Source organism: Carcharhinus amblyrhynchos, chromosome 5 (genome assembly GCF_965287045.1).
Source record: "Carcharhinus amblyrhynchos chromosome 5, sCarAmb.v2.hapA, whole genome shotgun sequence".
Taxonomy (NCBI): Eukaryota; Metazoa; Chordata; class Chondrichthyes; order Carcharhiniformes; family Carcharhinidae; genus Carcharhinus; species Carcharhinus amblyrhynchos.
The window spans coordinates 483,609-771,966 of record NC_137328.1 but is presented as its reverse complement, the minus strand read 5'-3'; the positions used below and the strand labels follow the sequence as shown (position 1 = coordinate 771,966).

At 42.9% G+C, this 288,358-nt stretch overlaps 2 protein-coding genes and 1 non-coding gene across 4 annotated transcripts in view; all 3 read left to right on the top strand.

Moving 5' to 3' along the window:
- cntln (centlein, centrosomal protein) overlaps nt 1–114,613 on the top strand; it is a 337,725-nt gene extending 223,112 nt beyond the window's left edge. For both annotated transcript variants that reach the window (XM_080188296.1, XM_080188295.1), the window contains exons 20-27: nt 33,372–33,575; nt 42,447–42,544; nt 57,165–57,291; nt 59,046–59,183; nt 62,207–62,392; nt 74,644–74,832; nt 80,905–80,982; nt 113,962–114,613. In XM_080188296.1, the coding sequence (XP_080044422.1) occupies nt 33,372–33,575; nt 42,447–42,544; nt 57,165–57,291; nt 59,046–59,183; nt 62,207–62,392; nt 74,644–74,832; nt 80,905–80,982; nt 113,962–114,063 (1,122 nt within the window). In that variant the 3' untranslated portion in view covers nt 114,064–114,613. The remainder of the gene's footprint in view (nt 1–33,371; nt 33,576–42,446; nt 42,545–57,164; nt 57,292–59,045; nt 59,184–62,206; nt 62,393–74,643; nt 74,833–80,904; nt 80,983–113,961) is intronic.
- A 57,991-nt stretch (nt 114,614–172,604) lies between these two features.
- sh3gl2b (SH3 domain containing GRB2 like 2b, endophilin A1) lies at nt 172,605–286,349 on the top strand. Its single transcript, XM_080188294.1, has 9 exons — nt 172,605–172,748; nt 258,763–258,831; nt 265,998–266,070; nt 269,534–269,677; nt 276,875–277,008; nt 278,160–278,318; nt 279,922–280,025; nt 282,634–282,755; nt 285,627–286,349. The coding sequence occupies exons 1-9, from the start codon at nt 172,704–172,706 to the stop codon at nt 285,827–285,829; spliced, it is 1,053 nt and encodes a 350-aa protein (XP_080044420.1). The 5' UTR covers nt 172,605–172,703; the 3' UTR covers nt 285,830–286,349.
- On the top strand, nt 182,237–182,428 carry LOC145343564 (U2 spliceosomal RNA). The gene has a single exon (XR_013886726.1). It is a non-coding gene; the product is annotated as a U2 spliceosomal RNA (small nuclear RNA).
- Nucleotides 286,350–288,358: the final 2,009 nt, after the last annotated feature.

Here is a 288,358-nt window from a genome sequence, read left to right as displayed (position 1 = left end):
GCCGGTGGATGTGGTCTTTCTTGATTTTCAGAAGGCGTTTGACAAGGTACCTCACAAGAGGTTATTGCAGAAGGTAAGGGGGCATGGAGTTGGGGGTAGGGTGTTAGCGTGGATAGAGGATTGGTTGTCAAATAGGAGGCAGAGAGTGGGGGTTAATGGGTGCTATTTGGATTGGCGGTTGGTGACTAGTGGAGTGCCCCAGGGGTCGGTGCTGGGGCCTCAGCTATTTACCATTTATATAGATGATCTGGAGGAGGGAACCGAGTGTATGGTGTCGAAATTTGCTGATGACACCAAGATTGGTGGAACGGCAAATTGCACGGAGGGTGTGGAGAGTCTGCAGAAGGATCTAGATAGGCTGGGTGAATGGGCCAGGAACTGGCAAATGGAATTTAATGTTGGCAAGTGCGAGGTGGTCCACTTTGGTAGGAATAATGGTAGGAAGGACTATTACTTACGTGGCAAAAAACTGCAACAGGCGACGGTGCAGAGGGACCTCGGGGTCCTTGTGCATGAGTCGCAAAAACCCAGCCCGCAGGTGCAGCAGGTGGTCAGGAAGGCGAATGGGATGCTGGCCTTCATAGCGAGGGGGATTGAATATAAAAGTAGGGAGGTCTTGCTGCAGCTGTATAGGGCATTGGTGAGGCCGCAGCTGGAGTACTGTGTGCAGTTTTGGTCGCCGTACTTACGCAAGGATATTTTGGCCTTTGGAGGGAGTGCAGAGGAGGTTTACTAGGCTGATACCGGAGTTGAGGGGGTTGAATTATGAGGAGAGGCTGAATAAACTAGGCTTGAACTCGTTAGAGTTTAGAAGAATGAGGGGAGATCTCATTGAGACATATAAGATGATGAATGGGATGGATAGGATAGAGGTGGAGAGACTCTTCCCGCTCAGAAAGGACAGTAGGACTAGGGGGCACAGCCTCAAGGTAAAGGGGGTGCGGTTTAGAATGGCGTTGAGGAGGAACTTCTTCACTCAAAGGGTGGTGAATCTCTGGAATTCTCTGCCCGTTGAGGTGGTGGAGGCTACCTCGCTAAATATTTTTAAGACGCGGGTTGATGGGTTTTTGATAAGCGAGGGGATTAAGGGTTATGGGGAGAGGACGGGAATGTGGAACTGAGCCACGACAGATCAGCCATGATCTTATTGAATGGCGGAGCAGGCTCGAAGGGCTAGATGGCCTACTCCTGCTCCCATTTCTTATGTTCTTATGTAATACATTTAGAGCCATAGAGGTTTACAGCATGGAAACAGGCCCTTTGGCTCAACTTGTCCATGCCATCTTTTTTTAAAACCCCTAAACTAATCCCAATTGCCCGCATTTGGTCCATATCCCTCTATACTCATCGTACTAATGTAACTATCTAAATGCTTTTTAAAAGATAAAATTGTACCCACCTCTCCTACTACCTCTGGCAGCTTGTTCCAGACACTTACCACCCTCTATGTGAAAAAATTGCCCCTCTGGATACTTTCGTATCTCTCCCCTGTCACCTTAAATCTATGCCCTCTAGTTTTAGACTCCCCTACCTTTGGGAAAAGATATTGATTATCTACCTTGTCTGTGTCCCTCATTATTTTACAGATCTCTATAAGATCACCCCTCAGCCTCCTATGCTTGAGAGAAAAAAGTCCCAGTCTATTCAGCCTTTCCTTATAACTCAATCCGTCAAGTCCCGGTAGCATCCTAGTAAATCTTTTCTGCACTTTTGCTAGTTTAATAATATCCTTTCTATAATAGGGTGACCAGAATTGCACACAGTATTCCAAGTGTGGCCGTACCAATGTCTCCTACAACCCCAACAAGATGTCCCAACTCCTGTATTCAATGTTCTGACCGATGAAACCAAGCATGCCGAATGCCTTCTTCACCATTCTGTCCACTTATGACTCCACTTTCAAGGAGCTATGAACATGTACCCCTAGATCTCTTTGTTTTATAACTCTCCCCAATGCCCTACCATTAACTAAGTAAGTCCTGTCCTGGTTCAATCTGCCAAAATGCATCACCTCACATTTGTCTAAATTAAACTTCACAATTTTCACAAGGGATGATGACACAAGAGAAAATGTATTGGTAACAGAACAAGTAAAGAAACAACAAGGGCCAGAATCCTACCGCTTCCCCATCCCGCTGCAGTGAACTGAGATTTGGCTGGCTGCCAGATTCTCTGACTTGTTGCAGCTGGAGCGTGGGTGACAAGATCGCATCCAAGGTGTGTCGAGAGAAGGTGTAAATGAGGAAGGAAAGAGAGAAAAAAAGGGGATAATGAAAGCTGTAACACAAAGCGGCTTGGGGTCACCTGTGTACAAAATACAGGAATGAGGTGCAGCATCAGAATCTCATAGCCCTTGTTTCCAAGAAATTGCAATATGAGAGGAGGAACATCTTGCTGCAACTGTATAAGGCATTGGTGAGACCACATCTGGAGTACTGTGAGCAGTTTGGTTCCTTTAATTAAAGAAAGGTATTATTTCATTGGTAGTTCAGGGAACGTTCACTAGCATGATTCCCAGTGAGAAGGGATTGTCTGATGAGGAAAGGTTAAACAGGTTGGGACTGTACACTTTAGAATTTAGAAGAATGAGAGGTGATCTCATTGAAACATATAGGAAATTTAGGAGGCTTGACAGGGTAAGTGCTGACAGGATGTTTTCCTTCATGGGAGAGTCTAGCACCAGAGGGCATAGGTTCAATGAAGGAGTGCCAGTTTAAGACTGAAGTGAAGAGGAATTTCTTCTCTGAGGTTTGAGAGCCTTTGGATCTCCTTGCCACAGAGAGTTAAGGGGGTAGAGTCCCTGTGTATACTTACGGCAGAGGTAGATAGATTTTTGATCAGTAAGGGAATCGAGGGTTACGGAGAAAGGGTGAGAAGGTGGATGTGAGGAATGTCGTCGGATCAGCCATGATCTTATTGAATGGCAGAGCAGGCTTGAGGGGCCGAATGGCCTATTCCTGTTTCTTTTAGTATCATGAAACTGATCTGAATTTGTTGAACTCAGAAGGCTGTGAACTGTCTTAAGCAAAGATGAAGTGCTGGTACTCAAACTTATGGTGAACTTCATTGGAACAGTGTGGTAGTTCAACGCTAGTAAGGTCAGAGTTGGAATGGGCTGGAGATATAAAACGACAGATGAAGGAATCATGCTATCAGACTGAGTGGAGGTTTTCCGCAAAGCAGTAATTCACTTTGGAATGAGTCCCCCTAACTTAAAGGAGGGTGCTTCTTGAACAATACGTAGGTGGAAAGAATTGCATGTAAGTTGCTGTTTCCCCTGGGAGGAGTGTTGGGACAGTAAGAAGTCTCACAACCCCAGCTTAAAGTCCAACAGGTATATTTGGTAGCACAAGCCACGAGCTTTCAAAGCGCTGTTCCTTCATCAGGTGAGTGGGAATTCTGTTAACGAACAGGGCATATAAAGACACAAACTCAATTTACAAAATAATGGTTGGAATGCAAGTCTTTTAGGAGTATTGGGGCCACGGAAGAATGTGTTTTTATTGATTCTGGTTGAACACATGGCTAACCAGTTATTTTCCTCGCTAATGGCAGTGCCACTGTATGTGGGAATTCCAAGCTTAGATTTTGTGGGGTTTTGTTCAGTTTTATTTTAATACAGGGAATAAACAAGAATGAATGTTGAACTTCAAATGTGAATAGAGTTTTTTATGGCTTGTCTACATAACAACAGCCATTGAATTTCAAACTAATTCAACCACATGACCATAAATCTGAGATATACGATCACGTGCCACATAAATGCCAAGACTTTCTTTTATACAACCCTGATGTATTGCAATTGATGAAATTAAACATAAAATTGAAAAGAGTTACAATGATCCTGAAACAGATGAATTCCATTGGATCAGAATTCTGAGAAATAGGAGAAACAAGATGGGCTACAGTGTGAAGAGTGCACTTTCCTTAAATCTGGAACAGACTTTTTGAAAACAGACCCCTGAGTAACCAGCTATTTATGTCAAAGTAGGTGAGAATTACTGTTGGTGCCAGCTCCAGGAGAAATCCCAGAGTGCATGATCTGAGCCAGTGCTGTGCTTCATCTTGTGGCCACTCTGGAAAATCACTTTGAATCTCACTTCACTAATGTAGCAAGACTGTTTAGCATTAAAAAATAAATATGTGTGGGAAAATCTTCACTTAGTGCAATGATCACAGTGATTTGTGATTTATTAGATTTAACGGGCAGCGCAGCGGTTAGCCTCTCAGCGCCAAGGACCCGGGTCACTTTGGGACCTCTGGTGACCGTCCACATGGACTTTGCATATTCTGTCCATATCTGCATGGTTTCCTCTGGCTCTTCCAGTTTCCCATCCATTGACTCTGTCTACATTTCCCCCTTTCTCGGCAAAGCAGTCAGCATAATTAAGGACCCCATACACCCCAGACATTCTCTCTTCCACCTTCTCCCATCAGGAAAAAGATACAAAAGCCTGAGATCACATACCAACTGACCCAAGAACAGCTTCTTCCCTGCTGCCGTCAGACTTTTGAATGGACCTACCTCACCTTAAGTTGATCTTTCTCTACACCCTAGCTATGACTGTAACACTATATTCTGCACTCTCTCCTTTCCTTCTCAATGAACGATATGCTTTGTGTAGTGTGCAAGAACATAAGAAATAGGAGCAGGAGTAGGCCATCTTGCCCCTTGAGCCTGCCCCGCCATTCAATAAGATCATGGCTGATCTGAAGTGGCTCAGTTCCACTTGCCCACTTTCTCCCCATAACCCTTAATCCCCTTGCCTACCAAAAACCTATCTACCCGCATCTTAAATATATTTAGCAAGGTAGCCTCCACCACTTCAACGGGCAGAGAATTCCAGAGATTCACCACCCTTTGAGTGAAGAAGTTCCTCCTCAACTCCGTTCTAAACTGCCCCCCCCTTTATCTTGAGGCTGTGCCCTCTAGTCCTGCTGTCCTTTCTGAGCGGGAAGAGCCTCTCCACCTCTACCCTATCCATCCCCTTCATCATCTTACAATCATCATCTCAATAAGATCCCCCTTCATCCTTCTAAACTCCAACGAGTACAAGCCCAGTCTATTCAGCCTCTCTTCATAGTTCAACCCCCTCAACTCCGGTATCAGCCTAATGAACCTAGGCTGATACAATACTTTTGTATTGTATCAGTATTGTATTGTAAAAGTATTGCAAGAAACAATACTTTTCACTGTATGCTAATACATGGTGACAATAATAAATCAAATCAAAAGACATGCAGGCTAGGTGGATTGGGCATGCTAAATTACTCTTCATGTCCCAATATGTTTAGGTTAATGGGATTAGCAGGGTAAATATGCAGGGTTACAGGGATAGGGTCTGGGTAAGATGCTCTGTTGGAGAGTCAGTGCAGGCTTGATGGGCTGAATGGCTTGGTTCTGCACCATAGGGATTCTATAATTCCAACCATCTGTTACCTTTGTAGTAGCCATTCATATCAAATCCTTAGCTTTCATATCGTGTGGACCACAACAGGCTTTTCTGTATACAAGTAGAGCTTTTATCTTCAAAAGAAAACCCCCTGTATGGCTCATTTTTCATGTATGAATTTGTCCAGTGAGCATTGATATTGTTGAGCACACTTTTGTATATACACATAAATTAAAAAACACCCCTGTTGTCTACCTAGGGACAAACACCAGAGGTGGGAGCTATAAGCACTCACATCACATACTCATTGAAATTCATTCTGGGAGTGTGAGAAGAATATCTTTTTCAGGGATGTGTATTTTAGCACTGAACTATAAACTTGGGAGAACACAGAGCTATCATAGCTTTAAACAAAGTTGAATATGGTAAACTTTTTCAATTACAAAAACTGACAATGCTGGAAAAGCTCAGCAGATCTGGCAGCACTAGTGGACAATGAAATAGAGTTAATTATTCAAGTCTGTTTGCTTCTCCAGAGAGGAGTCATCCAGACTCAAACATTAATTGTTTCTCTCTCCATAGATGCTGCCAGACAGCTGAACTTTTCCAACATTGTCTGTTTTTATTTCAGGTTTCCAGCATCTGCAGTACTTTGCATTTTCTTGCATTGTTTTCACAGTCAATTTTAAAATGTAAGTGACAGGTCCTGAAGGAAGCCCTCTGGAAAGTACTTTTTTATTATTCATTCACGGAATGTGGCTAGGACTGGCATTTATTGCCCATCCCTTCTCACCCTCCATTTCAGGGGCAGTTAATTGCTGTGGACATGGAGACACATGTAGGCCAGACAAGGTAAGGATGGCAGATTTCCTTTCCTAAAGAAGATTAGTGAACCAAATGGGTTTTTCCGACAATTGACAATGGCCCCCTGGTCATCAGTAGACCCTTAATTCCAAACTTTTTTATTGTATTCAAATTCCACCATCTGCCATGGCAGGTTTCAAATCGGTGTCTCCAGAACGTTAACTTTGTCCCTGGATTAATAGCTTAGTAATAATAACTGTAGGCCATGGAAAATGTGCAAATTAATTTTAGCGGATGCAGGAGAATTGTATTTTTTAGTCCTTAATGTCTGCTTAAAGGGAAAGAGCATGGTAATATTAGCTGACCTTTGGAATTTGGTAGCAAATTCTTGTTGGGATCAGTTTGAGTCACAGTTTAAGTCTGAGATGTGAGTCCTCAGCTACCCTTTAGCAGCACTTCTGGAGATGTGTAAGTGCTGCAGTCCTTGAGTCAGAACCATTGGACAGAGCTTATCGCAACTGCTTGCTCTATCTTGGAACCATCTTTACTTGACAAGGAGATTAATTATCAAATAGATTTTAAGGATCATGCTCAGACACTGATCAGGATACAGCGCCAGATTTAATAATATTAAAGAAATCACATCCTGTCTGCTGTAATGGACTGATGGCCTGCAAGATGATTACAGCTACACAACACAAGAAAGGCTGTGACATCGATACTCAACATGTAGCTTAAAGCCTGCAGTTATTTCTGTTTTGAATTGTGGGTGATCTCTTTGGATTTATGGTCCACTTTAGCTTGGAGGTTTTTAACTGGAAATTCAACAAATCAAACTTGTCATACCCCAACGCTGCTTAAATACCTCTAATGTGGAGCTATGGCTTTGTTTCTGTGCACCTCATGAAAAATCTATAACCTGCTCTTTCTGAAGGTATTCTAGAGGAACAACATCCTGGTTGGGCTGCGTGTGTTCAGACCTAAAGATCATCAAAACTTAAAGTAACACAAAATTACATTTCAAAGGATAAACTTGAGTGCCTTTGAGTCTTTTATGGCCCACAAATAAATATTGTGACTAATTCCTGGAGTATGGTTGTCACCTTGCGTGACTAAATGGATTTAAAATTCTCTCAGCTTTATAGCCGAGCTGCAAGGAGAATCCTGTGAAAGAGAGATTTTGATGGTTTTGAAATCTATTCTTTTAAGGTTACTGTTTGCTCGCAGCGGTAGTTACTGCTGTTTGGAGTCCCCATAAGCTAGTTTAAAATCAGGGCCATACAGCCTTTGTTCAGCTATCCAACCACGGCTCACTTGTTTTAAAGCTCTCAGGGTAGCAATAATATGAAGAAATACAAGGGAGTTTCGTGCACAGTTTTATAGCAAAAGTCCAAAAATCACCAATTAAAATCTTGCACGATGCAAAGCAAGAGGCATTAACTTAGCTGAGGAGTCTTGCATGTGTGTTTATTAATTTTGAATTGCGGTTAATTCTTTGGTCAACAGCAAAAAGATCTAGTTTTTTTTTGTTTTAATAATTCTCCACTAATAAAAACCGTGTTTTATGGTGTTACACGTATGTAGTTCCCCAAGTAAATCATAAAGACTAATTCTGCCATTTTATTAATAGCATGCCCTTTTCCAGATGTTTACCAGACTTTCTCGAAGAGAGAGATGATTATTCTATCCTCTCCGAATGACCAATAACTTATAAAATTTGCTTAAAAAAATTGTCACCTATAAATTCTGTAATTACTAGACCTATTTAAAATTTCACTTAATCCATTTTAATGTTGTGCAGTGTGACACTCTGTCACCTCAAGTTACTCCTAACACTGACAGACCTGTCACTACCTGTGGTTTATCTCAGTGTTATACAGCTTTTAATGCTGTCTCGTACAATCCAATTCTGGAAGCAAAATCTACAATTGTACTTCAGGACATATTGAATGGACGTAACACTAATACGCTTTACTGAAAATGGGTGGCATGGTGGCACAGTGGTTAGCACTGCTGCCTCACAGCGCCAGGAACCCAGGTTCGATTCCAGCCTTGGGTGAGAGTGGAATTTGCATATTCTGTCTGTGTCTGCTTGGCATTCTTTCCACAGTCCAGGTTAAGTGGATTGGCCATGTCAAGTTGCCCTTTAGTGTCCAGTGATGTGTAGGTTAGATGGATTAGCCATGGTAAATGAGTGGGGTTATGGGGTTAGTACGGGAGGGTGAGCCTGGCTAAGATGTTCTTTCTGAGAGTCGGTGCAGACTCAATGGGCCAATTGGTCTCTTTCTGCACTGTAGGATTCTATGGTTCTATTGAACATTAGTGATCAAGTGGACTGCTTTGCCCTGGAAAGTGTCAAGCTTTTTCAATATAGTTGAAACTGAATCAATCCAGTGAGTGGTGAATATGCCATTAAATTCTTTAATTGAATATTGGAGGAGAATCTAATTTCTGTCTTGTTGCATTTCAGTGTTGATGTAGTTAGTCAAGATTTCACTCAATAGTGACTTTCATGATGTGATGATTGGGAACTCAGCAATGAAGGTTTGGGATAGTTGGCTCATCTACCTTGTTAGAGATGGCCGTTGTCTTAGAGCGTGTGAATGTTATCTGCCACTCCATCTTTCTGTCCAAGAGTGGGCTGCTTCATTATCAGAAGAATTATGAATGGAGTTGAGCACTATAGAATCAACAGCAAATAACCCCTGTCTTGACCTTGTGACATGGGAAGGTCTTTGATGATTCAGCTAAAGATGATTGGATATTGGACATTGCCCTGATGAACTCCTGAAGCAAGGTTCTTGCCTCTGACCGTTGTAGGTATCTTCTTTTCTATGGTTCCTGCTATTGGAGATTTTTCCCATTGACTTCAGTTGTAATGGGTTCCTTGATGCAATAGTAGGTGGGATGCCACCTTAATGTTGAAGGAAGTTATTTCCATCTCTCCTCAGGCATTCAGCTCTGGTATCAATATCTGTATCATGTCAGTGACAAGGTTCGGCACCAAGTAGTTCCAGAGGAACCTGGACTGAGTGTCAGCGAGTAAGCAGGTTATTGGGAATAGTTGTCACTTAATAATGACATTTTTGAATTTAGTTTGGCAATTAGGTTTGAATGATAATATGGTATCCATTTGATTTGTCCTGCTATTTTTGAATCGGATTCCGTTGCACAGATTCTTGACACATGCAGTTATCACAGTTACAGTGGAACAGCTTGAGCGAAAGACCAATTGATGATATATGGACTTCGAGCATTACAGCTGGCTGTTAATAGGACCCGTAATATTTGTTTTCATCAGTTGTACCTTTCATATCACATAGAGTGAACCAAATTCTTTTTGATTTGTTCAGTGGATGTGGACAGTGCAAGCTGGGCCAGAATTTATTGCCAATCCCTAATTGCCCTTGAAGTGAGTTGTCTGCTAGGCTATTTCAGTGGATATATAAGAGTCAACTACATTGCTGTAGATCTTGAGGCACTTGTAGTCCAGACCAGGTAAGAATGACAGATTATCTTCCCTAATGGACAAAAGTGAACCAAATGGGTTGACATGGTCACCATTACACTTTTAATTCTAGATATTTATTAAATTCAAGTTTCTTCATCTGCTGTGGTTCTCAAATCTGCGTCTCAGAGCATGACCCTGGGTCTCTCGATTACTATCCCAGTGGCACCACTCTCTAATAGGCTGGGTATTGGCAACTTTGCTGTTGGGAACCTTGCCAAGAGGTGAAGTATAATCATTCGTTTAGCATCTATGACTAATAAAGCATGAAAATAATTCAGCCTTGTTCTTTGCACTAATCTTTTGTGCTCCACAATAGCTGAGGATTGGGATATTTGTAAGCTGCCTCCTTTTGTTAATTACCTGATTTCGCATCACCATTTTGAATTGGATTTGGTCGGTGTACGGAGTTTTATTGTGCTGCACTGGTGGTGAGATAGGTTCATCTTTTGATAGTCTACTCAAGATCTGGAGGGCAGTCACATTTCAATACTGAAGTCAGCAATTCTCATGAAACTTACTTTATGAAGCTTTGACTGCTGTGAAGTTCCACCCCTCCTAATGACTGAGATTAGCTGTCAAGATAATTCAAACATTTCATCACACTTTCCTTTTAAAACAAAGTTCTGACCTATTTCTTTCCCTCCTGAGAATGATAACTCATATAGTTCCGTGGCACCAGCATTCTTCTATTTCCGTTGTCCGAGTGTCCATTGATCACATGTGGCCCTAGGAGGTGTGTTTTCACAGACAGTTCAATTTCTTTTTGGAAATGGGGGATGGAGGGGGTGCAGGTGTGAGTTAAAGTGAAACCGAATGCTGACCTCACTGTATTTCCAGCCACATGCACTTTCTAGGACTGGTCACTGAGCAATGATCAGGAACGCTGAAAGCTCCTATATGTAACCAGGAACCTTGCGGCCACTGTCCTTCAATCCATTTAGAGATTAGCCATCTTGGTGCAGATTAGAGATTGAACTTGAAATATTTTCTTGTGTATTAAATTTAGCAGCAAAAACAGTGCAATTAACAAACTGCCATGGGAGGAACATCTTAAAGATTGATATACAGCTTTTCATAATTTTGAATTGATAGGATGGGAACATTACATGTTATGGACACTAAATCATCACCTCAATAACTTTAAATTTTGCCTTTCAACCCAAGTTATTTCTGACTTTGTTCAATAAACTTAGAAAGGTACTCATGGAGATGTGCACAAACTAATAGTGGTGCATCCTAATATAGAAAATGGAGCAATTTTAAGGAATCTAGACTAACATAAGACCTCAGAGCAGGAGTAGGCCATTGGACCCTCGAGTCTGCTCTGCCATTCAATAAGATCAAGGCTGATTTTTTCGTGGACTCAGCTCCAATTACTCGCCCGCTCACCATAACCCTTAATTCCTTTACTGTTCAAAAATCTGTCTTTGCCTTAAGAACATTCAATGAGGTAGCCTCAACCGCTTCACTGGGCGGAGAATTCCAGATTCACAACCCTTTGGGTGAAGAAATTCCTCCTCAGTCCTAACTCTGCTCTCTTTTATTTCGAGGCTATGTCCCCTAGTTCTAGTCTCACCTGTCAGTGGAAACAACCTCCCTGGTTCTTATCTATTCCCTTCATAATCTTATATGTTTCTATAAGATTCTACATCATTCTGAATTCCAGCGAGTATAGCCCCAGTCTACTGAGTCTCTCCTCATAAGCCAACCTTCTCAAACCTAGATAAGCAGGCTGGTTTTATTGATTGTTAAAAACTTTTTATTCTAGTAATATTAATAATAGAGGCACTTAAGTAAGTGAGAGAAAATGGGTAAAAGCAAATTACTGCAGATGCTGGAATCTAAAACCAAAGAGAGAAAATGCTGGAAAATCTCAGCGGGTCTGGCAGCATCTGTAAGGAGAGAAAAGAACTGACATTTCAAGGGCCATCCGGACTCAAAATGTCAGCTATTTCCTCTCCATTCAGATGCTGCCAGACCTGCTGAGATTTTCCAGCATTTTCTCTTTTAGTGAGAGAAAAAGAGGTATATTTTCTGCTTTTTTTAGTAAGGCAATAATGTTTCACTTTACAATGGTGTTTATATATCTGCACTATTGTATCAATATATTTGCAGTGAAAAATAATTTTAAATCCTTTGTATCATTCTTCAAAGAGGAAATTGTGTAGAGTTGTGTATTGCTGCCAATCACTGGATTATTCTGCTATCAGAATGTAAGGGCGTAACTTGGTCTGGTACCAAAGCAAATGTTTTCTGTGTTGTCTAATTTGTATATGTGCAAATGTTTACTTTGAGATGGCAGTCATTTCTAAAATCAATAATTTAAATATTATGCATTCGACTGTTGAATCTTACCTAATTTCAGCCTTTCTGGATTCCACCTTCCTTTTTCTCACTATTGACAATAGTGCCATCAGCTATCTCGGTGCCATAAATACTGCAAGCATCACCATCACCACCACCACCTCCTCTCCCCCCCCCCCGCCCCCCCCCCCCCCCCCTGCCCACACACACACACACACACACACACACACACACACACACACACACACACCCCTTCACTATATTAAGACTCTCATTAAATCTCACCACTGTGAAGAAGCTTTTGGTCTCCTACTACCTGCTTTATCTCAGTGTCTTTGCAAAGGACCTTGGGATGATCATTTTTGGATTCTGTGTTTAGCTGCCTTTAAAGACTTTTCATGTTTGGTCAAAACATACTTATGGAATCATTGCAGCACAGAAGGAGGCTATTCAGCCCATTGAATCCATGAGGACTTGTGAGAATGTTTGGGAAGGTCAGCCTGCTGCTTATCCTAACCTGCAATCTGGTCAATATTCACACCATAAATATCCTTTCTACGAGATAATCTCTCGCAAGTTTATTAGTTACACTGTTTAAATTTGACCACAGCACTATTGGGGTACTCGGATCACTATGAAAAACATTATCACGTAAAGAAAAATGGATGGGTAAATAAGAGCTGTCAGACAGAAACATCATTGATAGGTTTAGATGCAATGAAGTGAAGAGCTGAACAAAAGTGCTTTATAAATATTTTGTGAACCATGAGAATGTGATACTGCACTTTACTCTCTTACCTGTTTTTCCCATGTTCGTTTCCTTTGTTAAATCACTCCACTTATTTTTTTGGTTGAAATTGTAAATTCCCAGAGACATAATCAACATGCAGAGTGTTTGCAGAGTCCCCATTGCTATTAGTGAATGCCTATTGCAAATATTTCTGGCATAGACATGTAAAAATGCCCATTATGTGACTGCTGCAGTGTCATTATAAGGAAGCGTGTTATTCAGTTAGGCACTTGGGGTGTATTTTCTTGGAGCTTTGCCACCATAACATCAATGGAAAGCACACTTACAATCGTAAAAAGATTTCTTGCTGAAACTATGGAGGTGCAGTGGGAGAATCTCCAATTACCCTTCCTTCCCTTCTATTTGCTAGTTTCAATAGATTAGAAAATTGTTCCATCACCTGTAGTATGTTGTCACCAATATTGCTTTAACATGAAGTCAAGATTCAGCTGAGTGAAAAGAGCTTTTCACCTTATAAAAATAGCTAATAGTAACATTATGAATTTTTTTCTTTAAATTCAGTTAGAGTTAAGCCCAGGTCTTGTCTGATACTTCAACCTAATGACTGTTTGCAGCAGACAAACGTCTCGGCATTATCCAGCTTATGCATGCCAGACTCTCTAGGGCTGTGGTTTCTGCCTGTTTTTTAGGTTGATGAAACAACACAGTGTTCATATTGATTTGTGCGTGACACAGCTTGTCTCTCTGCTGGGCCAAGTGTAGCAACATTTATCCAGGAATTTGTGAAATGTCACTTGGATCATGTTATGGAGGTAAACTGAGCGAAAACCAGTATCGGAAAGGAGAATCCTGGTGGAATTAGATGTGACCATCTGATCCCAAAGTCTTATCTACTGTCCATTCAAGTGATTTGGCAACAGGGATGCCTTTTTCTTCTGATTAGACAGTGGCAGTCAGTGTATCATCAATCAAGGCAATGTGTGCTATGGTCTTGAGTTTTATCAATACAGAGTAGCATATGGTGGTGCTTAGTTTTAATCTATGTTTCCACACACATACTTGCATCATTAACTTGACAGAGACTTAAGTAGTGTTTATTGCAAAGCATTACTGTGGGGAAATTTGTATCATGTCCCAGCTATTGACATACATAGCTATCTGTGCTTAAGGGAAGTGCACTATAAAATATGTTTCCTTACAAAACCATATACAAATGCTGCTAGTAACATAATTAAATTTCATAGAAGGACAATTATTAAAGTAGTGCTTGCATCAGTCAGAATAAGAGCAGAGAAACAGGGAAAGAAAGCTCAGCGAACAACTTTTACCTTGGCAGAACAAACTGGCAAAAAATGGTGTTTGGGGACTGGAAGACGTAGTCTTTAGAAACTACTTATGATGAGGAGGTAAACGCAAGAAAAGACTTTTCAATGGTAAATATTTATTCTTCCTATGTACTCCGTGTCTTATTTGTTGAAAAAAATCTTTAGTCATAGGGTTTGCCCATAGAAGAGAGTAGATGCATTCTCTAGTATTTATATCCCTGGCATTTCATCTCAACAACTCCAGCATTTTATGCTATTTGTGTGCAATTTATAATTAGTGACAATAATTGATTAGTACTCCCGGTTCAAGGTATAAATTTAAGAATGCAAAATCTGTGTTTGTAACAGCAAAACCCAGAGATACTGGCTGCAAGCACCACAGTAAATTGTATTTCAACGTGTTTATTGATTTAGAATTCTCTTCAATTATTCAAAGAGAAATGCACCGAGTTTGGTTTGTAGCATTGTGAAGGAAATGTCTTTTTGTCGCTGATACTCTGCAACTATTGCTTTCAGAATTTTTTTTTTTGTGTGGTCATTTATGCTACGGTCCAGCAGTGTTGTAATCCAGGTTCAGCATTCAAGTGAACCATCTTGTAGTTGATGAACCCCTAATCCTGTTTATACGGACGATTCCACAGTCTGGAAGCTGCAGCCATTACTTCAGTCCTGCCTTTAACTGCCTCACTGTGCCCAGGCAATTAGTTAGTCCTACAATTCTGCTTCTTGTGGTTTCATTTGAACTAAAATATTTATTTATAAACTCTGCTGTCACACTGAGGGACTTCATCAGGAACACACAGAGGTGAGGTCTAGACATTGAGGAGAGCATACAAACCTCCCAGCAACTTCAGCTGCTTCATCAATGACCTTCCTTCCATCATAAGGTCAGAAGTGGGGATGTTTGCTGATTACTGCACAATGTTCAGCACCATTTGCAATTCCTCAGATACTGAAGCAGTCCATGTCCAAATGCAGCAAGACCTAAACAATATACAGGCTTGGGCTGACAAGTGGCAAGTAACATTTGTGCCACACAAGTGCCAGGCAATGACCATCTCTAACAAGAGAGAATCTAAACATTGCCTCTTGACAGTCAATGGCATTATCATTGTTGAATTCTGCACTATCAGCATCCTGCAAGTTACCATTGACCAGAATATTAACTGGATTAGCCATATAAATATGATAGCTACAAGAGCAGTCAGAGACTAGGAATCCTGCGGTGAGTAACCAACCTTCTGACTCTCTAAAGCCTGTCCACAGTTTACAAGGCACAAGTCAGGAGTGTGGTGGAATACTTCCCATTTGCTTGGATGGATGCGGCTCCAACAGCTCTCAAAAAGCTCGACACTATCGAGGACAAAACAGCCTGCTTTGACTAGCATCACATCCACAAACATCCACTCCCCCAACCATGCACGCACAGTAACAACAGTGTCTACCATCTACAAAATATACTGCGGGAACTCAACAAAGCTCCTTACACAGTACGATCCAAACCCACAATCATTACCATTTAGAAGGACAAGGGCAGTAGATACCTGGGAATGCCTCCATCTAGAATATCCCCTCCAAGCTACTCACTATCCTGACTTAGAGATATGTCGCCATTTCTTTACTGTCGCTGGGTCAAAATCCTGGAACTCTCTCCTTAACAGCACTATGGATGTACCTACACCTCATGGATTGCAGCAGTTCTCCATCACCTTCTCAAAGACAATTAACAATGGGCAATAAATGCTGGCCTTGCCAGTGATGCCCACATCCCATGAATGAATTTAAAAAACTCACCTACCCAACCCTTCAAATGCCACCTTCCCCACTGGATATAAATTTAGTGATGCAAAACTTAATTGCTGTAATTGCAGTTATATGTTGCATACAAATTATATGGTTCTTCCTGGTGCTTACACAGCCTCAGAATCATTTCATTTGTGCTCTTTGTACTGTTGAGCAGGGTACATTGTAGGGCAGGGATTAAAAGAGATATCATATAACTGGAAATTTAAAATAAAAATAGCATATTGGAAATACAAATGTTTTCAAAATCTGACCAGGAACCAAACTTTTACAGTTCAGCTGGAACTTTTCCTTGAATCATATTTGAGACCTTTGTCTTTCAGTAGTTGACTGACCTGCTCTGTGTGAATGCAAGGGAGGCAGTGTTGCAGCCCTCCTCCCACAGTTTGAGTGTGCACAAATAAACTAACTCTTTGGGTTCGTCCAATTCAAGTTTGTCGTGGAGTTATTAATTGAAATTGGATCACATCAAAACTGAGGGATTGAGAAATACACCATTCCTATAAAGGGGAAACAAATCAAAAACACCTTTCTGTTTATGGATGGGTAGAGAGATGAGAAATTAGCACTCTTTCAATTAATCCCCTTGCTGTCTGAAATTGCATGAAATACTGGCCGGAATTCTCCAGCCATACGCCCTGCTGCCACTGCCTGTGAGGGCAGAGAATTTGGTGCTTAGCCAAATCTGCAGTGGGAACAGAGATTATCTGGCCATTCCCACTGGTGTGAATGGCCAGATAATCCTGCCCACTCACTGGAATTCTGCCGTCCCGTCCGCCACCAGAATTGCAGCAGGTGAGAGTGGACAAAGCGAAGGTTCATTGATCTTGGCCGGGTTTTCTGTCTTGGGTTGAGTGAGGCTGTAAAATCCACCCACTGTTTCATTTTGAAGATCCATTTTTCAAGAAGCAGAACAGCAACAGTAAAGTTCCTTAGGTTATATGGCTTACATTATTGACAACTGGTTTGCCATTTGTCAGCATGTCCTTGTAACACAGGAATATACCTCAAGTATCACGTTTTCCTTTAAATATTCATATTTTCAACAGAAGGTGGCTGCAAGGAGATTTGCCAGTTGATAACCAGCTGTAATAAGGACTGTTTTAAAGGTGGGATAGATTTTCTGCTCATTGATTATGAAGGGAAATTAACAAGCCACTGTACAATTGTCAATGTCTCATTTCTTTCAAACACTGCAATAGAGAGCTGACATATTATTTCACTTTAGTTTGGCACAACAGTTTACTCCTGAGAAATTATGGCTTATTCACAACTTAGCTTAAAATATTAAAATATTACAAGATAAAATTTATAAAAAAGTTATGGAACAAAAGCTTTAAGCATTGAATGTACCTTGCCTTGCAGGGAACAAATATTTTAACCTTTATAGTTACTTTGTTTCATGACTTTATTTTATGATGTAAAGAAATTTCTGTACACTCCAGATATGTACTGAAATTGAGTAAGTTGTGTTAAATATACATTCCTAACTTCAAGTGCCTTTTTTTAGAGGTTCTGTATTCATCTGCAGCAAGTGTTTAAGTATATAAAAGCAGATTTACGGTTCCAGAGACTTAACTTTGTGTTCAGTGTGTCAGGCAAAGTCGTTTGAACAAGATGTTCCGCTACATATAACATAAATAATGAACCTTTTGCACACATTAATAGGACATTGCCTTGAGATCCTGTAATAATTTTGACATTTTTGTTCTTGTGATGGGTCGGTCTTAGTCTTGTAATTTGTTGATCCAGTGGGAATATAATGATGGTTAATTGGTAAATAAGATGCAGTCAAACAATGCTGAACAAATGTGTACCCTGCTGATCTTTGATACACTTTACATTCACAAAGGTGTGAAGTAAGTTCTCCATTATTTGCTAAATATTAAATCTAATTATATAATCATAGAAATTCATATTTATCTGTAATTATTTCCACATAAACATTGGCATAAAATCAAGAAGATATCATGAACAAGCACCCTTTCTCATATACATGCTTATTACACCCAGTTTCTATAACCAGACCAGTTTCTTTAGGGACTGAAACATTTGTCATAATTCTCTGCCGTACATTGGGCTAGCATAATTTAACTTTAATAATTAGCCCTGAACTGCAGTAAATGGCCTGAGGATAATGTGTGGAATAAGATTAAGTGGAATAATGAAAATTACATTTTAAAAACAAGACATAGAAACCTAGGGGAAAAAAGTGTAAACAGGATGAGCAATGTTTTTAAAATTGAAATTTATTTTTAGCATTGTGGTGGTTTAGGATTAATATAATAAAGATATTCTAAACATTTAATTGACTTTAACATTCTAATATGAGCATGCTTTATGGCATTTCAATGTGTGACTGGAAAACTTACACACCTGATGTTAGCCTAAGAGTTGTCCACTATCTCCAGATTAATGTTCAGCATACTGGAGTAATTCCTAATATCGGACTACTACCTTCTAGACATTGAGAGTGGGTTAAACGGCTATTCAACCTAATCGGTTGGTGCAGTCAGATGGTCAGTTTTCACATCAATGAAAATTACTTATACTAGGGGCGGCACAGTGATTAGCACTGCTGCCTCTCAGCGCCTGGGACCCGGGTTCAATTCCGGCCTCGGGTCATTGTCTGTGTGGAGTTTGCACATTCTCTCCATGTCTGCATGGGTTTCCTCTGGGTTCTCCGATTTCCTCCCATAGTACAAAGAAGTGCGGGTTAGGTTGATTGGCCATGCTAAATTAGCTTAGTTTCAGGGGGATTAGCAGGGTTAAGGAATAGGGTCAGGTTGGTGCAGACTCGATGGGCCAAATGGCCTCCTCCTGCACTGTAGAAATTCTATGATTCTATTCTCTGATTCTACGGGGAAAAAATCCTCAACCTTCACAGCAGGAATTTTGTATTTGCTGTAATGACGATATGATGAAATGATAAAGAATATATGTTTCTTCTGATTCTTTTATATTTCATTTGATGTCAATATCAAAATTTAGATTATTTTTCCTCTCCAGAATGTTCTGGTGTAAATATTATTTTAACCTGAAATGTACCAAACTGTGTCATATATTCAATATAAATTATTGGCATCTGTAGATACAGCCGTTTGGTTGTTTATACCTTGAGTGGTTCTGAAATTATTGGCATTCCAGTTAGCTTTAGTCTCTTTGATCCCTGTCAGAGAATGAAATCTGTTTGCACAACTGACAGAACAAAGAGACAACACTTGGACTGTTTAGAAGTTGCTGATTAAGTTTGTGTTTTACTGTCCTGTAACCAAGTCCATCAGTTTGAAAACTCATAGAGCTAACTTCTTCAACTGCAGACTCGGAGGTGAATTTTTATTTCCTGACCAGGACAGGCGTAGAATTTTGTGCCACTGGCTGGCATGCCATTTTCCCAAAGGATGCCGCTCGAACACTTAAAAGGCCCAATAAGGCTTACTGTTGAAGGCCAGCTGGAATTTTCCAATCATCCTCCAGAGACAGCCTTCCAGAGACACGCTAGCGGCCAATGTTCCAGGCAGACTTGAAGGCCCTCCTTAATAAAAACAAAAATGGCTGTAAAAATCCAGCAGGTCTGGCAGCACTGTGGAGAGATGAACAAAGTTAGTTTCAAGTCCAATTTGACTCTTTGAAATTGAAAACAGTTTCAAAGATGCGTTCAACCTTAACTCCAATTCTGTACCCACAGACACTGTCAGACTTGATAAGTTTTTTCCAGTACTTGCTAGTTTTTATTTCAGCATCTGCCGTATTTTGCTTTAATAATGATATTGGCATCACTCCTTGCCTGCCTGGTTTCAGCTGCAGGCTGCATTGTCAAAACATTTTCCCCACAATTGTGGCCTTGGCTGGAAAGGCCTCTTTTAATTTTTGATGTAAAAAAAAGTTGGAGAGATTTACACCTCCATCTTACGTCACGCTCTCCCTCACTTGTCTGCCTTGTCACCCTGCTGATTTTTCCAAGTTGGAGGATCTCCTATTGGCTCCCAAGCTTCGAGAGCCCGTCCACCATTCTTAATTGGACAGTGAGCCTACCTCTGTCCATTATTTGGTCAGTTGGGAGGAAAACCACAAGTGAGTGACTGTTACTCACAATTTGTTGGCCTCTGTTTCCCATCTAAGCCTAACAGCAAGGTCCTGATGACACGGGAATATCTTTTCCTAAATGTCGCTTTGGATCATAGAGATCTTGTTTGACAAGATGGATCAAAGTTGCAAGAAGAAGCTACACTTTGCCTCCAATGCTAACAGTTTAGGATTGAATAAACAGAATTGAAGACTTACAGCTCAATATACAAATTATTTCCTAAATTTAAATTAACCAAAGCTTAATACAAGATGCCTTCCTGACAGTATGTTGCCCATGAATTGATAGTAGGAGTTTTAGATATCGACTAATAAAGCAGGAAAAAAACAGTAGCACAAGACTTACATGCAATGTTGAAGCATTAACTAATCACAGAATTGGTATGGCGCGAAGGAGGCCATTTGGCCCACCATGTCTGCACTGGTTCTCCAAACACACATCAAGGATAGAATGATGTCACTAAATGATGAAGTAACTGGAAACACTTTTAGACTGGTCTTATATCATATCTGTTTCAGTATTCCTCGGTGATGTGGCAATGCTTTTGAACATTATACCTGTACAATAAGATGTAAGGGATTTTTTTAAAAATCAGACCATTCCTTCTATTGAGTGTTTCTTATTAACTGTTCAACAGTTCACATAGAAAGGATTAATAGGGTACAATTTTGTGCAGACATCCAGCTATAACATTGCACCAAAGAAAAACATTGCTTCTTTTCCATGTACTTTATACAAGGAACCATTCTAGTGCTTTGCTTGAGAATAAAGGCTAATTTTATTGTCAAGTTTTCAGAACTAGGAGCAGGAATAGGCCATTTGGCCCCTCAAGCCTGCTGCACAATTCAATAAGATCAAGTAGTCTCACAACACCAGGTTAAAGTCCAACAGATTTATTTGATAGCACGAGCTTTTGGAGCACTGCCCCTTCATCAGATGAAAGCTCCAAATAAAGCTGTTGGATTTTAACCTGGTGTTGTGAGATTACTTATTGTGCCTACCCCACTCCAACACCAGCAACTCCACATCATCAATAAGATCAAGGCTTTCGTGGACTCAGCTCCACTTATCCACCCGCTCAGCATAACCCTTAATTCCTTTACTATTCAAAACTCTATCTGCCTTTGCCTTAAAAGCATTTAATGAGGTAGCCTCAACTGCTTCACTGGGCAGGGAATTCCACAGATGCACAATCCTTTTGTGTGAAGAAGTTCTTCTTCGACTCAGTCCTAAACCTGCTACCCCTTATTTTGAGGCCATGCCCCCTAGTTCTGGTTTCACCTGCCAACGGAAAGAACCTCCCTGCTTCTATCTGATCTATTCCCTTCGTAATGTTATGTGTTTCTATAAGATCTCCCTTCATTCTTCTCAATTCCAATAAGTATGCTCCCAGTCTATTCAGTCTTTCTGCATAAGCCAACCCTCTCAACTCCCGGAATCAATTAGTGAATCTCCTCTGCACCCCCTCCAGTGCCAGTATATCCTTTCTCAAGTAAGGAGATCAAAACTGTATGGTCTCCAGATGTGGCCTCACCAGCACCTTATACAGCTGCAACGTAATCTCACTATATTTAAACTCCATCCTCTTGCAATGAAGGACAAAATTCCAATTGCTTTCTTAATTACCTGCTGCAGCTGAAAACTAACTTTTTATGATTCCTGCACAAGGACACCCAGGTCCCTCTGCACAGCAACATGCTACAATTCTTTTATCATTTAAATAATAGTCCATTTTGTTGTCATTGCTACCAAAATGGACATTGAACTCCATCTGCCAGACCTTTGCCCACTCACTTAGACTATCTATGTCCCTTTGCAATGTCCTCTGCATACTTTGCTGTACCATTCATCTTGGTGTCATCTGCAAATTTTGACACACTACACTTAGTCCCCAACTCCAAATCATCCATGTAAATTGTAAACAATTGCAATCCCAACACGGATCCCTGAAGCGCACCACTAGTACTGATTGCCAACCAGAAAAAATACCCTTTTATCCTCATGTTTTGCTTTCTGTTAGTTAATCAACCCTCTATCCATGCTAGTACATTACCTGTCATGGCATGCACCTTTATCTTTTGCAGTGGTCTTTTGTGCGACATCTTGTTGAGTGCTTTCTGGAAATCCAGATACACCACATCCACCAGTTCCTCATTGTCTACTGCATTTGTAGAATCCTCAAAGGATTCTGCTAAATTAATTAAACATGACCTGCCTTTCTTGAACCCATGCTGTTTCTTCCCGATGAGACAATTTCTATCCAGACGTCTCGCTATTTCTTCTTCAATAGATCCAAGCCTTTTCTCCACGACAGAAGTTCAGCTAACTGGCCTATAGTTACCTGCCTTTTGTCTACCTCCTCTTTTAAACAATGGCGTCACATTTGCTCTTTTCCAATCTGCTGGAACTTTCCCAGAGTCCAGCGAATTTTGGTAAATTACCATGAGTGCATTTGTTATTTCCCCTGCCATCTCTTAGTATCCTGGGATGCATTCCATTAGGGCCAGGAGCCTTACCTCACACTGCTTTTTTAGTGGTAATGGTCATTTCTAGGTCCTCACCTGCCATAGCTGCTTTGTCATCAATTTTTGGCATGTTATTTGGTCCACTGTGAAGACCAACACACAATATCTGTTCAATGCCTCGGCCATTTCCTCATTTCCTGTTATTAAATCCCTCTTCTCATCCTCTAAAAGAGCAATGTTTATCTTAGCCACTCTTTTTTCTTTTCATATATTTGTAGAAACCTTTGCTATCTGTTTTTATATTCTGAGCTAGTTTACACTCATAATTTTTCCTCTTTTTTTGTTACTGGCTTTCTGTTGACCTTTAAAGATTTCCCAATCTTCTAGTTTCCCACTAATCTTCGCCACTTTGAGTGCATTTTCTTTCAATTTGATACCCTCCTTTATTTTCTTAGATATCCATAGCTGATTATCTCTTTTTCTACAGCCCTCCTTTATCACGGGTATATACTTTTGCTGAGCACTGTGAAAAATTGCATTGAAAGTCCTTCGCTGTTCCCAAGGGTGAAATAATAATCTTCACTCGCCAAGCCACACTGCCATGCTTTGATTTACAAAATTCAATGCTCCGTTTCTCCAAAATACCAAAGCAAGTACTTCATACAAATTTGTAGATGGTGGGTGACATTCTTTGGCCTCCTTTCAGCATTTTTCTCAGTGGCAGGAGGCGGCACGCTGTTCGCTGGTGGCAGGATCTTCTGGTTCCGCCACTGTCAATGGGAATTCCGTTTGAAGTCACTTCACACTGCCGGGAAACGCTCAACAGTGGGTGCACTGCAGGTGGGACCAGAGAATCCGCTGGTATGAACGGCCGGAGAATTCCTGAAAGGACCACTTAAGCTACTTGTCCTCCCGCCATGCAGCAGCCTGTAAAAATGTATACTTCTGGATGTTTGACTGGAGAAATCACATGGCTTTAACCTGCCATTACCTGATGTCCATATGCATGTTTCTATCACAAGTGTCTTTGAATAATTGGGACCTCAGCCTTTTACAATTGATATAAATAAATGACTTGGATGAGGGGACTAAAAATCCGGTTGCTAAATTTTCTGATGACACGTAGGTCGGTAGGAAAGTACAAAGAACAAAGAACAGTACAGCACAGGAAACAGGCCCTTCGGCCCTCCAAGCCTGTGCCGCTCATTGATCCAACTAAACCATTCTTTTGTATCCCTCCATTCCCAGGCTGCTCATGTGTCTATCCAGGTAATTCTTAAACGATGCCAGCGTGTCCGCCTCCATCACCCTACTTGGCAGCGCATCCTAGGCCCCCACCACCCTCTGCGTAAAAAAACGTCCCTCTGATATCGGAGTTATACCTCGCCCCCGTCACTTTGAGCCTGTGACCCCTCGTGATCGTCACCTCCGACCTGGGAAAAAGCTTCCCACTGTTCACCCTATCTATACCCTTCATAATTTTGTACACCTCTATTAGGTCTCCCCTCATTCTCCGTCTTTCCAGGGAAAAGAACCCCAGTTTACCCAATATCTCCTCGTAGCTAAGACCCTCCATAACAGGCAACATCCTGGTAAACCTTCTCTGCACTCTCTCTAAAGCCTCCACGTCCTTCTGGTAGTGCAGTGACCAAAATTGGACGCAGTATTCCAAATGTGGCCTAACCAGCATTCTATACAGCTGCAACATCAGATGCCAACTTTTGTACTCTATACCCTGCCCTATAAAGGCAAGCATACCATATGCCTTCTTCACCACCTTCTCCACCTGTGCTGCCACCTTCAGGGATTCGTGGACTTACACACCCAGATCCCTCTGTGTTTCTATACTCTTGATGGCCCTGCCATTTATTGTATAGCTTCCCCCTACATTAGTTCTTCCAAAATCCATCACCTTGCAGTAAGTTGTGAAGAGGACACAAGAAGGCTTCAAAGGGAAATAGATAGGTTAAGTGAGCGGCCAAAGACTTGGCAAATGGAGTATATGTGGGAAAATGTGAAATTGTCCATTTTGGCAGGAGAGATTGCAGAGTTAGGAGGCAATAAGTCGTCTCACAACACAATGTTACTACCAAGAGATGCAGAAGGATCTGGTTGTCCTTGTGTAAGTATCGCAAAAGGTTAGTTTATAGGTACAGCAAGAATTAGGAACAGTAATTGATTGTTAATGTTTATTGTGAGTGGTATTTATTACAAAAACAGAGAGTTTATGCTTAGTTTTACAGAGCATTGGTGAGATTACATCTGGAATACAGTACTGATCTTATTTAAGGAAGGATGTAAATGCTTTGGAACCAGTTCAAGTTTACTCGCCTTAACACCTGGGTTGGGAGAATTGTCTTTTGAGGAAAGATTGGACAGGCTAGGCTTGTATCCACTGGAATTTAGAAGAATGAGAGGCAACTTGATTGAAACATATAAGATCCTGAGGGTATTGACGGAGTGGTTGTGGTGAGGAGGTTTCCTCTTGTTGGAGCATCTGGAATTAGGAGTTGGTGTTTAAATTTAAGGGGTCACCCATTTGAGACAGGGATCAGGATTTTTTTTTCTCTGAGGGTTGTGAATCTTTGTAAATCTCTTTCTCAAAAGGCAGTGGAAGCAGAATCTTTGAATGTTTTAAAAGCAGAGCTAGACAGATAAACAAAAATGTTTCATGTGAAATTCATTGAGAAAATGGCAAAAACATGAAGTGAGTACAGCACATTTTTGCATAAGACACAGAGAAAGAACTTAGATGGAAATATTGCTCTTGGGAAATTAGGAATATTTTTATTATAAACTACTTTTAAAAAGGCTCCTACGCATGTGCATACACACATACACAATCACACACACACGCGCGTACACTATTATAGAAGCAATCTTTCATGGTATTGCTCACACTGTGTGAAAAGATTTGCTGTTCCATAACAAAAGAGGTCTTTTACGCCATTTAAAGCATGATAGCAAGGCTGCACAGATATTAAGTTACTTAACAAATAAATCTAAATACAGGATTTGGGGATTGTTTTTATTTAATTTTTTTTTTCGTGAATGTAGGTTTTGGCAATTTTTAATGTAAATTAATCTAATAATGATGACTGCCTCAAACTGGGATTCACATGTTTGTGTGCAACTGCCTCTGTTGGCCTGGTGAGTTTCGAACCCTTTGCTGATAAATGACACCAGATAAGTGGCTGTCCCACAATGTTGAGTGATAATTGGATTGGCTGTGTTATTTTGACTGATCAGTAATTCAGGACAAGTATATCCCTGTAAAATGAAGGATAAAGATGGGAAGATTCAGGAACTCTGGATGACAAGAGAGATTGTGAGCTTACTGAAAAAGAAGGAGGCAGACATAAAATTCAGGAAATTCAAAATGGATAAAGGCTCTTGAGGAACACAGAGATTGCAGAAAAGAGCTTATGATGTGGAGATGCCGGCGTTGGACTGGAGTAGGCACAGTAAAAAGTCTCACAACACTTCAGGTTAAAGTCCAGTAGTTTTATTTGGTAGCATGAGCTTTTGGAGCGCTGCTCCTTCATCAGGTGAGTGGGAGTTGGGTTTACAAGCGGGGCATATATAGACACAGACTCAATTACAAGATCATGGTTGAATTGTGAGTCTTAACAGGTAATCAAGTCTTTACAGCTGCAAATAATGAGAGTGGAGAGAGGGTTAAGCACACATTAAAGAGATGTGAATTGTCTCAAGCCAGGATAGTTAGTGAGATCTTACAAGCCCAGGCAAGTCGTGGGGGTTATAGGTAGTGTGACATAAACCCAAGGTCCTGGTTGAGGCCATCCTGAGTTTCTGCTTGGTGATTCTGTGTTGTCGTGTGTCTTGAAGGCCAACTAGGAGAACCCTTACCCGAAAATCAGAGACTGAATGCCCTTGACTGCTGAAGTGTTCTGTGACAGGAAGGGAGCCCTCTTGCCTGGTAATTGTCGAGCGGTGTCCATTCATCCGTCCATTGTCATAGCATCTGCATGGTCTCCCCAATGTACCATGCCTCGGGATATCGTCTCATGCAGCGTATCAGGTAGACAACGTTGGCCGAATTACAGGAGTATGTACCGTGTACCCGGTGGATGGTGTTCTCAAGTAAGATGATGGCATCGATTCGATGATCTGGTCCAGAGGTTGTTGTAGCAGGTTGTGTTGTGTCATGGTCGCTGTTCTCCTGATGGCTGGGTAGTTTGCTGCGAACAATGATCTGTTTGAGGTTGCATGGTTGTTTGAGGGCAAGTAATGGAGATGGCCTTGGCGAGATGTTCATGTTGAAGCCTCCCAAGATGTCGTAGCTTCTGCGCTCCAGGGAAATAATGGACAACGAAGGGTATTCTGTCCGCCGTGTTCTGTGTGTCTTCTGAGGAGGACAGTGTGATTTTTTGCTGTGGTGCACCGGAACTGTTGATCGACGAGTCGAGCGCTACATCTCCTTCTTACGAGGGAAAGAGCTTAAACAGGGACTTAGGAAGGCAAAAAGAGGCCATAATATATCCTTGGCAGTCAGGATTAAGGAGAACCCCAAGGCTTTTTATGCACATATAAGGAGGAAAAGAATAGCTAAGGGAAGGTTAGATTCACTCAAGGATAGTGGAGAGAATTTGTGTGTGGAGCCAGATGAGGTGGGTGAGATCCTTCATGAATACTTTGCATCAGTATTCACAAAGGAGGAGGATGTTCTGTCTGGTGAATGTAGAAATTGGGATGTTGACATTCTAGGACATGTTGAGATAAAAAGGGAGGAGGTATTGGAGGTTTTGAACAACATTAGGGTGGACAAGTCCCCAGGGTCAGAACACTGAGAGAGACGAGGGAAGAAATTGCTGAGGCCTTGACCAAAATCTTTGTATCCTCTTTAGTCACGGGTGAGATATCAGTGGATTGGAAAGTAGCTAACATTGTTTCTCTGTTTAAGAAGGGCAGAAGAGACAATCCGGGAAATGACAGGCCGGTTAGCCTTACATTAGTGTTGGGGAAATTATTGGAGATAATAATAACCAGAGATTTGTACAGCTGCAACATGATCTCATGGCTCCTAAACTCAATCCCCCTACCAATAAAAGCTAACATATCGTATGCCTTCTTAACAACCCCATCAACCTGGGTGCCAACATTCTGGAATCTATACACATGGACACTGAGGCCTCTTTGCTCATCCACACTACTGAGGATTTTACCATTCGCCCAGTACTCTGTATTCCTGTTATTCCTGCCAAAGTGAATCACTTCACACTTCTCCACATTAAACTCAGTTTGCCATCTATTAGCCCAGCTCTTATCTATGTCCCTTTGTAACGTGCAACAACCTTCCACATTGTCCACAACCCCACCGAATTTAATGTCATCCGCAAATTTACTAACCCATCCTTCTATGCCCTCATCCAGGTCCTTTATGAAAATGACAAACAACAGTGGCCCAAAACAGATCCTTGTGATACACCACTAGTAACTGAATGCCAGGATGAACATTTCCCATCAACCACCACCCTCTGTCTTCTTACAGCTAGCCAATTTCTGATCCAAACCACTAAATTACCCTCAATCCTATGTCTCCGTATCTTCTGCAATAGCTTACTGTGGGGAACGTTGTCAAACGCTTTACTGAAATCCATGTACACCACATCAACCGCTTTACCCTCATCCACCTGTTTGGTCACCTTCTCGAAGAACTCAATAAGGCTTGACAGGCACGACCTACCCTTCACAAAACTGTGCTAACCATTCCTAATCAAATTTTTCCTTTCTAGATGATTATAAATCGTGTCTCTTATAATCCTTTCCAAAACTTTGCCCACAACCAAAGTAAGGCTCACTGGTCTATAATTACCAGGGTTGTCACTACTCCCCTTCTTGAATAAGGGGACAACATTTGCTATCCTCTAGTCTTCTGGCACTATTCCTTTAGACAATGACAACCTAAAGATCAAAGCCAAAGGTCCTGCAATCTCCTCCCTAGCCTCCCAGAGAATCCTAGGATAAATCCCATCCGGCCCAGGGGATTTATCTATTTTCATACTTTCCAGAATTGCTAACACCACCTCCTTATGAACCTAGCCTAATAGCCTGTATCTCAGTATTCTCCTCGACAACATTGTCTTCCTCCTGTGTGAATACTGATGAAAAATATTCATTTAGCGCCTCTCCTATCTCTTCGGAGAGCCTTTTTCCCAGGGTCAAAGGATCAATTACTCGGGGGCATAGGTTGAAAGTGAGAGGGGAAAGTTTAAAAGAGATGTAAGGGGCAAGTTTCTCGGACAGTGGTGAATGCCTGGAATGCGCTGCCAAAGGAGATGGTGGAAGCAGATTCTATAATAATGTTTAAGAGACATCTGGATAGATACGTGAATAGGCAGGGAATAGAATGATATGGACTACGTCGAGGCAAGAAAATATTAAATTAGAGAGGCATCTCTGTCGGCACGGACTTGATGGGCCGAAGGACCTGTCCCTGTGTTGTACTGTTCTTTGGTGTACAATAAGTGGATATCTGAAAATTGCCAACTAAGATTGTACACGTTTATGATATTTTGCAACGTTCATGACTGCCATTCCTAGCATTATAAACTCCCTCCCCCAGGTGCTTCCAAGATTGTGTCAGGTACCACTTAATGGAGAGAAATGAATTACATCAATGAACAACTGGCTGAGAATTATTCTGAATGGGTTTTATACATAGGAACACAATAATTAGGATCAGGGGATAGGTCAGTTGGTCCATCAAACTTGCTACACCATTTGATAAGATTATGACTAATCTGGTTGTGGCTTCAGCTCTATTTTCCTGTCTATCCTCATACCCTTTGACTCCCTTGTCAGTCAAGAATCTGTTTAATTTAGCCTTAAAAATATTCAGTGACCCTTTGTCCACTGCTCCCTGGGAAGAGAGCTCCACAGTCAAAGACAGTCTGACTGAAGTAAGAAGTCTCACAACGCCAAGTTAGAAGTCCAGTAGGTTTAGTGGGGGAATCATGAGCTTTCAGATCTGAGAGAAGAAATTCTCCTCATCTCCATCTTAAATAGTAGACCCCTTACTTTTAGCCCCTCACAAGGGGCCAACATTTCCCCCTTTCCTCATAATACAATGGCTTCATCCCAGCTGTCAGTCAAGTGAATCTTTTCTGAAATGCTTCTAATGCAATTATATCCTTCCTTAAATAAGGAGGCTAAAACGGTACACAATATTCCAAATGTAGTCTCACCAATGCCCTATACAACTGCAGCAAAATACCCCTACTTTTATATTCCATTCCGCTTGCAATCAACACCAACACTATTTACCTTCCTGAACACTTGCTGTATCTGCATAATAACATTTTGCGATTCATGTCAGGATATTCAGATTCCTCTGTACCTCTGGATTCCATAATCTCACTGCATTTAAATAATATACTGCCAAAGTGGACAAGTTCACATTTTCTTACATTATGCTCCATCTGCCAATTTTCTGCCCACCCACTTAGCTCTCATTATCCCTTTGCAGACTCCCTATATCGTCTTCACACCTTACTTTCCTGCCATCTTTGTGTCATTAGCAAGTTTCGCAACAACATATTCCTTCCTCCAAATCATCAATATATATTTTAAACAGTTGTAACTCCAACATTGATTGATTCCCGTGGAATTCCACTCATTGCATCTTGCCAACTTGAAAATGACCCATTTATCCCCACTTTATTTCTTGTTGCTAGCCAGTCCTATATTTATGCTGATATGTTACCCCTTACAGCATGAGCTTTTACTTTGCTGGGTAATCTTTGATGCAGGTACTTTCCTGGAGTCCAAGTGCACCACATCTATGGGTTCTCCTTTATCCATGTTTCTTGTTACTTTCTCAAGAACTCTAATAATTGAAGAATCAGTCATTAATTAAACTTTTGGAACATCATAAACATTGGAATATTTATTGTGAGTTTATACAGGTGTATATTTTAGGAGGCTTGACTTATGAATACTGGAATCTTTCCCTGCGACATTAGCAGCAATGGTATTTCCCATTAATCATTGATTTGTGAAGCAACTATTCCAATTTTTTAGTCCTAAATTCTAATTTGTATTAGAACATTTGCACGTAGTGAGTTCAAAGTATTTTTTTAGCTGAGAAATGTATTGCAGCATGATAATTAGCAAGAGTTGTTAGAAGGATGAATTCTCAATTTATAAATTGTATAACCACAAATTATTTCAAACTGAATTATATCAACAATGCTGCAATAGTTAATTCCTCTTGTGTGACAGTCATTACTTATCAGACATATACTGACAGCATCCAAACTGGCATCCAATGCCAAAAACTGGACAAAAACAGAATCAAACTGTCATGTATAAATCAAAACACTATCCATTATGAATAATAACAAATACCAGAGACTTTTCAGGGCTGTAATCTAATATCTGGGTTTACATAGAAGTTGTGAAGTGCTCAAGATTTAATTTTGTGGTTTACAACTACATTGGAATTCTGCCTTATAATCAGACCCATTACTCTTCATGTAGTATTGCATAACTTGAAGTATCTTGTATTCACCCAATTCCAATTGTTTAATAATACTAAAATGTCTGCTTGTCAGAAATGTTATTGATGCTTGGTGTTGGATGCGAGTATATATTCTCCCCAGAGCTGAGATCATTGGAGGGTGTTACATCGCACATTGAAGCCAAATACACCAACAACTTTCAGTTAAAAGCAACATTTAGTTTACGTGGAATTAGATCTAAAAGTAAACACTAGATATTTGCCACATTCTTAGTATAAATATTACATTTTTAAAAGTAAGCATAATTCTGCCCTCTTAAACTCTGCATGTTTTTTTTATAAACCACAGAATTGTCAAAATCTAATCTGATCCTTTACTGTCAGGTTGGCTCCATATTTTTATCCATTGAATAGCTGTACTATGTAATCCAGAAAGATCTCAGCAGGTCACCACGTGTGATATTAATCAGCACAAGAGGAAGGTGCTGCAATGACTCAGTGTTGCTGGGATAAGAATGGGTAAAAGCCATCAATTTCCTCATGCTGTTTGATAGTAATCAACTCGACTGGAAGCAAATTACTGTGAATGCTGGAATTGGAAAAATAAAAGGAAAATGCTGGAAAATCTCAGCAGATCACATCACCCTCACGGTTTAAATCTTCTCCGACTTCCCTTTTTTTCAGCTCTGACAAAGAGTCATCCTGACTCAAAACGTTAACTCCATTGAAAGTCCTTGTGTGTGGATTGAGTAAGCATAGGGAGAGGTTTGGCATTAATGACTTTGTGCCAATCCTCACAATCAGGTTTTCCGCAGGAGGAAAGTCCACCTTGGACACTCTTACTGTCTTCTCAGCTGTTGAATATGATATTGTTTTGCCATTTTCAGTTCTATCCCTATTGTTAGTGCTGCTTTTGTCTGCACTGGATGCTGCTTTGGGCTGCGTGAGTGTGCTCAGTTTGGAGTTTGGTGGGTGTGGGGATTGATTTAGTTGAAGGGTTAGTTTCTATCAGGCAATGGGTGACAGCCAGAGTGACTTCAAAGATCTAAAGTATCTAAAATAGGCAAGTAGTACAGGAATCCCCTGAGTCTATCTTATTTGCCACTTGGTTTCACGTTTTGGAAGCTGGTGAGGGCATTAGTTCCTCAGGTGAGTGCAGCCAGAGCCAGGCTGAGAATGTACAGGTAGCTCAGAGATTAGCAAGCTAATAGGCAGAGTTAGAGTAAGTAATAAAATCTAAATGAGGGTTATACTACATGTGTGTGAATGCACAGAGTACAGATTCATGGAAAACCTTGGTGAAGTGAAATGAGTATGCAGTTTGCCAGTCTTTGAAGTTATGCCAGATCATTGGGAGAATCCAAGAGGACATTTCTGGTGAACATGTTAAAGGTAGCAAGTTAAATATCTAAATTATAAAGTGAAGAGACCTGCTCTCCAAAAATTATTTTTCTCTCTCTGAATTACCATTTATAAGTTGCATCTTCCAGAAATGCTCTTGATGACTTTATATTTTTGACAACTGTCATTTCCAGGGTCTCTGAATTGTCTGAAAATTCCTGTAGTGAAATCACAGTGCATTCGTGCCTATTTGCTTAATTTGAGAATAAGAAGAGGGGAATTTGATAATTTGGTGTGTTCTTAAAAGGTCATATAGAAGAGAACAAGGATTGGATAAATTCATGAAGACAATCACTAACAACAGGGGTTGTGGGGGGGAACTACAGTTGCAGTCTTTCCTGGGTGCGCTCACACCTCAGTGTTCAGCTCAACATTAAAATTGACCTCAGTGCCCAGCTCGACAGCAGCTTTGGCCTCAGTGCCCGTCTCCATGGTGGCATTGACAGAGGCCAGGCAGCATGTTTCTAACCTGCCCCTTGGATGAGTTTGATAATGTTGTTCAGAAAAACACTTTAAGCTGGTTAAATATTGTCAGTATGAATAGATTGTAACTAATTACCAAGTTAATCAGTAGCAAAACTATTTTAATAATGATTGCAAACAAAAGCTTGAATGCAGCCTAGCTCAAGCATTAACACAGTAAATGCTGCATCTTAAAAAAAAACTCCCTTCCCAAATGTACTTGTTCTTTCCTTAAAGTTTCCTCTGTCATTCTATTTCTCATTGGAGTTGCAAGGGTGTAGTCTTCCAGACCGTTACGATTTCATAATTACAATGAGGAGGTGCAGGACATTCAATCCTCTTCAATGTCCTAATTTATACATGGAGAATGACATCTTCACTTGCTTCTTCCTCAAATGGATCAGTAATTCAAATTGCAAAATACTGCAGCTGTAAGCTTATGTTTATCCCATAGCACACAGTTGTATTTTGCTACTTTTGACATTGTTGACTCTGCCTGGTTAAATATGGTTTGGACTCTGTGTATGTAGATTTAACAAATTAGATTGCTTTTTGATGACTGAATGTTTTCACCTACAAACAGAAGCTGACATCTGACCTCACGGAGTTGCAGCACCAGAACGATGCGCTGGACAAGAGGTTGAATCAAACAGCAGAGCAACAAGCTCCTGTCACAAGGCCAGCTGATGAGAGTTCATCCTCTGCTTCTAACCGTGCTTTCAACATTCCAGTTACACCTCACAAGACACTGGAAGCAGAACTGAAACAGTTGCAGAGTAAACTGAGGGTTCGTGGACCAACTCTTCTTTGTATTTTCCTCACTGCGATAATTTCAACAGTTTTTCAGTTTCACGTTGTCAGACCAGAATAATTCTTGTTTGCAATTCTATCATGTTCAAACTTGATGCTGGAAATAACCAACTGCCAGTGCTGCCCACTTCATACTTTTCACTCCTGAGCTTGGGTACATCAGGTTTAGTCCATGGTCAGGGATAAGGAGGGTGTGACTGAATCAGGCAGGTATGGGGTTTCAGGTGGTCTCAATAGAGGAACCTCAGCCCTGCAGTTGTCCAACAAGCTGAAGGTTTGTGGTAAGAGCATAGACTGCTTTACATGAATTTCAATACATTTGAATCTCATTAACCCACCTGCTCACTATATTTTGACACGCCCACCTGTATATTGACATTGTGCCAAGGTGACATCACATCAGCATGGTTTACAGCAGGTTCACCCAGAATTAAACCTGTCGTGAGGGTCTCTCTGGTGGCATAAAGGTAAGTATAGCCCCCGCGGAGAGGGACGTGGCCAGGCAGGGGCCTGACAATGCCTTCTGGCACTGCCAACTTGTGCCAAGCGATGGGGTCCAGTGGGAGCCTCAGGGAGGGAAAGGGGGTGCAGGAGTAGGGGGGCTATTTTTGATTTGGGGAGAAGTACCGACTCTGTTCAGGTTTGGAGAGCCCCTGAGACCTCTGTGGTTGTCTGGGGAGAAGGTTTACTCAGGTTGTGATCAGGGCAGTCTTTAAGCATAGAACCCCGATCTCAGCGAAGCTGGGTTTTGCTGGTAAATTGAGTGCTGCACCCCTGCAAGATAGTGTGAAACACGACCCCTTGATTTTTTAGGCAGCTTGTCTCTGGAGAGAAACACCCTGGTTTCATGCCAGAAACAACATTCTGTCATTTTTCTGCATGAGTCCACTCAATAAAAACAAATTGCAAGACTGTTTACAAAGTATATGAAAAGGAAGAGAGTAGCTAAACTAAACGTTAATCCCTTAATACACAAGATAAGTTTTCATGGAGTTGGGAACAATATTTCGTCATGGATAAAGGATTGGTTAATTGACAGGAAACAAAGATAAGGAATAAGCAGGGTATTTTCAACTTGGCAAGCTCTGTTTAGAGAGTCCCAAGATCAATGCTGGGGATTTAGATAAAGAGACAGAAATTAATGTACATGGGTTTGCCATGATTCAAAGGTAAGTGGGAATGCAAGCTGTAAGGGAGATACAAATGTGATGCAAGGAGATATAGATAGGTTAAGTGAGTGGCAGCAAGGTGATAGATGGGACATAATGTGGCGAAGACTGAGGTATACAGTTTGGTAATAAGAATAGAAAAGCAGAATTTTTTTTTAAAGAATTAAATTTGTAAATGTTGATATTCAGAGAAACTTGGATATGCTTGTACACTCTGCAGGTACAACAAGCAATTAGGAAAGCAAATGGCATTTTTGCCTTTTATTGCAAGTGAATTGGAGTACAAGAACAAAAAGGTTTTGCCACAATTACTTTGAGACCACACCTGGAACACTGCTCGCAATTTTGGGCTGCATATTTATGAAAGGATATACTGCATTGGAGGCGGTTCAGCTAAGTATCACTGGATTGAGATGAGGGTGTTGACTAATGATGAGATGCTGAGTAAGCTGGGCTTATACTCTGTGGAGTTTAAAGGAATGAGAGGCACTCTCATCAAAAAATTCAAGATTATGAAGGAGCTTGACAGGGTAGATACTAAAGTTAATTCACCAAACTAGGGAACCTAGAACATGGGGGCACTGTTTCAGGGTAAGGTGCTGATGATTTGAGACTGAGATGAGAAATTTTCCACTCCAAGAGTAGTAAATGTCTGGAATTCCCTATCCCAGGGGATTGTGGATAGGCCATCATCGAATATATTTAAGGCTGGGTTGGACAGATTTTTGGTGCCTCAGATAATCAAGGAAGATGGGGAGCATGTGGGAAAGTGCAGTCCATGAGGTGGAATGACAGGGAGGTCTCAATATGCCTCCTGCTCCTACTTCTTATAATTTTAACTATCTCACCGCATTTCTTAGAAACATCCCCACACATTCACATAAAATGATATTGATGTTTAGAAACGCCTGGGCCATCAAATTTGTGATGTGGAGATGCTGGCATTGGACTGGGTAAGCACAGTAAGAAGTCTCACACCACCAGGTTAAAATCCAACAGGTTTATTTGGTAGCACAAGCTTTCAGAGTGTTCCTCCTCCTTCATGTGAGGAAGACCTGAAGAAGGAGTGACACTGCAAAAGCTTGTGCTACCAAATAAACCTGTTGAACTTAAACCTGGTGTTGTGGGACTTCTTACCATCATGGCTGTGTCAGCTTTTTGATATAGAAATCCAAAGCAAATTCATGTTTTCTCATATTTTCCTCCAACTTTTTATTATTCATATGTGGACATGGTCTGGCCAGCATTTATTGCCCGAGGACACTTGAGAGTCAATCACATTGATGTAGCTCTGGAGTCACATATAGGCCAGAGTAGGTAAGGATGGCAGATTTCCTTCCATAAAGGACATTAGTGAATTAGAAGTGTTTCTACGATAATGATTTTGTGATCATCAGTAAATTCTTAATTCCAGATTGTTTTTTATTGAATTCAAATTCCACCTTCTGTCGTGGCAAGATTTGAACCCACGTCCCCAGAATATTAGCTGAGTTTCTAGATTAATAGTCTAGTGATAATACCACTAGGCCATTGCCTCTCCTGAACTTAAACAGTATCAAACTATGTTTATATAGCATCAAACCTCATGATGCTTCTAATCAGAATCACTTTTCATTTAAAAGTCACTGGTTTTTTGCCTCAACTTAGTCATAGATTCATAGAGGTTTACAGCATGGAAATGGGTCCTTCAGTCCAACTTGTCCATGCTGCCCTATTTTTTAAACCCCTAAACTAATCCCAATTGCCCATATTTGGCCCATATCCCTCTATAACCATTATACCCATGTAACCATCTAAATGCTTTTTAAAAGATAAAATTGTATCTGCCTTTACTACTACCTCTGGCAGCTTGTTCCAGACACTTACCACCCTCTGTGTGAAAAAATTGTTCTTCTGGACACTTTTGCATCTCCCCCCTTCTCACCTTAAACCTCTGCCCTCTAGTTTTAGACTCCCCCACCTTTGGGAAAAGATATTGACTATCTACTTTGTCTATGCCCCTCATTATTCTATCGACCTCTATAAGGTCACTCCTCAGCCTTCTGCGCTCCAGAGGAAAAATGTCCCAGCCTATTCCACCTCTTCTTGTAACTCAATCCATCAAGTCCCAGTAGCATCCTAGTAAATTTTTTCTGCACTTTTTCTGGTTTAATAGTATCTTTTCTATAATAGGGTAACCAGAATTGCACACAGTATTCCAAGTGTGGCCGTACCAATGTCTTGTACAACTTCAACAAGACGTACCAACTCCTGTATTCAGTGTTCTGACTGATGAAACCAAGCATGCTGAATGCCTTCTTCACCACTCTGTCCACCTGTGATTCCACTTTCAAGGAGCTATGAACATGTTCCCCTAGATCTCTTTGTTCTATAACTCTCCCCAACACCCTGTCATTAACTGAGCAAGTCCTGCCCTGGTTCAATCTGCCAAAATGCAAGACCTCGCATTTGTCCCAATTAAACTCCATCTACCATTTGTCAGCCCACTGGCCCAATTGATCAAGATCCCGCTGCAATTGGAGATAAACATCTTCACTGTCCACAATGCCACCAACCTTGTGTCACCTGCAAACTTACTAACCATGCCCCCTTTATTCTCATCCAAATCATTAGTATAAATGACAAATAACAGTGGGCCCATCACTGATCCCTGAGGCACACCGCTGGTCACAGGCCTCCAGTTTGAAAAATAACTCTCTACAACCACCCTCTGACTCCTGTCAAGAAGCCAATTGTGTATCTATTTAGATACTTTGCCCTGGATCCCGTGAAATTTAACTTTATGCAACCTACCATACGGTACCTTGTCAAAGGTCTTGCTAAAGTCCATGTAGACAACACCAACTGTGCTGCCCTCATCTACCTTCTTGGTTACCCCTTCAAAAAACTCAATCAAATTTATGAGACATGATTTTCCACTCACAAAGCCATGCTGACTGTCCCTAATCAGCCCTTGCTTCTCTAAATGCCTGTGGATTCTGTCTCTCAAAATACCTTACAACAATTTACCCACCATAGATGTGAGGCTAACTGGCCTGTGGTTCCCAGGCTTTTCCCTGCAGCCCTTTTTAAACAAAGGCACAACATTTGCCACTCTCCAATCTTCAGGCACCCACCTATGACTATTGATGATTCAAATAACTTGGCTAGGAGACCCGCAATTTCCCCCCTAGTCTCCCACAACATCCTGGGGTATACCTTGTCAGGTCCTGCAGATTTATCTACCTTGATGCGCTTTAAGACTTCCAGCACCTCCTTCTCTGTAATATGTACACTCCTCAAGACATCAATTTTAATTCCCCAAGTTCCCTAACATCCATGCTTTTTTCAACAATAAACACTGATGAGAAATATTCATTTAGGATCTGACCCATCTCTTGTGGATCCACACATAGATGACCTTGTTGATCCTTAAAAGGCCCTACTCTCTCCCTTGTTACTCTTTTGCCCTTTATGTATTTGTAGAAGCTCTTTGGATTCTCCTTTGCCTTACCTGCCAAAACAATTTTGTGTCCCTTTTTTGCCCTCCTGATTTCTCTCGTAACTCTACTCCTACAACCCTATACTCTTCAAGAAATTTACTTGATCCCAGATGTCTATGCATGTCATGTGCCTCTTTCGTCTTCTTGACCAGGGCCTCAATATCCCAAGTCATCCAGGGTTCTCTACTTCTGCCAGCCTTGCCCTTCACTCTAAGAGGAATGTGTTTACCCTGAACCCAGGTTAACATACTTTTGAAAGCATACCACTTATCAGATGTCCCTTTTCCTTCCGACAGACTCCCCCAGTTAACTTTTGAAAGTTCCTCCCTGATGCCTTCAAAATTGGCCTTGCCCCAATTTAGAATTTTAACTTTTGGGACAGACCTATCATTCTCCATAGCTATCTTAAAACTAATAGAATTATGGTCACTGGTCCCAAAGTGATCTTCACTAACACTTCCGTCACCTGCCCTTCCTTATTTCCCAAGAGGAGGTCAAGTTTTGCCCCCTCTCTAGTCGGGCCATCCACATACTAAATGAGAAATTCCTCCTGAATAACTTAACAAATTTCTCTCCATCCAACCCTCTAATACTATGGCTGTCCCAGTCAATGCTGGGAAAGTTAAAATCTCCTACCATTACTACCCTATTTTTCTTGGAGCTATCTGTAATCTCCTTACATATTTGCTCCTGAATTTCCCACTGACTATTTGGGGGCCTATAGTACAACCCTATCAAAGTGATTTTCCCCTTCTTATTTCTCAGTTCTACCCATATAGACTCAGTGGGCGAACCTTCGGATATATCCCCTCTCAGTATGGCCATGATGCTTTCCCTAATCAAAAGTGCGACTCCTCCGCCTCTCTTATCTCCTGTTCTGTCTTTCCTATAGCATCTGTACCCTGGAACATTGAGCTGCCAGTCCTGTCCCTCCCTTAGCCATGTTTCAGTAATTGCTATAATATCCCAGTCTCATGTACCCATCGATGCCCTGAGTTCATCTGCCTTGCCTGTCAGGCCTCTTGCATTGAAATAAATGTAGTTTAATCTGAACTTCCTTTGCTCTCTGTCCTGCTTCTGTTTGATCTGTTTGGTACTGGGATTACTGACACTGCCTTTACAAATGTCACCTATCTTTCTTGAACAGATCAGCTGTTCCCCAGAAAAGATCCCAATGATCCAAAAATCTAAATCCCTGCCTCCCTGCATCAGCTCTTGACTCTTAACTGTCCCTTCACAGCAGCTCCTCCACAAACCACCTTCTGGTCACAGTGGCTGCACTACTGCAAATGTGACCTGCAGCTGCTAATCACCTTCCCTGCTAAGTTTGTTTTATACTCACAGTAATGCTCAGCTCTGCACACTGACCACTCCCTGCAGACCAGTCTTCTGTTACTGGACTTGTTATCATGAAAAATGAGTTAAAATCCCACCACAACAGCTGAGGAATTTAAACTAATTAAATAAATACATCTGGAATTAAAAGGCAAGGATTGGGTAATGGTCCCCATGATATTCCCTGACTGTCACAAAAATCCATCTGGTTCACAGATGTACTTTAGGAAAGAAACTCTTGTGTTCCGATCTAGTTTGACCTCTGTGTGATCCAGGCCCACAGTAATATGGTTGACTCTTAACCATCCTCTGAAATAGCCGAGAAAGCCACTGAATTACCAAGAGGGCGGTTCATAGTAAGGGTATGTTAATTTTATTGTCAATGTTAAGGATGCGTAGGTGAAGGGCATTGATTGACTACATTGAGCATATATAAAAAAAGACCTGCATGCCTAAGTGACGCACTAAAGTTAATCTACAACAGCCTGTAGATTGATTATCCCGAGGCTGCAAGGTGTTTGGTCTGACAGTCAATGTCAGGAAGACCAAGGTTATGGACCAGGACATAGAGACGCCACCCCTCATCAACATGGATAACCTCACTCTGGAAGTTGTTAACTTGGATCAAAAACTGACCAGCAGCCTGTCCCTTGATGCTGAAATTAGCACTAAAGTTGCCGCAGCTGCAGCTGTCATGTCAGAGTGTGGGTGAACAGTTAATTAACTGAACAGTACAAAGGTCCATGTGTACCAGGCTTGTGTCCTCTGCATCCTCCTTTATTATAGCCAGGTGCAGACAACTTATGCAAACCAAGGAAAGTGGCTGAAGGGCTTCCACCTCTGCAGCCTCAGATGAATATTGGGCATTTCCTGGCAATATAGAGTGCCAAATTTGGGAGTACGTGGGTGTGCCGTGACCCCTCACATTTGCTCTTCTGAATCAACGGCGATCCTGTTGGCTGAATCATGTGAGCTGAATGGATGGTGTCCCCATCTCCAAAGGCAAGCTCTATTCGAACCTGCTACTGGCACAAGACCAACAGAGGATGTTCACTCTAGAAGTGATGGTGCAGTCCACCCTCTCCCGAGACAGAAGAATGCTATCAACAGTCTACTTCACTTGTATTTTCAAAGAATATTTTTTACCTGAACCTTTACTGTGTCTGCATCCACAGCATTCAGCACTTTTACAATGAGCACACACGACCATTCCTTCCTTTTCCCAAAATATATTCCTGCACAATTCCATCCATTAAATCATATTTTCCCAGGTTTGCATATTCCGCTAACCTGACTGTCTTGCTCAAATCTTTTACAACCCTTCTCGACTTTTGCTGGGCCACCTACACTTAAACCATCAGCAGGTTTCACACAAGGACAAATCATCTTGAACCAGAATTGATTCCTGGGATATACTCGTTTCCTTTCTCTATCCCCTCACAATTCATTTTCAGCCTGTAATGCCCCCTTTGTTTTTCTCTCTCCTTTTCTCTCCTCATTTTCCAATGGCCTGGATGCTGCTGATTAATTTTAGCCACATTGCCCAAGGTTAGCCTCAAAGCAACTGTGGAACTTCTCTCTCAGCACCTAGTGCAATAGTAATGACAAAAGAGAATCTCCACCCTATAGAAAACTATTAGGTGCAAATATTCACTTCATAACAAGCAATATCAAAGCTTGAAAATTAAATCTATGTTTTATTCTTTTTCTGTTTCATTTACATTTTGTATATTTTCTGCCTGGTTTTCACAGCACAGGCTGGGTATTATAGTTGCATATAAGCAGGGTGGGATCTCCAGCTCTTCTGATTCACCTGTCTCCCTCACAAGTGCATGCTCTAACTTCCTAGTTCTGTTTTTACCTGACTGCCATGTAGTGTGAGTTGTCATGCATTTTGGTTATTGCCTCACAGAAGCTGGGCAGAAAGAATTTCCATATCATGCTCTCCACGCCTCTTCCTCTCTCCCCTCACTCCTTCTGTTTCTACCTATCTCTTTCTCGGTATCTCCATCTCACTTGCTCCCTTTTTCTGTTACTCTCATTCATTGTCTATGTCTTGAGTATAGTTACCCTCCAGAAATACCTGTCCCTCATTTCTGCCACTTGTCGTCTTAGTTTCATGAATGGCAATGCAATGATTGTTTGGAAATTGCAGTAGAGAAATGGGCTGTTGAGCAAAACCAGTCCCTATTTGTGTTTATCCTCCAGGTGGGCAGTATACTAATTCCACGTGCCTGCTCTCTTCCCTTTATTCCCTTTTCTTCAAACGTCTATCGAATGTATTTTAAATGTTGACTTGCTCTCTGCTTCAATCACTAACTCTGTTTGTACAATCTGCATTCTGTCTAAAAATGTTTTTGTCCTGCCATCTGTGCTAAATCTCTCCTATTTAACCTAGGTCTCTTTGTTCAAGATCCCCTACCATTGGAAACAATCTGTTCAATCTCCACACTTTCTTGTACCATCATGATTTTAAGCAGCTCTATCAAATCAACTTTTCATGAAAAATTTCTGACATACTTCAATTAATTTAAAAAAGTAAATAAGTCATGCAATTGTCATTTTTCCAGCTGTACTCAAGTAGAAAAGTAAAAGACAGAAAACATAATTTAAAAGCTCCCATGACTGTATATACATGTGGGAAAGACAGATCATTAAACATAACAGGAATCTACATCTAAAAAGTTAATTGTTGACAGGAATGAACTATATAAATGTTTGCTGAATATTAAAAATTAGGACCTTCAGATTCAACAAATTACTCCTGAAATAATTTGAATACTATCAGAAATTGCAAGGTTTACTTTTTAAACAGATTTTAGTTCTCTTATCCCAGCTAATTATTGTGTTTGTCTGTTGCAGAGTGCAACAAATGAGATTTCGAAACATTTAACAACCATCAAAACTCTGAAAGCTGACCACCAGGAGAAAGATGAACAGACTCAGCAATTGCAGGAGAGGTAGGAATGGCATTATAGTTTGTTGTGTTTGGCGCAACCTAGTGGTAGCCTGAATGAAACAGCTGTTTTTCTGTCGATTAGTATTTCATTTAAATTGTTTTCCTCTGAAGTTGGAGAAATCTGTGTATGAGACTAAACAGAAAGCATATGTGTTACATTGATGAGTATAGTGAATGCAGAACAAACAATTGATTTATTCTTTGTCTTAGATACATTATAATCAATAAATGTGAAGTTAGGAAGCATTAACAATTAGATGAATAACATCTGTCAGTTTCATGATCAGGTAAGTAACGCAGGCTTCTTGAGAATGGGTAGAAATGGTAAATCTCTGTCACTACTTTGCTGTTGTTGCTAGAAAGGCCGGCATTTATTGTCCAACCCTAGTTGAACTTTGCGATTCTGGTAGCAGACTACTGCAGTTCATGTTGTGAAGGCACAATCCTGCTATGTAGAGAGTTCCAGGATTTAGACCCAGCTATGATGAAGAAATAGCGACAGTCATACAAGTTGAGATGGTCTCTGACTTGAGTGGAACTTGGAGGTAGTGGGGTTCTCATGCACCTGCTGCTCTTGTCCTTCTGAATAGTGGAGGTCGTGGATTTGTAAGGTATTGCTGAAGAATTATTGCCGAGTTTCTGCAGTACATCCTGTATATGGTACATGCTGCTGCCACAGTGAATCAGTATGACATGGAGATGCTGGCGTTGGACTGGGGTGGGTACAGTAATCTCACAACACCAGGTTAAAGTCCGACATGTTTATTTGGTAGCACAAGCTTTCAGAGCACTGCCCCTTCAGGTAAGTGTCTGATGAATGGAAGGAGTGAATGTTTAAGATGGTGGATAAAGTGTTGAGCTTTTTGAGTGTTGTTGGAGCTGCACTCATTCGTGCAAGTGCATCATACTCCTGACTTGTTCCTTGTTGGTTATTGCCACAGATTTTCCAACCTCTGACCTGCTCTTGTAGTCACAGCACTTATATGGCTGGTTCAGTTCAGTTTCTGGTCAGTGTTAACTCCCAGGATGTTGATATTGAGATAAAAGCAAAATACTGCAGATACTGGAATCTGAAACAAAAACAGAAAATGCTGAAAAATCTCAGCAGGTCTGACAGTGTCTGTGGGGAGAGAATAGAGCCAACATTTCGCGTCTCCGTGACCCTTCATAAGAACAAAGAAGATCAGCAGAAATTTATTTTGAGGGTGTGGGGGGTGGGGAGGAGGGTGCTGGAATGGGACAAAGAAAATGAATGTAAATGAGGATACAGGAGACCGAGAAAGGTGCTAAAAGTGTCCATTAAGTGATCAAAATGTGTGAATGGCAGAACAGAGGTACAGATGGTTAAGGGACAGCCTGGGGATGATGGTAGTTGCCCTGAAGGGGTGGTGCCATGATGGGGTGGGGTGGGGGGTGTAGGGTAGGGGCAGCAAGAAGGAGAGCTGGAATGAAGAACTGGAAAAATGATCATAAAATGAGATGAAATGAAATAAAATAAATGGAAGTGGAAGTCGCCTCTGCCGCACCTGTTCTGATGAAGACAGTTTCTACAATATCGCTGCCGACATGTCTTTTTTTTTCCTCAATCGTGAATTTCCACCCATTGTGGTTGAGAGAGCTCTCCAAACCATCCTCTGGGCCACTGCTCTTACCCTCTCCCCTCCCTCCCTCCCAAAATCAGCATAGAGTCATAGAGGTTTACAGGAAACAGGCTTTTCGGCCCAACTTGTCCGTGCTATCTTTTTTTTAAAACCTCTAAGTTATTCCCAATTGCCCACATTTGGCTCGTATCCCTCTATCCCCATCGTATTTTTTAAAAGGTAAAATTGTACCTGCCTCTTCTTGTTCCAGACACTCACCACCCTCTGTGTGGAAATAGCGTCCCCCTTGTGCTCACTTTTCACCCCATCAGCATCTGCATTCAAAGGATCATCCTCTGCCATTTCCGCCAACTCCAGCATGATGCCACCACTCAACACATCTTCTCCTCACTCCCACGTCAGCATTCTGCAGTGACTGTTCTCTCCAGGACACCCTGGTCCACTCCTCCATCACACCCACACCTCACTCCCTGCCCATGGCACCTTCCCATGCAATTGTAGAAGGTGCAACACCTGTCCCTTTACCTCCTCCCTGCTCACTGTCCCAGGTCCTAAACACCCCTTTCAAATGCATCTCCTTTAATCTGGTCTATTGATTTGCTGCTCCCAATGCAGTCTACTCTACATCAGAGAGATCAAATGCAGAAAGGGTGACCACTGTGTTGAACACTTTCGGTCCATCTGCACATCGGACCCAGACCTTCCTGTCGCTTGCCACTCCAACACACCACCCTGCTCTTCTGTCCACATGTCCATCCTTGGTCTTGTCCTCCTTTGAACAAAAACAAACCACTCCAAAATTGCTTATTTTGTTGCTTTGCATACATTTTTATTGAAGTACCTCGTGGTTCATTAACATGTCAACCCCACTTCTTACTATTGTCTTGGACACTCTTGCAGCCACCCTGTCTTTTAATCCAATTACAACAATCACACCACCACCTGTCTACTTGCCAATATGTGAGAAAAATGACAGTGATCTTCCTCATTTTTCTGACACCTTCGGGTTTTGTGAAAACAGACCGAAAGTGTTTGTTAAGAAGAGTATTGAATTACTTAAGGAATATATATTATGATGCAGGTATTGTACGTTTCTTCTGGGTGGACAAACTTTGATGGGTTAAATGGTTGCTTTCATCTGGAACTATTTCTTACTGGACAGTAATTAGATAACTAATAGACCATACTCAATTTACATGCTGTAGCAAAGATGTGATATGAAAGAACTGCAAAAGCTTCCAAATTCTTGTCAGAAATTAAATATCGTACTAACTGTATACTGTATAGAATTGATATTTTTAAAGAATTGTTTCAAATGCTTATTTACAGGAGCAACATTCTGTTAACCATCAGTTAACACTTATGATTTATTATCAAGTTCTGTGGCTTTAGCATCTCACTGAAGTTAAGTGTGTCCAGTGGGGATGCTTGGTTACGGAAGTGTGTTGTTCTCAGACTATTTTCCCGATCTCCCACCAGCAGCTATGTCAGGTTTGCAGCGTTCGTTTTGGATGCAAATCTGAGGACGAAAAGGAAAAAGCATGCATTCTGGAAAAATTATGTTTCTGAAGTGGAAGCTGCTGGAAATCCCCAGCAAGTAATGTGGGGAAATTGAGATTAACATTTCAGACACTCAATAATTTGTGCACTTTCTTTCCAACATTTGCTACGTTTTTTTCAAGATTTGTAATTACTGTTTTCCAATTTATCTCTCAAAGTTATTTAAGTTTTTAGTTTTAAATTACTGTCAGGTGATTAATATAAACTGAGTTAAATAATCCTGGTAAGATTACAGATTAAAATCCAGCTGTTGCACATAGAATCCCTACAGTGCCAAAAGAGGCCATTCAGCCCATCGAACCTGCACCGACTCTCTGAAAGACCATTCAACTCAGGCCCTCTCCTCCACCCTATCCCCATAACCCTGCTCATTTACCATGGCTAATCCACCTAACCTAAACATCTTCGGACTGGGAGAGGAAGCAGGAGCACCCAGAGAAAACCCATGCAGACACGGAGAATGTGCAAATTCTACACAGACAGTCACCCAAGGCAGAATTGAACCTGGGTCCCTGTCCCTGAGACTAAACATTGTCCTGCCCTCAATTTACAGCCATGCATATTGATGCAATTAATCAGTCAAAAATTACATTCAATTTGGAAATATTTGTGGTGTATGAATAAGCATTTGTCATTATCAAATAGTGTAGTTGAATGGTTACACATTGCATTGTTCAATCTTCAGAAAAACTTTATACTAGGTTCTGAACAGATTTAAGATCACCTGTTCCCCTAAATGTTCATGTGGCCTCAGAATTATTGCTGTCATCTGAAGGACATACTGTGAAAAGAAGAATCCAAGTATTTTAATTAATATAAAATTGGCGTCAGAGAATGCAAGGCATGTATTCTATTCAAATGGCTTAGATTTTGATCTGGACAATGCTGCCTAAAAGGGCAGTGGAAGCAAATTCAGTGGTAACTTCCAAAAGGGAATTGGATAAATACTTGAAGGGGAGAAAATTTACAACCTGTGGGGAAAGAGCAGGTGCACGAAATTCATTGACTAGTGCACTCAAAAAGCTGCAGGGACAAAAATGGACCGAATGGTCTCGTTGTGTGTTGTACAATTCTACATAATCACTAACAACCCCTTACAGTTTAGAGCAGCACGTCAGAAAGGCTTCATTAACCAATGTAATCCTACTTTACCTGGTGTTCCGAATCTGAGAAGTGTGCCTCACTCCAGAAAAAAACAGAATATGTTAACCTGCAGGTAATTCATGGAATAAATTCATATTTGGGCTCAATTCTATCCTCTTCCGGTGCATCAGCCCATAATTTGTCTGGCCTCAAGAGCCAGTGTCACTTACACATCTGGAGATCAGTTTCCTACAGCTCACTTCATTCCCCCTCCAGTGTCACCCTTGTGGGCAGTGGTCGATTCCCCTTCCCACTGCAACATTTTCCCCAGGCATTCAATTGCCTTGAAACAAGTACAGCAACCTGAGGATTAACTCATGAATATTTGAAACTTTGCACTTGTGAATGGCAAGATGCACAAAACTTTATTTGTCCCTCTTGCTGGCTTTACCCATTGGCTTTCTTTTCTCTTAGTGTCATGGTCAATCTTTGTTACTGTATGATCCATATAGAGATGCCGTGTAACCAACGCTGGGCCATCTTGAACACCTCATATTAGCTAACAATTGGACATTGCTTGTTCCTATAACTCTGTTTTCCAGCACGTCAGCATTTTATTCCCTCAGGACTGCACTTAGTGACAGCTGCATCCTAAAGTCTTCAATTTCACCTACATTTAATTAGTTCTGACTGGCAATAACTGCAATTGCCTGAATTGATCTGACTTTGTGAAACAGACTCTAGTTGGACATTAGTTCAATGATGATATACTGAACTTTCTCCCTCTGGCCCAGCCAGATGGATAAAGCAATACTGATTTGTCAGGCCTGACTTTGTTACAACTTCTCATTTGAGAGTCAGCTACATTGGCTGTTTCGTCATGTTTATTAAGTTCTCGGTTTACGTTAACAGGGCTAAGAATTGGAATCGCCGTTCTAATTTGTAACTGAAGGTGTAGAGGGGCGAGATGACTCCAGTCTCTTTATTGTTTGCTGGCTGATTTAACTTGGTAGTATTTTCTTCATTATCAAAATCATGTTTTGTAGGAATGTATATTTAGGGAATTCATGTTTTCTTTCATCCAGTAAAGGTTGTTTGATAAAGAGGATTGAACGCCTTTTTATAGTCTGGAAAGCACGTGGAAATGTATTTGATTTTATGAGGTATTTATCAAGATTGTTCTTTGGTTAAATATTCCCTCCTTTGTTACCACTCCAGGGCCAGGATTTTTTAGATGGCAGGATTCGACCCTGCCATCTGAAGAATCAATGGGGTACGCAGCCTCGCAGGCACTGACCCCCCAGTGATTTCAAGCTCCAATGAGCATTAATGGCTGCAGGCAGAACGTTTGCCCCTCATTGGGAGGAAGTCCCACCTTAGAGAGCCTCAGGATTCCAGAAAGAAAGGTATTTTTGAGGGTCACAGGGTGGATGGATCAGGAAGGGGGTTGGATGTTGGGTGTTGGGTGTTGGGGAGAGCCTGAGGGTGGTGGGGGCCCTGCAGCTGTCAGACCTTAAGCATGGATGCCTGAAGTTACAAAGGTGCATCTGATAGAAGCACCTCTTCCCTTTCTTGCCTGAGGTCTGAATTCTCTCTATTTCCTGGCAGCTCCTCCCCATACACACACACACACACACACACACACACACACACACACACACACACACACACCCCGCCCCCAGCCTAAAAATTGAGGCTGGTCAGCAAACTGCCCTTTAAAAGTAAAGTTTATTTATTAGTCACAAGTAAAGCTTACATTAACACTGCAATGAAATTACTGTGAAATTCCCCTTTATGGGCCACTTAAGGGCCTTAATTGGGGCAAGGGCAAGTGGGCCATCTGAAACCTTGCTTGTCCCAGTATAAAATTATAGAGAGATGGGCAGTAATCCAGCACGGGATTCCATCGGAGTTTTACGTTCACCAGCTACACAACCGTCAATGGAGAAGTGTAAAATTCAGGTCCTGTCTAAATCCAGATGGTATTTCATCAAATTCTACTTCAAAGCATTATTTTCTTTTTCTATTATGACTTTCAAGATCACTTTAATAAGATGATGCTTTAATGTTATAATTCTAATATGATTACATTTGCTTTAGGTTTCTTAGCTAACTTGGCAAATCTGAATGTATGAAATCATTTGGAATGTATCCTTTGGTATATATTTGATCACGTATTTCTGATATCACTTATAATTCTGTTTCTCCAAGAGTGTTTAGATGCTCTGTTGTTATTTCATTCATACCTGGAGCTTTTCCTGTACCTATCCATTTCAAAGCATTCATTATCTCAGATATCATCATGTTTGGTCCATTGTTTGTCTCTCTATCTTGAAGACTTCCTTCATTTGAATAATCATACAACTCACTGATGTATACTATCCAATTTTAGCTACTGCATCCCTTTCGAGCAATATTTTACCATCTTCATGTATCCACTATCTGTTGTTATCCTTTTTGATCTGTCAAGGATTTTACCTTTTGGTGCATTTATATATGCTATGAAAAAGTGTTTGATTGTGTTTATTACCAAAAGCTAATGAATGTGTTATTGAAATGTGACATTGACAGTAAAGATGTGAGAGTTATCCAGAGCCTATATTGGGACCAATTAGTGAGCATCAGTTAGAAGATGAATAACCAGACTTGTATCAAGTGAAGAGAGGAGTACCTCAAGCCTGTGTACCATCAGCAAAATTACTCAGAATAAACAAATTTCCAGGGGCAAACATTCAACGGAAGAAAATAATAATCTTGTGATAGGCCGATGACACAGCACTACATGCAGAATCAGAAAAAGCCCTAGATAATATTGTAGATCAAGTAATATCCCAAAGTTTGGAATATGAATTGCATATGAACAAGATAAAATCATTGGTGGTTAGAAGGAATACATTAGAAGATTGGGGAGGATGGTGTCACACTGCGAACAAGTAGATAAGTTTGTCGATTTAGGATAAACGATAACAGAAGAGGGGGGATGTGATGCTGAAGCCGGAAGAAAGTTCGAGAAAGCAGCAAGTAATTTTATAAAGATGAAGGATATGTTAAAAAAAAGAAAACTCAAGCCTGTAGCAGGAATAGACTTAGAGATACTCCATTCTATCCACGTTTCTGTCTGCCTGGACAATAAATAAAGATCTGTGGAAGAAAACAGAATCCTTTGAAATGAGGATGCTGAGATACGCTGGAAATTCTATATACAGACCGCAAGACAAATGAAGAGGTGTTTGAAATAGCAAAAGCAAAAAGATCTCTAAAGTGTGACACCCAGAACAGAAAATGTCAGTATTTTGACCATTTGATCAGAGCTGTAAAGTTACCAAGATCTCTTCTGGAAGGAAAAGTAGAAAGAGACAGAAAGAGAGGTCGACTTGGTGTTGTTGGATGATGGACGTCACTGTGTGGCTGCAGATGAGCTACAGTGGGTAATGCGAGACAGATGAGTGTGACATACAATTGACAGCAGATTTCCTGGCAGGATTAACTCAAAGCAGCAGCGACTTAGCATTTTGACTCAAAACTTTATGATACCTGAACTATAGGAATTGAATCCAGCTGAATGCTTGTGGTAAAAGTGGCTAAAGCATCAAGGTATTAGTCAGTGTAAAAGAAGCCAGGTTATTATTTTCATGTGCATTGCTTTGACAGTGCTCACATCTCCTTTACATGTTATTTTGTCATTCGATGGCCAGGATTTTCCAATCCCATTCGTGTCAGGCTCATTTGGCAACGAGAACGGAAACTATCATGAGAAAGCCAAAGTTGCATCACAGGAAGTGATTGTCCCCCTCCCCACATCAGTGGTGGGCCACATTTTCTGACGTTGGATGTCGGGAACTCATTATAATAAATTAACCTATAATTATCCGGCCCATTTGCTGGCATCATCCCTCCACTTCAAAAAAATCCATCCACAGCAGCGTGCTGTCAGAATGGTGTGAGACACGACTGGTTTGGGGAGCTCGGAAGTGAGTACGGCGCTTGGGGGGGCAAGCAATGTGCCGGGGTCATCTTTTAAACTAGACTGAGCTGAGTTTATTGAAAATGTGTCAGGCATTGCCTACTGACAATACTGAAGGAATAAGTGTTGACAATCATGAATGGTATAAACCCAGCAATGAAATCTGTTTATTTTTATGCTTTTTTCATTTCCTAACCCACTTATTGGAATTAGGAAAGAGTAAGCTATTCCTCCTACCTAATATATTGTGCGTTGTCAAGAATTTGAGCTATTGATAGACTCATGCACATCTAAAGCACCGAAATCCTACTGTGCTTACACATTTGTTCTAGTTAATTATAAGTACAATGAAGAAGAATGTAAATGGGTTTTTATGTTTTAATTTAGTGACAAGTAAGCTTTGGTAGAGTACTTCAATATCATACTGGCTAGCTAACTAATTTGCTTTCTTTAAAGTATTTTGAAGACTCCCACCTTTAAGATCATTTCTTCCCCATAATGATCTACTATTTTGTATCTTTAGATTCATGTGGGAAGTTCTCAGTTGAGGTTCCTGATGGTCTCCATCAGAAGTATCAGATTGACAGATATTCCATTGTTGGATGTTTGTCAGATTGTTGGGGAGTTTCTCTGAAAGCTAATATCAAATGATAGGACAAGAAATGATTTTAAGTTTAAATTATCTTTAGAATCTTTATAAAGGCTAAGAGTTTGTGCCCCTGTTGATAGCGGATGTGAATGGAGCCAAGACTCTATGAGATGCCCAACACACCAGTGGGATTTTCCATTGCAGTTGGCCCCACCCAGCACCAGTGCTGTAACAGGAATTCCAACGTTCAATATCAGGAAGCCCATTACAATAAATTTACATCTTATTATCAGGCCTCAAAGACTGATAAGCCCACACCGACCTCTCCTACCCGTTACATAATCCATTCACGTTGATAAGAATTAGGATAGATCTCCCATGATGTGAACCTGGTGCACAGAATTTGCCAGAGGAATTTATGTGACTACACCGTTCTGGGGGAGAGGGTCGTGCCAGGGCACTGCTGGCAGAATGCTGGGGGGGGGCAGTGCGAGTGGGCCTGTTCGATGGGGTTGGAGCACTTACTGCATGCGGAGGGCGGGGGGGCTCCATGGGAGTCGATGTTTGGTGAACAGTGTTTGGGACCCGCCCCTTCACTATCTTCAGCTATGTGCAGCCTCCATGCCGTTTTCCTGCCTTAAGCACCGTTCTGCCAAAGGAGAGGAAAATTCCACCCACAGAATTTTTAGAAAACAAGCAGCAGCACGGTGGCATAGCGGTTAGCACTGCTGCCTCTCAGCACCAGGCAACTAGGTTCAATTCCTGGCTTGGGTCACTGACTGTGTGGAGTTTGCACATTCTCCCTGTGTCTGTGTGGGTTTCCTCCTGATGCTCTGGTTTCCTCCCACACTCCAAACGTGTGGATTAGGCTGATTGGCCATGCTGAATTGTCCCTTAGTGTCAGGGGGACTAGCTAGGGTAATTGCATGGAGTTATGGGGCTAGGGCCTGGGTGGGATTGTAATCAGTACAGACTCGATGGGCTGAATGGCCTCCTTTTGCACTGTAAGATTCTATAAATAGACTGAAGAATGAGAAGTATTTTCTATGGTGCAAAACACCATTTTTCAATACTTCAGAATGCAACCATGGACACTATTGAATGTAATTTTAGTTTGAGACTATTGACACTGAGCTGAAGAATGAATTAATTGAAGAAGTGACCACATGATTCAGCAGCATTTTAAAGTATGAGAGAGACAGAGATGGTCGGGAAGCGAATCCCAGATCTTAGGGCCTCAGCAGCTGAAGACGTGTCCTTCAATGGTGGAGTACTTAAAATCTGGAGTATATGAGCATCCAGATCAGAGGAGCACGGATACTGGAGATTTGTAGGATTGGAGCAGTTATACAGAGAGGGAAAGATGAAACCATGGAAGAAAAACCAGGTTGAGAGTTTTAAAATTGAAACCTTGCCTACTGCTGAACCATTGTAAACGAGTGAGCACAGGAGTTAACAGGACTTAGTTTGAGTTAGCAGAATTTCGGGGGCAGTAGAATTTTTACAGGGCTAAATTTATACAGGGCTGGAGGTGGCGTGATCACTGAATTACTTGAATGTGAAGGTAATGAAAGTTTGAAAGCGGATTTCAGCAACCAAGGAGCTGAGGCAGAGTGTAGCCCAGTCCATCGCTCAAACTAGCCTCCCATCCATTGACTCTGTCTATACTTCCCACTGCCTTGGCAAAGCAGCCAGCATAATTAAGGATCCCACGCACCTTGGACATTCTCTCTTCCACCTTCTTCCTTCAGAAAAAAGATACAGAAGTCTGAGATCACGTACCAACCAACTCAAGAACAGCTTCTTCCCTGCTACTGTCAGACTTTTGAATGGACTTAGCTTGCGTTAAGTTGATCTTTCTCTGGACCCTAGCTATGACTGTAACACTACATTCTGCACGCTCTCCTTTCCTTCTCTATGAACGGTATGTTTTGTCTGTATAGCACACAAGAAACAATACTTTTCACTGTATGTTACAACATGTGGCAATAATAAATCAAATCAAATCAGAAGAAGAAACTGACGATATTACAGAGACGAAAGTAGCGAATCTTAGGGATTGAGAGGATCTGAGGCTGGAAACTCATAGAAATGAGCAGGTCATTACCCAGCCATACCATCTTTTAAATAGTTGACATCAATACAACTAGTCTAAGTCCTTTGATTTCCCAACCTGTCATGACTTTATGTTGTGTCATTCTTGAATCATACCATACTGCTTTTGCCAATCATTGGAAGAAATTAATTGAATCACTTCAACTCATTCTTTATTGGTAAATTTCCACATGATTCTTCATGGCAATCCAGTTGCAGTCTAATTTTTTCAAAAGGTCTTTAAATCAAATTCTTATAAACTGTTTGCAATTTCCTCCATCATTTTCATTTTGTAGTCTTGTTCCTCAATTCTCCATTTTGAGCAGTAATTTATCATTTTTCTACTTAAGTTCCTTGGTTGAGATGTTTATCAATGTGCTGCATTTATTAGGAGAGTTTAATTCCATTTTCATTCCCTAAGACTTAAATCTCAGTGGATAATCAGAATACTGAATTTATCAAGAGGGTGTAATATTAAAATAATTTGTCTGAAGCTTATTATACTTTTCAATCATTTCTGTGTGAATCACTGTGGTCATTGTGAAGGGAGCTTGTGCTGGTGAATGAAGTAGTGTCCAGTTCAGGAAACGAATGCCCCCATTAGGGATAGCATAGCTAGGAGTTCCAAAACACTCCACATTCTGATGTGAGAGAACCATATTGGCTCCCCATCTGATCATTGTGGAAGCTTGAAGACATCATGAAGCGTATCTGAATGAGATTGGCAATTAGAGCTAAATTAGGGATAGTTTTGTGCTGTGAATCCTCCTGCATTTAGCTGCAATACTCATTTCATCAGAGTCTTGAAGCCGTATTTGGTGTTTATCGAAATAGTCCCTACCAATTTTTAACCCAGGTTGTAGAAGGGAATGGCCTGTGAGATACACTTGCAACTCGGCCAACGTTGTCTACCTGATACGCTGCAGGAAAGGATGTGTCGAGGCATGGTACATTGGGGAGACCGTGTAGAAGCTACGACCACGGATGAATGAACACTGCTCGACAATTACCAGGCAAGAGTGTTCTCTTCCTTTTGGGGAACACTTCAGCGGTCACGGGCATTCAGCCTCTGATCTTCGGGTAAGCGTTCTCCAAGGCGGCCTTCACGACACACGACAGCGCAGAGTCACTGAGCAGAGATTGATAGCCAAGTTCTGCACACATGAGGACGGTCTCAACCGGGATCATGGGTTCATGTTGCACTATCTGTAACCCCCACAACTTGCCTGCGCTTGCAAAATCTCACTGGCCGTCCTGTCTGGAGACGATACACATCTCTGTAACCTGTGCCTAACCCTCTCTCCACTCACATTGTCTGTACCTTTAAGACTTGATTACCTGTAAAGACTCGCATTCCAACCATTATTTTGTAAATTGAATTTGTGTCTTTGTATTACCTGTGAACAGAACTCTCACTCATTTGATGAAGGAGCAGTGAGCACTCCGAAAGCTAATGGCATTTGCTACCAGATAAACCTGTTGGACTTTAACCTGGTGTTATGAGACTTCTTACTGTGAGAAACCGACAAGTTAATGAAAAAAATGAGCAGAGTACAATTTTAAACAGCTTCAAAGCGAAAAACTGCAGATGCTGTATATCTGAAGTAGAAAGTGCTCGAAAAACACGGCTTGTCGGACAGTGTATGTGGAGAGAGAAACAGGGTTAACTTTTCAAGTCCAGTCTGTCTCTTTTTGAAACTTGATGCTGCCAGACTGGCTGAGTTTTTCAGCACTTTACATTTTTATTTAAAATAGTTGTTCTTGCAGAATTGATTTGAGGAACTTAATTGGTCTCCAACGATGTATTAGCCTTGGGCACTTCACCATCCTCAACATTATATGAATAATATAGAATGTTGTGGTTTCTTCATATCTTACCTGTCCCTAATTTGCATAATACTAATTCCACATTGACTGGATTGCTCTTTATCCTATTTAGGCTAGTTCTTTAACTAATAGCCCTTGTGGCAAAGAGATTTATTGAGCTATATATTTGAACACATTAAAAAATGTGAAACTTAATGAAATATATTTCCTTTCCTTCAGGGATAGCATCAATTTAAAACGAATTTGAATCATCAATGGCTGCTTGAGTTGAACCTTGTTCATTGCACGTGGCACATTTTTACGATCAACAATCTTTGTTAGACAGCAAGGAACTATTTTTTTAAAATCTTGCATTAAATTTGTACACCGCATTAAAAATAGATTTGTTGGAAATGCCACACTCCCCTTTAAGATATTTTTTAATTCAGTAAAAGCCATATTCTGGATTTTTTGACAAAATGCTGCCTTTGTGTTCAAATTGTTAAATTTTCATTTCCATCTTCTGGGTGAGCCTACCATGAAGGACCTTGTTGAAAGCCTTACTAAAATCCATGTACACAACATCCACTGCTCTACCCTCATCTTGAAAAAAAATCAATCTAGTAAGACATGATTTGCCCCAAACAAGCCATGCTGACTTTCCCTAATTAGACCATGCTTTTACAAATGTATGTAAATCCTATCCCTAAGAATCCTTTCCAATAGCTTCCTAACCACTCATCGGTCTATAATTTCCTGGATTATCACTTTTTCTATATCTTTCTATATGTAAACAATGGTTCAGAAATTATAAATAGAAGCAAAATACCTCAGATGCTGGAATCTGGAACACCAGCAGAACATGCTGGAAAATCTCATCAGATCTGACATCATCTATGGAGAGAGAATGGAGCCAATGTTTTGAATCCGGATGACACTCCACCATAGAAGTTATATTGTTTGCTTCCAAATCAGTTTGTCCTCTGCATATCAGATTTCTGGTCTGTTTAACCTATTTTTGGGGGATTTTCCCACCCCGCTCACGGCAGGAATTGTAGCCGGGGAGGGGGACATGCAAAGGTCCGTTGACCTCGGATGGGATTTTCCAGATTTCGAGGAGCGAGGCCAAAAAATCCCACAGCTGGTCTTTGTCCTACTGGATGAAAGTTCATCCTACCTTTGGTTTGATATTTCACAATAAATTAGATCTTTATTGTTTATGTTCTTTGAGCAATTGTAGATATTGTTCCTAAAACAGAATGCACACATTTCAATTTTCCACTTCTATCATGATTATATTACCTTTTCAACATATGTGTTTAAAGTTTGTTTCCTGTATTGATGGCTTCAAATGTCCAGTCTATGGCTCTTTTGATTGAAAAGACTTAAAGTTTTCTGCTTTGGAATGCTATCTGTGGAGGGGATAAGGAAGATTTTGGACTAAAAACATTCTAAAGAGACAAATATCCCGTGTAATTTACGCTGTTAATTTTGTTTCCTATTCAGTTATTATGTGGAAAATAAATAACTTTATAAAATGAAGGACTATATGCAAAGGTGCAAAAGCAAAATACTACAGGTGCTGAAAATCTGAAATTAAAACACAAAATGGTGGAAATACTCAGCAGGCCAGGCAGCACATGGAGAGAGATGAATGGTATTCGATTTGAAGCACTAACTGTCTCTCTCATTACAAATGCCACCAGGCCTGCTGGGTGTTTACAACATTTTTTTGTCATTATACTCAAAGATGATTTGCTTACTTGCTTATCTTTTCCACATAAATCATGGCATGCTCTCCAGTTCTGAATATACATGTTAATTTTTTTTATATCAATAGCTTTCAACAAACTATTGGTCAGCGATACCGGAACTGGTATTTAGGTGGTAAATTGAATTTTATCTTTGGTGTATTTCCCTGCAGGATTGGCCGTTTGGAGCGAGATGTCAGTATGAAGCGACAACTTGTGGAAGATCTTAAATCAAAACTCAAAGCAAACCAGGAAAATGATAAAATGTATAAGGGATTATTGGAAGATATGGAAAAAAAGGTAATTGGTCTCATCGCATTTCTTCCTTAAAGAACTGCACATTGCCTTGTCAAGCAATGCAGTGTCTTGAAACCTATTTTGTGAAATTCAAAAGCCTTTTTCCATAGTCATTCACCACAAATTCAGAAGAATGGAAAATATTCTCATTAAAACATCAAATTGTTACGGGTAAATGCTGGGAGAATTTCCCCTCACTGGGTGCCATAGTCTCAAAATAAGAGGTCAGGAATTTAAGACTGAAGCAAAGTGATTTTTTTGCTCCAGTGGTCATGAATCTTTGGAATTCTTTGCCAGTGTGAGCTGTGGGTGCTCAATTGCTGAATGTATTCAAGTTGGAGATTGGTAGATATTTGAATCCTGCTGGAGAAGAATTGAGGGTTATGAGGATCATGCTGAGTTAGAAGGTCAGTCAGGTAATGGCTGAACAGGTTTGAAGGGTCAGATAACCTACTCTTGTCCCTATTTCTAATGTTACTGTGTACTGTGGTACATGCCATTTAGACAGAAAGCACAACCAATAGATGGAAAAAAAGATAATTCAGACATATAGCACTTCAGCTAGGCGATAGTAAAGCTTTATGTGTAATATGAAACATAAACTGTTTTAGACTGGACTTTTAGCTCTGGACTTTAAATTTCTAAATATTTTCAGTTTGAAGCAGAATTTCAGCATCGTCGCCATCCTACATATCATTCAATCAGTGCAGCCAAGAAACCAGATAACTGCACAGTATTTCAAAGATGTATTCACCTGCATTGGGATCAGGGAAGCCCATAAGAACTTGAGGTTCAATATTGATATTCATTACTAATACATGGCACCTCAAAAGATATAGACTCTATTTCTGAACCTTATGCTGCTGATTTGAAAGACTATATTGCTCTTACCCTATTTAGATTCAGAGTTAGAGGACTGTACGTCTACATGATAGATATTCTATCTTACTGTGATCTCTGCACATCCTAGATTTCTAACTAAAGTAGTATCAGAATTCTATTCAACTCAGCATTACCTTTTAACCCTGGCCCATAGAAGTCTAACGTTTCACTGATGTTAATCAAATACACTTTGTGTCCGACTATTACTTCAGTTTGTGTCTCCTGAGTCTCAAACCAGGGCAGGCATCCAGTGATTAAACAAAGACATTCCACATGTACAGCAGATAAAACACAAGCATACTTCAGTTAGGCAGCATTCAAAGATAACTGCAGTGCAGATGCTTGGGATTATCCTTATGCATATCTTCAGCGCTCCAAATGAAAGATCTGCAGGTTTTTCAGAACTATGCCCTTCTGAATATAGTTGTTTTATATCAAATGTATAAGAAATCTATGATGAATGTATGTGTTTTATTTGATACATAACCCATAGGACAGCATGTCATGATGATGATCGCTGATAATATCTCCAATTATTACAGATTGTGGATTCACAACTGTCTGTAAAGACTGGCCTTACTTGCACTAAGCATAGTGGGCATCAGACTGACCTGAGGACTGGTCTCCTTCATTTCCTTTACGGTCTTCCTTTTTCAGTCATGCCAACATGAACAGACTTTTGCCACTTTTTCTTGGTTACAGGCATTATGCCATGAAACAATATCTATTGTGCCCCGAACTCTGTTCCTTCCCTGCAGTTGTGGCATTGTGCTTCTTACTCAATAATAGTTTGTGTAATAATGAAAATGCAAGTATTCTAACACTTCAGCAATTTACAACATGTCAGAGGTGTTACGTGTTTGAATTTTATGAAGGTAAGGACACTAACCGAAGAAGGTTCTACCAGAAAGGCACTTACAGAGTCACTAAAACAAAGACTTAATGTTGCAACAAAAGAGAAATCAGTTTATGAGGAAATGCACCGCAAGACCACTGGAGAACTGGATAGAAAGGTGAGTGGTTGTCCCCTTGTCCAGTAGATCAGAACATATCATTAAATGTGTGTGTGGAATTTAAGAACAAGAATGTATATTTTCACATCAGATTATGAGCAATGCAGATTAGGTGTTATTCAGTGATGAATTTGAAGTCTGGAGTATAAATTATTACAGTGAAATCCTCTGCTGTAAAGCCTTGTTTGATTCGTAAGTGTGTCATTGTAGAATCAAATCTGACTGTTGTGTTAATAGTGAAAAAGCTTTGAGTTTAACAGAGTTAAGTACTCATTCTTAAGATGCTTTGTTTCTCATACCAAGGTAAAAGCTGAAGAAAGATTTTCCAAACCTTGTTTGCATTTCTTCAGGTTACTCATCAATCTGACACCACAAAACCTACATGTATCCTCAACGCCACAGGTGGAACCTACTGTAAAATAGTACCAGTTGGGTTGAGCCTCTACGAGCTCCAGGAGTTTCCAGGCAGCCTCGTAAGGTTTTGTGCAACCTCCATTCTCCCTGCGCAAGGCAAATATTGTTGAGGGAGCCCGTGGGTGAGGCCTCCCTACGCAGAAAGTTGCTATTTCTACACAGTTATGTCTTGATATAGGACTGGAGGGTATTAGATTGAGCAAAACGAGGAAGATGGGCCTTCAAATGGGCAGAGGTGAACCTAACAGGGCATTGGGGTAGGAAGGAACTCCCAAGGAATACATGCATTGTGAAGTTAGCCTCTGTATGTGGTCACTTGGAATGGGTTTATGGGGCCTGAGGAGGGGGATTAAATTATGTCGCTGCCCCCTGGAATCTTCTAATTTATTTTACAATGCTATCTTCCTACTTATGCTGGTCCACTGGCAGACTGGAGAGAAGAAAGTCGTGCTTTTTAGGATAAGTTCGCTGCTCCACTGGGTTCTCCCTGATTTCTGAGAAAGGCCCATGATATATTTTGCACATTCATCCATAGATTGCATGGCCACAATGTGCCAAATTAGTGTGAATACGTGGAATAACAGGGTAAATATGTTGGGTCGCGGGGATAGGACCTGAGTGGAATTGCTATCAGTGCAGGCTCGATGGGCCGAAAAGCCTCTTTATGCACTGTGGGGATTCTATGAATAGAATTTACCATTAATGTGGTGCTCCAGACAAGTTCTTCCCTCTGTCAATTTTCATTGTCCTAAAAGCATTTTCAATTCTCACTCCCTCTGAACCAGATAAAGGGAATTTCAGAAGGGAATTGGTACTGGCAAAGTAGGCAGCTGGAAGGCTATGGGAAACGAGCAGAAGAGTGGGACTCATTGGGTAGTGTAATAACTGCGAGGAATTGGCAAGCAACAAGGCACATAAACGGACAGGAAGTTTATTTTGGAAAAACTATAATCATAGGAAAGCGATAAGAAAACTCGTAAACTCGACAACCCCTCTCCCCCACCCTCCCCCCAACACACACACACACACACACACACACACACACACAATCTCTCTCTCTTCCTCAAAGGGGCATATCAAAAAGCTGGGTCAGACATCATAGGTTAAATGGCCTCCTTTGTGCTCCTCTGTGTTGTAAGGTTCTGTGAATGTGTGGGCTTCCACCACCTGTTAGTTACTACACCCTCTTGCACCAGTTTTGCCACTAAGCAGAAAAACGGCTGGGTTTGTGATGTAAAATGAAGTCCTTCTCTGTGCCTAAAGTTTGACTAAATGGTAGGTGTGTTCTTCATTGTCCTAACCCTTTGGAATCTGGTGTAGGGAAGGCCTTTCCTGCATTTGATTCCTTCCGATTATGACATGCATAGTGTAACTTATCAAAGCTCTCCTAATTTTCACGCCTTTGGTAAAGTTTTCCTGCCAGCCCATTATTTTTTTGCAAATTTCTTGAGCAGCCACTTATTTCCTCAGCATCGTGCATGATTAATGGTCAGGTGTTGCTTACATACTTTTCTTCAAATCTCCTACCTGGCAGGAGCGACACTGATCCTCACTGTGATGCACTGTGGATCTGTCGTTCCCCTTGCAATTTGTGCGTTTCTATGTTACCGCGTGTGTGCCATCGGCACCATCTCCGATTGTCAACACCTCTATGGATTGCATTCGCTTTTAGAAGAATGAGGGGGGATCTCTTAGAAACCTATAAAATTCTAACAGGACTAGACAGGGAAGGTGCAAGAAGGATGTTGCTGATGGTGGGGGTGTCCAGAACCAGGGCCACAGTCCAAGGATACAAGGTAGACCATTTGGGACTGAGATGAGGAAAGGTTTCTTCACCCAGAGAGTGGTCAGCCTATAGAATTCACTACCACAAAGTCGTGAGACCAAAGTATTGAATGTTTTTAGGAAGTAGTTAGATATTGGCGCAGGGCATCAAAGGATATGGAGGGAAAGCAGGATCAGGATATTGAATGATCAGCCATGATCATAATGAATGGTGAGCAAGCTCAAAGAGCCACCTGCTCCTATTTTCTAAGTTTCTTCTGCCATTCAAACATTTTCTTCAACAATTGCTCACTCCACAGCAGGAGTGTTAAGCTCATTGGCGGTTATGATTAAATAACTTTGTGACCATTGGAGAAACTTTTAAAGATTGTTACTGCAAATGCATTGTGATTCTCCGCTAGTTTCATTTTTAAAAATCCATTCATGGGATGTGGGCGTCACTGGCTGGCCAGCGTTTATTGCCCATCCCCGAGGGCAGTTGAGAGTCAACCACAGCGCTGTTGCACTGGAGTCACAGCTAGGCCAGACCAAGTAAGGAAGACAGATTTCCTTCCCTAAAGAACATTAATGAACCAGATGGGTTTTTCAAACAATCAACAATGGTTTCATGATCATCATTAGACTTTGAATTCCCAAAGTTTTTTATGTATTGAATTTAAATTTCACTATCTGCCGTGGTGGGGTTTGAACCCAGGCCCCCAGAGCATTGCTCTGGGTCTCTGGATTATTAGTACAACAACAATACCACCAGGCCACCATTTTTGCTATCCATATCTGCACCAGACCCCTCAGTTTACTTGATTGTTTTATTCTGCCAATTCTAGAATCAGAAACTGCATGATCTCAAAACCAAGGTAATTGAAGCTGAATCAGCAATGACAGAGCTGGAGACAACAGCATCGCAGCAGATGCATGGACTAGCAGTGCAAAGTGAACAGGCTCTAGGAGTCATTCAGAAGAAACTCACTCTTGCAAATGGAAGAGTGGAAGAATTAGTTACATTCATTAAGGTAAGGTTCTGATGAAAAGCAACTGACTTGAAATGTTAACTTTTGTTCCTCGCGTCACAGATGCTGCCAGACCTGTTGAGTATTTCCAGCATTTCCTGTTTTTATATTTGATTTTCAGCGTAAGTAGTATTTGTATTTTACATTAATGTAACTAGCTGCTTCCTACTATCTATGCTTAAAGTATCAGCCATGATTGAATGGCAAAGCAGACTTGATGGGCCGAGTGGCCTAATTTTGCTCCTATGTCTTATGGGTGGAAACCACAATGTACAGTTTTAATGGATTGCAGGTATATAGCAAGTTTCAGTTTCCTTTGGAACTAATGCATTTTTTTTAAATAGATAACATTCTTCTAATCTAACTTTAGAATCTCAAAAGAGATAAAGGCTGGAAATCTTCTGGCCATTGATGCCCCATGGCTGCTGCAAGCGAGGATGGAGAATTTGGCATTCAGACCAGAGAATCCCGCTGGTGTGAACAACTGGAAAATTCCAGCCAAAATAATTCAGCAATAAGACCAAAATTACACATTGAATTGAAGGGGATACTTTTGTAAGAACATATATTAGTAAAAGCTATAATTTAGCTTTTTAATGTTTTATATCCTTAGGTGTTGATGGTTTATTGTCTTAAAATAAAGTATCCATTCCTAAATATCTTTAATCACTTCAATTATTCCCCAGCTCAGTGACATACAAACAGTTCAATTACATTATCAGAAGCAGCTTAGCGAATGATTTTCATATTTTTGTTTGAAGGCATACAATTCAGAAACCCGTTTCTACTAATTCAGTTGTCATTTGAAAATAAACAGAAAGGTAATACGTTTGTAGAAATTGGAGAGAGAGCAACTTGAGTTTATCTCAGATGAATGCATGCAAGTGATCTATATGAATGCATTAAATCTGTGATGGATGGACTTAATACTCAGGAGTGTTTAATCTTCTCAAATATTGATCATGACTGGGATTTCCTAACAGCATTGCAAGCTTTCAGTCCCAGTAGCTTGAATACTACAAGTTCAATCTTAATGTGTTCTTTTTAACAAACAGTATTAGCACTCATTAAAGGTTTCTGAATGCAGCTGTGCCAGAGGTAGGCTGGGTTAGTTAAAGGAAATGAGAACGAATGAATTACTAAGTTTCTGCATTTCTACCTTTCTTATTACCAAAATGAGATGATAAACATCAAGCGATCTACTCACTATGATGCTTTTCAGCAGAAATCAGAGATAAATTCAGTTAATCTCCATCAGGATTACTTTGCACCTGGGATTTGGTCAAATTGAATCTCTGCGCACACAAGGTAGAACTGTGGCAGTGAATATCTATTAAGTAGTAAACAGAATAATAGGCTTGGGTGGCTGTTAATGAACTGGATGGCTTAGATCTTGCTGTTTGGGGACAGTGTGCTTTGTTAATAGGTAAACTTGGGGACTGTTTTGCCCAAAGCTACAGTTATATCTTATTTTGTAGGGAAGAAGCAGATTCATAAAACTGAATCAGACTGCAAATGGATTTGAGTAAACAGGAATTGTTTTCTACTTGACAATTGTTGATTACTTCAATAATGCGGTTTTCATTTGTTTGTTTAGTGAGGAATATTCAAATATACATGACACTGTAGTTGGAAAATATGAGGGTATTTGTTTTCTACAAATTGAAACCAGAACTTGAAGATTTGGTGGACAATTTGCATTATTAGACAGTAATATTCTTTTAAGTTTATAGACTTGAGGCATGTCTTTGTTCTGGCCTCCTAATTCAGTTAAATAATGAATAAAGCAAATTTTACATTCCTCCATTAATTGATTTAACCTTCTATCTGTTTGGTATTCCCTGCTGTGCCTTTGTGGCATTTACATTTCCACACTGATCATTTCTGTATATTTCAGAATGATAGTAGGGATAGAGGAGCAGTAGGAGACCATTCAGCCCTCAAACCTGTTCTGCCATTGATTCAATCATGGTTGATCTGTAATTGAACTGAATTTACCGACCTTGGTTGCAAATCCCTTTGTACTCTTCCCGAACAAATAATCTTAAGTTTTGAAATTTCTAACTGACCCACAGCTTTAGCTTATTGGCTTTGTGGAAACGAAGGGTTCAGATTTTTGCCAGCCTTTGTGTGAAGCGATGCCTCTCCCCTCAGTGACCTGACTCTGATCTAAGCTTACATCTTCTTTTTCTAAAATCCTCCACCAGAGTTTTATCTATCTAATAGTTTGCTGAGTACAACCCTTAGCCTCTTAATTCAAGGGAATACAAGGCTAGTCTATGCAACATATCTTTACATTGTAATTCTTTCTATGCACACAGGAATAAGGGGACACCATTTAGCTCCTCAAGCCTGCTGTGCCATTCAGTGAGATCATGGCTAATTTGTGACCTAACTCCATAGTCCCATCTTTGCCTCAGTAACTAAATAATATGAAATTACTAAGATAAAAGCAAAATACTGCGGATGCTGGAACCTGAAACAAAAACAGAAAATGCTGGAAAACCTCAGTAGATTTGACAGTATCTGTAGTTAGCATTGCTGCCTCTCAGCGCCAGGGACCGAGGTTCGATTCTGGCCTTGGGTGAGTGACCGTCTATGTGGAGTTTGAACATTCTCTCTGTGTCTGCATGGGTTTCTTCCGGATGTTCCAGTTTTCTCCCACAGTCCAAAGATATGCAGGTTAGGTGGATTGGTCATGATAAATTGCCCCTTAGTGTCCCAAGATGTATACGTTAAATGAGATTAGCCATGGTAAATGTGTGGGGTTACAGGGATAGAGCAGGGGAGAGAGGGCCTGGGTAAGATACTCTGTCAGAGAGTAGTTACAGACCCGATGGACTGAATGGCCTTTTCTATGATACTATCTTTAACTTTTTCAATTAAGCACGAATGGTGGGTTTTGGAATTTGTCTCTCATTAGAATGTATCTATTTTGTATATCCTGAAATGCGCCTTTAAATGTCTGCCACTACAACTGTAATGACCTATTCGTTAACCTCATTTGCCAGTTCACTTTCATGAGCTCTATTTTCATGCCCCAATAATTGCCCTTATTTAGTTTAAAATACTAGCCTTAGAACCACTCTCTAACCCCTCAAACTGAATGTAAAATTCAATCATATTATGATTGTTGCTATCTAGGGGTGGCTTCACTATAAGGTTATCAATTAATCCTATCACATTGCACAATAGCAGGTCTAGTATAATCTGATGTGGAGTTGCCAGCGTTGGACTGGGGTAGGCACAGTAACTAGTCTCACAACACCAGATTAAAGTCCAACAAGTTTATTTGGTAGCACAGGCTTTCAAAACGTGGTTCTTTGAAAGCTGTTGCCACCAAATAAACCTGTTGGACTTTAACCTGGTATTATGAGACTACTTATTGTAGTATAATCTGCTCGATGTTTAAAGACGTTATCAGCCTTAAGTTCACAGGGGATAAATGTAACTTGTATTGTCTCTACATCATTTAGCTAAATATGAATTCTGCAACTTAATCAACTCAACATATTATATGTGAATTACCAAGTCTGCTTTGTCTAGAATATTCTAATCACTAATCTTTGTTATACGTTAGTGAATTTCTAAGTTCTATATAATATTTACTTAATTCCTTTGCAAGTTCCATCTACTCCCTGACATGCACAATCATGATGTGGAGATGCCGGCGTTGGACTGGGGTAAACGCAATAAGAAGTCTCACAACACCAGGTTAAATACCAACAGGTTTATTTGGTAGCAAAAGCCACTAGCTTTCGGAGTTCTGCCCCTTCCTCGGGTGAACTCCCAGTCACCGGACAAAGGGGCAGTGCTCCACAAGCTCATGGCTTTTGCTACCAAATAAACCTGTTGGTCTTTAACCTGGTGTTGTAAGACTTCTTACTGTGTTTACACAATCATTACAGATCTCTGTGTTGTTTCAACTTTATCTCTGTTTCTTCATAATTCATTTCAGATCCAGATCTATTACATATAAACTCCATAGTTAGTAAAATTGATTATAAATTATGAACTCTAATAATAAATATTACTACTGATCAGTCTAGTTTATTCTCAAACAGATTCGATTTTATTTAAAATTTCAATATGTATTACTTATTCTGATCCATTATATAACTCAGTACTACTGTGATATCTCTGATTTAAGATGCTCCTTTTCATACTCTTATGCATAATTAATTATATTTCATCTGTTTAAGTTATTAGAAAAAGAATTCATTAATCTTTGAAACCAAATATATTCTACTTACTGTGGGTAACCGCTGCCACAACATTTTAGCCACATTTAGCATAATTCTAGCCCCACTATCCTAAAATAATGTCAACTTGACGGCAGACGCGCATGATAACTTAGATAATAAAGAGTTATAATGGCAACCTGACACAGGCAGGCAGGTGCATCATGCACTAATGCTAATACTTGTATGTCATTGATTGTGAAGTTGTCTGTGTTTTTTCCCTGCATCCACAATATATTTTTAAAAATTCGTATCTGTACACACTTTCTAAATGTACCATTCAGCGTTTTGTTGGTCATAGATTTTCTGTCGACTGTCCCATTATAAATGAGTATGTCCGCTTTAATGTGTTTCCAATGTAAACATCACACACTGCACAATGATGGGCTGATTGCATTGGTGCCTGACCATTACTTGGCCCCCGCCATGCATTTATTACCTTTCAGCTTGAATATTCAAATATACTCCTGGTCACTCTCCCAGCTTCTACCTTCACTAAAGTTGAGGTCGTGTCCTAACCTGTGCTATTCACCCAAAACCCCTGTGCTCGCTGACCTCTGTTGGCTCTCAGTTAAGCAGTGTCTTGATCTTAAAATTTTCATTCCTGGTTTCAGCTTCCTCCATAGCCTGTATCTTTGCAAATCTCCTTCAGCCTTACAGCCTTCTGGTACATCTGTGCTGCTCTGAGTCTGGTCTCTTACATGGTGCCGATTTTAATTACCCCATGCTTGGTGGGCATGCCCTCAGCTGCCTGGGCCTTAAGCCCTGAAATCCTCTCTCAAAATCTCGTCAACTCCCCATATCTTACACTTTCTTTAAAACAATCCTTACAATCAACTTCTCTTCTGTTTATATCTCCTTATGTGGTATGATGTTAAATTATTTTGCGTGTGCTTTTATGGAGCACCTTTGAGCACTTTATTACATTAAAGATGCAATATTAATAAAAGTTGTTGAGACATGCAAAGTAGGACCAGCAGGAGGCCATTTAGCTCTTTGAGCCTGCTCCATCATTCGTTATGATCGCAGCTGATCATCCAACTCACTATCCTGTTCTTGTTTTCCTCTCATATCTTTGATCCCTTTAGCCCCCAGAGCTTTATCTAACTCTCTCTTGAAAACATAGTGTTTTGGCCTCAACATTTAAGGAGAGCTTTTAAAAGATATGCACAAAATAGATTCCTGAAGCCTGAGACTGCTTCATTTTTAATAGGTAATTGAAGTAATATTAATACAACCTTAAACTTAAGTTGGCTCTTTTCATGATGCTTATTCCAAAAGCCTTTCATTTATGACTTTTATTCCGTAACATATCACTTGCAACATTTTCTCCAATTCCCTGTATATATCATTCCCCCACTAAACCTTCTTGTTTATTACTTTTGTCCAGCACTAACTGGCAATGACCCTTCTTTCCCACAACTCAAATTCAAAAGACCCCCCCCTTCCTTTTCTATAAATCACTCCATATCCTCATCAAGGCTATTGTTGGATGTCTTCCTAATTTCTATAGGACTTATTACTGTAGCCTGCAAGCTTTCTCCTTTTCAGTAACTATTAAGAATTCTTCGTAGGAAGCTAGCAGCATTGGACTAATCAAGCTCAAATCGATTTGGTTCAACTCTGCAAAAATGAAGCAATGAAACTTTGCCATATTCCTTTAAAAAGATGCCAGCTTTCGAATATGTATGAACAGCTCCAGTTGGAGCTGACTCTGCATGGTGGCCTTGTACTTCTTCATGGATGTTCCTCCTGGACTTGCCAGAGAATCTCATGCAGACTGTTCACAACAGCTAAAGTTGTTATTGCCTGAGGAAAGGCACCTCGGGCAACTTGTGATTTGCAATGAAGAATGCCTGTAGCATTAAAGGGAAAAGTGAAATTCAGTGATATTTTTCAGAAGGCTTGGATGTGCAAAGCAAATAAACAGCTGGAATCACCTGACACATTCTGTGTTTAGAAAAAGCAAAGCATGACGATTAACTCATCCATCAAAGATAATAAAAATTACTATTGCTCAGAATTTGGTAATTATTCACACATGTGGTAACTTTGGAATTTATATGTGAGCAGGTTATACAAAATTCTTAAGGGTAGGAGATTCAGCCTAAGAACATAATATTCAATTTTCTTCAAAGATTCTGATATATTTAACTGTATATTTCTTCTTGTCTGCAGTAATGCTGGCATATGTTGAGAGTATATGAAATTATTCTGTAAAAATATCAACGTCACAGTTGTCACTCTTTAGAATGCTTTTGCATTACATAGAATCCCTACAGTGCAGAAGGAAGCTATTTGGTCCATCGAGTCTGCACCGACCACAGTGAAAATAATGTTGTTCTGAGGAGTTGCCCAGAGGATAGTTTCTAGTCGGATGTAGAGAGGAGATAGATACCATATTGGACCATGTGTCTGCAATGGAGTTTCGCTGAGAATCAGTGTGAATTTTGAAGTGGAGGAAGGCTATCTGCAGAAATCAAGCTATACCCGCTTTTGGGTAAAGAATGTTGGATTTCTTTCAATAGTGGGAGAAATCTCTCGGGAATATCAAAAATTAACGTGTTGAAGAATAGCCTAATATTAGAATTTTGTTTCACATTTCCATCCTCCCTGTTCTTTTTTAAATTACATTCTGCTGCAGTTTTTCTCATTTTGTTGGATATTTTCCTGCCTTTGTTTTCCTTCCTGTGTTACCGTGGTCTTTGATAGAACCATACAAAGCTGTGAGGGTGAGAACTCTTTAGGAGGCAAAATCAAGAGGACCAGAAAGGTAATTATTATTGACATCCTCACTGCTGACCTTCCTCGAGGGGAGACACTAAGGGTGTGGGGGTTGTCCCTTACAAGGATTCTATTTGATCCCAGAAATGTTAGCTTTACTGTGGATTCTACCGTCTCGTGCCAGAGTTACAGTGGAAGGATTCAAGCTATAATGTGTGTTTTTATGGCAATTATAATAGTTCTGCTTTGCTTAAATAAGCTGCTTCAGAATGTAAAAGCTATTATTTTGAGTTCCAGAATTGAATATAAACTTCAATATTATGTCCACTTAACCTGCATGTCTTTGGACTGTGGGAGGAACAGTAAAAAGTCTGACAACACCAGGTTTTAGTCCAACCGATTTATTTGATAGTAAACGCACAAGCTTTTGAGGTTTCCTCTTCGTCAGGTGACCTGACGAAGAGGGAAACCTCGAAAGCTTGTGCGTTTACTATCAAATAAATTGGTTGGTCTAAAACCTGGTGTTGTCAGATTTTTTACTGTGTTTACCCCAGTCCAACGCCGGCACATCCACATCATGACTGTGGGAGGAAACCAGAGCACCCAGAGGAAACCCACACAGACACGCAGAAAATGTGCAAACTCCACACAGACAGTGACCCAAGCCGGGAATTGAACCCGGGTCTTGGGCGCTGTGAGGCAGAATTGTTAACCACTGTACCACCCCGTGACAATGAGCTCATTTCATTGAATGAAGACCTGTCTTAAACTAGGTAACTTACCTTTCTCTGACTTTAGACGTGTAAAATGGAACCTTTGATTCACAAAAAAGAGATTGCAATAACTTTGCATTCAGATAGCAGAATTGAAGCTTGCAGATTATCTGACATTGAGGCGTTGCAAAAACTGTGCTGAAAATTCTAATTAGGAAATTGAATTACAGCCAAAACTGTGCATCACAGCATCCAGTATTTATTAAAATGCAAGTCAAAAAATGTTTAATCAAGTAATATGATGCGTGAAAATACAGCAGTTATCTTGAGAAAGAAACATTTCACAAAACGGAAAGGAAAACCATTGAAGGTCTTGTGACCAGGAAGAATATGGGACTTCATTAACCGATCTCCCCAACGACTCTGTGAAATCTGACTTTCCTTACTGATCGAGCAGGAGCTTGGCCAGTGACAGTGAGTGGTGAGAGTTTAAAACCCTGGACCGGGGTATTGGAGATCTGGAGCACAGGTTTGAGTTATTGAGAGTCACGGATGCAGCCCTTTCCTTTATTTCAGTAAAGCTCCGTTCTACCAGAGGACTGACCTTGACAAGGTTATTACAATTTAAAAAACAGCTTGTAAGAAATGACACGTTCAGAGACCACCATCTGAGCAGCTACTTAAACAGCAAAATGGTTGTGTATTGCATCCAGTCCACAACAGCTAGAGTATTGTGTGAAGTTCTGGAATCCACGTTTATAGGAGGGATGTGATGGCATTGGCAACAGTGCAGAGGAGATTTACCAGGATGCTGCCTGAGCTGGAGAGTTTCAGTTACTAAAGGAGATCGGATAGACTGGGCTTGTTTTCCTTGGAGCAAAGGAGACCGAGGGATGAGATGTATAAAATTATGAGAACGTAGAGAGATATGAAGAAACTTTCCCCTTGATGAGGGGAAACAGTGATTAGGAGGCATTGATTTAAGGTAAGGGACAGGAGGTGTGGAGGGGATCTGAGGAAAAACTTTTTCACCCAGAGGGTGGTGGAAATCTGGTACTCACTGTCTGAAAGGGTGGTGAAGGCAAAGATCCTTGTAACATTTAAGAAGTATTTAGATGCGCACTTGCGATGTCAAGGCATATAAATCTATGGGCTAAGTGCTTTAAAATAGGATTCGAATTAATGGATGGTGTGTCTTTGACTGGCACAGACTCAGTGGGCTGAAGGGTCCTTTCCTTGCTGCAGACCTCTATGACACAGATCTAATGGTTGCAGTGAGAATGGTGAATTTGTCTACAGCTGATTGCTAAGTCTTGATAAAGAACTCTGGCACAAGACTTCCTTGGCAGCATGTATGGAGGAAGCCAGGACACAATTTCTCCATCTTACTTCAAATGTCTCTGAGGCAAGCATGAGCCCCAGGATACACAAAGCTATTGTTAAGTAGTTCTCCAGAATAGGTATTGACAGGGTTGCTCCACTCTAGCTGACACCTGCAAATACTATCCCATCATTATTAAAAAGCAACCACTGCAAGGTGAAGATTTCAGGCTCTTTCAGGCAGATGCAGGGTAATACTAATAATATGAACTCAATTATAAATCATTAATAACAAATGATGATTAAAATTAATTGTTGGCGCTACAATGCATTCTTCTGGGAAGACAGACCAGCATTTAGATGCCACTGTTATCCTTAGCACGATATTAAACTTCAGTATTCTAAAATGTGCCCTCTGGTCAAAACTTTATTAGAGTTATTAGACAAGGTTGTCAAGGGTGGAAGTTGCTGTCAAATGCTAGGTTTAAGTCGCTCTGGGGCAACTGTCATCAAGCCGAGTGCACAACTCGGGAATGAGGGAGCTGTTTGCTTCAGGAATAGCCTCTCCCTGTGAATTCTCCACAGACCAATGTGTGAATACAATGTGGTCGAATTTTAATTATAGCTGTTGCAGTATCACTTGGAAAAATGATTACATCAATCAATGAAGTAAGACAGAGAAAGCAAACCATTGTGCGCCAAGCTGCTACAACTATTGTAGTTGTGTTCAGTTCACACATGCTGCAAAATATATGCCTGCTCCACCTAATGAGAGCAGTCTTTAACATATTGCTAGCAGTTCTGACACACCTTTTCCAGATGCTGCAACATGTGTGCACCTTTTATGTAAATTATGGGGCACAGTAATTGCAAGCTCCAGCATCTGAAAACTAGGAAACCATGAGCAAACTTGATCCATGACCACAATTGTAATTAAATTTAGATTATTGCTTCCACTCTCTTCATCTCACAGTAACACCTTCCTCCCTAAACCTGCCCCTTTAATAATCTCTTTTTTTAAAATCCATCCCTTCAATCTTTAGTAACCCTTTCAATCCTCTTCCTTCTTGGTTTGGCACTGTTTTCTTTACACCTCAATATGAATTGCTTTGGCACAATTGTTAACATTGAAGATGCTACACGTATTTTCCTTAATGGTCCTTGCAGTTTAGGAGGATGAATTGGCAGTAAACTTTCAATTATGTCTTTTATAGGTAACTGCCCTGCAGTTTGCCAATCAGTGCTTTTGTTGTAGAAAGCTTCCTGCCAACCCAGTAATCTAATGGGACATGGACTGTCATTGTCATCCACTTTCACTTTAAAACTCAATCATTGTTCTCTACTTGCCTAATAATCAGTACAAGTTGAATAAGTAATGAAACATTAGGGACCACCACTTATCCGTGGTGACAATAACTGTAGCAGCGGAGCTTGGGTGCAATGAGCAGATCAAATCGACGTTTAAAAAAAAACTGACGATGTAATTGAAATACATAAAAAGTTGCTCAATTTAAATAGCAGGGTAATTGGAATTGTGCATAAAAGGATTGCTGCACTATTTTAATTCATGTGTTTAATTCAAATTGCTGAATAATTTATTTAAAATGGGCAAAGGATGACTTTGAATCACCAGACATATCCCATAAGTAAAAGGAAGTGAGGAACATTGACTATGAGTGACGGAACACAGCTTCACGTGTGAGCTCTTAGATACGTGTTCCCAATCTCATCTGTGTGATTGTCAGCTTGTAAAGGGAACACATCTCCCCCATTGAGAGCATCAGAACTCAACCACCCTGTGTCAGTTCATCCATTGCTGAAACCCCACCCATGTCTTTGTTCTCCTCTAGAATTAATTATTCTGATGCACGTCTGGTCAACCAAAACCAAATCTCTTCATATCCTCACCCCTTCCTGTTTCTATCATCAACTCCCAACTTCCAACTCTCCAAGATATCTGTGCTCTACCAATTCTCCCACCTTTGGTGTAATCAGCTGCCCAGGTCCTAAGCTTTGCAAATGCCTTTAGAGTCATAGAGATTTACAGCATGGAAACAGGCCCTTTAGCCCAACTTGTCCATGCTGCCTTTTTTTTAAGAAAACCCCTAAACTAATCCCAATTGCCCACATTTGGCCCATATCCCCTTATATCCGTTGCACCCATGTAATGGCCTAAATGCTTTTTAAAAGATAAAATTGTGCCTGCCTCTACTACTGCTTCTGGCAACTTGTCCCAGACACTCTCCACCCTCTGTGTGAAAAAATTGCCCCCCTCTGGACACTTCTGTATCTCTCCCCTCTAACCTTAAACTCTTTAGTTTTAGACTCCCTACCTTTGGGAAAGGATTTTGACTATCTACCTTGTCTATGCCCCTCATTATTTTACAGACTTCTATAAGGTCACCTCTCAGCCTCCTACGCTCCAGAGGAAAAAGTCCCAGTCTATTCAGCCTCTCCTTATAACTCAATCCATTCAGTCCCGGTAGTATCCTAGTAAATCTTTTCTGCACTCTTTCTAGTTTAATAATATCCTTTCTATAATGGGGTGACCAGAATTGCACACAATATTCCAAGCATGGCCTTACAATGTCTTGTACAACTTCAAAAAGATGTCCCAACTCCTTTTCTGGTTTACTTATTCATAGACTAAGTCTGCTACAAAGAAAAAAGTGTATTTGTAAACATCTTATTTTTCCTACTGACACACACAAGCAACTAACTGATGTAATATTAGTGTGAGACTTTAATTACAAAGAATTAAAATTACACTGAATGTATAGCACAGAAACAGACCATTCAGCCCATCTGCTCAATGGTGGTATTTATGTTCTACATGGATCTTCTCCCACTCTATTTGCTTCATCTCACTGTTAATATAACCTGTTCCTTTCTGCCTCGCGTGTTTACCTAGTTTTCCTTAAATGCATCAATGCTATTTGTCTCGAATACTCTTTGTGGTCTCAAGTCCTACATCCTAACCACTCTCACCAATGCCTCTATATTCTGGAATTCGCTCTCTAAACTCCTCTGCCTTCACCTTGCTCTCTACTTTTTGAAACCCTCTTTAAAAGCCACCTTTTTGACCAATTTTTGGTGTCCCCTGGTAGTATCTCCTTTAGTTGAGCTTCCATTTTTTCCTCATGTCTCTGTGAAGCATCTTGATCTTTTTTTTTCCAAATGCTCAATTGAAATGCAAGCTTCAATCACTCATGTTTGTGCATTTCTGTGTAAATAATGGTATGATTCTTTATGACAGGCCCTAGCCAGAGAGATATGTAGAGAAATCCAAAGCAGGAGAACCCAACTGAAAAAGGCAAAGGTGAAAGAAATAAGTCATGATGGTCTTTCCAAAGAGTCTATCAACAGAGCTCAATCCATGGCGGCATCAATTCTAAATATTTCACAAAGTGATCTACAAGATATTTTGGATCTTGAGGATGAAGTGGTAAGAAATATTTGCACATGCATTCTAGTTATCAGTGTTATAAAGAAGTGAATAATAAATAGAGGAAAATGGTGTTTTAATAAGGAAAATTCCCCTTATGTAATATTTGTAAGATTGAGGTTAGTATTGTGAATGAAAAGAGCAATTCAGACTTATAACCAATAAGTAAGTCTTTGTGATTTTGAATTTAGGTTACTCTTCTTTCTTCTTGAGTAATTAATTGCAACCAACCTTTTGTTATTTTTATTTGATAACTTGTATTATTCAGTTGTAACCTTTCAGATATAACACTTGTGTGACCACAAATGACTCATGCAAACTTACACAAATCTGGGCAAACTACAAGTTAGCAGATCCTATTGGGGTGCTCTAAGCTTGGCCCTTCACAGGATTAGTCCTTGGCGTAATCTTATATGGCTAAATTTGAAGTCTTCCTCTGTCAGCAGCGTGTGAGATCTTGCAGAATAGTAGCTGCCATTGTCTTTTTATAAATGTCTTTATTTCATTATCCCCAAGTGCTATCTTCCATCATGGAAGATGAGGATTCATCAATTACTAGCAATTATTATAAGTTGTAAGAGTGTATGTGCTGTGTACTCGCTGTCAGACAGTGAAGATCATGGTAATTGTTTCAGTTCAGAAATCACACTGAGATTCGGGGTAGGTGTGTTCAGCCAGGATCTGCAGTCCAACAGGGGCAGCACAGGCAAATACTTTTGCCACAGTGTTCTGCAGCGAGATACCTCAATAATTGTTGCAATCACTGCAGTCTCCCTTGTTCTTGCACAGGGTCACAATCTTGGCATCACTCATTTATAAGGGTACAGCCCCTCTCTCCTGCAGAGATAGAGAAGCTTGTGTAGATGCTGTGGGAGTGCTGATGTCACATGCTTGATGAGTTCAGGTGGTATAGCATCACTGTTCAGTAAGATCATAGCTAATCTGCTTGTGATCTCACCTTTCACTTTGAGTTATCGAGCAATGAGATTTTCCTGCAGAGAATTGTGTATATGAGAATATAAATGAAAAAATACATGCATTGCTAGAGCACCTTTCTCAACCTCAGGAAGCCCAAAGAGTTTTGGAGCCAATTAAGTTCTTTTAAAGTGTCATCACTGTTGTAATGTAGAAAATGCAGCAGTTTATTCACAGCAAGATCCTACACGTTGCAGCATGACAATGACTTGATCAGCTATATTAAAGATATTTGTTGACTGATAAATGTTGTTCCGGGCACCGGGGGGGTGGATTTCTCCTGCCCATATAGCTAGAGTCAAAATGGCATAAAATAAGACTGTTCAGCCCATTGAGTCTATGCTGACTGTATAGAGCAATCTAATCAGTCCCATTCCCCCATTCTATCCCATGGGCCCTACCAGCTTCTTTCCTTCGTGTGCCCAATTCTTTTGAATTCATTGATCACCTCCACTTCCACACCTTTGTAGATAGAGAGCTCCAGCTCATTGCCACTCACTGTATAAAAATGTTCTTCCTTGCAATTCCCTGCAACCCTTGCAATAACTTTGAATAGTGCCATGTTTGACAGAGGGGGCAGAGAGGATTTCCATTTCTTATCTAAAAGACAGCTTTTCCAACTGTGCAGCACTCCCTCAGTGCTTCAGTGGAATTCAGGCCTAGATTATATGCTCAAGCCTCCAGAGTGAATCTTGAAACAGTTAACCTTATAAACATCTGTGCTCCAACACTGCACCATTGTAGAGGTGAAAGACCAGTCCACTGAGAGGCTTTACACTCTTATCAGCAGAATCCCCAAGTCAGAATATCTTTACCTTTTGAGATATTTCAATGTAAAAGTGTGCACTGACCATGCGGCATGGCCCTTCTGTCTCAGACATCATGGCCTGGCACAGATGAATAAGCAAGGACAGAAACCCCTTGAGCTTTGCTGCGATCGTGAGCTTCATGTACTTAACAGCTTCTTTCAGAACAAACCACTCCACAAGGCGTGCTGCTGATTTCTAAGATCAGGACATTGACACCAACAGGATCCGATCAACACCAGATGTGAATCTTTGAACAGCACACGCTATCTAACAGACTACTGGGCCTTGAGCCAAGGATGACTGCTTACAACTTGGCCAGAGTATCCAGGTGCCCTTTGACACAGAATGATGGGGGCATGCATGAAGAGATCACAAAGGCAACAAAGTTCATCAGCAAAGTAAAAGGCTCCATTGAAAATAAAGGCAGGAAAAGTTATCACTGACTGCAGTAAACAATGAAGTGATGAGTGGAAGACTCTGGGAGAATTCTGATTTCAAGGAAGCTCTAGACACCATAGAGAGCTGCCTGTCCTGAAGGATTTGGATGTTGAACCCACAGTGGAAGAGCTTAGCAAAGCTATGGACTCACTTGCCATGGGCAAAGGGGCAGGTACTGATGCTATACCACCTGAACTCATCAAGCATGGGACGTCAGCACTCCCACAGCATCTGCACAAACTTCTCTATATCTGCGGGAGAGAGGGGCTGTACCCTTATAAATGAGTGATGCAAAGATTGTGACCCTGTGCAAGAACAAGGGAGACTGCAGTGATTGCAACAATTATTGAGGTATCTCTCTGCAGAACATTGTGGCAAAAGTATTTGCCTGTGCTGCCCCTGTTGGACTGCAGATCCTGGCTGAACACACCTACCCCGAATCTCTGTGCGATTTCTGAACGACAATTGACGTGATCTTCCCAGTCTGACAATGACAGGAGAAATGCTGTGAACAATAGAGACCATTTTGTATTGCCTTCCTCAATCTGACCAAGGCATTTGATCACATGAGCAACGACAGTTTGTTTAAGTTGCTGGAGAAAATTGACTGCCCATCAAAACTGTTCCAATGATTGCCTCTTCCCATGATAGCATGATTGGTAAGGTCAGTTTAGCTGGGGCAACATCAGGATCCTTTGATACCCACAGTGGGGTCAAACAAGGTTGTATCTGGCACTGACACTCTTTGGCATCTTCTTCTCTGCTGCTGTCATTTGCCTTTAGGTCATCTACAGGCAGTTTTTATTTACATAGCAGAACTGACAGAACTGTTCTGCCTCACTCACCTGAGATCCAAGACAAAAATGTGTTCTGTGCACCTACACCCAAGGGACTGTAGTAGTTCAAGAAGGCAGCTCACCATCACCTTTTCAAGGACAACTATGGACAGGCAGTAAGTGCTGGCCTAGCCAGCGATGCCCACAGCCTGTAAATTAATAAAAGTAAGTCCTCATCAGAGAGTTATTCTACACTGATAATGCCGCATTAACATTCCACACTGAGGAACATCTTCAGTCACAAATGGACAGACTCTCTCACACCTGTAAAGAGTTTGGTATGACCATCGGCATCAGAAAATCTTGTCTGATAGGCTTCTTATTGGTCACAGTTTAAATAATTAAATACAGTCTGATTTGGAAAAGGCGTATCCTTGTGAAAAAGAAACTTAAAACTTTGTTGTGACCAACTGTGGGTATTGAATAGAGGAGAGCCAGTCCTCACCTGGTTATAACAATTCTCCGTGTATTGTCATGTGCTGGCTGGCAGTTTGAACTTCTCTCTAACTTTACCAGCTTTCATTGTTACGTATGCACCACGTATGAAGCCCATTGTTCCTCTGCCTGGTTACTCACAGGCTCTTCATCAATAGCCAATATCTCATCAATAAGCCTTTGCGTCTCACCCAGTTCCTTTCCTCAATCTTGTGGGGTTTTTCTTCAAGGGCATGTTTATCTGATTGTACCTGACTGCAATGCTGATCATGTTTGTGCTGTGGTAAGTAGTGTTCTTGAGGTGTACCTGGTAGAGCTCTGGGTTCCCTTTGCTCTGTGAAAAGCAGATGGAGCATTATGAATGCATAAGCTTTCTTGACCATCTGTCCCACAGTGAGATCTCAGACAGGAAAAGAGAAAAAAATCCTTTTTTTAACCAGTCATCTATAAAACGGCACACCAAACCTTTTACACTTTGGAAATAACCCTGTAATATGCTAAGCAATAATCTTGATCGTGCAGCAGTTGGCTTAATGTGAGCACATTTTCATTTCCTGTTGTGACTTTTTTATTGTAATATAATTTCAGGTTTTCAAGTGAGTAATTCATCTTTCATTATTTTCTACATAAAATCCTTGACAAGATGATATCAGAATTGAGATATTACAGCTACTGTATTAGGAAAGACTGAAAATGTTGCAGCAGCTCCCTTTAGAAAAGAGAAGATTTAGAAGTGAACTGATAGAGGTCTTGAAAATTAGGAATGGGTTGGACAGGGGAGATGTGGAGAGTAGGGTCTGAACCTTGACTCCCAGTAGCAGGAGTGTTAGCGTTATATAAACAGAGGATGCAGAGATGCTTCAGCATTATTAGAACAGGCTGAGTGAGTGAGCATATACATGGCAGAGATAGTATACTGGAGATAAATGTGAGATTATCCACTTTGGTAGCAAAAATTGGAAAGCAGATCATTATTTGAATGGATGTAAATTGAGAGAGGTGGATACTCAGGTGAGGCCTGGTGTCCTCGTGCATCAGTCACTGAAAATAAGCACACAGGTACAGCAGGCAGTAAAACAGGCAAGTGTTGGCCTTCATAGCGAGAGAACTTGAGTAAAGGGATAGGGATGTTTTGCTGCAATTGTATAGGGCGTTGTGAGGCCACACCTGGAGTGTTGTGTAGTTTTGGTGTCCTTATCTGAGGAAGCAGACTATCAAATTTTTTTTTAGTTTTTCTACATGTCACAAGTAGGCTTACGCTAGCACTGCAACAAAGTTACTGTGACGACCCCCTCGTTGCCACACTCCGGCATCTGTTTGGGTACACTGAGTGAGCATGGCCAATGCACCTAAACAACACATCTTTCAGACTGTGGGAGGAAGCTGCATCACCCGGAGGAAACCCATGCAGAAACAGGGAGAACATGCAGACTCCACACAGACAGTGACCCAAGCTGAAAATCAAACCCGCAGCAGTGCTAACCACTGAGCCCCCATGCCCCCCCAAGAGGGAGTGCAGTGAAGGTTGAAGAGCTGATTCCTGGCATGGCTAGTCTGTCTTATAAGGAGAGACAAAGTCAGTTAGGATTGTATTTATTGGAATTTAGAAGAGTGAGGGGGAATCTCATAGAAACTTATTAAATTCCAGCAGGATTAGACAGGGTACATTTAGAATGTTCCCAGTACTGGGGGGGTCCAGAACTAGGGGGTCATCACTTGAGGATTTTGAGGACTGAGGTGAGCAGAAATTTCTTCACCCAGAGAGTGGTGAATGTATGGAATTCACTCCCACAGAAGGTAGTTGAGGCCAAAACGTTGTCTGATTTCAAGAAGAAATTAGATATAGCTCTTGGGGCTAAAGGGATCGAGGGAAATGGGGAGAAGGGGGGATCAGGATATTGAATTTAATGATTAGCCATGATCATAGTGAATGGCGGAGCAGAGGGCCAAATAGCCCACTCCTGCTTCTAGTTTCTACGGCTTTGTGTTAAACTGCAAATAATCTGAAATGAGAACCCAACTCGCTATTTTCCAGAATGAATGGAGGCAAGGCAGGGAGCAGGCACCAATCTGCTCACAGGAAGCAGTTTGGTTATTTATTATCATCATGAAGATATCTACCTTTATTTTTAAGAGCTGCCAAATTCTTAATTCATGTCAGCCAGGTTTCCCAGGCCTCGGAAAGAATCCTGCAAGTGAGATAGCACTGGACCTACCTGATCTGCACTGCAGCCTTGCACAAGATAAATTGAAGATAGTTACTAATAAATCCAGTAGGGAATTAAGGAGAAATTTCTTTACTGAGGGTGGTTAGAATGTAGAGCTTGCTCCTGCAAGGAGTGGTTGAGGCAAATAGCTTAGATTCAAATGGAAGGTAGCCGAGTATGTGGGAGACAGGGCTGAAATTGGGTGGATGGAATGGCAGGGGACTTGTGCAGTCTCAACCTGCTGAGCTAAATTACCTATTTTTGTGATGTGGATTATGTAATTCTGTTTAACTATGAATTAAGCGAATAAGACTAATCTTAATAAAGTACAAGGAGCATCTTAACATCATGTCATCTTTTATTCACCTGTAGGAAGCAGAAAAAAGTAATAAGGATTTACAGAAAGATCAGAACTGGCTGGCTGAAATTCAGAGGATTCTGGAAGACCAGGTATTGAGATATCTTGTGTGTTCATAATATTTTGTAGCTTAGTGTAGCCTAAATATAGTAAGAAACAACTAAGCCTCGCAGGTTCGTTATACAAAAAAAATTAAAATAGTTATTGTAGAAATTCAAATGGTAAATCATTGGTAATTATTTAGGCATAAAAGTATTTATAAATTAATCCTATGCTTTTACTTTACTTGGTTCCATTTCTCAGTTCAGCTTTTGAATTTACCGATCTGCAGAGTTTTATTGTTTTAACATAAAATAGCTTTCATGCCATATTTACTTAAACTAATACTTTAACACACTGATGGTTTCACTGATGTAACTAATTCGAAGCTGAAGATGTGATTTATTTATCTAAATTAAAACCACATTTTATGACATTATAACATAGATTTCATCATTGGTGCTTGCTCTCAGAATGCCAAATCTGCATGGGAATAAGAATAAAATAATGGATCTGTGCAATGGCAAGGCAAATTAACAAGGCAAGGCTATTACTTCCAAAAGGTCTATTGCATCAAAAACAGTGGTCCACACAGAAAGCTCTAGAAGCAGGCTTATCCCCAGTGGCAGTAGGTAGAGAATTGAATGCAGAGGCAAAGGTAGTCATGTGTTTCAGAGCAGCACAGCTCACCACAGGCTAGCCAAGTGGTTTTACATTCATTGATCTGTACAGATCTTTCCCTGCCATCGGGGATAGGAAGGCAACTAGAAATGCAAGTTGTGAATGATGTGCTTTTGAAACCTTGTGTTTGTGCTGCTGTTTTTGTTCCATTCCACAGCACATGAGATCCTGATGCACAAATGCAGAATCACTTCAGAAGTGGCCCAGCAATTTCAGTGCAACATTGCAGAGGTCATTTTATTCATTTTCTTCGGACAGTGAGGGGATATAGAAGTGCTTGGCTATTAGAGGCAATAATACCGTGAAGATGCATATACAGCACTGGATAGAGACAATTATATGTGAAATATTACAGCATCTGTGGTACCATTCAGATCATAGTGGCCTTTTGGTTTTTACATCTCTCCCTCTCTTTCATTTTCTCTCCTACTCCCTCTCCTTCCCCTCCCTTGCTAAGAATAAATCAAGCCTGGAGAGGAATTAAACAAAGACATCAATGGGGTGGAGTGATCAGAGACTTATAAAACAGACTGTAAATATAAATATATTTGAATAATCAGACCCACATTGGGGTTCAGGAAGGTCTGGTGATCAAGCAATAGTAAATGCTTTAAATGTATACCTCGGCCACGATTCTCCCATTCAGATGCCAGGTTTCCAGCGGCATCTGCTCCGCACTGGAAATCAGCAGGGAGGTGCAGAAAAGATTTAAATAAAATTTAGTTTTGGGTCTGCTGGCCTCTCCTACTCCTCCAGAAAGTTTCACTCCAGGGGGGGTTACACCAGCTCCTCACTAACAGGACGCTAGTGGCCCAACTCTGCTGGAGCGAAGGGGGGGGGGCAGTCGGGGCCCCCGGAGGGTCGGGCAGCAGCGGGTACCTCCTGGGCACTGGCATCCCAGCAGAGCCAGCCTGGGCCCTGTAGCACTATCCAAAGGGCCAAGTACCAATGCCCGGGGGCACCTTGACACTGTCCATCAGGCATGACACAGTACCAAAGAGGTGGGGCCTGATGGGGCAGGTCCTGGTAAGGTGATTGGTGGGGGTGGAGGGGTCCTGCTGCCACCCTGCAGTTGAAATTGGTCGGAGAAGGAGGGAGGCCAGCAATCAGGGCAAAGGTGGGGAGGCAGCCTGCTGAAGGGTCAGCACTGCAGGGAGAGGGGTGGCTTGGGACTGGGCCTGGGGATGGTCAGGGACCAGCAATCGGGCCAGAAAGGCAGTGTTGTGGGGGCCACGGGGCTCGCCCGCAATCGAGTTGGCCTCCCAGTTGCTGGCTATCAGCACAGGCCACTGCGTATGCGCTGATCTTGGCACTGACAGATCAACACATTCGCAGTGGGCCCATTCAGCGGGCTGATTTCAGTCTCTCCAGCAGGGATAGGCCCCACCCCCTGAAATGTAATGATCTCCACATTCGTGGCTTGTGCAGCGCACAGAGTGTAGGAGATTCTTTAATCTCCCACTGAGAAAATCAACATGAATTACTCCAGTTTTCACGCAAATTTGACGCTTAGAATTTTTTGGGGAGAATTCTGCCCCTTATGTTTCTATTCATGGAGAAGTCCTTCAACAGATTTCTGAGTATTGAGATGTAATTTCCAGCAGAAGTACGAGAGATTCTAAGGGAAAGATAAATTAGTAAGGAGCTGATGGACATATTGAAGGAAACCAAGGGCTCAGATCCAGACCTTGATGCTGGCAATTAATGAATGAAATAGCTATTGAAATTGTTTTTGCCTTATTAGCCACCTCCAGGGAATCTTTGGAAACTAAGATTTGTATTTTTATGATTCATTGTTCTAACTGTGTGGTCTAAGACCTCACTGCTGTCTTTACAGCTACTGCTCCAATCCCATCAACCTCCCTTCTGCTGTACGAATTGACCAAATAATGTGTAGTCTTTAAGATTAACTTGAATCTGAGCTGACCTTACTCCAGATCTAATCTGTCACCAAAACAGTCATTTTACTTCACTGTAGAATAGTTCCCTATCCCCCAAGCATGACCTTAACTGTTAATTTTGATGATCTCCATCCTATTATAAATACGAAGTTTATGAAATTATGTTTTGGACTAACGAAGGAAGTCATGGGATCTGTTCTGAGATCTGCCTGACAACAAACCCGGATTGATTTCTGTAAAGATGGTGTAATGTGTTTGCACATGGAGGCAATGGCAGAACCATCTGTGTTTACAGTGGTTAGACTGCTAGCCTACAGAGTCCCACAGGTTGTTGAGAATGTTGGTTTGTACGCAGTTATGCTTTAAACTGCCTGCTTACTTTGAAGATAAAATAGAGTTGGGTCTCAAGGATAGTGAATCAGTATTTTTACCTGGATACATGGCCCACATACATATGAAAATACAAAATAAGAGCAAAAGTAGGCCGTTCGGCCCCTTGAGCTTCCTGTAAGATCATGACTGAATCTGAATTTGAATTTGTTTTCAAATTCCACATGCCCATTTATCCCTGATAGCCTCTAGTTCCCTGCTGAACAAGAATCTATCTTGCTCCACTTTTACAAAATGTTCAATGACCCCCACCTCCACCACCTTTTAAAGTAAAAAGTTCCAAAGTTGCACAGCCCTGCGAGAGAAAAAAATTCTGCTCATTTCTGTCCAAAAAAGGTGACTCTAATTTTCAAACAGTATCTCCTGGCCTCTGGACATATCCACAAGAGGAAACATCCTTTCTATGTCCACCTTATTGAAACCGTTCAAGATTTCACATACCTCAATCAAGGCATCCCTCGGTCTTCTAAACTCCAACAAAAACAAGCCCAGTCTGTACAACTTTCTCACATAAAACAACCCACTCATTCCAGGTATCAATCTAATAAAAAGATAAAGTCACCATACTCCCAGATGACCATAGGCTGCTCTCCCCTTTGAGGGGGAGAACTGGCTGGTGGTGACTTAACCTGAAGATCACCACACCTCAATCCTGTTGGCGTCGCTCTGCATCACAACCAGCTGTTCAGTAAACTCAGCTAAATCTATAACACGCCACCTCCCGCCAGCAGTAAACATATGGGTGGAAGGCCGGAGAACCTCGCCGAAGCAGTCTACCAGGATCTGGAAGAGAGGGAGATCTAGGGGCCATTAATCTTTATGGTTCATTGTAAGGAATGTGGGTGTGAGCTTGCACTCAGATTCAAAAGACCAAATTCATGAAGATTTGACAAGAGGCTTTGTCAAGCTTGCTCAGTTTTGTGAAGGATAGGTCATGCCTCACAAACCTTATTGAGTTCTTTGAAAAGGTGACCAAAGCAGTGGATGAGGGTAAAGCAATTGATGTGGTGTACATGGATTTCTGTAAAGCGTTTGATAACGTTTCCCACAGTGAGCTATTGCAGAAGATATGGAGGCATGGGATTGAGGGTGATTTAGCGGTTTGGATCAGAAATTGGCTAGCTGTAAGAAGACAGAGGGTGGTGGTTGTTGGGGAATGTTCATCCTGGAGTTCAGTTACTAGTGGTGTACTGCAAGGATCTGTTTTGGGGCCACTGTTATTTGTCATTTTTATAAATGACCTGGATGAGGGCGTAGAAGGATGGATTAGTAAATCTGCGGATGACACTAAAGTCGGTGGAGTTGTGGACAGTGTGGAAGGATGTTGCAGATTACAGAGGGACATAGATAAGCTGCAGAGCTGGGCTGAGAGGTGGCAAATGGAGTTTAATGCAGAAAAGTGTGAAGTGATTCACTTTGGAAGAAATAACAGGATTACAGAGTACTGGGCTAATGGTAAGATACTTGGTAGTGTCGACGAGCGGAGAGATCTCAGTGTCCATGTACATAGATCCCTGAAAGTTGGCACCCAGGTTGATAGGGTTGTTAAGAAGGCGTACGGTGTGTTAGCTTTTATTGGTAGAGGGATTGAGTTTCGGAGCCGTGAGGTCATGTTGCAGCTGTACAAAACTCTGGTGCTGCCGCACTTGGAATGTTGGGTACAGTTCTGGTCGCTGCATTATAGGAAGGTTGTGGAAGCATTGGAAAGGGTGCAGAGGAGGTTTACCAGGATGTTGCCTGGTGTGGTGGGAAGATCTTATGAGGAAAGGTTGAGGGACGTGAGGCTGTTTTCGTTAGAGAGAAGGTTAAGAGGTGACTTAATAGAGGCATATAAGATGAACAGAGGATTAGATAGGGTGGACAGTGAGAGCCTTTTTCCTCGGACAGTGACGGCTGGCAAAAGGGAACCTAGCTTTAAATTGAGGGGGTGATAGATATAGGACAGATGTCAGAGGTAGGTTCTTTACTCAGAGTAGTCAGGGCGTGGGATGCCCTGCCTGCAGCAGTAGTGGATTCGCCAACATTAAGGGCATTTAAATGGTCATTGGATGATATTGGATAAACATATGGATGATATTGGAATAGTGTTGGTTAGATGGGCTTTAGATTGGTTTCACAGGTCGGCGCAACATCAAGGGCCGAGGGGTCTGTAGTGCGCTGTTATGTTCTATGCCAGGAAAAACTCGCATTCTGTAAGTCAGTTCTAGATTAAAAGTTACAAGGCTACCAAAGGGAAAAAACAGAAGTAGACACTTGGAAGCTGAGAACGATTTTCGACTGAGTTTGAGAAAATTGATTTTGATTTGATTTATTATTGTCAAATGTATTAGTATATAGTGAAAAGTATTGTTTCTTGCATGTGATACGGACAAAGCATACCGTTCATAGAGAATTGTGTGGAGTTTGCACATTCTTTTAGGGGTAAGTTTTTCACTCAGAGGGTGGTGAGTGAGTGGAATTGGCTGCTGTCGGTGGTGGTAGAGGCAAACTCGCTGGGGTCTTTTAAAAGACTTCTGGATGAGTGTATGGGATGTAATGGGATTGGGAGTTACAGATAGTTCTATGGCTCGGTAGGTATAGATGTGATCAGCGCAACTTGTGGGCCGAAGGGCCTGTTTGTGCTGTAGTGTTCTATGTTCTATTCTCCTCGTGTCTGTGAGGGTTTCCTCCGGGTGCCCTGGTTTCCTCCCACAGTCTAAAGATGTGCGGATTAGGTTGATTGGCCATTGTAAAGTTGCCCTGTAGTGTCCTAAGATGCTTAGGTTAGAGGGATTAGTGGGTAAACTGTGTAAGGATATGGGGGTAGGGCCTGAGTGGGGCTGATTGTGTCAGTGCAGACTCGATGGGCCAAAGGGCCTCTTTCTGCACCGTAAGGTTCTATGATTCTATGAACTTGAGAGACAATATGAAGTATAACCATGAAGTTGGAGAGTTTAAAGTACAAGTTGTCTATAAAAATAAGTGTTTATTTAACAGGGTTTTATTCTGTTTATTACAGCAAGAGTCTTAAACCATAAAATCTTGTCATGCTTTAAGCTATCAACTGGAAGTTTCAATTCTATTTCTAAACACTAACAGTCTCTTGGGAAATTGTAACAATCCCCCATCTCCCCTCACCCTGTCTTTCCTCCTCCATCCATTCCCAATCTTAGTTCATCAAAATGTTTTGGCTTACATAGGTTATTGCAGAAGGTCAGGGGACTTGGAGTTGGGGGTAGGGTGTTAGCGTGAATAGAGGACTGGTTGTCAAATAGGAGGCAGAGAGTGGGGGTCAATGGGTGCTATTCGGATTGGCGGTTGGCGACTAGTGGAGTGCCCCAGGGGTCGGTGCTGGGGCCTCAGCTATTTGCCATTTATATAGATGATCTGGAGGAGGGAACCGAGTGTATGGTGTCAAAATTTGCTGATGACACCAAGATTGTGGAATGGCAAATTGTGCGGAGTGTGTGGAGAGTCTGCAGAAGGATCTAGATAGGCTGGGCAAATGGGCCAGGAAATGGCAAATGGAATTTAATGTTGGCAAGTGCGAGGTGGTCCACTTTGGTAGGAATAATGGTAGGAAGGACTATTACTTACATGGTGAAAAACTGCTGCAGGCAACAGTGCAGAGGGACCTCGGGGTCCTTGTGCATGAGTCGCAAAAACCCAGCCTGCAGGTGCAGCAGGTGGTCAGGAAGGCTAATGGGATGCTGGCCTTCATAGCGAGGGGGATTGAATATAAAAGTAGGGAGGTCTTGCTGCGGCTGTATAGGGCATTGGTGAGGCCGCAGCTGGAGTACTGTGTGCAGTTTTGGTCGCCGTACTTACGCAAGGATATTTTGGCCTTTGGAGGGAGTGCAGAGGAGGTTTACTAGGCTGATACCGGAGTTGAGAGGGTTGAGCTATGAGGAGAGGCTGAATAAACTAGGCTTGTACTCGTTAGAGTTTAGAAGAATGAGGGGAGATCTCATTGAGACGTATAAGATGATGAATGGGATGGATAGGATAGAGGTGGAGAGGCTCTTCCCGCTCAGAAAGGACAGTAGGACTAGAGGGCACAGCCTCAAGATAAAGGGGGGGTGGTTTAGAACGGAGTTGAGGAGGAACTTCTTCACTCAAAGGGTGGTGAATCTCTGGAATTCTCTGCCCGTTGAGGTGGTGGAGGCTGCCTCGCTAAATATTTTTAAGACGCGGGTTGATGGGTTTTTGATAAGTGAGGGGATTAAGGGTTATGGGGAGAGGGCGGGAATGTGGAACTGAGATACGACAGATCAGCCATGATCTTATTGAATGGCAGGGCAGGCTCGAAGAGCTAGATGGCCTACTCCTGCTCCTATTTCTTATGTTCTTATGTTCTTATTACATTTTTCCTCATTGCCCTCCAAGGTATCTGCATTACTCTTCATTCTCTGCTGTTATTCTGAGTCGCTATTTAGAGTTTTGTTGAAAAATCTCAAAAATCCATTATGCCATCCTTTAGCAAGTTCTTTAAGACCTATGTGTATAATTGCATGATCAGTCTTCCACAATCTCGCCCATTCCATGTTTAGCCTATTTCCTTTGTTAAGGTGTCAGCAATGTCAAGTTGATACATGAATGCAAGTTGCTGTTTGTGTTATAGAATAATGCTGCAATTACCTCGCGTGTGCAAGTATCATTCTTTCTAATGCATTCTTAAATATAAGTTTTAAACAGGGAAGGGTTAGAGGTGGCTGTTCTCAGCATCATAATTTTATCAATAAAAATGGCTGCCCCTCTAGCAAGCCAATATAAAATATGTTCGGTAATGAGATCACTGCAGTATCACAATATTATTAGTTGTTTATATTCTGCAATAAATTAGAACACCTGAAGAGTGGTTCATAGCTTTGTGACCTTTTCTGAGGGATTCACTTGCAGTCAATTCATGTTTTCCTCACAGCTGGACAGCTGTTTATTACCATGTCTTCCTGTATTCTGCGCAATATTTTCTACAGAGACTGTGCACGGCTTGTTAGTGGGAACTGAATATTGATTTGGAATCCTGTCGATGCAGAAAGAATGAAAAAATGTCCACTAGAGACCTCTCAAACATATTCCTATTGATATTTCCGTGCTGGGTGGAAAGCTGCACACTTGATGACAAGACTGAGACTATCTTGAATCACAGGCAAATCCACAGAGGATCCTGGTGTGACCTCTGCGTTTCTTTTCTCTTATCAGTTTCCAAGTTCTTTTTCTTTATTAACATACCGTCTTCAGGAATACTGGGTCTGTCACAAGTGATTAAGGACAATCAATTGACATTTGGTTATTCCAATTTGTCCATTGTATTAGTCTCTTGATGTGAATAAGGTCTGAAGTTGGATTGAGCTGAAACGGTGCAAGATTTCTTTTATCAAATGTTGACTTTCTGAGGTTTTGGGAGGGACATTATCAATGAGGTGAATGAAGTCTGTCTTTATGCATTTCAGCACATTGCTGTTTTAGTGTTTTATAACATGAGATTATCTTCACAATTACCAAAAAACACATTGGTGTTGCATTATGTAAGTAGCAGCAGAGCCGTGTGTGTACTCCACATTTTTATAAAAGCTCACCACAGATTATGGATGTGGAATCCAGTAGAGGACACGATATATATTGAGGACACGATATATATTGAGCCTTGTTGGTGTCTTTAAATTTTATTCCAATTCCACCACTGGCTGAAATTCATGGCTTGAACTTTAACCTTGATTTCTAATGTCAGAACTCCAAACTCAAATTGTCTATGGAATATGGTGGTGCATTTCCATAAAGCTTTTCAAACACATACTTTAAATCCTGATTATTTTACATTGCATTTTAAATAACATATTAGCCAGAGTTCTCCGGCTGTTTATCGGTGGAATTGATGACACACCCCCCGCCATGGATTTCCTGGCAGCATGAGGTGGAGTCACTGAGAAATCCCATTCACAGCCTTGCGACCAAAACATCGTGCTGCTGGAGGGTGGTGCACTGCCTCCCACCATGAGGAACACACTGCGGGGAAGCCAGAGAATTTCACCCTGCCCCAACCCCCCCCATTGTTTCCTGCCTAAACATGAAGAACTGTCCCATGTCCTCGAACATGATGTCAGTTTCCAAATCTATGCTCTGACAAAGGGTCGTCTGGACTCGAAAGGCAGCTCTTTTCTCTCCTCAAGACCTGCTGAGATTTTCCAGCACTTTTTTGGTTTCAGATTCCAGCATCCACAGGAATTTGCTTTTATCCACATCTATGCTCACCTTCTTTAACCAAAATTCCAGATTTTCTTCCCTAAAGGATATTAGTGAACCAGATGGGTTTTTCCAACAATTGGCAATGGTTTCATGGTCATCAGGAGTCATAGAATCATAGAGGTTTGCAGCATGGAAATAGGCCCTATGGCCCAATATGTCCATGCTGCCCAGGTTTTACCATTAAGCTAATTCCAATTGCCCACATTTGGCCCATCTTACCCATGTAACTGTCTAAATGCTTTTTAAAAGGCAAAATTGTACCTGCCTGTGCTACTACCTATGGCAGGTCATTTTAATCACACTAAGAAGCCTCTCAACACCAGGTTAAAGTCCAACAGGTTTATTTGGTAGCACAAGTCCCTAGCTTTCAGAGTGCTCGCTGCTCCTTCATCAGGTGAGTTCACAAACAGAGCACATAAAGATACAATCTCAATTTTCAAAATAATGGTTGGAATGTGAGTCTTTACAGGTAATCAATGTGAGTGGAGAGAGGGTTAAGCACAGGTTAAAGAGATGTGTATTGTCTCCAGACAGGACAGTAAGTGAGATTTTGCAAGCCCTGCAAGTTATGGGGGTTACAGATAGTGTGACATGAACCCAAGATCCCGGTTGAGTCCATCCTCATGTGTGCAGAACTTGGCTATCAGTTTCTGCTCGGCAACTCTGCGCTGTCGTGTGTCATGAAGGCCACCTTGGAGAACGCTTACCCGAAGATCAGAGGCCAAATGCCCGTGACTGCTGAAGTGTTCCCCAACAGGAAGAAAACAGTCTTGCCTGATGATTGTCGAGCGATGTTCATTCATCCGTTGTCATAACATCTGCAAGGTCTCCCCAATGTACCATGCCTCGGGACATCCTTTCCAGCAGCGACAGCTGCATCTCCCACTCACCTGATGAAGGAGCAGTGCTCTGAAAGCTTGTGGCTTGTGCTACCAAATAAACCTGTTGGATTTTAACCTGGTGTTATGAGACTTCTTACTGTGCTTACCCCAGTCCAACACCGCATCTCCACTTCATAGCTCATATAATTCCAGATATATTTTGTTGAATTCAATTTCCACCATCTGCCATGGCAGAATTTGAACTTGGGTCCCCAGAACATTAGCTGACTTTCTAGATCAATAGTCTAATGATAATACCACTAGGCCATCGCCTCCCCTTAGTTGTTCAGCAATTTTATCAAATGCCAAATGGAAGTCTGTGTCTAAGTCCTCATTGACCCCCTGTGTTGCCTCATCAAAAAAATTCCAGCAGATTCATTAATCACAATTTGCCATTAAAAGATCCATGTTGGTTTTCCTTCATGACTCACATTTGCCCAAATGACGAGTATTTTTTTTCCCTGAATTACCATTTTCAGAAGCTTTTCGCTCCGAAGGCCTGTGTTTGCTGCACTTGTCTTTACACCTTTTTTTGAACAAGGGTGTAATTTCTGTGATTCTCCAGTCCTCTGGCACCACCTCTGAGTCAAAGGAAGATTGGAAAATTATAGCCACTTCCTCGGTAATTTCCATTCTCACTTCTCTCAGTTGCATCTCATCTGTTCCTGATGCCTTGTCAACTTTAAGTTCAAACAGCTATCCAATATCTCCTCCTTGTCAATTTTAAAACCTTCAGGTGCCGAGTTTCACCATGTACTGCACAACAGCTTCTTTCCTGATAAAGACAGATGCAAAGCACTCATTTCCTATCTCAGTCATGCCCTCTGCCTCCGTGTATCCTTCGCCTTTTACTATTTATATGCCTGCAGAGAACTTTCAGATTCCCTTTGACATTCGAGCTATAGTGTCTCGAATCTGATTATCTGGAAACAGGCAATGCCCAAGAACTGGACGTCACTTCCAAGCTGCCATACATGAATTTTTATTATTAGTGTAGGAGTAAAATTACTTACCAGCCTGCTGTGAACTAGGGTGCTGCACTGGCACGGCAACAAGTTCTCTGTGTGCCTTTCTTTTCCTGCGCTGTCGGTGGTCCAGCCGACCCTTGATCTGACATGAAAATCGGCAAGGTCCAAAGTTGGCATAGACTCAGTGCCAAGCTTGCTGGTTTTAAGATTCTGTAGCTGTAGCTGGGAATCATTTTTCATGTTCTCTCTTCTTTCTGCTTCTGATATTTTTATCACTTCCCCTTTGAACCCTCTGTATTCAGCCTGTCTCTCAGGTGTATTCTCCACCTGACACACGCGCACTTTTTCATCTTCATCTTAATCTCTCTCTCTCTCTCTCTTCATCCCGGAAGCTCTGGATTTGTTTGCCCTGCCTTTTCATTGTATGGCAATGTACTTGTGTCCAAACTATCCCTTTTCTAAAAGTAATCTAGCTGCCAATTTTATAATTCTCATCCTTGTTTTCAAATCCCACCATCACCTCCTTATTTAAGTAATCTCCAACTCGACGACCACACCACCTCCCCCCCCCGCCCCCGAGACCCTTTTGTTCCTCCAACCTTGGCCTCTAAAGCATCACTCATGTTAATCACTCCACCCTTAGTACCTTCAACTGCCTGAGCCCTGAGATCGTGAATTCCCTCCTGAATCTTTCCTCTTTTAAGGCTGTTTTGGAAACTCACCACTTTGACATAGCTATTGGACAGATGCTCTGATATCTTCCTTACATGGTTGCATCATGTTTCTATTGATGCCAGTGACATGCCTGTGATGTGCTTTCCCTCAAATGTTTTTCGGGCGTGGGTAATTTATTTAAATGCGCAGCACATTTAAATTTCTGGGTGGCATGGTGGGCACAGTGGTTTAGCACTGCTGCCTCACAGCACCAGGGACCCATGTTCGATTCCCAGCTTGGGTCACTGTCTATGCGGAGTCTGCACTTTCTCTTCGTGTCTGCGTGAGTTTCCTTTGGGTGCTCCGGTTTCCTCCCACAGTCCAAAAGACATGCTGGTTCAGTGCAATGGCAGTGCTAAATTCTCCTTCAGTGCATCTGAACGGCCGCTGGGTTGTGGTGACTAGGGGATTTTCATAGTAACTTCACTGCAGTGTAAATGTAAGCCTGTTTGTGACACTAATAAATAAATTTTAAACTATTAATTTATTTTGCACAACTGTGCATGAGCTGTAACTTAAAAGGGCCAACTTGTGCATGTCCTATGTCGGGAAACTCAGATAAATGCAGCCTACAGAAACATTACTTAAGACATTTAATTATGTTAAAGGTAGTGCAACTTGTTGTTGAAGGAATGGAAGTTAATGTGACATATATGTATATATTCCAAGACTTACATATATACTTATGCTTTCCAACAAAATATTTAGGAGGCTTCAGCCTGGGAGCTCAGACAGGGCCTGTTTTGAGTAGAAAGGGACCAAAAGCCTGTTTTGGGTGGAGCATCACGCGCTGATTTTAATTTTGGTCAAAACCAAGCACACTGTATAAGCATAGCCCGAAAGGCGATCCCCTAAACCTCGAATATGATGAACGGGAAATCATGTCGTGAAGACAGCAAGGTATTTTCACCCCTACACAATCGTAGAAACTGGGCTAGTGGGCAGTTAAAATGCCTTTAGGTTGGATAGTTGCCCCCGATACCAGCGGTTGCCTGGACCCCTCTGGATCCAATTTCAACCTGCTCTTCTGAGCGAGTGACAGCGACACCTACCTAGAGCCAGCAGGGTTCTTGAATTGAGTTAATCAGGGCCTGGTGATGTCTGTTGGATCCCAGTGGCATTTTAACATGGGCCAAAGTGACAGAGCTGCTGTCTTTTCCCACACAGCAGAACAAATTCTAAAGACATAGAAAAAATGTTTCCACTTGTGGGCGAGACCAAAACTAGGAGCAATGAATATAAGGTTATCATTTGTCATTAGTGTATCTTCACACCCATCCTGTTTTATTACCCTTTGGGGAAGAGTAAGGGAGGTGGTGGAAGGAATTATGAGTTGACTATCAGCCCGTTGATCCACATTGAATGTTCCTTATGTGAATGTTATCACCAAAAAAACAGGAATTCAAGAAAAATGAGTTACCGAGTAAGCAGTAAAAATGTGGAATTCTCAACCACAAGGAATGGTGGAGGTGAACATCATAAATTCATTCAAGGAGAAGTTAGATAAACACACGGGGCAGAAAAACATAGGAAGTTATGCTGTTACAGAGTGATGAAGAGGGGATGGGAGGAAGAGCTAATTGACCATAAACGGCAGCATGGACACTTTGGGCTGAATGGCCTATTTCTATGCTGTTAACCGCTTTGCAAGAAGACTGGAATGTGATGAGGCACCAAGAGGGATATCATTTTACTTTTATTTATGGGCTCAGATGGATTGGGAATGTTTTCTGGGCCCCCAAAGAAAATCCAGTCGATTTTCGCAAGAACAGCCATTCCCTGCTCGCTCAGTTAACATGTTAATGAAGCCAGGTGGTTAAAATTGCAATGGCCAGGTGGGAAACTAACCTATTCACCATTAAAATCAACCCTGATGTACTTAGTGTAAGTTAGCAATATTGGCCTAGATTAGAGTGTAGTTATTTGTCAATGAGATTTTATCAGATAACATACAAACAAAGCTGAATAGTTTGTGAGCAGCATCTGAACTCGAGATCTTTAAATCCAGGAAAAACAGGCCCATCTAAGTGAGTCTAATCTTTTCATTAAGAAGGTGCAAATGACGCAAATTCAAGAATCCAGAAAAATACCTTTGCTTTAGGTATTTGTTGAAATTATCTCAATCCTTGTAATAATCAAAATAATAAAATATGGAGTTTTTGATTGCATTCCTTTAGTTTTCAACAACCTCTTTTTGGGGTCCTGAGTGTGAGAGTGGGCAGTGTTATCGAGCAGCGTGGTTTGAACGAGAGTCAGCATACATTTTGTTTCCAGGTATTTTGTAGAGGAATATCTTGCCTGAAGTGTAGTGAAAACAACCATCTGTGTGCAAATTAACAAAAAATGTGTTCATTTTAATCTTGACGTATTTGAACAAATTAACACATTGACTAGAGGAGAAATGTAATAAATTAGATGTTCTAATATAGGATGTTAATAAAAGTGGGCTTCACAGTATGATAAAAATCAGCGCATGTTTATTCATGAGCCTAGTGAAAAATTATTTTACACTATTTAAACAGAAATCTTTGCGTGGCTCTGGGCAACTTGTTGAGATTCAGAAAGTGATCCTAAATAGATTGCTCTTTCATTTTACAGTGCATGTGGTATAATAAAGATTCAAGTCTGATTGCCATAGCCCTTTAACAGATATTGATAATGAGTGTTTTTTATTTAAATAATCTCTACATTAGAATAAATTTATTCTCAAGTAGTTAGAACAGCAAAGGCAGCGTGAGAAATTCAGAAGGCAGAAACCAAAATGCACAATCCATTGTTGAGCTCATAATAGCACTCTCTTCTGTGGAAAAACAATCTCCTTTTACCTCTCCAATTATTTTAAGTAAATCAAGACCTTGATAGAAATTGCATTAGTATGTTTGATTATGCAGTCTAAGATATAGTGTCTTTCTGTGCCACTGAGTTCAAAATCTCTGAGGTAATTGCCCAACAGTATTGATTTAATTGCCTTGGTTTATTTGTGGAACCCTAATTATTGACTGGAGGAAATTTAATGGAGCAGTCTTTATGAAGATTGGGAACTGCCGCTCCTGCTATTGGACATAATGTACTGCATCGCGTCCCTTTGGATCATTTTGCACCATCATTTTCTACCTTATTCCACTATGACAACACAATAACATTTAAAAAGTCATGCTCCTTATTTTCTAATCGCTGATCTATCTTTCTTTACTGGCAAGTTGGAAGGTAGCACAGCACCAGTTGCACTCTTAAACATTTACACACGATTGCACACGGGGAAAATCTGAACAAGATGTCCACCCCATGCCATATTACAAATAGGAATTAGACTTCTGAGAACTGTATTGGCATCTTTAACATCATTTCAAAACAGTGGTAAAGTCAGTTGTGCATTTCTGCAGTAATATCTAAGTTAAACTGGATTCATACTCAAGACAATTGTGTTGGAGCTTGAAAAACTATTTAACTGTGTTGAAAACTTGTTTGTGTTCTGGAAAGCAGCTACATGTCAACAATCAGAACAAAAAGATTAGAGATCTCAAACTTTGCCATCATTTATGAGAACTGGGGTCGCAGTCTGAGGATTCAGGGTAGACCATTTAGGACGGAGATAAAGAGACAATTTCTTCACCAAAAGAGTGGTGAGTCTGTGGAATTCATTACCACAGTTGTTGATGCCAAAACATTGAATGTATTCAGGAGGTGGCTGGATATCACACTTGGGCGAATGGGATCAAAGGTTATGGGGAGAAAGCAGGATTAGGTGACTGAGTTGGACAATTAGCCATGATCAAGGTGAATGGTGGAGCAGGCTCAAACAACCAAATGGCCTTCTCTTGTTCCCATCTTCTATGTTTCTATTCCTTACTCTCTCAATGTAAAAAGAGAGGCAGAAAACGCTGTAGTTCGGATTTTGTAGCCAGCTTGCTGTTCATTACACTAACAACTGCCCACATAGTTTGCATTGGAAATTCGTGTCACTGGGGTCTGGTATACCTGGCTGATTGATTGAAGGTACTTGGATTGCCTAGCTCAAGTAGGTCCTAGATAGCAGGCACATGTTGTATCAGATCCATGATTGAAGGCTTTGGAGCGGGTACAGAAGGTTTATTATGATGGTTCCAGAATGAGGGATGACAGTTACATGGATAGACTGAAAAGGGTGGGCTTGTTTCCCTTACAGAAAAGAAGATCGAGGAGATTTGATTGAGGTGTTTACAATTATGAAAGGGTTTTTTATTGAATAAGTGAAGAGCAACTGTTCCCAGTAGCTGAAGGGCTGATAGCAGGGGGCGCAGACTTGAGTAATTCTCAAGAGAACCAAAGACAACTTGAGGAAATGCACAGCCTGACGGTGGTACGTACAGAATCAAGAGTACCCTTCATAACGGAATTGGACAAATAATTGAAGGAGGATAAACTGCCAGGATATGAAGAAAGAGTGGAGATTTAACCATGTTTAACCACACATTTGCAGACTCCAGAAGGTACTTCTGACAAACAGTCATCCAGACCCAAAACATTTGTTCACTCTCTCTCCACAGATGCTGTCAAACTGCAGAGATTTTTCAGCATTTTTTGTTTTTGTTTCAGATTCCAGTATCTGTAGGAATTTGCTATAATCTCCAGAAGTTGTTGTTCAGTTTACTCCAAGGATGAGCATTGATAACCACACTATTATTCCTAAAATCCAGGGCCATGTATTAGAACCAGTAATTATTGAGCATGCTATCACTGGTAGCTGGTCAAATATACTAACATGTGAACTAGGAGCAGGATTAGGCCATTCAGCCTCTCGAGGCTGCCCATATTCAATAAGGTCACGGCTGATTTGAATGTAACCTCCACCTCTTATTCCTATCTACCCCGATAACTTTTTGTCTACTTGTTATTCCAGAATCTATCTTGGTCACCATTAAAAATATTCAAAGACTCTGTTTTCAGAGAATCACGACCCTCAAAGTAAAAATATTTCTCATCTTTTTCTTAAATGGTTGACCCCTTATTTTTAAACAGTGACCCGTAGTTGTAGATTCTCCAACAAAAGGAAACATCCTTTCCACATCCACCCTGTCAGTATCACCTCAGGACCTTATATGTTGCAATCAACTCACCTCTCTCCCTTCTAAACTCTAGTCGATATAAACCTAATCTCTCCAACCTTTCCTCATACAACATGCTGGCCATTCCTGGTCAGAACACTGCATCAATCATGTCTAGACCAAAATGACATTAAGTGAAGTTTCTCAGCTGTTTGCCTCAATTTTTTTGTTGGTTGACTAGCACCTTAACACAGGTAACCAACCAGATTCCAAATGCTAGAGTCGTAGGTATGCTACATCAAAGGATGTTAACTGCTGTTAAATAATGGATAAAGAATAACTTATTTTCTCCACACATCTGGCTTGTTACATAGAAACATAGGAGATAGGAGCAGGGGGAGGCCATTTGGCCCTTCGAGCCTGCTCTACCATTCATCACGATCATGGCTGATCATCCAACTCAATAGTCTAATCCTGCTTTTTCCCTGTAACTTTGATCCCATTTGCTTCAAATGCCAATTCCAGCTGCCTCTTGAATACATTCAATGTTTTGGCATCAACTACTTCCTGTGGTAATGAATCCCACAGACTCATCACTCTCTGGGTGAAGAAAAGACTCCTCACCTCCATCCTAAATGGTCTACCCTGAATCCTCAGGCTGTGACCCCTGGTCTGGACTCCCCCACCATCGAGAACATCCTCCCTATATCTATCCTGTCTAGATCTGTTAGAATTTTATAAATCTCTATGAAATCCCCTCCACTCATCTGAATTCCAGTGAAAATAATCCTAACCTAGTCAATTTCTCCTCATATATCAGTCCCCCATCCCCGGAATCAGCCTGGTAAACCTTCGCTGCACTCCCTTGAGAGCAGGAACATCTTTCCCCAGAAAAAGAGAACAAAACTACACACAATACTCTAGGTGTGGCCTCACCAAGGCCCCGTTTAATTGCAACAATCCATCCCTGCTCCTGTACTCGAAACCTCTCGCAATAAAGCCAACGTACCTTTTTTGCCTCCTTTACTGCCCTGCTGCACCTGCATACTTACCTTCAGTGACTGAGGGACAAGGACACCCAGGTCCCGCTGTACACTCCCCTCTTCCAATTTCCAGCCACTCAGGTAGTAATCTGCTTCTTGTTTTTGCACATTAAATACAAAATACCACACAATGTAGTTGAAGCCAAAACTTTGTCTGACTTCAAGAAGAAATTAGCTTTATCTCTTGGGGCTAAAGGGATCGAGAGATATGGGAGGAAGGCAGGATCAGGATCTTGAATTTGATGATCCACCATGATCAAAATGAATGGTGGAGCAGCCTTGAAGGGCCGAATGGCCTACTCCTATTTTCTATGTTTCTATACTGTCTCACTGATTTGTACGGAAAAAGAGGGATTAGAACCATTTGCGTCATGTTTTAGTTGAGTATTTTTGAAATCCAGACCCATTGATGCCTACCTCCAGAGTTTGATCACAAACAGGAGGTCAATAGAAATTAGGCTATTTGATGCTACAATAACTTTGAGGCACCAGCTAGCTGAATGAATGAATGAGAGGAAAGCCATAGCGTGACTTGGGGTGTGTGGGAGTTCTGTACAAAATAAGTGTCAACTTGATTATGGTGAAGAAATAAAACTTTCCAGAACTTTGCCACAGGTCATGGCCATGGAGGAACTGATATCAGAGCTAAATGTAACATATTAAGGAGCCACTAGACGAGCACCACACAGGTTATTTTGTGCTTTCTGGGAGCATTCCTGACCAATGTTGGTCTCTCAGCTTTCATCACAAACCATCTGGTCACAATCACATTATTGGACTATGATTTGATTTTAATTTGATTTATTATTGTCACATGTATCAGCGTACAATGAAAAGTGTTATTCCTTGTGCACTATACAGACAAAACATACTGTTCACAGAGAAGGAAAGGAGAGAGTGCAGAATGTAATGTTACAGTCATAGCTAGGGTGTAGAGAAAGATCAATGTAATGTGAGGTAAGTCCATTCAAAAGTCTGACAGCAGCAGGTAAGAAGCTGTTCTTGAGTCGGTTCGTATGTGACCTCAGACTTTTGAATCTTTTTCCCAAAAGGAAAAAGGTGGAAGAGAGAATGTCCAAGGAACGTGGCGTCCTTAATTATGCTGGCTGCTTTTCCGAGGTAGCAGCAAGTGTAGACAGTGTCAACGAATGGGAGGCTGGTTTGTATGATGAACTGGGATTTATTCACTTTGTACTTTCTTGTGGTCTTGGGCAGAGTAGGAGCCGTACCAAGCTGTGATATGAGAAATAATGCTTTCTATGGTGCATCTGTAAACGTTGGCGAGAGTCCTAGTGGACATGCCAAATTTCCTTGGTCTTCTGAGAAAGTAGAGGCATGGTGGGTTTTCTTAACTGTAGTGTCGACACTGGGGGACTAGGATAGATTGTTGGTGATCTGGACACCTAGAAATTTGAAGCTCTCTGTTTCCATTGATGTAGACAGGGGCATGTTCTCCACTTCGCTTCCTGAAGTCGATGACAATCTCCTTTGTTTTATTGGCGTTGAGGGAAAGATTACTGTGACGCGCCAATTCACCAGATTCTCTATCTCATTCCTGTACTCTGGTCATTGTTTGAGATCCGACCCGCTACAGTGGTGTCATCAGCAAACTTGAAAATCGAGTTGGAGGAGAATTTGGCCAGACAGTCATTGATGTATAAGGGGCATAGTAAGAAGCTCAGAACAAACACAGCCTTGTGGGGCACCAGTGTTGAGGATGATCATGGAGGAAGTGTTGTTGTCTGTCCTTACTGATTGCAGTGTGTGGGTTAAGAAGTTCAGGATCCGGTCACAGAGGGAGCAGCTGAGCTGTGGGATCTTGCTGTGTGCAAATTGAGTGCCACATTTCCTACAACAGTGACTACACATCAGAAGAACTGGATTGGTTGTGAAGTTCGTCTGAGGCATCTTGAGGAAATGAATATAATTTATGAACACAATTTATTTATTTTATATATTATTGATGGTGAACAGTAATGAAACAACATTAAAACATACTTCTTAGCAACTTGAATTTCCTTGTCTAACCGACAATGTTGCTTTTACAAGCAGGTAATTTTGTCTCAAAATCCCTGTCCTAGTGATTCACTTTTGAAACAATTAAAATAGTGATGAAATCCATAGTGTTATTTATGGTGAAATACTTAAGATGAAGGAGGAGAGAAAATCGTCATATTATTTCTTTCAAAGATACAGAATATTTCAACTACAGAATTGTAATTCCTAAAATATTTTCATGATTGTTGCTCTCACGTGTGGTCAACAAGAATTGAACCGAGAGTTCTGACAAAAAGTATTCCCCTTGAAAGTTACTCTTTTCAAGTTCTATATTTCCAGCATTTTCTTTTGTGGTTTCTTCATTTTTATGCTGACTTTCTAGTTTAAATTGTAGATTATTAAATAATGGCTGCAGCATTTAAAATAAAAACATTGGGTTGGTGATGTTTGCTGTTCTTATTTGCTGATAATTGCTAGTGATTGGTAAAGATAGACCCAGCTGATTGGTCTGCTGTCAGGCTGATAGACCCAGCTGATTGGTCTGCTGTCAGGCCGATAGACCCAGCTGATTGGTCTGCTGTCAGGCTGATGGACGCTGCTGATTGGTCTGCTGTCAGGCTGATGGACGCTGCTGATTGGTCTACTCCACTCGCTTTCATAGCTCATCATTTCAGGAATTATTTCACAAACTGATAATCAGAAAATGTTGAAACACTTTGATACGTACATACATAAAAGACCAGTACGAAGCAAAAAAGAGATCTTACATCAGCCTTAGTCTAAAACAAGTATCTCTATCAAGTGCTGTTTATCCAAGGGATTTAGAAATACTCAGGAAATATTGAAAATGTGATCACGTATAGTTGGAATTCTTCAACTTGTGGGTTTCTTCCAATGAATGTCTTTCAACAGCATTATAAATCTCTTTACGGTGTTTGCTGAATTAGCCAGAACCTTCCAGGTCTTTTGCTTTTACTTAAGTACTTAAATGCTATTCTATCCTGGGTTGTCAAAGTAACACTTCTTTTGGAACTCAATATGCAATAGTCAATTTAAAATATACACTATATTTTAAGAGAGTAAAGTTTTAATGCATTGCTTTTACTGCGGTGATGCAAAGTGACATCACAGCTCCAGTTCAATTCCTGTACCAGCTGACGTTATTCACAAAGATCCTGCCCTCTCAACCTTGCCCCTTGCCTGAGGTGTGGTGATACTCAGGTTAAACCACCACCAGTCAGCCCTCCCCCTCAAAGTGGGTGTAACCTATGGTGATTTGGGATTATGGAGACTTTATTTTTTTTACTGCAGTAGTACGAGTAAATGTATTAAATTATTTGATGTAAGGATATTTAATCTGGGCTTTTTTTTGCAAAGTGTACAGTTCAGTGAATGGAGGTCATTCAACAGCACATGTGAACAAAGGTTTAACTCAATGACTAGAGGGGCTTGTATGAGCTTGGAATTGTAACATGAGAAATTCCATCAGTCACTGCTAAACCAAAGATTATCCACTCTTATTTTTAAAAATTGGTGATAACTCTGTTTTTAAATATTGATATTTCTTTAAGATAGAGATCAGTGGAAGTGTATTATGTACCTGGTTTTATTATGTTTTTCTATAATTGTGGTCCCAATATTTAACTGGAATTTATAGATTAATTAGTCAAAAATATTAAAGTACTAAATTCTTTTGGACATTTTTACAGGAACATTTTGTTCAGAATGGAAAATCTTGGAAATCATTCTGTTGCTTTTTAAAATTAAACATAATTTATCGATTAAAGTAATTTCACTTGGGATTTTGGAATGAATTTGGAAAACTAATACATTCTTTTGAAAGCAGTGTGAAACTCCCTTGTGACATTGCAAGGGTTTAGAAAGGGACAGGTTTTTCAATGTGTCATGCGCATTTCCCAATTATGATTAATTAGGTTGATTTTTTTTAAGCTGGCACTATTTTAAAAACGCATTAAGTAAACCCTGGGAATCCTATCAGCCATTATGGTGCAATGCACAAATAATTATAACCTATTAGCTATATCAGGAGCTTTAAATGTGCTTGTAACTTATTGCTAAACTATATATTGAAGATTGTGTTAATTTATCCTTTGTTCAAAATATATTCCTGTGATTAAATTATTTAATTGGAATATAGATAAAGCTGTACTAATCAAGCTTCAGAATATTTCTGTACTGCACTATTCAGAATTTTAAAATATTTGTTGCAGTGATTGTATAGAACTCACCAGGCACGGGTGTTAAGCCAAATGAAGTAATCTTTGCCCACATACAGCAAGATCTAGTCAGTTTTCAGACTTGGGTTGCTAAGTGGCAACTAACATTTATGCCACACAAGTGCCAGGTAATGACCATATCCGATAGGAGAGAATCTGGCCATCTCTCCCACCATCAATACCGTGGGGAACTAGCAGTATCATTGAGCAGAAAGTTAACTACATCAAGCACATAAATACTGTGGCTGCATAATGAAGTCAGCGGCCAAAGCCCACGGCTTTCGGTAGATCTAGAAAGACTCCATCCACTTTTAAAAGTTTCAGAATTCCTGCCCTCATTTCCAACAGATCCAGTTTTTGCCATTCAGGGAAAGGGATCATGGTGTGATTCACACAGGAAGGAAACTGAACTCAGCAGGGTCGCTTGAACTGTGCTGAATCAACCAGACCCAATTTTGGCTCTTGCAAGAGTCTGAGTACACACTGTGGAAGTCACAAACATACAGACTAACTGTAAATGCTCTTGAAGGGAAGATGAGAGCTGTTTAACTCTCATGATTCAGATTTTTTTTATAAATTCCCCGTTCTTTAACGTGCAAATAAAAAATAGCTGCAGCTTCAGTGATTATTTTTAAAAAAACTCTGCAGGGCTGTTTTGGTTGATAAGCCAGCTGATCTATTATCTGTTCGAGCTACTTAGGTGGAATGGTGGCTCAGTGGATAGTACAGCTGCCTCACAGTGCCAGGGACCCGGGATTGATTCCCAGCTTGGGTCATTGTCTGGGTGGAGTTTGTACATTCTCTCCGTGACTGCGTGGGTTTCCTCCGGGTGCACCGGTTTCCTCCTGCAGTCCAAAGATGTGCGGTTTAGGTGGATTGGCCATGGTAAATTGCCCGTTAGTGTCAGGGGAATTAGCTGTAAGGGGTTATGTGAATAGGGAGAGGAGAAGAGAGTGGGGGGTGGTAGAATGAGTTAGCCTTATATAATTGGGGAAAGTACAAGGAGCCTGGGGCGTGGAGAGGGTTGGTGAGGAGGGGTGGGACTCAAAGCCTATAATCTTCACAAACAACTATGACTTAGTTCTAAGAGCTGAGACAGGCTTTTGAACCAGCCCAGCCCTATGCACTCCTAGCATCTGTTTCTGGGGTCAACAGGCCTATCTTCATTCTGCATCCAGAACAAAAATCAAAGGTTATGGGGTTCTTTTACTGAGATGGGGCCAAGAGTCAGGAAATCTCCCACTCGCAATTATACACCTTGGTAACCAAAATTCAGCTCAAGGCATTCTACAGCATGTAACTCATCTCCTAACTCTCCAAAACCATCTCCAAGGTATAAGTCAAGAGGGAATTAGAAAACTCTGTACTTGTCTGGATGAGTGCAGCTCCAACAACACAAGAAACTCAACACCATCCAGGACAAAGTAGCCCACTTGATAAGCACCCCATCTACCACCTTCAATACTCAAAGTCTTCACCACCAAGGCATATTGGGAGCGACATGTACAATATGTAAGATGCATTGCAACAACTCACCAAGGTTTCTTCAACAGCAAACCTGCAAACCCCACTACCTAGAAGAACAACGGCAAATTCCCCTCCAAGCCATACAACATCTTGACTTGGAATTATATCACTGTTCCTTCACTATTGCTGGGTCAAAATCATGGAACTCGCTCCTTATTAGAACTGTGGCTGCAGCAGCTCAAGAAGGCAGCTTGCCACTACCTTCTCAAAAGAAACTTAGGGATGGGCAATAAATGCTCGCCAGCCATCATTGTCCCATCCCGTGAATGAATTGCGTAATTTTTAATAATATGACCAAGAATCGGATAGAGACTGACCGAACCCTATCCCTATCCCTAACAATCCAACAATCCAATTGCCCGTTCATATTCTATACTTTATAAAATAATGCCATCCGTGGCAGATTATTTTCAAAGCAACCAGTTTGAGTTGGAGGATAGAAAATAAAGTTTAGAGTAAGCACTGTTTGCTTTACTTAAATTATGCAATTTATATTAATTGACCAACATCTAGGAATTGTATTTTCACAGAACTTGCTATTCCATGTGTCAGGATACCAGTACAATTCGCAGCTTCACTCTGTTTAACTTTCCTTGAAAACTGTACACTGAAATATACTTCCCTGCCAATCCCACAATCTCCAGTGCATAAAAATCAAAGTTAGCCAACTGAAATCAACAGAACCAAGGGAGCAAATCCTGTGCTTTTCTCGTTGTTTTAAGAAAATACTATTCCAGGAGTGCTGTCCTGATGATGGGAGATGATAGTTACTCAGGGTGCCAACTTAATGTTATCATGGGCTGGTGATATCGTCTGCTTTGTACTTTTTTTTAAATGTTAAATTATCCAGCTGGATAAATGTAGCCTCCAACAGCCACCCAAACATGTCTTCACTATTTACGATGCTTGTGTAAGAAAATTATAGTGAAGCTTTCACTGATTTTCAGAATATCCTAAAGCAACCCAAATGGTCTCTCTAAGTTCGCTTTTCTTTTAACATGAATGCAATTGCAAGAGTTTAAAAATAAAACATCAACAGACGTTGCATGTGATGAATGTGTCCACTGTGTCCCTTCTGACTCAGCTGGTTGGTGTCATTTGAGGTTCATCATCAGTTCATTCATCTTCAACATATTGTGTTTTAGGAGTTGATGTGTGAACAATTCAGCTTCCAGCGTTGACTCTTAATAGGAGATAAAATCAGAAAAGAAGCTTCTTTAACCCCACCTTAGATAGTGTAAGCGCACTGCAGAGTAAATATTCAGAATGGCAGAGAGCAGCAGACTGAGTAAATATTCTTTAACCTTCCAGTGAAAGTAGCATCTATGACACACTGAAATGTTGGTGTGATATTCCCTCTCAGAAAGCTCCACACAGCTTAACAATGCCACATAGCAATATGTGCGTTTGACCAAATCATTCTGTCTCTGTGAAAGAAAATATTAATAGTAAAATTAAAAAATCTCAGCACCAATATAACCTCAGTGGGTGTTGCAATGCTGCCCTTTTGTGCCAAGGGAAGAACTCAAGATGAGAATCCATTTTCTTTAGACCCAGTTAAAAATCAGAACTTTACAGCACAGATGGCCGACTGTATCTGAGAAACAGCTCTCCAGCCATTTCCCACTGCCCAACTCACCCTGTAATCCTAGAGGTTGCAGCGCCTCAAGTGCATTTCAAAGTATTTTTCCTCAATGTTTTGGCTCTACCACCATTCCAGGCAGTGAATTTCAAAGCGCAGCACCCACCCTGTGTAGGACACATTAACCGGGATCCCAGTGTCGGGTAATTTCGAGAACGACACAGTGCAAAATATTGTTACCAAAAACCTATACAACTGATGCCCCGAGCAATCAAACACAAGATAAAACAGAGCATTCTGTGCAGCACTGTGCAAATAACTCCCATCATCTGCATCCACTCCCCTCCCCTCCCCTCCCCTACTGCCCCTTCCCCTCCCCTTCCCCCCTCCCTCTCTCCCCTTCCCCTTCCCTCTCCCTCTCTCCCCCTCCCCTTCCCCCTCCCTCTCTCCCCTTCCCCTTCCCTCTCCCTCTCTCCCCCTCCCCTTCCCTCTCCCTCTCTCCCCCTCCCCTTCCCCCCCTCCCTCCTTCCCCTCTCCCTCCTTTCCCTCTCCCTGTCTCCCTTCCCTCTCCTCCCTCTCTCTCCCTCCCTCCCTCCCTCTCTCCCTCCCTCCCTCCCCTCCCTCTGCCTCCCCCACTCTCTCTCCCTCACCCCCCTCCCTCCCTCCCCCCTCCCTCCCTCTCTCCCTCCCTCTCTCTCCCTCCCTCTCTCTCCCTCCATCCCCTCCCTCTCTCTCCATCCCTCCCCTCTCCCTCCCCCGTCTCTTCCTCCCCTGTCCCTCTCTTCCCCCCCCACTTCCCTTCTCCCCCTCCTCCCTCTCCCCCTTCCTCCCTCTCCCCCTCTCCCTCCCTGTCCCTCCCTCCCTTCTCCCTCCTCGTCCCTCCCTCCCTTCTCCCTCCTCGTCCCTCCCTCCCTTCTCCCTCCCCTCCCTCCCTCCCTTCTCCCTCCCCCTCTCTCCCTCCCTTCTCCCTCCCCCCCTTCTCCCTCCCTTCTCCCTCTCCCTCTGTCCCTCCCCCTCTCTCCCTCCCTTCTCCCTCTCCCTCCCTTCTCCCTCTCCCTCCCTTCTCCCTCTCCCTCCCTCCCTCCCTTCTCCCTCTCCCTCCCTTCCTCCCTTCTCCCTCTCCCTCCCTTCTCTCCCCTCTTCCTCCTCCCTCTCCACTTTTCCTCCTCCCTCTCCACTTTCCCTCCTCCCTTCCCTTACCTCTCCCTCCTCCTCCTCCCCTCCTTTCCTCTCCCTCCCTTTCCTCCCTCTCCCTCTCCCACCCTGCCCCCCTTTCACTCCCCTTTCTTGTGAATTTGCGGGGAGTTCATGTGTTGGAAAGTACTCTGGAACAAGTGTCCAGTCCCAGCTATCAGCTTGTTGGTGTGCTTTATACGCTGGATCCATTCTGCACACTTCAGGTGAAACATTGGCAACTACACATCAATTAAATCTCCTCAAGTTAAATATGTTTTATGTTTTAAAATAACTTGATAAGGTGACCTGAATTCTTACCAGTGGCCAGAGTGAAAATATGTTGGAGTAAAGTCACCTTTATTGCATGTTTAAATTTCCCTCACTGCACCCCATCCCGTTTGCATAAACACACACAGTGCAATCCAGACCGATTAGAAAGACAACTTTTTTTGAATTAAAGGCAAATCAAAGATATTTACCTCTGGGCATTTCGCTTCTAAGCATTGCATAATTTCCATGATCAATTAAAAGAAAACCAGAATAATATGATAGCCTTCTTACAGCTGTTGTACTACTTATCCAGTCAATGATAATTGCAAACAGCGTCAAGAATATAAATATAAATAGCACAACCTGTGTGGAAAAAAATCTTGTTAACACATTATTTTCAGGAACAAAGAACAAATTACTGTAATGTGGATGTGCCCTGGAGACAGCAGTAACATACTTTATTGATCTGGCAACTAAGGATGAATAGCAGTTGAAAGATGAAGTGTTATTGCAAATCATGTCATTAAGAAGATGATTAAACCAGAAATAGTTCAATAAGATATGCACAGAATGCCCAACAGAAAAATGGACTTGTATCCATTCCCTTTTTCTTTGTTTTTTTTTGGATTCTGTGACACAGACTGTGTCAGGGTGGTGCTGTCGTTTGTCACTGTGACACAGACTGTGTCAGGGTGGTGCTGTCGTTTGTCACTGTGACACAGACTGTGTCAGGGTGGTGCTGTCGTTTGTCACTGTGACACAGACTGTGTCAGGGTGGTGCTGTCGTTCGTCACTGCACAGATGCCTTTTACTAAGAGCTGATGAGTATTATTTGTGAACTGATATCGGGAGAGGGACAGGGTATATCAGCAATTGTGGTCATGTTAATGATGAGCATTGAGACTTAATGAAATTCCTTTCTCCATCTATAAGTCGTTAGCAGGAGTGACTGTTGTGAAGGGTATTAGAAATGGAATGTAACCCCCAGACAGAGTGTCACATGGAATTAGTCATATTGTGGAGTATAAATGTGGAACTGCTGCTTCCTGGTCTTATTTATTTAAGACTATTGCCCTCTGGAGGTGATTTGAGGGATAGAATTTTGACTCGATATCTCCTTGCTTCGTTCTATTCTATTTAAGTGATTGTATTACGTTTAACTTTTAACTTTGTTTTAAGATTTATGTAAAAAAAATTTATTGGTTTAGTAGAAGTGAAATTTTACTTTCCAATTTGGAGTTACAGACGAGGCAAAATTTTGAAGGTTGAAGACGTAATTTAGTTGAGGTTTTAAAAGAACACAAGAAATAGAAGCAGGAGGAGGCCACCAGACCCTTCAAGCAGCTCTGCCTTTCAATACTATCATGGCTGATCTATCACGACCTCAGCTCCTTCTCTGTGCCATTTCCCCGTCACCCTCCATTCCTCAATCTATCAAATATTTCTCCACCTCCACTTTAAATACTTCTAATGATCTATCCACAATCTCCCTTTGGGATGGAGAATTCCAGAGATTCACCACCCTCTGCGAAAATAAGTGTCTACACACCTCATTTTTAACTCACCGGCCGTTTATCTTGTAGCTCTGTCCCCTTGTTCGAGACTCTCCCACTAGTGAAAATATCTCACCATCTACCCTATCAAACCCCCTCAGGATCTTATATGTCTGAATAAGGTGACCCCTCACTCTTCTAAACTCCAAGGAATACAGACCCAGACTATTTAGTTTCTCTTGAAAGGACAACCTTATCAACCCAGGAATTAGCCTGGTGCATCCCTTTAGACTGTCTCCAATGTTACTAGATCCTATTCTAGGTAAGGGGACCAAAGCTATACCTAGTTGGTGAGGCCTCACCAACACCTGTACAATTGTAACAAATCCTGCCTGTTTTTAAACTCCAGCCCCTTTGCAATAAAGGACAAAATGACGTTGGTCTTTTTAACTACTTGTTGGCCCTGCTCACTTTTTGTGATTTATGCACTAGAAAATCTAGATCCCTGTGTACTTCATTCACCTGCAGTCTCTCTCTATTTAGATAATAAGCCTTTTGATTCCCTCTACCAAAGTGCGTGACCTCACATTTCCCCATATTAAACTCCATTTGCCAGGTTTTCGCCCAGTCACCTGATCTATCTCTATCCCACTGTAGACTCACAATACCCTCATCACAAAATGAGGAATTGTTTCTCTCAGGAAGTTGCAAAGAAGCTGTTACTCCTGGAGGGAAATTCCAGCAGGCGGCACAGTGGTTAGTACTGCTGCCTCACAGTGCCAGAAACCTGGGTTCGATTCTGGCCCCGGGTGACTGATTGCATGGAGTTTGCACATTCTCCCCATGTCTGCATGGGTTTCTTCCGGGTGCTCCGGTTTCCTCCCACAGTCCAAAAACGTGCAGGTTAGGTTGATTGGCCATGCTAAATTAACTCTTAATGTTGGGGGACTAGCAGGTTAAAGATGAGGGGTTATGGGGATAGGGCCTAGGTGGGATTGTGGCCGGTGCAGGCTCATTGGGCCAAATGGCCTCCTCCTGCTCTGTAGGGATTCAATGATTCTAAGGTAATCTGCCAAACTTTTCCCTGTTCCTGATCCCCTCTCGTCAGCTGGGCAAAAGCGGCTGGCAGAAAGGGTAAGTTTAAGACCTCAAATGGGGCCTGTTTCCTGTACGATTGTGGACCAGGTTGGGGATCGGCAGGAAAGCCACCCGAGGGGTTTTACAAGCAGCAGCTGCAGATCAATCACAATCTGAGTGAGTAGCAGAACAGATTCAAAGGGCTGAATGGCTTCCTCCTATTTCATATACAGCTATCTTGTAATGAACAAAATATTTTTTATGTTCAGATTCCATATGTGTATTATAAACCCACATGTCTGTTGTTTTAATATGTCAGTTGAAGATGGAAGCTAACATTTTCTGGTTAAAGCTTGTGCTGATATCCTGGAACGTATCCCAGATCCTTATTGAAAACAGCCAATCCATTCTGAATCCAGTACACTATTTATTCATATCCTGCAGATCATGTAGCAGATGCTAATCTAATGATTCATATCGGTCGCCTAACCTCAGTTCAGAAGGTTAATTGATAAAGTTTGGCATTACACTTTTTTCCATCTGAGTGTTCAATGAGACTACAACGTTAGGGATTTAGTTTTCCTTTCCTGGACCAGTTTCACATTGTTCCTCTCTTCCATCACCACTTCCCCATGCCTTGATACTGTGCTAGTTACAGTCCAAGAACTGTTCAGGAAAACAGGATAAGTCATCTTTCAGAAAGTGAAGATTTAAAGTTGTTGAAGTTTGTAGCTTTCCATGAAAGATGAAGCTCTGTCTGTACTTGGTGAATAAGTATATTTGAAGCCACATGGTGCGCAGGTTTGAATATGTTAGAATCTACACAGATGCCTTCATTTTGTGACTCACAGAATCTGAAGCTGAGTGACCTCTTAGCGTGGAAATTTGGATAATTTATATATAAGGAAACGCTTTGCTGTTTGAAAAGATTCAGTCTGTCCTTTAACCACATGACATCCTTTAAACATCAGCAGATACATCACTTCAGGCGAACAATAAAAGGCGAATCTTACGCTAGAAGCAATTCTGATTTCACAAAAGCGCTGTTCATTTTGTAATTGTCGAACATCCTTTAGAGTTCATATGAAAGACACACCAGTTAAACTCAAATTTAAATTGTAAACTTGCTAATGAGAAGTAGAGAATTCAGTTTTAATACATTGATATGCACAACTGCAATACTAACCAAATATATATCACTATTATGCATCTTGTGTTTCTGGTCAGCATTTCCTGTTTTAAATTCTAATGTCCACATTTAGAATGGAATCTTCCTGTGTAAACATGTCACACTGTAATTACATCCTCCTCCCAGTAGTGGCACTGCTGCTTTTCAGTATTCCCTTTCCCACTCCTGAGGCTCTGCCATGACAAATTTCCAAAGTTCCAACCAACTTAACTTCAGGACTTCCTAAACTCCTGCACACTTTGTTATTTAACTGTAAGTAATACAAAATCAGAGTGTTGCCAAAATTAAATAGACCATCTGACTGTAAAGTGAGTTCTGAATTTACTCTGTGAGCCTTTATATAAACTTAGCTTCACTGGGGCTGCTGACTGAGAATCAAGACTGAGATAGACCCATCATCTGCCTGTTCATTGTTGGCTGATTTAGCAAAAAGGTCCTGAAGCAGCTATTAAATCCCTTATTTACATATGCAGTGTGCCTAATGCCTGTTTTGGGCAACTTTCAGGAACAAGTGAAAAATGGTTCGGCCCAGCTTCAAGTCCAACGTTTCTCAGGGGTCCTTGTGGTTCAGGCTGTTGGCCACCAAAATTGGTTTTTGCATGGGGTTGTGAGGATTGGGCCTGGGTGGGATTGTAGTCGGTGCAGAATCAATGGACTGAATGGCCTCCTCCTGCACTGTAGGGTTCTATGCCTCTATGATGCACACTCAGTGAAAAATGTCATGCATTGTTAAGGGGAAAGCTTTGAGATCCTTCTTTCGGGTAAAGAGATTTGAAATACGAGAGCACGTTGTTTGAAGATACGTTACTCAACTCAAGTTACAGTACCCACTGATGTAGAGAAACATCTTTGACTACAAGTCCATCAGACAGTGGTCTGCACAGAATGCCCTAGAGGCCCCATAGGAAAAGGAGATGGTGGAACTTGTCAGATGGTTCCCTGAGCAGTCTATCAATGTCATTTGTCAGAATGCATCATTACCAGAACTTTAAAACGAGCACCAAGACCTGGCTTGGCTGATGGTGAGAAGGGTCCTTCCAATTAGATCCATCCTATACGCCTGGAGTCTCACCCTGTCTACACATTGCGCTCAAGGTACTGTGGTGAGTGAGAGACCATCATCCATCTCCTGGTGGAATGTGCGTGCAAAGAAGATCTGGAGTGAGATGAGGTGGTTTTTGCCATGGTTCATCCTGAGCAGCTCTGTGACGCAGGACTGTGTGCTCTACAGGCTGTTGTCAGGGATGTAGGACTCTGTCTTCCATGGGCTGTTTCCAAGGACACGGGAATCTGCTCTACGGGCTGTTCCCGAGGACAAGGACTCTGTGCTCCATGGGCTGCTCCCAGGTACGCACTCAGACACAAACACCAGCTGCTGCTCGAGGGTCATCAGCTCGGCAAAAAATGCTTTTCGTTCTGCCTGAAACTTGGTTTTCCAGTGCGAGGTTGTCCCTGACCAAGTGTTGCAGATTGACAAATTCCAAAGCCCAGGACTCCGTACTGAGAAATGCAGTAAAGCCTGGGGCAGCTGTCCAAGACCTTTTCAGCCACAGTGAACTGAAGGGAGCAGAACCCCCTCAGGCTGAATGACTCACTGAATGTCTACAGTGAATATTACAGATATCACAATTGTAGGGAAGCACCTCAAAGTGCAACTTGATCTATGGCTTTGTACCATTTGTAATGACCACTTTGAAATGTCTATAATCTTTCTTTGGCTGCACTGAAGCACCTCAGACTGTAACACGATGTATGGAGAGAACCTGAATATTATTTATTGCACTCTGTGTGATGGCCGTTTGGAAATGTTTGTAATGTTCATTCAGATATTTTATGAATAAAGTATATTTTTGGAAAGAAAACATAAGAATGATGTGGGAAACATGTTGTGTCCTTTATATCATGATGCAGAAGTGAGTTGTAATGGTCGAATTAACCTGATCATAACATTTGCTTTGTATGTTCACTCATGGTGAAATAAATCAATTTAGTGACTTGTATTAAGTCATAGTTTGACAAAGTGTTAGTTGCAGAACCTAATGAATGATAGAGATGCCATTCTGCAAAAGTTAATGTGGAACAAAATTCTGATTTGTTCTAACATTATTTTTACATGCAGGTAAAATTAATGTGGATGGTTTTTGCCGCTATTACTTCATTTGATTAAATTTTAGTAGAACTCTTGGAAGTATTGGACAGCTCATGCAATTGAGACCATTTTTTAAAAAGTAATTAGATAAAGCGTTTAGATAACGTGCAAAGGGATATAGTTGTAGCATTTAAAATGTGCTAAAATTTGGCTGTAGAAATGAAGTATGCCTCAGTGGCTGGCTACTGTCTTTAATAACTGACTCACTGCAAATATTTGGAAACTGAAATCCTTCGGGAAGTTTGTGAAAGATGACGTGGTTGTATAGATTTAAGTAAGTATAACGTAGGCTGATTTGGAACAGAAGTATTTTTAGTTCTGCATTTAGTTATTCCTGCTGTTACACAGGGCGTTAGCATTGTTGATGGTAAGTGGCAGTACAGAAAGTACCCTTGCCTTGTTCCTCTGTCATTGTCTGATTATTATCCTGAGACAGGCTGTTAAATTTGATTAAATTAAGTGGTTTGCAAAATGTGTTGCTTCATTGCATTCTCTTTAATTTTGCAGTTTCCTTGTGCTTCACGTTTAATCGAAGCGGTTTTGGAAAAGATAGCCGAGAAAGAGAAACTAGCTGCAGAATATGCTTTGCTCACAAAAGAAATAAGCTGACACCCTTTTATCGTTCTATCCATGGCTGATAGGTACAAACAGAACCAATGTATCATTAGAACTGACGTAGGCTCTCCAATGTTCTATATTATTTCATCATGTGACTATACAAAATAAACAGAAAAGTAATTGAAACATTTTTCATTAGACTATGTATTTTTTCTTTTCAACTTCAGAGAATACAATAAACTATATAACACAATCTCATATACTCACAAATCACAGCTGAAATTATTTATCATTATGGCATCAACAAGAAATATTCAAAACTTTTGAGTATCTCTCTTGATAAACTTTAAAAATGTCTTGTTTGATTCATTGTTGCTTGGAGTTTAGCAATGACCTGTAAAACTAAGTTGTTCAATGAATGGGTTTTATAAATAAATTCTACACAACACCATTTTTGTAGAAATCAAATTAAGGTGTGGTTTACAAATATTTTACTGTAGATTTAAATTACAGTTAACATTTATGCAATGGCTATATGTACATTTGACGAGGAATGTTTAAGATTTTATTGACCAATTATTTTGATACTGAGTTTGCTATAGGAAAGCAAGTTTGTTATGTTTTGCAGTATTTAATAAAGTTTTAGGTTAAATCTTTTTTGTCTTTTCTAATCAATTTTTTCATGCAAAACTTTTAATTTGTCAAGCTAAATTGTGTTAAAGTGCTAAAAGAGTTTAACTTCAAATATTAGTTTTCATATTTATTTAATTGTAACTGTATTACATACCTCCATTAGTCAGTGATTGGGAAGGAAAAGGTCAACCAAAAGCAGTTACATATGGGTATATTCCCCTGCAATGGGATATAAAGCAATAACATGAAACCTCAAACTCACCACCACCCATAAGTAAAGTAGCCTCTTTACAGGGTGCAATGTTAGACTCCATGCAGGTTAAATCAATTAGAAATCACTAATCTGATGTGAACCTCCACTTTTTGCACGATTATTCCGGCTGTAAGAATGCTTGAAAAAGTTACGTCTTGTTAAATGAGTTTTTTCTTTAATGATTTACAAACTGCATAATTCTGAACAAAATCACTGACCATGAAAAGCTTTTCTTTATATTTGTGGAATATCACATTTCTCCATTCCACGATATCAATTCCATAGATTTTTAAAAAGGTGAATTAATTTTTAAATTTGATTATCAGCTTGCAAACTTATCCCATTTGCAAACTCAAATCTGCCTTGACTACTTGTAAAATTATGAAAAGCGAATGTGAAATCTGTTAGTTATTTTCTGGTTTGATGCCTGTGAGAATGTTTCATTCTGATTGGCTGCTTAGCCTGCATTATGACATCACTGTTGCTGGACACCAGAAATCTTCAGCTGAAGCCAAAATGAAATTAACATTGAGAAAGGTGGAACCACGCCACAGAGCTCACTGGATCAGTGGTGCCTCCTCATTGCTGAAAGGAAAATCCTGGCTATAGTCTTAAGAGATATGAATAAGGAGTAAGTAGCATAGGAAATGCACAATAACTATTTGCATTCTTAGAGGTTCATTACATTTTAAGAAACATCTCGTGTTTAACAAATGAAAATAGGATATGCTTCTCACCTAAGGCTCAATTGGTAGAATTTTCATCTCTGAGTCCAAAGTTGTGAGTTAATCCCAAAATCTAGGGCTGACACTCAAGTGTCGGTATTGAGGGAGTGCTGCACTGTCAGAGGGTCAGTACTAAGGGAGTGCTGCACCATCACAGGGTCAGTACTGAGGGAGTGCTACACCGGCACAGGGTCAGTACTGAGAGAGTGCCGCACCGTCAGAGGGTCGGTACTGAGGGAGTGCCGCGCCGTCAGAGGGTCGGTGCCGAGGGAGCGCCGTCAGAGGGTCGGTGCCGAGGGAGCGCCGCACCGTCAGAGGGTCGGTGCCGAGGGAGCGCCGCACCGTCAGAGGGTTGGTGCCGAGGGAGCGCCGCACCGTCAGAGGGTTGGTGCCGAGGGAGCGCCGCACCGTCAGAGGGTCGGTGCCGAGGGAGCGCCGCGCCGTCAGAGGGTCAGTGCCGAGGGAGCGTCGCGCCGTCAGAGGGTCAGTGCCGAGGGAGCGTCGCGCCGTCAGAGGGTCAGTGCCGAGGGAGCGTCGCGCCGTCAGAGGGTCAGTGCCGAGGGAGCGTCGCGCCGTCAGAGGGTCAGTGCCGAGGGAGCGTCGCGCCGTCAGAGGGTCGGTGCCGAGGGAGCGTCGCGCCGTCAGAGGGTCGGTGCCGAGGGAGCGCCGCGCCGTCAGAGGGTCGGTGCCGAGGGAGTGCCGCGCCATCAGAGGGTCAGTGCCGAGGGAGCGCCGCGCCGTCAGAGGATCGGTGCCGAGGGAGCGCCGCGCCGTCAGAGGATCGGTGCCGAGGGAGCGTCGCACCGTCAGAGGGTCGGTGCCGAGGGAGCGCCGCACCGTCAGAGGGTCGGTACCGAGGGCGTGCCGCGCTGTCAGAGGGTCAGTGCCGAGGGAGCGCCGCACCGTCAGAGGATCAGTACTGAGGGAGGATTTTCAGTTAACACTGATTTCTGTTATATTGTTTGAAAAATGTATTTAAGATTTGTGGTAAACAGTGATCTGATTTAACAAATTCCACTCTTTTTTAAAAAGCATTTTTATATATAATCATATTCACAATAATAAACTAATCTGTGAGGTCGCGGCAAAAATGACACAGATTTGCCTTTCATCAGTTTTATGTTAATGATGTCATCTTTTTTTCTTTACTGTAATAAAGGATTAGCTGAGATTTCAAGGCTCTCACAGCTCAGGGACTAATTTGCCCAGGATCGAGCAAGATTCCCCCAAGTGGTTAATTAACATTAATTAACATGGTCTCCATCTTTTCCCCAGATCAACATTCTATTATAAATATGCAAGTGAACAAATTCCTCTGCCTTTCTTTCCAATCTAAACATTACGCTGTAAATATGTTTGTGACTGGAAGTGTATAAACATTTAAAAACTTGTCTGCTTTACAAGTGAGTGAGCGGCAAGTGGTGATGGAGTCAGTAATTCAAATCTAATTTTTTTTTGTCACTATGATGCGGTCTAGTCAATATGCCTTGCAGGTTTCTGCAAGATGCTGACACACTGCTCCGTGTGTGACAAGATGCATTCAAACCTTGCTCTGAATCCCCGAGGTTTAATTAACCTGTTCCCTGTACACTGTTATACGATGAACAGGTTAAATACGTCTCAAAACAGGCAACTGATGGAAGCAAGTCCGTGAAGCTACGTAGAAAGGAAGCCTAAAAGCTTAATTTTGCACCCTGTGCAGAAATGAAGAATAACTCCAATCAACCTTTCTTACAAATTCATTAAAATATCACATGGGGGAATTATGTTAACACCCTGGAATGTTCACAAATGCAACAATCTCTTCTGCAGCTTAACAGAGACTGGCTTGAAATGGAAGCTGCTTTTTTTGAGACTAAGATTTCTTGAATTTGCTGAATTTCCCAGAGTTTTTCAAATTGGTGTATGGATCATAGTGAAGCGGATTCCTTTCTTATAATCCAGTTTGAAATGGGTAAATGTTGGGTATAATCTGTAAAACTATGGGGTTTTTCTCCAAGTTTAATGCATTGTATCCCATGGATTTCTTTTTGAGTCTAGAACACCCTTCCTCACAGCTGACAAAGGATCATCCAGACTCAAAACGTTGCCTCCGTTCTCTCCCCACAGAGGCTGTCAGACCCACTTAGATTTTCCAGCATTTTCTGTTTCTGTTTCAGATTCCAGCATCTGCAGCATTTTGTTTTTATTCCATAGACTTCTGTTATTTTTTAATGATGTTAAATGAGACTTGGAAACGTTTTATGAATTTATTATATGGAATTTTAATTACATGGCAACACAGTGGCTCAGTGGTTAGCATTGCTGCCTCACAGTGCCAGGGACCCGGGTTCAATTCCCAGCTTGGGTCACTGTCTGTGTGAGTTTGCACATTCTCCCCGTGTCTGTGTGGGTTTCCTCCGGGTGCTCCGGTTTCCTCCCACAGTCCGAAAGACGTGCTGGTTAGGTACATTGGCCATGCTAAATGTTCCCATAGTATACTCACAGTAAGAAGTCTCACAACACCAGGTTAAAGTCCAACAGGTTTATTTGGTATCATGAGTTTTCAGAGTGCTACCCCTTCATCAGGTGAATAACTTGGAACAGTGCTCCGAGAGCTCGTGATTCCAAATAAACCTATTGGACTTTAAGCTGGTGTTGTGAGACTTCTTACTGTGCCCACCCCAGTCCAATGCTGGCATCTTCACATCAGTGTACCCAAACAGACGCCAGAGTGTGGCACAGAGGAGATTTTCACAGTAACTTCGTTGCAGTGTGAATGTAAGCCTACTTGTGACTAATAAATAAACTTTAAAAAAACTATGCCAGGTATGGCACAACAGTTTGGGCCAGAGTGTTTGTTGATTTATTTGAGTGAATATTTGCTCAGTTTAGTGGAGATGGTTGTAAATTTTGTTGGTGTATTTAATCCCTGAAGTAAGATGCTAATCCTTGCGATTGAGTGACAGCACGTATCTCTGCTCTTGCTGACTCAGTGTGGAGGCAGGCTGATTAGGTGGGAGGAAGGGAGGGGGGAGAAACGTGTGCTCCCTACTGGCTGAGATAGACACTTTCTAGACAACTGTACTGCTTCAAAATAATGAAGTCTTGAGTGACTTGTAAACGGGAATGTCTATCAGCGGAATGGGAATAATTTTTACCAGATAATGAAAAATTGCTGGAGCTCATTACCTAAATGTTGATAAGGTTTCTTTTAGACTTTTTTTTAAATGTTATCTCTGTTACATTAAGTGGCTATTTCTGACAGAATTCCTGCAGTCTGTGACGAGCAGAGTCAAAAAAATGTTGGAAGCTCTTTTCAAAACAGCTTTTAAAACCCACCTCACTTGTCTCTCTTCTTTTTGCTTCAGTTTTCTCTGCTGAAAGGATTTTTGAGGTCAGGCCCCTGGCGTTAACTTACTGGAGTGGTCATTCTTCACTTGTGATCTGTTAGCCAGCTATTTGGTTGCGATAGGCAGCACAACCTTCTCCAATCCCAGCATTACCCGTGGTGTCCATGTTGCAGCCGCAAATTCCTTTTGTTTACTGGTGTGAACTTTCCTCGATCACCATTCCTGCTTTCTGGCCTGTGTTACCAGGAGGACGAGGGGGAAATGCTGGGAGCAGAACTGGAATGTTTGAGGCTGTGTCATGGAGGGAGAAGACGTGAGGATGGAGGGGGAGGAGTGGAATGGAGGGGAGGTGGGGGGGTGCAGACAAACAGTGTTTAAAATATGAAGTTAAAACCTAAAAGGCTGAAACTGGTAAGATGAGGAACCATGAGCTGGAGATATTTTTGACAAGACTAAATTAATTGGTATTAGAATTCAGCAACATCCTTTTCACAAACTTTCGCAGTAAAGCAGTGAGGGAAGGACTACGTGCTTTTCCTGTAACTGTTCCCACCCCTTCCTCCAAATGTTAGACCAGTGCATTGCATCACAAGTTTATTTGGCCTTTACTGAGCGGGTAAATTTGGTGGGCCGGGCCATTTAAGTGGATTAAAATGGATGAGACTGTTTAATAATTCGATGTTAGAAACACCAGCAGCGCGATTCCGGCACAGTTCACTCATTTACTTATCTTCTACAACTGAGTTCAAAGAGGAAAGAAAGGGATTCAGACCACAGCAATGATTCATGACTCTGCCCCAGACATTGAACCATACAATCCTTACAGTGCAGAAGGAGGCCATTTGGTCCATCAAGTCTTCACTAACTCTCTGAAGGAGCATCTTACCCAGCCCTACCCCTATGCCCTATCCCCTTAACTCTGCACACGTTTACCAAAGCTCATCCATCTAACCTACACATTGTTGGAGTGTGGGAGGAAAACCATGCAAACATGGGGAGAATGTACAGACTCCACACAGACAGTGACCCAAGACATGGTAGGCAATTAAGGTGAGTGAAACTATTAAAGGGTGGCACAGTGATTAGCTCTGCTGCCTCACACCACCAGGGACCCCAGTTTGAGTCCGGCCTTGGGTTTCTGTGTGGAGTTTGCACATTGTCTGCGTGGGTTTCCTCTGGGTGATCTGGTTTCCTCCTACAGTCTAGAGATGTGTAGGTTAGTGGATTGGCCACGGTAAATTATCCCTCAGTTTATGAGTTAGTATGAATTTGTGCCCAATGATGGACTAGCGCCCCACCCTGAGCATACCTGCTCTCCAATGCCCATTGTCTGTTGGGATAGACGCTGGCTCCCTGCGGCCCTGAATTGAAATGAGTAGTTAGCAGAAATGAAATGAAACAACACTCTATTATCCAGAGACTAGCTGGGATTTTCCAGAGGCAGTGGGTTAGACAGTATTTACCTGGTATCCCAGCACTCCAGGTGAGCTTAGGCCCTTCCTGCCTCCCCAGTGCAGAGGCCTGTTTCATTTTAGCGGGCTTCCTATTGGCTCCCCAGCTTTGAGAGTCCACCACTATCTTTAATCAGACATTTGTTGGTCAACTGGGGGGAAACTATGAGTGAGTGACATGTTGCCCACACATTGCCCATTTCTGACCTCTGTTTGAGCCTGAGAGCAAGGCCCTGGTGCCCACAGGGAAACCCCTGTCCCACCTTTTGGGTTAATGACCTTTCATCAGAAGTTTTATAGATGTCGGCAGCTGGTTCTTTTCTCAGAGATGTGGAGATGCCGGCGTTGGACTGGGGTAAACACAGTAAGAAGTCCGATAACACCAGGTTTAAGTCAAATAAATCGGTTGAACTTAAACCTGGTGTTGTCAGACTTCTTACTGTCTTTTCTCAAAGAACAGAGTGCTGACTCTCTGGAATAGCCAGTGTGGTGGACACTGAATTATCCACCAGAGTTGAACCTGTTTCTGGTTGGGATGGACTTTACCTTGTATAGAAGGGTCAGTATTGAGGAACTCAAGGGCAATTTGACCTCCTGGACCAGTTCTCATTCACAAACAAAGTTGGAGAGGAATTGCCAAAATTTCAATCCTCAAGTTGGCCTGACTTCCCTCTCCCAGCTGGTCACTCAGTTTTTGGATTGGTGGAGAGTATATGGTTTGATAGCTAAGACATCGTCATTGTCTGGGACAGACCAGATAGACCTGAGCCTTGTCATGTTGGGTGGGATTTTGCAGCCACGGTCGCCCAAAGACCAGAAAATTCCAACTGAGATCAACAGACCTTTACACAGTCCACTTCCCGCCTGCAACGATTCCCGTGTAGGTAGAGGGTGGATGGGAAAATTCCGCCTCCTGTGTTTTTCCTCCATTTCAACCTGCCACAGTCTCCATTTTGTGTTGAAAAAGTCGAACCTTGTACCCGACAAGAATTAACACGAACCCGTTGCACACTTGTGTGTGTTCTGATTCTTAAACATTGCCAGGAGGTGGTGCTGGGGAGAAACACAATCATTGTCCTACAACACTCTTCAGGTTATTTTTTCTTTGCAATCTGACCACTTCCATAATTTGAAGTCGAAGGTTTAGCTGACAGAGCTTTCTGCTTCACTATATCATTAAATTGACTCACTGCTATTAATTAAGCCATTCTAATTCTATTCAAAGATTTGCAGTGCCAGTTGGAACATCAGTGAAGACAGAGCAACTAGAAATGAAACAACACAAATGTTAACACAGGAGGGAACCATTCATGAACTTACTATTGCCTGAGTCCACTTCACTCAATCTTATTTTCCTGATTCCTCACATTTTTCCATTAGCTTGATCTCACCAGAAAGAACAATCCTTTTCCAATTCATTAGCAGTAATACAAAGTAAATACTAAGACAAATATTTGGCTGCTTATCCAGAAACGATCACTGTAAGCAAAGTTCTATCTGTGAAAGATGATGGAGACACAGCGAACAAATCCATTTCAGATGGCGGGTTCTGTTTTGCTGATGGTTAAAGAGGCCAATCCTCGAGGTTCTGCCAGAAATGCCATATCGAATGCTGTTGTGAGTTGCTGTTTTGGGTGTTGCCGTTTCTTGCCAAGTTGCTGTAGCCACCGATCATCGTGATGGTGGGGTTATATGCTGGTTGTGACTGGCTGAGGAATGATTGTTGAGGCAGAGCTATGCCTGAATTATAACAAATCTCAGAGGATCGTGCGACTAAAGGAGGTTACAGTGTTGCACTGTGGGAGTGTCAATACTGAGGGAGTGCCGCACTGTCAGAGGGTCAGTACTGAGGGAGTGCCGCACTGTCAGAGGGTCAGTAACTGAGGGAGTGCCGCATTGTCAAAGGGTCAGTGCTGAGGGAGTGCTGCACTGTTAGAGGGTCAGTGCTGAGGGAGTGCCGCATTGTCAGAGGGTCAGTACTGAGGGAGTGCCGCACTGTCAGAGGGTCAGTAACTGAGGGAGTGCCGCATTGTCAAAGGGTCAGTGCTGAGGGAGTGCTGCACTGTTAGAGGGTCAGTGCTGAGGGAGTGCTGCACTGTTAGAGGGTCAGTGCCGAGGGAGTGCCGCATTGTCAGAGGGTCAGTACTGAGGGAGTGCCGTACTGTCAGAGGGTGAGTGCTGAGGGAGTGCCGCACTGTCAGAGGGTGAGTGCTGAGGGAGTGCCGCACTGTCAGAGGGTGAGTGCTGAGGGAGTGCCGCACTGTCAGAGGGTCAGTGCTGAGGGAGCGCCGCACTGTCAGAGGGTGAGTGCTGAGGGAGTGCCGCACTGTCAGAGGGTCAGTACTGAGGGAGTGCCGCACTGTCAGAGGGTGAGCGCTGAGGGAGTGCCGCACTGTCAGAGGGTGAGCGCTGAGGGAGTGCCGCACTGTCAGAGGGTCAGTAGTGTAGTTCTATACTATTGGGAGTTCTGTACAATGGGAGTGCTGCACTATTTAAATTATAGCATTACCATTTTCATCCTAACAGGTGGGAGGAGGTCTTGTGGCTCAGTGAATAGTGTCCCTGCCTCTGAGCCAGATGGCCCGGGTTTGAATCCCACCCAGGACTTGATGGCCAAAGAAGGTGAGTTCTTAACACGTCATACAGGTTGATTATCAGCCCATTAACCACTCACAGGGTGGAATATTCCCCTTTGACCCACAGCAGGTTTGATGGCCAGAGTGGAGAATCCGGCAAGAGCCAAAATGTGTGAAACCCATTGGCAAAACGTGTTTGAAATTCTCCCAATGATAGATTAACAGTGGGTTAGTAACGAGTTACACAGAAACTAGAACAGGAGGAGGCCATTCAGCCCTTCAAGCCTGCTCTGCCATTCGTTTTGGTTATGGCTGATCATCAAATTCAATATCCTGATTCCCCCTTTCCCCCCAAATCCCTCGATCCCTTTAGCCCCAGGACTATATCTAATTTCTTCTTGAAATCTCACAGCGTTTTCTCCTCAACCACTTTCTGTGGGAGTGAATTCCACACATTTCCCCACCCTCTGGGTGAAGAAATTTCTCCTCACCTCAGTTCTAAAAGTTTACCCCTTATCCTCAAACTCTGACCCCTAATTCTGGTCTCCCCCCACCATCGGGAACATTCTTTCTGGATCTACCCTGTCTAACCCTGTTAGAATTTTATAAGTTTCTATGAGATCCCCTCTCACTCTTCTAAACTCCAGTGAATATAATCCTAACAGACTTAGACGCTCCTCATATGACAGACCTGCCATCCCAGGAATCAGCCTGGTAAACCTTCGCTGTGCTCCCTCTATAGCAAGGACATCCTTCCTCAGATAAGGAGACCAAAACTGCACTCAGTACTCCAGGTGTGGCCTCACCAACACCCTATAAAATTGCAGCAAAACATCCCTATCCCTATACTCAAATCCTCTCGCTATGAAGGCCAATGTAGAATTTGCCTTCTTTACTGCCTGCTGTACCTGCGCCTGATGCACGAGGACTTGAAAGTCTCATTGAGTATCAACCTTGCTCAATCCATCCATTCCAGTAATAATCTGTCTTCCTATTATTGCAACCGAAGTGGATAACCTCACATTTATCCACAATAAACTATATCTGCCATGCAGATACCCACACACTCAGCCTGTCCAAATCACACTGAAGCATCTCTGCATCCTCCTCACAGCTCACCCTCCCACCCAACTTTGTATCATCTGCAAATTTGGAGATAATACATTCAGTTCCCTCTTCTAAATCATTCATATATAATGAGATTCTAGGACACATACCTGTGGAACCCCAATCAGAAAAAGATCATTTTATGCCAACTCTCTGCCTCTTATCTGCTAGCCAGTTTTCTATCCATCTCAAGACATTAGTTGCAATCCTATTGCTTTAACTTTACAGTTATGTAATGTGCAGTTATGTAGTCTGTTACGTGACACCTTGTCGAAAGCCTTCTGAAAGTCTAAATAAACCACATCCACTGGTTCTCCTCGGTCAACTCTACTAGTTACATTCTCAAGAAATTCCAATAGATTCGGCAAGCATGTTTTTCCTTTTGTAAATCCGTGCTGACTTTGTCTGATTATCCCACTGCTTCCAAATGCTGAGTTATGAAATTCTTGATAATGGACTCCAGCAACTTCCCCAGTACCGATATTAGCCTCACTGGTCTACGGTTCCCTATTTTCTTTCTATTTCCCTTTTTTGGATAGTGGGCTTACATTAGCTATTCTCCAATGTGTAAGAACTATCCCAAAGTCCAAAGAATTTTGGAAAATAACCACTAATGGATCTACTATTTCCAGGGCCACTTCTTTAAGTAATCTGGGATGAAGATTATCAGGACCTGGGGATTTATCCACCTTCAATCCCATCAATTTCCCCAAAACCATTTCTCTACTAATGCTGATTTCCTTCAGCTCCTCAATAGAACATGTTTCGCTCAGAACATCTGGCACATTATTCTTCCTTTGTGAAGACTGAAGCAAAGCACAAATTTAATTCCTCGGCCATTTCTTTATTCCCGTTATGAATTCTCCCGTTTCTGTCTGTAAATCAGTTAATAGTGGATTAACATTGGATTAATAACGGGTTAATGGTGGGCCAGTTTCCCGCTGGCTGGTGATGTTAACACTGATTTGCATTCATTTGCAGCTTGTGAATGCTCATTAAAACAGCTTCCTGGCAACTGGAGACTTTGAGGTGAGTGTAACATATCCTAGCTGCCATAGCGCTTCACCACACCTGCTGCACTGAAACACCATTCTGCTGGGGCAGACCTGTTCGTGCTCTCCAGCTCCGTGCCGAGCTGGTCTTTATGGAAAGCACTGTGCTGTGGGACTCATCAACCCTCCACTCCCAACAGTCTGTAGTTCAATGAGGGGTGAGGGCAAAGATAGGGGGCAATGTGGGAGGAGGTCTGTGCAAGGAAGCAAGAGGAAAGGTGGGGGACCACTCTGGCAGGCAGAGGGACAAGGAGATGAACAAGGGAAGGCAGAAATGGCTATCAGTCTCTGCTCAGCGACTCTGCACTGTCGTGTGTCATGAAGGCTGCCTTGGAGAACGCTTACCTGAAGATCAGAGGCTGAATGCCCGTGACCGCTGAAGACTTCCCCAGCAGGAAGGGAACACCCCTGTCTGGTGATTGTCGAGCAGTGTTCGTTCATCCGTTGTTGTAGTGTCCGCACGGTCTCCCCAATGTACCATGCCTCGAGACATCCTTTCCGACAGTGTATCAGGTAGACAACATTGGCCGAGTTGTTAAGAGTATTTACCGTGTACCTAGTGGATGATGTTCTCACGTGAGATGATGGGATCTGTGTCGATGATCCAGCATGTCTTGCAGAGGTTGCTGTGGCAGGATTGTGTGGTGTTGTGGTCACTGTTCTCCTGAAGGCTGGGTAGTTTGCTGCAGACAATGGTCTGTTTGAGGTTGTGCAGTTGTTTGGAGGCAAGAAGTGGGGGTGTGGGGATGGCCCTGGCAAGATGTTTGTCTTCATCAATGATATGTTGAAGGCTCCGGAGAAGATGTCACAGCTTCCCCGCTCTGGGGAAGTACTGGACAACGAAAGATACTCTGTCTGCCATGTGCCATGTTTGTCTTCTGAGGAGGTCGGTGCGGTTCTTTTGCTGTGGTGCATCGGAACTGTCGATCGGTGAGTCGAGCGCCATATCCTGTTCTTATGAGGGCGTCTTTCACCATCTGTAAGTGTCTGTTAGTGATCGTCTTCATCTGAGCAGATCCTGTGTATACGGAGGGTTTGTCCGTAGGGAATGGCTTCTTTAACATGTTTAGGGTGGAAGCTGGAGAAGTGGAGCATTGTGAGGTTATCTGTGGGCTTGCGGTACAGTGAGGTGCTGAGGTGACCGTCCTTGATGGAGATGCGTGTGTCCAAGAATGTAACCGATTCTGGAGAATAGTCCATGGTGAGTCTGATGGTGGGGTGGAACTTGATATCATCATATAGTTGTTTCAGTGATTGTTCACCATGAGTCTAAAGAAAGAAAATGTCATCGCTGTATCTAGTGTATCGCATCGGTTGACGGTCCTGTGCAGTGAAGAAGTCTTGTTCAAACCTCTGCGTAAAGATGTTGGCATATTGAGGTGTGAATTTGGTCCCCATGGCTGTTCCGTGTGTCTGGATGAAGAACTGGTTGTTGAAAGTGAAGCGGATGAGTTGTAGAATTGCATCTGCAGATTGGCAGATGAAGACAAACATCTCGCCAGGGCGATCCCCACATCCCCACTTCCTGTCTTCAAACAGCCGCACAACCTCAGACAGACCATCGTCTGTAGCAAAGTACCCAGCCTTCAGGAGAACAGTGACCACAACACCACACAACCCTGCCACAGCAACCTCTGCAAGACATGCTGGATCATCGACACGGATGCCATCATCTCACATGAGAACACCATCCACCAGGTACATGGTAAATACTCTTGCAACTCGGCCAACATTGTCTACCTGATACACTACAGGAAAGGATGTCCCGAGACATGGTACATTGGGGAGACCATGCAGACGCTACGACAACGGATGAATGAACACTGCTTGATAATCACCAAGCAGGAATGTTCTCTTTTTGTCAGGGAACACCTCAGCAGTCACGGACGTTCGGCCTCTGATCTTCAGGTAAGCATTCTCCAAGGCGGCCTTCACAACACACGACAGCGCAGAGTCGCTGAGCAGGGACTGATAGCCAAGTTCTGCACACATGAGGACAGCCTGAACCAGGATCTTGGGTTCATGTCACACTATCTGTAACCCCCATGACTTGCCTGGGCTTGCAAAATCTCACTAACTGTCCTGTATGGAGACAATACACATCCCTGTAACCTGTGCTTAACCCTCTCTCCACTCACATTGTCTGTACCTTTAAGATTTGATTACCTGTAAAGCCTCACATTCCAACCATGATCTTGTAAGTTGTGTTTGTATATGCCCTGTTTGTGAACACAACTCCTCATTCGCCTGAAGGAGCGACACTCTGAAAGCTTGTGCTACCAAATAAACGTTTAGACTTTAACCTGGTGTTGTGCTTATCCCAATCCAACGCCGGCATCTCCACATCATGGTGATTAGGGGGCAGTCACTGCTAGAGACACTCACCACTGCACTTAGACTCAAAATGGGAGAATTCCACCCACCCTCCACTCAGTCACTCATCCTCCACTCACTCACTGTCCACTCTTTGGGTACGTTTTCCAGTCTCTGTCTACTATCCCTCTGCTACCTACCCAAGTTTCAACAAAACTCGATTAGATCCTTAACCAAAAGAGAAAACGCTGGAAAATCTCAGCCGATTTGGCAGCATCTGCAAGGAGAGAAGAGAGCTGGTGTTTCGAGTCCAGATTACCCTTTGTCAAAGCTAAAAGGCATAGAAAATGGGAGATATTTATACTGCAGGGGAAGGGATTGAAAGATGAGTCATAGCCACAGAAACCAGGGGGAAAGATCCTATCTAGTTATTGCAGTAATTCTAGTTTGAAGCAACGTACTTTCCTATTTTTGACAAATGTTTGACTCCTTCAATACCAGCGTCAAAACCCGGGTCTCTCCCACCGGGAAGGACAGCAGATACATGGGACCACCACCAGTTACAAACTCCCCTCCAAGCCACTCACCATCCTGAGCTGGGAAATCTATTAACATTGCCTTCACTGTGACTGGGTCAGAATACAGGGAGCAGTGCAGCTGCACAGACTGTCACTGTTTAAGAAGAATGCTCATCACCTCATTATTAATGGCAGCATTTCCTGTGATAGCCAAATCTCAAGAATGAATCAAATAAAACAGGATTAGTGACGGTAGATGTTCGGAGCTGGATTTGTATCCCTGTGCAATACAGTTACTTGTCCAGCAGGTGGTGCTTGCTCAATTACTTATCGAAATATAATTTTAAAATTTATTTTACAGAATCTGGGAATTGCTGTTTCGACCAGTATTCATTGCCCATCCCTAATTGCCCCTTGAGAAGGTGGTGGTGAACCTCTGCCTTGAACCGCTGCAGTCCATGTGATGTAGGTACACCTCAGTGCTGTTAGGGAGGGGTTGTGGGATTTTGACCCAGTGAGTGAGATTCACATTCCTTTCTCTAAATAAATGTACAATTCTGAAGCAGGTATTTTTTAATCACTTTGACACTGATAAATCTGCAGATTTCTCAGTAGATGCTTCATTGAAATCTCTCTGGAGTAAAGTTGAACTATTTTTCTGAGTTTGATCAGTGTCATTAATGTGTTTAAAGATGTTTCTCTCGTTCAAGTTGAAATTTCCGCACAGTATGTTGTGGATGAAATCGCAACGATGCCTAAGAGCAGGAGGGAAATCCAATTTTAATTAGGAATGTGGAAGACCGTCTCAATCTACCCATTCTTACTGACCCTGGTTTTACCAACGTGCCGAATTGCATTCTCTGTTAGTCTTGGGCGCAATCTTACGAGCCTTGGGGCTGGGCAGCGCGGTGACACAGTGGTTAGAGGTTGTTGAAAGTTTTTTTTAATGGTTTGTCTCTTGGTTTCCTGCAGCAAATGTTTCCTGTGACGGGATTGGGCTGCTTTGGCATGTTTCCTGAATGAACAATGGGTTTGATGACAGCCTCAAAGGAAATAATTATTGAATTAATTGACAGAATTCACCGACTTGGTGAGATTTGAATCCGATCTCCATCCTGCAAAGCAGCAGCAATGGATTTCTTCATTCTGGAACAGAAGAAATTGGAGCAGGAGTAGACCGTTCGGCCCATCGAGCCTGCTTCCCCATTCAATACGATCATGGGTGATCTTGGGCTTGAACTGCATCTTTCACCTGCTCCCCAAATCCCTAAATTCCCGAGAGACCAAAGGTCTGTCTGTCCCAGTCCCAAATATATTCAGGGATGAAGCATCCACAACCCTCTGGGCTAAAGATTTCTAAAGATTTGGAAGCCTTTGATGAGGAAATTTTTTCTCAGTCTGAAATGATCCCCCCGTTAATCTGGAACTGTGCTCCTGTTCAGCGCACCCCCCACACCCCCCCCAGCCTGGGAGGCGATGACCTCTCAGTGTCTCGGATTTCACTCACCGTTTCAGAACTGTGCCCTGTGCCATCCTCAGAGTATCAGAGAGGGGGGAATAGGAGGAAGCCCCTGACTGGAGGCTAAACTTCATCCAGTTCACGGCAGTTCAGGAGAATCTCTCCTCTCCGGAGCCCAGACTTTCAGAAGGATTTGTTTTTAGATAGAGGATTGTTGTGGAATCAAACAGCACAGAAGGAGGCCATTCAGCCTGTCATGCCCATGCCAGCTCTTTGAATGAATTATTCAGTAATTCCACCGTCCCGTAACTCTGCAAATTTTCACCGCTTCGAGTGTCTTTTCAATTCTGTTCTGGAACTTGTTTCTGAATCTGCTTCCAGCACCTTCCCAGATAGCATGTTCCAGAATCCGTTACCCAAATAGGGGACAGGACTGGGAGACTTCAACTCTGAGATGTTGGTGTGTCAGACTGCACGGGCATGTTAAGAGATTGGAATGAATGACAATTCCAATGAAACCTACAGCACATCCTGTCATTCCCACATCAGGAACCAGTTTACTGGAATTCTTGTGATGCAGATTCCATTTGTTTGGATTCTGGAACATTATCCTGGATAATGACATTCAGTATTCACCAATCTGAAACTGCTTCAGGTCATTTCTGAAGCAGATTTGAATAACTTTATTAATGATCATTTATTAATGATTAATGATTTATGATTAATGATTTATTAATGATTATTTATTTATTAATGATCTGGATGAGGGTATAGTTGGGTGGATTAGTAAATTTGCTGATGACACCAAAGTTGGAGGTGTGGTAGATTGTGAGGAAGGGTGTCATAGTCTGCAGGAAGACTTGGACAGGTTGCAGAGCTGGGCCGAGAGGTGGCGGATGGAGTTTAATGCGGAGAAGTGTGAGGTAATTCACTTTGGTAGGAATAACAGATGTGTTGAGTATAGGGCTAACGGGACGACTTTGAATAGTGTGGATGAACAGAGGGATCTAGGTGTATGTGTACATAGATCCCTGAAAGTTGGGAATCAAGTAGATAGGGTTGTTAAGAAGGCATATGGTGTCTTGGCGTTTATTGGTAGGGGGATTGAATTTAGGAGTCACAGCGTTATGTTGCAACTGTACACAACTCTGGTGCAACCGCACTTGGAATACTGTGTGCAGTTCTGGTCCCCACATTATAGGAAGGATGTGGAGGCTTTGGAGAGGGTGCAGAGGAGGTTTACCAGGATGTTGCCTGGAATGGAGGGGAGGTCCTATGAGGAGAGACTGAGGGATTTGGGGTTGTTTTCGCTGGAAAGAAGGCGGCTAAGAGGGGATCTTATTGAAACATATAAGATGATTAGAGGTTTAGATAGGGTGGACAGTGATAGCCTTTTCCCTTGGATGGAGAAAGCTAGCACGAGGGGGCATGGCTTTAAATTAAGGGGTGGTAGTTATAGGACGGATGTCAGGGGTAGGTTCTTTACCCAGAGGGTGGTGAGGGATTGGAATGCCCTGCCTGCTGCAGTTGTAAATGCGCCTAGTTTGGGGGCATTTAAGAGATCCGTGGATAGGTTTATGCACGAAAAGGGATTGGTTTAGGTTAGAGGGTCATTGTTTTTTAACTGGTCGGCGCAACATCGTGGGCCGAAGGGCCTGTTCTGCGCTGTAATGTTCTATGTTCTATGTTCTGTGTTCTAACTCTCAACTCTTTCTGGATCACTCAGTTAGTTAAACATATCTTCCACAGCAGATCCCAAACTGACCCTCTGCACAAATCACAGATTCAATCCAGACATTGAATTTGCAGGAATTAGTTGATGAAGATAATTGGATGGCCTTGCCTACACACCCTGAAAACATCAACTACATCGCTTTCAGATTAACTCGATCCAGTTTACACTTTCTCATCCTATTGGACTTTGACACTCTGCTCTCGATAGCTTCAATGTCCTGAACAGCTCAGGGTGATCAAAACTGAGCACAGTCCCTTTAACTGCAGATTGATGTGTCCTTAATATACATTTATCATTACTGCATTATCCCTGTTCATAAAATCTAAAATAATATTCACCTCCACAGAGCTTTATTTAAATATATTTACACTTCAAAGAAATTAATTGCTTTTATTTGCCCACCCTCTTCTGCTTTCCAATCCCTTTCCGCTGCTTAATAATCTGAATGTTGAGTTTAGATCATATTCCTCTTGTCCACACTCCCCCTGCCCACACCCCCCCTGCCCACACTCCCCCTGCCTACACTCCCCCTGCCCACACTCCCCCTGCCCACACTCCCCCTGCCCACACTCCCCCTGCCCACACTCCCCCCGCCCGCACTCCCCCCGCCCACACTCCCCCTGCCCACACTCCCCCTGCCCGCACTCCCCCTGCCCACACTCCCCCTGCCCACACTCCCCCTGCCCGCACTCCCCCCGCCCACACTCCCCCTGCCCGCACTCCCCCCGCCCACACTCCCCCCGCTCACACTCCCCCTGCCCACACTCCCCCTGCCCGCACTCCCCCTGCCCGCACTCCCCCTGCCCACACTCCCCCTGCCCGCACTCCCCCTGCCCACACTCCCCTGCCCACACTCCCCCTGCCCGCACTCCCCCTGCCCACACTCCCCCTGCTCCCACTCCCCCTGCCCATACTCCCACTGCCCGCACTCCCACTGCCCGCACTCCCCCCGCCCACATTCCCCCTGCCCACACTCCCACTGCCCACACTCCCCCTGCCCACACTCCCTCTGCCCGCACTCCCCCTGCCTACACTCCCCCTGCCCACACTCCCTCTGCCCACACTCCCTCTGCCCGCACTCCCCCTGCCTACACTCCCTCTGCCCACACTCCCCCTGCCCACACTCCCTCTGCCCACACTCCCCCTGCCCACACTCCCACTGCCCACACTCCCCCTGCCCACACTCCCCCTGCCCGCACTCCCCCTGCCCACACTCCCCCTGCCCGCACTCCCCCTGCCCACACTCCCTCTGCCCGCACTCCCCCTGCCCACACTCCCTCTGCCCGCACTCCCCCTGCCCACACTCCCTCTGCCCGCACTCCCCCTGCCTACACTCCCCCTGCCCACACTCCCTCTGCCCGCACTCCCCCTGCCTGCACTCCCTCTGCCCACACTCCCCCTGCCCGCACTTCGCAATATCAACAACAGCAGTGTGAGTTGATATAGCACCTTTCAGTTCAGAAACCGTCTCAATGTGTTTCACAGGAGTTTAGTCAACATGTTTACACTTCTTGCTTTGTCTTCCTGTTGTCCTTTCAGAGTTTCTCTTTAACTTAATTTCTTTGATTCCGGGTCTCCTTTCATTTTAATTTCAGTCTTCTGTTCTTGCACCATAAAGTCTTCCTGGATTCATGGAAAGAGAAGTTTTGGTTCAAGTGCAGGGTGTTTGCTGTTTGTAATCTTCTTAATCCCCAGATTCCCAGCAATAGAGACCGTATTTCTTTAGTAATCCTGACGTTGTCTTGGGAATAAAACTTTTGTCTGCACAGGACTGGCACAGGAGGCTAAAGTTATGATGCTTTCAATATAGTTACTCATAAATGCAAGATCAAGCTTGAGACAGCAAGAGAAGAACATCAGAACATAAGAAATAGGAGCAGGAGTAGGCCATCTAGCCCCTTCGAGCCTGCCCCACCATTCAATAAGATCATGGCTGATCTGTCGTGGCTCAGTTCCACATTCCCGCCCTCTCCCCATAACCCTTAATCCCCTCGCTTATCAAAAACCCATCAACCCATGTCTTAAAAATATTTAGCGAGGCAGCCTCCACCACTTCAACGGGCAGAGAATTCCAGAGATTCACCACCCTTTGAGTGAAGAAATTCCTCCTCAACTCCGTTCTAAACCGCCTCCCCTTTATCTTGAGGCTGTGCCCCCTAGTCCTACTGTCTTTTCTGAGCGGGAAGAGTCTCTCCACCTCTATCCTATCCATCCTATTCATCATCTTATATGTCTCAATGAGATCTCCCCTCATTCTTCTAAACTCTAACGAGCAGAAGCCTAGTTTATTCAGCCTCTCCTCATAGCTCAACCCCCTCAACTCCGGTATCAGCCTAGTAAACCTACAGGGGAAGAAAGTCAGAAAGAGTGGAAAGTGACTCAGTACCATTCACTAATCCACAGCCCAGTTTAATAGAGTGGTTTATTAACTGCTGGTAAAATGGCAGAGCTGGTGCAGACTCGGGATTGCTGGAGCCAGTTTTCATCATTCACTCATTAGGATTTATTAGTCTGGCTTCTGTCCAGTGGAAATTTGCGAGTGGTTCTGCACAGGTATCTGATTGTAATTGGGGGGAAGTGATGCTGTATAAATACAGTAAGACAAATGAAGCAGAGAGAGATGGAAATCTTTCACATCCTGAAGCAAATGCTTTGTAAGTCCTGGAACAGGACTGAGTGTTCCACAGACCAGTTTTAGGGAATTTGCACGAATGGTTCGATGAAGCAATGACTGTTTCTTCTCTATAATTGAACCCTTTAATCGTAATATAGCTGTCAGCAAACACAGCTTTTCAACACAAAACTACCCTCAAATTCACTGATGTTGCTTACGTAGCTATAACAGGTAAAGGGAGAATTAAAAATTGTCAAAGTGCGTTCTGGTGCCTCTCTGAGGTCAGTTCAGATACTTCAGAAACCTAATGCTCACATTAACAACCAGGGTGGCACAGTGGTTAGCACTGCTGCCTCACAACGCGGGTTCAATTCCAGCCTCGGGTCACTGTCTGTGCGGAGTCTGTATGTTCTCCCCGTGTCTGTGTGGGTTTCCTCCGGATGCTCTGGTTTCCTCCCACAGTCTGAAAGATTAGGTGGATTGGCCATGGTTAAATTGCCTCTCGGAATGAAAATGGTAAAATCAGGCCCTTAGTGCTGATTCTGGGTGTAATTCAGATCTGACTTGGAAACCCAGTTCTCAGGCGCCTCCCGTATACACTCAGCCTGACAACAGAATCACCAGCCTGAATCACACTCTGGGTGGGGCTTATCGCACCTGAAATGATCGGAGTTTTGAGCTGCACACGAGCAGTTAGAAAAACATTTGAAAAAGTGCGTCCGTGTCCGCTCAGTCCCGAATTGCAGAAAGTGGATAAAGCAGCAAGCGAGCGATGGCCCCCCCCCACAGACATCACTGTCCCCCTTACCCACCCACACCCCCCTTCCCCAACACCGATCGCCCACAGAGTGGCAGCAGACAACCCTGCCCCTCCCCCATCCCTCCCCCCGTCACCAGGGAGCGATGCCCCCCCCCCAACCAGAGATACACCCTACCTGCCTCCCTCCTCCCCCCACCCCCAAACCAGAGAATGATCTGGCCTCACTCCCCCCCCCCCCCCACACACCCCCCAGTCTCCGAGGTACATCTGACCCGCCTCCTTGCTTTCCACCCCCTCCACCCCAACCAGACAACGATCGGGCCTCCCTCCCCCTCCCCCTCCCCCTCCCCCTCCCCCGCCACCGATCCGAGTTAAAGACCCACGGGAAGCTCTAAACTCGCTCCTCCAGCAGCCGGAGCGCCCAAAACAGACTTTTATTCAGCAGGTCCATTACGGTGCGATTCCGGATTGGTGAACAGGACGGTAAAGGGGGAAATGCTGATAAAGTTGGGCGGGCAGTTCATTAATTCAATTTAAGTACATTTAAATCGCTGTTGCGCCCATTTCGGGTGTGAATCGGATCACAGCCCTTCCCGGGTCTTGGTAAAGTGGCTGTCTGCGAGGGCGTGAGCGCGTTAATGGTCTCACACCCGACTTTACCAGGTTTTCACGCCCAAAAACGGGTGCAATGTAATGGTAAAATTGGGCCCTTAGTTTTCAACAATATGTAGATTAGGTGGATTAGTGGGGTAAATGTGCAGGGTTATGGGGATAGAGTGGAAGGGAAGAACTGGGTAAGATGCTTTTAGAGAGTGAGTACAGACTCGATGGGCTGAATGGCCTCCTGAACTGCAGTAACTCTATGATTCTATAGTTCATTTTTATATCTGACCTCAGGTTTTCAGGTGTCAATGATGTAGCAACTCTTACTGTGAAGAGATAAATACACTTCTTCATTTCAGAAACTATTCAGATTTATAAACGCTGCTAATTAAAATGTCATTGCAAAATCTTTTCTTATGGTTCTACGTTATAAGGCAGCAGGTTACCAATAAGATTTGAGGAGCTGTTGGATTGACGGGAATGTTACATTCTGGAAGATGATCAAAAATGAATTGTCAGGGATCAAGTTTGAAAGATGTCTTTAATTCAAATTAATTGATCTTTGCTAATTGGGAAGTAGAAATAAGCCAATCCTTAGGGAATGTCGGAGCTAAGCAGATTCCATAGTAACATTCGCTAAATGTGTACCACCCAGGGATGAATGGATTTATAGGAGGAAACACTTTTTCTCATGCATTACCTTAAATATTCCTGTGTTTGGCCTGCCGTTTTGGTGATGTAGCAACTCCCATAATCTTCCCACATTGTGAGACACAGGTCACTGGAATCTCAAACTCTCCCCAATCCCCACCAACAGGTGTAATTTTCTAATCTCTCACAACCTTTCCACCAGAAAGAAATTCTCACTGAGACACTTGATCCAGAAACATAAAGTAAGAAGCTACCGTAAGAAGAGGGAAACCTCGAAAGCTTGTGAGTGTACTATCAAATAAATTGGTTGGACTTAAACCTGGTGTTGTCAGACTTTTTACTGTGTTCTAAATGTCTCCACTGAGGTGATTCTCAAACAATCCCTGACCCAAGTCGTAATGGGTGACTTCAACACCAGAGTTGGAAAGCTAACACAGTGGTTAGCATTGCTGCCTTACAGCACCAGGGAGCCGGGTTCAATTCCAGCCTCAGGTTACAGTCTGTGTGGAGTTTGTACGTTCTCTCCATGCTTATGTAAGTTTCCTCCGGGTGCTCCAGTTTCCTCTCACAGTCCAAAAAATGTGCTGGCTAGCTTGATTGGCCAGGCTGAATTGCCCCTTAGTGTCAGGAGGATTAGCAGTGTAAATATGTAGGGTTACAGGGATAGAGCCTGGGTGAGATTGTTCTGAGTACAGACTCGATGTGCACCGTAGTGATTCTCTGGTTCTTTTTAATCTATTCCTCCCTGGTTATCAACCCCACCCCCCGTGCCAAAGTTACCAGTTTCTCTGTCAAGACCCTTCAGAATTTGTACAAGGACTGGAATGAGATTCGATCGTACAAACCTCTTTCCCAGGAGAGAGTGTGAACCCTGAACTATAGCTGACATTTAACAGTTCAGCTCAAATAATAATCTCTAAAATAAATTTCAGCTAACCTTTTGCTGTGATGAATAGCACCAGTTTTGTAAGGCAGCAGGAGCCTCAATTAAAGCTATTCATCGTACCAAATAATTTCTTGTCATTTATTTTAAGTATTTTTATTTACCAATCTTCCTCGTTTCTCACTCTCAAGGGGAAAGTTTTTTGCTGTCTCCACTGACACCAAGTTCTCCATTTCCTCAGGAAAATGACCATTTCTCCAGGTGTTCAGTCAGGAGCAGGAAGACCCTTGTCCTTTCTCTCTCACGCCAAATCTGATAAACACTCGGAACAATTGCAGAAATCCAACAGTTCCAACTAACTGAGCACAGGCTAGCGATTGGTCTCGGAACTGTATGAGTCAATGTCACATTAAATGGATAAAGTTTATCCCTAAATGAATGTCATAATCAGAGCAGAGCACACAACAATAAAACCTCTGGGCTATTGGAGATGGGACACGGGAGTCAGGGTTAATCCTGATGTTGTGTTCCTGCCTTCATCCTGGCAGTGCCAACGAGTGGAATTTTCATCTCCTGGAGAGTAAATTGGTCTCAGCCTGAGACAGGGATGGAATTAATGGTGAGGTTAAAGATCTCTGCTCCCAGAAACACTGCTTCAGTCCTCTGTTATATATTTAACTGGTTGGATGATTGCTTTAAGGGCTGATAGATGATTTGATGTTGATGTTATTACAGGCTGCTTTTCACTTTCATTTTCTACTCTGAACAGGCCAGAGCTCCTAGAATAAATCTGTTTGTCATTACTTTGAATCTCCTTGTGCAAACCAAGTCTTTTTCTTTTTGTTTAAAATCCACAACCACTAACATTGTTAAAACATTACAAGATCTGTATTAAGCCCCATCGCTCTGAGTCCCGTAAGGACGAGGCCACTTGGAACCTTGAGCCTGAGTCAGTACAATCGTGGCTGATTGGAATGTAACCTCAACTCCACATTCCCACTTACATCTGATAACCTTTCACCCTCTTACCTATCAATGATTTATCCAGTTTTGCCTTAAAAATATTCAAAGATTCTGATTCCACTACCTTTGAAAAAGAGAGTTTTAAACACTTCTTCCCTCCATCATAAGGTCAGAAATGGGGATGATCACCGATGACTGCACAATGTTCAGCACGGATACTTCCTTCACTGGTTAACAGTGAGGCTGAGTGTCTTGGACTACAAGAAGATATAGGCAGAATGGGCAAATGGGCAGATAAATGGCAGATGGAGCATAACCCTCAATAGTTTAAGCTGATGCACTTTGGAAGGAATAATTTGACAAGGACATGCTCAATGAATGGTCAGAGACTATGACATTCTGTGGAACAAAGGGACCTTTGTCTGCAGATCTCTGAAGGTGGAAGGGCATGTTCATAGGTGGTGACAAAGGCGTATGGGAAACTTTATCACTGAGGCACAGATTACAAAAACAGGGATGTCAGGTTGGAGTTGTGTAGAACTTTGGTGAGGCCACAGCTGGAGTACTGTAAGGATCTGATTGCCACATTATTGGAAGGATGTGATGGCACTGGAGATTCACCAGGATGCTGCCTGAGATGGAACATGTGAGTTATGAAGAGAGGTTGGATTGACTTGGGTTGTTTTCATTGGAGCAGAGAAGACTGAGGGGTGACCTGATCGAGGTGTATAAGATTATGAGGGACATGGACAGAGTGGATAAGGAGCAGCTGTTCCTCTTAGTTGCAGGGTCAGTCACGAGGGGACATGGGATCAAGGTGAGGGGGCAGGAAGTTTAATGGGGATGTGAGGGAAAAACCTTTGACCCAGAGGGTGGTGAGAGTCTGGAATGTGATGCCTGGGAGGGTGATAGTGATGGGATGCCTCATATCCTTTAAAAAGTATCAGGTTGAGCAGTTGGCTCATAGATTCAGGGCTATGGGCCAAGTCCTGGCAGACAGGATTGGGTGGAAGTTCAGGTGTTCCTAATCGGTACAGACTCGATGGGCTGTTTGAAGGCAAGAAGTGGAGGTGTGGGAATGGCCTTGGCGAGATGTTCGTCTTCATCGATGACATGTTGAAGGCTCCACAGAAAAAGTCGTAACTTCTCCACTCCGAGGAAGTACTGGACAACGAAGGGTACTCTGTCTGCCATGTCCCATGTTTATCTTCTGAGGAGGTTGATGTGGTTTTTCGTCGTGGTGCATTGGAACTGTCGATCGATGAGTCGAGCGCCATATCCTGTCCTTATGAGGATGTCTTTCAACATCTGTAATTGTCTGTTGCGATCCTTCTCATCTAAGCAGGTCCTGTGTATGTGAAGGGTTTGACCGTAGGGGATGCCTTCTTTAACGTGTTTAAACTTCTTACTGTGCTTACCCCAGTCCAATGCTGGCTTCCCTACATCTTCCTAATCAACCCAAATGTTTCCCTGTGACTATTAATTGTATCCCAAATAATTGTTTCCAGAAGCTTCCCTAGCACTGAAGTTAAGCTGACTGGTCTGAGATTGCTGCGCTGATCCTTACAAGCCTTTTTGAACAAGGGCGTAACATTTGCAATTCTCCAGTCCTCCTCCCCTGAGTCTCGGGAAGATTATGGCCAACACTCCTGCAATTTCTTTCTCACTTCCTTGGATGGATCTTATCCAGTCCCAGTGCCAGTATCGACAGTCTATCCAATACCTCCTCCTTATCAATTTAGACAGAGTTTCCTCCTCTGTCACCATGACCTGGTTAGTGTCTGCTTCCTTGATAAAGACAGACGCAAAGTAAACCTCCCCATGCCCCTGCCCCCATGTGTAAATCCCTCTAATTGGTCCCTAATCAGCCCCACTCCCCTTTTTACTGTTCATGTGCCCAAAGAAGACTTGGGGAATATATTGGTGCTTTCTGTCTCTCCAGGTTTTTTGTGCATCCTGATATTTCCTCTTGGTTCCCAACCCCCTGCTGAGTTAGTTTAAACCCCACCCCCCCAGAAAAGAACTAGCAAAATGTTCCGGTAAGGAAATCAGTCCCAGTTCTGTTCAGGTGCAAACTGTCAGTCTTGTGTGGGTGCCATCTTCCCCAGAGCCAATCCCAATATCCCAGGAATTTAAAGCCCTCTCTCCAGCACCATCTTTCCAGCCACGCATTCACCTTATCTTCCAGTTTCTGTCCTTGATTTCACTCAACACTGGGAGTAATCCAGAGATTACTACATTTGAGCTTTTGCTGGATAGTTTTCTATCTACCGCCCTAAATTCTGATTCTCCTTCCTACCTAAGGCATTGGTACCAATGTGGACCGTGACCTCTGGCTGTTTACCATCCCCCAGAAGAATGTCCTGCAGCCGCTCTGTGACATTGTTGACCCTGGCACCAGGGGGACAACATATCATCCTGGAGTCTACATCCGCAGAAACGCCTGTCTGTTCCCCTAGACAGACAACGGAATAACCAGATAATTAAATAACCAAATAACTAACTAACCATTTAACCAAGTAACAAAATAACCAAATGACCAGATAGCCGAACAAGCAAATAACCAGAAAACAAAATAACCAAATAACTGAATAACCAGAGAACCAGCCTCTTCTTCCGACCCATTGAGCATTTGTTATTGTTCATAATATGAAGTTTAATAGTTTAATATAAAGCTAATTTATTAGTCACAAGTAAGGTGAACATTAACACTGCAATGAAGTGACTATGAAATTCCCCTGTTGCCACAATCCCGTGCCTGTTTGGGTTAATATACCCTAACCAGCACACCTTTCACATTGTGGGAGGGAACTGGAGCAAACCCACACAGACATGGGGAGAATGTGCAAACTCCACAGACAGTGACCCAAGTTGGGAATTGAACCCAAGTCCCTGGCATTGTGAGGCAGCAACGTTAACCCACTGTGCCACCATGCTGCTGGGATTGAACCCGGGTCCCTGGCACTGTGAGGCAGCAGTGCTAACCACTGTGCCTACCCCAATGAACATTCAATAAAAGATGTCTTTTTGAAATGATGAACTTGTGTGGGAGGCCACAATCTCATAGTGGAAAGTTAAAGAATGGTTTGGAGAGCTGGGAGATTCAAAGCTTCAATACAATGTCTGCTAAACCTCAACAACAATCCAACTGGGGGCACAATGTGGTGACAGTCCACATAACCATACACAACCCAATACAGAACTGTAAGGATTTACTAACCCAGCAACCCGCTAAGGCTTTGTTCTCTTAACTGGTTTGTTATATTTTGCAGTGTTTAAATCTCCTGTGATGTGTTAGCCTTTCTCATAATTTCTATAACCAATTACTTTTCCAGCTATTTTAAAGATTGTTTGAGTGTTTTTACATCATGAAATCTGTGAGTTGAACTGTGTTGTTGTTCTCTCAGTATTGATGTGATGAGATCAGCCCAGCCAGACTTCACACAGGCTGCATGCCAGTCCTACATCACCCACCAGAGGGCAGTAACAGCTCAGTCCTGCAGATTGGTCAAAGTGAAAATGTCCCAATTGCTGCTTTTCACTGGTTAAAAATCTTACAGTAAAAAGTCTGACAACACCAGGTTTTAGTCCAACCGATTTATTTGATAATAGACTCACAAGCTTTCGGGGTTAGCCCCTTCGTCGGGTGAATGGAGAGTTCTGGCCTCAGACAGAGTGTATAAAGCTTTATATGCTCTGTCTGAGGCCAGAACTCTCCATTCACCCGACGAAGGGGCTAACCCCGAAAGCTTGTGAGTCTATTATCAAATAAATCGGTTGGACTAAAACCTGGTGTTGTCAGACTTTTTACTGTGTTTACGCCAGTCCAACGCTGGCACACCCACATCATAAAAATCTTACTCCAGGGATTAGAGCGAATAGGAAGTTTTATACTTGCTGTCTCTGACAAGGTTAGTGCAGAAGTGATGTTTCAAAAATAGGTTGAAAAAATATAAACATTAATATAAGAAAAAACTATAAATCCAAAATAATTTATAAAATTATAAATTGAAGAATTAATGAAAGGCAATGATAGAAAATAGTCAGGAACATCCAAACTGAAAATCAAGTTTATCACAACAGGAATGTTAATAAATTCACTGCATCTTAATGTAGAAAACAATTAAAAGATATTTAATTAATTTTTTAAAAATATGTTTCTGTTCTATTCACTCACCCGAACAATTGACATCTCCCAGTTTATTGGATTCTAGTTTAAGAACTAATCGTTAACAAATAGACAAGGTGACATCTGGAAAATCTAAAGATGTGATTACACTAACATCCTACCTGTTAATGGTTGATTGATTGGGGGTTTAGTCAGGTGATGGTGATGAATTTTCTCTACCTGAGCCAGGGTGGGCTGAGGTGGACAATATACAAGTCTCTGTAATAAAAAGCAGATAACTCTCTCAGACTTGGTTCCAGTTCTAGTGTTCACTCCCTGGTTATCTGAGTTTGGTAAAAAGTCTGACAACACCAGGTTTTAGTCCAACCTATTTATTTGATAATATACTCGCAAGCTTTCGAGGGGTTACCCTCTTCGTCAGGTGAGAACTCTCCATTCACCTGACGAAGAGGGTAACCCCTCGAAAGCTTGCGAGTATATTATCAAATAAATAGGTTGGACTAAAACCTGGTGTTGTCAGACTTTTTACTGAGAGAGAGACACAGGGACCGAGAGAGAAACAGGGACCGAGTGAGACACAGGGACCGAGAGAGAGACACAGCGACCGACACCTGACGAAGAGGGTAACCCCTCGAAAGCTTGCGAGTATATTATCAAATAAATAGGTTGGACTAAAACCTGGTGTTGTCAGACTTTTTACTGTGTTTACGCCAGTCCAACGCCGGCATACCCACATCATATCTGAGTTTGAACAACTTCCCCTCCCCTCTCCTTCCCTCTTGTCCTTCTCCCTCCTCCTACCCCTCATTATCCTCCCCTCTTTCTATCCAATCACCCTGCCAACACCTTCCCCTCCTCACCCCCCTCACCCATGCCGACTCTATAGCTAAGAAATCCCACCAACGCTTCTACATTCTCGGAAGACGAAGGAAATTTGGCATGTCATCTACAACTCTCTCCAACTTTTACAGATGCTCATAGAAAGCATTCTTTCTGGTTGTATCCCAGCTTGGTATGGGCTCCTGCTCTGCCCAAGACCGCAAGGAACTACAAAAGGTTACGAATGTAGTCCAATCCATCACGCAAACCAGCCTCCCACCCATTGACTCTGTCTACACTTCCCGCTGCCTCGACAAAGCAGCCGGCATAATTAAGGACCTCGCGCATCCCGGACATTCTCTCTTCCACCTTCTTCTGTAGGGAAAAAGATACAAAAGTCTGAGGTCACATACCGACCGACTCAAGAACAGCTTCTTCCCTGCTGCTGTCAGACTTTTGAATGGACTTACCTTGCAGTAAGTTGATCTTTCTCTACACCCTAGTTATGACTGTAACACTACATTCTGCACCTCCTCTTTTCCCTCTCTATGAATGGTATGCTTTGTCAGTGTCGTGCACAAGAAACAATACTTTTCACTGTATGTTAATACATGTGACAATAATAAATCAAATCAAATCAAATCACAAAAAAATGATGCCAAGAATCACGGATTGAGTTTGGGCAGTATGAATCTTATACAGTCAACTGGGATTTTTTTTATTCATTCGTGGGATGTGGGCATCGCTGGCCAGTATTTATTGCCCACCCCTGTTTGCCCTTGAGGAGGTGATGGGTGAGCTGCCTTCTTGACGAGCTGCAGGGCACGTGCTGTGGGTTGACCCACAATGTCGCAATGATTCTTGAAGAGTGTTCGTGTGAGACTTGTTCATTGAACCATTATTGCTTCAAATGTCTTCCGTGCTCCTGTATTTTGGCTGGAATTATTTTTCTGAAGAATGATCATTGAGCTGAAACATCTGTTTCTGTCCACAGACACTGCCTGGTCTGCTGAGCATTTCCAGAATTTTCTTTTAGCTCAGATTTCCAGTGGCTGCTGTATTTGGTTGGTGTTTTTCTGATGATAAAGTGGGTTTTTGCTCCATATTTAAACAGTAGAACCTTTGATCTGATCCTTTCTTTCTTGGATGGGACGTAGGTGTCACTGACAAGGCCAGAATTTGTTGTCTGCCTCTAATTGCCCTTAAACTGAGTGGCTTCAGAGGGCATTTCAGAGTCAACCACATTGCTGTGGAGTCACATGTAGGCCAGGCCGGATAAGGCCAGTAGATTTCTTTCCCTAAAGGACATTAGTGAACCAGATGGGTTTTTATGACAATTGATAATTTAGTTGTCACTATTACTAAGACTAACTTTATATTTCCAATTTCATTAACTGGATTAAATTCCATCAGTTGTCCTGGTGAGATTTGAATCCTTGTTCCTGGAATATTAGCTGGGTTGCCTCTGGATCACGAGCCCAGTGTCATGGCCACTATCCACAATCTGCCCTGATTCTTCAATGTATTTGAGAATTTACAATATTGTTGGCCAGAATGATTCTTAATACACATGATTTCCATAATGAGTTTTGTGTTTTTGTTTATTTGATGAAGCTTCGGGAATCCCAACTTTATATATTGTAAATTCATGAGAATACAATGAATAGAAGCAAGTGTAGACCATTTGGCCCTTCAAGCCTGTTCCATCATTCAATATGATCATGGCTGATCTTGGGCTTCAACTCCACTTTCCAGGTCCCTTTATTCCCTGAGACACTAGAAATCTGTCTGTCCCAGGCTGAATGAGCACAGTAAGAAGTCTCACAACACCAGATTAAAGGCCAACCGGTTTATTTGGTATCATGAGCTTACGGAAACTCATCTGATGAAGGAGCAGCGTTCCAAAAGCTTGTGATACCAAATAAACTTGTTGGACATTAACCTGATGTTGTGAGACTTCTTACTGTGCCCACCCCAGTCCAACGCCGGCATCTCCACATCAAGGCCAAAATGGACTAAAGGATGGAGCATCCACAATGCTGGAATAGAGAATTCCAAAGATTCATAACTCTTTGAGTGAAGAGATTCTTCTTCATCTCAGTCTTAAATGATCGGCCCCCTGACCTGAGATGGGGCCCACCTTTTACAATCCCCAGCCAGGGAAACAACTTCTCACCCGAGATCACCTCTCATTCCACTAAACTCCAGAGAATATTTTCTAGAGAATATAAAATGTGCTGAAAGCTGTGTAGTTGTGATTGTGACTTGTTTGATCTTCGGTATTATAAATATTCTCAATGTCTGTGGGTTTAATACAGCTCAGAAATACCATCTTTCTACTGACGGACCGCTAACCCTGGCTCACAGCACAGTCACTCCCATATCACTGAATTCCCGGATGATAAGTTTTTTATATCACACAGCTCCTGATAAAGTGGCTTCAGGATTTTCTATAATTGGCAATGTCTCAGGAAAATAGGTCTTTGATTTAACAGTGATATGTTGTAGCCAAAGGGAAGCAGAGTGTTTTCAACATTTATTAATGACTCAATCTTCTCTGCTATAAGCAGAAACTCTCTATCCATCTTCCCAGCCGAGGTTCTATATGAAGCTCCACCTTCACAAACTTGCCCCTTGCCTGAGGGATGGTGACCCTCAGTTTAAATCAGAGCGGTCAGCTCTCTCCCTCAGAGAGGAGACAGCACCCTATGGTCCTCTTTCATTCCATTTCCCATTTTCCACGGAACTAAACCACCTTTTCCATATGGAAGTCTGCTTCACAGAGTTTACACAGATACCTGGGGTGGGAAGAGGCAACATCAGTTTTGTTGGTTATTCTTTAAACAGGTTTGTGATTGCAGACGGGCCCAAGCTGTGTATCTGCACAGAGATAAGGTTGTGTTGAAAAATGTTTTGTCTCTGTGGAGATACCTGGAAACTCATGAATGAACAATAGATTGGAACATACAAAAAGCCATTTCCATTCAAAGATTTGGAAATTAATTGGCTTCGGAAAGACATCACAGGACATGGAATTGTTAATGTGATGTTTAATTGGCCCTGTCTTCTGGCTTTCCTCTATCTCTTTGGTTTGATCTTGAATTTAATATATTCTGAAATTCTCTGATTTGTGATGTAGATTGGTTAATAATCTGGATTAGCTCTCGACCTTTCTCCCCTTTCACGATTTAAAACACAATCAAAGTTCTCACTGACTTAATTCATAGAGGCTAATTTGCAATAACCCTATAAGATACCCTTCCCCACCCCCCCAGTCCAACCAGCCCAACCTCTCACCCCCAGCTTTAAACATCCAACACCGGGCTGCAGGTTAAATTGGGGGCCAGCGGGGGGGAGGGGGAGGGGGAGGGGGAGGGGAGGGGAGATGGACACTGATATCCTCCTGTTTATGGTGGAGTAGCACAAACCCCTGGAAGTTTCAACTCAGCTTCAAGTCTGACTTTGGCAGCTGCCTGGATCTCAATGGGCAGCTCGGGTTCAGACTGATCCCTGGTATTGTAAAGCTGGGGGTGAGTATTACTGCACAATGGGGACTGATGTGGAGAAAGCAGGAAAGTGGGGCTGACAAACATCCTCATTTAATCATTTGGAGATTCATGAATAACTGTGTAGAACCACAAAGAAAATCCCACCCAGGCTCTATCCCTGTAACCCCACATATTTACCCTGCTAACCCCCCCGACACTAAGGGGCCATTTAGCATGGCCAATCAACCTAACCTGCACATCTTTGGAGTGTGGGAGGAAACCAGAACACTCGGAGGCAACCCACACAGACACGGGGAGAATGTGCAAAGTCCACACAAACAGTGACCTGAGGCCGGAATTGAACCCGGGTCCCTGGTGCTGTGAGGCAGCGATGCTAACCACTGCGTCATTGTGTCACCGCTCCATGCACATGTATACCCAGGACCCAGGATATGTCCAAGAAGGTTTTTTGATACAGTATGTTGACAATCCAAGCAGGGAGGGGGCCATACTAGACTTGGTATTGGGGAATGAGCTGGGCCAGGTGATCGATGTTTCAGTGGGGAGCATTTTGGGCTTAGAGAGCATAATTGCATAAGATTCTGGGTAGTCATGGATAAGGACAAGAGTGGCCCTCCAGTGAGGGTGGTTAATTAAGTGAAGGCCAATTACATCCAAATTAGACAGGAACTGGGGAATGTGGATTGGGAGCGGCTTTTTGAGGCTAAATCCATGTCTGGCATGTAGGATGCTTTTAAAGGCCGGTTGATTGAAGTGCAGGACCGGCATGTCCCTGCAAAAATGAAGGCTAGAAATGGCAGGATTCAGGAACCATGGATGACAAAGGAAACTGTAAGCTTAGTCAAAAAGGAAAAAAGGAAGCGTACAATAGGTCTAGGCACCTAAAAACTGACAAAGCTCTTGAGTATAGTGAAAGTAGGATGTGGAGTTAAATGTGGAATTAGGAGGGCTAAAAAGGGCCATAAAATGTCTTTAGCAAACAGGGTCAAGGAGAATCTCAAAACTTTTTGTGCATATATTAGTAACTAGAGAAAGAGTGGGCCCACCAAAAGACAATGGAGGGAAGGTATACATGGAGCCACAGGGAGTGGGCGGGATCTTTAATGAGTACTTTGTATCAGTGTTCACCAAGGAGAAGGACATAACGGATGTTGAGGTTAGGGGTAGGTTTGTGAACATTCAAGAGAACATCAATCTATCAAAGAAAGAAGTGTTGAGTATCCTAAATTATATTAAGGTAGACAAATCCCTGGGGCCGGATGGGATCTGTCAGAAGTTACTGTGGGAGACAAGGGGAGAAATAGCTGGGGTTTTAACAGATATCTTTGCATCCTCTTTGACCAAGATTCCAGAGGACTGGAGAATACTCAATGTTGTTCCCTTGTTTAAGAAAGGAAGCAGGGATAATCCAGCAAATATAGACCAGTGAGTCTGACATCAGTTACGGGGAAGGTTTTGGAGAAGATACTGAGGGACAGGGAATGTGCACATTTGGAGGAAAATGGACTGGTTAGTGACACGGAGCTTGGTTTGTACAGGAAAGGTACAACAGCTTGACTGAGTTTTTTGAAGAGGTGACAAAGATAATTGATGAGGGAAGGGCTGTTTTATATGGACTTTAGTAAGGTGTTTGATAAGGTTCCACATGACAGACTGGTGCAAAAACTAAAATCACCTGGGATTCGGGATAGGCTGGCGAGATGGATACAGAACTGACTTGGTGATAGAAGACAGAGAGTAGCAATGGGAGGGGGGTTTTTCAGAATGGAGATCTGTAGCTTGTGATGTTCCGCAGGGATCAGTGCTGGGATCTCTGTTGTTTGTAGTTTATATAAATGATCTGGAGGAAAATGTGGATGGTCTGATTAGTGAGTTTGCGGATGACATGAAGATTGGTGGAGTTGCTGATAGTGGTGAGAACTGTCAGAGGATACAACAGCATAGACAGCGATTGGAGATGTGGGCACAGAAATGGCAGATGGAGTTTAATCTGGATAAATGCAAGGTAATGAATTTTGAATGATCAAATTTAGGTACGAATTATACTGTAAATGGCAGAACCCTGGGGAATATTAACATACAGAGGGATCTGGGCGTGCAGGTCCACAGTTCCTTAAAGTGGCAGCACAGGTGACCAAGGTGATTAAGGAGGCATATGGCATTCTTGCCTTCATCAGCCGGGGCACTGAGTACAGGAGTTAGGACATCATGCTGCAGCTATATAAAACCTTGGTTAGGTTGCATCTGGAGTATTGCGTGCAGTTCTGGTCACCACACTACCAGAAGGATATGGAAGCTTTGGAGAGAGTGCAAAGAGGTTTCACCAGGATGTTTCCTGGTCTCGAGGGTGTTGGCTATGAGGAGAGGTTGAATAAACTAGGATTGTTTTCACTGGAAAGACGGAGGCTGAGGGGAGACCTGATAGAGGGTCTACAAAATGATGAGGGGTGCAGACAGGGTGGATAGTCAGAGACTTTTTCCCAGGGCAGAAGTGTCGATTACACGGGGACACAGGGTCAAGGTGAGAGGGAGAAAGTTGAAGGGAGATTTGTGGAGGAGGTTTTTCACATGGAGAGTGGTGGGTTCCTGGAACGTGCTGCCAGAGAGGTGGTGGAAGCAGACTCATTAGCAACATTTAAGAGGCATCGGGATGGGTGTGTAAATAGGGAGGGAATAGAGGGATACGGCCTGAATAAGGGCAGAAAGTTTTTTTTTAGTTAGGGCATCATGGTTGGCACAGGCTGGGAGGGGCCAGAGGGTCTGTTCCTGTGCTGTTCTTTTCTTTGTTCTTTGTTTAAACCACACTTTGGCTCGAGACCCCAGCTTGGCCACTTCAGAGGCTGTTCCACAATCAGTGGAGTTATTGGAAATAGTTTTGATTTTCCTCGGATTGCAGCAATCCAGCTCACAATTAGCAGGATTTGTGCACTGAAATCTGACATGTTCACCTGGGCATTGAGGGGCTAAAGTTCTGGGTTCTTACAGGATATAACATCCAATTATCAGAGTGCTTAATGTCGCTGAACCCATTTCGAAAGCAGCATGGCCTCAGTCCCCCAGGGGGTTTGCAAAGCAGGCAATGGTCCAGGAGAAATCATGTTCTCAGTACAATGTCCATTTTCACAGGTTAACAGGAAGTATAGGTGATCCTCTTAACCTTGAGGGGCACCTGTGCGAAATGACAGCGAGTGGTTAGTGGAAGGCACTGCCTGTGACTGCGGTTTAGGCAGATTCTGTCATGGTTTTAAAAGGAATTGGATAGTTATCTGCAGGTGAAGACTTTCCTGGAGTTACGAGCAAACGAGAAAGGGAGTAAGACTGGAGTTGTTCTTTACAAAGGGTTAGAACATAGAACATAGAACATTACAGCGCAGAACAGGCCCTTCGGCCCACGATGTTGCGCCGACCAGTTAAAAAACAATGACCCTCTAACCTAAACCAATCCCTTTTCATCCATAAGCCGTTCCACGGATCTCTTAAACGCCCCCAAACTAGGCGCATTTACAACTGCAGCAGGCAGGGCATTCCAATCCCTCAGCACCCTCTGGGTAAAGAACCTACCCCTGACATCCGTCCTATAACTACCCCCCCTTAATTTAAAGCCATGCCCCCTCGTGCTAGCTTTCTCCATCCGAGGAAAAAGGCTATCACTATCCACCCTATCTAAACCTCTAATCATCTTATATGTTTCAATAAGATCCCCTCTTAGCCGCCTTCTTTCCAGCGAAAACAACCCCAAATCCCTCAGTCTCTCCTCATAGGACCTCCCCTCCATACCAGGCAACATCCTGGTAAACCTCCTCTGCACCCTCTCCAAAGCCTCCACATCCTTCCTATAATGTGGGGACCAGAACTGCACACAATACTCCAAGTGCGGCCGCACCAGAGTTGTGTACAGTTGCAACATGACGCTGCGACTCCTAAATTCAATCCCCCTACCAATAAACGCCAAGACGCCGTATGCCTTCTTAACAACCTTATCTACTTGATTCCCAAGTAGATAAGGTTGATTCTAATCATTCTTTAATTCTCACATTCTATACTGGTCTAGAATGGGGGCTCCCAGACTGGCTCCCACAACAGGCCAGGCTTAATGCCTTTTTCAGCTCGTCCGATCAGAGGCTAGCTTCTCCAGAATTGGAGGGGTGTGTGAAGGAAGTGTGAGCTGAGCCTTGGAGTGTGTGTGTATGTGGTTTTGCGTGAGGGTCTGTGCCCAATACGAGAATCCAACAGCAGTTTTTCCAATAACAGTGACAAAAACATAAGACCTAAGTATGTTTTACAACAAGGGAACATTTGAATGATAGGTACTTGCACACATAGAAAAGAAAATCCTTCTATAAATTATGTATTTGTATTTTTGTATCTATTTTATGAAAAGAATAAGGATGTTTCTCAGAGATTCCTTCACTATTCTGAGGAGGTTGGGCAGTTTCCATGGATGGAAAAGTTCAGGAAGCCCTAATTTCGAACAAGACTGCTTCCCTCCACAAGCTGTGTTTCCAGTTGATTCAGGTTGACAGAGTACCTGCTATTAGTGGGATGTGCAAAGGCACTTGAACCCAGTTTGTCACAGATGTGAATCTTTGCACAGTTATCTCTGGAACAACACCAGCTGCTGGTACAAGTCCCAGGACATTGGGGATTGCTTTGCTGCTGAATCCAGGCTGTGATTTCAATGAATAATAATTTGTTAGCAAATGATTCAGAGAGAGACAAACAGCTACGAGCTAATAGCAGATAAGCGTAGAATCTTTTCCGATATGTTGCATTTTTATTTGTTGTGATCTTGGCAAAAACAGGCTTCAAATTGTCAAAATGATTTTTGGATAATTCATTACATGTTCACAGCAGGGTTTGAGGGAGTTTACACTGAATGAAGAATTGAAATCTCCGCATCAGTTCTGCAGTGATTCTGAAATTGCAGAGAAGCTGCTGAAAAGACGCTGCCTTGCTCCCAGCTGTCGTGAAATACTAGGATGATATTAAAATGAATGTTCTTTTTTGCATAAGTGAAATCAAACTGCTATGTATTTTGTAAACCATGTCTGGGCAGCAACTAAGAGAAAGGAAAGGAAAGAATGAGGGACAGGGTATTCTCTGCAATTGATACAATTAGTAGTCAGAGTGCTGTGAGCCAGGAAGCAGTTTCGACCCTGATGAGGTGCTGAAGAAGCGGCAGCAAGAGAGAAAGGAACAACCATCCGCAGAAGACAGTTCAGCTGGAGATGAGGCACTGAAAGCAGCAGGAAAGCAGGAGAAAGGAACCATCCTCAGGGAACATTTCAGCTGGCGATGAAGAGTTGAAAGCAAAAGCCGGTTTGTGCAAAAGATCAAATGCTTCATTGAACCAAAGACCACTCCCAAGTCCTGGTTACATGTGCTTCATGGTGTGGTAATCACCGGCTAGATTTAACCGACAGCTTTGTGGTTGTGGGTTGGGAAATGTGAGTCTCAGCAGAGTTTAAGATTATGGGGGAAACAGATACTTTTGGATTTTTGGTCTTTAGGGACGAAGTGTTAATTTACTGAAGCTTTAGATTATTCTTTGAAGTGTTTTATTATCTTTCTCTATTATAATTAAATATTCTTTATTTGTTGTTAACAAAAGAGATGTCAGTGTTTTCACTGTTTCCAAAAACGTTTCTCATGAATAACAAAGAAGGAACGCCATACGAAAGCAGTGTCTGAGGTTGGAACAGTCTCACACATAACATCAGCGAGCTTCTTAACATAGCTCAACGCAGCAAAATTACTTTGTCCTTAAGCTTAACATCGAGTGTGACAGAGCTTTCAGTGTGACACTGCCCCAAGTGTGACAGAGTGTGTGACACTGCACCGAGTGTGACAGAGTGTGTGACACTGCCCCGAGTGTGATAGAGTGTGTGACACTGCCCCGAGTGTGATAGAGTGTGTGACACTGCACCGAGTGTGACGGAGTGTGTGACACTGCACCGAGTGTGACGGAGTGTGTGACACTGCACCGAGTGTGACGGAGTGTGTGACACTGCACCGAGTGTGACGGAGTGTGTGACACTGCACCGAGTGTGACAGAGTGTGTGACACTGCACCGAGTGTGACAGAGTGTGTGACACTGCCCCGAGTGTGATAGAGTGTGTGACACTGCCCCGAGTGTGATAGAGTGTGTGACACTGCACCGAGTGTGACGGAGTGTGTGACACTGCACCGAGTGTGACGGAGTGTGTGACACTGCACCGAGTGTGACGGAGTGTGTGACACTGCACCGAGTGTGACGGAGTGTGTGACACTGCACCGAGTGTGACGGAGTGTGTGACACTGCACCGAGTGTGACGGAGTGTGTGACACTGCACCGAGTGTGACAGAGTGTGTGACACTGCGCTGAGTGTGACAGAGTGTGACACTGCACACTGCTCTGGCTCAGCCACTGGTAACCACATGTTAGAATGTGAACAACCTGCAGAAAGCAGTGACTTTCCCCCTGGGGGGGTGCAGGGGGTGGGGGGTTGGGGAGGGTGGTCGATGAATCAACACCAGCTGCAGCTCAGTCTGGTGGAATGTTCAAACCTACACTGCATTGACCATTGGTGCAGGCTGTGTGAGCATGGTGATTGGTGAGATTGTACGCATCCCTCCTTCACAATGACCAATAGGGTTTGTGCATTGACATCATTCATTCACGATTCTCCGATTCATTCACGTAATGGTTAATGAGGCTGAGAGACAGTTTGCTGGCTAGTTCTCAGAATGCAGTCAGTCCATCCATTGATGTGACTGTGTGTTGTTGGTAGAGTTACAGTTTTGTCAGAAATACGTTACTGAAAGTAGATGGACAGTTAGTTTTATCAGATTTGGCTTCAAAATGTTTGATTTTTCTGGGGACTCTGCTGAAGGGTTTGTTTGGTCGACAGGAGTGATGCTGCATAGACTTTAGTGACAGATAGGAGGCTAGCATTGCCATGGTTACAGATGGTACTTCCTGATCTCAGAGGGAACAAACAGCTGTTGTTCTTTTTCTCTCTCATTTTGGTGCATCACTGAAAAGCATTTTGCTCGTGTTTTGCTCATAGAGTCAGTAAGGTTTACAGCATGGAAACAGGCCATTCGGCCCAACTTGTCCATGCCACCCTTTTTTTTAAACCCCTAACCTAATCCCAATTGCCCATATTTGGCCCATATCCCTCTATACCCATCGTACCCATGTAACTACCTAAATGCTTTATAAAAGACAAAATTGTACCCGTCTCTATTACTGCCTCTGGCAGCTTTTTCCAGACACTCACCACCCTCTGTGTGAAAATTGCCCCTCTGGACACTTTTGTATCTCTCCCCTCTCACCTTAAACCTATGCCCTCTAGTTTTAGACTTCCCTACCTTTGGGAAAAGATATTGACTATCTAGCTGATCTGTCCCCCTCATTATTTTGTAGACCTCTATAAGGTCACCTCTCAGCCTCCTACGTGCCAGAGAAAAAAATTCCAGCCTATCCAGCCTCTCCTTATAACTCACTCCATCAAGTCCCAGTAGCGTCCTAGTAAATCTTTTCTGCACTCTTTCTAGTTTAATAATATCCTTTCTATAATAGGGTGACCAGAAGTGTACACAGTATTCCAAGTGTAGCCTTACCAATGTCTTGTACAACTGCAACAAGACGTCCCAAATCCTGTATTCAATGTTCTGACTAATGAAACCAAGCATGCCGAATGCCTTCTTCACCACTCTGTCCACCTGTGACTTCACTTTCAAGGAGCTATGAACCTGTACCCCGAGATCTCTTTGTTCTTTAACTCTCCTCAACACCCTACCATTAACTGAGTAAGTCCCGCCCTGGTTCGATCTCCAAAATACATTACCTTGCATTTATCTAAATTAAACTCCATCTGTCATTCATCAGCCCATTGGCCCAATTGATCAAGATCCCATTGCAATTGGAGATAACTTTCTTCACTGTCCACTATGTCACAATCTCGATGTCATCTACAAACTTACTAACCATATCTCCTAAATTCTCATCCAAATCATTAATATAAATGACAAATAACAGTGGACCCAGCACTGATCCCTGAGGTACATCGCTGGTCACAGGTCTTCAGTATGAAAAACAACCCTTTACAACCACTCTCTGGCTTCTGTCAAGAAGCCAATTTTGTATCCATTTAGATACCTCACCCTGGATCCTGTGAGATTTAACCTTATGCAACAATCCACCATGCAGTACCTTGTCAAAGGCCTTGCTAAAGTCCATGTAGACAACATCAACTGCACTGCCCTTATCTATCTTCTTGGTTACCCCTTCAAAAAACGCAATCAAATTTGTGAGACATGATTTTCCACTCACAAAGCCAAGCTGACTGTCCTTAATCAGTCCTTGCATCTCTAAATGCCTGGAGATCCTGTCTCTCAGAATACCTTCTAACAATTTACCCATCAGAGATGTGAGGCTCACAAATATGGGATCAACTCCAACTTCAGATGTAAATAATCATTGTCATGTTGGTTGGGTTGGGGAAATAGATACTTTTGGATTTTTGGTCTTTAGGGACTAAGTGTTAATTTGCTGAAGCTTTAGATTATTCTTTGAAGTGTTTTATTATCTTTCTCTATTATAATTAAATATTCTTTATTTGTTGTTAACAAAAGAGATGACAGTGTTTTCACTGTTTCCAAAAACGTTTCTCATGAATAACAAAGAAGGAACACCATACGAAACCCAATCCAGGGTTCAGCTCAAAAATTAAAACAGAGGCTCCAGTGCCATACTGAGGGAGTGCGGTCGTGCTGCAGGTATTGTTTTTGGATGAGATGTTTGACTGAGGCCCAGTCTGCCCTTCCAAGTCTGGCTGACTCTTTGTCAGAACAGAAGACAATTAGCTGGAACAAAGAATCAGCTTTGTCCTCAGCTCTGAAGAAGGGTCATCCAGACTCGAAACGTTGGCTCTATTCTTTCTCCATAGGTGCTGTCAGACCTGCTGAGGTTTTCCAGCATTGTCTGTTTTTGTTTCAGATTCCAGCATTTGCAGTATTTTGCTTTTAGACTTTTACCAGAGCTGCTTTCATTGGCTGTGAGAGTGAGTCCGTTGCTCTGACCAGGAAAACCTGGCTTCATGCTAAGTGTTGATTGGTTGTTCAGTGACCCTTACTCAGTAAGGCTGGTCTTAAAGGTCATAAGGCCGTTGTTTAAGAAGGGTGGCAGGCAAAAGGCAGGGAATTCTCGGCCGGTTAGTTTAACGTCTGTTGTAGGTAAAATGTTAGAATCTGTAATCAAGGAGGAAATAGCGAGGCATCTTGAGGAGAATTGTTTGATAGAGCAGATGCAGCACGGTTTCGTTAAGGGGAAGTCGTGTCTGACAAATTTACTGGAGTTCTATGAGGATGTGTCTAGGGCAGTGGATAGAGGAGAGCTGGTGGATGTGGTGTTTCTTGATTTTCAGAAGGCGTTTGACAAGGTACCTCACAAGAGGTTATTGCAGAAGGTAAGGGAGCATGGAGCTGGGGGTAGGGTGTTAGCGTGGATAGAGGATTGGTTGTCAAATAGGAGGCAGAGAGTGGGGGTCAATGGGTGCTATTCGGATTGGCGGTTGGTGACTAGTGGAGTGCCCCAGGGGTCGGTGCTGGGGCCTCAGCTATTTACCATTTATATAGATGATCTGGAGGAGGGAACCGAGTGCAGGGTGTCGAAATTTGCTGATGACACCAAGATTGGGGGAAAGGCAAATTGCACGGAGGGTGTGGAGAGTCTGCAGAAGGATCTAGATAGGCTGGGCGAATGGGCCAGGAAATGGCAAATGGAATTTAATGTTGGCAAATGTGAGGTGGTCCACTTTGGTAGGAATAATGGTAGGAAGGACTATTACTTACGTGGCGAAAAACTGCAGCATGTGACGGTGCAGAGGGACCTCGGGGTCCTTGTGCATGAGTTGCAAAAACCCAGCCTGCAGGTGCAGCAGGTGGTCAGGAAGGCGAATGGGATGCTGGCCTTCATAGCGAGGGGGATTGAATATAAAAGTAGGGAGGTCTTGCTGCAGCTGTATAGGGCACTGGTGAGGCCGCAGCTGGAGTACTGTGTGCAGTTTTAGTTGCCGCACTTACGCAAGGATATTTTGGCCCTGGAGGGAGTGCAGAGGAGGTTTACTAGGCTGATACTGGAGTTGAGGGGGTTGAACTATGAGGAGAGGCTGAATAAACTAGGCTTGTACTCGTTAGAGTTTAGCAGAATGAAGGGAGATCTCATTGAGACATATAAGATGATGAATGGGATGGATAGGATAGAGGTGGAGGGGCTCTTCCCGCTCAGAAAGGACAGTAGGACTAGAGGGCACAGCCTCAAGATAAAGGGGGGGCGGTTTAGAATGGAATTGAGGAGGAACTTTTTCACTCAAAGGGTGGTGAATCTCTGGAATTCTCTGCCCGTTGAAGTGGTGGAGGCTGCCTCGCTCAATATTTTTAAGACGCGGGTTGATAGGTTTTTGATAGGCAAGGGGATTAAGGGTTATGGGGCTAGGGCGGGAATGTGGAACTGAGCCACGACAGATCAGCCATGATCTTATTGAATGGCGGGGCAGGCTCAAAGGGCTAGATGCCTACTCCTGCTCCTATTTCTTCTGTTCTTATAAAGTGACAGTCACCAGAGTGGGGCTTTGTGATGATGGACATGTTGTGTGACAAATATCATGACACCTCCAGGAATAAGTCAAACAATGCTGGCAACACTATTGGTTACATATGGAGAGCTGTAATGATTGGATCATTGAAACATGACAATGGCAAAGCAGTCAGATCCAGCTTGGAACTGGTGACTTCAAGTGCATTGTGAAGGAGAAGGAAATGAGAAAGAATCTGATCTCTAGATTAACATCACCATCTTCCTCCTGACCAGCTTCTCCCTGTTATAGGCAGGGGGCAACCCAGGCAGGGAGGCCTGTGTAAAGTAGATGGGAAGAAACTGTTCCCATTGGTGGAAATATTAAGAACAAGATAATACTGATTTAAGGAAATTGGCAAAAGAAGCAACAGCAACATGGGAGAACCTTTCTCACGCACTGAGAGTTTGAGGCCTGGTACGTACTTCAGAGATAGATTCAATCGTGGCTTTTAAAGGAGAATTGGATCATTATCTGAAGAGGAAAGATTTGCAGGGTTATGATAAGTTAGCATTAGCTGAACGCTCCTGCAGGGAACCAGCACAGATATGATTGGCCAAATGGCCTCTTTCTGTGCTGTAACCATATTATCATTTGTGAATAGGTTAGCGGATTAGCTGCAGTGGGTGTGGGGATACTGCAGGAAGTTATTGCTAAGATAAATGTTCAGCTGTGATCTTATTAAATAACAGGGCAGGTTTGGGGGGTTACATTATAGTCTTCTGCTTCTGTTCTTTGTATTTTTATCAAAGGAATTCCTCCAGGGGTGAAAATATTGTTTTTGAACGTGGAGTATCAATGTTTAGAATATTTTGGCAAGCTTCTTCCCATCTAACTCATTAAACATAGTTAGTGTCTTATAATTAATGAGTGTTTATTTTAGCTATTAAACATTGTCAGCACATTAACGCTGGTATTAAGGAGGACATTCTCTTATGAACTATAATTCTATAAATAAAACAAACTATTGGAAGAATGATTCATTGTCGCTATGTGCCTTCTTATCACTGATGGGCAGACTGAATAATTACTGATATCTAACCTCTTACTCAGTGTTCAGTCTGTGGACAGTTCAACCACGGCCACATTTTCAGTCCTCCTCTGGAATGTCATAAAGGGACTGTTTGGTAACTCCTGGAACAGACTCATTCAATACCAATTCTCTCTGATTTCAAAGTATCCTCATTGTCTTTTGATCTCCTTATGATGGGTATGTGGAAATGATCTGCTGGTTTCTCCACAGTGGCTGAAGTGCAGCCGTGCACGAGATAACCAGCCCTACTCTTTACTGGATAATCTCTCCTAATCTTCACTGTCTAATCTTGCCTACTTTTCACTGGATATCCTCAGCTACTCTTCATCAGATAACCTCCCCTACTCTTCACTGGACAACCTCCCCTACTTTTCACTGGACAACCTCATCTACTCTTCACTGGACAACCTCCCCTACTCTTCACTGGACAACCTCATCTACTCTTCACTGGATAACCTCCCCTACTCTTCACTGGATAACCTCCCCTACTCTTCACTGGATAACCTCCCCTATTCTTCACTGGACAACCTCATCTACTCTTCACTGGATAACCTCGCCTACTCTTCACTGGATAACCTCCCCTACTCTTCACTGGATAACCTCCCCTACTCTTCACTGGATAACCTCATCTACTCTTCACTGGATAACCTCACCTACTCATCAAATTGAAATATTAGCTAGATCTGGATTTAAAACTGAATGTTTTCCTGGGGTCCATACAGCTGGGCTGTTAGTGCACAGGGTAAACCTGCTCTAATTTTCCATGCATTTTGTTATTCTCTCTGAGCTCATTATCTTTGATTTCCACATTGTGTTAAATGTAGGAAATATTCAGCCTGTGATACCATCCACCCTCATTAAAGCATCGTCCGTCCCAGATATCCAGCAATTTGCACAAAAGTGCTGCATAAAAATCTTCCACATTCTGGATTGCATAAGGAGACCTGTGGGTCAGTAAACCTTTAACAAAATTACTGAAATTCTGTGAATGAGCCTAGTTGTTGCCACATTTGATAAAATCAATGTTGTTCAGAATATGATGTGGAGATGCCAGCATTGGATTGGGGTAGGCACAGTAAGAAGTCTCACAACACCAGGTTAAAGTCCAACAGGTTTATTTGGTAGCCGTCTATTTGGTAACCAAATAAATCTTTTTCTGAACAGGCAGAGTTCCCAGAACCATCAGAACATGGGGAGTACAGAGCAAGTGGCATTATTGTCTCTGTCCTTTTGTAGAGGTGAACTTCAGAGTAAATTCTGTTCCTGAGGAGAGTGGCACATCTCACAATGCAGCCGGCTTCTCAATGTTCCTTTTCTGTACCAATGCGTGTTTCTGTGACATTTCTGTCTAATCTGGATTTGTGACAACCGCTTTCCTACATCAATAACAACCGTATCTGCTTCAGGTGTCTGCTTTTTAAATTACTGTTCATTACCTTCCACAGTCAGGTGAATCAGGGCACAGACATCAGCTTTCATTGTTCTGGTGTGACTGAGGGAGAAATTTGGGCAGTTTTGATTCTGTGACTGTTCTACTTTTCAGGATATAAGGGTGTTGAGGTGAAAATTGCTAAGGTATTCTCTGCCAATCTATTGCTGTTGACACTATGCCCTGGATCAGAATGGGCTGTGAATTATGCAGCCCAGGCTCCTGTTGGTTATACAGGATTATAGAGTCCTTGGGGCAGAATAAAACATAAGCAATGCTGCTTAAAGGGGGCACTCTTAAATATTAGAAGTAAGTTGAGCTCAATGTGAATACTAAAGTCAGCATGTGAACATGCAAATTAAGAGCAGGAAAAGGCCCGTTGACCCTTCGACCCTGTCCTGAAATGGATATTGGGTCTATTTGCTGATGTCATCGCCATCTCCCAAATCACTCAATAAAATTCTAAACACTCTTAAAGATTTACGATAATTTTATTAACTTCCTCTGTATCATCACCCCCTTTGCTCATTGAACAATATCAGTACCCACTCCAGCAACATCACACAAATTCATATTCTTGTTTGAAATTCGCTTATGCCCTTGCCCCTTCCCTCTCTCTGCAGCCTCCTTCTGCCCCACAAACCTCAGAGATCTCTGTCTCCTCCAGTATTGGCCTCTTGCAGATTCCCGATTTGAATTGCTGTGTCATTGTCAGCCATGTCTTTGTTGGCATATTGAGGTGTGAATTTGGTCCCCATGGCTGTTCCGTGTGTCTGGATGAAGAACTGGTTGTTGAAGATGAAGACATTGTGGTCCAGGATGAAGCGGATGAGTTATAGAATTGCATCTGGGGACTGGCAGTTGTTGGCATTGAGTACTGAGGCAGTTGCAGCAATGCCATCCTCTTGGGGGATGTTGGTGTAGAGCGCCGAGACATCCATTGTGACGAGGAGTGTCCCTGGTTTAACTGCTCCATGTGTGCTGAGTTTCTGTAGGAAGTCCATAGTGTCATGACAGAAGCCGGGGGTTCTTTGTACAATGGGTTTCAGGATGCCCTTGACCGTAGCTGGAGAGGTTCTCTCACAGAATCCCATTTCCCGATACGATGGGACGGCCGGGTGTGTTTGCCTTGTGTATCTTCAGGAGGCAATAGCGATCTCCAACGCGGGGAGTACTCATGGTGAACAATCACTGAAACAACTATATGACGACATCAACAAGTTCCATCCCACCATCCAACTCACCATGGACTATTCTCCGGAATCGGTTGCATTCTTAGACACACGCATCTCCATTAAGGATGGACACCTCAGCACCTCACTGTACCGCAAGCCTACAGATAACCTCACAATGCTCCACTTTTCCAGTTTCCACCTAAACATGTTAAAGAAACCATCCCCTACAGACAAACCCTCCGTATACACAGGACCTGCTCAGATGACGAGGATCACGACAGACACCTCCAGATGCTGAAAGATGCCCTCATAAGAACAGGATATGGTGCTCGGCTCATCGATCGACAGTTCCGATGCGCCACAGCAAAAAACCGCACCGACCTCCTCAGGAGACAAACACGGGACACGGTGGACAGAGTACCCTTCATCGTCCAGTACTTCCCCGGAGCGGGGAAGCTACGACATCTTCTCTGGAGCCTTGAACATGTTATCGACGAAGATGAACATCTCGCCAGGGCCATCCCCACACCCCCACTTCTTGCCTTCAAACAACCGCACAACCTCAAACAGACCATCGTCCGCAGCAAACTACCCAGTCTTCAGGAGAACAGTGACCACAACACCACACAATCCTGCCACAGCAACCTCTGCAAAACATGCAAGATCATCGACACGGATCCCATCATCTCACGTGAGAACACCATCCACCAGGCACACGGCACACACTCTTGCGACTCGGCCAACATTATCTACCTGATACACTGCAGGAAACCATGTACCGAGGCATGGTACATAGAGTCACAGAGGTTTACAGCATAGAAACAGGCCCTTTGGCCTAACTTGTCCATGCACTTTTTCTTTTTTAAAACCCCTAAGTTAATCCCAATTGCCTGCATTTGGCCCATATCCCTCTATACCCATCGTACCCATGTAACTATCTAAATGCTTTTTAAAAGACAAAATTGTATCCACCTCTACTACTGCCTCTGGCAGCTTGTTCCAGAAATTGCCCCTCTGGCCACCTTTGTATCTCTCTCCTCTCACCTTAAACCTATGCCCTCTAATTTTAGACTCCTCTATCTTTGGGAAAAATTGTTAACTATCTAGCTAATTTGTGCCCCTGATTATTTTATAGACATCTATAAGGTCACCCCTCAGCCTCCTATGCTTCAGAGAAACAAGTCCCAGTCTATCCAGCCTCTCTTTATAACTCAATCCATCAAGTCTCAGAAGTATCCTAGTAAATCTTTTCTGCACTCTTTCTAGTTTAATAATATCCTTTCTATAATAGGGTGACCAGAATTGTACACAATATTCCAAATGTGATCTTACCAATGCCTTGTACAACTTCAACAAGACGTCCCAACTCCTGTAATTCAATGTTCTGACCAATGAAACCAAGCATGCCAAATGCCTTCTTCACCACTCTGTCCATCTGTGACTCCACTTTCAAGGAGCTATGAACATGTATCCCTAGATCTCTTTGTTCTGTAATTCTCCCCAACACCCTACCATTAACTGAGTAAATCCTGCCCGGATTCAATCCACCAAAATACATCACCTTGCATTTGTCTAAATTAAACTCCATCTGCCATTCGTCAGCCCACTGGCCCAATTGATCAAGATCCCGTTGCAATTGGAGATAACTTTCTTCACTGTCCATTACGCCACCAATCTTGGTGTCAGCTGCAAACTTACTAACCATGCTTCCTGTATTCTCATCCAAATCATTAATATAAATGACAAATAACAGTGGACTCAGCACTGATCCCTGAGGCACACTGCTGGTCACAGGCCACCAGTTTTAAAAACAACTATCTACAACCACTCTCTGGCTTCTGTCAAGAAGCCAATTTTGTATCCATTTAGATACCTCACCTTAAATTAAGGGGTGGTAGTTATAGGACGGATGTCAGGGGTAGGTTCTTTACCCAGAGGGTGGTGAGGGATTGGAATGCCCTGCCTGCTGCAGTTGTAAATGCGCCTAGTTTGGGGGCGTTTAAGAGATCCGTGGATAGGTTTATGGACGAAAAGGGATTGGTTTAGGTTAGTGGGTCATTGTTTTGTAACTGGTCGGCGCAACATCGTGGGCCGAAGGGCCTGTTCTGCGCTGTAATGTTCTATGTTCTATGTTTTCTATGTTCACCCTGGATCTCGTGAGATTTAACCTAATGCAACAATCTACCATGCGGTACCTTGTCAAAGGCCTTGCTAAAGTCCATGTAGACAACATTAACTGCACTGCCCTCATCTACCTTCTTGGTTACCTCTTCAAAAAACTCAATCAAATTTGTGAGACATGACTTTCCACTCACAAAGCCAAGCTGACTGTCCTTAATCAGTCCTTGCATCTCTAAATGCCTGTAGATCCTGTCTCTCAAAACATCTTCCAACAATTTACCCACCACAGATGTAGTTCCCAGACTTTTCCCTGCAGCCCTTTTTAAACAAAGACACAACATTTGCCACTCTCCAATCTTCAGGCACCTCACCCGTGACTATTGATGATTCAAATATCTCAGCTAGGAGACCTGCAATTTCCTCCCTAGCCTCCCACAACGTCCTGCGATACATTTCATCAGGTCCAGGGATTTTTCTACCTTGATGTGCTTTAAGACTTCCAGCACCTCCTTCTCTGTAATATGTACATTCCTCAAGACATCACTATTTATTTTCCCAAGTTCCCTCACATCCATGCTTTTCTCAATAGCAAATACTGATGAGAAATATTCATTTAGGAATTAATTTAGGAACATTGGTGAGACCATGCAAATTCAACGACAATGGGTGAATGAACACCGCTCGACAATCACCAGGCAGGAGTGTTCTCTTCCTATGAGGAACTCTTCAGCGGTCACGGGCATTCAGTCTCCGATCTTCGGATAAGCGTTCTCCAAGGCAACCTTCACGACACACGACAGCGCAGAATTGCTGAGCAGAAACTGATAGCCAAGTTCCACACACATGAGGACGGCCTCAACCGGGATCTTGGGTTCATGTCACACGATCTGTAACCCCCACATCTTGCCTGGGCTTGCAAAATCTCACTAACTGTCCTGTCTGGAGACAATTCACATCTCTTTAACCTGTGCTTAACCCTCTCTCCACTCACATTGTCTATATCCTTAAGACTTGATTATCTGTAAAGACTCACATTCCAACCATTATTTTGTAAATTGAGTTTGTGTATATATACGCCCTGTTTGTGAACACAATTCCCACTCACCTGACGGAGGAGCGACATGCCAAAAGTTTATGCTACCAAATAAACCTGTTGGACTTTAACCTGGTGTTGTGAGACTTCTTACTCTGCTTACCCCAGTCCAACGCTGGCATCTCCACATCATGTCTCTCATTAAAACAGAGCTAAGAAGAAGAGATAAGAATTTTTTTCTCAGAGTCATAAATCTCTGGAACTTCCTTCCTCAAAAGGCAGTGGAAGCAGAATCTTTGAACATTTTTAAGGCAAGAGTCAATAGATTCTTGAGGAGGTGAAAGCTTATTGGGGATAGGAAGGAGGTTACTGTCAGATCTTATTGACAAGTGGAGCAGATTCAAAGGGCCGAATGGCCTACTCCTGTTCCTGTTCATTATGTTTCTATATAATTCCTCTTACTGACACTTCATGTGACTGTGTCAGATTTACTCTATGTTACTGTGAAGCGTCTTGGGATGTTTTTGATGTATGTTATTGATGTTATTGTGACAAATACTTGTTGGAATAACAGGTCAGATGATGCTGTCCAGTGCTGCTGCCACTGGCTGCTTACTGTTCCAGTCCCACAGGTATCGTGACTACCGCAGTCACAAAACCAATACCTAATCACCCAATAATTACAGTGCCAAATCAATCAACTATTAACAGGGCAGCCCTGCTGAAATAAACCAATCTACAATTTTATACAACTTTTTGCTCATGAAACATTTGCTGTCTAGACATAACTAAATTAGAATTTAATGCCTGAAATCAGGGAAAGGTTCTTGAGTCTGATTTATTATATTACAGATGAAGGTGTTTGGCATCATCGACAAGAACAAGATCTAATTTCAGAAGGGATTAATATATTTTTATATCAGTTATATAAAGGCAGAGGAAATCCATACTTTGAGTATTGCTGAAAAAATACGTTCTGTTGAATCTTTTCAATTTGAACTCAAGAATACAATTTCAGGAGAAACAAGTAGTGAATTTTAGTAAGTACAGTCTAAAAATCCCAGTGTTTGAGTGAATTTTGTAAAAGAAATCACTACCTACTACAATTCAAAAATATTAAGTGTTGGAAAGTGACCAACTTCTCATTTTAAACATTCCATTCCATAAAGCATAGAAATCATAGAAACCCGACAGTACAGAAGGAGGCAATTCGGCCCATCGAGTCTGCACTGACCACAGTCCCACCCAGGCCCTACCATTCCATTCTCTTTCCATGCCTATGGCGCACTAAGGCAGACTTTTATCTGTTTCCATCACTAATAATTCCCAAAACAGGCCTCTAATCTGTCGTCAGAGGCTTATAACCTGAGAGACACCACTCCACACAAGCGTAACTGACCAGGAGTCTCTCCCACTCTTACTGCCAAACATTGGTGCGTTTAGAAGGATTTTGTAGGTTGACATGCCAAAACTGATTGGCCGCATTACGAACGCATCTTTCTTGACCATCCAGTCCTGGGGTGGGCTTCTGGCTCCAGGCAGAGGTGCTACCCACACTGCCAGCACTCTTTCTGTATTAAACATGTAGTAATAGAAACATTGAATTGAATTTCTCCTTTACTGCATTAAATAAACAATTAAAATTCTAAGTCTGGAATGTTAATAAAATAAGAAGCCAGCAAATGATTGAGAGCCTATATTGATCAAAGGAAAAGTCATTCTAGGAACTTGTCGTCATAATTATTTCAATGATTTATGGAATGGAATGTTTAAAATGAGAAGTCGGTCACTTTCCAACACTTTATATTTTCAAATTGTAGTAGGTAGTGATTTCTTTTACAAAATTCACTCAAAGATTGGGATTTTTAAACTGTACTTACTAAAATTCACTACTTGTTTCTCCTGAAATTGTATTCTTGAGTTCAAATTGAAAAAATTCAACAGAACGTATTTTTTCAGCAATACTCAAAGTATGGTTTTCTTCTGCCTTTATATAACAATATAAAAATACAATAATCCCTTCTGAAATTGGATCTTGTTCTTGTCGATGATGCCAAACACCTTCATCTGTAATATAATAAATCAGACTCAAGAGCCTTTCCCTGATTTCAGGCATTAAATTCTAATTTAGTTATGTGCAAAACAGTTTTTATATTTCTACATGGGCCATCCATTCACAGTACATGTGTCCAGATCCAGGTCACCAACAGCCTGTCCTGGTCCCCCCATGCTGACACTAAGTTAAGAAACCCCACCAACACCTCTAATTTCTCAGAAGACTAAGGAAGTTTGGCATGTCCGCTATGTCTCTCACCAACCTTTACAGATGCACCATGAGAAGCATTCTTTCTGGTTGTATCACTGCTTGGTATGGGCTCCTCTGCCCAAGACCACAAGGGACTACAAATCCTCGTGAATGTAGCCCAATCCATCACGCAAACCAGCCTCCCATCCGCTGACTCTGTCTACACTTCCTGCAGCCTTGGCAAAGCAGCCAGAATTATTAGGGACCCCAAATACCCTGGACATTCTCCCTTCCACCTTCTTCCATCGGGAAAAAGATACAGAAGTCTGAGATCACATAGCAACTGACTCAGGAACAGCTTCTTCCCTGCTGATGTTAGACTTTCGAATGGACCTACTTTGCATTAAGCTAGTCTTTCTCTACACCCCTAGCTATGACTGTAACACTACATTCTGCACTCTCTTGTTTCCTTCTCTATGAATGGTATGATTTGTCTGTATGGCGCTATACTTTTCCCTGTATACTAATACATGTGACAATAATAAATCAAATCAAATCAAATCAAAAATCAGAATAAACTTGTAACAGGAGTTGTAAAAGGAAAGGCATTCCCTGTGAGAATCCCTATTCCCGCTGCCTCTTTGTAAAATCAGTTTTATATTTGTTCCTTCACAGCCTTTCTCATTATCGTTCTTTCTCGGCTCTTCAGACCTCATTCTAACCCCATTAATTACCTGAGCTGAATAACTAATTAAATCAAAAATATTTATATCTTATTAAAAATAGCATTATAAATAGGGTAATATCTCAACCCGTTGAATTGTTTTGCTTGGTCTTATCAGGCCTGGACACCTGGTGAGAATATTAAACAATTGTCTCCTGTTATGGTAGGCAATTGTCAGATTTTGCCAGAGTTACATAGAACATAGAACATAGAACATTACAACGCAGAACAGGCCCTTTGGCCCACGATGTTGCGCCGACCAATTAAAAAGCAATGACCCTCTAACCTAAACCAATCCCTTTCCATCCATAAACCTATCCACGGACCTCTTAAACGCCCCCAAACTAGGCGCATCAACTGCAGCAGGCAGGGCATTCCAATCCCTCACCACCCTCTGGGTAAAGAACCTACCTCTGACATCCATCCTATAACTACCACCCCTTAATTTAAAGCTATGCCCCCTCGTGCTAGCTTTCTCCATCCGAGGAAAAAGGCTATCACTGTCCACCCTATCTAAACCTCTAATCATCTTATATGTTTCAATAAGGTCCCCTCTTAGCTGCCTTCTTTCTAACGAAAACAACCTCAAATCCCTCAGTCTCTCCTCATAGGACCTCCCCTCCATACCAGGCAACATCCTGGTAAACCTCCTCTGTACCCTCTCCAATGCCTCCACATCCTTCCTATAATGTGGGGACCAGAACTGCACACAATACTCCAAGTGCGGCCGCACCAGAGTTTTGTACAGTTGCAACATGACGTTGCGGCTCCTAAATTCAATCCCCCTACCAATAAACACCAAGACACCGTATGCCTTCCTAACAACCTTATCTACTTGATTCCCAACTTTCAGGGATCTATGTACACATACACCTAGATCCCTCTGTTCATCAACACTATTCAGAGTCCTCCCGTTAGCCCTATACTCAACACATCTGTTATTCCTGCCAAAGTGAATTACCTCACACTTTTCCGCATTAAACTCCATCCGCCACCTCTCGGCCCAGCTCTGCAACTTGTCCAAGTCAGCTCATTTAAACCCGTGAACCAACAAGGCTACTTATTGTCTGTCTTAACATTTCTTCAAACAACTTTAAAGTGGGAATATGACTCAGGGAGGAATATTGGGAGAAGAGAGAATTTCCAGAGCACAAGATCTTTTATTTTTTCTCTCTTTGCTCTCCCTCTTCAAAAGCCGTTCTGCATCACCGGATTTTAAAAGCTTTTCAGAGATATTGGGTAAGGTGATAGGGTGGAAGGTGGAGAGAGCTGGGTTAGAGAGGAGTTTGCAATGGGAGGGGATATGGAGGGAGAAATCTTGAGGGGAGATTCAGTGCAAGTGAATGGGGGTCAGGTGTAGGAGTTAGAGTAGGATTTTTCTAAAATTTCCTGCGTAACCATCCAGGTAAGTAGATCAGAATTGTCTGAAGCCTCTGACCTTTTCAGAGAGTCCTGGAGAGCAGGGAATCGATCTCCAGGATTTCATCTTCCTGGACAATTCGCACAGAGTCATTGCACTGGGACCCCTGAGAGAACCTGTAGCACATTTTCCCAATGACATTTAGTCTCCAACAATCCAGAGCTCTGATGATTACTTTTCATGGCAAGTTTGATAAATATAATGTTTTTTATTAGTGTAACAAGTAAGTTTACATTAATACTGCAATGGAGTTGCTGTGAAAATCCCCTAGTTGCCACTCTCCAGTGCTGGTTTGGGTTCACTGAGGGAGAATTTAGCATGGCCAATACATCTAACCAATATGTCTTTTAGACTGTGGGAAGAAACTGGAGCACCCGGAAAACCCATGCAGAAGACATGGGGAGAACGTGCCGATTCCACACAGACAGTGACCCAAGGAACTGAACCCGGGTTCCAGGAGCTGGGAGGTAGCAGTGCTAACCACTGTGCCACCATGCTGCCCACTGAAGATTATGGAACCTACTTCATGGTGTCTGAAACAGGATACTTCAAGTCTAACAGCCAATAGAAAAAATGTAGCACCAATAGATAAAGCTAAACATGGGAAAGATCCATCACAAACATTGTTAACTTAATATAGACACATTGCAGAAGTGAGAGCAGAGAACAGCACACAGCAAATAGCTAGCCAAAGACAGGGATTATTGTTTTAATGCTCACACCAGCCTCAACTCTGGGAACTATAAGCAGTTTGGTAATTATTCACTATAACTTTAACCTGACTAGACTCACTTTGTCATCTGAACATTATTAATAAGTGAAATCAAGTTAAAACTCAGAAATAATGATATTCAACATTAAATTTACTGTTGTTCTCTGAAGATTCAGATCTTGTTGAATAAATTTAAATATCAGTTTACTTTATTTTTATCAACAATGCAAACATTAAACTTTTGTGGCACGGTGGCATAGTGATGAGCACTGCTGCCTCGCAATGCCAGGTTCTATTCCTGGTTTGAGTGACTGTGTGGAGTTTGTGCGTTCTCCCCGTGTCTGCATGAGTTTCCTCTGGTTTCCTCCCACAGTCTAAAGATGCGCTGGTTAGATGCGTTGGTCATTCTAAATTGTGCTCAAGTGTCCTGGGATTCATAGTTTAGAGGGATTAGCAGGGTAAATATGTGGGGTTACGAGGATAGGGTCTGGGTGGGATTGTTGGCTCGATGGGCTGAATGGCCTCTTTCTGTACTGTAAGGATTCTATAATTCTATGAACCTAATAAATTCCTGTCCCCATCTACTTACCACATTTAATCATCAGCAAAGTGAAGGAATGTTGACAGTGATGTCAACACTATTTACCCACCAATAACAGCTCAGGTAGGTCTCCATCAGGTCCACAGCCTTGGTCTAAACATGACCCAAAGAGGCTAATTCCAGTGGCAAGGTGTGAGTGACTGCCATTGGCATCAAGGGATATTTGGCTGAGTGTGGCAACAAGGAGCTGTGGAAACATTGAAGTCTTTGGTATTCCATGGGGAAAGATCTCCAAATGGGCTGGTGCCGTATCGAGCACCTTGGAGGGGAATTTGTAGGTGGAACTCCCATACAATTACTGCCCTTGTCCATCAGATAGTAGAGTCCTCAACTATGCAGATCTCCTTGATGCTGCACTCAGTCACATTCTCCCTTGATGTCAGGGACAGTCACTCTGACCCTGCCACAGAAATTCAGCTCTTCAAGTCTGGACTGGTGAAGTCTGGAACCGAGTGCTCCTGATGGAAACCAAACTGAGTGTTTGGTTTGAGCAAGTTATTGGAATCGCTTGAGTTGACTTCTCTTCCTGCTCCTGCTCCATTATCTCTGGTGTCACCTCAGGATTTATCCTTGGCCCCTGCTTATTTCATAATATGGTATTGTTGGTGTATAAGACATTTTTCTCCAAGAATCTACTCCTTACCTTATACACTGCTTTGACCTAACTACTGTTTGAATGGATTTTAGACGCTGACACCTTACAAATCAATCCAAACCCTATGCCTCATATAAAAATGCCTCTAGTCAGTCACCTCTATCCTACACGGCAGCATGCAATCTGGAAGTGGTGAAATATGCAGGAGAAAGTGGCGGGAACATGGCAGCTCATCGTAAACTTGGAGTAAGAGAGAAAAGTGTTGGGGATTGGCGCAAGGTGAATGATGTGTTGCGTACAATCCATACAGCAAAAAAAAACCACGATCTAAGGCCTGGTGGATTCACTTCGAACAGAAATGGGAAGAGTAAATGTTGACACAAGGAGCTGTTGCTGTGGTTTAAATACAATACTGCCCCATCTTGTCTTATAAACTGCTTCGACATATATATGAATGGAGTTCAGAAAAATCAGAAATCCAATCAGTTTGACTTGTACACCACACTGACTTAAATACCAAAAAACACGGTCCCTGCTTCCCTCAGTGGGATCATCTGAAAATGTAGTGCTCATATTCACAGATATACTGACAGCACCCAGTTCTGTTTCACCATCACCTCTCTCCACCCCTCCACTGACATATTGCTTGTCCGACCAACATCCAGCCCTGGATAAACAGTAACTTCGTCTTTGTCGGTGCAGACTCAATGGGCCGAATGGCCTCCTTCTGCACTGTAGGATTCTATAATTGGAAAGACTGAAGTAATTGTCTTCAGTTCCTGCCACCAACTCCATTCCCTAGACATTAACTGCATTCCCTAAACATTAACTCCATTCTCTACTTACCAGCTCCATTCTAATCCCTGATAATTGAGAAGTGTATTGTCATGTCTTACTATATTAATGCATATTTTTGTTATTGCTAGTGTTGCCAAATAGCCCTTTTAATAACACCTTGCATCATTTGGCTGATGACTGTGAGTCAAAGCTGAGGCAGTAATTGGTTAGGTTGGATTTATCCTTGTGGATAGGACATTCCTGGGCAGTTTTCCACATTGCTGGGTAGATGCCAGTGTTGTAGCTGTACTGGAACAGCTTGGCTAAGGGCACAGTTAGTTCACGAGCAGAAGTCTTCCGTACTACAGCTGAAATTTTGGCAGAACCCATTGCCTTCGCTGTATCCAATTCACTCAGTCTTTGTTGTCTCATGGTGGTGACCTCAGAAGGAGGTCAAGTTTGGATCATCCACTTTACACTTGTGGCTGAAGATGGTTGTGAATATTTCAACCTTGTCGTTTATACTAATCAAAGATATGCGAGTTAGATGGATTGGCCGTGCTAAATTGCCCCTTAGTGTCAGGGGGACTAGTTAGGGTAAATGCGTGGGGTTATAGAGATAGGGCCTGGATGGGATTGCTGTCGGTGCAAACTCGATGGGTCGAATGGCCTCTTTCTGCAGTATTGGATTCTATGCTGGGCTGTCCGGTATTGATGGCGGAGATACTTTACAGCCAGTTCCTCTTGTCAGTTATTTAATTGACCAACACTATTTGTGACTGGTTATGGCAGGACTTTGGGGTTTTGATCTGATCTAACTGACTCTGTCTCTTGCTGCTTTCACTGTTTAACATGTCATCAATCCTGTATTGTAACTGGAACAAGTTGTTATCTTTGTTTCAGCTTGATGCTGCTCCTGGCATGCTCTTCAGAGCCTTTCATTAACCAGGGTTGGCCCACTGATTTGATGGTAACAGTGAAATGAGGGATATGCCAGGTGGTGTGGTTTCAGATTGTGGTGGAATACATCTCTGCTGATGTTGGCTCACAGAACCTCAACCATGCCAGCATGAGTTACCAGAACAGTTCTAACTCAATTGCATTTAGCAGCGTGATGCTGCCACATAACATGATGGACGATATTCACAATATGAAGATGAGACTTGGTTCTCATGTGGACTGGGTAGTGGTCACTCTAACCAATACTGTAATGGACAGATATATCTGTGACATCAATAATAAATATATGTTTAATTGTTTCACTAATTTTATACAGAAAATATACTTGTGTTACAGGGGTTCCATGGAATTCTTACAATGAGAGTGCTGAAGGATGAGGTTCAGCGTGTTTTTCCCTCTTGTTGGCTCCCTCACCACCTGCCACAGTCCCAGTCTAGTGGTGATGTCCTTTAGGACCCAGCCAGCTCCATCTGTGACGGAGATATTGAACCACTTGTAATGATGGACATTGAATTCCCCACCCAGGGTCCATTTCCTCTCCACCCTCAGTGTTTCTGATGTTTGACATGGAGGAGGGGTATGGTACCTGGTTTCCTGGCTGGTCTTTGTCCTGATGCCATCTCACTTCACGGGGTCCAGACTGGATGTTGAGGACTCCCAGAGAAGCTCCCTCCCACCTGGATAACACTCTGTGGCCACCAGCTCTGCTGGGTCTGTCCTGCTGGTGGGGCAGGGGGTACCCAGGTTGATGGCAATGGTGATGTCAGGGACATTGTATTGTATGATTCTGGACTAGTGTCTGGGTCAGTTCTCCCAATGTTTAGCCATATATAGGTGTGATTGTGTATATATTCAGATATATATATATAATTGTATGTCATGCCTGCTTGTCTGTCTATACAATTCAGGGGATGGCTCACTATTTGCAGAGAGGATGCTACACGAGCAGTTAGTGTGAATTTTAAGCTGTGGCTGCGGGTCCCGTAGCAACAAATGTGACTGTGTCTTTAAGAGAAACTGACGTCAGGTTGGGTCCGGATATCCTGGTTTTGCAGCGAGTAATTTAATCCTGGAGTAGGATCAGAATCAGGAGCGGAGCGGCGGTGGGGGTGACAGAGGAAGCAGCTGGTGAAGGTGCTGCTCTCACCCCTGGCACTACACCATGTCTGTGGCAGGATTAAAGAAGCAATTTCACAAAGCAACCCAGGTAGGGACAGTGCCTGCATCTCCCTCTCTCTGTGTCTCACTGCAGTAAAGCAGCTGTGCTCCAGCATCATTCTGCAACACCTGCCTTTTCAGACCAGGGACTCTCACTCATTCCTGCTGCATTTCACAGCCCGGACTGATCCAATCTCCACCTCCTCCCTGCCAGTTTGAGTTGGATTCCTCCCCCTTCCCCGGGAATGTTTGATGGTTTTAGTGTGTGCTGTGCGTGAGGTTTGCTTTGACATTGAGGTTTTGAAGGTGGTTTATGTAAGGGGTTTATTTGTGATGTATTTGCTGCTTTTGAGATGAGTGGGTTTAAAGTATCCCGGGAGCAGAATCGCCGCAAAAATCATCAATTATTTACTGGGCAGAGCGATCCGCACCGCAGCCTCTTCCCCCTCTCCCGGGCTGTGGGCAGGGATGTCCTGGGGAATGGGATGGGGATTGAATGGGGATTCGGTGAATGGGATCTGCTCTCAATGTCCCCAAAAGATCCCAGCTCCAAAGGAAGAGAGAGCCCTCACTCCACAATCTCCAGTAGCAATGATTACAATCTGACTGTCATACTCAGTGTAAATGTCCTGATAATTAATTAACTGCTGCTGTTCCAGTTCAGCGCTGACTCTGGGCTAGTTCAGTCTCAATTTCACTACACCTGCTGTATCCTGTGTCTATCTGAGACTTAGAACAATAGCCCTCAGCCCAGACTTTTACTGCCTTACCCCTGTCCAACAATTTGGGGGAGAGGGGGGGTGATGTGGAGGCAGTGTTCCCTAATGCAGCAACTGGGATGACCATCACAGGATTTACTCCTGCGCTGGGGTGTGATTTCTGGATACTTATAGTTGGTCAGTAGGAATTTGAGGTGATTCTTACTGTTGCTGGGTGGGTTTAGGCGACAGAGAGGGAGACAGTGACAGGTCTCATGGGGATGGTTATAATGTGAGTGAGCTTTATAGTTGGAGGAAGGAACGAGGAGGTGGGATGTGACGAAGCAGGTAACCGAGGGTGGTCATGTCTTCGCATATTAGAACAGGACAGTCCTTGGCTCGGTTTAATTACCTGTCCCATGAGATCCTGTCTGAATAATTCCAGATTTGATTCATTTGCTTTAAATGATTCCAGTGTTTGTGTCTCCCAACACTCAACTTTGTCTGGAAGCTCAGTGCCCCCCCCCCCCGATCGCCCTGTGACCATAAAGCTCCTTTTATCAGTTCCTGACATTATTGGTCTGAATCCCTTCTCTCTACCTGCTCTCCCAGCACTCTATGGGTTAAATTTTGCATTAGCTCTGACAATCCTGGTTCCCTTTAAGACCACCTCTGAGACATTTCCTTCACAGGCTTTTTCCAGTGTTGATCCTGCCCACTGAATCCAGGGATTAGATTTGAATTTTTTCTCTGTGCTGCCATTGAGATGCTTGGTGACTAACACGTGGGTCCAGTATTCAGGATGCAGAGTTGCACTCAAACTGTGAGATGTACTGTAACTTACTGTTAGCTTTGTGGGTTGCCCTGTGGGTTCCCCTGTATAGGGTTGTGGTGTGTCAGTGAACGTTGAGTTTCATTCAGTTTTATCCTGTTACTTTCAGCATCATTCACGGAGGGCACATTACTGGTTTCCTGTGTACAGAATTTTACAGCATTAAATATTATCACCCATTGCGCTGCCCAATTCCATCTCTTATCTGATTGCCGTTATCATTTCTGAATTCCAGCTCCTGTTTCATCGTCTGAAATTTGTGACCTCTTTGCTTTGATTCTGAAGCCAGTCTCATTTCTGTTGATTAGAAATAACGTTGAACCACTCACTGCCAACCACTCTGAAATATCTACTCCAATCCATACTTCTGATTCCTACCTTGTGATAGTTTCCTTTTCATCCATTCTCAGGGTTTATCTGGAATCCTCAGAGTTTTGAGTTTAGCCTTTGTGTATCAAAAGCCTCTGGAAGTAAGTGGATAGGACCTATCACATTCTACTCCTATTCTTCAAAAATCAAGAAACTTGGTCAGACAGAATCTTTCCCTTGTGACCCCATGTTGACTGTTGATAATTAGCTTAATGTGGTACAGATGATCCATTGATTCATTTATATCGACTGGAAGTGAGACCAATGGATCTGGAGTTGCCTGTAGATGTATTGGCTGTTGTTTTGAATACAAGTCCTACATTAGTTTGTTGCAAAGTGTACTGGTGCCTGCCACCTGCTCCACTCTGCCCATTGCCACTCTCCATGTGCTCTGGGATCTTCGCCTGGGGAATTCTTTGTTTAGAACCTGTTTGTGCTGTCTGGATTTCTACCTCAGTCCATAGTGAAGACATTGATACTATTTGGAATATCTTTTGGGGAGGAGATTGTGTCTTCCCTTTTGAATATTTTTGTGAAGAGAATGAGCTTGTTCTACATGCTCTGCTACTGGTCAATAAAAGCTTTTGGAAATCAGGAGTTGTGAAACCAATCTGTCAAGGAAAAACTTGCTGAATACCCAGTGTCAGGTTTCAAACCATCTCTGACCAGTAAAGAATATTGGAGAGACCATCATTACGAGGTTCCTTCATACAGTTCTCCGTTATCAGTAATATAGAGAGAGACTCGAGAGTGAAGGGTAAGCGAGTAATGGATAGAAAAATCCCCTGTTGATCTCAGCTGATCAGCAAAGGGAGCATTTTAAGGCCTCTTTTGGGTAATAACCTACAGTCTTGTGAAGGCTGATATTTGGGATTGATAACCAGAAGTGCACTGCACCCAGTTCAGACCCCTGCGGATACAAAGAGTGAAGCCAAGTTCAGCCTATATTAACCAATGAATGGATTGATGTGTGGGATAGATACAACAAAGCTGGAATGGTGGGAAAACAGAATGTGTATTTTGGGAAATCTGTTAGTTATGTCTTCTGTGTGGGTCCATGTTGGAATGCCAAAGTATCTAATGTGTTGAAGGCTGCTACATTATTAGCTTTCTAGGGGAGATGTGTGCTCACTAAACGCTGAAAATATGGAAAAGGTGCAAGTTCTATGCTATGTTTTTGGTACTCAACCGCTGAGGAATAAAATGACCCCATGAATTAGGCTGAAAGTTGTTGATTTTGGACTGCATCCCCAGTCATCCCCACCTGAAATAAAATGTAATAGTTTTTAGCAATTGAACTAGTCCAAATAATTAGCAACTGGCAAACAATAGTCTGATCATTGAGCAAGCAACATTAGTTGTTGGAATATAGAGATTAATGCGTTATGATGGACAGTTCAATTCTTTGCTATGGACCTGGAATAATGAAATAATAATCACCAATGATTATTGAGTAAGAAACTAGAAATTAGGAAAATAATATTGAAGTGAAGGACAAACAATCATGAGGGGGATAGAATATAAAAGAAGTAAAGTCTTGGCTACAACTGTGCAGGGCATTGGTGAGATTGCATTTGGAATACTGTGTGGAGCTTTGATTTCCTTGAGGAATATACATTAGGGCACATGTGTACTTGCATGTGCGCATGTTGAAGAGGAATTCCATCCCCTGAGGCTTGTTTGTCTGTGGAACTCTCTCCCCAGTGCCCCAGGGGAGGCTGGATTATTGAATACATTCAATGCAGAGTTAGAGAGATTTTTGATTGCCTTTTGACTTCTTTATCAATGGGGTCAGGATGGATTTGAGGCCACAATCACATCATATGTCTTATTGAATGGCCTCCTTGTACTCCTATTTTCTATGACCTGATCATGCTTGTTATAGTACCAAGTATTCCACAGCAAGACCTGGACAACATTCAGGCTTGGGCTGATATGTGACATGTAACATTTATACCTCAAGTGCCAGACAACAAGAGAGAATTTAATCATCTCCCTTTGACATTCAGTGACATTACCATCACTGAATTACTCATTAGCGACATCCTGGGGGTTGCAATTGATTGGAAACTGCTCTGAACTTCTGTACAAGTGGTTGAAGATGGGTTTTGCTGATGTTTGATTTTGATTTGATTTATTATTGTCATATGTATTGGGATACGGTGAAAAGTATCTTGTTCCTTGGGTGCTTTAAAGACAAAACATACCATTCATAGAGAAGGAAAGGAGAGAGTGCAGAATGTAGTGTTACAGTCCTAGCTAGGGTGTAGAGAAAGATCAACTTAGTGCAAGGTAGGTCCTTTTTGAAAGTCTGGCAGCAGGGAAGAAGCTGTCCTTGAGTTGGTTGGTAATGTGATCTCAGACTTTTGTATCTTTTTCCTGACAGAAGAAGGTGGAAAAGAGCATGGGGTCCTTAATTACGCTGGCTGCTTTTCCAAGACAGCAGGAAGTGTAGACAGAGTCAATGGATGGGAGGCTGGTTTGCCTGGATGGACTGGACTTCACGACCCTTTATAGTTTCTTGTGATCTTGGGCAGAGCAGGAGCTATTCCAAACTGCGATACAACCAGAGAGAATGTAGTTGATATACTACTGACATCAGTCAATCATGTGTTAGACTTTTGAGAGAGAGGTAGGAATCATGTCTAGGATCTAAGTAACCAATTTAGATGTAATATTGATAAGCAAATATTAAACAGATACCAAAGTCTGACCAAGAGCTAAATCCAAGGTGGAATGAACCAATCACAGAGCATTAACCAACCACAGATATATACTCTGGCTATGACAGCAGGTCAGAAACTGGGAACTGTGTGGAGAGTAACTCTCATCCAGACTCCCCCAAATCTTGTCCACCATCAAGGCACAGGTTAGGTGTGTAATCAAATGTTTCCTGGATGAGTGGAGCCCCAACAACTCCAGGGCAGCACAGTGGCACTTTGGTTGGCACTGCTGTCACAAAGCTCCAGTGACCCGGGTTCGATTCCGGCCTTGGGTCACTGTCTGTGTGGATATTGCACGCTGTCTCTATGTTTGCATGGGCTTTGGTTTCCTCCCACAGTCCAAAGATGTGCAAGTTTGGTGGATTGGTGAAGCTAAATTGCCCCTTAGAGTCCCAAAATATGTAGGGTAAGGAGATTAGCCATGGTAAATACGAGGGGTTATGGAGATTGGCAGAGTATCTTACCCAGGCTCTTGATGGGCTGAATGGCCTCCTGCACTGTAGGGATTCTGTGAAGCTCAACACCATCTGGGACAAAGCAGCTGGTTTGATCGGCACTCCATCCACATCCGATGCAGTGATGCAGTGTATACCATCTGGGCAGCAGACACGAGAACAATCAGTACCTGTAAATTCCACTCCAAGCCACGTACCAACCTGACGTGGAAATATATCGGCCGTGTCTTCACTGTCGCAGGGTCAAAATCTTTGGAGCTGCCTCCCTAACAGCACTGTGGGTGTACCTACACCACATGGACTGCAGTGGTTCACGAAGGCAGCACATCACCGCCTTCTCAAGGGGCAATTAGGAATGGACAATAAACACTGAACCAGCCAGTGACCCCCCCCCCCCCCCCAAACAAAAGAATAAATATAAACAATTAATCAAGTACAGCTTTTTATGAAGAATCCATTCTCTGATGTGGGCTCGTTTAACTGGCAGTCCATCACTTGCCAGGCTTGAGAACAGGGTGCTGTTCCCTCCTGAAGTGCTGCAGTGTGTGTGATGGAAGTGTTCCTACAGAGCTTTCTGGGATTCTGACTTTGAAAGAGCTGTGTATTATTTCCAACGCTGCATGGTGCATGAACTTGCAGCTGGTGATGTTCCTGTGTGTCTGCTGCACTCGTCCTCCAGCTGATAGAGGTCATGGCTTTGGAAGGTGCTGTCTAAGGAGCCTTGGTGAGTTCCTGCTGCATATCTTAGTACGCAAGGCTACCAGTGTGCGTCAGTGGTGGAGGGATTGAGTGTTTCAGAAGGAGAATGATGATCAGGTAAATTCGGATTAATATTATGGGTCCCTCAGTATTTAAGTTGTTTTACAAAAAATTATTTATCCTGTTTAATAAAAATTAAACAGGATAAATTTAAAGTGTGTGTTTTTGAGGTTCTTCTTTGCTTTTTATGTTGCAGGTATTAAGTACCTCCTGTCTTAGATTAACAAAAGATCAGAATGATTTCTGTTTGAACAAATCTCAGGCATGTTTGGTATGCAGATGTTTGTGTTTCTTTATCCACTGGGACACAGATTGTGAACCACGATTTGGCTGTTTTTGAAAGAAGTTGAGATTCATTCACACGCTCAGCATTCTGTGACTGTTGGATTCACAGTGTGTCTGAACTGGTATTTATCATCAGAGGTGACCATTCTCCACCTCAGTATTAGTGTTATTTCTGACATCTGATAGGGCAGAGAGTTATGTACAAATCTTCTCATTTGTGTGTGTCCCTGGCTGAGGTTTTCAACAAGTTGGTTCCTGAGCCAGTTAAAAATGGCGAGATCCGATTCCTGGGATTCCAATCCCATTTCTGGTTCTGGCTACACCCACCTGCAGTTATCATGGAATTGATCAGTATCATGCCCCTCAGAGGAGTCCTGAACCATAGTCTGGGGGTGACCCATAAATCCATTCCATGGTCCGTATGTCCTCTATATTCATTCACCCAGTTTTTAGTCTTTTCACAGGACAAGGGCATCATTGGTTAGAGCAGAATTTATTGCCCATCCTTAATTACCCCTTGAGAAGGGGGTGGTAAGTTGCCGTCTTGAACCACTGCAGGGCATGCGATGTAGATATACCCACAGCGCTGTTAGGGAGGGAATTCTAGGATTTTGACCCAGCCACAGTGAAGGAACGGTGATATATTTCCAAGTCAGGATGTTGTGTGATTTTGCCCAGGTGGTGGTCCCAGGTATCTGCTGCCACGGATCTTTTAGATGGTAGAGGTCATGGGTATGGAAGGTTCTGTGTAAGGAACGTTGAGTTGGTACAGTGAATCTTGTAGTTGATACACACTGCGGCCACTGCATCAAAGGTGGAGCAAATGAATGTTTCGGTGGTGGATGGGGTGCCAATCAAATGAGCTGTTTTGCCCTGTTGAGTATTTTCCCCCCCGCCCCCCTCCCCAAATGTTGGATAGGGGTAAGGCAGTAAAAGTGTGGACTGAGGGCTATTGTTCTAAGTCTCAGATAGACACAAGATATAGCAGATGTAGTGAAATTGAGACTGAACTAAGTTTCGAGTATTGTTGGAGCTGCACCCACGCAGGCAAGTGGGGAGTGTTCCATCAGACTCCTGACTTGTGCCTTGTCGATGGCAAACAGGCTTTGGAGAGTCAGGAGGTGAGTTACACTCCAAGAGCCCTCAGCATCTATCCTACTCTTGTAGCTGCAGTATCTATGTTGCTAGTCCAGTTTTGTTTCTATTTGATGGCAGTCCCCAGGATGTTGATGGTTAGATTCTGTCTTGTTGGAGATGGTGATTGCCTGGTACTTGTGTGGTGTGAATATTATTTGCCACTCATCAGCCCAAGCCTGAATGTTGTGCTGGTCTTGCTGCATTTGGACATGGACTGTTTCAGTATCTGAGGAGTTGTAGACGGTGCTGAACGTTGTGTAAACATCCCCACTTCTGACCTTATGGTGGAGGGAAAGTCATTTGTGAAGCAGCTGAAGATGATTGGGAATTCCAGTGGTGGTAGTTAATCCAGCTTGTTTCACTTTGTAGACTTTGTGGAGATTTGCTATAATTGAGTGGCTTGTGTGTTATTTCAGGGTCAACCACATTACATGTGTCTCTGATACACAGCAAGCCAGACTGGGTAAGGATGGCAGATTTCCTTTCCTGAAAGGTGTTTGTGATTGTCGTAAAAAGCCAACTCATTCACTATGGGTTCAAGGTCTCGGTTACCAAGACTAGCTTTTTAGTTCTGGATTTATGAACTGAATTTAGGCTGCAGGAAATCAAACCGGGATCCCCAGAACATTAACTCAAGTCTCTTGGTTGCTAGTCCAGTGACAATACTGCTGCCTCCCCTCAGTATGAACTATATACAATAACAATTACAGGTGTTCAAGTGCTGGGGTGGGGAGGGAAAGATCCATTCAGAACCCTTCTCTGAAGAAAAACTGCTGTTCCCATGACCATATAAATTCATGAGTCGGACAAGACAATTACAGAATCGGGATTCGAAGCTTCTCACCTCTTAATCTTGCCCTTTCAATGGTCTGACTCTGTGCTTGCCTGCCCCTGTGGCAACCATGTGTGCTTCAAGGGGTGGTGGATTTGGCCCATCTCCCGGAAACTAACAGGGCCCTTTTAAACTGAGTTCAAAAATTCCCCTATCAATCTTGGTAATGGAAATTCTGCCCTGTGTATCTGTGTGTGTGTGAATGTGTCTGGAAGTCCATGGCTTTATACACGTCTGGTGTGTGTGTGTATCTGTGTGGTTTATATGAACATTACAAACAAGTTACTCATCTGTAAACATTGAGCACTGGGGCAAAATCGTGCAAGGGCAGAGAAAGAAAAATATCTGAAAAACTGTCTTCCCCTGGGAAGATCCAGTGTTTTTTATTTAGTGATTTGTATGATGTGGCCAACAATCGGATGTGGCGCTGGAGGCTGTTTTGGAATAGTACGTGTCAGGAAGCAAACAGAGAAATTCATGAGCAACATAGAACATGATTCTGGGTCTCGTGTGACCCAGAATGAGAAAGTTACTAAATGTTTACATTTGAGTTTATAGAAGTCATAGAATCCCTACAGTGCAGAAGAGGCCATTCTGTCCATCGAGTCTGCACTGACTGTCTGATAGAGTATGTTATCTGGGCCCTCTCCCCCACCCTATCCTTGTAACCACACACATTTACCATGGCTAACCAACCTAACCAATGCATCTCTAGACTGTGGGAGGAACACAGTAAGAAGTCTCACAACACCAGATTAAACTCCAACAGGTTTATTTGGTAGCAAAAGCCAGTAGCTTTCGGAGCACTGACCCTTCGTCAGGTGAATGGAAGTTCTGTTCACAAACAGGGCATGGAAAGACACAAACTCAATTTACAGAATAATGGTTGGAATGTGAGTCTCTAAGACTTGATTACCTGTACCTTTACAGACAATGTGAGTGGAGAGAGGCTTAAGTATAGGTTAAAGAGATCTCTGCTGCTGTTTTGATGTTTTCAGGTTCCACGTTATTCTCTCTGCTCCCTGCAGTCGAACTGAAACCAGCTTTTAAAATATTGATAGGGTGGAGATGGAATGTTTTACAGAGTGCGTGACTACATTTCAGGAATGCTGTTCAAAGATGTGAAATTCTTTGAAGAGACAGAATTTCGCACCCAGCCTCACTTCTTGGAACTCGTGTGAATCTGATGCCTCTTTGCTCTATTTAGATTTTTGCAAAGGATTGAGTTGAATGTTAATTTTTAAAAATAATTTCTGACGAGATGCCATGTTTCTTTGGCCAACTAATCTTTCACTGTAATAAAAACAAAATATACCTGAAACTTAGCATCCTCTTCCTGAAGGAGGGTTGTATGGTTTTGGGGGAATGTTAACTACGACGGTATTAGGAAATGTAGACAGGGGCGGCTGTTTGAGGGTAAATCCACATCCAATACGTGGGAGTCTTTTTCGCTTCTTGGCCTTTTGGCTAAGATCAGGTGTAGTATCGACGCGCTGCGCTTGCTTGAAGTTATTAGGTTACATTTTAGTTTCATTTGAAGCAATTTTTAAAAGTGAAATCTCAGCCTTTTGACTAAGGTACAAATGAGATCAAGCCTTGGAGGAGGAGCTGCAGCTACTCCAATCAGCTTGGATCATGTAGATCAAGCCCCAGACAGGAGGTGAGAGCCCTGTCCTGTCAGCTCGGATCGGGAATATCCCAACTTGTTGCGACTCTGAATTGGACTTGATTGGATTGAATTGGAATATAAAAAAAAATCAGTCAGTTGTTAACAATTCGGGAAAAGTATGTTCTTGTAAAAATGAAAGATAAAGATGGCAAGATTTGGGAAGCCTGGATGATGAGAGGTTGTGAAATAGTGAAGAAGGAGGCATTATGTAAATTTCAGGAAATTGAAAATGGATAAGGCTCTTGAGGACAGAGATCGCAGGAAAGAGCCTTAAACAGTGACTTAGGGGGTCAAAAAGGGGCATGGATTGTCCTTGGCAGGGTTAAGGAGAATCCCAAGGCACTTTATGCATATATGAGGAGGAAGAGGGTACATCCACTGAAGGACAGTGGAGGAGGGAATTTGTGTGTTGAGTCAGATGAGGTGGGTGAGGTCCTTAACAAGTGCTTTGCATCAGTATTCACAAAGGAGAAGGATGTGGTGGATGGTGAGTGTAGAAAGGGTGATAACATTCTAGGACATTTTGAGATAAAAAGGGAGGCGGTACTGGAGATTTTGGAAAACATTAAGGTGAACAAGTGTCCAGGGCCAGATAGGATCTACCCCAGAATACTGAGCGAGGCAAGGAAAGAAATTACTGAGGGCTTGGCCAAAATCTTTGCATCCTCTGCAGCCACGGATGAGGTACCAGAGATCAAAAGAGAAAACACTGGAAAATCTCAGAAGTTCTGGCAGCATCTGTAAGGAGAGAAAAGAGCTGACGTTTTGAGTCCAGATGACCCTCTGTCAAAGCTAAAATGCATAGAAAGTGGGAGATATTCACGCTGCAGGGGGAGGGAATGAAAAATGAGTCATAGCCACAGAAACCAGGGGAAAAGGCTGCTAATAGCTGTCCACAGAGAGAATAAAGAGTGTGAATGGCCAAACAGCAGTGAAACTGTATGTGGGGTGAAAGGCACCAGAGGATTGGAGAGTAGCAAACATTGTTCCTCTGTTTAAGAAGAGCAGAAGACACACTCTGGGAAATTACAGGCCTGTGAGCCTTACATCAGTGATGGGGAAATTATTAGAGAAGATTCTTAGGGACAGGATGTACTCACATCTGGAAGAGAATAGGCTTATTAGCGATAGACAGGAGGGTTTTGTGAAGGGGAGGCTGTGTCTCACAAATTTGATTGAGTTCTTTGAGGAAACAACAAGAAAATTGCCCAGGGCAGGGCAGTGGGTGTTGTAGACATGGACTTTAGTAAAGCCTTTGATAAAGTTCCTCACGGCAGGCTGATACTGAAGGTGAAGTCATTTAGGATGCGAGGTGAGCTGGTAAGATGGCTACAAAACTGGCTTGGGCACAGAAAGCAGAGAGTAGCAGTGGAAGGGCACTTTTCTAACTGGAGGTCTGTGATAAGCAGTGTTCCACAAGGACCAGTGCTGGGGACTCTGTTTGTGATATATATAATAAATGATTTGGAAGAAAATGTAGGTGGTCTGATTAGTAAATTGGGGAAGTAATGGATAGTGAGGAGGATTGTCAGAGGATACAGCAGGATATAAATCAACTGGAAACCTGGGCTAAAAGATGGCAGATGGAGTTTAACTTTGTCAAATGTGAGGTGCTACGATTTGAAAGGTCTACTACAGATGGAAATTATACAATAAATGGTAGAGCCCTTCGAAATATTAGCATACAGAGGGATCTAGGTGTGCAGATCCACAGTTCTCTGAAGTTGGTCAAGAAGGCGTATGGCACGCTGGCCTTCATCAGTCAGGACATTTGAGTATCGGAATTGGAAAATCATATTGCAGCTGTATAAGACTTTGGTCAGGCTACATTTGGAGTATTGTGTACAATTCTGGTCACCACAAAACTGGAAGGATGTTGACGCATTGGAAAGGGTGCAGAAGAGATTTACCAGGATGCTGCCTGGTTTGGAGGATACGGACGATGAAGAAAGGTTGAACAAACTTGGATTGTTTTCATTGGAGTGTCAGAGGATGAGGGGGGACCTGATCGAGGTGTACAAGATTATGACAGGCTTGGATAGAGTGGATAGTCAGAGTCTTTTTCTCAGAGTCAAAGGGTCAATTACTCGGGGCCATGGGTTGAAGTTGTGAGGGGGAAAGTTCAAAAGAGATGTAAGGGGCAACTTTTTCACGCAGAGGATAGTGAATCCTGGAATGTGCTGCTGGGGGAGGTGGTGGAAGCAGATTCTATAACAACATTCAACAGGCATCTGGATAGATACATGAATAGGCAGGAAATAGAGGGATAGGGACCACATAGAGGCGAGAAAATATTAAATTAGAGAGGCATCTGGCTTAGCACAGATTTGGTGGGCCAAAGGCCTTGTTCTTGTGCTTTGAAACATTAACTGTTTCTCTCCAGAGGCTGCTGAACCGTTCTAGCATTTACTATTTTTATTTCAGATTTCTAGCATTTGCAGTATTTTACTTTCAATCTTCTGTTGTATTTATTCTGCTTCACTGGTCAATGCAACACTAATCATTGTTATAAAATATTGTAGCATTGTAATGATTCAGAAGTGTAGTTAACGCCAGGAGTAATAAATCCATGCAAGGACTGTCAGCAAACAGTCAAATAACCTGTAATCTCCAACTCTTTGCCAGAGAATTGAGATGAAAAATCATCATTCACATCCAACCTTGTCTAACATTTAACTCTGCTTTGATTTGAATAATAAGACTTTAACTTTAAAAATACATGAACAGAAACATGAGTGACTGAAATGATGACTTCCTCACTGAGAACCTCATCAAAAGTTTGCAGAGATTGTCACTGAACTAGTAATCCAGTGTCCCAGAGGTTAGAGCCCTAGGGACATGGGTTCAAATCCCACCATGACAGCTGGTGGAATTCAAATTCAATTAATAACTCTGCAATTGTAAGCAAGCTTCGGTAATAGTGACTGTGAAACCATCATCAATTCTCATTAATGCCCATCTGGTTCACTAATGTCCATTAGGGAAGGAAATCTGCCGTCCTTACCTGGTCTGGCCTACGTGTGAATCCAGATCCACAGCAATGTGGTTGCTGACCCTGTGAACTGGGTGAGTGAGATATTCTGTTCAGGAGCAATTAGGCAGAAAATGCCGGCCTTTCCAGCAATGCTCTATGTTCCATCAGAGAATAAAGAAAGTGAAGTTAGAGAGAAAAACACCACCAAATATGAATTCATTGAAATGTTAATCTTTGCAGTTAATGATGTCATCATTGCAACACAAGTTGTACAAATCATCTTGTTCTGACCTGAGAGAATTCTAGCAGATAATCCAAAGGCAAACACTGACAGTTCTCCTTCATAAACAGGAACAGGAGGCCATTCAGCCCTTCAAACCAATCCTGTCATTCAATAAGATCATGGCTGATCTGTTATTCCATATACCTGTCTTTGTCCCACATCCCTATCTAAAGTCAGTCTTTAAATTAAACTCTGCTGTCTGTATCAGTACTCAAGTCCCGTTCCTCAGTCAGCCCTGCGGTCACTGACCTATGATATCTTGATTCTAGAATTCTTATCCTTGTTTTGAAGTTGCTTTCAAATCCCTCCAACTCCAGAGCTTCCAAGATATTGGCATTTCTCTAGAACATTCTCATTTATAATCACTTCATCATTGGTGGTTGTGCCAATGTCCCAACCTCTGGAATATTTTCCCTTCTCCGTCTCCCTACCCCAGTTATTCAAAGCTGACCCTTTGATGTATCTCTTGATGTGGTTTGGTGTTTTAGAGTGATCCAGTGAAATGTATCGGGACGCTATATGAAGATGAATTGTTGCTTTCTGTATTAACAAACCCAGGGGGTTGTGAATATAATTTCTAGCTCAATGCTAATTGTTTCTTGTTACACAATCTCAAATTTATCCTATCTCTATCAGAAAGGTCATTGCGGAGTGAAAATTATCTCTGGTGCTTTGATTGTCTCAGTGTTTGAAACTATATATATGTTTAGATCAGTCTAGTTAACTTCCTGGGATGTATCTCCTCCTCCAACAATTGCTGATGGACAGAAAATGACAAGTTACAAAGCTGTACTGATAACCAAATTTATGTCATTTACACATAGATGAAAAAGCTGTCTTTCCCTCATTGTTTTACTCCTCTTTCCTGAGGTCAGTTACTCCTTCAAATGGCCATTCTTCCCCTAAACCTAATGATGGGCAGAATGTGGTCATATCTGCCTAGGAATCGCAGTTCAGCGGGGTGGGGGTTGAGGGATGAAATTTCTCCTCCTGGGATGAGGGTTGCCCTGAGAGACGAGGGGTGTGCGATTTGTACCAATCTTTAATCCTGTTTAGTCTGGGTCTGTATTCCATGGAGTTTAGATGAGTGAGGAGTCACCTTATTCAAACATATAAGATCCTGAGGGGGTTTGACAGGGTAGACGGTGAGGTGTTTTCACCAGTGGGAGAGTCTCTAACAAGGGGACACAGCTACAAGGTAAAGGGCTGGTCAGTTAAAACTGAGGTGTGGAGAAATTTCTTCTCGCAGAGGGTGGTGAATCTCTGGAATTCTCTGTTCCAAAGGGTGGTGGAGGCTGGATCATTAGAAGTATTTAAAATGGAGGTGGATAAATATTTGATCGAGGAATAGAGGGGTACGGGGAAATGGCACAGAGAAGGAGTTGAGGCCGGCATGGATCAGCCAGGATGATATTGAATGGTGGGGCAGCTTGAGGAGCTGGTGGTCTCTCCTGCTCCTTTCCTGTGTTCTCCACGATATCTTTGACACAACACACTGCCTCTGCCTACGATCAGATTGAATTGTCTGGTCTCATTTCCCTTCCCTATGCTACAGGGCCAGTCAGTTAATGTACGTCACACACATCAGTGCCAAGGCCCCAGATGGTTTGATTAATTTGATGTACTGTTGGTTTTTCATGATACGGAATCCACCAGTAACCAGACTCGCCATGAATTTGAACAAACAGTACAATGCACTGAAACTCAGATTGGAATTCTCGACCACAGGGTTGTGGACGCTGCATCATTTAGATATAAAGTTGAGAGAGACAAATCTTTGGTTTGACAGATTTTTGGGGAGATGTGGGAAGAGGATAGGAACATGTGTGAAAATCAGCCATGGCCACATTGAATGTTGGGCCAGGCTCAAGGGACCATATGGTCTATCCTGGCTTCTATTTCTGACGCTCCTTCCACAAATCCTCACTACATCTCATCTATCTTACCTTCAGCATTTCCTTTATTCATTTAAAGAACTAAGTTTGACATCTGTGAGCACCCCGGCAGTGTCAAGAGGGAGTTAAGGTGACATATTCACTCTGCAGTTATTTTGGAATGCTTCACAAGTGTCAGTTTATGAATATTTTGGCACTCATTCTCTTGACAATATGACACTTAATTCCATGTGTGATGATTCACACTTTGTGTTAATTCTCACTGCCAGATTTGCAGAATACACTTTCTGTTCCCTCATACAGGCTTGTTGCTGGTATTGTTGTGGCCGTTACTGACACGCATTGCTTCAAATCGCGTGCACGCTTTTTAAAGATAGGAGGAGGCTATTCAGCCCTTTCAGCCTGCTGCACCATTCATCACAATCGTAGCTGATCATCCAACTCAATAGCCTAATTCTGCTTTCTCCCCATAAACTTTGATCCCATTCGCCACAAGTGCTGTATCCAGCCACCTCTTGAATGCATTCAGTGTTTTAGCATCAATTAGTTCCTGTGGTAATGAAGTCCACAGGATCACCACTCTCTGGGTGAAGAAATGTCTCCTTGACTCTGTTTCTGTCCTAAACGGTTTACCCTGAATCCTCAGACTGTGAGCCCTGGTTCTGAACACCCACATCATTAAGAACATCCTTCCTGCATCTACTCTATTTTTGTACCAATCCTTAATCCCCTTCAGCCGTGTGTTTGGTAATAGTTATTCTGAGGGATGAAGCTGTGTGGTGGGATGTGCACAGTGAGAAGTCTCTCAACACCAGGTTAAAGTCCAACCAGTTTATTTGATAGTAAACCCCCACGACAGCGCAGAGTTGCTGAGCAGAAACTGATAGCCAAGCTCTGCTCACATGAGGACGGCCTCAACCGGGATCTTGGGTTCATGTCACACGATCTATAATGCCCACGACTTGCCTGGGTTTGCAACATCTCACTAACTGTCCTGTATGGAGACAATACACATCTCTTTAACCTGTGCTTAACCCTCTCTCCATTCACATTGTCTGCACCTTTTGAGACTTGATTAGTTGTAAAGACTCACATTCTAATCGGTATTCTGTAAACTGTGTGTGCCTTTATATGCTCTGTTTGTGATCAGAACTCCCCACTCACCTGACGAAGGGGCAAAGCCCTGAAAGCTAGTGGTGTTTACTGCCAAATAAACCTGTTGGACTTTAACCTGGTGTTGTGAGATTTCTTACTGAGTTTTCCATTGCACAGGCCTTAATATGGAATTTATTGCAGGTTGTTGACTGCTGTTAGCTGCTGACCTCTCACTGGGTCAAGTTTCAAAAACATCCTGGTCACATGCACAGCGAGATTATGTTAACATAATGTGAGAATTTCCAATTAGCTAAAGAACTGATTTTCTCCTGAAGATGTGAAGTGTTTGTTTCTGCTCTCACACATTGAGTTCTGCTGCTCTGCTTTCTGAAATATTCCTTCCTGATAGTAATCTCTTTTACTGTTCAAATATTTCATTATCACTATATCGTAATGTCGCTCAGCAAGAGGGTAATTCCAAGATGAATACAAATGAATATTTATGAATGTTCTGCTGGTACACTTTCTCCTTACTTTGCCACATTATCCAGCCTGTGTGGGAATTTGTTTTCTTGTGTAGGGAGAATTAATTTTTCCAATTAATAACCTCATTCAACTTGTTAAATCCACATGGAACTGCAGGCTTCTCTTAAACTTGGACCATCAGGCTGTGTGTTCAGTAGCTTTTTTGCTGTAAATTATTTGAACATTAGGCAGGTAAAGAAACATTTCAATTCGTAAATAACAAGTTTTCATAAAATCATAGAACCCTACAGTGCAGAAAGAGGCCCTTCGGCCCATCGAGTCTGCACCGACCACAATCCCACCCAGGCCCTACCCCCCCCCCCCCCCCCCCGATATTCCGACATATTATACCCACTAATCCTCTCTAACCTATGCATCTATGGTCAATTTACCATGCCCAATCAACCTAACCCGCACATCTTTGGACTGTGGGAGGAAACCCACGCAGACACGAGAAGAATGTGCAAACTCCACACAGACAGTGACCCAAGCCGGGAATTGAACCCAGGACCTGGAGCTGTGAAGTCCGAGACATTGAACCTGACGGAGATGTGTTGGCTGGAATTTTACTGTCCTGTCTGCCATGGGAATTGGAGCAGGAGAGGGTGGACCATGGGAAGGGCTGTTGACCTCGAGCGGGAGTTTACAGTTTCCTCCGGATGCTCTGGTTTCCTCTCACAGTCCAAAGATGTGTGGGTTAGGTTGATTGGCCGTGCTAAGAAATTACCCTTTGGTGTCCTGGGATGTGTAGGTTAGAGGGATTTGTGGGTATAATATGTCGGGATATGGGGGTAGGGCCTGGGTGGGATTGTGTTCGGTGCAGACTCGATGGGCTGAAGGGCCTCTTTCTGCACTGCAGGATTCTTTGAATGACAGTTAGTGAGATTTTGCAAATCCAGGCAAGTCGTGGGGATTACAGATAGACATGAACCCAAGATCCTGGTTGAGGCCGTCCTCGTGTGCGGAACTTGGCCATCAGTCTCCGCTCAGCGACTCTGCGCTGTTGTGTGTCGTGAAGGCCACCTTGGAGAACGCTTACCCGAAGATCAGAGGCCAAATGCCCGAGACCGCTGAAGTGTTTGCCAACAGGAAGGGAACAGTCTTGCCTGGTGATTGTCGAGTGATGTTCATTCATCTGTTATCATAGTGTCTGCATGTCCCGAGGCATGGTACATGGGGAGACCACGCAGACGCTACAACAACAGATGAATGAACATCGCTCGACAATCACCAGGCAAGAGTGTTCTCTTCCTACTGGGGAACACTTCAGTGGTCACGGGCATTTGACCTCTGATCTTCCGGTAAACATTCTCCAAGGCAGCCTTCATGACACACGACAGTGCAGGATCGCTGAGCAGAGACTGATAGCCAAGTTCCACACACATGGGGACGGCCTCAACCGGGATCTTGGGTTCATGTCACACTATCTGTAACCCCCATGATTTGCCTGGACTTGCAAAATCTCACCAACTGTCCTGTCTGGAGGCAATACACATCTCTTTAACCCTGTGCTTAACGCTATCTCCATTCACATTGTCTGTACCTTTAAGACTTGATTAGCTGTAAACACTCACATTCCAACCATTATCTTGTAAATTGAGTTGTGTCTTTATATGCCCTGTTGTGAACAGAACTCTCACTTACCTGATGAAGGAGCAGCGCTCTGAAAGCTAGTGGATTTTTATACCAAATAAACCTGTTGGACTTTAACCTTGTGTTGGGAGACTTCTTACTGTCATCCCTGGTTATGCAGCATTTGTTTCACGTCCTGAGCTGCCATTGAGATGGAGGTGTTGAGCCCATGTGGTGTGGGTGCACCTACAAGGCTGGAGAGGGAGTTCCAGGATTTTGATCCAGTAACGATGAAGGAACAGTGATATATTCTCACGTCAGGATGGTGAGTGGCTTGGAGGGGAACTTGCAGATGGTGGTGTTCCCACCTGTTTACATCCCTTGTTGTTTTAGTTGATGGAGATTGGATTTGGAAGGTGTTATCAAAGGAACCTCGGTGACTTGCTGTAACACATCTTGTAGATGGTACACACTGTGCATCGGTGGTGAAGGGATTGACTGTGTGAGGTGGTGAATAGGGTTTGGACAAAGTGGACAGCTTTGTCCTGAATGATGTTGAGCTGCTTCAGTGTTATTGGAACTGCACTTATCCAGCAGCTGGGGCTATTCCATCACACTCACTTTTTAAATTGCAGACAGGCTTTGGAGAATCAGGAGGTGAGTTATTCACTGCAGAATTCCCAGCCTCTGACCTACTCCTGTAGCCACTGTGTTTGTTGATAATGGGAGTTTTCAGTGAATATAAGGAGTGATGAATAGACTCTCTCGTTGGTATGAAACAAAAGGTGTGGCTATGGGTATCCACACGGTACGTAGTTATACCCTGTCTCTTTATGGGGTATTAGAACATTCCTTGTTCCAGTCCTACTCTGGCCCCCTCTCACAACTCTTTTACCAATACATTAACTAGTTGGGTGCTGCTTCATGCTCTTGTCTGAAAAATTTAGCTTCCAATTTCCACCCCCCCCCGTCACCTTCACATGGTCCATCTCTGACTGTTCCCTTCCCTTCCTTGAGCTCTCTGTCCACCAGTATCCATTACAATCCCACCGATTCCCATAGCTACCTTGACTACAGCTCTTCACACCCCATATCCTGTAAGGACTCTATCCCATTCTCTCAGTTCCCTCCCCTCCACAACATCTGTTTTGATGATGCCACTTTCCAAACTCTTGCTGCTGATTGTGTTTCTCTGAATTGTGGTTTCCCACCCGCTGTGGTTGACAGGGCTCTCGACACTGCCTGTCCGCCCCATCGAAACTGCTCTCACTCCCTCCCAGAACTAGAATAGCGTTCCCCGTTGTCCTTACATTTTACCCCTCTTCACCCCATTACCATTTATTTTATTGCATTGAATTTCATTTCATTTGATCTTCTTAGAATTCCTACAGTACAGAAGGAGACCATTTGGCCCATTGAGTCTGTACTGACCACAATCCCACCCAGGCCCTATTTCCATAACCCCACACATCAACCCTGCTAATCCCCTGACACTAACGGGCAATTTAGCATGGCCAATCAACCTAACCCCCCACACCTTTTGGACTGTGGGAGGAAACTGGAGCACTCAAAAGAAACCCACACAGACACGGGGAGAATGTGCAAACTTCGCACACACTGACGGAGATTAGAATTGAACCAAGGTCCCTGGAGCGGTGAGGTAGCAGTGCTAACCACTGTGCCCCCCCATTATTATTTTATTTTCATTTTTACCACCTTTTTTAAAAATTTCACTTTCCATCTTTCTCCCGCCCCCCACTCCCCGTTCCTGTCTTCCCTTCTCTCCCACACCACACTAGGGCCGTCTGTTACCTATCTCGAGTTGCTCTTTGACATTCTACATATCTTTGTCCTGTAAGAAGTTTCACAACACCAGGTTAAAGTCCAACAGGTTTATTTGTTGTAAATGACACTAGCTTTCGGAACACTGTTCCTTCATCAGGTGAGTGGGAGACAGAACTCCCCATTCACCTGACGAAGGAACAGCGTTTCTGAAAGCTTGTGGTGTTTACTATCAAATAAACCTGTTGGACTTTAACCTGGTGTTGTGAGACTTCTTACTGTGTTTATCCCAGTCCAAAGCCGACATCGCCACATCATACCTTCGTCCTGCCAGTGACACACTCTGATCTGTTAATGGCTGCTATTAGTACCCTTCTTGGCCATCATCACCACCATTTACATTCCCTTTGCCTTTTTATCTATGACAACTTTGTCAGTTCCCCCTCCACTCATCCTATCAGTGTATATCTATATTCCGCAGCTCTGATGAAGGGACATCCTGACTATTCTCTCAGACCTGAGCTTTTTCAGCATTTTTGGCTTTATTTGTTGTTTACTTTTTCTGTAATCAGCAGTGAAATTGAAGACTTGTCAAGTTTGCCCTTGGCATGCTGAGGTGAAGCAGCTGTTTTGCCCCGTGTTTGAGCTCTGGTCTTTCCAGTTCAGGTTCACTCTCCTCGATTCAGCATTATTTAATGTAAACAAGCTTTATCGACATTCTTACCTGAGCAAGATGAGTGATTACTGTCCCAAAGGGGCAGCTTTTAAGTCTTTTCCTCTTGCTTTGGTTAAATGTGTTTGTTTGGGGAACTGCAGCAGTTTCATGGACTGTTTCTCATTCTGCATCTTCAGGGTTGCTGCTTGTGGAGGAACCCGGTTCGGTGGTGGGAGGCTGATGGGGTGGGTGCGGTTAACAGTTTACACCTGGGGAATAGGCAGCAGGTGCCAATCCCTTCAACTTTAACCACACCTGCCCCTCCCCCCAAATCTCCTTTTGCACCTTCCATGAGCAGTGGGTTTAATTAGGTTAATAAATACACTCTGGGTTGTTTCTGTAACTTGTTTGGTTGATATTCTGATTGAATGATGATATAATCCAGCACGGGAGAGGCCATTCATCTTACCAAGTCTGTGCTGGCTATTTCACAGAGCAGTTATCAGAAAAGGGATATTCTGTTTAAGTCCAGCTTCCAATTGGAACAAACAGTTGCTTGCAGTTAGAACTTTAAATTTATTAATGTCACGAGTAGGCTTACATTAACACTGCAATGAAGTTACTGTGAAAATCCCCTGGTTGCCACACTCTGACACCTGTTTGGGTACACTGAGGGAGAATTTAACTTGGCCAATGCACCTAACCAGCACATCTTTCAGACTGGGAGGAAACTGGAGCACCAGTGTGAAACCCACACTGACATGGGGAGAATGTGCAGACTCCATACAGACAGTGACCCGAGCTGGGAATTGAACCTGGGTCCATGACACTGAAGCAGCAGTGCTAACCACTGTGTCACCCCTGCTTGCAATGGCTGGGGCAGGGTTTGTTTTTCCCTCTTGTCCTTTTCTGTCTCTTTGTCAGTGATACTGGCTCCTCGTTACATCGAAGCGAGCCTTCATTTACAGATTGAAGCAACAAGGGGGAGATTGGTTTTGGGAGTTATCAAATCTCCTCCTCCTTTGAGGCATGTGGTTCTGAATTGTCTTTTTCCTGTATGGGATGTGGGCGTTGCTGGCAAGACCCAGTATTTATTGCCCATCATTTGCACAGCAGAGCACAAGATCCAAATTCAATGTCCCCTCTTTCCATATTGAGCAAGCTGGGGATTGTGGGGTGGAGATTTGTACCAGGTAGTCCTGGTAACAGGGGAGGTAATTCTTACCAACTTTGTATCGTTTAAAGTTCTTGATTCCCTTTAGATAGGGACAATTTCTGTAAAGGAACATTATTTCTATCCAGTTTTATTAAATCCTTTGATTATATTCATATTTTCCAATGATGTCAGTTACTTTTTCTGACCATTATGTTTAACATGTAGTTGAAGTGAATTTAATCTCTGCCAGACTATCAATGAAATGCTGAAATCTGTGGCCACATACTCTGAATAAAACATAAAGCTTTGGGGATTAATTTGTCTCAATTGTTTGAATTTTTATCTAGTTGATAATACATTGCTCAGCTATCATTGGGAGGATTCAGAATTAAAACTTTTGTGTTTATTTCCCCCACAAAAAGAACTGCTTTCTCCAGTTTCAAATGCAGCCTTAAGAGAAACAATTTAAAGATCAAATTTCCTTTTCTTTTGTTACAGAGTTAAATATGTTACACTTGATATTATTTCCTTAAGGAGTGTGGATGCTTGAAGAAATTAGGTAATGAAACTTGAAGAATAAGTCAGCCAGCTTTCCTCTGCTGAGGATCCAAGCGTTGATGGTTCTGCTTACGGGCATTTTATATTAAAATTCCAAACATTTTATTTGATCACAGTTGAGAATTGCTGCAAATTGACTTCCCAATTACACACAGTCGAAACAAAGCATTCTGTGTTCACGTATTTTAAACTTGAATTCCTGAATCAATAATGCCACAACATAGAAAATGAATTTAAAAATTGAGGTGTAAACATAACGGATTCCTAAACATTCCCAGTAGCTGCTGTGACTCGATAGTAATGGCTCAGTGGTCTCTGCGGAATTTAAAGGAAAATTGGACCTTATTTTTGGGGTTTATTAGGACTAACAATGCTGTTCAAATTTTTGACATTTGAGTTTTTTTTATATTCATTCGTGGGCATCGCTGGCTGGCCAGCATTTATTACCCATCCCTAGTTGCCCTTGAGAAGGTGATAGTGAGCTGCCTTCTTGAATTGCTGCAGTCCATGTGCTATAGATTGACCCACAATGCTGTTAGACAGGGAATTCCAGGATTTTAATCCAGCAACTGAAAAGGAATGGTGATTTTCTTTTTTCCCCTAATTCAGGATGGTGAGTGGCTTGGAGGGAACCTCCAGGTGTTTCCATGTATCTGCTGCCCTTGTTCTTTTAGCTGGTGGGGGTTGTGGATTTGGAGGGTGCTGTCGAAAGATCTTTGGTGAATTGTGAGCTTTAGCAAGATTCCAGTGATGAGAGATTCTGAAATGGTCCATTGCTGAGGATGAATTTCTGCTAACGTTACCAAGACGATAGCCAACCTCACCACGTCCAACTGGGGGAACTTGCTGCAAAAGATGCATTTCACTGCATCGTTAGTTAGATTCTTTTTAATTCCCTGTTCATTATATTGAGGTTTTTACCACAAATTACTGGAACCTTGCAGCAACCTCAGTGTTGTATCTTTTGTCTGCGATCTGTGGTGACAACTCTTACCACTGCCTCGAATCCTGTGGGATTGATGCAATTGTGAGCACTGCTGACATAAATGGAGCAAGTATACCAGAGTTTGAAATGATGCTTTGACAATTCTTGAATCATCTTCCCATTCTGGTGTCTGATTATCACACCTATTGACATAAGTCTTGTTAACAAACTCCTCTTCAGGATCAGTAACTTTCCAGGTGTGCTCATAAAGGTTTTCAGCATGGAAACAGGCCCTTCAGCCCAACTTGTCCATGCCACCCATTTAACCCCTAAACTAATCCCAATTGCCTGCATTTGGCCCATATCCCTCCATACCCATCTTACCGTGTAACTATTTAAATGCTTTTTAAAAGATAAAATTGTACCTGCCTCTACTACTACCTCTGGCAGTTTGTTCCAGACACTTGAATAAATTGCCCCTCTGGATCCTTTTGTATCTCTCCCCTCTCACCTTAAACCTATGTCCTCTAGTTTTAGACTCCCCTACCTTTGGGAAAAGATATTGACTATCGAGCTGATCTGTGCCCCTCATTATTTTATAGACCCATATGACATCATTCCTCAGCCTTCTACGCTCCAGAGGAAAAAGGGCCCAGTCTATTCAGCCTAGTAAATCTTTTCTGTACTCTGTCTAGTTTAATAATATCCTTTCTATAATAGGGTGACCAGAACAGTACACAGTACTTCAAGTGTGGCCTTACCAATGTCTTGTACAACTTTAACAAGCCGTCCCAACTCCAATATTCAGTGTTCTGACCAATGGAACCAAGCATGCCGAATGCCCTCTTCACCCCTCTGTCCACCTGTGATCTCTGGTTTCAAGGAGCTATGAACCTGTACCCCGAGATCTCTTTGTTCCATTAGGATGAGGTGATGAGAAATGGTAACTGGAGTTTGCCCAAACGCCTGTGCAGTGAGACTGAACACTGTGCTGCAGCTCTGAGCGGCTAACAACATTGTGACCCACTGAAGCTTTGTTTACTCAGCTGGCTTTTTTGCTGCTGTGTACCTGGATCGCGATGGTGCCAGTCTGAGAAAACTGAAACTATTCCTACTTCAGCGTAGCAGCCCATTAAGAACTGGGAATCAATCTAAACATCTCACACACGTTTCTGATGGACAGGGGGGGGTTGCAGGCTACCAGGGACAGGCAGGAAAATGGAGTTGTACCACAGTGGGATCAGCTGTGATTTTATTTAATGGAGGAGCAGATTCGAGGGGCTGAAAGGCCTACTCCTGATCCTATTGCATACGTCCATATGTTGACATTCACTTTGCTATTCAGAGGTTAGCTCTGTTTTGTAATTAAACATGAATAGAGTTTAAAACTGAAAAATGAAGGGAATGAATTTTCCACCCTTTAAGCTGATCTGAAAGAGGGGTGCGTTTTACATTGTCATTATTGACCACCCCCCCCCCCCCCCGACTTCCTCTCCCGAATGAGAGTCTCCTTTAACCAGTGGAAGAAATTGTCTGAAAAAGTTACCTCTTTTTAAAGTTGTCCAATTGTATTGTTTACGGCATCCACATTTAAACTATACAAAACACGCTTTCTAACACAAACCCATGCTGTAAAATACTTTAAAACAAGCTGGGCAGATTCCAGCTCCTTTTCCTTTCATTAATGAGCTAATTTTATTTATCAGTGAATCCCTGCCAAAAGGGTAACAGCAAAACACCAGTAAGTGATGATCATAGAACATAGAACATAGAACACTACAGCACAAACAGGCCCTTCGGCCCACGAGTTGCGCCGATCACATCAACACCTATCTATAACCCCCAATCCCATAAAACCCCATATACTCATCCAGAAGTCTTTTAAAAGACCCCAGCGAGTTCGCCTCCACCACCACTGACGGCAGCCGATTCCACTCACTCACCGCCCTCTGAGTGAAAAACTTACCCCGAACATCACTTCTGTACTTTCCTCCCCGCACCTTAAACCTGTGTCCTCTCGTAGCGACCATTTCAACCCGGGGAAATAGCGCAAGGTTTCCTTGCCCATGTTTGACCTGATGCCATGAAAGTTCACGGGCTCCAGTGTCAATGTTGAAGGCTGTCCCGGAGCAACTCCATCCCAGATGTATGCCATTGCCAGCCACTCTGGTTGGTCCACCTTTTATTGGGATAGGATACACACAGGGTTGGCGATGGTGTCTGGGATATTGTCTGTAAGGTACGATTCAGCCAGTGCAATTATGTCAGACATTAACTTCATGCTAAGTGGGATAGATTACAAATTTATTTAGCAACTAAAAACTGTGCTTCCATGAGGTGTAACCTCGTGGCCTGGTATATCCCCCATTCTATCATTACCACCAAACGAGGAGATGAACCCTGGCTCAATGGAGAGTGTAGGAGGGAACGCCAGGAGCAGCACCAGGCTTACCTAAAAATGAGGTGTCTAACCTGGTGAAGTTAGAATGGAGGACTAGCATGCTCAATGTCTGAAGCAGCAAGTAATAGTCAGAGATAAGCAACTGATAATTAGTGGACCACATCCAACATCCAGTCGTGCTTTGACAAAGGGTCATCCGGACTTGATGTCAGCTCTTTTGTCTCCTTACAGATGCTGCCAAACCTGCTGAGATTTTCCAGTATTTTCTCTTTTGGATCTGGTTGTGAATGATGGTGGACAATTAAACAACTCACTGGAGGAGGAGGCTCCACAAATATCCCCATCCTCAATAATGGAGGAGCCCAGCACATCAGTGCAAAAGATAAGGCTGAAACATTTGCAGTAGTCTTCATCCAGAAGTGCCGAGTGGCTGTTCCATCTCGGCCTCCTTTAGAGGTCCCCACTATCAGATATCAGTCTCCCATTTTGATTCACTCCACATGATATCCAGAAATGGCTGAATGACATGGGCCTTGACAGTATTCCAGCAACTGTATCTGTGTCCCAGAACTAGATATATCCCAGGCAAGCTGTTCCAATATAGTTACCGTACTGGCATCTATCCAACTATGTGGAAAATGCCCCATGGATGCTGACCCCCTTCTGGAAAGTGCTGAGGCCTGCCTGAATTCACTCTTACTGAGGTTCCATTCCAATGGGAACATAGGAACAGAAATAGATAAATTCAGCCCTTTGAGCCTGCTCTGCCATTCAATCAGATCATGGCTGATCTCTCCCTGGACGCAAATCCACCTCCCACCTGTTCCCCGAATCTTTTTTTATTAGAAATATATCCATCTCTCTCTTGAAGCCATTCAGTGATTCAGACTGCACTGCACTCGGGGGCAGTGAGTTCCACAAATTCCCCACTCCCAGAGTGAGAAGTAGTTCTTTCTCATCAGTGTTAAATCTACCGCCTCTCAACCCATACCTGTGACCTCTTGTTCCAGATTACCCCATAAGAGGAAATATTTGGTCCACATTTATTTTATCAATCCCTCTCATCCTTTTAAACTCCAGCTAGTACAAGCCCAAACTGTTTAATCTCTCCTCATACGTCAACCCTCTCATCCCAGAATCAATCTGGTGAACCTTCTCTGAACTGCCTCCAATGCCACCACATCCTTCCTCAAATAAGGAGATCAAAACTGGACACAATACTCCAGATGTGATCTCAACAACACCCTGTACAATTGCAGCAACACTTCTCCACTTTTAAATTCCAGTCCCTCTGCAATAAATACCCACGTCTCATTTGTCTTTTTTTACTACATGCTGCACCTATATACCGACTTTCTGTAATTCATGAACAATGACACCCAGATCCCTCTGCCTGGTTACAGAATCATTGGAAACTCTCAGCTGGTTGGTCAGCTTCTGTAGAGAGATGGAATGTGTTAATGTTTCTGGTGAGGTCTTAGACCTGATGATTTCTGACAATGGCTGCTTATCTGTAATTCATCCACAGAAACTAAGTGAACATTTCCTACATTACCTGTTTCTGAGCCAGATTTTAAGGGGAATTGGATCTGTGTGTTTTGTTTGTTTGCTGCTTGTGTCTCCAATTCTGTCGGTAAAAGCTCTGTTTCTCTCCCGAGGCTATTCTCTTACCTGTGAATATGAAAAGTTAGTAGCAGATTAGCGAGTGTGCAGTGTAGGGTATCTGAACCTGATTCCTCTCCCACTACTGCTGGATATTGTGGAGTTAACATTGCCCCGTTAAGACAGTAAAGAACAGAGACCTCTGATCTCATTCACCCCAGCATCTGAGGAACTCTTCATTAATATCCCCTCTCTCAGCTGCCATTAAAGTCACAAAACGATGCAGCGCAGAAGGAGGCCATTTGTCCCATTGTGTGTGTGTCAGCCCTTTGAAGAAACTATCCGATCAATCCCACTCCCTCACTATTTCTCCACACTTCTGCAAATGTTTCCTTTTCAAGTATTCAGTAACGTACAAAAGAGAATGAAATATTGATTCAACTTCCACTGTTTCCAAATAGCAACAATCGGTGTGGACATCTTTCCTTATCTCCTCTCTGGTTATTTTGCCAATTACTCCAAGTTTGTATCCTCTGGTTAGTGATCACAAAAAAATCTTCCTGATTTACTCTGAAAATCATTGGTAGTTTTGACTCTGTTTCCCTGAGCTGCTCTAAGGAGAACAATCGCAGTCTCTTCCCCATCGCTGAAGTTTCTCGTTCCTCACACCACTCCAGTAAATCTCCTCTTCAAGGACATGCTACCATCGCTTATAATGCTGCAGCCTGAACTTAATACTTCAGCTGAGGTCTAATCGGTGTTTTATAAATGTTCTGTATAATTGGTTTGCTTTATTCTGTACTCTATATATTTCTCTCTTAATAAACCCAAGGATTCCATTTGCATTTTAACAACCTTTTCTACTTGCTCTGCCATCTTCATGGCTTTGTGTGCCTACACCTCAGCCCTTAACAAAAAGCAAAGTTTTTTTTGTACCAAAGTAAGATTGTGAGACACTAGGGAAAGAATTGAAACCTTCCCTTTGTGAATCTTGTTCAGAATCACAGTTCTGCTCGGGATATCATTCTTCTGAGCCGGAGGGTGGGGTTAGAAACTACAAATGATAAAAGGATGAGAGGAAGCCAATATGAGGTGTCAGTGTTCTGGTTGCTATGGAAACTGAGCAAGTGCTGTCAATCGATAGCGTTGCAGCTGCTTTGTGTGTTCCCAGGTGTTTGTGAAAAGCTGTGAAGGAATATCAACTCATCTCTGAACAGTGTTCAGCTTGGGAATTAATGTTGGCCGTTTTGAGATTGGAGGGTTATTGTGGGTCCATGATGATTTGAAATGGGGAAATCAGGAATTGTAATCTTTGCAGATTAATTCTGTTAATTGTTGAAAACTGGAAGGAATAGGATTTTTTTTTTGCAGCTTGTCTTCTCTGCTTGACGGTTTCTGTTGAGAAGGGTGGCACAGTGGTTAGCGCTGCTACCTCTCAGTGCCAGGGACCCGGGTTCAATTCTGGCCTTGGATCACTGTCTGTATGACATTTGTACGCTCTCCCACCAATCAGGTTAGGTGGATTGGCCACAGTAAATTGCTCCTTTAGTGTTAGGGGAAATACATGGGGTTATGGGGATGGGGCTTGGGTGGGATTGTGATCAGTACAGACTTGATGGGCTGAATGGCCTCTTTCTGCACTGTAGGGATTCTATGACAGGACAGTTTATTTCAATACCCCTTATCTCGACTGTAAATCATGTCAATTGACTTGCTATTTGAATAAGGAGATAACAACGGATGTGCTCTTTGAAGGTTGAGATTGTTATTTAATCATTGCCATTTCCAACCTGCTTTGTGTAAAGTGTTCTCAGGCACAGTGACTGGAATGGCAAAAAGTAACCAGCTGGAGTCAGTGGTTACTGCTGCAGATTGTGGTCACATATCTGAAAATTATCTATTAGCTTAGGCACTGGGTGAAGATGATTATTGTATTAAACAGCCGCAGGAAAGGGGAATTATTCATTTTATTTACTTTATTGCTGATGTCAAGATTGCAAAGGAAGATCCCTCCCAACTCATTCCAGATGTCTGTTCTAAGAACAGAAGCCTAAATAACTGGATAGGATAGGAGTGAGGGAAATTATCTCTTAAAACTGTAATGAAACATGCAGACTGAAAATGAGTAGATTGATGCACTGCAGGTCAGAGGGAGGCCATTCTGTCCATTGCAGGATATTCTGTTCATTCCTTTGTTTTCTCAGTGACTTGAATTTTGAGTCCTGCCTGTCTCACTGGGAGGAAAGTGAGCTCAAGGCCAGTCAGTGTAACAGCAATGCTGGGTAAAGTTTCCGAAATAGTAATCCAGGGAGAAACATTAGCAGATCCTTTTTGAGAGGTTTGTGCTAATGGAGGACAGCCAGAGCAGATTTGTAAATTCACTTGATTAATTTAACTGAATATTTTGAGGTAACAGAGATGGATGAAATGAATGTGGTGGATGTTGTTGATATAGGTTTTAATGGTATTTGACAAAGTACTGTGTAAAGGATTGATTAACTAAATCGACAGTCAGTATGTAACTGGATAAAACAAAATTGGCTTGAAGACAGAAATCAGTGAGTCAAGGTAAAGGGTTATATTATCAGACTGGAGTACAGTAGACAATGTTCCCCAAAGTTAGTGCTAAGGCCCTACTTTCTTGCTGTATCTTAACAACATATTGGGATATGGATATTGGGAAACAAAATGATTTAAACATTTTCCCAAGACACCAAGTTTGGAGAAGTCAGTGGTCATTGCTGGAAGGAAATTAGGATGCGCTCTCCTCCACCACCACAGTCTTGCTGTCAGGACTGGCTCATCTTGGCCGTATCCCTGACTCGCTGGGTGTGAATGCATTGGTGCTGAAACTCTTTCCCCACTGCGATGTGTGTCTGTCTGGGGAAACTGCCCCTTGTCCGAACTCCATCTGAGTGCGGGTCAAAGGTGCACAAGGCTTTTCATTCTTTATAGCAGCAAATTCCTGCAGATGCTGGAATCTGAAACCAAAAGAGAAAATGCTGGAAAATCTCCAGCAGGTCTGGCAGTATCTGTAAGGAGAGAAAAGAGCTGACGTTTCAATGACTCTTTGGACAAAGGGTCATCTGGACTTGAAACGTCAGCTCTTTTCTCTCCTTACAGATACTGCCAGACCTGCTGAGATTTTCCAGCATTTTCTCTATATAATCAGACCATTGTGCTTCTGCTGATGATGTGAACATTCAAATCACTGATCCTGTGCTTTATGTAATGTTCACCTGAGTCAGTGCCAGGCATTGCTGCTGCACTGATACTCTGGAACTTGTATTGAAGAATCTGTTGTATTAACAGAGCTTGCGAATGAGGTGGGAGTTGTGACAGGTGTCTGGATAATATTCCACATTCACATGCAAAACATTTTGGATATTCCATCCCAATATTCTTAATATTGTGAAAATACCAGCCTGCTCCTCTGAAACTGAACAGATTTATATGGTTTGACAGGATTGGGTCTCCCTTTCCCACTCAGCAGAAGGAGTTCAGATCTGCTAGTTCGAAGCCTCCCTGGGGGTATGGGGAAGAAATTAAACTGGTGTTCTGGTTCCGGATGTCAATAATCACCAAAAATCTCCATCCTCGATTGTGGCTGTGATTCTCCAGTGCGACTAGAAGTGAATGAAGTTTTGGCTGGAACACCAAACGCTCTGTTCTTGGGGCAGAAAGTGGACTCAGACAATATCAGAGAATCCTGTCCTTTTGATTTGATTTATTATTGTCACATATATTAGTGTACAGTGAAAAGTACTGTTTCTTGCACACTATACAAAGTATACCGTTCATAGAGAAGGAAAGGAGGGAGTACAGAATGTAGTGTTATCTAGTGTATCAGAATTGGTTACTGGCATGGATTGTGGGAGCTTCCTTCAGGAAGTTCTTTGTGAAGATTATTGCCCGTTTGAAAGTGGATTATTTGATGCTTGATTCAGTCTCTGGAGAATTTTAATCCCATTGCTTGGTGACCAGTTCTCGAACCACAAGAATGATTTGATTTGCTGAAAGTTTTAGCTGGGTTGAGAGCTCTTGTCACATATCCCTGCAAGCAACGAGAATAAAATGGAGAGTGCCCACTACAGCTGGTGAATGAAAGGATGCCACATTCCCTGAATGTGAAAACATGACAGGTCATCGATGGAATGTTGGCAGTAAAATTCCCAGGAGCTGCTCCCAAAGATGGGCTGAACGATCTCCTTATGTACTGTCAGGTCTCTGACTCCATTGGTCATTAGTTTGGGAGCGCAATGGGAATTCTCTTTACAATAGAAGATTGGGAGCAGATCCTGAGGAATTTCCCAACCTCACTGAAACATTTTCAAGAGAAATTTTAAAAATATTTAAGCTGAATGGTCTTCAATGTTTCCTTCTTCCACAAGTTGGAGTTACTTCCTGTCATTGCTCTTAGGATGACATAACACAGAAATGGGCCATTCAGCCCCCTGTCTCTCTTCTGGCCCTTTGGTGCTGTCCAGTAACCACTTGTTCTCTTCTCCATAAGCCCTGCAAGTTTTCTCAAATGTAAGTATTTATCCAATTCCCTTTCCAATGTTACTATTGAATCTTTCTGTTGCCTTCCAGGGAGTGTATTTCATTCCACCATCACAATCCGCTGCTTAATAAACATTTCCTTATGCCTCATTTCCTCTTCCTTTTGGGATTGAGAAGCCTCCCCTTGGTGAGATGTGGGGATCTACCTGAACAGCTGCTTTGCTCTTTGCTCCATTTCCCATTTTTTCTTCTCTCAATTTCTGTTGCATTCTCTACTTGTGTAATGAACCTTCCTTTTCAGTTACTTTGCAGAGACTGTCTGTATTCTTTGAGGTTTCTTTGCCTCCAGTTAAGGCACAAAAGTCAAAATAGATCCAATATTGGCTACACCCACATTATGCAATAATCAAACAGAAAATTCTGCAAAGACTTAGCGTGTGAAAAGTCAGCGAGCTGAAATGTAACCTCCTGGTTTCCTAGTGTTGGATTTGGGTAGAGTATCCCAATGACACAGTGGGGGGGAATCCCTCTGGGAGGTTCCTGTGTAATGGTTTACCCATCGATTGTCCAGAAGTACTAACTTCAATCGCTGATTGCCACTCAGGAGGGAGTTATGGATCATTGTCTATGTGTCTCTATGGATGGTGCCTGACCTGCTGACCATTTTCCATATTTTAGTTTCATTTCAGATTTCCAACATCTGTAGTATTTTAATTTTGAGATACTAATACAAGTTGCGCACAGAGCTCCAAAGGAGGAAAACACTTGGAGGTTTGAAAGAAATAATTAAAGAGATACCAGAGAGGGTGCAATGAAAGGATGTGTTTAAGCTGCAGATATATTTTACTGAGGTGAAACAGTGTCCAGATCAGCGATGGGCAAGCTCGGCTAGTGACTGGGCTGCACAAGTGGTCCTCCTTCTCAGTGAACTGCAAGATTGAAAACAGATTTGTTCATTAACCGTGGCCTCATGAACAAGATTAAATACATTAATACACGCTGAATATTTCATAACCAATTAGAGAAAATGCTTATTCATTTATATATTAATATAACTGTCATCAACTTCTCACTGGAATTTAGAAGGATGAGAGGGGATCTCATTGAAACATATAAAATCCCGATGGGACTGGACAAGCTAGATGCAGGAAGAACATTCCTGATGTTGGGGAAGTGCAGAACTCGGGGTCACAGTCTATGAGTAAGGGGTCAGCCATTCAGGACTGAGATGAGGAAGAACTTCTTCACTCAGAGAGTTGTGAACCTGTGGAATTCTCTCCCACAGAAAGCTGTTCGGGTCAAAAGAGAAAATGCTGGAAAATCTCAGCAGGTCTGGCAGCATCTGTAAGAAGCGAAAAGAGTTGATGTTTTGAGTCCTTTGCCAAAGCTCGAAACGTCAGCTCTTTTCTTCCTTACAGATGCTGCCAGACCTGCTGAGATTTTCCAGCATTTTCTCATTGGGTTTCAGATTCCAGCATCTGCAGTAACTTGCTTTTGTTAAGTTGTTGGGGCCAGTTTGTTAGATGTGCTCAAGAGGGAGCTGGATGTGACCCTTATGGTTAAAGGGATCTATGGAGAGAAAGTGGGATGGGGTGCTGAAAGTGCATGATCAGCCATGATCATAGTGAATGGTGGGGCAGGTTTGAAGGGCTGAATGGCCTCCTCCTGCTCCTATTTTCCATGTTTCTAAATGGTCAAAACAAAACATTTTACACTGTGCTCACGGAGAGAGTGCACGGCTCTCACGGTCAATATTGTGAGTAATCAACAGGAACCTCACTTCACTTGTCATTGCTTTACATCTCAATCACTTCAGTCACACCAGCAGGAAAAAAAACTACACAGCCTGAAACCAGCGGAACGTGGCACCCTGCACACGGGCAACGGTAAATGAAATGTCTCATGGGTCACATTCAGAAGCCGGTAGGGCCACATGTGACCCACTACAGGCTCAGATTCTTCCAACAACTAAAGTGCCACATCCATACCGAGGGTGTTGTGCTCAGGGTAATGGGAGCCAGGAGTTGGGTTAGAGGATCCAGGAGAAGATTCTCCAACTGAGTCTAAATCACTGATTTGTTTTGAAGAGCAGTCAGCAAAATCTCAGTGGGAGCAGTTTAACCTCGGAGTGAGAAATTGCACTATAGATATCTCGGCATAATTCCCAGGATGATATTTCCTGTGCAATATTGTCAGTGGGACGGCAGTGAGGGGGAGCAGTGCTGTTGGAGGGTCTGCACTGAGATCAGGAGTAATGGTGGTTTCTGTATGTGCTACAATAATTGTTCAGAGCTATGTTGATGGAGATTTGGGATCTTGTTATAATGCAGCTTGGGAGGGAAAACTGTTGAAAAATAAGTGGTGGCTTCTCCTAGCAAATATTATGGAAAATAAATCAACAAGTTAACTTTCGCAAAGTTAATTACAACAACGGGATGTTTGAATCAGTGTTGGAGAAATGCCGAGAATTTTTCTTCCTGAGTTTTAAACGATGAGTGTGAATCTTAAAAATGACAAATTCAGGTCATTACCAAACTTGGATCACTTATTTTAGAGGCACCATCATTTACTGTCAAATGTAAGATGCGTTGATTCAATTCACACAGTAAATCTCTGCAGAATAAATCCATTGAGCCAGAAATGGTGACATCTCCTGACTCTCCCATTGCCTGCTCTCTGCCAGAACCTTCACTCATCCTGAGCTGCTCTACCACATTCTGCCTTTCATAAACCTGAAGTCGACCCAAGGCTCTGCTGGCCGTGGCCTAACTCCGACCAAATGCCATTCATCCAGCACCCACGATTAAGCAGTGCTGGAGTTCTCATTCTTCTGTTCAAATCTCTCCGTGGTCTTGCCTTCCCTATCTCCGTAACCTTCTTCAGATCCTACACCCCTCCCCATTCTCTGCAACCTCCTCCAGATCCTACACCCCTCCTGAGTTTCTGCACCTTTCTCATTCTGATTTCTTGGGGCATCCTTGATTTTAATTGCTCTGCCATTGGCAGCTGCTTGGGCCTGGAGTTCTGGAATTCCCTCCCTGCCTCACTTTCCTCTTTGAACACGTGTGGCCACCTGCTCTAATATCTCCTGATGTGGCTCGATGTTAATATGTCAGTGATATGCCTTGGGGATGCTTTGTCACATTAAAGGTGCTATATAAATACTTGTGGTGGTGGTGTTGTTGTTGTTCCATCTTAAATGAAACTTGCTTGAAGCAGTTTGATGAAGACAGTATTGCTGAAAGGTTTTCATTGTTGTTAGTAATACAGTGATTGTTGAAGACTCCGTGTGCTATACTGTATTAATACTTTGCTAATGATCTGCAGAATTCAACAATCTGAAGTTTGATCTCTGGGCTGTGATAGATTAGGAGAATATTTGTCATTCTTTGGATACCTGTTTGTGAGGTTGATTACAATGTTGGATGGTTTGGGATCCATTCTTCATAGAATCCTACAGTGCAGAAGGAGGCCATTCAGACCATCAAGTCTGCACTGACCACAGTCCCACCCTATCCCCGTAACCCCATGCACTTAGCCTAGCTAGTCCCCCTGACACTAAAGGGCAATTTAGCGTGGCCAATTCAACTCACCCACACATCTTTGGACTGTGGGAGGAAACCGGAGCACCCGGAAGAAACCCATGCAGATATGGGGAGAATGTGTGCAAACTTCACACATTCGGTCACCCAAGCTGGCAATTGAACCCTGGTCCCTGGCTCTGTGAAGAAACGATGCTAATCACTGTGTCACCACGCTGTCCCCACTGTACCACCAATTGATAATCTTCAATCGTTGACTGCGCTGTTCCCTAAATCTTATGTGATTAATGATTCATCAGCCTCTCTCTCTGTGAGTGAAACACTTCTGTGCTCTGATGTTGTGCCGATGGAGTCTGGTTTTACTGCTGGAAGTAGGTGATCTGTGTACAATAATAAAGTGAGTGAGCGCAGCATTGCTGAGGTTGTGGTAACAGTTAGGATTTCCTCTTGCTGTGAGGGAAGGATATCTTGTAACTTTGTAGCTTCGTTAAGTGAAGCAGTGAGTAAGCATTGTGTAATAACGACATCAGAACAGCAATCATTCCCAACTCGGTGTCTGTCACACAGGGTGTAGAAAAGACTGGCTGATGTGGTACAAAATAAACACACTTCCCGCAGTCAGTGAAGTCTGGCTTGGTCCAGAACTCTGAGGATTATTGACAGGAGGGTGATGGTATACTATGTACCGTGTACTTCACCTACATATCGGGTCACCAGCAATCATGAGGCGATTCTCTGTTTGAAAAAACAGGACGACTCTTGTGCATTGAAAACTTCTCGTGTTGGAAGTAGAATCAAATTTATTGTTGTAATTTCATGATTGAAATGTTCTTTAAATGTGGATATTGGGCTGTTGATGTTACACAGCTAAACGTTCACAAGAAGTGGATGTTGTGGGGCCTTTGGGAAGGTTTGTTGTGTATTTTGTGTTTCACGTGTGTCTAATTAATTATGTTATTGGTGGAAACTTGAATTCTCTGAGCTTCGTGCTGACTTTTAGCAGCCTGATGAACCCAGATTTAATGGCTGGTTAATGTCATTAGTTCTAATCCCCAGGGAACATTGTATAAGGACTTGAACACGTGAGAATTATCTTCCATCATTTGTTTCACAGCAACTTTTTTCCACTGAGGCACTTAATTAACTGATGACAATATAAGAAGAAGCTATTACTTTTCAAATGGTGTATCCATTTCCTTCAGTCTAACATGATTGGAACACACTATGACCAGTGATGTAGGTAATGCATGGGCCTGTTACAGAACAATCTACTTGGAAAAGATATTTTCAATCCCTTTTTACGTTCTCTCCATTTCAAAGTGACTTTCTCAGTTGTCCTGCCAGTGAGTGGCTGAATGGTTTGTTCATGTGTTTACTGAAGGAAAGCTGGAAATGATCCTAGGGAATATCTCTGAATTGATTGTCCCGTCTCTCAATCATTGTACTTTTTATTCATAAAATGTCTGAAAGAACTGTCACAGAACATGCATGATATTCAAGTTTTGTACAATGATCATGACCATTCATAGTGGCCATTACAAATGGTGCAAAGGTATTAAAGTTGTTTACATCAATCAAGTTGCAATCTGAGGTGCTTCCCTACAATTGCAATACATGTAATATTCACTATAAACATTCAATGTGAATCAAACAGCATGAGGGCTTCTATACAATTATGGAATGGGCAGCAATCAAGTGGGGCTGCTTTGTCCTGGATGGTGCTGAGCTCCTTGAGTTGTTGGAGCTGGTGTCCAAGCAAGTGGAGAATATCCCATCACAGATAATGGACAGGCTTTGGGTGAGCCAGGAGTTAAGTTACTAACTGTAGGATTCCCAGCCTTCTGACCTACTCTGGTAGCCACGATATTTGTATGGCTGGTCCAGTTCAGTTTCTGGTCAATGGTAACCTCCAGAATGTTGTTAGTGGGGGATTCAGCGATGGTAATGCCATTGAATGTTAAGGAGCAATGGTTAGACCCTCTCTTGTTGGAGATCATCATTTCCTGGCCTCCTAGGCTTGCTATTCTGACACATTCCTGGGCATCTTCCTCAATCTATCCTCCGTAAATTTGAGGTCATCCATAACTCTGCTGTCCCTGTCTGTCAAATCCCTTTCACCCTTGTGCTTGCTGATGTACATTGACTCTTTGGTAAGCAGTTTGATTTAATTCCCTCCCTATGTCTCACTTCCACCAACCACCACCCTCTGAAATCTCCTCTGATTCTGGCACCTGAGCAATCTTGTGTTTGATGGCTCTGCCGTTAGTGGCCATGCCTTCAATTTCCCAGAGCCTGACGCTCTGGAATTTCCTCCCCTGAAACCCCATCCACATTTCTAGTTCACACTCCAGCTTGCAAACGTTCCTGAATCCTCGCCCATCTGACCAAGCTGCTCATTACCTCATGTGGCTCAGTGTCAAATTATGTCTTATAATAATATGAAACAGAATATTGTTTACTTAACTTGTGTTAGACTGTGTGACCTTATTAAATTTATATCTTCTGAACTGAAGTGTTTACATTATGGAACTGAATTGTCTTGTTATTGACAGATAGCATGGTTTTGTACGAAGGAGGTCATGTCTCACTAATTTGAGATTTTTTAAGGTGACAAAAATGATTGATGAGGAAAGAGCCATGGATGTTGTCGACATGGATTTTAGTAAAGCATTTGACAAGGTTTTACACCATGGCAGGCTGGTGTAAGATGTTAATTAAGCTGGATCAAGAGTGAACTAGCTAGATGGATTCAGAACTGGCCTGGTCTTGAAGACAGTAGCAGTGGAAGAGTGTTTTTCTGAATGGAGGTCTGTAACTAGTGGTGTTCTGCAGGGATCAGTACTGGGACCTCTGTTATTTGTAATATATATAAATGACTTGAAAGAAAATGTAGCTGGTCTGATTAGCAAGTTTGTGAATGATACTAAGATTACTGGAGTTGCAGATAGTGATGAAGACTGTCAGAGAATACAGCAGGATATTGATAGGCTGGAAAACTGGGCAGAGAAATAGCAGATGGAATTTAAGATGTGGAGATGCTGGCTTTGGAATGGGGTAAACATAGTTAGAAGTCTTACAACACCAGGTTTATTTGGTAGTAAACGCCACGAGCTTTTAGAGCGCTGCTCCTTCATCAGGTGAGTGGGAGTTCTGTTCACAAACAGGGCATAGATAGACACAAACTCAATTTACAGAATAATGATTGGAATGCGTGTCTTTACAGCTAATCAAGTCTTAAAGGCTCTCTTCATTCAGATTGTCTGTACCTTTAAGACTTTAACCTGGTGTTGTGAGACTTCTTACAGATGGAATTTAATCCAGACAAATGTGCATTTTGGTAGATTCAATTCATGTAGGAGCTATAAAATAAATGGCTAATCAGGATCATAGACACACAGAGATTGGAGATTACATGTCCACAGATGGAAAAGATGGTGAAGAAAGAATATGGCATGCTTGCCTTCATCGGCCAGGGCACTAAGTATAAAAGTTGGCAAATGATGTCACAGATATATAAAACATTTGGTTAGGCTACATTTGGAAAACTGTGTCCAATTCTGCTCGCCACACTATCAGAGGACATAGAAGTTTTGAAGGGAGTACAGAAAAATTTCACCAGGATGTTGCCTGATTATGGAGGGTATCAGTTATGAGGAGAGATTGAATAAACTGGGATTGTTCTCCCTGCAAAGACAGAGTGAGGGGCGACCAAATTTATAAAGTTATGAGGGGTGTAGGTAAGGTGAATAGTTGGAAGCTTTTTCCCAGGGCAGAAATGACAATTACAAGGGGGCATGAGTTCAAGGTGCGGGGGTTGGGGGTGAAGGTTCATTGGAGATGTGTGGGGGAGGTTTTTTTACACGGAGGGTGGTGGGGGCCTGGAATGCGCTGCCAAGTGAGGTGGTTGAAGCAGATACATTAGTGACATTTAAAACATTTATCTGGATAGACACATGAACTGGCGAGGGATAGGGGGATACAGGTGGTTGGTTTAGGTAGGACAACATGATTGGCGCAGGCTGGAAGGGTCAAAGTGCCTGTTCCTGTGCCCTGCTGTTCTTTGTTTTCTACACCAACTGCTCACCATTATATTGCTGCTTTGTGTAACTCTTGTTGATTTTTGTTTCATTTGTACCCAATAAATATAACGACACAATTGGACCTAAACTGGCAGAGAAAATTGTGATTTAAATTAAATTGCTTGTTTTTGCTCTTGTTCAAATACTGGGAAAGTTACTTCATAATTTCTCCTCCATCTGCCCAGATCGTGCTGTGCTCAGTTTTTGAACCATGTGCCCTCACTGAAGTTATTGCCAAATATCCTGCATTTTGAGGATTGAAGTGTATGAAGCTCGATTACAACACAATGTCTGAGAGGAATGTTCCAATTCGAACACTGAAGCTGCTGCGGCAAAACAGTCGCTGCTTTTATTTCAGATCCTCTGGAATGTTCCAGATAAAATACTGGGATGTGTGGAGAGCCTGTGCCTGGTGAAGTAGCACCGGGATCAGTGCTTGGTCCCTGATTATTCATGATATGTGGGGTGGGTGGATGATCAGTAAGTTTGCGGATGACATAAAGGTTGGCAGGGTGGTTAATAATGAGGAAGAAAGTCTTGGGTTGCAGAAAAATAAAGACAGGGGTTAGGTAGATCAGTGGCAAATGAAATTTAACCCTGAAAAGTGCGTGGTGATGCACTTTGGAAACAGTATTAAGACAAGGGAGTGTGCAAGGAATAGCAGGACACCAGGAAGCTCCGAGGGATTTCAGGGTGCTTGTCCAGAGATCCTTGAAGGTGACGGGACAGGTTAATAGGGTAATTAAGAAGGCATACAGGACACTTTGCCTTTATCAGTTGTGGCACATAAAAGCAAGCAGGTAATGTTTGAGCTGTACAGCCAGAGTACTGTGTGCAGTTCTGGTTGCCTCACTGTAGGAAGGGTGTGATTGCACTGGAGAGGGTACAGAGGGGATTCACCAGGGTGTTGGCTGGGATGGAGCGTTAAGCTATGAAGAGAGGTTGGATAAACTCAGACTGTTTTCACTCGAGCAGGGAAGGCCAAGAGGGACCTGACTGAGGTGAATAAGATGCTGAGGGACGTGGACAGGAGATAGGAAGCAGCTGTTAATCTAGATGAATAGTTTACAACGAGGGGCATAACTTTTAAGGTGAGGGTGGGAGATTTGGAGGAGGTTTAAGGAAAAGTCTTTTTTCACCCATAGGGTGTGGGAGCCTGGGATGCAGTGTCTGGGAGGGTGATAGAGGCAAGAGACCTTTACAAAGTGTGTGGATGAGCACTTGAAATGTCATAACATTCAAAGCTATGGGCCAAGTGTTGGAAAGGTGGGATTAGTGTAGGTTTAGTGTAGTCTTGTTGGTGCAGATTCGGCCAAAGGGCCTGTTCTGTACTGTTTAACTTTATGCCATGCTGATTGGTCTGATCAGGGAACTGTCAGCTGCCACGTGTGAATATAATATACAGCATGCTTCACAGTGACTATTACCATCCCCAGGAACGAGTGTGGTTAAGAGTTAAAAAATACGAAGTGAAGAAATATGATAGAGATTTTTAAAAAATAACTGTGACACTTTTTTGGTATTGAGTAAGAAAGCCGGGATAGGCTAACAGCAGGACCATCGTGGAAACAAGAACTCCTAAGTATCTGAATCCGTATGCTTTGAGAAGATTCCACAGTGGAACTGATTTGGGTGATTCACAGCTTCCTCCTTTGGCGATTTATCCTGGAGAATTCACCCTGGCATCAGGAGATTAATCACAAAATCCTGGAATGTAATTTGTTTATTGGAAATAGGTGAAATAACTGAACTTTTGGCAAAAAGCATTACTTTCCTGAGTGTCAAATATTGAAACATCTGTAGCATGAGTTTGTTTACTCCTTTTACATGAAGGCATCTCTTCCACCCCCACCCCCTTCACATGGAGTATGTGATGATCCTTTAATATACAATTCCTACACTGCAGGAAGGGCTCATTCAGCCCATCGAACCTGCTTCAGCAATAATCCCACCCAGGCCCCCTCACTGGAAACTCGCATCTTTACCCTGCTAATCCCCCTGACACTGAGCGTGGCCAATCCACCTAACTCACACATCTTTGGGCTGTGGGAGGAACCCGCAGCACTTGGAGGAAACCCACACAGACATGGGGAGAACGTGCAAACTCCACCCGAGGCTGGAATTGAACCTGGGTCCTTGGCACTGAGAGTGCTATCCACCGTGCCAATGTGCCACTCTAATGCACTAAGTTGCCATCGGAATAAGGCTGCCTTCTCTTCTGACTAAGTTGGGTGTTGGATAGTTTAAACAATATTGGTTTAGTTTAATATCTACTCACAAAACCATTCTTACTACATTGTAACTGCAGTAACAGCTTCATATCAGGTGTATGAATTCACTATGGCAACAAACAGTGACGTGGGTGTAAAATATCACCAGAGTTGAAAACAAGAATCTGGCCAAGAATATCCCGACCCCTGGCTGGTAATGTAATGAGATTCCTGCCCAGAAAGGTGGGAACTTCATTTAAATAAATGATTATTTAATTACAGGGCTTCCCTGCAATGTCAGCCTCCCTACACTGAGATCCCAATGTTTTTAAAAGTGGGAACCAGATGGAGGGAAGCTGTTGGGGGGACACAAATAAGTATAGCCTCCATTGGGGGGGGAGGGAGATAAGAACATAAGAACTAGGAGCAGGAGTGGGCCATCTGGCCCCTCGAGCCTGCCCCGCCATTCAATAAGATCACAGCTGATCTTTTTGTGGACTCAGCTCCACTTACCTGCCCGCTCACCATAACCCTTAATTCCTTTAATGTTCAAAAATCTATCTATCCTTGCCTCAAAAATATTCAATGAGGGAGCCTCAACTGCTTCACTGGACAGGGAATTCCACAGATTCACAACCCTTTGTGTGAAGAAATTCCTCCTCAACTCCGTTCTAAATCTGCTCCCCCTTATTTTGCCCCCTGGTTCTAGTTCCATCTGCCAGTGGAAACAACTTCCCTGCTTCTATCTTGTCTATTCCTTTTGTAATCTTGTGTTTCTATAAGATCTCCTCTGATTCTTTTGAATTCCAGTGAGTAGCTGATCTGGGAGATTTTGCTATGGATTTGCAGCAGATGGAAAAGATTGAGTTTGTGGATATTAAGGTGGAGGATGTGTTAGAACTTTTGAATTCTATCAAGATAGATAAGTCGCTGGGACCAGATGGGATATACCCCAGGATACTGTGGGAGGCGAGGGAAGTGATTGCAGAGCCCCTGGCGATGATCTTTGCGTCGTCAATGGAGACGGGAGAGGTTCCGGAAGATTGGAGGATTGCGGATGTAGTCCCTATTTTCAAGAACGGGAACAGAGATAGCCCGGGAAATTACCGACCGGTGAGTCTGACCTCAGTGGTTGGTAAGCTGATGGAAAGGCTTCTGAGGGACAAGATCTACGAGCATTTGGAGAGGTTTGACATGATCAGGAATAGTCAGCATGGATTTGTCAAGGGCAGGTCGTGCCTTACGAGCCTAGTTGAGTTCTTCGATAATGTGACTGAACACATTGACGAAGGAAGTGCCGTGGACGTGGTGTACATGGACTTCAGCAAGGCGTTTGATAAGGTCCCCCATGCAAGACTTCTTGAGAAGGTGAGAGGGCATGGGATCCAAGGGCCTTTGGCCTTGTGGATCAAGAACTGGCTTGCCTGCAGAAGCAGAGAGTGGTTGTGGATGGGTCTTTTTCTGCATGGAGGTCAGTCACCAGTGGAGTGCCCCAGGGATCTGTTCTAGGACCCTTGCTGTTTGTCATTTTCATAAATGACCTAGATGAGGAAGTGGAGGGATGGGTAAGTAAGTTCGCTGATGACACGAAGGTCAGTGGTGTTGTGGATGGTCTGGAAGGATTTCAAAAGTTGCAGCAGGACATAAATAGGATGCAGGACGGGGCGGAGAAGTGGCAGATGGACTTCAACGCGGATAAATGCGTAGTCGTCCATTTTGGCAGAACCAACGGGATGAACGAGTACACTATCAAGGGCAAGAGTCTTAGTAGTGTTGAAGAGCAGAAGGATCTTGGGGTCCGGGTCCACAGGACTCTTAAATCGGCCTCGCAGGTGGAAGAGGTGGTCAAGAAGGCGTATGGTGTACTGGCCTTCATTAATCGAGGGATTGAGTTTAGGAGTCAGGAGGTAATGCTGGAACTTTATAAGACCCTTGTCAGGCCTCATTTGGAGTACTGTGCGCAGTTCTGGTCACTTCACTATAGGAAAGACGTAGAAGCTATTGAGAGGGTACAGAGGAGATTTACAAGGATGTTGCCTGGACTGGGAGGCATGCCTTATGAAGTTAGGTTGAGGGAGCTGGGTCTCTTTTCCCTGGAGAGACGAAGGTTGAGAGGCGACCTGATAGAAGTTTATAAAATGTTGAGAGGAATAGATAGGGTGGATTCTCAGAGGCTATTTCCCCGGGTTGAAATGGTCGCTACGAGAGGACACAGATTTAAGGTGCGGGGAGGAAAGTACAGAAGTGATGTTAGGGGTAAGTTTTTCACTCAGAGGGTGGTGAGTGAGTGGAATCGGCTGCCATCAGTGGTGGTGGAGGCGAACTCGCTGGGGTCTTTTAAAAGACTTCTGGATGAGTATATGGGGTTTTATGGGATTGGGGGTTATAGATAGGTGTTGATGTGATCGGCGCAACTCATGGGCCGAAGGGCCTGTTTGTGCTGTAGTGTTCTATGTTCTATGTTCTATAACCCCAGTCTACTCAGTCTCTCCTCATAATCCAACCCTCTCAACTCCGGAATCACCCTAGTGAATCTCCTCTGCACCCCCTCCAGTGCCAGTATATCCTTTCTCAAGTAAGGAGACCAAAACTGTACACAGTAACTCCAGGTGTGGCCTCACCAGCACCTTATACAGCTGCAACATAATCTCGCTGTTTTTAAACTCCATCCCTCTAGCAATGAAGGACAAAATTCCATTTGCCTTCTTAATTACCTACTGCTCCTGCAAACCAACTCCTTGAGATTCCTTCACAAGGACCAGGTCCCTCTGCACAGCAGCATGCTGCAATTTTTTACCATTTTAAATAATAGTCTATTTTGCTGTTATTCCGACCAAAATGGATGACCTCACATTTACCAACATTGTACTCCATCTGCCAGACCCTCGCCCACTCACTTAGACTATCTATATCCCTTTGCAGACTTCCTCTGCACACTTTGCTCTGCTACTCATCTTAGTGTCATCTGCAAATTTTAACACAATACACTTGGTCCCGAACTCCAAATCATTTATGTAAATCAGAAACAAATTGTGGTCCCAACCCTGATCCCCGAGACATACCACTGGTCACTGCCAACCAGAAAAACACCCGTTTACCCCCATTCTTTGCATTGTGTTAGTTAACCAATCCCCTATCCATGCTAATGCATTACCTGTAACACTGTTCACCTTTATCTTTATGTGGTAGCCATATCTGACATGAATCACTCATGAGAAGGCCTATGGGATATCTGTCTTTTTTGACTGAAGCATAGAAATTAAGAGGTTGTGATGGGGATGTGTAAAATGCTGGTGAGGCCCCAACTGGAGTACTGTGTGCAGTTCTGATCGCTACACCATGGGAAGGATGTGATTGCATTGGAGAGGGTGCAGAGGAGATTCCCCAGGATACTGCCCGGGCTGGAGCGTTTCAGCTGTGAAGGGAGGCTGGATAGACTGGGAGTGTTTTCCTTCGAGCAGAGAAGGCTAAGGGGGGACCTGATTGGGGTACACAACATTGAGGGACATAGATAGGATAGTTAGGAAGAAAGTTTTCCCCTTTAGTCGAGGAGCATTGAGTTAAGGTAAGGGGCAGGAGATTTAGAGGGAATTTGAGGAAAAATGATTTCCACCCAGAGAGTGCCGGGAATCTGGAACTCGGTGCCTGATAAGATAGTAGAGGCAGGAACTCTCTCAACATTTCAGAAGCATTTAGATGAGAACTTGAAACACCTTGGCATCCGGGGCTAAGGGCCAAGTGCTAGAAAATGGGATTAGAATCAATGGCTGTTTGATGGTGTGCACAGACATGATGGGCTGAAGGGCCTCTTTCTCTGCTGTAAAACCCCTGAGTGGAATTTTCACTCCTGCCGGGGGAGGGGGGAGCCGCTGTGGGTGTACCATGCAAAGATCTGTTGATTTGGACGGATTTTCTGGGCTTGGGCGAACATGGCTGGAAAATCTCGCCCTATGGTTCTCTGACACTCTGGGTTTTTTTTAGAAGATTATCTTATGTTTAACAACATAACTGACCATCCGAAAGGAGCAAGTTTCATATCTGTGAGTGAGTAATGGGGCAATTAAAAAATAGAATGGGCATTAAACAGGCTGCGCTATATTACTGGTGATGACTGGATAATTGGTCACTACGGAAAACAAAATTGGAATGGACAATATCAAAACTAACAACAGTACGGGTACAATGAGCCAAATGGCTTCATTCTGCAGTGAATTCAGTGTTTCCCTGTGAGTTCGAGCAACTTCTGATAACGTAGGAATTGACTCAATTTCTTGCCCGCTGCCATTTGAATGGACCTACCTTGTGTTAAATTGATCTTTCTTTACACCCTAGCTATGACTGTGACGTGATATTCTCCACTCTCTCCTTCTCAATGAATGGTATGCTTTGTCTGTATAGCACGCAAGAAACAATACTTTTCACTGTATCCCAATACATGTGACAATAAATCAAATAAAAAGAATTAGGAGCAGGAGTAGGTCATCTGGCCCCTCGAGCCTGCTCTGCCATTCTATAAGATCATGACTGATCTTTTCATGGACTCAGCTCCACTTACCCGCCCGCTCACTATAACCCTTACTGTTCAAAAATCTATCTTTGCCTTAAAAAATATTCAGTGAATAAAGGCATCTTCCTCGTGTACAGAGTTTGAATACCAGCTGCAGCGCAGTTTATGAACATTGATTCTATGAAAATGTACACTATTGACAATGGCAGAGTTAATATTACTGGGTTAGGAATCTAGAGGCCCGGGGTCAAGGGTTCAAAACCCTATCACGGCAGCTGGTGAAATTTTTAAACTAATTATTAATCTGCATTTGAAAAGCGAGTCTCCAAAATGCTGACCATGTGTTTAAAAATCCATCTGGTTCACTATTGTCCTTTAGGGAAGGAAATCTGCCACCTTTATCTGGTCTGGCCTACATGACTCTAGAGCCACGGCAATGTACCAGGCAAGTTTTTTACACAGAGGGTGATGGGTGCCTGGAATTTGCTGGCAGGGCAGGTAGTGGAAAGGTAGTGACTTTTAAGGGATGTTTGACAAATACATGAATAGGATGGAAATAAAGGGATACAGTCCTGGAAGGGTAGGGGGCTTTAGTTCAGTTGGGCAGCAGGGTCGGTGTAGGCTTGGAGGGCCGAAGGGCCTGTTCCTGTACTGTAATTTTTTCTTCTTTAATGTGTTGATTCTTAACTGCTGTCTGAAATGGCCAAGTGAGACTCTCAGTTCAAGGGCAATTAGGCATGGGTGACAAATGCTGGTCTAGTCAGCAATGTCCACATCCTGTGAAAGAACTAATTCAAAAACACACGCATTGTGGGGACAGAGAGATAATTGCTCCTTCTACTCTACCCACACTTGTTATTTACAATCTACTTTCTCTGTGTTTTATAATCGAGGGAGCAATTACTGACTCTTCATTCCGACTGTCATTGTTTTCTCTCCGAGGGAACAGAATTCCATCTGTACGTCATTAACATTTATACAGAAATGCGTTAAACCAGTGATTGACATCTTTCTTCAGGCTGCAAGTTGTTTCTTTGGGGTATTCTCCACCCTGGGGGCTAAATATAAGTTCAAACTGGGCTCCACAAGAGGATTTGTTGTTGTTTCTCTCTGTCCCTCAACATGTTCCTATGTCTTGATGTAATTTACCCACTAGATAGATACTAGTAAATGTTTTCTGCGATGATGGCAGTTAATTTTGGGAAATAGTCACTGGGAATATGTTGAGATCCTCACATTTAATATTTGAGCCCAAAGGTATTTCTGCTGTGTTTGAGTCAGATTGAAATATGGGACAGAATAAAAATCTGTTCATCATTTTTCAAAAGTTGTTTCATGGTAATTGTGTTTTTAAGAGGACCCAAGAGTGAGCCATTGCTTCTTTGAACGATTCTTTTTGTTTGCAATATGCTGCCTATTGTTACTCCACATTCCCCAATAGGGTATTATTAATGAGGAAAGTATGATGTAAAATATATTAAAAGTATGTATGATAATTACAGTGAATGATATCAATACAATGATAGCCCTACCAAAATGGATCACTCCGCTCTTTTCTACATTGGTCACTCACCCATCCATCCACCAGCATGTTTACATCCCCTTGTAGTCTGTCACAATCCTCCTTACAGTTCACAATACTTTCAACTTCTGTGACATTGAAATTGTGTCTTGTAAACCAAGCCTGGGTCATGACCAATTTCCTCTTGACAACTACAGGCTGCTTTTTCTTAATGAATCCACGTCTGTTCCACGCCTGTCCCAATGAGGAAAGTGTGATGGAGAATCCTGTTTAAAGCAGTATTTGTGATAATTAGTGAATGATACTCAAACTAGGTCCAATGCAGAAATCTACCCAAGTAGAGTGTGAATATTCGGGCAATGCAATGATATGGTCACTGAGAAAGAATGAAGTTTTTGGGATCTGTTTTACTCTTGGGTAGCCTGGGCCGCCAAACTGTCAGAGCTCAAGCACCATCAAATTGAAATATTAAAGAGGTTTCGGTGTGTCAGGTGTCTCTATGGTGCTGGGAGATTGACACTAAAGGTCCATCTCTGCTGTGGTCAGTTTTGTAGGTGTTACTCTGTTTCTGACCACGAGTATCACTGACAATGTGAGAATTATGTGCCTTCACTCCATTGTGGGAAATCACAGAATTGTTACAGTGCAGAAAGAGGCCATTCGGCCCATCGCGCTCTCCAAGTGAACATTATGACTGAGTGCCATTCCCCTGTCTTTTCCCTGTACCCCTGCACATTGTTTCTATTCAAATAACCATCTAATGCCCTTTTGAATGCCTTAATTGAACCTGCCTCCACCACAATGTTTCTTCCGAAGGATCTCTTCAAAATGCACCGAATGAAACAACAACAAACCTTACTCCAACTTATAAATCAAAGGGTTTAATAAAGAAACATCATTACTCCAAACTTCCCACAATTCTATAGAGTTCCTTATTTATAATGAATCAGCTGACTGTTACATCACTCTGTGATTAGTTCCATGTTTTACTGGGTCACCCTTACATCTTATTCCCATGGGTCACATTACATCCAATATAAAGTTGTCACTGGTTACATTCTAACACACACCTCCAGGCAGTGTGTCCCGGACCCCAGCCACTCACTGGGTAAAAAAGGGTTTTCTCACAACACGTTTTTGCTTCTTTTGCAAATCACTTTAAATCTGTGCTTTCTCGTTCTCTGTCCTTTTATGTCTGCTGTAATTTAAAATAAATTGGATATATTGGCTACTGAGGGTATTTTCTGTGCAATATAAGGCTTTTCAAAAACTCATTCTCAAATTTTGACTAGACCAGCATTTATTGCCCATCCCTAATTGCCCCTTTGAAGATGGTGGTGAGCTGCCTTCTTGAACCACTGCAATGCATGTGGTGTAGGTACACCCACAGTGCTGTTAGGGAGGCCGATCCAGGATTTGATGCAATGACTGACTGGGCTGCTGAGAGACAGCTGAGTTGGTGTGGAACTGCTGGAGGCCAGACTCTTAACTCATCCAGTTTCCTTAAAGAACCTCTGAATCAGCTGAGTTAATAAACTTCTTCAATTGTTTCCCATTAACTTCAACTGATGACATTCTCTGAGCAGTATTGTTGGTGATTGAAATGTTTTATATATTTCATTATTGCTTCGATTAGATATCAGTCTTTGCAAAATAATAATGCAGCCGTTTCCTGGATCCCATCTATTGCTGCCTGAATTAAATGTTTTCCTGCGTTCTGTGTTATAGACAGTTGATTATTTAGATACCTATTTGATGTAATCTATACTGGGATGTTAAACCTGGGGAGGAGTATATTTAAGATCCTTGGTGCAATGGGAAAGTTATGATATATAGTGAGTGATGTAACTGTGTCTCACTGAGAGCTGTTTTGCAGAGTGAGGTGTGTGAATATTGCAGCTGGGTATTTAGGTCACGCTGTTTCTGGAAACAAAACTTTGCTGATATACTGACAGTGTTCCTTTTCTAGAATTCTCTTCCAATCAGGTGACCTTGTTGGTGTTGGTTGTAATTAATGTCTGATCTTTCAGTGTGAATAAAGGAAAGATAATCCGGGAGTGCAGGAGAAGGCCATTCAGGCAGTACTGTCCATTCTGGCTCTCTGCAAAGTCATGATGTGGCAATGACAGCATTGTAAACACAGTAGGAAGTCTCACAACATCAGGTTAAAGTCCAGTAGGTTTATTTGGTCGCAAAATCCACTAGCTTTCGGAGCGCTTGCTGCTCCTTTGTCAGGTGAGTGGGAGATCTTTTCACAAAACAGGGCAAATAAAGACACAAACTCAAATTACAGAATAATGATTGAAATGAGAGCCTTTACAGCTAATCAAGTCTTAAAGGTACAGACAATGTAAGTGAAGAGAGCATGAGATGTGTGTTGTCCCCAGACAGGACAGTTAGTGAGATTTTGCAAGTCATGGGGGTTACAGATAGTGTGACATGAACCTAAGATCCCAGTTGAGGCTGTCCTCATGTGCAGAACGTAGTTATCAGTCTTTGCTCAGTGACTCTGTGCTGTAAAGCTCCTCCCTGCTAACGATAGGAACCAGGAAACCTGAAATCTCACAGTGATTTACTTTATCAAATTTGGAACTGAATTTTGAAATTAAAATACAAAATTTTACAACAGTATGTTTGAACAATGAAGATTGCTTGGTGTACTCACAATGCAGTGAGGCTTTGACAGTAGGACTAGGGGGCACAGCCTCAAGATAAAGGGGGGTGCGGTTTAGAACGGAGTTGAGGAGGAACTTCTTCACTCAAAGGGTGGTGAATCTCTGGAATTCTCTGCCCGTTGAAGTGGTGGAGGCTGCCTCGCTAAATATTTTTAAGACGCGGGTTGATGGGTTTTTGATAAGAGAGGGGATTAAGGGTTATGGGGAGAGGGCGGGAAAGTGGAACTGAGCCACGACAGATCAGCCATGATCTTATTGAATGGTGGGGCAGGCTCGAAGGGCTAGATGGCCTACTCCTGCTCCTATTTCTTATGTTCTAATGACATGTTCTTAGGCCTCAGATTTCACTTTTTGGATACCTCTTTTGTCTGAGAAATGCTTTATCCTGATTTGCTGGTTCTATTATACAGATATACTGTTGTCTTGTATCACAGTGCACTTTCTCATTGATCTACACATTGTTTGTTTGCGGGGTTTTTCTCTCTTCTCCATCCTGAGGACAACGGCAAGAACCCAGTTTAGCTCAAATAAACTGTACAAACGGGAATGAAACCAAAACTATTCTGCCTGCCTAATGTGACACCGAGTGTGAGCTGTTACCACTCTAGAGTCGCAGAGTTAGCCAGTCGCCCTTCAGATACTGTAATAATAGAATGACACTGTGCACCCCTCTACATTGCTTCAGTGAAAGTTATTGTGGGAGGTGTATGTTCAGATGGTGAAGGGGAAAGTTTTTAACAATATCATTTATCCGCCTCTCTCTATCTCTTCTAGAATAAATCTACAAGTCTAGACTTTAACAAAAAAGCTTTAGTAGCATCATTATGATTGGATTCAACAATAAAGAAATACCACAGAGATTTTCTGTGCTGCTTAAATTTTTATTTTATGTTTACTCCAATCTTAATGTTACAAAGCCAGTACTCAGAAAGATCCAGGTTTGTCTGGTTCAATCTCCTGGCTTCCTCCAAAAAAAACAAATTCAAACTGAATCCAATTCAAGGTCCCCACAAGAAAGATAAACAAGATGCAAGCTGACAAGATGAGGCATTGCATCTGATCTGCTGTGTGATCTTAGCCAAAGGGACTGTGCTGCTTGTTACTGTTGTATACCATATAATTAACCTGCTTTTCGTAACAGACTTGATTCCTTGTTGATATACAACTCGATTGTACAGCCTAAAGATGTCTAATGTCTGGGTGGCATGGTGACACAGCGGTTAGCACCACTGCATCACAGTGACAGGGACCTGGGTTCAATTCCTAGCTTGGCTCACTGTCTGTGTGGAGCCTGCACATTCTCCCCACGTCTGCGTGGGTTTCCTCCAGGTGCTCCGGTTTCCTCCCATAGTCAGAAAGACGTGCTGGTTAGGGTGCATTGACCATAACAGGTGTCAGAATGTGACGACTAGGGGAATTTCACAGTAAGTTCATTGCAGTGTTAATGTAAGCCTTACTTGTGACTAATAAGTAAACTTCAATTCCAAGCAGGTTATGCAAGTGCATTTATCTGAGTATTTGAAGTTGTTGGGGCTGCTTTCTCTCTGTAGCTATCTTTGTGTGTCTCTCACAGTTCAGTAAAGTGGACATGATGTCTGTGACATGAATGTTTGTGTGTTGGGGGCTGGGCAGTGAAGCAGGGATGGATATTGTTATCCCTGTCGACTTGTTTCATTTATCTGAAATCCCACTGATTATTCCAGATCAGAGTGAGAGTGGCATTGTACGCATGCTGGTGAATGAATTAAACCAACTGTGTTAATCTTGCTGTAAAACTCCAGGTGATCACTGCCGAAGAACAGGGATGATGAATTTCAGTCACCCCTCCAGTAACAGAGGGTTTGTTCACAGTCTCTGCACAATCACAGGATTAGGAGGATATCAGAAAATCCTCCAACAAAGAATTGAAAATTACTGATTTTTTTTTTTTGCACAGCTTTTATTCTGAAGACCTGTTTCTTCCTTCGAATGTATACACAACTCATCCAATCAAAGTCTAAACATTGCTGACTTCAATACAGTTCAACTCGTTCCTCACTACAAGTGGATTTTGTGTCATTTCTCTGCATAACATTGAATGTAAAATGTTATAAGCTGTTCCGGGGTTTAGAAAGTGAAGGTGGGATTTTACAATCTCGCTTGGACAAGATCATAAACTCCTGCCTGAGGCCAATGGAAAATTCTGTTCTGTGACCCCCCTCTCACCCCAATTCCAGGATGGGTGAGACAATAGAATTCCAGCCCTTGATCTCATTTGAGTGTGTAAGTCACAGGTTCTATCCCCAATCTGTGTTGGTTTAGCTGGTGAGGGATGAGGTGGCTAGGTGACATAAGGGTCTTTGGTTAAAGAAAGTTCAGCAATCAAGGTTCCCTTTCCAGGTGACTGACCCCAAAGCCTTGTACGTGTGAATATTGGATACAACTCCAGACAATAAAGGTGCAGTCTATTTAATCAATCTTTGTGGGACAATTGCTCCATTCCAAGCATTAATTGAGTGAACCTTTATTGAACTCCCTCTATGGCAGCGTACCCTTTCTTGGGTAAGGAGACCAAATCTGCACACAATCGACCAGGTGTGGTCTCACCAAGGCTCCATTTAATTGCAGAAGTCATCTTTACTCCTATACTTGAATCCTGTTGTAATAAAGGCTAACGTACCATTTGTCTTTTAAAATGCTTGCTGTATCTGCATGTTAGCTTTCAGTAAAGCATGAACAAGAACATCCAAGTCCCTTCCCAGTCCCTCTCCATTCAAAAAATATTCTATTTCTGTTCTTCCTATCAAAGTGAATAACCTCAATTCTCTACATTGTACAGTATTAATTGTGTTTAGTTGTTGAAGATGACGGCCATTAACTGCTGAAGTTGCCCATTTAGGTTCTACTGCTTAAGATGCCCCTTGATCACATTTTGCAGAACGGCACTGTCTGATGTTGGGGCAGAACAATTTAACAAAGTGGCCTCCAAACGGATATGAGCTGCGTATCTTCATTTGCAGAGGGGTTAAACTGTGCACCAGTTACTGCCCCCATGTTCCCCTTCATTATTAAGACAGATAATATACACAAAGCATCACCTGTTATTTTGATCACTTGGGCTCCACCATTTAGTGCTTGTCGAGTGGTTGTGGCACCAATGCATTTCCTGCGATAGTATCTCAATTCCAAGGACCTGTGCATGAACTACATCTTGTAGCACCATTTCTCCTCGAGTGCTGCAAACAGCAATGTTCTGCATCACAGACTGAGATAATATTTCAGATATTAAAGATAATTAGCTGTTCCCTTGTTATAGAGACATTGAAGTTTACAGCATGGAAACAGGCCCTTCAGCATAACTTGTCCATGCTGCCCTTTTAACCACTAAGCTAGTCCCAATTGCCCACATTTGCCCCTATCCCTCTATACCCATCTTATCCATGTAACTGTCTAAATGCTTTTTAAAAGAAAAAATTGTACCTGCCTCTACTATTACCTCTGGCAGCTTGTTCCAGACACTCACCGCACTGTGAAAAAATTGCCCCTCTGGATCCTTTTGTATTTCTCCCCTCTCTCCTTAAACCTTGCCCTCTACTTTTAGACTCCTTACCTTTGGGAAATAATGTTGATTATCTACCTTATTTATGTCCCTCATTATTTTATAGACCTCTACAGGAGGCATCCTAAGCCTCCCATGCTCCAGGGAAAATGTCTCAGTTGATACGACCTCTCCTTATAACATAAGAACATAAGAAATAGGAGCAGGAGTAGGCCATCTGGCCCTTCGAGCCTGCCCCGCCATTCAATAAGATCATGGCTGATCTGTTGTGGCTCAGTTCCACATTCCTGCCCTCTCCCCATAACCCTTAATCCCCTCGCTTATCAAAAACCCATCAACCCGCGTCTTAAAAATATTTAGCGAGGTAGCCTCCACCACTTCAACGGGCAGAGAATTCCAGAGATTCACCACCCTTTGAGTGAAGAAGTTCTTCCTCAACTCCGTTCTAAACCGCACCCCCTTTATCTTGAGGCTGTGCCCTCTAGTCCTACTGTCCTTTCTGAGCGGGAAGAGTCTCTCCACCTCTATCCTATCCATCCCATTCATCATCTTATACGTCTCAATGAGATCTCCCCTCATTCTTCTAAACTCTAACGAGTACAAGCCTAGTTTATTCAGTCTCTCCTCATAGCTCAACCCCCTCAACTCTGGCATCAGCCTAGTAAACCTCCTCTGCACTCCCTCCAAGGCCAAAATATCCTTGCGTAAGTACGGCGCCCAAACCTGCACACAGTACTCCAGCTGCGGCCTTACCAATGCCCTATACAGCCGCAGCAAGACCTCCCTACTTTTATATTCAATCCCCCTCGCTATGAAGGCCAGCATCCCATTAGCCTTCCTGATGTCCCAGTAGCATCCTGGCATATCTTTTCCACACTCTTTCTAGTTTAATTATCCTTTTCTGTAATGGGGTGACCAGAACTGTATGTAATATTCCACATATGACCTTACCAATGTCTTGTACAACTTCAAGACTTCCCAACTCCTGTATTCAATGTTCTGACCAATGAAACCAAGCATGCTGAATGCCTTCTTCACCACTCTGTCCAGCTGTGACTCCACTTTCAAGAGCTATTAACCTGTATTCTTCGATCTATTTGCCCTAACATTAACTGAGTAAGTTTTGCCCTGTTTCGATCTATCAATGCATCACCTCGCATTTATCTAAATTAAATCTGTCTGCCATTCATCAGCCCACTGGCCCAATTGATCAAGATCCTGTTGCAATCCGAGTTGACTTTCTTCACTGAGCACTATGCCACCAATCTTGGTGTCACCTGTAAACTTACTAACCATGCCTCCTAATTTTCATCCAAATCATTAATATAAATGACAAATAACAATGGACCCAGCACCGATCCCTGAGGCACACCGCTGGTCACAAACCTCCAATTTGGGAAAACAACCCTGTATAACCATCCTCTGGCTTGTGTCATCAAACAAATTTTGTATTCATTTAGCTAACTCACCCGGGATCCCGTGAGGTTTAACCTTATGCAACAACCTACTGAACGGTACTTTCAAAGGCCTTGCTGAAGTCCATGTAGACAAGTTTATTGCACTGCCCTCATCTACCTTCTTGGTTACCCCTTCAAAAAACAAACAAATTTGTGAGACATGATTTTCCACTCACAAAGCCATGCTGACTGCCCCTAATCAGTTCTTGCATCTCTAAATGCCTGTAGATCCTGTCCCTCAGAATACCTGCTAACAGTTTACTCACTATAGATGTGAGGCTCAGTGGCCTGTAGTTCCCAGGCTTTTCCCTGCAGCCCTTTTTAAACAAAGGCATATTTGCCACCCTCCAATCTTCAGGCATCTCACCCGTACTATCGATGATTCAAATATCTCGGCTGGGAAACCCACAATTTCCTCCCTAGCCTCCCACAATGTCCTGGGATACACTTCATCAGGTCCTGGGATTTATCTACCTTGATGCAGTTTAAGACTTCCAGCACCTCCTTCTCTGTAATATGTGCACCCCTCAAGATATCACTATTTATTTCCCCAAGTTCCCTAACATCCATGCTTTTCTCGATATGTTACTGTAAATAGTTTATTTGATGTTGGAGTCAGGGTTTCTTTGCTATGGTGATGTTAATTGTTAAGTGGAGATGAATTCTCTTTATATTAAGCTGTCATACAACAAACACTCATTTTCTGGTTATACTCCTGTAGTGACTAATAAAACACAGAACAGAGTGGGTGTTAAAGAAGGAAGTAGCTGGAGGAGGATCACTGCTGTTTTGCTATGTTGACTGCAGGGGCATTTGAAGTCAGCAGAACCTTCACCTTTTTGATGGATTTTCAGTGTGTCGATGTTACACAGAACTGAAGGATTCATTTAGATAAAGCGTCAGTATATTGCACTGAAACCTGACAGTGTTTTACCCACAGCCAAGCAATGGATAGCCCAGAAATTCAGGTCAGCGTCTTGAGACATCAGCTGTGAGACCAACACCTGGAGCTGAATGGCTGCCTTGGGGTGAGCTGGCCTTGCACACAGGGTTCAATCAGGCATCCTTCGTGTGTTTGAGAGCTGGACATTGCAAACTGAGGTTTTAACCTTTTACTACAACAGCCCCATATCCAGCCTTCAAAGAGAATGCCATCTGCTGGAGGCTGGGGAGGGTGTTGTGTGTCCAGAAGATGAGGTTTGTGTGTGGCTGGAATTCTCAGTCAATAAACTGAAAGTTCTGGGCTGGAATTTTACCGTTCCGCTGGCCAAGGGAATCTGAATGGGCGAAGGGCAGACAGTGGAAAGGTCCATTGACCTCAGCGAGATTTTACAGATTCAAGATGAGCGAGGCTGTAAAAATCTGCCCCTGCTGCCAAGGGGTTTGGATAATGGCAGGAAATGTTGGAAAAACTCAGCAGGTCAGTGGAGAGAGAAACACTTAACACTTTGGATCTGTATGGCACTTCAGATCATTGTACCCAGATTCTTTCAAATTCGCTAGAACAAAAACCACAGCATCTGGATTAAATTCCCTGCCTTCATCCCCTGTTCCCTCAGTTTATTATCTAATGGAAAGTGAGTTGACGATGGGATTAACTGGATAACGAGTACAATGTAAAAACTCCTCTCTGAGTGAGTGATGTAGAGCTCTGGACAATGTCACTGCTCTTTCCCAGACTGAATTCTGGAAAACAAGGATTAAAGCTGAAACTCTCTGGCTGTTCACCCCATGATGCTGCCAGTGAGAATGGAGAATTTGGCACTCAGACAAAACTCCATTCTCTGCAGCGGGACTGGAGAATCCCAGTGCAGGCAAGGCTGGAGAATCCGGTCCTAAAGCATCTTTCACAATCACTGAGCATCTCGAAGCATTTTATAAACCTGAAGCCATCACTTTATTGTACTAAAGCTAATCTGCAGCAGGAAATTTGCGCAACAAGTTCCCACTAATGATAATGATCAGACAAGTAGTTTTATTGAATTTGGTTGAGGGATAAATATCAGCCAAGGCTTCTGTTCGTTTTCCAAACAGTATCACATCCAACTGGAAGAAAGCATCTTGCTGCTGTGGCGCTCCCGCGGTGCTCCCTCAGTGCAGGCCCCCTGGCGCTGCGGCACTCCCTCAGCGCGGGCCCCGCGGCGCTCTGGTTAATCATAATGTAGAGGTGCTGGCATTGGACTGGGTGGCGTTGATTAGCTGTAAAGACTCACATTCTAATCAGTATTGTGTAAACTGTGTGTGCCTTTATAGTCCCTGTTTGTGATCAGAACACTCCACTCACCTGACGAAGGAGCAGCGCTCCGAAAGCTAGTGGCATTTACTACCAAATAAACCTGTTGGACTTTAACCTGGTGTTGTGAGACTTCTTACTGATTAATGGCAGCGTAATTATATTTTGTCAGCTTTGTATTCAGTTTGGAAACATTGGGAGTGCCAGAGCTCAGGAAATATAATTTCACTTTAACATTGACTTCCTTCTGAATTCTGAAAATTTCAAACTCTCTTCTGCTTTAATCTTATTCTCTAGAAAATCAAATAAAAAATCTTCACTTCGCACTTTGTTTATTTGAAACTATTCCAGTAGCTGGTGTGTGCTCTAGGCAAATTCTCAAGCCTGATGCTGAGTGAGTGAGTCATTGTTCCCCACTCTTGAATTTGGCAACAGGGGACCTGTGTTTGGGATAGATATAATATAGCCATGGTGTGGATAAATAGCTGAAATGATGAATGTATCGCCTGTACAGATATTAAATGTCACCAGTGTAGCTCACAAACAGCCTTTGTATATGGATGGGAGTGTGACACCTCACCAACTTATGTGTCACTCTGCAGAGCAAAATGCAAATAACCAGGTCTTGTGGCATATGTGATTGGCATAGTTATGATGACTGATTAATTGAGTTCTGTGTGTCTTCTGATGCGATACGGAGATGCTGGCGTTGGATTGGGGTAAACACAGTAAGAAGTCTCTTAACACCAGGTTAAAGTCCAACAGGTTTATTTGGTAGCAGAGGTTCTGCTCACAGAAATCCCACTTACCTGAGGACAGAGCAGCTCTCTGAAAGCTAATGGCTTTTGCTACTAAATAAACCTGTTAAACTTTAAGCTGATGTTGTGAGACTCCTTATTGTCTTCTGATGTGACAGTAATTGGAGAAGATCATTGTAACACCCTTATTGTTTGATACAGTAACTTTCAGTTCTCCTGATCATAAAACTGCAGGCCTGACCTGACCCAACTCAGAGTGGTAATGTTCGTTAAAAACCCAAGGATTTAGTTTTTAGAATAATAACAATCCAGGAGGGAGCTCCATTGTAGTCACCTGCTTAATGAGAAGATCTCTGCCTCTGCCTCTGCTGGGTGAGGGGAGAGAAAAGATGGAATTCTGGTTCACGGTAATGATTTCTGACAGCTTGCCTCGGAGTGAGACTACACATTGTTATCCATGTGAGAGATTTTGCTGAAACATAGGAATCGCATCTTGCAATGACCTTGCAATGATTTTTAATCGCTAATCTTTTGTTGATTGACAAGAATATGATTGTGTCACATATTGAGCCTATGTACAAATACAGAAGAGTATTTCACATGTTAAAGCCCACTTGGCCAGGTGATTATATGCAGCAATGAAAGTCTTGTTTTGACATTCTGTTCCTGTGCTGTTTGTGGTGATTGCAATTCTACACAACATATTGAAGTTCTAGGCCTGGTAATAATAAGAAATATGTTTTATTTTGGGCACCTTGTGACTCCTGGCTCCCTACAATCATTGAGGAACCTACAGTGCAGTAAGAGTCAATTCCTTGTGGGAATATCCAGCCTGCCCCTCTGCTGTTAGACGTGAGCCTGACTCTGGCACCCCGGCAACTCGAGAGTACTTCACCAACCATGTGAACCCCTATTGGTTGAGGAGAGGATTCCTGAGGAGTGGCTCTCGCATGTTAATCACCATTCCTGATGGGATGGAGCTCTGGCACGAGGCAGCCATGTTCCTGGTAAAGGTGGCAATTCCCAGCAGGAGGGACAGAGACCTCCTGAATCAACAAACAGGAGCTGCACGTCATAATATGTACCTGACAGCAGAGAGTTTACTGCTGCATACCATCAACACAGGCCAAAACCTGAGCCAAACAGGCCCCGAAAGCATTCTGGGTTGCTGGGGCAGCTACACTTTACAAGCATGTTGCAGTCTGGAGCTATGGATAGCGATGGTGGACACTCCGATTTCTTTCCATCACATGGCTGACCAGGAATCTCCCCCACTCTCTCCCACCTGTGTACTGGAAGGATTTACAAGTTAATACTCAACCAGTTGCTCACCTTCCTTGGCCATCAAGTCCTGGAGTCGGATTTGAACCTGGTTCAGAGTTCAGGGCACTGTAATTACACTACGAGATCTCCAGTGTCTCTCTATGATGATTGGGTCCTGTTTTGAACCACAGATCTTTCACACGAGGCAAGTGTAATAACCACTGCACTACAACAAGTCTGACTTTGTGTACTTAAAGTACTCGATGCCTTTCACCTGTGTATCCTTAACCTTATTACAACTAACACATCATTAGTAAACTGTTCCTGAGTTCAGCTTCATTGATGCATCTCTGGTCAAATGAATTTTCCTATTGTTAGCAGGTGATGGCACAAAACTGATGCTGGTTTCTCCTGGCTCCCTTCCCACTCCAAACAAAGTGATATTCTTTGAATAGTCCTTCACAAAGCTGCTTCCCTTGTTAAACTGCTGGCATGGCGTAACTGTATGCGCATAATCTCTCATTCGCAGCAGTGTGCGATCAGCAATGCAAAGTGAAATAGAGGCTGAAGGGATAAAGATAGTCTTATTATTCAATTCACAGTAACTCACCGGGGATTCGGACAAGATGTACCGCTCCTGAGGAGAATTATTTGTAATCTGAGACAGCAGTTTTTAAATTTGGGTTTAAGATTTTTACTCTGGTTGGTGCCCCAGGGTGAAACAAGTTAGCAGCTAAATTTTTACCCCCCACCTTCACTCACGCTGCTGTGGGATCAGGGCTGTTAGGGTAACTGGAAACAAGTCTGTCCATCTCTGTCCTCACAATGATGGGATTGAGGTTCGGAGTTCAGCTCCTGAGCACAATGTGATGGTGACCAACATGTTACTCCTTGGAGATGCCTGTGTTATATTTGTTCCTGGTGTCAGGGTTCAGGACAGCTGCTCGGGATGGGAAGGGGGGGATCCAATGATCGTGGTCCAAGTGGATACCAATAATATGGAAAGGTCTAAAAAAAAAAGGCTCTTTCCACCAGATCTAGCTGCTCAATACTGGGCATCCATGAGGCGCTGTGGGTCAGCAGCAGCAGAATTGTATTCCAGCGCAATCTACAACCTCATGGCCCAGCATATCCCCCACTCAACCATTACCAACAAGCCACGGGATCAACCCTGGCTCAATGGTGAGTGCAGGGGGGAAACGCCAGAGCAGCACCGGGGATACCTAAAAAATCAGGTGATAACCTAGTAAAGCTACAACCAGGACTACTACTGCACTAAAAAGCAAGTGAAAGATAGAGCTAAGCAATTCTATAACTAATGGATCAGATCTAAGGTCTGCAGTCCTTCCAAATCCAGTTGTGATGGACAATTTAAACAACTCACTGGAGGAGGCTCCACAAATACCCCCATCCTCAATGATGGAGGAGCCCAGCACATCAGTGTGAAAGATAAGGGGCTGGATCATTCGAAACGATCTTCAGCCTGGTGGATGATCCATCTCAGCCTTCTCCAGACGTCACCAGTATCACAGACGTCAGTCTTCAGCCAGTTTGATTTACTCCACATGGTATCGAGGAACGGTTTAAGGCACCGGATCCTGCAAAGACAATAGGCTCTGATTACACTCTGACAATAGTACTGAAGACTTGTGCTCTAGAACTTGCCACACACCTAACCAAGCTCTTCCAGTACAGTTACAACCCTGTCATCGAGCTAGCAATGTGGAGAATTGAACAAGTATGTCCTATCCACAAAAAGCAGGACAAATCCAACCTAATTACTGATAGCACTGTTGATGAACTCTTCTATCAAACAGCACTTGTTTTGCAAAAACCTGCTTGGTGAAGCCCAGTTTGAATTCTGTTAGAGTCACTCAGCTCCTGACCTCATTACAGCCTTGGTTCAAACATGAATAAAATACTGAACTCCAGAGATGAAGTGAGAATGACAGCCCTGAGCATCAAGACAGCATTTGACCAAGTGTAACGTCAAGGAGCCCTGGTGAAAATGGAGTTAACGAGAAAAAGGGGAAATCTTTCTGCTGGTTGGAGTCATGGCTGGCACATAGGATGATGGTTTTGGTGGTTGGAGGTCAATCATTTCAGTTCCAGGACATCTCTGCAGGACTCCCTCAGGGTAGTGTCCTTGGCTCAGCCATTTTCAGCTACTTCATCAATGACCTTCCTTCCATCACCGGGTTGTAAGTGGGGATGTTCGCTGTTGACTGTTCAGCACCATTTGCAACTCCTCTGGTACTGAAGCAGTCCATATCAAATGCAGCAAGACTTGGATGACGTTCAGGTTTGGGCTGACATGTGGCAAGTAACATTCACTCCACACAAGTGCCGAGCAATGACCATCTCCAACCAGAGGATTTAACGGCCACCCCTCGAGATTCAATGACATTACCTTTGAATCACCCACTGTCAACGTTCTGGCTGTTACCATTGACCAGAAACTGAAGCAGTCTACGCATTTAAATACGTAGCTACAAGAGCAGGTCAGAGGTTAGAAATGCTGTGGAGATTAATTCACCACCTGACCCTCCAAATCCTGTCCAGCATCTACAGGGTACAAGGCTGGAATATGATAGAATATTCTTCACTTGCCTGGATGAGTGCAGCTCCAACAACACTCAAGTTTAACACCATCTGGAACAAAGCTGTCTCCTTGACTGGCACCTCATCCACAAACATTCACTTCCACCACTGGTGCACAGTACCATCCACAAGGTGCACTGCAGGAACTCACCAAAGCTCCTTAGACAGCACCTACCAGACACACAAGTGCGAGAAAGACAAGGGCAACAGAAAAATGTGAATATCACCACCTGGAAGTTCTTCTCCAAGCCACTAATCATGCTGACTTATATCACCGTTCTTCCACTCTTACTGGGTCAAAATCCTGGAACTCCCTTTCTGACAGCACTATGGATGTACCTAAACCAATTCTAAAATACAGCTCACCACCCCCTTCTCAAGGGCAATTGGGGATGGACAGTCAATTTTGGCCAGCCTGTTTCCATTCATGGGGCACTGACACCATTACTGGGGAAAGTGAAATACTTTACTGTTACAATGGTCTTCACCTGAACTCTGCTGCCAAGTGTGTGAATTACTGAATCCCTGCAGTGCAGGAGGTGGTGATTCCTCTCATCCAGTCTGTACTGACGACAATCCCATTCAGGCCCTATCCTCATAACACCACTTATTTACCTGGCTAATCCTCCTGACACTAAGGGGCAGTTCAGTGTGGCCAGTCCACCTAATCTACACCTCTTTGGACAGTGGGAGGAAACAGGAGCACCCAGTGCAAACTCAACGCCTGAAGCTGGAATTGAACCCAGGTCCTTGGAAAGGTGAGGCAGCAGTTCTTGCCACTGTGCCACCATGCTGTGCAATGCAAATGAGTCATAGAATGGGTTGGTAGAGAGGGCTTTAAACTAAATAGTCCGGACAAGGAATTGTGTGAGAGAAGATTTAAATAAATGGGAAACAGGTTATGTTTTCAGTAATGATAACCAGTGTGTGACAGGAAGGGACAGAGTACAAACTAAGAGATTGCAAACATGGTAAAAAGAAGAGTTAAAGGCTCTGTATCTGAAGACAGACAGAGTTCATAACAAAATGGATGAATTGTTAGCACAGATAGAAATAAATATGAATGACTTGGCAGCCATTATAGAAACATGGTTGCATGGTGACTGAGGCTAGGACCTGAATATTGAAGGATATTTAACATGTTGAAAATATGGAAAGGCAGAGAAAGGTGGTGGGGTAACTCTATTAATTAAGAATATCATGAAATGACCTTCCCTTGAAAGAGCAAGATGCAAAATCAGTTTGGGTAGAGGTAAGTAGGAAAGGTAAAAGGTCATAGTTTATAGTCCCTTAATAGTAATATTATGGTAATATAAATGTACAGGAAGAAATAAATGGAACGTTTAAGAAAGGTGGGATAAAGTCACCGTGGATTCAGCTGCCCACCTCTTTGAGGGGATAACTGACTTGATTTAACCTGAGGATCACCACAGAATGGGTGGCACAGTGTTTAGTGCTACTGCCTCACAGTGCCAGGAACCTGGGTTCGATTCCTGGCTCGGGTCACTGTCTGTGTGGAGTCTGCATGTTCTCCCCATGTCTGTGTGGATTTACTTTGGGCGCTCTGGTTTCCTCCCACAATCTGAAAGACCTGCTGGTTAGATATATTGGCCATGCTAATTTCTCCCTCAGTGTAGCCGAACAGGCACCAGAGTGTGGCGACCAGGGGATTTTCATAGTAACTTCATTGCAGTGTTGATGTAAGCCTACTTGTTACACTGATAAATAAACTCAGCTGATACGGGAATTGAACCCACACTGTTGGCATCACTCTACATTGCAAACCGGTTGTTTAACTAACTGAGCTAATCTGATGCTAAGAAACATACTGCAATAATCACGGGTAGCTTACATCAACAGATTGAATGAATCAGATTGGCAAGAGTCACATGGAAAATGTGTTCATAGTGTATATGCATGATATATACACTGTGTATATGTATACTGTGGAGCAGTGTGTTCTACAGCCAACTAGGGAACAATCTATTTTGGCTCTGGTAATGAGCAATGAGATGGGATTAATCAATGACTCACAGTAATGGAGCCTCTGGATGGTGGTGATAAAACATGATAGAATTTCATGTTGCGTTTGAAGGGGAGAAGTGTGGCTCTAAGACTAGTGTTTTAAACATGGGTAAAGGTAACTGTAAGGATACAAAAGCAAAGTGAGCTGGGAAGCTCCGTTAAAAGGTCGGATGGTAGAGATGCAGTAGTCGATTTTAATAAAACTGAACAAAAATTTATCTGAGGGGGAAAAATGCTTTGAGAAGGATGCATCTTCTATTGCTGAATAAGGAAGTTAAAGAACAAAGAACAGTATAGCACAGGAACAGGCCCTTCGGCCCTCCAAGTCTGTGCTGACCACGTTCACCATCAGCTTATATCCCTACATTCCCCGTCTGCTCATGTGCCTATCCAGATAAGTTCTTAATGTCACTAATGTATATGCCTCACTTGACACTGCACTCCAGGCCTCACCACTCTGTATTTAAAAAAAACACTTTCCCTGCACATCTCCACTCAACATTTCCCTTCCTTATCTTGAACTTGTGCTCCTTGTAATCGTCATTTCTGCCCTGGGAAAAAGCTTCCAACTGTTCACCGTATCCATACCCATCATAATTTTAGAAACTTCTATTGGGTCGCCCCTCAGCCTCCGTCTTTCCAGGGAGAACAACCCCAGTTTATTCAATCTCTCCTCAAAGCTCATACCCTCCATACCAGGCAACATCCTGGTAAATCTTTTCTGTACTCTCTGCAAAGCTTCCATGTCCTTCTGGTAGTGTGGAGACTAAATTAAATCATAGAATCATAGAACCCTACAGTGCAGAAAGAGGCCCTTCAGCCCATCGAGTCTGCACTGACCACAATCCCACCCAGGCCATACCCCCATATCCCTACATATTTTACCCACTAATCCCTCTAACCTACGCATCCCTGGACATTAAGGGGCAATTTCTTTGGACACAGTATTCCATTTGAGGCCTAACCAACATTTTATACAACTGTCACACCATTTGCCAACTTTTAAATTTGATGCCCCATGTGATGAAGGCAGGAATGCTTTATGCTTCCTTCACTACCTTCTCCTCCTGTGCTGTTAAGGTTAGTATTAAATTGAAAGGAACACCACAAACTTGCAAAGATTGGTGGTGATGGTCAAATGATTGGTCAGATCTTAAATATAAAGAGGGAGAAGGTAGAGTAAGCGAAAGCTGTTAAAAGAACATAAGAACAAGAACATAAGAAATAGGAGCAGGAGTCGGCCATCTAGCCCTTCGAGCCTGCCCCGCCATTCAATAAGATCATGGCTGATCTGAAGTGGATCAGTTCCACTTTCCCGCTTTCTCCCCATAACCCTTAATTCCCCTGTCTGTCAAAAACCTATCTACCCGTGTCTTAAATATATTTAGCGAGGTAGCCTCCACCACTTCAACGGGCAGAGAATTCCAGAGATTCACCACCCTTTGAGTGAAGAAGTTCCTCCTCAACTCCGTTCTAAACTGCTCCCCCACCCCCCGCCCTTATCTTGAGGCTGTGCCCTCTAGTCCTGCTATCCTTTCTGAGCGGGAAGAATCTCTCTACCTCTACCCTATCCATCCCCTTCGTTAACTTATACGTCTCTATAAGATCCCCCCTCATCCTTCTAAACTCCAACGAGTACAAACCCAGTCTATTCAGCCTCTCTTCATAGTTCAACCCCCTCATCTCCAGTATCAGCCTAGTGAACCTCCTCTGCACTCCCTCCAAGGCCAAAATATCTTTGCGCAAGTACGGCGACCAAAACTGCACACAGTACTCCAGCTGCGGCCTCACCAATGCCCTATACAGCCGCAGCAAGACCTCCCTATTTTTATATTCAATCCCCCTCGCTATGAAGGCCAGCATCCCATTCGCCCTCCTGACCACCTGCTGCACCTGCAGGCTGGGTTTTTGCGACAGATCATAAGGGTTTGTACTGGTATTTAAACGGGAAAAGCGTAAATATAGCTTAACCAGTGTTGAGTGGGAAATGTGTAACTCCTCCCAGAATCTCTGAAGTTCTGTGTTTTTCTGCACTGGTGTCTGCTGTTGGTTTTGCTGATGAGAGAGAATGTTGACTGTTTCATTGTCACTCTCATTCCAGAGTTTCGGCCTATATCACATGCTCATAACATTCTGGATTCCTTCACTATTTCAGCAGTATATATGTTTCTTTTAGGATGCTGTAATACTCGGAGAGTGTGTTCCTGTAGTCTTCATCAACTCATTCTGGCTCCAAACTTTGTCTCTGTTCCCTCTCCACAGATGCTGAGATTTTCCATCATTTTCTATTCATGTTTGTGTAGAGGTTATACTAGTTAATTAGTAATCCGAGGCTAATGCATGAATACATTCAGTTTGGGAATTAAGTTTCAAAAAATCTGGAAATAATAAGTTACTGGATTTTTTTTTAAAAAGTCAGCTGGATCATTAATGTCCTTCAGGGATCTGACTTCCTGGCTTCTCTGTGATTCCAATCTCATTCTTCTGGGTGACTGTAACCCTAACAAGCCACTAGACAAAAATTGGCCGCCTTGCCCTGAGTGTCGCCATACCCTGAGAATGGAGAAAGGAGAATGCAGCTGCGGAGGTGTCCAAGTGTTTGCTGCTTACAGATTCTGATTGTCGTCCCTTTCTCGGACACTTATCTTTCTGCACCAAAACCTTCTGGAAGCGTGGTGCAGTAAGATAACAATGTGCCAACTCCCTGCACTGCAGCAGACAAATGAAGGACAATTCTCTCTCCTGAGGCAGTTCTGCCTAAAGAAGGAAGTGTACCCACAAACCTGGGAGCAAAGAGAAAGCTAGAATATTACCAGATGATTTTTCTCTAGGTTGCAACGTGTTGAATTTTGACACACTCCAGGCATCTTTGAAAACTGAGCATAGGGGCCTAACTGGAATATTACTACAGACACGTGTTATAAATACTGCCTACTCTCCCTTGCCCCAAATACTCCCCATGCTATAACGTTGCAAAAAAAAGTATTCTGTTAGTTCTATACAGACACTCTTGCTTTTACTGTCTATACTGCAGTGTAAACTCTCTGCATTGTTCTTGTTGCTAGCTGTAAAAAAAAACAGGATTTGCTTGTATTGATTCTTTAAAAAAACATTTCTCTCCTCCAGTTAGAGGCCAATTTATTCTGCTTATGTATCATTCCCTGAATGTAAAATGACCTTGTAACAGTGACAAGCATCCAACGCTCGAATGCAGTGCTGGGTTCCTGTAGCAAATCCCCTGCATGCTGCTCCACAGCGCTGTTCCATTTGCTTATTGCAGAATGTGCTCTTAAAATAAAATCTTCATAACCAGCATCAAACAAACAACAACAGCTCCATTTTTAATATATCCTTAATACTGATTTTATGACTATTTCAATAATAATCAGTCTCACATGGCCAGAGAGAGAGAAAATAGGATATTTTCCTCACTGAGAATTATGTATGTGTTTGTTTATATGTTTGTTACGTGTATGATTACATGTTTGCAGTTGACACTTTCCATTATTATAAACCAACAAGAGGCACCAATGTGTGTCTAATCAGACTTGTTTAGTAGAAGGATACTTTATCACTATAGAGTACATTGTTTATCGAGGATAAACACATTCTTTCTGGTGCTCAAAGGGCAGGATTTTCATTGATGGGACTAAGTGCAGCGATGGGCCGTTATAGAGCAATACAGCCTGGAAACAGGCCCTTCGGCCCAACCGGTCCATGCTGACCTCCCAGTTAGTCCTAAATTGCCCGTGTTTGGCCTAAATCCCTCTAATCCTTTCCCATCCATGTATTTATCCAAATGCTTTTTAAATGTCACTATTGAACCCTGCCTCAACCACTTTCTCTGGCAGCTTATTCCATACATGCACCACTCTCCGTATGAAGAAGTTGCCCCTCGGGTCCCTTTTGGGACGACATGATAGCACAGTGGTTAGCGCTACTGCCTCACAGCTCCAGGGACCTGGGTTCGATTACCGGCTTGGGTCATTGTGTGGAGTTTGCACATTCTCCCCATGTCTGCGTGGGTTTCCTCTGGGTGCTCCGGTTTCCTCCCACAGGCCTAAGATGTGCGGGTTAGTTGATTGGCCATGCTAAAATTGCCCCTTAATGCCCTGCAATGCTTAGATTAGTGGGTAAAATATGTAGGGAATATGGGGGTAGGGGCTGGGTGGGATTGTGGTCGGTGCAGACTCAATGGGCCAAATGGCCTCTTTCTGTGCTGTAGGGTTCTATGATTCTAAATCTTTCCACCCTCATCCTGAAAGTTCTAACGTTACCTTTCCCACTCGCTGGAATGATGAGAACGTCTCTGATTCCATGCTTGGAAGCTCATTACTTATTCACAGGCCAGTGTCAGTTTGAATCAGCTGCTGGGTTTGATGGTTCAGGCACTATATTTAAATGCTAGTCCAATACCTGCCTATAGGACACTTGCGAATATGATCTTCCAACTGCGAGAAGGTGACTCTTGGAAGATCAGAGTCAGGTGTGAATTAAACAGTAAATGGTGGAACCTGTAGGAGCATTGACATACAGAAGGTTCTGGGCGCACAGGTCCACAGATCTCAAAATGGTCACACAGGTGGATAAAGTGGTCAAGAAAGCATACCGTATGCGCTTGCCTTCATGAGCTGGTGCATTGAGTATAAAAGTTGGTAAGTTATGTTACAACCGTATAGAACTTTAGGCCACATTTGGAATTTTGCATGCAGTTCTGGTCATTACACCACCAGGAGGAAATAGAAACTTTGGGGGAGTTGGGGGGTTGCAAAGAAGGTTTACTAGGATGTTGCCTAGCCCAGAGGGTGTTGGCTGTGAGAAGGAGTTGGATAAACTTGGATTGTTTTCACTGGAAAGACAGAGACTGAGACAAGATCTGATAGAGGTCTACAAAATTGAGGCATAGAGAGTGGCTAGTCAGACTTTTTCCCCAGAGTGGAAAGGCCAACTACAACTGGGCGTGGGTTCAAGGTAAGAGGGAGAAAGTCTGAGAGAGATGCGTGTGGGGGAAGTTTTTCATACAGAGAATGACTGGAACGTGCTGTCAGTGGAGGTGGTGGAAGCAGGCACATTAGCAACATTCAAGGCGTATCTTGGTAGACATGTGAACACTTGATTGGCTGAAGAGGCTGTTCCTGTGCTGATATAAATTAATGATCCAGATCTTAATGTGCAGTGACCAATTTCAAAGTTTGTGGATGATGCAAAACGAGGAAGTATTGTAAATGGTGAAGGGGCCGGTTATCCAAGTTGGTGGAGGGGGCAGATAGGTAGTCGATAAAGTTCAATGTGGGGAAGTGTGAGGTGATGCATTTTGTTAAGAACATGGAGAGAGAATACGAAATAAAGGGTAAAATTCTTACAAGGGGGACAGGAACAGAGGGGCTTGCCTGTATCTGTGCGTAAATCATCGAAGGTGGCAAGACAGGTGGAGAGAACAGTTAATAAAGCAGATAGTATTCTGGGCTTTAGTAATAGGGGCACAGGAGGTTATGCTGGACTTAGACACTAGTTAGATCTCACTGGGAATATTGTGTATAGTTCTGGGTGCCACGTTGTAGGAAGAATGTGAGTACATTGGAGAATGATGTAAAGGTTTTCAAGAAAATGGTTCTGTAATGAGAAACTTCACTTCTGAGGATAGATTGGAGACAGTGGGACTGCTCTCCTTGGAGAGGTGAAGGCTGAGAGGAGATCTGATGGAAATGTTTAAAATCATGAGAGGCTGGACAGAGTAGGTAAAGAGAAACTGTTTCTGCTTGTGAAAAGATCAAGAATGAGAGGGTGCAGATTTAAAGTAATTTGTAAAAGAAGCAAATGTGATGTGAGAGGGCATTAGATTATTTGAACAGGAATAATGTGCAGGGGTACTGGGGAATGGCACTAAATCATGATGCTCATTTGGGGAGCTGGTGCTGACACGGTGGGCCGATTGGCCTCCTGCATCATTGCAATTCTACAATTTTGTAAAATCCTTAGTGATGTAGTACAAAGGGTCAGTTGTCACTGTGAAAGGCAAGTGAGACACAGTGTGCATCAAAAGGAGGGATGCACTGCTACATGATCTTTGCTGCAAGATGAAGCCTCAGTAAGTTATTTCCTGATAAAGCTGATGTTTTCCTTAGCTTAATAGACTCTGTAAATATCCTGTGTCAGTAAAACAAGATCAAAAATGTTAAATATGACAGTGAATGAAAGAAGAAACATAGAAAAGTTTCTGCTGTTACTGGAGATCTGAGAGTAGGTCGCAGGTCTGAACCAGGCACAAGTATGATTGAATTTATGCCAAAGTTTTGCCAGGCATTGCACTGCATCGGGTCTCAGTGAGCAGATCCGTTTGCTGTAATACGTGCTGCACGGCTGTGCAGATGGCATCCTAGTCTGGCAAGGGATTGACAAAGGTCTATGTATGATTAAATCATAAAAACACTTCAATCCATAAAAGAATACCACTGTTGTACAGGCTAAATTTAACACTCTGCACCCAACGCCACGGAGAAAGGTTTGAAATATTTATTGATGTACAGACTCGGACAGAACCATAAAAATATCACCTCCAAAGATGAACTGACCAGGAACAGACTTGTTGGCAGGCTGGTATGAAGCTTCATCCAACCATTTGTGGTGATTTAATTTTAACAAAGGCAATTCCACTGAGCAGACTAGCTGAGGTCAAGATGAAAATCGATCAGTGAATCTGGGGAGAGCTATCCCAAAAGAACTGACTTTGTGAAGTATGTTAAAGTTAAAAGCAAAGGGGTGGCTGTACAAAAGCAGGGTTGGCAGGAAGAGCATCCATCAGTGACCTAGTTAACTGTAATCCGCGTGTTGGAAGAAAACAGAGGCACAAAATTTGTCCACTCGAGAGGCCAAATGCCAGTTTTACAGAAATGAGTCACTCCCAAGCTGTCTTATCACAGCAAGAAACCTGAACAGCATCAGTGAAACAGATTCAATAGCAATTGATGCAATAGCAGATAGCAGTGATGTGGTCATGCCTTTTCTTGGAGAGATTGAAGCAGAAGCTATTGGTATGTGGGGGGGAGGTGTGGAGAGAGTCAGTTAGCTGGATGGCTGGTGTGTGATGTGGAGCGATGCCAACAGTGTGAGTTCAAGTCCCACTCTAGTTGAGGTTATTCATGAGGGCCCTGCCTTCTCAACCTTGCCCTTGCCTGAGGTGTGTTGACCCTCAGGTTAAACCACCACCAGGTAGCTCTGTCTCAAAAGGGGAGAGCAGCCTGTGGTCATAGTCACAGAGTCATAAAGTGCAGAAAAGGCCCTTCAGCCCATCAAGTCTGCACTGACAATAACTATCATTAAAGATGTGCTCATCATGTTTTCCAGCACTTGTCCCATACCCTTGAATGTTTCAAGTGCTCATCCAAATACTATTTAAAGGCTGTAAGTTTTCTGGCTTCCACTACCTCAGCACACTCCAGATTCGCTGCAGCCTCAAAGTGAAATTTGTTTTTCTCAAATCCCCTCAATCTCCTGCCCCTTATTTTAAAATCTCTGCCTCCTTGTGAATCACCTCTTAAAAGGGGAACAGCTGCTCCCTACTCCATCTATCCATGCCCCTCAATCTTATAAACCTCAATCATACCCCCTGCTCAAGCCTATCCAGTCTCTCCTTATAGCTCAAACTCTCCATCCGGGTGAATCTCTGCTGTGGTGCTATCATAATACTCTAGCTGTGGCCTCACCTATGTTCTGTACAGCTCCAACATTACCTCCTTGTTCTTATACTCTATGCCATGAATGATAAAAGCTAGTGTCCCATGTGCCTTCTAACCTACCCTATTCACTTGCTCTGCTGCTTTCAGAATTCTGTGAATAACTGCCCCAAGATCCATCTGTTCCTATAAGCTTCCTATTGTCCTAACATTCATTTAAATACTCTATTGTCTTGTTACTTCTTCCAAAGTGCATCACCTCTTACATCTCAGGGGTAAATACCATCTGCCACTGCTCTGCCCATCTGACCAACCCATCAATATCTTCCTGTGAACTCTGACCACCTTCACTGTTAACCACCCTACCAATCTTGGTGTCATCTGCAAACTTGCTTATCATTCCCCCACACTATCATCTACATAATTTTTATATACAACAAACAAAAAAGTCCGAGCTTTGATCCTTGTGGTTAATACCACCAGACACTGGCATTCAGTCACTCAAACAGTCTTCTATCATTACCCTTATGCCCTGTATTACTAAACTGGTTTCTCGCCAGGTTTACCTGAATTCGATGTGCTTCAACCTTTCCAGTCGATCTCTCACATGGGACCTTCTCGATGGATTTTTGGCAAAGCCTTATAAACTATATCAACTACACTTCCCTCATCCATACTCCATTACTCTGTTGCAACAAAACAGTTTTCCCTGAGGCATCACGTCAGGTGCCAGAAATATAGAAATTATAGAATTCCTACAGCGCAGAAGGAGGCCATTCAGCCCATCGAGTCTGCATCGACCACAAGCCCACCCAGGCCCTACCCCCCCTCATCCACCCACTAGTCCCTCTAACCTACACATCTCACGACTCTAAGGGACAATTTTTAGCATAGCCAATCAACCTAACCTGCACATCTTTGGACTGTGGGAGGAAACCCACGCAGACACCAGGAGAATGTGCAAACTCCACACAGACAGTGATCCAAGCTGGGAATCAAACCCAGGACCCTGGAGCTGTGAAGCAGCAGTGCTAACCACCGTGCTTCCAAAGGACAATGCAAAGTATTTTAGAAAGTCTGAGTGGAGTTGGATTTCACCTGGATGATGTCCTGCTCCGTGGAACATGACTGAATGTGAGATGTACTGCAACACCTGCAGGAAACTGGACTTCCACTCAACAGCAAATGCTAAATCATACAGTTGACTGTGCTGTTCCTTGGGCTTCTGCGGACGTAGCCAGTGTTAGAATTGATCCATGGAAGATGAGAGTCGAGGAGTTTCCAACTCTTTGGAATGTGGCAGAGTTCCAGAGATTCATGGTCTTAGCAAAACAATTTGGAAAGTTCCTACTCAACCCATTGTTCAACTCCAGCCCAGAATTGTTTAGCAACACAAGAGTTCCTGGTGGGAAGGTGGTAAAGAAGCTGAGTGCCTGGTGCTGTGAGGCAGCGGTGCGAATCACTGTGCCGTTTCCAGTGTTCACAAACGGAGGGCAGGATTTTACAGCCTCGCTCACCCCAAAACTTTAAAATGCTGCCCCAGGTCAGTGGACCTTTCCATTGTCTATCCCTTGCCCGTTCCGATTCTGGTGGCGGGCAGAATGGTAAAATTTCCATCCAGAGAGTCTTTTTCACTTTGTTGAAAGCAGGAAAGCATTTTCCACAGCAAGTTGTTGTGATGTGAAATGCACTGACTGAACGTGCTTCTGTCACTCTTACAATCATGATTTCAAAAGAGAATTGGATAAATATGTGAAAGGAATATTTTACAGCACACTAGGGAAAGAAAGGGGACTCATTGAGAAGAAGCTCTTTTAAACAGTCTGTATTGTTATGATGGATTGAATGGCCTTTACTGTAAAATCCATTGACTCTCAAAAAAATTAAAATAAGACTTCTACAAATCATGCAAGCAAGCATGCTATCGTAGAAATATTAAAATTGCAATGGGATAGTGTGTGAAACATTACAACCTGCATCAATACATTTTCAACTTCCAAGTCAGTGTGCGACCATTGGAAGGAGCAGAAGTGGATGCTACAACAGACGGAACTCCTGCTCTCAGGAAATACGGAATTGTGCCAACTGTGTATGGATCGAGGTTGGAAGCAGTATACAGCATCATCCTCCCCAGTAACAGATGGTTCCATTAGTGCTGCCCTTCCAGCCTCTGCCTGCTCCCTACAAGGCAGATTTTCTGATGAAAATGTTTGTATGAAGTAATTTATTAGAAGCTTTTCTTTTTCTAACATAATTCACTCAACAGTTCACTTAATTACCAGCTTTCATGCAATTATTTTAATCTCATATGAAATACAGACACTTCACAGAATTACTACACACAAACCTTATTTGATAAGAAATATTATTTGGGGAGGCAGTGACAGTGGTATTTATTGTTGCTGGATTAGTACTCTAGAGTCCCAGGGGAATGCTCTTTTATTTGTTAATGGGGATGTCTCTGAACTGCCCTTGGGGTAACTAGGGATGGGCAGTAAATGCTGGCCAACCAGCGATACCCATGTCCCACAAATGAATAATAAAAGAAAGTGACAGTGTGGCTAGCTAGGTCAGTATTTGTTATCTATCTCTAATTGCTCTTGAACTGTCTTGCTTGGCCATTTCAGAGGGCATTTGGGCGGCACGGTGGTTAGCACTGCTGCTTCACAGCTCCAGGGAGCTGGGTTCGATTCCCAGCTGGATCACTGTTTGTGTGGAGTTTGCACGTTCTCCTCGTGACTGCGTGGGTTTCCTCCCACAGTCCAAAGATGTGCAGGTTAGGTTGATTGGCCATGGTAAAAAATGCCCCTCAGTGTCCTAAGATGCATAGATTAGAGGGATTAGCGGGTAAATATGAAGGGATATGGGGGTAGGGCCTGGGTGGGATTGTGGTCAGTGTAGACTTGATGGGCCGAATGGCCACTTTCTGCACTGTAGGGTTTCTATGATTCTGTGATTAAGAATCAACCACATTGCCATGGGTCTGGAGTCACATGTAGGTCAGACCAGGTAAGAACAGCAGATTTCCTTCATTTGAATTTAATAAAAGTCCATTGATGACCATGAGCCCATTATCAATTATTGTAAAAACCCATCTGAAGACTAATGTCCTTTAGGAAAGGAAATCTGCCATCCTTGCCTGGACTGGCCGAAATGATTCCAGAGACACAGCAATGTGGTTGACTCTTAACTGGCCTCTGAAATGGGTTGGAGGGGAATCTGGGATGGGTAACGGATACTGGGGCAGGCAGCGACGGCCAAATCCCATGAATTAAAGAGACACTATTTTCACAATTAATTTACTTTTGTTGTTGTTCTCCTTCCTTTGACTGGTATAACCTAATGATACAATTCCTACTAATCATTCTCTGCATGTTCATTTTCACTCTCCAAAGCTTCAAGATCAAAGCCTATATCTGTACCTTTTATACTCAATGTTTGTTAGCACTCTGAGCATTTCTTTTTCAGTCTGACTGTCAGCATTTTCAGTTCTTGTTTAAGCTAGACCACACTACTCACAGTCCTTCCTTGAGCTAAGATAAAGAAATTTCTTGGTAATCATTTTCAGCTGATATATTTTTCAATATTTGGCATGGTGTTTTGATTTTCTTACGATGAGAGAAACATTCTGTGGTCAGGTGGCTCTCAGAGACTGGCAGTCGATCTTTAGCAATGATACCACACATTGAAGGTGGCATTCCTTTGTACCACAATGTTCACATATTCCCGATTTACTGCCCATATCATTCTGGGTCTGACTCATAGTTACGATAAAGATCCTAGATGAAAGCTAGTCTTGCAATAGTGGTTCACTCTGCATTCTGTCAACATCCTACTTTATTGCTCTAGCCTCTTATCTACCCTGGCTCTATCAGCATTCTCTTGCTTTCCTTTACTGATATCGGGATTTACTACTTCTGACAACGGCAGGCATTGTTGTGGCTGGGTCACAAAAATTAAACTTCTGTCTCACCTGTGAAGTGCCTAGCAGTTTTGAGGCTGGAAAATCAAACGTCTCAGAATGTAACTTGTAAAACAAATAACGAAACGAACATTCTGTCTCTGGAATATGTATGTACGGTTGGTTAAAGCAGGTCAGGGGAGGGACACAGTGTAAGTTGGGCCCTCAGGTTCACTGCAAAGGGTTAAGGTTGCCCCAGTGGTGTAGCTCCATGTTAGCTCTCCAGCAATATGCCTGTTGCTCTAAGTTATCATGTCACCAAGTTTGACTGAGATTGGCAGAAAAACCCCCAAGATGTTTGTAAACTGACATTTCACTTTTAATATATAAACATTTAATAAGGACAGCAATTATTTTTTGAGTTGGGTTTTTCTGAAAGCATAACAATGAGTTGTTAATCAAAGCTTCTTTCTATTCATTGCCTCACCTCATTACATTCTATACAATCTATGTCCATGTGCAACAAGACCCGAATGACATTCAGGCTGGGGCTGCAAGTGGGAAGTAACATTTGTGCCACAAGAGTGCCTCCCTTTTTGGGATAGTGGGCTTATATTAGCACCACCCTGTCTTTAGGAACTATTTCAGGGTACAAAGAATTTTGGAAAATAATCACTAATGAATCTACTATTTCCAGGGCCACTTCTTTAAGTACTCTGGGATGAAGATTATTAGGACCTGGGGATTTATCCACCTTCAATCCCACCAATTTCCCCAAAACCATTTCTGTACTAATGCTGATTTCCTTCAATTCCTCACAAAAACATGTTTCTCTCAGCATTTCTGGCACCTTTCTAGATGAGCTATTTGAATCATCGATAGTCATGGGTGAGGTGCCTGAAGATTGGAGAGTGGTAAATGTTGTGCCTTTGTTTAAAAAAGGGCTGCAGGGAAAAGCCTGGGAACTACAGGCCAGTGAGCCTCACATCTGTGATGGGTAAATTGTTGGAAGGTATTTTGAGAGACAGGATCTACAGGTATTTGTGAGACACAAGGACTGATTAGGGGCAGTTAGCATTGCTTTGTGAGTGGAAAATCATGTCTCACAAATTTGATTGAGTTTTTTGAAGGGGTAACCAAGAAGATAGATAAGGACAGTGCAGCTGATGTTGTCTACATGGATTTTGACAAGGTACTGTATGGTAGGTTGTTGCATTAGGTTAAATCTCACGGGATCCCGGGTGAGGTATCTAAATGGATATAAATTGGCTTCTTGACAGAAATCAGAGGGTGGTCGTAGAGGGTTGTTTTTCAAACTAGAAGCCTGTGACCAGCAGTGTGCCTCAGGGATCAGTGCTGGGTCCACTGTTATTTGTCATTTATATTAATGATTTGGATGAGAATATAGGAGGCACGGTTAGTAAGTTTGCAGATGACACTAAGGCTGATCGCATAGTGGACAGTGAAGAAAGTTATCTCCAGTTGCAATGGGATCTTGATGAGTTGGGCTGACGAATGGCAGATGGAGTTTAATTTAGATAAATGTGTGGTGATGCGTTTTGGTAGATTGAACCAGGGTTGGATTTACTTAATACTCTTTTGCTGAATTTTAAACTGCTCCCAATCCTCAGGCCTATTGCTTTCTCTTGCCAATTTGTATGTGTCTTACTTGAATCTGATTCTCTCTCGAATTTCCCTTCTAAGCCATGGTTTAGCCACAATTCCTTTACCAGTTTTGTGGCAAACATGAATAAATGACTTGTGGAATTCACCTATTCGTTCATTAAACGGCTGCCACTTCCTGTCCATGTCTTTTCCCACTGGGTCAAAACCCTGGAACACCCCCTCTAACAGCACTGAGGGTATACCTGCACCAAATGGACATTAGCTGGTTTATGGTGCCTCACCATCACCTTCTTGAGGGTAATTGGGGACGGAAAACAAAATGACAGCTTTACCAAGAGTTCCCATAGCCAAAGAAACAAGAACTGACTGCATTCATCCAATTGCTGAGCAGTGACTAAAAGCCTCAAACTCTGTTACTTTCATTAGTTTTGGATTAAATTAGCTTGTTCTGCGTTAACTTTGCTGTAGTTTAATTATCAGCACAATTGCAATCTCCTACAGCACAGACGGAGGCTGTTTGGCCCATCAACTTTTGAAAGACTTCTCCAGCAAGTCAGCAACAAATACAAATCTCAGTTGTCTTGTCACAGATAAATTATCATTCAAAACTGATGCTACAGCTCCAAGGAGTTTGATTTTAAGGAGTTCCTGAAAGAAGGAGAATGAATCCGAGAGATAAGGAAAGGAATAACTAACACCAACTAGAGGTGAGGCTATATTGGATTTGGTGCTGGGAAATGAGCCAGACCAGGTGCTAGACTTGGAAGTTGGGGTGCATTTTGGTGATAGTGACCACAATTCGGTTACGTTCACCTTAGTGATGGAAAGGGATAGGCATGAACCTCGGGCCAGTGGTTTTAGCTGGGGGAAGGGTAATTATGAGGCTATTAGGAGAGAATTAGGAAGCATAGGTTGGACTAGGAGATTACAGGGATTGGGAATGTCCGAAATGTGGAGTTTTTTCAAGGAGTAGCTACTGCGAGTCCGTGATAGGTATGTCCCTGTCAGGCAAGGAGGAATTGGTAGGGCTAGGGAACCGTGGTGCACCAAGAAAGTAGTTTTGTTGGTTAAAAGGAAAAAGGAGGCTTATGTTCGGATGAGACGTGTGGGCTCGGGTAGTGCACTAGAAAACTTTAGATTGGCTAGGAGGGAGTTGAAGAGTGAGCTAAGAAGGGCTAAAAGAGGACATGAGAAGACTTTGGCTGATAGGGTTAAGGAGAATCCTAAGGCGTTCTATAGGTATGTCAAGAACAGAAGGTTGGTTAGGGCAAGATTAGGGCCAGTTATAGACAGCAGAGGGAAGTTATGTGTGGAACCGGAGGAGATTGGAGAGGCATTGAACCAATATTTCTCTTCGGTGTTCACGCAAGGGGACATGGATATAGCTGAGGAGGACGCTGGGTTGCAGGGGAGTAGAATTGACAGTGTTACAGTTGATAAGGAGGATGTGCTGGATATTCTGGAGGGTCTGAAAATAGATAAGTCCCCTGGTCCGGATGGGATTTACCCCAGGATTCTCTGGGAGGCAAGAGAAGTGATTGCAGAGCCTCTGGCTCTGATCTTCAGGTCGTCGTTGGCCTCTGGTATAGTACCGGAAGATTGGAGGTTAGCGAATGTTGTCCCATTGTTTAAGAAGGGGAACAGAGACTTCCCCGGGAATTATAGACCGGTGAGTCTCACTTCTGTTGTGGTCAAGGTTTTAGAAAAAATTATTAGGGACAGGATTTATAGTTATTTGGAGAGTAATGAATTGATTGGAGATAGTCAGCATGGTTTTGTGGCGGGTAGGTTGTGCCTTACTAACCTTATTGAGTTTTTTGAGAAAGTGACCAAAGAGGTGGCTGGGGGTAAGGCAGTGGACGTGGTGTATATGGATTTTAGTAAGGCGTTTGATAAGGTTCACCATGGTAGGCTTCTGCAGAAAATGCAGATGTATGGGATTGGGGGTGATCTAGGGAATTGGATCAGGAATTGGCTAGCGGATAGGTGACAGAGGGTGGTGGTTGATGGTAAATATTCATCATAAGAACATAAGAACATAAGAAATAGGAGCAGAAGTAGGCCATCTGGCCCTTCGAGCCTGCCCCGCCATTCAATAAGATCATGGCTGATCTGTCGTGGCTCAGTTCCACTTTCCCGCCCTCTCCCCATAACCCTTAATCCCTTCTCTTATCAAAAACCCATCAACCCGCTTCTTAAAAATATTTAGCGAGGCAGCCTCCACCACTTCAACGGGCAGAGAATTCCAGAGATTCACCACCCTTTGAGTGAAGAAGTTCCTCCTCAACTCCGTTCTGAACCGCCCCCCCTTTATCTTGAGGCTGTGCCCCCTAGTCCTACTGTCTTTTTTGAGCGGGAAGAGTCTTTCCACCTCTATCCTATCCATCCCATTCATCATCTTATACGTCTCAATGAGATCTCCCCTCATTCTTCTAAACTCTAACGAGTACAAGCCTAGTTTATTCAGCCTCTCCTCATAGCTCAATCCCCTCAACTCCGGTATCAGCCTAGTAAACCTCCTCTGCACTCCCTCCAAGGCCAAAATATCCTTGCGCAGGTGCGGCGCCCAAAACTGCACACAGTACTCCAGCTGCGGCCTCACCAATGCCCTATACAGCTGCAGCAAGACCTCCCTACTTTTATATTCAATCCCCCTCGCTATGAAGGGCAGCATCCCATTCGCCTTCCTGACCACCTGCTGCACCTGCAGGCTGGGTTTTTGCGACTCATGCACAAGGACCCCGAGGTCCCTCTGCACCGTCGCCTGCTGCAGTTTTTCGCCACGTAAGTAATAGTCCTTCCTACCATTCTTCCTACCAAAGTGGACCACCTCACACTTGCCAACATTAAATTCCATTTGCCATTTCCTGGCCCATTCGCCCAGCCTATCTAGATCCTTCTGCAGACTCTCCACACCCTCCGCACAATTTGCCTTTCCCCCAATCTTGGTGTCATCAGCAAATTTCGACACCCTACACTCGGTTCCCTCCTCCAGATCATCTATATAAATGGTAAATAGCTGAGGCCCCAGCACCGACCCCTGGGGCACCCCACTAGTCACCAACCGCCAATCCGAATAGCACCCAGGAGTTCGGTTACGAGTGGTGTGCCTCAGGGATCTGTTTTGGGGCCACTGCTGTTTGTAATTTTTATTAATGATCTGGATGAGGGTATAGTTGGGTGGATTAGTAAATTTGCTGATGACACCAAAGTCGGAGGTGTGGTAGATAGTGAGGAAGGGTGTCAGTTTGCAGGAAGACTTAGACAGGTTGCAGAGCTGGGCCGAGAGGTGGCGGATGGAGTTTAATGCGGAGAAGTGTGAGGTAATTCACTTTGGTAGGAATAACAGATGTGTCGAGTATAGGGCTAACGGGAGGACTTTGAATAGTGTGGAGGAGCAGAGGGATCTAGGTGTATGTGTACATAGATCCCTGAAAGTTGGGAATCAAGTAGATAAGGTTGTTAAGAAGGCATACGGTGTCTTGGCGTTTATTGGTAGGGGGATTGAATTTAGGAGTCGCAGCGTTATGTTGCAACTGTACACAACTCTGGTGCGGCCGCACTTGGAGTACTGTGTGCAGTTCTGGTCCCCACATTACAGGAAGGATGTGGAGGCTTTGGAGAGGGTGCAGAGGAGGTTTACCAGGATGTTGCCTGGTATGGAGGGGAGGTCCTATGAGGAGAGGTTGAGGGATTTGGGGTTGTTTTCGCTGGAAAGAAGGCGGCTAAGAGGGGATCTTATTGAAACATATAAGATGATTAGAGGTTTAGATAGGGTGGACAGTGATAGCCTTTTTCCTCTGATGGAGAAATCTAGCACGAGGGGGCATGGCTTTAAATTAAGGGGGGGTAGTTATAGGACGGATGTCAGGGGTAGGTTCTTTACCCAGAGGGTGGTGAGGGATTGGAATGCCCTGCCTGCTGCGGTTGTAAATGCGCCTAGTTTGGGGGCGTTTAAGAGATCCGTGGATAGGTTTATGGACGAAAAGGGATTGGTTTAGGCTAGTGGGTCATTGTTTTGTAACTGGTCGGCGCAACATCGTGGGCCGAAGGGCCTGTTCTGCGCTGTAATGTTCTATGAATTCTGGAGCTGTTATAATCCTCATGGACAGCTGGGGGAGAGGGGTTGGAAATGGTCTCCAAATAAAGACATTATGAACAGTGTTTTGCTTTTTGTTACTTTAATATGAACCAATAAGAAGTAAACTGAATTAACAGGAAAATAATACTTCAAAGAAAAAGGTCAACACAAAAAAGCAAACCACCAGCATCGCTATCGCTTTCCACACACGTGGCACCCCGCTACGTTGGACCCATAATTTTTCAACTGCATCAAGTCATGTTCTAACCGATCATCACCCAACAGCACACTGCTTCTCCACAACTCAGTTCACAACAGATTTCCAGCGACTCCTTTAATCAAATCCATGTAGCAGTCTGGATAGCTCTGGCAAAACTGAAGCAGTAACGGTAAAATTAGCCAGTTCACAATCATTGCTCTAATGTTACCTTCAGTGTTTTGTCCTGTTTAACCATTATACACACTCAGCACCTGAGAAATGTGCCTTCTCTGTTCTCTCTCCTACTCTAAATCTCCTTGTGTCAGTTACACTCATGGGAGGAATTTTCTCATCCCGCCCGCTCTGGGAATGGCAGTGGGCGGAGCATGGACCATACACAGACCCGTTGATCTCAGGTGGGATTTTCCAGCCTCACAGTGAGTGCAGTCGGAAAATCCCACCCATGGTTTTTTGTATGTTAATTTCCTTCCTATTGGTACTGCTTCCAGGTCAAGTGTCAGCAGCTCACATGGACCAGCACTCATTATTAGTCGAGAAAATTACAATTGATAAAAACCCTGGAAAGTCCTTTTCAAACATTACAGATTCCACAGACCGATGAAAGAAATGACTAATGTTCCTTACCGTACTGTGGGTCCAGAGAACTGAAGACACAACTGAAAATGGTGCTGATTAAAATAGCAAGCTCTCCATTTCTTTTCCAGCGCTGCTTTCTGCTTGTCACCAGAGCAAATCTCAGTAGTTCTGTCTGTTTTCATTCGCTGCCTCACTGAGGTGAGATTCTCTACTGAAACACACGTCTTTTAATTTGCATCTCAGACAACGATGGGAATCACATAGAAGTCACATGACCCTCTGCAAGGAGATTATTGTCCTGTGACTGAGTTTACACCAACAGTAAATATGGAATTCAGTCTGTTAGTGTCCTGTTGGTGAAGGTCCTCTGGTAACTGTGATCATCTCCACACACACACAGCTGTGCTGGCAGGTAAGGCCTCCGTCTCCATTTCCCTGGATCCCCACAAACTCTTCCAACCTCGCTCTCTCCTGCAAACACCTTCAAGAATAAACTTCTTCCCCTGAATCAAACTGCAAACACCCAACTTGCTATCCTTTGGGCTCCCACTCAGCACAATATTCCCACCATTCAATCTGCTGAACTGTTCTGTGCCCTTAATCCCAGAACTACTTTCTTCCACATTGTATAGTCCCAATTTACCGTTCCCGTGTGTGCTGTCCAAACCCCAGGGATATAAACTTCAGAATACAAGGACTTTGATTCAGTTGGGTCACTGTCTGTGTGGTGCTTGCATGTTCTCCCCGTGTCTGCATAGGTTTCTTCTGGGCGCTCCAGTTTCTTCCCACAGTCCAAAGATGTGCAGGTTATGTGGATTAGTCATGTGAAATGTGTAGGGTTACAGAGAGAGGGCAGGAATGGATGGGCCTGGGTTAAGATGATCTTTCGGACAGTCGGTGCAGACTTGATGGGCTGAATGGCCTCCTCCTACAAATTCATCCATTGAATTGTCCGTTAGAAGATTTTTGAATCCACATCAAGTTGCATTTAGAAGAGAAGAATTGATCTAAATATATTTTTGCTTGGCAAGTGTTTCACTTGTTTGAACTTTTGGCATCTGCTGAATTCACTTCAACGTCTGAGATGTCAAAGTCCTGTCGCTAATAAACTGAGCTTTCTCAAAGGAGCATCAAATTTCTTAGAGAGATGTTTATCCTTGGATTACCTTAATCTTTTCCCTAGTTAGCAGGAAGGGGGGATAATGGAGCCTGAGTTGAAAATTATGTCTTTTTGATGAAAGATTTATTTGACTGAAGCCAAAAATCTAAAAAAAACTTGTGGAAAAGTTCCTCGAAGTCAGAATGTAGATGGATCATCATTTCCATGAGGTTCTCCAGTTATCCTGAAATAATTGAAAGGTTTTACAGCAAGATACAATTTGTTCCGGAGTTTGATTGTAAATGAGTGATGTATCTATCCTGCATAGAGTTTGGGACAACGGTGAATAGTTTGTGAACTTTGACTAATCTCCAATTCTAGCTGGGAAGGGAAATTCAACCCTAGGATTTGACTGCACGAGGTGAAGGATTTTAAAAAGCTGGAATGCTACAACAGAAAGAAATCCGAGACACTGATTTCCAAAACGGAATTTGAATTCTTCTGGCCACATGGTTGCAGCAGTCTTGAGATGAATTTGACAGCTTGTGTTTTTTCTTCCTCATTATGGTGTTTCTCAATGAGATCAAGTCACTGGAGGGGGTGAATGTAACAGGAGGGTCAGTTCCAAGATAGGTTCCCCCACTGAGAACGAAGGTGCCTTTGTCAATCACCTGCAGTAAATTCATTGAGGAAATTGAGGACGATGTTACGCGGTCACGTGTGGCTATGGCTGTCCAGAAATTGGAAAGTTTTGTCAAAAGGCAAGAACTTCCAGAACGTGAAACTGTGTATTGTTGGAATCAGTTGGCTAACTGGTCCCAGAGCAGATACAAGACCTTGTTTGAAAATAGGAAAAAATCAAGCTAGTTTTGAACACGTTCTCTGTCTTCTTCATGGTGCTGGTTTTTCTTTCTTTGCCTCTGGGTCCCCGTTTCACAAGAACAGAAGGAGGAGGAGGAACGTTAGCATGGCCTCTTCACCTGCTCCACCAAACAGTACAATCTCATGCAAACTTTTACACCAACTCTGCTCTCCTGTCCTGCCACTGTACCCCTTCATTCCCTTAGCACCAAACATCTTTGATCTCGGACCAGCATATACCACTCCCTGGGGCAAAAAAAAGCATATGTGAATGTTCCAAAGTACCAGGAACATCACCACTACTCATTCACTTTGTGCTGAGAACATATTGCAAACAGTGTAAATGGAAGAATACAATTACAAAGCGATACTGATAAATTAAGTGAATAGGCAAATGGATATTAATGTTGATAAAGTGTGAGTTCATTCTCTTTGGTAGAATACAGGATTGGCTAAATGGTGGAAAGCTAAAAACAAAAAGTTCAAAAAAAGAGTCTTGGGATACCAGGTATGCAGATCATTAAACTGGTATAAACAGGCATCGAAAATAAATCAAAAGGTTAATGGAATGCAGAGCTGAGATGAGGCCTAGTTTATAGAGGAATCAAGAGGAATAGAGTACAAGGAGATAAAACTTATGCTTCATCTATACACAGCCCTGATTAGACCAAACCTGGGACAGAATTTTACACTTCCCCTGGCGAGTTCTGAGGGGGAGGGGCGTGATGGGTGAAATTTCCTCCGGGTTCCCCTTCGCCCCGAGCTGGTTATGATTTTACACTAGAATAGGCGGGGCCTCAAGCGGAAAGCCTGCCCTTGCCCCAGTTAAGGCCCTTGAATGACCAGGATCTTTTCCCACCCACCAGCGAACAGGTGACACATCGTGGAAAGGCCTGAAAATTCAACAAAGTTTGATTTTGGGTGGAGGGAGTGTGAGACCATCTCCATCAGAAGCCTCCTTCTGACTGGGACCCCCCCTCTCCTTAAGGCCATCTTGGCATTCGTTCTCTCTCAGCCTGAGACCCCAGTCACATCCCTGGGGCCATTGAGGCCTCCCCAACACCACCACCCCCCCCCCCCCCCCCCCCCCAATCAGCCCATGCCACTTACCCCACTTCTGTTTCCTGGTCCTTTGTTCTAGACAACTCCCTGCAGCGCTGTGCCTGGAGGGATTGCAGAGCTGTTAGCCAATATGATTGGCCATTAGCTCTTCAACCTTCCTCAGACTTTTGAATGGTCCTAACATATTAAGTTGAACTTTGTCTACACCCTAGCTATGACTGTAACGCTATGTTCTGTACCCTCTCCTTTCCTTCCCTATGAATGGTATCCATCAACTTTGTCTCTGTCCTTTTGAAACTCTTCACTGTCCTCCTCACAGATTATAATGATTGTAAGTTTTATATCATCTGCAAACTTTGATATTGTCCCCTGCACGATCTGGATCAGTAGTGTATATATCAGGAAAAGCAAGGGTCCCAATCCTGGGGAACTCCAGTACAAACCTTCCTCTATCTGATGGATGTATATTACTCACTGTTTCCTATTATTCAGCCAATGTTGAATCCACCTTGCTGCTGTCTCTTTTATTCCAGGAGCTATAATTTTTCTCAATAACTAAACTGAGAGAAGATCAGTTTAAATAGCACTCGGGATATCCAGTACTCAATGAGTGCCTCACCCTCAGCACCTACCAACTGGAGGTTAATTTGGTTTTGATTGGGACTTCCTTTGTGAAGAGACAGGAGAGGAGTTCAGAACTCACTGGTCACGTACGCTGGCATGGCGTGGTAACTTTCCTGCTGAGTAATTTCTCTACAGCAATTCTATCTCTCAGTAACTTGGTAATTTATGAAGAGGAGACTCTGCCACATTAGTGCTGTCTTTGTACGATGGGTTATTTAACACTTTTATGTGTTGTGTTTTCACAGCGTGTCAGTGAAAAGGTTGGTGGAGCGGAAGGAACCAAACTAGACGATGACTTTAAAGAAATGGAAAAGGTGAGTGATCCAGCTGCCCCTCTGTGTCCTCAGCTTCATTATCATTATCCCTGAATATCACATTCGTTCCCTGCCGGGGAGAATTAGAGACCATCCCATTGTGGGATGTCTACTGGTGGCTTTTCATTTATATTGAAGAATTAGTTTGTAGAATATCACCCATAATCAAGCGATGAAAAAAGACAGTAGCAAAACGCACAACTTTCTGTGGTATCAACTGAATTTGGAATAAAGAATGGCACTCATTGTGTCATAATGATGTAAATGGTGTTCCTTAAAGTGGTGTGTGTGCATTGTGCGTGTATTGTGTATATGCATGTGTGTGCATGAAAATTGTGTCTGTGCATATGTGCATTGTACATGCGTGTTTGTGCATTGCATTGTCTGCATGCGCGCGTGCGTATGTGTGTACATTGCATTGTGTGTATTGTGAGCGTGTGTACATTGCATTGTGTGCACGTGTGTGTATTATTGTTCATATGTGCAGTCTGCATGTTAGTGTGCAAGTCATTTAATTTGAAAGTAACCTAATTGTAATGGTTTATTCTTAAATTAGGTTTAATTCTCCTGCTGAAAGTTATTTAAGTAGATGTGATAAAATTATTAGTTAAAGTAGAGGCAAACCGAATTTTCCCATGCTGCCTGCCACAGGAATTGTAGCAGGCCAGGGGTACCGTGTAAAGGTTCACTGACCTCTGGCAGGATTTTCTGGATTTGGGGCAAGCGCGATTGGAAAATCCCACTGGAATTTTCCTTCATCGGTGGAATCGATATGTAGAGCAGATACTGGGAGAGAGTAAAAGCTCGTTTCTTTACCAGAGACTTCAGGTACTGACACTGAAAGATTGTCTATTTTTTTCCATTAGCAGATAAGAGATGAAACTCTGGATTTCTCACCCTATAACTCCCGAGTCTGGGAAAAGCCAGCTTTCTCATGTGGTTCCTGGCTGTTTCACCAGAGAGCTACGTATGGCTGTTGTCTCACACACCACTACAAAAATGGCTTATTACAACCTCCTGTAAACAATTCAAAAGCACAAAATGGCTGCTATCCCAACCTGCTGATTTGATGTTAGATATTAGGTTAGCTCCAGTCTGGGAGGCATTGTCCCATTCATTTTTAGCCCTGAAAATTAACCTTTTAAAAGTCTCAGCTGTTAATTAGAATGGTTTCCATTCTCCGAGGTTTCAAGGGTAAAGATGGAGCCTCCAGGGAAGCTAGAATAAGATTTTGTTTCCCCTTGTGGAAATACAAATTGAATTTCAAATGCCTTCAGACATATGGATATGTCAACCTGCAATCCACTTGTAGCCTTCTGGAGCATAACCACGGTACAGTTGTAAAAGATCAGGTGACAGATGGCAGCCATCTTTAAGCTCTCATATCCAGTTAAAAGAAACATTATTTATTTTAGAAAAATCTAGACTATCTCAACTACACGTTTGTGACAAGTGTTAGTTGCCATGTTCTGTGTGTTTTGACCTGTGATCTGTCCAGTGGAAGGCAGTCACTGGTCAGTGGTGAAGAGAAAGAGGAACTGAGAACTCAAAGATTTTCATGACAATTATGAGGATGTATTGTTTTGGCATTTCTCCAATTTCTCTGATGTGGCGTTAACATAAATCCTGCTTACGTGTCTCACCGTTTTCTGTCAGAGTTACAGCAGAAAGTGGGAGCGACACTGAGGAGACTCACTCCAATGTTATGTACAGGCAGGATGATATTTTTAGGGACTAGATTTGGGTTACATGTCACACCACGCTTGAATGAAAACAGGATTGCCATTACATTTCAAAGATTGTAACTTTAATCAGAAATGCACAGGTGAACGTGCTGGCTGTAATGTACTAAAGACTTTAATGGAACCATAACTCCAGCAAGCAAAAAAATTGATAAAACCTTTCATTATTTAAAAGAAATGAGAGCTTGCTAAGTTGTTATTAAAATGTGGCAAATAATCAAAACTGCTGAATTTCCTTATCTGACATTCCAGGCTTCTCCTGGAGTTTTTAAAAAGAATGAGTATAAACAGAGTGCTGAAATGTTCACATTATTTATTAATGATTTGGAAGAGGGAACCAAATGTATTACCTCCAAATTTGCAGATGCTACACAGTTGGGTGGGAGGGTGAGCTGTGAGGAGGATGTAGAGATGCTTCAGTGTGATTTGGACAGGCTGAGTGTGTGGGTATCTGTATGGCAGATGCAGTATAATGTGGATAAATGTGAGGTTATCCACTGTGGGAGCAATAATAGGAAGACAGATTATTATTTGAATGGGTGTAAATTGAGAGAGGCGGATACTCAGCAAGACCTTGGAGTCCTTGTGTATCAGTCACTGAAAGTAAGCGCGCAGGTACAGCAGGCAGTAAAGAAGGCAAGTGGTATGTTGGCCTTCATAGTGAGAGGATTTGAGTATAATGATAGGGATGTTTTACTGCAATTGTACAGGGCATTGGTGAGGCCACACCTGGAGTATTGTGTAGAGTTTTGGTCTCCTTTATCTGAGGAAGGATGTCCTTGCTATAGAGGGAGCACAGCGAAGGTTTACCAGCTGATTCCTGGGATGGCAGGTCTGTCATATGAGGAGAAATTAAGTGGGTTAGGATTATATTCACTGGAGTTTAGAAGGGCGAGAGGGGATCTCCTAGAAACTTGTAAAATTCTAACAGGGTGAGACAGAAAGAATGTTCCTTTTGTTGGGGGAGTCCAGAACCAGGGGTCATAGTTTGCGGATAATGAATAAACCTTTCAGAACTGAGGTGAGGAGAAATTTCTTCACCCAGAGGGCAGTGAATGTGTGGAATTTGCTCCCACAGAAATGTAGCTGAGGCCAAGTAGAAATTAGATATAGTTCTTGGAGCTAAAGGGATCAAGAGATATGGGAAGAAGGGGGGGGTGGGAAATCAGGATATTGAATTTGATGATCAGCCATGATCAATATAAATGGTGGAGCAGGTTTGAAGGACTGAATGGCCTCCTCCTGCTTCTAATTTCTACGTTCCTTTGCAATATTATGTTTAAAATAAAGAATACGGGAGAGAGCTGGGGAAGTAGGAAGCAGTAATGCTGGGTTTGGACTGTAAAAGAATGAAGGAACTGGCCAGGGTTAGGAATTGGAATGGAGTGGAACACTTTACAATCGATATAGATTTGAACATGATGCTGATATAGGGCCGAGGAATAAGAGGTGATGAACGTTTGGTGTTCTGACCAAGTGCAATGAAGTTGTTTAAATGCAATTTGCCATCACTATTGCGTCAAATGAAATTGCTACAGCTTTTGGCCACTCATTAGCAAGTTTTACTGACGTTCTCATCCTTATTCACACATCCCCGGAATCTCTGCACATGTTTGCCTCATGGGCATCTGAAATGAGGGTGTTAAATCAGCTGCAATGTGGTACTGACGTGTGATTGAAAAACTGTCCAGCAGGAGGCAGCGACAAGTTGAGTGATTTGATAGCATGCTGTAACTGACTATTTTAATCAGTGAGGGAGTTTGGGGAGGCAGAGGGGCTGGTTGCGGTGGAATAAAGAAAGTTAAGACAGTTTCCTTCCCATTCCATTTGCTCCCCCTATTCAGTTGCACCCTTCATTGTTTACCTGAGGGATTCTGCTGGGTGAAGGAGTTAGTAAGGGCTGATTCCTCAAGGCTAAGCGATGGCAGCTTTCAGTCAGACTGAAGATTTGGGGAAACACTACGAAAGACGTGGAAGACAACAAAATGTGATTCAACTGTTGCCGTGAGAAAGGTGGGTTCCAGAGGGTATGGGATGTGAAAGAATGGCGTCACGCCAAGGAAGCAGACAGACTCCAGATTACTCATGTAAAATGAAAGAGTAGATCAAACAATATGAGGCACCCTGAATGAATGGGGGAGAGATTAATCACAGGGGAAAACTCCATTTGAATTAAGGGCTATTGCTGCCAAAGGTGGAAGATGCTGAATGTTGTAAGTGTAATCACTGATTAATGTTCACTTAACCTCTCAACTGGGTTTGCACATTTACTCTTCATGCATCTGCTCTGTAGCTGACGCAGTGATGTTTCCTTGTTAATTACATTCTGTTTGTTGTTAACAAAGTGAAGATCTGTGCTCAGCAACTAAATAATGCAGATTCTTTCTCTTCAGTACATTTAAACATGAAATAATACTCAGCTCAGCAAAGCATTGATTGAACTCATCACCCCAGATATTTCTAACTGTTATCAGCAAGATTGCATTGGCTGCTATCTGTCTTACAGACAAAGCCAGATCTATGAATGGAATTTTCCAGCCTCTCCTGCCAGCGGGATTTTCTGGTCCCACTGAAAGTGGTGGATTTTGAACAACTGACCACGTTTTCCAGCCCAGCCCTCACTGCAAGGGGCTGTAACATCCCCTCTGATGTGTAGATTTGTGCAGTAGTACAAAGGAACTAACCGACAGCTAACACAATCCAGTGCTGGCCATTGAAATCAAACATCAGTGAACAAAAACCCAGTCACTATTCTGTAAATCATCTGAAAATTCCTGCCAGTATTGTTACTGTTTTATGCTAATGTTTGTAAAACTGACCTGACTTTCCACAGAAAGGAAGGAGCCTTTGTGGGGATTTGAACAGTAATTGAATACAACACTCCTGAAAGACAGATCCAAAATCCTGAAGATTGACCGAATCCCCAACAGAACATTGAGCGAGTCTCCGAAACGCTAGAATTAACTGACATTTCACTCGTATAATTACACAGCTAGTGTGAATTCAACTTTGTTTCATGTTTCATGTTTCACTAACATGTTTGGGGGCAAAATGTCTTATCTTTAGATAGGTTTCTGGTCAATTATTATTACATTCCTTTTGTTCAGGAATGACAGCAATTAATATTTGATCTGTTGAGATTGTTAAGATGCTAAAAGCTGAGGATGAGCACAGCCAGGATATTTAGATTTCACAACTTTCTGTGTATTTGAATCCAAATCCAAATCAATAGATTTAATCTCAACTGCCAACTAAAAAACTCTGTCAATCAACGAGATACGCACAGCAAAGAGATCCTTTTCAGTAACAAACTAATCAACTTACCAACTCCAATAAAGATCCAAGCTAAGTGACCAATGACAGCTGCAGGGCACACCTCAAACCTGGCTCTGGGATGGTTTGTGTGGATGGAGATGGAGGAGCTTTGCTGGGACATTGGGGCAGCTGGACTACAGCACAGATTCCAAATCTCAATGTTTAGTAAATTCCCAGTTAAAATTTGCGCTCCGTTACACTTGTACAAAACACACAAACCTCTGAGTCGCTCTGACGCCCTTTGCCAGTCTCATCTAGAATTATCACAGTTGGAACATGGACCAGCAGAGATGTAGCTTGAAATAGCTTCTGAGGAAAATAGTTTCCAGGACTGGAAAACAAAGCTAGTTATTCTGAAAGGTGACTGTTATGCTTTGAAACAAGATGATTTGTATTTTTAGAGTCCTGTTATTTTCCACAGATGTAATCTGTACATTCGAGTCAATGCTTTGCTGAAAAGGAGATATTTGGGCAGCATGGTGGTACAGTGGTTAGCACTGCTGCTTCACAGCACTAGGGCCCTGGGTTCGATTCCTGGTTTGGGTCAGTGTGGAATTTGCACATTCTCCCCAAATCTGCATGGGTTTCCTCCGGGTGCTCCAGTTTCCTCCCACAGTCCAAAGATGTGCAGGTTAGGTGGGTTGGGCATACTAAATTGTCTCTTAGTGTCAGGATGACTAGCAGGGTAAATATGTGGGGTTAACAGCAAATTGCTGGAATCTGAAACCAAAAGAGAAAATGCTGGAAAATCTCGGCAGGTCTGGCAGTGTCTGTAAGGAGAGAAAAGAACTGACGTTTCAATTCCAGATGACCCTTTGTCAAAGTCTGGACTCAACGTCAGCTCTTTTCTCTCCTTATGGATGCTGCTAAATACATGGGGTTACTGGGATAGGGCCTGGCTGGGACTGTTGACTGTACAGGCTTGATGGGCCAAATGGCCTCTTTCTGCACTGTCAGGATTCTATTCCATGATTCTACAGAACAGTAACCAAAGTAATTCTACAGATTGGAACTGATTTATCCTCGAGTTAAAGACAGGAACATTTCTGATCAAGAATTGGTTTTTGATTTCTCGATACCCACCATCACTGATCATCACATTCCCGGTGGTATTTTTGTTTTTCCTTCATTTTCCTCGCCTTCTCTGCTGATGGAGTGGATTCCCTTTGGGATCCAGTTGATGTGCTCACCATTCTCTGGTCACTCTCTGACCAGCCATATTCTGAGTGAGTTTGGACTCCCAGCATGCCATCAGGCCATCGCTGACCTTCTCACTCAGCCTATTACAGTCCTTCCCTAACGTCTCCATACACACAGTCCACAGGCAGAGGATTGTGGTTGGTTACTGAAACAGCGGCCGATTTTGGATTATTTATAGTATGTCCCATTCGCAGGAACATCAGATCTAAACCCTCACACCTGGCTTGGAATGTAGTTAAAATCTACTCACAAAGTTCAATTGCAGCATCATGAACCTCTGACTTTTCAACAGAGGTGAATTATTCACCAACAATCTGGTAAAACCCCATGATCCCATAAGGGAGCTGTGCATTTAGAAGCACGGATCAGCAAACTGAAGCTAGACGTTGTCATTTTATCCCAAACATACATTCACAGAATCCGACAGTGCAGAAGAAGGCCATTCGATCCATCGAGTTCGCACTGACCACAATCTCACCCAGGCCCTATCCCCATAACCCCATGCATTTACCCTAGCTATCCCCCCCATCACTAAGGGACAATTTAGCATGGCCAATCCACCTAATCCACACATCTTTGGACTGTGGGAGGAAACTGGAGCACCCAGAGGAAACCCATGCAGATTTGGGGAGAATGTGCAAATTCCAGTGCTGACCACTGTGCCACTGTACCACCTTGTGCCAGCCAGCCCAATGTAACCTGACTGCAAGGTAACATTTGACTGATTTCACAACTTAGTGTTTCAATTTGTAAAATTGTTGAACAAGCTGAAAGTCTGTTCCTCTCGTCCCAAAACCCAGGGAATCTTGTTCTCCTGCTGCTGTGATACAGTCTCTACACGTACTGAGTGCAGTGGGTCACTCTACTGCCTCTGTATTAATTTGCCTTTGATGTGTTTCTGGTTTTCAGAAGGTGGATGTTACCAGCCGGGCAGTGATGGAAATAATGACCAAAACGACGGAATATCTGCAGCCCAATCCAGGTAACCTATCACCACATGTCAGTTCGCTGTGTGAACATTATCAATCATTCTCTCTGCATTAGTGCGACTTCACAACTGAAAAATAAATCTACAAACGCCTGAGGTGTGTGCGGTTCCACTCCTCTCGACCCTGCTGCATCCTCACATTCTCAAATACATTACACAAAATATAGGTCCTGATAATTAAATCCTTTTAAACTGGGAACTGTTTCACTGTGACTTGCTGATTCAAATGATGTCACGTGGTTGACTTTGTACTGTTCACTCTGATTTATAACAGGTCCCACAGCCTGATGCAGATTGTAAAGAGCACATAGTGACACAGCACACTGCTGATCCCCGGAATAAACCCTGCAGCAGGTTCAAGGCGGCAGCTCACCACCACCTTCTCAAGTGGCAGTTAGGGATGGGCAATAAATGCTGGCCAGCCAGCAACACCCAGATCTGTGAAAGAATAAAACAAAATAAACCATTTAATGTGTGAACCCTTCCATCCAATCTGTGCCTCCCATAGATGCAATCTGATCTATAATCTTGAAATCAAAGAGGTTTCAATTGTATGAAAAACATTCAAAATCTACTTGGAAAGGAAGCAGAAAGATTCAGAATGAAGCAATGCTGATGATGGATGAGTTAAAATCAGATAATATATTCACTCACAGTCATTATTTCTATTGATGGGCCGTGTAGTTTGAGGTAGCAAAATAAATAAATTAGATGGAGTGATTCCATCATCCAATCAATTGTAACAGTTTGTGTTAAGCCCTGGTACGAATGTATATATTTATCCTGATACGTGTACACATGTCCCTGTTAGATGGAAAAACAGCCAGGAATATTTGGGAAAAGAGAACTGAATATTGACATATGTTCTGTAAGCAGATCTGATCGATTGGGGTGGGGATTGGGGAGAGGCTTTCCTCTCCGGAAGGAGCAATATATGAACATAGCGGAGAGAATTCCCATTGGGGTTTGTTTTATCAGCTGACCTAACATTCCCAGAGATACAGGATCCCATGGGATGGACACAGTGCCCACTGATACACTTGGGGATTTCAGTACATCCTGGTGCCAACAGCAGGTTGAAGACCACATGCTCCTGTGACCAGTAATGCTGAGCTGTTACTCCCCAAGGCCACAATCCTCCCCTCGCACAGGCCAGCTTACATTCCTATATTCTTCTTGCCCTTGAGAATTTCCACACTCCTACCTTAGATCATTGATCAGAGCAAGTATTGACTCCTGTACATTTGAGAATATTTAATCAATTCTCAAGATTGAGATACAAGGCGGGATTTTACGGCTTCTCTCAGACAAGATCGTAAAATCCCACAAAAGCCAGTGGGAACTGGGGCAGGCGAGGTGGTGGAGTTTCAGACATAGTTTCAGTAATGTGCACAGGAAACGAAAGCATAATCAACTCTGGGAACTGCTTTTGGTTCCTGTTATCTCCATTAGATGCAACCTAGTCTTTAAGTGTAGCTATTGCTCCTTATTTGAGTTATTTTATTTGACCAAAAGTGAGGAAGTATAAACACTTCAGAGTGAATTTGATCATCCCGCCCACCTCAGCAATTTGAAATATAATTTCATGTTTTATTAAACATCCTACCACCTAACTCCTCAAGCAGACAACATGATTTTTTAAATGCAGATTGGAGAGATAAGAATAATAATTTTGGCATAATGCAGACTGTAACATTATAGGAAGAAAGGTTTGGTACAAGCTTCAGGCAGAATATCAGGAGGGGGTGTATGGGCCACCTCCCAACCCTGGAAACTAAGTCAGTGTGGAGCTAGTCCATCCTGCCCCGGGGCAATGTGGGGTATCCACCTCTCACTGAGAAAGGATTAGCCAGCAGTTTCAGCCATCTTGGCAGTGCCAAAGGTGCATAACTGGGCACCGCCAAGACTGCAAGCAGTCCTCAGAAGAAGCTCTGTGGTTCCGGGAGCCGGATAAGTCCAGGGACTTGTCAGGGAGGCTTTGGGCAGTTTAGGGAGGAGGCAAGGGGGTAGGGGCTGATGTGTTTTGTGGAGTACGAGGATAGGAAGAAAACAGGGGTTCTATCTTAAAGGGGGGGCCTCCCCTTAATCTGCAATGCCCCACCCCTTCCCCATCCTCCTGAAGATAGTACCCCCTACTTCTGTTCCTGCCCTTTGGGAATGTCTACCTACTCCAGCCCTTCTGCCAACTGCCGTATTCTTGGGATCAACAGGTTGGTTAACAAACTCAGTTGACTGCTAGTTATTTATTGAAATATGGCAGACGCACCATCAATTTCAGTGCCCGCCCTCTCCCAGGATAATGGAATGAGCTTTGGGATGGATGGGAAGCTGATAGAATGGCCACATGGGTATCTGCCCTATTTTACAAGAACCTGTCCCCTGCCCCCACCAACCCCTGCTGAAAATACACCTGGCAGGAACAGATACAATGCAAACCCCAGCTTCAGCAAGATGTTAAACTCCTCAGTTGCAATTCCCTGCAGCATTTTTCACAGTCTCCTGCTGTAATATTGACAAAATCTGCAAAAATCTAACCCACTCACATATAACAACTGGATTTACAATGAGAACTACCACAAAAGCTAGACACCAATAACCAACATTGTGATAAACTGTTAAAGCTACTCCTGGTTTTTGTGGAGAAACCAATCACAACGAATTCCAGTCATTCCCAAATACACTAAAAGGTTGTGTACAGCAGTTTATCAGCCAGGCTCCATATACAGCTAAAAACCATATACCTCTCGAACCACTGCATTAAGGGAAACTGTCAGTGCCATTGAGCGGGTAGACTGCGACCATGTGGCTGGAATGTACACGGAAGAACGTGTTAATTCCACTCACACAAATCAAAAGAAAACCCAAAATAACCAAACCTACATTTTCTGACAATCGAGCTGGAAAAAACACAGATTTTCCACGACTTAAAAGGGATAGTCTGTCCTGAAACTGTAAATGTGATATATCAACAGGAGAGATTATCTTCTCTATTTACAGATGTACTTCAGTATGTGTGTAAGCATGTGTATATCCGTGTGTATTTACATGATAAACTAGTATGTGTGCAAAAGCAGAAAGGAAAATCTCAGCAGATCTGACAGCATCTGTGGAGAGAGAATAGAGCCAATGTTTCGAGTCAGGGTGACTCTTCCTCAGAGCTGATTGTCTTCAGCTGACAAAGAGTCATCCAGACTCAAAACGTTGGTTCTATTCTCATTCCACGGATGCTGTCAGACCTGCTAAGATTTTCCAGCACTTTTCTGCTTTTGTTTCAGATTCCAGCATTTGCAATACTTTGCTTTTATGTTAGTGTGTATACCTGTGTATAAGTGTAATTACATGATATGCTTCAGTATGAGAGTATAAGTGTGTGATTTCACTTGATGAGTGTCTGTAATTAACTGTCAGAGTTTAGGAAAATGATTTGTGTTTGTATCTGTGTTTTTTCTGTATTTAGCCTCCAGAGCAAAACTGACAATGATTAACACAATGTCCAAGATTCGCGGGCAGGAGAAAGGACCGGGTTACCCTCAGGCTGAGGGGCTGCTGGGGGAAAGTATGATCAAGTTTGGAAAGGAACTTGGTGATGAATCAAATTTTGGTGAGTTGTAGCTAATCCAATAATTCAGGTACACATGTGTACACACACTCACTCATGCACACGTGCTCACACACACATGCGTTCACACACAGATGTACATGCAGAAACACATACAGCACACAAACACACGTTATGTTATTTTAATTTGCGGTGGGGTGATGGTGGAGGGGGGAGGGAATATGTAAATAAGACATTTCAGATCTTGTGGCTCCAGTATTAACAACTGTTGGTGCATTTCTTTAAACTGGAGAACTATTGCATGGTCTTACCTTCCAAGATGTATTAGTCATGTTCAAAATGAACTTTAAAATCAGTTGCTGTATTTAGCTGATGTCTCTCAGTGCTCCATGTTCCTTTGTGATCTAGTTTCCAAACCATCCAGAATTCACTGAAACACGTCTGAGATGACCACCCTCTATAGTGAGTAGCTAAAGTCAGCCCAGCAGTGACTGAACAGCCAAAGCTCAAACTGATACGAGGAGACCATGGGTTTATAAAGTCACATTAAGTCCAGCTAGTCAGCCTAAAAAGGTGGTCTTATGGGCAGGCTTCACTGAAAATATTCACAGTCTGTGCCATCTCCGTTTTCCCATCAACTCAATTGCCTTTAGATTTTTCACTTTGCAAACATTGACAGCATTTTAACATTTAGCAACTATGAAGATTGAAGTGTGAGAGATGGTTAATAATTTTCACGAGTTAATATGCATTCCAATGCAGTGTGTGCAAATACAGGTTCAGATTGGAAAACATTGTCTATTCTTTCTTGTTAGTTCAAAATACACTCCACATTGGGATATTCTCAGTGTAATAGAATTGTTGAAGGTCTCTATTTTGAATAACAAAGAAGTCTTTGAAAATATATCTAGGTTTTGAGTATTATATAAGTGCTGGCAATTTATACTTTACAAGTGGGAACTTCAAAGTTTTTATCTTGTACCCAAAGGCTTTCCAGTTTTTTTTTTACCCTTCGAAATGAGCATTGAATTGAGGAAAAAGTGTTACAAGTTGATTGGTCAAAGTTTGGAAAAATAACGCTTAGAATTCTACCCCCAGTGTTGGCGTTTAAATCATTTACACATTGTGAATTCAGTAACTGCCCTAGAAACATCCACTGCCCTACCCTCAACAATCATCTTCATCACTTCCTCGAAAAACTCGATAAAGTTTGTGAGACATGACCTCCCCTTCACAAAACCATGTAGCCTCTCACTAATACGTCCACTTATTTCCAAGTGGGAATAAATCCTGTCTTGAAGAATCCTGTCCAATAATTTCCCTACCACTGATGTAAGGCTCACTGACCTGTAATTACCTGGATTATTCTTGCTACCCTTCTTGAACAAAGGAACAACATTGGCTATTCTCCAATCCTCTGGGACCTCCCCTGTAGCCAGTGAGGATACAAAGATTTATCTCAAGGCCCCAGCAATTTCCTCCCTTGCCTCTCTCAGTATTCTGGGGTATATCCCATCAGGCCCTGGGAACCTGTCTACCTTAAATGTTTCTCAAGAACCCCAATACCTCCTCCTTTTTGATCTCAACATGACTCAAACTATCTACACATCCTTTCCCAGACTCATCATCCAAGTCCTTCTCTTTCGCGAATACTGACTGAAAGTACTCATTTAACACCTCGCCCATTTCCTCTGGCTCCACGTATAGATTCCCTCCCTTGTCCTTGAGTGGGCCAACCCTCTCCCTAGCTACCCTCTTGCTCTTTATATATGTATGAAATGCCTTGGGATTTCCTTTCATCATGCTGGCCAATACTTTTTCACGGAGCTAGTTAAACAAGCAGTGTCAGAAATCCTGGGGCTGTGTTTCTGTGTAACCGCTTCAACCTTCCATCTCATTATGCTAATTTCACCCATTTAAACTGGACTTGAGGGGTGGGATTTTCCAGCCTCGCTTGCACCGAAACTGAAAAATCCCACCTGAGGTCAATGGACCTTGCCATGGTCCGCTCCTCGCATTCTCCAATTCTCCCGTCAGGCGGGACAGTAAAATTTGCCCCAGCGAATCTCAAAGTGTCAAAACAACAACACAGTAAGATGGGAAATCATCAAACACACTGCCCTTTGTGTGGAAATCACATGGTAAGGGTGCTGTTTTTATTACCTGCTTTTAAATCAGTTAGAAGCTACTTGCAGGGTTTCCCGAAAGCCATTGAATGATCTGACAGTCAAGCAAATAGTCAAGGTGATAAGCAGCAGTACGATCCTAACAGAGAGGAGAACTCTTCCCAACCTGTACAAATTCACCTGAAAACCAACCTCGCAAAAACTCAACTACTAGAAACCCCACAGCTTGCTGAGAATCCTTCTCTTTACAAACCCCTCACTTCAAATTCAAAGCATCAAACAAAAACCACAGACATGTCGTGACAGAGACTGAGACAGTTATAATCTGTAATAGTATAATACATTCATCCATATCTAGTGTGAGTGTGTGTGTTAGTCATGTCTTAACATCCAGGGTAAATGAGAGATAATACATAACCACCTGTATTTTTGAATGTACAAAAACTTGCTGCTGGAATTATTTCATTGATATAGTCACTCTGAGGGTGAGCAGCTCTTGTAAAAAACACAGTGATCACAACCAGTAAAGAATACTGGAGGATCTATTACAAGGCAGAGAGAGAGAGAGAGAGAAAGAACAAATATTAGATATTACTACCAATGAGTTAATTATTTTTGCTATTCAACCATGAAAGTAGCCAGCAACTAAATAATGTTTTGTTCCAGATAAGCCAGTCCTACATTTACAGCCAGCAAAATGGAAACATTTTAATTAACTGTCACTGCACTAAATGCAATGTGCTTTACATGGTTTATGAACATCAGTACTGATTGTACTAATTTACAAAGCACTTTTATTATGTACAGTAATGTAGACAGTTACTCTATGGGGTATTCTACATCCTGTGTCCTGAGAATTCTCTGCTCTAATAATTTATATGATATGAAATTCTTTGATTCACTGACTGATTCTGTGAAGTTGTTGTTTGAGGAGCTCCTGTGGCTCAGTGGGTGGGTCCCTGTCTTTAAGGCAGAGGCTCAGAGTTCAGGTCCCATTCTAGGATTTGGTGGCCAAGCAGGGGGATTTCATAACCGGATCAAACAGCAACAATCTATCAGCAACTCCTTCCAACGTTCCCCAACGGCAGAGAGTATGAGCAGGAGAGGTTCCTGGTCAGCCAGGTGACAGAAAGAAAGAGGAATCTCTATAATCCATAGCCAGAGGAAGCGTATCCAGAGGAATCTCTATAATCCATAGCCAGAGGAAGCGTATCCAGAGGAATCTCTATAATCCATAGCCAGAGGAAGCGTATCCAGAGGAATCTCTATGATCCCTGTCAAGAGCCCCTGTCTCCAACATGCACGTTGCCACGACAACTCAAATTCCTTGGTGGGGCGGGGGGTTTGGTTGGCTTAGTTTTCTGGACAACCAGTTGGATCAAATTGTTGCCAACAGCACGGGGTTTGACCTGTGTTTGGATTGGGGTGGACTTTGGACCAGTGGAGGAGGCTGTGGTGGGGTGAGTGGGATTTGCCTTTAAGCAGAGAACTCACAGAGTCAAAGTTACTGTTTGGCTCATTTTCAATTCGCTCTGTTTAGTTCTTTGGCCATTAAAATCAGATTAATCTGAAAGTGTGTGTCTGTGGTTTCCGAGACCCCCAGACTCTTCTGATAACCTCCTTCACCAGCAGGGTCACCTTTCTCATTCATACGAGTCTCCCTGTGCTACGTATTGTCCAATGACTGGAGAGATGGAAGTGGGTGGCTCCAGTCCAGTGGCCATGGTGGATGAGGGGGGTCCGGAGTGATTCACTCACTGGACTTCCCTCTCTCCCACTGGAGAAACACAATTTTTGCTCATTCCCAGCTCCAAAGCAGGCCTGAGGTTGGGAATTCGATGGATGCAGAATTGAAAGTTCAAACCTTTGTTTTAAAGTTGATTCCATACACCGATTAATCAGTAAATGGTTTATTGCCTGAATGTCTGTATGAGACGGAAGCAATGGCCTAATCCCCCAGCTCTCTCAGCCCCATTCCCACTAAACAACTAACCACCTAACTACAAGTCCCGACTCCCGTCTTAGCTGATTTACCAGTTTCCTCCTCCAATTCATTAGTGCCGTCATTCTCACTAACCAAAAACACCTCCATCCTTACAGCTCCTGTCCCATCTTCAACCTATCGTCTCTCTCAAATTCTTAAACATGTTTTTCCTTCTAAATCCATGGAACTCCATCAGTGAATCCCTCCAATCAGGAGGAGGCTGTGGAATAGTGGATTAGTAATCTAGAGACCCAGGGCAAGATTCAATAAAAATCTGAAATTGAGTCTGATGTGACCATGAAACCATTGTTGAAAAAAAAAACCCATCTGGTTCACTAATGTCCTTTAGGGAAGGAAATCTGCCGTCCTTACCCTGGTCTGGCCTACATGTGACTCCAGAGCCACAGCAATGTGGTTGACTCTCAAATGCCCTCTGGGGGCAGTTAGAGTTGAGTAATAAATACTGGCCCAGTCAGTGTGGCCCACATCCTGTAATGGACACAAACAAAAGGTTTCTGCCCCTGACACACAAGCTAGAATGACTGATCACACTCACAATGACAACCCTGCTGCCTCTGCCTGGGGTAAACTTTTCCTTTCTTGACCTGTCTGCAGACTTTGACATAATTGAAAATACAATCCCCCAACACCCCTCCACTTCAGGATAGTGAGGCTGAGGGGCGATCTGATAGAAGTTTATAAAATTATGAGAGGTGTGGATAGGGTGAACAGTTGGAAAGTTTTTCCCAGGACAAAAATGACAATTACAAAGGGGCAGAAGTTGGAGGGAAAGGGGGACAGGTTCAGTGGAGATGTGCGGAGGAAGTTTTTTTTTAAACACAGGTAGTGGTGGGGCCTGGAATGCACTGCCAGTAAGGTGTTTGAGGCAGTTACATTAGCGACATTTGAGACTTATCTGGAAAGGCACGTGAACAGGTGGGGAATAGAGGGATACAGACGATTGGTCTAGACAATGTAATCAGTGCAGGCTTGGAGGGCTGAAGGGCCTGTTCCTCTGCTGTTCTTTGTTCTTAGAGGTGGATTTCTCTCACTGGGTTCCATTCTTATCTAATGATAACCAGAGAATTGTTTGCAATGGCTTCTCTTTCCACTCCAGTGGTTAGCACTACTGCCTCACAGCAGCAGGACCCGAGTCACTGTCTGTCTGTTTGCACATTCTCCCCGTGTCTGCATGGGTTTCTTCCGGGTGCTCCGGCTTCCTATCACAGTCCAAAGACGTGCAGATTAGTTGGATTGGCCATGCTAAATTGCCCCTTAGTGTCAGGGGGACTAGCATGGGTAAATGCCTAGGGTTATGGGGACAGGGCCTGGGTGGGATTGTGTCTGGTGCTGACTCGATGGGCCTCCTTCTGCACTGTGGGGATTCAATGATTCCAGCATTGTTACTTCTAGCCCCCCACCCCCCCACCAGTGATGTACTGTCGATCCCCTCCCATTCCTTCGCTACATGCTGCCCTTCAGCGACATTTTTGGAGAGCGTAGCGTCAGGTTCCACTTGTAACCCTGTCTATCTCAGCACTGCCTCACTGGATCCCTTCAATCTCTGATATCCAGGACTGGGAGAGCAGAAATTTCCTCCAATTAAATATCGGGAAGACTAAAACCTTTAGTCTGCTGTACAAATCCAGTCCCAAGCAACAGACTCCATCCCTTTCCCTGGCAACAGGCTGAGATTAAGCCTGTCTGTTCACAACATTGCTGTCATATTTGACCCAGAGATTACTTTCCAACCACAAGTTCAGGCGATCGCTAAGACTGCCCATTTTCAACTCCATAACCTCTCCCCTCCCCACTTCTTCCAGGAAACTACAAAAGGTCGTGAATGTAGCCCAATCCATTGTGTAAACCAGCCTTCCGACCATTGACTCTGTCTACACTTCCCACTACCTCGGCAAAGCAGTCAGATAATTAAGGATCCCACGCACCCCGGACATTCTCTCTTCCACCTTCTTCCTTCAGGAAAAAGATACAAAAGTCTGAGGTCACGGACCAGCCGACTCAAGAACAGCTTCTTCCCTGCTACTGTCAGACATTTGAATGGATTTACTTTGCATTAAGTTGATCTTTCTCGACACCCTAGTTATGACTGTAACACTACATTCTGCATTCTCTCCTTTCCTTCTCTATGTATGGTATGCTTTGTCTGTATAGTGTGCAAGAAACAATACTTTCTGTATGTTAATATATGTAACAATAATATATCAAATCTGCTCCCTTCCCCTCCTCCTCACCTTCCCCCTCGAAGGGCCGAATGGCCTCCTCCTCCTTAAATTCTGTGTTTCTGTATCGAAAGGCAGTGCCAGGCTTAATTATAAACATCATCAGCAATGTGGATTAAAAATGTGAATGTTGGATATTTCCCTGTTGGGGAAGCGACTGAGTGTAATGGAATCATGTCCCAGTTCAGGTTTCAGAATGATTGTAAAATTATCAGTTGGTTCTCAGTTCCATAATGTGGTGTTATTTTGATTACAAGCTGTTACCAAACTGCCATCAGTGTGGGACGGGAGAGAGAAAAGGGAATCTTGCGACAGTACAATCCAATCCATCTATTTTACTCCTGTGTGCCTCTTTTTCTATTATTAACCTGTCCTTGCTCTCTCTCTCTGTGACCTTGAGAATATGTTTAATGGAGCTTGAATTATGGACTGGAATTAGCTGGAATTCAGTGTGTGAGAATAGAATATTGGAATGGAGATTATGGTCATTTAACACAATTTATTAGTAAGGAGAAATAACACACAATATTCCACATGAGGATGTGTCAATTCTGACTTGTTTGCTTTACAAATTATTAAAAATGTACGCATCTGAATTAAGAAAACATTTGACCAATCTGCTGTCATCTATAACTTGCAGCTCATTTGTTTGTGTTTTTGAACCGTTGGATCAATGGTAATATTTATATTTTGTGTCTATTTTATGATGATGAATTAATTCTGGTGTGTTCTAACTAGATTGGAAAGGCAATTGATATTTTCATAATGAAATACTAGCTTATGAAGTTTGAAATATATTTTGGGAAATAATTATTCTGGTCTGATCGGAATAGCAGAGCAGATCATCAAAGGCTACTTTTGAAGAGTTTATCTTTGAACTGCCTTGCAGGTCAGGCTTTGACGGATGCTGGTGAAGCAATGAAGCAACTTGCTGAGGTGAAAGACGCCCTTGATATGGAAGTAAAACAAAATTTCATTGATCCTCTACAGAACCTTCATGATAAAGACCTAAAAGAAATCCAGGTACTGACGGAACTCCAAGCTTTGTTCTTGGGCAAATCTTCACAAAGTAGCGATGTTAATAAAACTGCTGCATAGAATCATAGAGGTTTACAGCATGGAAACAGGCCCTTCAGCCCAACTTGTCCATGCCACCCTTTTTTTAAAACCCCTAAGCTAATCCCAATTGCCCGCATTTGGCCCATATCCCTCTATACCCATCGTACCCATGTAACTGTCTAAATGCTTTTTAAAAGCCTCTACTACTACCTCTGGCAGCTTGCTCCAGACATTCACCTCTATGTGGAAAAAATTGCCCCTCTGGACACTTTTGTATCTCTCCCCTCTCACCTTAAACCTATGCCCTGTAGTTCTAGATTCCCCTACCTTTGGGAAAAGATATTGACTATCTAGTTGATCTGTGCCCCTCATTATTTTATAGACCTCTACAAGATCACCCCTCGGCTTCCTAAGCTCCAGAGAAACTACCCAGCCTCTCCTTATAACTCAATCCAGGTAGCATCCTAGTAAATCTTTTCTGCATTCTTTCTACTTTAATAATATCCTTTCTATAATAATGTGACCAGAATTGCACACAGTATTCCAAGTGTAGCCTTACCAATGTCTTGTACAACTCCGACAAGACGTCCCAACTCCTGTATTCAATGTTCTGACCGATGAAACCAAGCATGCCGAATGCCTTCTTCACCACTCTGTCCACCTGTGACTCCACCTTCAAGGAGCTATGAAGGAGGTGCCCCACGCCTCTCTGTTCTCTGTCATCTCCCACCCTTCCTCAACCCTCCCTGCCCCTCTTTTCCCTCCCCCCTCCCCTGCCATCCATTACCATGCCTCCTTTAATGTGGCTTCTCTGTTCTCTCCCTTTCACTCCTCTCCCACTCCCCTCCTTTCTCTCCCTCTGCCCCCATCTGATAAATTGGCTTCAGTCATTCAAGATTAAATCAGTGCTTTAAATATTTCCATTCATTGAACTAAGAATTGGTTATTGATGATAAGAGGAGGGGGTTTAAACACCAATGATCCTCACTTCCCACTCCTGAGTGTACAGTTATATATCTGTATAAAGTGTGAGTCACACTGGATGAAGCTGGTGGTCTGGATGAAAGTCTCTGTTACAGTGTTACTCAGGCTGCTGTTTATTCATTTGTTGATAGCACCACCTGAAGAAATTGGAGGGGCGGCGATTAGACTTTGACTATAAGAAGAAGAGACAAGGGAAGATTCCAGAAGAGGAGATTCGTCAGGCGCTGGAGAAGTTTGATGAATCAAAGGAAATTGCAGAATCGAGCATGTTTAACCTGCTAGAGAGTGATGTAAGGACTGTAATTCTGAGCGGAGACGCTTGATGTGCTTTTTCATAGAAATGAGTTTAATCTTTCCAATCACTGGGTACACTTTCTGGAGATTTTATAGTTAATGTACTACAATAATGTTTTTTTCCACCAAGGTGTTGGTATTTGAACCTCCTGCCCCATCCATTTCACATCTGCTGTCACTCCATGGACCATCACTCCCTTGTGAGAGATGACAGATGTACAGTCTCTCCATGAGTATTGTTGCCAATCGTACTGCTTCGCCTGCCAAAAGAACATGTTTACTTGTGGATCCACAGCCTTGCTGAGATGTGACTGAATTCATTCGATTGGATTTTCCCCTTTGATCTCGATGTTTGATGGTGTTGGGTTGGATGCCGAAAGCCATAACATTACAATGATGCTCCCTTGGCCTCTGCCCATTAAAAGGAATGCTCTCATTAACTGGTTTGTGATTTTAAAAGTATAATTTTCGTCCTACTCCAGGCAGTGAGACTGGCTGAAGCGTGGATATGAGTGCCCTGTTCAGTAGTTGAAGTACTGCACCCCTCAAACTTAGCCAAGTTACTATTTTTTGATACTCGTTGCATCAATAACTTTTCCGACAGATCACAGTAAAGTTTTCAGTTCCAGTTAAATATGTTTCTGCAATATATTGAACCCGTGGACGTATCAAACATCCCTTGACCAGAAACAGCTTTGAAAAGTCATAGAATCCCTACAGTGCAGAAGGAGACCACTCAGCCCATCAAGCTGTAATTTACTGTCCAACAACAATCACACCCAGGCTCTAACCCTGTAACCCCAAGCATTTACCCTGTTAATCCCCCAAATCTACACATTTTGGGACACTGCAGGACAATTTAACATAAGTCAATCCGCCTAACCTGCACATCTTTGGACTGTGGGAGGAAACCCACACAGACACAGGGAGAACATGCAGACTCCAACCAAGGGAGGAATTGAATCCATGTCCCTGGCACCATGAGGCAGCAGCACTAACCACTGTGCCACCATGCTGCCTCGTATGGGCTCACAAGGTTAACACTGTTTCTGTCTCCACAGATGCTGCCAGATCTGCTGGGATTTTTCAGCACTTTTTTTTCTAATTCTTGACCAGAAAGATTTTTTTTTAAGGCAGTGACATGATGCAGAATCTTTGGATTTTAATTCCAGTGCGATTGGATCTATTAGTTCTTGATGCTGAATGATTGTGAAAGGCAGAAAATGTTAAATAATTTGAACCTGCAGATGATGAACATGGGGTGTCAATGCAGTTGCTGCAATGCAGTCGTAATCTTTCAATTGGAAAACAATTCTTAAACATTCAGATGAAGCATCTTAAACTTTGCAGCAAATGTAACTGGAGGATTCCTGCCACCTGGTGGTTCAAATGTCAGTAACCACGTTAGGATCCATGGCATGTCTTTAATTCCCACACATCAATGGAAGAGGTTGTAGATGGGTAGCTCTTATCGATTTCAGTCCCTCCGGCTGGTCACCCTCCAGTGTTATGTATAACACAGTGAAAGCAGTCCACCAACATGTCTGAATGTTATCGGAGTGAACAAATGGTCTGTTTTGTTCTGTTTAATCCTTTTAGATTGAGCAAGTGAGCCAGCTAACGGCACTGGTACAAGCCCAGCTGGAGTACCACAGACAAGCAGCACAGATCTACCAGGAACTGTCCATCCAGCTGGAGCACCGGTGAGACCAACATTAATGTCAGCAGTTTTTTCAGGAAACACCCATAACAATCTCGTTTTAATTGTAGCCTCAGTTTTATTTGTAAATCTTAAACTTGTGAAATTGTCTGCTGCAGGAATAATATTGTTGTATAATTGCCTGTGAAGAAAGGGTTTTTCCAGGTATAGTTTTATTGAAGATTTTTCTCATTTTTTATGAGCAATGTAACAATCCCTGGAGCGAGTTTTCTTCACCAGCTGTGAGGCCATATCCACAATCTCTACAGCAAATCAATCACCCAGCACCCTGCAGTGGTACTACTCATATTAACCATGACAAGAGTAAAGGATACCATACATATATACCACCATTATAAATGCAAGGACTATAAGAAGGAAAAACAGATATATATTACACAGCCCTAGTGCAGTACAATCGACCCAGCGAGCTCCCCAAAAATCTCAAATTCGTTAAGGTTATTAAACAACCAGCATTCAATTTAGATACAGGATCAGAAGCAATGCAGGTAGTCCACCATACACCCCTGGCATAATGAAGATATAGTCGGAGCAAATCGGTGTATTAAGTTTGCTGTAATTGAAGGAGCACCCTGCGGAAAGCATTTCATTATAAAGAAATGGATGTCCCTGGTTTTTAAAGGATAACAGGTGAAATTTGCCTCTGCTCACACACTGGATCACTCTCGTCAACATGGTAAACATCACAAAATCAAAAAAGAAGTGTGACATCAAGGGGTAAAATCTAGGATGGGTGATGAACTGCAGATTATGACGACAAACTATTGTGACCCACAGGGTTTAGAGAGACCAAAACTCTAAGTAAGATTGTCAAACAGCCTTAATGTGGCCCTCAGTAACAGGATAACGCAGGGCAAACTGCATTCAGATAGATTTTAGACAATTTTCAAAATTTCTGTGACAAATCTATGAAAATACATGAACACTGGCTGAGGGTAAGGTGTTAAAACAAAAGGACATGATGTGTCCATCAAGATTAATATGCCCAGCTTTCACATGGAGATCGAGAAAACAGTTCCCAAAGATCCAGCTGGGAGCTGGCCATCAGCTCCTTATGGAAAACTGATCACACGGACACTCCTCCAGTGCCCCTCCCCCCTCCACATCGATCAGGGTATCTGACACACTATTTAGTGTTGTACTCTTGTGAAGCAGGATAGTGTGTGTGTGTTACGTAGTGTTACGCAGTGCAGTCACTGGAGCTGTGTGGGGCCAGGGTGGCTGAGCTCTGAATAGTGATGGCCAATGTTCTTTCCACCACATGGTTGACTGGGAATCTTTTCCACTCCTCCTGCCTGCCATTGGCTTGTGTTGGGAGGATTTGCAAGTTAATAGTCCACATGTTTGGCAGCATTCTGAATGCAATTCTTGGCCATGAAGTCCTGGAGTGGGATTTGAACCTGGAGTTTCTGGCTCAGAGGCAGGAATGCTAACCCACTGCATCACAAGACCTTATTAATGGAGTTAAAGTAGGCAGTGATAAACACTGAGCACAGACTGGGGAGATAAATATCCATTGATCCACACATTATTGACAATCAGAGGATATACTTTGACTGTTTTGGATAAATGCTCACTAATTGATGAGCTGATTACAAAGGGATTATTGAATTATTTGTGGAATATGTGGAAATATCAGTTTCTGTAAGCTTCCTACTTACTACATCCATCCTAATCTTTGTAATGCCCTCACGAGCTGAGCTTCCCACATTGAGGATCTGACATTGGATAACGTGGAAGAGTCAAAATTCCTATAAAATTTCATTTGTTTAGAAGCAAACATGAACTGTTTCTTGCTGAGAAGGGTCTGTCCATTTGAAAGACAGATTTTATCTGGTTCTTTTTATTTCACACTGTCTCCTTGATTCCACATTTCCTTCAGATAGGAAGGCAACGTGATATGGAGCACATCTCCACTGTCCGCTCTGAATCAATCCACAAATCTCTTACAGAGCATTGTTTAAAATTGATAGAATCCCTACAGTGCTGAAGAAGGCCATTCAGCCCATCAAGACTGCACCAACAACAATCCCACCCATCCCTATTCCTGCAACCTCATGTATTTATCCTGTAATTCCCCTGACACTAGGGGGTAATCTAGTATGGCCAATCAACCTGACATGGACATCTTTGGAGTGTGGGAGGAAATCAGAGCACCTGGAGGAAACCCATGCAGACACAAGGAGAACGTACAAACTCCACACAGTGACCTAAGGCTGGAATTGACCTGGGGCACTGTGAGATAGCAGTGTTAACCACTGTCCCACCATGCTGCTCTAATATTTTCTAGTAATTTGTGTTCTGATAGGTTGCTCCACAATGAATAACTGAATCTGTTCATTCACTTCTTCCCTTGATGGGCAACTGAAGAACAAACAACAGCACAGGAACAGACCTTTCTGAGCCTGCGCTGATCACATTGTCCTATCCAGACTAACCGCCTGTATCCCTCCGTTCCCCATCTGTTCATGTGTCTACCCAGATAAATCTTAAGTGTCACTAACGTATCTGCCTCAACCACCTCACGGGGCAGGACATCCCAGGCCCCACCACCCTCTGTGTAAAAAGCTGACAGGACTTTGTCTTTGCAGAATGAAAGAGGCAACAGCTTGTCCTCGAAGGGAATACAAACCAAAACCCCGTTTGACATATGAGTTTGCAGATGATACTCAACAGAACGGTGGAGTGACTCACAGTGGACAAAAGACACCAGGTAAAAAGCTGTGTCTATTTGACACTTACATACCTGTACAGCCAACTATTAATCGCTATAAAGTTAATCGCTATCGCGAATGGAATGCTAGCCTTTGTAGCGAAGGGGATGGAATATAAAAGCAGGGAAGTCTTGCTGCAACTGTACAGGGCACTGGTGAGGCTGCAGCTGGAGTACTGTGTGCAGTTTTGGTCACCGCACTTGCGGAAGGATATTTTGGCCTTGGAGGGAGTGCAGAGGAGGTTTACTAGGCTGATACCGGAGATGAGGGGGTTGGACTATGAAGAGAGACTAAACAGACTGTGTCTGTACTCATTGGAGTTTAGAAGGATGAGGGGGGATCTTATAGAGACGTATAAGATAATGAAAGGGATGGATAGGGTAGAGGTAGAGAGATTCTTCCCACTTAGAAAAGATAGCAGGACTAGAGGGCACAGCCTCAAGATAAGCTGGGGGGGGGGGGGGGGGCGGGGAGGTGGCAGTTTAGATCAGAGTCGAGGAGGAACTTCTTCACTCAAAGGGTGGTGAATCTCTGGAATTCTCTGCCCATTGAAGTGGTGGAGGCTGCCTCGCTAAATATATTTAAGTCACGGGTAGATAGGTTTCTGATAGACAGGGGAATTAAGGGTTATGGAGAGAAAGCGGGAAAGTGGAACTGATCCACTTCAGATCAGCCATGATCTTATTGAATGGCGGGGCAGGTTCGAAGGGCTAGATAGAACATAGAACATTGCAGCGCAGAACAGGCCCTTTGGCCCACGATGTTGCACCGACCAGTTAAAAAACAATGACCCTCTAACTTAAACCAATCCCTTTTCATCCATAAACCTATCCACGGATCTCTTAAACGCCCCCAAACTAGGCGCATTTACAACTGCAAGGTGGCCTACTCCTGCTCCTATTTATGTTCTTATCTTCATATCAATAATTAGCAGAGGTGAGATGAGCCATTCTGCTCCTCACAAATGTGACTCTGTCCCAAAACATGACTCCTGACGTGTCAACGATCAAATCTCACCGTGGTAATTAATCATTTACTATGAATGGATGATGTGGAGATGCCCGTGTTGGACTGGGGTGGGCACAGTAAGTAGTCTCACAACACCAGGGTTAAAGTCCAGTAGATTTATTGGGTAGTGCGAGCTTTCAGAGCGTTATCCCTTTATCTCTCACATAGAACATAGAACATTACAGCGCAGAACAGGCCCTTCGGCCCACGATGTTGCGCCGACCAGTTAAAAAACAATGACCCACTAACCTAAACCAATCCCTTTTCGTCCATAAACCTATCCACGGATCTCTTAAATGTCCCCAAACTAGGCGCATTTACAACTGCAGCAGGCAGGGCATTCCAATCCCTCACCACCCTCTGGGTAAAGAACCTACCCCTGACATCCGTCCTATAACTACCCCCCCTTAATTTAAAGCCATGCTCCCTCGTGCTAGCTTTCTCCATCCAAGGAAAAAGGCTATCACTGTCCACCCTATCTAAACCTCTAATCATCTTATATGTTTCAATAAGATCCCCTCTTAGCCGCCTTCTTTCCAGCAAAAACAACCCCAAATCCCTCAGCCTCTCCTCATAGGACCTCCCCTCCATACCAGGCAACATCCTGGTAAACCTCCTCTGCACCCTCTCCAAAGCCTCCACATCCTTCCTGTAATGTGGGGACCAGAACTGCACACAGTATTCCAAGTGCGGTTGCACCAGAGTTGTGTACAGTTGCAACATGACGCTGTGACTCCTAAATTCAATCCCCCTACCAATAAACGCCAAGACACCGTATGCCTTCTTAACAACCCTATCTACTTGATTCCCAACTTTCAGGGATCTATGTACACATACACCTAGATCCCTCTGTTCATCCACACTATTCAAAGTCGTCCCGTTAGCCCTATACTCAACACATCTGTTATTCCTACCAAAGTGAATTACCTCACACTTCTCCGCATTAAACTCCATCCGCCACCTCTCGGCCCAGCTCTGCAACCTGTCCAAGTCTTCCTGCAAACTATGACACCCTTCCTCACAGTCTACCACACCTCCGACTTTGGTGTCATCAGCAAATTTACTAATCCACCCAACTATACCCTCATCCAGATCATTAATAAAAATTACAAACAGCAGTGGCCCCAAAACAGATCCCTGAGGCACACCACTCGTAACCGAACTCCATGACGAATATTTACCATCAACCACCACCCTCTGTCTCCTATCTGCTAGCCAATTCCTGATCCAATTTCCTAGATTACCGTCAATCCCATACATCTGCATTTTCTGCAGAAGCCTACCATGGTGAACCTTATCAAATGCCTTACTAAAATCCATATATACCACATCAACTGCCTTACCCCCATCCACCTCTTTGGTCACTTTTTCAAAAAACTCACTAAGATTAGTAAGTTAGTCACCTCTCAGAGACTCTCACCTGATGAAGGAGCAGTACTCTGAAAGCTTGTGCTACAAATAAACCTGTTGGACTTTAACCTGGTGTTGTGAGACTTCTTACTGTGAATGGATGAATAGTGACCACGAGGTCATTCCCCAATCTGCTTGTTTCCCAGTCTGGGCCAAGACAGTGGGGGGGGAGTTTGGTTCCTTTTTCTGAGCTATTTGCTAACTGGTTTATTTTTCTAATGCTAGAAGGTTAAAGACTTTAAATGAAGCAACAGGTTTGGTGACTTGGAGGAAGAGATGGTGTCATTGTTGTCTATCTAATCCTGCCTGTTTCTAACTACAGCAGATAATCAAAACTCTTATTTCCCAGTGTCCAAGCTGCATGTTTTAAGATAATTGTAAGTTTTAATCTCCCAGTGAGTAATTTAAAGTAAATGTAAAGGTTTCAGTTTTTGACCGTTGTTTCTGAGCAGCAGGTACCCCGATGGACCAGCCGTGTTGCAGGGCTGCCTATGATTTTGAACCAGAGAATGAAGGAGAACTGGGATTTAAGGAAGGTGATGTCATCACGCTGACTAATCAAATCGATGATAACTGGTACGAGGGGATGCTGCATGGACAGTCGGGATTTTTTCCCATCAACTATGTTCAAGTTTTAGTCCCGTTACCTCACTAGAGTGACTCTTGTTAACCCCACTTGTCGTTATGTTTGTGCCACAGATGAAGGTGGTTCAGTTTGTGAGATTGTCTGATGCAGTGACATTGTTTATCAACAAACTCCATCGTAAAGTCTTCAGTTTACATGTATTATAGTCCTTAACTGTTGCACACAGTCGCATCTGCAGTAAATGTAGGCAGAAATGTTGCTGGTTCCATTCCCAGTAGGAGATGTCATCATGCTCAGCAAACACACAATCCAGTTGTGATTAGTATCTGTGAAAAGCTTTTCTCCTCTTATCCAATCTGTAATGTCTATGTGTAGAGTACGGCATCTAGCTTACCTTATTTTTGTAACAGTCGTAAAGCTGTACAGCTTGGTTCTTGAGAATATATTTATCTAAAATCAAAAGGAGAGAGTCTATGTGTTTAATGAATTGTTTATCTTTGATCTGTGCTGGATCCAGGAATACAAAGTGTAAAAAATGGGATTGTTCAATGTGGTGAATCCAGTATATTAAAAATGTTCAGTAACATCATCTATTTGTGTGGAGTGTTTTTCAGAAGGACAATTCTCTCATTTTACACAATTGATATTCTGTCTAACTTTGTGATTACACAGTAACATTTCTGCTTCCTGTCCTCTCCCACAGCTTCCTATATATTTGTCACTCATTAGTTCAGTAAGTTAGACCACCGCTGACACACACACTCCAGTCATTTCCTTTAAGGAGAAAGTTCCAATCTTCAACACAGAATATCTCAAAAAAGTTGAACAGGTTCTAAAGTTACAGCTGTCAGAATGTAGCGACTAGGGGATTTTCACAGTAACTTCATTGCAGTGTTGATGTAAGCCTACTTGTGACACTAATAAATAAATTTAAGCTGGGGCTTTGTCTATTCTGTGAGCTATAACATTAACTGAGGCCAGAAATTCTCCAAAGGAGAGGAGAGCGGTAGAAATGGCTGCAAACTGGACAAACATATCAGCCTCCCACCTGAGGAGGAGATTTCAGTGGTTTTGCCTCATGATGGAGACCAATCTATTACTCCCATTCAGCCCCTAAACAAAGTCAGTGAGACAGAGGGTTCTGTGAGCAGGGGTGGTGATCCCTGTGTTGAGAGTTCCCCGGGTAACCAACAGTTCTCTGTTTGAGGATAGAGAGACAGACATGTCCACTCTCATAGTTCACTGGTGCCCATTTCACAGCTGGAGCTAAGGCTAAGATCTAGCTTCTGACTAAGAATCAGCGTTATAAAATAGATACACTTTACAGCTGCCCATTACCCCGGAGCTATCGTCAGGTGTGTTGGGTAAGGAAGAGCTGCAATAAATAACACTGACTGCAGGGCGGCATTGCCCAGAGAATGGCCTGGGCAGAGCCCCTCAGTATACCCTCAATGTGAGGGACCAACGTCAACATGTCGCTAAAATGAACTCAGTTGCTCCAGATATTTGGCTGTGTTGCTGATGGAAAGTCCCAGTAAACACATCCTGGCATCATCGCTGAGATCACACCAGAAGAAATTTCCAGACCTGTTTGATATTCCGATTTGAGGGCGTGTATTGAGGCCATTCTGAGGGTGTATGTTCCAGTAATCACTTATATCGTCTCGATCTGGAACATATGTCATCTTCTTCTCACCTGGATAATTGTTAACTTCATCCCAGTGTTGAAAAGTGGTTTGTACTTTAATTAAAAATGGCCATTTGTACAACAGATTTCACATTGCAACTTACTTACATGTGTGTAAAACTGGCAGCCCTGACTATGCCCCATTCCGACCCCCAGTCCCACACCACTGACTTATACACCCCTCCCCCAGCAATTCCACAATGCTGAGTTATAACCCCCATCCCATAACTCTCACTGGTTTACAATTCCTCAATCCCACACCACTAAGTTATGCCCCCTGTCACTGAGATACACTGCGTTTAGTACCTGCAGTTTAAACAATAATAATTTATACTCTTATTGAGGGAAATCGGGACTTGAGTTAAGTTACTGAAAAATGAGGGATCCGACTTCTCTTGATTAAAGTTTCTAAAATCAAATTTCAGTTTCAATAAATTGACGTCTTCCCAGTTTTTTATAGGCAGCTTGGTGGTTCTGTCAGGTTCTGTTTGGTGGTTCTGCTGCAGTGTATATGAACAGTAGTTATTTAGTGTGATGTGTTTTTGTGAGGGTTAAGGTTAACTTAGGTTTTATTTTCATTTACCATCTCCAAGGATCTGTCGGTATATCAAAGAACGCAGGCTACTGATTGGTCAAATCCCAAGGCAGCATCAGGTGAAGGCTGATCCGGTGATTGGTCACTGACTAAACCGTTAGCATCCCTGTGCTTACACAGAGAGAGAGAGAGTTCTGTTTAACTGGGGCTGGATGGATGGAAGTAGAAAACGATGATCTCCATCACAGACCATGTGACCAGAACTTCCACTAAGTCAACATTTTCCCTTTCCCAATTTGAAGCTATTTTCTCAAACATTCTATCTGACTGTCCTACATTCAAACACAGAACCCAGCCTATCACATCTGTCCTTGTC

Excerpts from the sequence above, each read along its gene's own strand:
- sh3gl2b (XM_080188294.1), top strand. The coding sequence starts at position 172,704 with ATGTCTGTGGCAGGATTAAAGAAGCAATTTCACAAAGCAACCCAG. Across the intron at positions 172,749-258,762 it reads AATTTCACAAAGCAACCCAG|CGTGTCAGTGAAAAGGTTGG; the intron begins GTAGGGACAGTG and ends GTGTTTTCACAG. Across the intron at positions 278,319-279,921 it reads TTAACCTGCTAGAGAGTGAT|ATTGAGCAAGTGAGCCAGCT; the intron begins GTAAGGACTGTA and ends TAATCCTTTTAG.